This window comes from Dermacentor andersoni, chromosome 4, assembly GCF_023375885.2.
Source record: "Dermacentor andersoni chromosome 4, qqDerAnde1_hic_scaffold, whole genome shotgun sequence".
Classification (NCBI taxonomy): domain Eukaryota; kingdom Metazoa; phylum Arthropoda; class Arachnida; order Ixodida; family Ixodidae; genus Dermacentor; species Dermacentor andersoni.
The window spans coordinates 192,169,460-192,457,817 of NC_092817.1; the positions used below are offsets into that span (position 1 = coordinate 192,169,460).

Sequence of the window (288,358 nt, forward strand, 5' to 3'; positions counted from 1 at the left end):
CCAAAACTACCGAGGTATAGCCCTCTTGAGTGCGTGATGTGTCCGTGTATAAAGTATGTGTTCCCGGGATGTTTGCAAGCATGCGGCCAATGTATCGTACACGGGCTTTGCGCCGCCCTTTGTCATGCTCGGGGTGCATATTACGTGGCAATGGATGAATACTTAGTGCTTGGCGTATCGCTGACGACAAGATCGTTGGACGGGTTTCAGACTCAAGGGGTGGGACAGAGTATCCTAGCCGTGTGAGAAGATGGCGGCCAGTAGGAGTGAGTAGGAGGCGCTGGCGATGGCTGACCCAATGTGCCTCTAGCAGCTCGCCTAGTGTGTTATGTGTCCCTAAGTTAAGGAGACGGTGTGTCGAAGTATAGTTCGGGAGGCCATGGGCCAGCTTCGTCGCTTTGCGAATCATTGCGTCTATGCGAAGTAGTTGCGCTTGGGTCAACCGCTGAAATGGGAAATGGTATGTAAGGCGGCTGATCACGCATGCCTTCACTAAGCTGAGCAGGTCCTCTTCTCGAAGGCCCGAGCGTCTGTTGGAGACCCTCCGGATCATGGCCAGAATTTGCTCAATCTGTCTGGATAGAAGGGAAACAGTGTAGTTTGACCTGCCATCCGCTTGGACGTGTAGGCCGAGGATACGAGCACGATCAACCTATGGTATCGGTGTGCCATCCACGTGCACAGTGATAGGGGGAGTAGAGGAACGGCTCCGGGGGCGAATGATTATGAGCTCCGACTTTTTCGGAGCACATCTTAAGCCGCATTTTCTCGCGTGCTCGGAAACTGTATCGACTGCTTGCTGCAGTCGGTCCTGGATGGCTCCGTCGGAACCCCGTGTCGACCAGATAGTAATGTCGTCCGCATAAATAGCGTGGGCGACATCAGGGATATTAGCCGGGGGAGCCCTGCGAGCGCGATATTGAATAGAGTAGGGGAAAGAACTGAACCCTGGGGTGTCCCACGTCCTACAAGGCGAATCGTACCGGATCGATGCGGTCCCATTCCTACGGTGGCTGTGCGATCTCGAAGAAATGCGCGGATATAGTTGTACATACGAATTCCACAGTGTGAATGTGCAACATTGCGAAGGATGAGGTCATGTTCAACATTATCGAATGCCCCTTTTAGGTGTAAGGCGATCAGTGCTCTCGTTTGGGCGGACGACGGAGGTCCTATGACTTCATCCCGCAATTGTAAAAGCAAATCTTTGGCAGACAGATGAGCCCGATATCCGAATTGAGAGTTAGAAAAGAATGATTTTTCTTCGAGGAAGAGTTAATGGAGAATACCTTAGTAACTTGCGATTCGCTGATGATATTGCCTTGCTTATTAACTCAAGGGACCATGCAATGCATGCTCACTGACCTGGAGAGGCAAAGCATAAGAGTGGGTCTAAAAATTAATCTGCAGAAAACTAAAGTAGCCGGGATAGTTGGAGAACAGTCTCGGGAGAGAACAGCAGTTTACGATAGGTAGCGAGGCACGGGAAGTGGTAAGGGAATACATCTACTTAGGGCAGGTAGTGACCGCGGATCCGGATCATGAGACTGAAATAATCAGAAGAATAAGAATGGGCTGGGGTGCGTTTGGCAGGCATTCTCAAATCATGAACAGCAGGTTGCCACTATCCCTCAAGAGAAAAGTATATAACAGCTGTGTCTTACCAGTACCCACGTATGGGGCAGAAACCTGGAGGCTTACGAAAAGGGTTCTGCTTAAACTGAGGACGACGCAACGAGCTATGGAAAGAAGAATGATGGTTGTAACGATAAGGGATAAAAAAAGAGCAGATTGGCTGAGGGAACAAATGCGAGTTAATGACATCTTAGTTGAAATCAAGAAAAACAAATGGGCATGGGCAAGACATGCAATGAGGAGGGAAGATAACCGATGTTCATTAAGGGTTACGGACTTGATTCCAAGGGAAGGGAAGCGTAGCAGGGGGCGGCAGAAAGTTAGGTGGGCGGATGAGATTAAGAAGTTTACAGGGACAACATGGCCACAATTAGTACATGACCGGGGTTGTTGGAGAAGTATGGGAGAGGCCTTTGCCCTGCAGTGGGCGTAACCAGGCTGTTGATGGTGAAAGCAGTTCTTTGCGTGAAAGTGATATGTGTGCAACACTTACGCAGTTATCACTTGCTTCAATGATGCTTTTGGCCTCAGTTATTAATCGAATCCATTTGTCATGGCTTCTGGCAACCACAGCGCAGGTGTGGAAGTCTGCGTGTGTGTGTGTTCCTTCTTCGTCCACCGTCGTTTTAGCGTCTTCACTTCAGATCATGCTTAACCAACACGCCCAACAATACATCCTAACGTCTCACGGAGAGTGCTTTTTCGTTAAACTGAAGACTGCGGCTAGCTCGCAGCGTGGTCTGTGAGAAGTGACGAGCCTTTTCGCACTCGCAACAGGGCAGAAAAAAGTGCGAATCGACGCAAAATTTGGGCTATAAACGTGCTTCGCCACAGCCAGGGCTCAATACAAGCCAAGCCGGTACTACCCAGATAACGTTTCGCGCGCCGCCACCAGGCGCCGCTACTATACCTCAAACTATAATCAAACTCCAGCGCAAGACGCCCATGTTGCAATATGGCCGAATAGTTAGTGGGTACGGCCTCCGCCTCTTCTGTCGCGGGTCGGAGAGCGCGTGAGGAGAGGGGAGCCCGGCTGACGCGCTCGGTCGCGTTGATTTGAAGGCAGTGCAGGACTTCGGCGCGGGTCGTTTTGAAGTCACGTTCAAGAGTAAGGCTGCGGTTGATCGCTTCTCAGCTGATCCCGCTTTGAAGGTTCGAGATGTCGAAGTGAAGATGGTCAGGGTTCTTGGCTACCCCGCGGATCTTGCGGACCAAGCTCTTGTTTCCGAGCTAGATGTCTTTGGAAAGTTCCACGGGAAGAGTGCGTGCCCGGGTTCCCTGGGAACCGGCGCATTCGGATAGAGATGGCGCGGCCCGTTCCTAACCTTCTTCGTGTAGGTGAGCGTGCCGTTTAGTGCGAGTACGAGGGAGTGCCGTAGGTGTAACCTGGCAGGACACCACGCGGCCGTGTGTGACACGTCGAAGTGTGCGCGCTGCGAGCAGTTCGGCCACGTGGCCTGCGACGCGGCGTGCGTACGATGTGGCGGAGACCACGCGTTCTCGGCGTGCAGTGTGCGCACCTACTCGTCAGTGACCGCGAGGCCAGAGCAGCAGGAACCTGCAGTTCAGGAAGCGGTTGCTTCGCAGGCAGCCAGCACGGTAGCTGCCTTAGAGGAGAGGCGGGCCTCTTTGAGCGTGGTCGGCGCGACCGAGTGCGGCGATGATTCCGTGGATGCCACCGCGGTCGCTCTCCCGTCTGTCACGGCAACTTGCGAGGGGACTGACGCGGGGGTCGTTGCCGCCTCCGTGGCCGCCGGCCGCTGCGCCGGCCGCTGCCTCTGGCGGGTCGGTGCCGCTGACGGCCACGACCGGCGCTGTTCGTCGGTCGAGCCGTAAGCGTAAAAAACAGCGCCGTCACCGCGCTGGCTCAGCATCCAGGGAGGCGGCCGCGGAGCGTGCGTCGAGCTCGGACGGCGGTGGCTCCCAGGGCCCGGAGCCTGGCGCTCCTGTATCTAAGCGCTGCTGTGGAAACTTGGGATTCTGACACTGAGGTCCCTTCGAACGCGGATTCCGCTCCTTTTCCGCACTGCAAAGGGGCTCGGTGCGATTGCTCCGAGCTATCACACAGATCCTGCGAGTCTACTAATGAGCGGTCTCCAATGAGACTCTCCCATAAGTAGTTGTAGCGTAAGTGTCTTCAGCGGCTAGTATTAACTAATACTAGCCTGCTCTTTCTTTCTCTAGCTTTTCTTGTTTTCCTTTGCTTTAACTAGCTTTCTGCTAAATTTTCTCTCCCTTAATATGGCTCCTTCTCTTACTATAGCTACTTTCAATTGTCGAGGTTTGTCCCGAGCTTCTAAACAGTTAGACGTTGTCAACCTGGCTAAATCCAAAAACGTAGATATTCTCGTACTTCAGAAAACTTATACCCAGAGGCTACACCAGATCAGCCACTTCGGCAGGCTTTTTAGCACTAGGTCTTTCTGGAGTTATGGCGCGACGGGCAGCCGAGGTACGGCCATCGTTTTGATGCCGAATTTCGACGGCCTTGTTATTCGCCATGCCAGGGATGCCGAGGGCCGTATCTTGTCGGTGGATCTTGATTGTGGCATTCGAATTGTTAATGTATATGCTCCAACCGGTCTAGAAAGCAGAGAGAGTTTTTTGCTACATTAGAACCCTATTTGGTAGGTCCCTCTCGACTAATTCTTGTAGGCGACTTCAACTGTGTATTAGAACAGGTTGATCGCGTCTTGCGTAGAGGGACTCCAATGATGCTTGGCGCGTGCTTTGCCCTGGACAGTCAGGAATGTCTTGGACAGGGAGGGGCATGCAGAGCCGCAAATACCGTTTTTACATCTCGTCGTCACTGGCTTCCAGTATGCATTCTTCTTGGTTGATTCCTTCTGCTCTTAGCGACCACAGCTTCCTAATTCTGCGGTTCGCAGATTCTAGCATAGTATCGAGAGGAAAGAGACCGTGGCGCTTAAATCCACGTCTCCTAAAAGACAGGCAGGCAACCGCAGAGGTATCATCCATTCTATTTCGATCGCTTCACAACACAGCGAATCTAAGTCGCACAGAATGGGATGACGTGAAGGTCAGAGTGCGTGAGTGCTTCAGGTCTTCGGGCAAGCGTCGAGCGTGAGGAGATTAAAATCCGACGCGATCCTCCTGCTCTCGAGGCCGCTGTCAAGCGGGCCTGGTGTTGCTCCGGCGCTGGCCTCACTCCGAAAGGAACTTCGGATTCTCCTGCAGCGACGCTGGGATGGCTTGAGGGCCACAACCCGAGCAGAGCTGTGGGAAATGGAAGCGTGGCGCAGCAGAAATGTCCTACGTAGGCATCTTTCAAGGAAGAGCACAACTCTCTCTTCCCTAGTAGATCCAAGTGATGGTAGCATAGTCGATTCACAAGATGGAGTTCTTGCACTGGCGAGGCAGTTTTACATGACCTTGTATGCCGAACCAGTTGCCTCTCCAGCCGTCTTTCCTTTTGCTTCACTAGCTGAGCCGCCGCAAGTATGCGACTCAGCCATAGATGAGGACAAGCTATTTTCGGCTTTGAAGTCTATGAAGCGTAATCGCAGTCCAGGATCCAATGGTCTGACAGTCGAATTTTATGTTAAATTTTGGACACTGTTAGGGAAGCCGTTCACATCACTGGTGAACAGGCTACTCAGTGAAAGGACTTTGTCAGCGTCTCAACGAGAGGGGCTAATCACTCTCCTTTGTAAGGACGAGTCGAGGAACTCCGATCTGAGAGTATGTCGTCCAATCACGCTTCTGAACTGCAATTATAAGCTCATAGCAAAGTGCCTGTGTATGCGACTCACGCCAGTGCTTAGCACTGTTTTGGGTCCATACCAGGCATGTAGTGTCCAGGGGCGCTCTACTAAGCTTCACGGTTTAGCAGTGAAGGACTTTCTCCTCTGGGCAAATACCAGGAAATTTCCAGGTATTCTTTGCTCCTTCGATCAGGAGAAGGCTTTCGACATCATTAGCCATAGGTACCTTTTCCGTGTTCTGGAAGAGGCTGGTTTTAGTGTGGGTTTTCGGCAGATGGTCCAAGCGTTGTAATCTCGACCGACTTCTGTTCTCATACGGGACCGCGTCTCGGAGGCGTTCATTGTGGGACGTGGTGTAAGGCAGGGGGACCCCCTCTCACCTGCCCTCTACGTACTCGCTTTTGAACTGCTTCTGCAGAGGTTGTCCTGTGACAGCAGAATTGACAGGTTCCTCCTCGCACCAGGTTCCCCTCCGGTTGCACTCTTTGCCTATGCAGACGACTTGTCCATTGTCGTACCGGACGAGGCATCAGCTTGCGGCATTTTTGAGGTCATGGACAGTTACTGCAAGGCAAGCGGTGCAAGGCTGAACAGATTGAAAAGTGCAGCCATGTGCTTGAACTCCAGTCCGCAGCCCGTTCATTGTCTCCCCGTGAAAACGCGGCTGTGCATTCTAGGCTTCCAATTCGACCCAGATGGTCTCTCTCCTGAGAACTGGCAACAGGCTAAGGAGAAGCTTGAAACCAGGATTCAGGAATTCAGAGGGTTGTCATGCCCACTGACTGCTCGAGCGACAAACCTGTGCTCACTTCTGTTTTCGTTCCTGTCATATGTGACGTGTGTCTCCTGTTCCAACCCGAACTAAGCTTATCTTGGAGAGGGTCCTCTTTCACTTTCTCTGGAAGGGTACAAATGGTTGTGTAGCTAGGCGGGTGCTCAAGTTGCCCAGGGATAAGGGAAGACTGAGAATTCCCGACCTGGGCATCGTGGCTACTGCACACGTCAGATGGACCCAGGTTGCTCTTAACTCGGATATGCTCCAGACTCGAAGCTTTACCTCATTTTTCCTTAGCACCAGACTCCGCTTGTTTTCACAGAGCACATTTTCCCGCTGTGTTTCTCACTCAGGTTCCCCGTCCACCATTTATGCGGCGGCTGCCAACTCTCTGGTAAGCCTCCACAACGTTCGCCCCGACATCGACGTAGTTTCAGCTCAACTCCAAGAATTAGTAGATATCCTCACCCCAGGTCTCCCCCAGCATTACCAAATGTATGACCTGTCCATTCACAGGCCAAACTGGAAGCTCATCACGGCCAGTTTCCTCGACACTAGGTGAGCTACTACGTTCATGTACCGCCTGGCGCAAGAGTGCATGCCGTTGAGCTACAGGCCCTTCACAGCCGTCCCAGCTCGTGGGGTGTGCCCGTTCTGTGGCGCTCGTGAGGACTCGGTTCATACCTTTACGCAATGTTTGCTTCCTGCAGCTCTTCTCCGAAGGATTGCTAGTCTTTTTAATCTCCCAGGCGTTCCTCATCAGACAGTTCGATTTTTGCACCCTTTGCCTATCAGGCGGTCAACCAGTTCGTGCTTATTCTCGCCGAGTGCTCATACCAAGTTTGGTTGGCACGCCGCGATGCAGTTTTCGGGGGTTGGGTGCCGGGCCTTCACGAAGTGCTTGCAAAAGCACGGAAGGAGGTCTGGTTCCACCTCACCCGGGAGCGGCACCGCTTGGGCAAGAAGTTTCTCGAAGTGTGGGCTCGTCCTGCTGTTATCTTTAATGAGTCAGGTGGAAAGCTATCCATTAAGTTATGATGCATGCTCCTAAGGTCGCTCAACTCGGCCGTGTGTACCAGTCAATCTACGGGGTTTTGTTTGGCTCAGTGGAACCCAGGGCTGGAACCGGTGGTGGCGCTCCCTCAAGTGGTCGCACTGCTCCGCAGACGGCTTTTGTGCTCTCCATGGCTGTACGCCTTGGCCTCTTTTGCGTCAAGGCAGTCCTAGGGTCAGTCAGGCTTGTGTCCTGTAAGACCGACATGGCTGTTTGTGTGTTGAGTGCAGTAACTCAGTGGCGCTGCACCACAACAGTCCCCTTGTCTGGGAAAGACCGTTGGGCCGAACCAAAGCCTCCCGCCCAGTCAACCCGGGTTGAAGGGGGGAGCCGGGGTCAATGTATCGAATGATGCTGGGTTGACGAGTACACGAAAGCTCATGGACGCGGCGCCTTCAAAGGTGCCAAGTCCTCTTCCCATCTGACAACGGCTCCCGGGCAGCAGCGTGGGCAGCTTCACTCTGCTCCAGTCCCTCGTATCCGGGTACCCACGTTACGCAAGTGTACGGGAGAGGGGTGCTTCGTCTTTTTAGTATCTTGAGTGCATCGGTCGAGATGCGGCCCCTCAAGAAGTTTCTACAGGTCGTCTGAGAGTCGGTGAATATAAACGCTGCATCTGTGCATGTGGTAATGGCGAGAGCGATTGCCGCTTCTTCAGCCGTTTCCGGGTTGCGTGCCTTGATGGTTAAGAAAAAAATTTTTTTTTCATCCCGCATTTGCTGCAGGATGACAACAGGTCAACAAAACAGTGCGGGACACCAAAACAAAAATGGTGGCCGGCAGAGCAAGCAGAACATGACTTTTCTTTTCGTGAGAACATTACGCGCATTGAAACAGTTTCTTCCATATCAGTAATGAATAATATCGTTAATATCGACAAGTCTGTGGCAATAACGTAGCCATGTCCACTTTGAGGGGACAGAAACAGAGATGGGCATGCTTAGCTGCCAGTGACATAGAAACACATGGTGGGTATGCTGCGAAAACTACGGCATTTGTCTTCACTGAAATCCTAATATGGCACACTCCCGCTAAGGGTGGGCAAATATCTTAGCTGTATTACAAGCGTCGGCATATGAATAGGGTACACTTCTAATGTATCAGTGTAAATGTGGCTACTATCGCTGCCGCTCGCGATTTGTTGCGTGCCCACGAATGCAGATGAGAATTGAAAGGCACCTTTTTGTCGTTCAGCACAACCATGATAAAGCCTACAAATAATAAAGCCAAGGCAAGTTCGGTAGTAGCTTTTGCTTTTCATAGAAGTGTGTAAAGTGATGAAAGGAATAAAATAGGGCATCTCCTTAAGAATGTTTGGTGCGTGCAGACCATCTGGTATATCTTGAAGAGTCGTTCGTGTAGCATTCGACAGATGGTAAGCGCGATCATCATTAGCTAGACTTGGCACATGACATATCACTGTGGCAAGTTCGGGGTGCGATCATTATGCAAGTAAATACAGTATTTGGAGCACCTTCTTAATCATGAAGCTCGCATGTTTCCTTTATGCTTGTTCTTTACTGATACGAATGTTGTTCTGCATGTTGTATGTGTGATTCCAAAGCATGTATGCCCTTTTTGCTTCACTTCGCCGAGTGCTTGAAGCCTGCTTCACCTCCACCGCGAGTTCCGCCTGGTATTGCACTGCTTCTGGCATTGACCCACATTTTTGCCCACGAACATCAACTCGAAAAATGCCGGCCAACGAGAGGATAACAGCTTCGCTGTAAAAAGTTGAAGCTCCTGCAGTCAAGGCTGCTGTCGTCGCTTTCGCTTTGTAGCAGGTCACAAACAGATGTTCCACTTATTTCGTTGCAGGGAACAAAGCTACGTTTGCAGGGCCACGTTATGTGGTGAAAGCGCTACATCTATACTGTCAGAACAGTACGGAAAATGCAGACACGCATCAAAGCATGCACAGCTACGAAGTGTTCCTGCGCCCACACACAAGTCTACCCAAACTGTTAATGAATTCCACCTTTCAAATGACAGCATCCAATGTTGCCTTGTGTGCACAGGGTTGTTGGCATGGTGAAAAAAGGTAAGCAGTCTTGAATACCACGCCTTGTCGTTTATGTCTGCTGTACTGCAGCAACAATCGGTGGTGCCATTATTATTTGGACACCGCATATGGCGAGGGGTGCAGAACACGACCTATCTTTATCCATCCCAAACCAGGCCACTAGTGTAAAGTATTACATAAACAATCGGGGCCATAAAAGGCGACTGCGCAGTGAAATCTGAGCAAAAGGAAGTCAGCCGACAGCCCAAGCTTCTTTGCCGCTCCAGCCACACTACGCAATCGTTCGCCGGGAATCGACCCAGCCAGTTGACTGGCTAGCGAGTTAATTGGCTGAGACATGTGGCGATTGATCTTAATTTATTGGCATCCCCTTTGACTTGGGTCGGTGCCAATAAAATTCAGCATCTCGATTTATTATGCTACTGCTTTCTTTTGACTGTTAAATGAGTCGCTACCTTCCCACCTCACATTGTTGGCTTCTTTCTTTTCTTTCTTCTTTTGCATTTTCCAATTTCGACAATGTCGGATTCGACCAGCAAACTTTCTAGGTTCTTGTATTTATTCCACGATTTTATATGCTAGTGGAGGGTGCCGCAAGAACACGCAGCAATCAACCAGTTCTTCGATTCTTTAATAGTGAACAGGCATCTGGCCATACCCACATAATACACACAAGAGCAGAACCAAAACATACTCGTGAATTCTAATTCTATTATGTACTTTTATAAACACTGACAACTCAGAGGAAGCGAAAGAGAAAGAAAAAAAAGGGAAAGATGTGCATTTTACACCTGCAAGTCGCAGCCAGACAACAGGAGAAGCAAAAACAGAGTACACGGTAGTCAACACTGCTAAAAACTCGCGCGCACACACACACACAGACACACACTCACACACAAGCCCAAGTTGGGAATAGAACAACAACGTAAATGAAAACCAAGACCGACAACTACACTACCACTCGGTTTCATATTTTTTTTTAGCAAGTCATATTAGGTGCTAAACGTCAAAAGCTTGTACACAAACATTGGTAGTCAGTTTACCCCATTGTAAGCCCCCAAGAATCCCACCCCAGCTAGGCCTCTTTCACATAGTCAGTGTCCCCTGAACAAAAAAAGGATGTATAAACTGAAAAAAAAAAAATGCTGTCAACATCCCACCTGCAATTTATAACAATACGAATGATTAAAAAGAAATAACTCAAACAGCACAGTAACAAGGCTAACAACTGGCAAAATAATGAGTAAAGTGTGCAGCAGACAACACATCTGAAGCCTCACCAAGAAACAAGAAAATGAAAGGCGAAAAGCTAGTCACTTTTCAAATAGTAAGATTACCTTTTTTTTGTTTGCTTTAAAGACTAGTATATAACATATGCTGTTTATGCATACAGAATAAGAATACAGATAGATGCATGCAGACGGCAGGAGAGCAAGGCCAACGAAACTGCAGAGTGACAATTTCTCCGTTGGCGCAGCAGCAGAACTGCCACATGCCCACTTCTGCTCAAATGCAGCAGCGAGACTTGCCACCATCACAAAAACTTTGACATCAAAACTAATGCCGCCATCACTCAACGTGACAGTCACCAGCAACCAATTAGCACTCAAGCCAACCTCTGAATTCAGTTAGCCTGGCACAAGCCTTCTGCCTAATCAATCATAAAAAGAAAAGGGCAATAGTAAAACTCATCCCGCCTTTTAGTAGACCCCACCTGTCCTACCCAAAACTAGTCCCTGCCCCTTCGATAGTGAACCTCTATACTTTGCCCATTTCGCTGTGGAACATACACGTGTATACTTATATATATATATTTATGCTTGTGGTGTACAACGTGTATAGAATGCAACAGACCAATGTGATTCACTTGTCGGCATTCTCTTTTATGTACAGTATAGATAATGTGCAGGCATTCCTGACCTCTCCAAGCTTGTTGCTGTTCCCAAGGATGGGGGGGAGGAGGGGGTGCAAGCCGTCAGTAATGCGTATGTATTTACATCATCACAAATGCAGACATCACTGGAGACTGGAACGAAAAGCACATGGCAAAAAAAGAAAAGCTGGGGGAGGGGGGGGGGAGCAGGGGTGCCATTTCTTATCACCGTGAGGAAGACATCCCCAGCATTTTGTTGCAGGCAACTCCTGGATAATAAAAAACACAAGCAACGCAGGAACTTTAAAAGTGGGGAAACAAGGCACAGTATCCCAACATAAAGAGGAAGGTGATATGGAGCTCGTACAAGAGATAGGGAAGCGTGCAGAAACACATGAGCTTTAAAGAGAAAGCTCAAACCAAAAAGTACATGCTTAAATAAAGGTGTTTTTCCATTTCGCTTTAAGTTGCGGGCATTTCAAGCGTGGCTGCAACATTGCTGTGCTGGGAACAATAAAATGGGCTTTTACTTTTTTAACACCAATGTGACCGTAAGGAAAGAACAGAAACCATTCCTTTTTTTTTTTTTTGGCTGTGAAGAAGCAAACAAAAATACACACTTTGGATGCAAAACAGCAAAATGCAGCGTCTATAAAGCTTTGCTGTGCACGCATGGAAAAAGCAACACCATCACACCATGCCACTGCATTCCGAGAAAGTACAAAGGGTGCAGTGTTAAAAAATACGCCAAAGAAAACAGCACTTTGTGCAAGTTCCTTCACCAACACGACTGACATACACTACAGTGAGATGTCAGCCTACCCTCGCTTCGTGTGTGCTCCCCGCTTTTTCTTTTTTTTGTGTGTGTGTATGTGTGGCAATGAAGAGTGTATGCTCCATGACACACGGCCTAAATGCACGATTTCTGCACAATACACAGCTGGGTTCCTTGCTTCACACGCACTGTACGGACACTCAAGAAAGCCAACACAAGCAGTAGGAATGGTGACACTAACAAATGGTGGTTGCAGGCGCCGACGGCTGGAAAGCACGGAGCTTCCACCAGCCTAGCACAACCCAAAGTAAGCCGTGCAAGCACGTCTCACCAGGCCTCATCATTACACAGCAGTGGTAATTCTCGTTCCTCTACGAGTAAAGACCTGCCTCACTAAGCTTTGTACAAGCAAATGCATATGACAACAGTTACAGCAAAACGTGCTGCTTTCATTATCACATTTTTTTCATTTTCCTGCCAATTTCTCTGGCACACACGCTGTCTCTCAACCCACGAAACATAAGTGGATCTACAATTAGGAGGGAAAAAGCAAACAATGTTTGCGCACTCGCGTTCAACCTAAAGCAGCACCCGGTCACCATTCTGATTACACGTGGGGACAGGGTAACGACCCGCAGGCCTACGCGACAAGGGACCCTGTAAAACCTGTCGCCACCCTTCCCTCTCCCGGTCGAGAGGACAATGCTCTGTGCAGCAGCAAGGTGTACACACACCAGTGAGGCAGAACACACACACGCACAAAAGCTGCGCCCTCGGGCACTGCGCACCGGCCACTGGCCTATGGGGGGGGGGGGGGGGGGGCGTGCCCTGAGAAACTACTACGACTATGTCTGCTACATCCCGCTCTATGGTTGAGAGGCACTTCACAAAAATACATCTGGCCGTCCTAAAGAGTAAAGAGATGGAAATAGAATTCCTCTGTTTCTTTCACCATGTTGGGCGCTCTTACCGGTGCACACAACGCGTCTAGGAGAGGTCCAAGGTAGCCCATTTTTTTTTTACCACCCTGCCTAGAGACGGAGGGAGAGAGGACGGCAAACACAACAGAAGTACGAGGCTGGGAGAGAAAGGCACACGACGTTCAGTTCGCACAAGAAAAGCTGGTGCGGGAAGGTGTTGGAATCGCTGCTTGGCAGAGAAAGAAACTACAGAAAATGGGGGCTTTCGCCGAGAAATGCAGAGGGAAGGGCTTCTTCAACTGCCACAACTAACGAACACTATGAGAAAAGTGCACACTCATGCTGCAACAATGCTACAAAATGCTTACGGCTGAAAGGTCTCGGCAACTAAGTGCCATTTCTGCACGCCAGGATTTCTTCCCGCTCGTCTGCCGAAATTTCATGGCCATGACAGTGCACTAAGTACGGGTGTGAACAGCAAAAACCAGCAACTCCATCTGCCCACCTCACGTATTCACAAAAGCTCACGAGAGAGAATGTACGTCAAGTGCAGTGACCGACATTGTGGTAGGCACGGCACTGCTACACAGGGAGCTCCAAACACAGCTAGGTCCGCTTTTGTGAAGCAACTTTCTCAAGCTGTGGGCGTTTGAGGTGCGAATCGTGTCTGCATCGGCACACCAAAGCTAACTGCACCTCCAAGTCCATGCCCACCCCTGGCAAGGCACAGCTCAAGGGGCAGAAGGCAGCTGTGTACATGCAAACGACAGCACAAAACTGTTCTCCATGGATCAACGTGCAGACACTGCAAATCTCGCAAAGCAGTGTTCTCGTGCCACCAATCCCCGTGCCTATATACTCTGCCAGTCTGGAAGCAGTGATCCAGAGGTAAGCCCGCACACACACACAACATAGCGCGACTGTCTGTTGTTCCGCGCACAGTGTAGTCGCATTGCCCAAACACAAGCAAAAACGCAGGCACGCAAGACAAATACAATGTTCGGGTGTAGCAAACAAAATCCCTGGTGAAGTGCAGACGGCTGTAGGAACAGCCACTGAGATAATTCTACAGGACAACAATTAAGTCATGAAAAAAAGAAATGCAACAGCAACAGTGCTACACTTGATGCTTGACTAAGAGCGCACATATCCACTGTGCACATTGGTGATACCCGTGGTGGGAGCTGATGACAAAGAGGCCCAGAGGGTTGAGCCAGGCACTAGGGATTCTAGTAGACCAGCCCTCAGCAAGAAATAAAGGGAAAGAGCCTCGAAGGTCAAACATATGAGGCCAAGTGGCTTGCAGCATGTTGGAAAGCAAAACAAGGTGAACCATTTCTCCTGGACCTGGGTTCTACACCATGAAGCTAGACTACTGGTGCTGCTGCCAGGTGTGTGTGCTTGTACACGAGAAAAATGAAAAACTAAACAGCACGCAGAATAAATGGTTCTCAGTGTGAAGTCACTAGGGGGTTTACACACCGCAGGATGTGCCGTACCCTCCACACTGGTCCACCAAGTGCCAGTGGGAAACTACTGCACACGGTCCACAATGACTGGTCCACACATCCGTGTCCGCACTTGTTCCTCCAGAGCTGACCCAGCAGCAGCATGCAAGTGGCAAGCCACTTTCCTTCGAAACACGACAATAGTCTGTAGACTTTGGCCGGAGTGGCTTTGAAAGCCAGCCCTGCTCACTCGCCAAACATCTGGTATACGTGCTGGTACTGGGGCTTGCCTGGGCTCAGTGGGTTCAGGCCATAGCCATACGATGCAACGGCAGCCGCAGGCGCGGCCGGAAAGGTGGGCGGGGCAGCGGCAGCGCCCGTGCCCTGGGGACCGGCTGCCGCAGGCTGCAGGTGGGCGGGAAGTGGGTGTGCTGCGTAGGGCACGGCAGCCAGTGTGGCCGTGGCGGGCGCGGGACCCCGACTGTGGTGGTGGGCCGGGGGTGGGGCCAGGGGCGGGGCCAGGAATCCACTGGCAGCCAGGACATACTTCTGTGGCGCCTGCTGTGGCAGATATGCAGGCTGGGCGAGGCTGCTGGCTGCAGCAACATACACAGTGGGGCGGCAGTACTCCCTGAAATGGAGCATGGTCGGAGGGCAGGTTTGTGATGCTGAAGTACAGTGTGGTCAGTTTTTATTGTGTAAAACATGCAATAGAATTCACTGCGATATAACCTCCACACTACTTTCACATTCTTTTACCGGTGGCAAGTTCCTTTTCTTTGGCTTTAATTTCCCTTTTCATTATTGCTTTTACATTTCAATTCAGAAATGCCTTTAATTTTCACTATGGTTCCCTAGGCTTCATTTGGTTGCGACAGAAAATTTAGCCCCTCAGTTAATCCAATTGTTCCTGTAAGGAGCACCTGTGCTATAACATAAACAAGGCACCCACAAATAAGCAACTTTCTATCAGTCCAGACTTGCAACATTTGGCACCAAAAAATGCTTCTTCGCACATGAAAGCCCGATTCAAATATGAAGTAATATGGGATGTGACAAAACCTTACGTCCACGAGTTGTAGTTGTAATACACGAAGTGTCACAGATCAAGACCAAATGCACTGAAAGACTTGCGAGTTCTACGACTGCAATGTACTTCCATATCTTCTGCAGTGTTTCCTGCCATGTTCGACGCACAGTACAAGCACAGTAGAATACCTCAACGGCAATCTGTTCAGCAAATGTGATTACTGCAGCCTGTGGTATAATGGTTCTTCACTGCCAATGATGCTTATCTGCAGAATATCTTCCAGAGTTTCTTTGTACAACCACTGTCACACTTAACCCGAACAACCAAGACATCTATATTTTAACTATAAACAAAAGCTCTAAGGTGCAAACATGGAATGCTTGATTAAGGAGAAGCACTAAACCAGCACAATCAACGCAACTTAACAAGAACATGGAATGCTTGATTAAGGGAGAAGCACTAAGCCATTTTTGTAGCCCCTTGAAAAATTGCAACACGTGCACTTGGAGACTTTTAGCTTGCTCAGCCAAATGACTACAATCACCTTTGGCGTTCATTACTTCTAGTGTTACCTTCTAGCATTCTAACGCACTGTTCCACCTTGCGAGGCAGTGCGATACGAGAGATAGCGAATGTTTGAATTTTCTTTTTTTTTTTCCCGGTGAACACGGTGCCACACACTCTCAAGCGTGCATGCTATCTGTGTTGTGTTCCGCACAGGTTGTAGACGTTGATTCGAGCGCGTTGTGAAGCCTTTGGGCTCAGTTTTCTTTGGTGGTATCTATTTCCAAATCTCTCACATATGTGGAGCGGTTTCTGTGGTTAGCAGAGGCGGTCGCCGCTAGCCAGTGTTCGCCCCGTTGTATGTTCAATGGCGTATAAACCAATGTCATGGATATGTTCTAAATAGGGGTGTGCAAATACTCGAATATTTGATTTTGAATCGAATAGCGAGCATTCGAATAACTCTATTCGCAAATCAAATATCTAGTATTTGGTTTCTCAAATATTTGGTTTTTCGAATATTTCATGGTGAATGCATGGCTGTGGTCGCTGTGTTGACACACGCAGCATTCCCATGGCAGGCGATCTCATCGTTACAACGTTCGGCCACGTCGACCATCCCGATCAAAAAAATGAATGCCACGCAGACAGAGGGAAGTACAAAAGCAATGCATATAAAAAGCATGGTAGTATGTGCAAAGAATGGGCCGAGTTGCCACCGGAAGACACGCTGATCATACCGGACAGACGTGTTCAGTTTACACGCACGTAGATTTTCACAGTTTGGAGCTCTCTGCCCACATGCGAGCACGCAGAAAAACTTGGCATGCATGCTCGCAGTAGTTGACTCGCATGCAGTCCCAAATGCTGCTTTAATGGCCATCAGTCCAACCTGTATGCATGATCTCGCGACCGATTACTGATGAGCGCCCGACAGGAACATATTAGCAACAAGCTTTCTGTGATGGTTAGCAGCCCTCGATCGCATCGGCCGGTGGCAAACGTTTATCACAGGCCACATCACCCGGCACACTGTCTAGCATATTAGGCCTAATTGGAGCACGTCGTCGGGTGTTCCGACGGGTGCGACTAAAGTTCCGGTTTTGTACCGAATAAACGCAGATCTATTCACAGCGGTCGCACAACCCTCAGACCCTCACATGGATGGCAGGTGGTTGCAGACTAAAAAATTATGCAGATCCCACACACTGTGGGAATCGATGTAAGCAAAGCTTTGTGCTGTTTGCTTTGATTGATGAGAATGAACGGTGATGCTGACGCCGAATGTTTAATTTCATCAACATTTTGTCCAATATGAGAGTGGTGAGTTGATGTTAAATGTTACCTTGCGGGCACCGGTGCTGCTTGTATGCGTAGTACACAAAACACACAGGGAGAGGTGTTTGCTTGAGGCGTTGTTGTGCACCATATTCCATAACCTCAGACAGGAATGAGCACCGTCATTGCCTCAGATGGCACATCGCATCGTAGCAGAAGCATTAAACTTGAATTGGATTATGGGGCTGTACGTGCCAAAACCACAATCGTATTATGAGGCGGGCTGTGGGGGAGCACTCCGGATTAATTTTGGCACCGTGGTGTTCTTTAACGTGTTCTTAAGTAAAAATGCACAAGCGTTTTTTATTTCGCCCCCTTTGAAATGCAGCTGCCTCAGTCAAATCCGCGACCTCAAGCAATGCCATAGCCGCAAAGCTATCATGGCGGGCACAGAAGTGTTGATTGGACGTGCAACCACTTTCGTTGTGTCGCCTAGACCCTGCAGTGCGCTTTAATTAATACAGTCGAACCTCGATATATCGAACAGCGCGGTGGTCGCAAAATAGTTCGATATAGCCAGAATTCGATATATAATATCACGTAGAAAACGCGTCAAAAACTAGCGCAAATCAATCAATGAACCAATCGTGGCGCAATAGATACTCACATGAAGCTTCAAACAAAGTACAGTATTTATTTAGTTCGCTGAAAGTACTAAAGCAGCGTAGCCTGCTTCATATTGGCAACCGCGTGCTTGACCACGGCGTCCTCTACATAGTCCAAACGGTCCACAAGAGACAGTCCAGTGCCTTCTATTGCGCCGCAGTAGCGGCGTACAACGGCCAAAGCAGCTACAGCCTCAGTTGCAGTCGGGAGCGGGGCAACATCAGCGCTTGCTGGATCAGCCTCGGCAGCGTCTTCGTTTGGCCGCTCAGCAGTCACTTCTGCCGCGATCTCCACATCTGTTAACTCCGCCACTGTTCCGGTGCTGTCGTCACCGCCAACAAAGTCCGCAATGCACATGATGTGTGGCTCAGCACCGACAAAGCGCTCCAACTGGCTCCACGGCCGCCTCGATCACGCGCGCACGGCGGGGGCAAGCCTCGCCGTGCGCGCGTGATCGAGGCGGCCGTGCTGGCTCCAAGCCGCCGCGTGTGTACGCCGCTACGTTCAAATGGTGCCCTCGGCGCAACCGATGTGGGCAGCTGTCGTACGCAGCAGTCTGGAACGCCGATCGCGCCGCCGCTATCTTCGAGAGTGTTGCGGGAAAGCTCGCCTCATGTCAAGAGAGCGCACTTGGTCTGGGGCGGCGGAGTTCGATATACCCATTTTACATCCGGCCCCGTTCGAAATAAAGAATTAAAAATGCATGCGATTTTCCATGTGATATAGAAATTGTTCGATATACGCAATAATTCGATATATCCGTGTTCGATATATCGAGGTTTGACTGCATGGCTCTGCTTCTGCACGCCCTGCGTAAGTTGTTCGCTAGACATATTTACATGGTTTCATTTTTCAGAAATAGCAGAAATGCACCGTATCGTACCTTGAACTTAAGTTTATCCAGCGTTTCCTTGCCTTCTCACATCACCTTTTCCCTATCCTCACCCCCCCCCCCCCCATCTTGTATTTGTGTGGGAACTGCGAGCGAAGAGTGGCAAGGCTGTTATTCACTTGTTTCGCGACTTTGTCGGTTCTAACCATTCTCTGCCTCCTCTCCCCCTCTCTTCCATTCTATCTAGCTTCCCTCTGGACTTGCACGATGGTAGAAAAGTAAGCACTTGCGGGAGGTCACCGATAATTGCAGCTCTCAAGAGGCTAATGTGGCGCCGACCCGGGAGCTCCAGAGGGCATTGTGAACATTCGACACGGTGCGGTCCAAACAAGTTCCTCTGGTCTCTTTTCTTTTCTGCCACGCTCCTTCCATGTATACACGTGCTCTGAACCACCCTTCGACGCGGTGTGCCGGACAGCAGCAGCCACAGCAGCAGCAGTGGGAAAGACGAAGGAAAAGGCAAAGAAAGCTTCGCTTTAAAATAAATGTGTGGGGGGGGAGGGGGGAGGTTATGCGAATTTGCTGTGGGCCTCCCAACTTCAAAGCTCTTTACCGTCGGTGCGGACCGTGTTCGTGTCCACGTGAGGCACTGATGACCACGTGGAATGGTGCCAAGTGATGAGCACACATTTCCTGCTTTTGTCTGTTGCACAGATTGGCATGGCCATCTTGAGCCGAGAAGCACAATGCATACAATGCGCACTAACAATCATGTCTGCTAAGCGTTACATCGCTATGCGCCGCAGAAAGAGTTGAAATCTGAAACCAAACGCCGTTTGCACTTCTGGCAGGCATTGTGCTCCCAGCCAAAGAGTCGACGTATATCGCACAAGTGCACCTATGTACATGTAAGTGCTATGACGTCGCTTGTAGTGGCATGCGACTTCAAGAATTATTCAACACAACAACAGTGATCCCTTTGATCCATTGTTGAAACAGATGAATTAAAGGATTAAAGAAATAATAAAACCTACAAACCGAATGTCTGCATGTCTTTGTTTTACTTTGTACCGTAGCAAAAAAGATGTACTTCTGTTTCGTCTGCTTGTTCTGGTGTTATGCAGTCGTGCTTGCACAGAGCGACCCTACGTCATTCTATACCGCGTTGCAGCACGCGATCATGCTCTATGATCCGCTTGCGTCTGCCTCAGTGTGCGTGTAGCGCTGACTTATGCCGCTAATCAGGTGTTCTCGTGCACAACATGCAAAACCGAGCACTGCGCGAAACAAGACAAACGCAACAGCTCATGCCAGAGACTGTCAGCGGAAGTGCACCGCGCAGCAAAAAAAGTGAGAAAGTGAAAAAGAAAAAAGAAAAGACAGGGCCCGTGAGGTGACTCAAATTAAAGCCCCTGAATGATCTAAAAGTAACGACATCTCCTTTCTACTCCTCCGATGCTGGCGCTCCTTCTCTCGGCTCCTCCCGGGCACCAACAGTGGCAGCATCTAGGCCGGGTACAGCTAGCAGACACGCTCCCAGCGTTCGCTCCTTTGGCGCACAGCACACTGCGTGCCTGAAGGATTTGCTTGTTGCATTTATGACAGGAGAGATTCATAAATGAGTTACTCCAATAGCTGCCGGTATCCACACTGCACTGCTTTATCGAAGCTCCTTCCACTGCGATCACTCCGATTGTGGTGTCAACTGTGGAGGTTGTGTGCACAAGCGAACTAACGGAGTGTTTTTTCTCAAACGGTGCTTTTTGATCAGCTTCATTTGAACTTCAACACCGCCAAGAGAAATTGGAACAACATATGTTTTGTATGTCGATATTTACCCTTTACTTTTCTAAAACACAGGCGTGGGGTCTAGGCTCTATAACCGACGGTGGTGTACTATTTCCGTAATCTGTCAAAGGTCCGTTTGCTTGTACTACAAAAAGGCTTGGTAACGCATCAGGCCTTCATTTCTTGATGCCGTAATTCCTAAGGATTTGGCTTTCAATTTGGTCTTCGGTGAAGCGATCCTAAGATGAATAGGCTAAAATTTGGTATGGCACAACTTTTGAGAAATGACAAAAGACACAGGAGAAAATATACGCCGTGACACTTTACAAATTATTTCAAAAATAAGAACTGTTGATATGTCAGCCCGCCGTGTGCGTGGTCATAACAATTTTATCAACATCGAATGTTGAAAATGGTCTGACCTATCCACATTAAAAGTGTTTCAACCAGCTTAGACTTGCACGACATTTCGAACCCAATATAATTTCAGCTGTGTGTAGCGGATGTCTGCATTCTGATTTACAGTTGAACCTCGCAATAACCAAATCGGCGGGAAATGGGAAAAATTCGCTGTCGCGAGAATTTCGTTGTTGCGAAAAGAGACAGCACAGATAGGTAATGCATCGCAGAACCAAACTTTACTGTCCAAATTCCGTTAGCCTACTTTGCAAGCTTTGCTCGAGGATATAGAACCGCATTGTTGACAGTACTAAGTGTGCCGCATGCGTCGACCAGCAGTGGCAGTACTGCAATAGCGCAGAATTCTCGGTCAACTGCTTTCTGAGATGCGATAACTTGCCGAGATTTTGCGTAACTTGGCACCGGACTTAGAGCAACAGCGCATGCAGCAAAATTTCTCCAGCGCACGCTGTTGTCCGTAAGCGCCGACGCAGCCAGTGCCGATCGCAAAAGTGATCGTATCTCATGTACACGAAGGCAAATGATGGAGACAACGGCCCTTTCGCACAAATCTACGTCCGGCGTAGAATCCGCACTGTCAGGTGGCACCAAAACCAGCGTTCTTGAAGCAAGGGATGCATATTCCCGGACGATCGGTCAATCAATAGCCCCACGCGTGACACTCCATATGCTGTAACCGCCATCTCAAGTGCCATAAACAATTCCACATAGGTGGGACGTGGATTTCTTTGTTTTTGCTGCATTTTTCTCACCGAGGCGCACATTACGCAGTGCACTGCCGCAATCGGGGATTGTTGTTCGAAACGCACGTCCAGTTTGCGTTCAGTCTCACCTCACGCGATTGGCCTAGGCCTCGCCAAGTCGTCAGCCGCGGGGAACGCAAAATGAACGCGCGTTTCGAACAACGATCTATGATCTGGCCTGGTAGGCATGCAAACACAGTCATCACATGTCGGCAGCAACGTGCGTGCCGGTCATGGTGCCACTTCAAAGGGGCGATCAACAAACAAGATGGCAGCCATGACGTGTTTCCAGCGCACTGATCGCTTCCGGCGCTTGGTTGTTCTTGTGAACAAAAATGGCGGAGCCCACACAGTGTAATGTGGTGGTATTTTACCAATTTTAATGCAAAACAATCGCATTTGAGCACATTTTGGAGCCTGCTAGCCTTACGCAATGTGCGGAGTTATGTTCCGGCAAATTTCGTTGATGCGGGATTGCAGTACAGCTACATTTCATTGCCGAGGGGTACGAAATGCATTGAATTCTACGGGCATTTACCGGGGATACGAAAATGTTTCGTTGTCGCGAGAATTTAGTTGTTGCGGTATTTCGTTATTGCGGGTTCCGACTGTATTATGCACGCAGATATGGCGCACTCAAGACATAGCTGCCGTTACTGTGCCTAGGCAGAGAAACTGCAGACTTTGGTAACAACCCCGCAAATACAAATACATGCACCAATGCGCGCTACGTAATAGCTAGACCTGCACGGCGAGTAGCATGGACAGTGGGGGCTCAAACGATGAGAGCCGCCGTTTTAGACTTGAGTTCATCAGCGGAGTCCAAACCCCCCTCCCCTAAAAAAAAAGCATACGTCTAGCAATGCGCATCATTTCAGTATGCAACACGCATCACTGAACGGCGGGTCGAACTAACATATGAAGCGCAACTTTCGTCTCTGAGCCTAGCAATGGTTTCAACTACAACGAAACGAATGCAACAGGCAATGTGCGCAACATCATAATGTAGCCTGCCGAACCAGAAGCGTGAACAGCGAGGCTCAGACAACATGAAGCACAGCTTTCCTAACAGCGAGTGAACGTTTACAACTACAACTGTGCTGAACATTATTTAGTGCGAAGAAAGGCTGCAGACGCTCGCGTTTCTCACCAAATCGTCCGAAAATATACAAGTGACTTCTGATGAACAGCCACTTTCCTCCCAAAGGCGCGGGGTCCCGCGCATTTTCAGTTTGTCCGGCCGATCCTGTGCAGCCAAACCTTTCGGCGAGCCGCGTTGCTCCTTGCAGATGGAATAACGAAAAGTCTTTTCCCCTAGCCTCCTCGGTTGTTGCACCCATAAGCTTAACATAGGCTAGGCAACGCCGCAATACGTCAATGGCACCAGCGCTAGCGAAACGCTGCCCACCAAAACTCTGCCGCCAGAAACAAACCGAAGTACGATTTCGATACTCAGGAATGGTGGCGGCGTCAGCTACGGACCAAAAAAGCGAGCACTAGCATGTGACCACGGCGCTTCGACCAATAGGAGGGCCGACTCTCCGTAGACGTGGCAGGCAAGAGAGAAAGTGGCAAAGTTCAGAGGAAGTTGTTACTTTTTTATTCAGGGGCTTTAGACGCAAACCTTTGGCTCCGGTATGAGAAAATGCAGGGAAGGAATTTCGCGTGCGAAGGCTAGACGGGGCAAGTGGAGAGAGTTGTATTGGCGGTGACGCTTGCCTCCTTAAGTAATGGTTCGCAGAACTTAAATATTTCAATCTCGGCTATTAATGAACCAATCTGGAAGAGTTTTATGGTAGAACACTCCCTAGAGGGCACATAACAGCTTCCAGCATATAACCAAAATTTGCTATGTGGCCTGATGAGGAGCCCTTTAAAGAGCTGATAACCCATAGAAACCACCTGCCATAAAGTTGGAAAAACAATCCTGCTTCCTGGAAGAAAACTGGAAAGCAAATCTTTCAAGAAATAGAAATTGTCATTAACTCTTTATCTACCGCAAAAAGAAAGGAAGTTTTACCAAATTTACTGGAAATCTTTTTTCACTAATGTTACATTAGGGTTTCGGTCTCGAGATCGAAATTGACCCTCAGGGGGTACTGTGATAGCAACGCTGTACCTATTTAAGGCGCCATGCTTCACTTCACTCCGCTCTAAGCCTCGGTCCCCATCTGAATCTCTCTTCAAGCTGCCGTCCCGGCGTGGCGTTCTTGGCGGCCACGTCGACATAACATTGGCGACGAGGATTAACTTTCGTGCGGGCTGCTCATTGTCAACTGCTGCCATAATGCCCACAAGAATTACCATTTCCTCTTCCTCTTCTGCTGCCCTTCTTTCAAGCAGCATTTCGGCACTTCCTGCTTCTTTTAACGCAATTGTGATGTCTTCTGCTTGACCTTCGACGCTACTGCGCAGTCTTCTTTGCAGTTGTCCACATCCCTCGGCTCTGCCTGCTATTGCTTCAGCATAAACGCGGCAATCCCCCCACCCTTCTTGTTATGTCCCAGCATAACGGCTATTCCTTGGCTCAAATGGCAACGTGTTTTGCCGGCCTACGTCGCCACCGCCAAGACCGCTACGCCAAACCACAAGAAAACGCTCCTTTCAAAGCGCTGGGGATGGAAGGCATCACGGTTTACTACAACCTCATCAAGGGTGAGATGCAGACTGGAGCCAACAAAGGGACAGAGGACTCCAAGGAAACTGATGTATACGAAGCTTCTTGACAAGCACTTTCGTGAAGAAGACGACGAATTTTGCAGTCGTGTCCACTTCAAATGCAGAGTACAAAGTCTTGCGGAGCCGACTACGGAATTCATTCAAGGTGTTCAACGGCTCACCAAATCCTGCAAGTTTGGCACCACTAGTGACCTCATGGTCCAAGACCAGATCCTTTGCGGCTTCCAGTCGCATCAGCCTCGCCACAGCTTCATTCAGCTCGGCCAGTGCTTTACCATCAAGAAAGCATTGGAAATTGCGCAGCAAGAGGAACGCACCGATAAAATAATGGCACAGCTCGGCGTTCTACAAGTAGCCACAAGATGGTGGACGCGACCAGTCTTGTCTTCGGCGGGGCCTTCAAGATGGCGGTCTTCCTTGCCCTGTTCCAGTACAAGATAGCGGTTACCTTCCCAGTCCGGCTCCATTTCAAGATGGCAGTCTTCCCCGTCCTGCTCTACTTCAAGATGGCAGTTACCCTCTCCTCCCGCCTTCACTTCAAGATGGCGGCAAACGAACTGGCCTCCCACCCACCGGGCCGAGATGGCGGCCGTTGAGAGCGAGGAGGTGGGCCTCCCTGTCAGGGAAGGAAGCAACCGGGCGCCTCCTTTGCCTCTGTGCCGTCGGCCCAGCCCAGCGGCTGCTTCTGCTACGGCTCGCCGCAGCAACGGGCAAATTTTTCGGGTTATCCTGCCTGCCACAAAATTCTGCCAGACACGTGGCAAAAAGGGACATTTCTGCCAAATGTGCTGGTCATCCAATGGTACAGCGGGAACCGTTCTACGAACTGGGAACTCAAGAAAGCACAGTTACAAATACAGTTACTGTCCTCAACGTCGAAGATGGTGGCAGTGCCCTGTCACTTATGCGCCTGCCCATTAAAGTTAATAACGTAACTCTTCCCTTGATGATCGACACAGGGGCAGTAATCTCCCTCATGAATGTTCGGGATTACAGGATGTACTTTTCACACAGCTGCCTGCTTGAATCGCATTTAATCATCCAGAACTACTCGGAGCAAGTGGTGAAAAATGTGAGATTTGGGATAAGTCACCTGTGGTGAACTTCGGTCACTGGGACTCGACGCTATTAAGGCATTGAAGGTAGTGATCGATGCAGCACCCTTGTTGTGTGTCCAAGCCTCATCTTCACCACTGGACTTCGACATTGGTTCCCGCTAGTCGGAATGTCGTCCGACTTCACTGAACTTATACGGTGCAGGCAACTTTGACAGTGCACCGCAGGCCAACGCCTGTTCGACTTTACCACGAGCAAGAGTGAACAGTTTAGAGTGCTGGAACAGTTTATCCCAGTTAAAGCGTCACGACAGCAAGCTCCACGGAAAACCCAGGTGGACTGTACATCACGGGTCAATCTGCGTGTTGAGTGCATTCATACCAGGTTTTTCATTAGTCCCACGCATGCTAAGGCATATACCCCTCTCGCAAATTCTTTTCTAGAACAGTTAGATGCAGCAGTTACTTCAGATTTGCCTTCAGTGAATTCCGCATTTCAGTGCAGTTCTTCTCATTCGTGAGTGCGTTCTGATACAGCTCATAAAGTAGCTCGAATGAGTATTTCATGTTAGGCCATAAGGAAAACGAGTCGGGCACAATTACTTATGCTGACTGACGTGCCCAGTCAAATTTCTCCGCTAGCAGCACCGACTGCTAAGCGCTTCACAGGATCTGAGGATTCTGCTCAGGTACCAGTTCAACATCCGGCTGTTGTACCCAGCCAAAATAAACTCTTTGCTTCACCTGATAGGCGTGTAACTAAACCTAACGGTTCAATGTAGGCACCTTCACAACAAATGACTGATGTGCCCAGTCCCCATGCTTTCTCTGAAACACCCAACGCTCATGCCTCCAAGCATTTACGCTCACACGCACTTCTTCATAAGTCTTCGCTCCCAGCTGTGCCTGAGGAGCGCATCAGTGAATCTTCGGATTTTTTTAAATGTTGTTCTTCGCCCTCAGAGTCGTCTGGCAGACGCTTGAGTGGGCTAGGAAGCTCAAATGTCGTCTTCATCTCCACCCCCAGTTTTGCCTGGTGGGCACTTAGCTGAGCAGCAAAGCTCGAAAGGAACTTCGGAGCCATTACTGGCACCTATGGACGAAACACAGCTTCATGTACAGCAATTGCCTCGGCGATCAAAAAGGCGGCGCCAGAAACCACGCCACCTACATTATTTTATTTCATTATCATTTATTGTATTATATTTTATTATTTGCATTTCTGTAACATACGTGGAGAGGTGTACATGTGCTACAGTACACCGTACTACCGTTTAGTACATACTTTTTCCGAGCTCCGGCCAACTACGGTTTAACGAGGTTTTCACTGTACTGCTTAACCGAAATAGCATGAGATCGCCCTCTTACCTGTTAAAAGTGGATCTTAGAAGGAGTCCAATGAAAGGGCAAAAACACACAGTATTTATTCACTTCGCGCGACAAAAGTGTTATTTTCGTTTGATGCCGACGTGGGCTAGCAGTGATGACAGCGGCCTCAAACTTACTGAAGCTGCGAGCCAGCTTTTCAGCCAGCCCCCACTTCTCGGCAAACACTCGCATGGCAGATTCCTCATTGGCGTTGCATACTCTCCGTGCACGGGCGCGGTAGCACTGCAGAAATCGTGGGGTGCCTTTTTCATTGCGGGGTGCTGTTCTCGTCATGATGATTGCATTCACGAGGCTGACGTAAAGCGCAGCTTCTGCCACTGTCGGGCCTGAATCGCCTGTGCTGTCGCTTTTCTTGTCGTCCTCATCATTGTCTTTAGGCGACACTTCAGCAACAACAGAGGCAACGATGGCAAAAAGTTGAACCTCATAGCCGACATCTCTTTGCGGTCGCAGCAGCACTGCCGAGCAACTTCTTCACATTCCAAATGCCACACACCATTGGCAATGGTAGATCCCTGTCACGTGCCAGCGGCGACTTCTTCGTGCCACATTTCATAGCAGGAACGATGTCCAATTTTTCTTCTATGCTGAGCACCCGGTGTTTTTTATCCAAGCTTCGGCTTGACACAATTCCTAGCTTACACGACGCCACAATGCGCTCTGGCACGGCGCTGAAATGATTTTGACATTGATATGGCTTCACGCGCAAATGCATAGGGCACTTGGAGGCCGTTGTACTGATCTCTGAGGCTTGTTGTGCTGCTGGGCCACACGATGGGGACGACGCACCGTCGTGATTGCGCGATGAGTAGTCGAAACATTATGTATTAACCGATACGTACGCAATAAGCTGGTCCGGTTTACGTGGCTACAAAATGCACAATGTTCAATGGTCGCCGAGTCAGGGATTTGACTTTACTACTTTTAAAATGAAACTACTGTTTAAGCGGGTATGGCTAAACAAGGTTTTACTGTATAACAACAACTTCTCTATTCAGGTTTGGAGATAAGAAAGCACATAATTCTACTTGACTGAAATTCTATCAATAAAAAATATTTTGCTGCATTTCATATACAAACTGAGTTGCTATCAGTGCTGTCATACTAATTTGTTGTTCCTTTTAATAACAGCAGAGCATACTATGCGTCTCGATTCCTAGGTACCTAAGTTACTGATAGCTAGGTACATTCTATTTACGTAATGTGAGTAGCCTCTTGAGTATGTGCAGCACCGTGTTTCTGCACAAAATTTGTAAGCATAAATGTTTATGTTAAAGTTCCTGATGTTCGATTCGCTATCCTACTTCTTTTTCCCTTGATTTGATTGAATATTCAGTATTTGCACACCCTTAGTTCTAACTACAGACCGATGATGTTATTGGAATGCACTGGTTGAGTAATCGCCAGCCAGTCTATACAACTGCACATACATTTGCTTATTGCTCTCACATTATGTGTGAAGCACTTTGCTGGTAATAGCTAGCGGCGTGCACTTTAATGTGCCAACCGTAGCCCCAGCTCCTTCAGAAAAGGGGCAGAAGAGAAGCACCATCAGCCAAAACAACGCTCTGAAACCGAAGGCCAAGCAGGTCGGCCCAAAATTTTATGCATATATAGACATACCCAATATCATGCTTTTCCATGTTTTGTCGAATATGACGACGGAACGCCAACCCATAAATGCTGGTGGGTAACTTGACTACTGCGAGCAGGTGTCCTCAAGCTTTTGGGGATGCCATCACTAACGCGTCATTTTGCATCCTGGCATCGGACGCGTCGGAGGGCGTTTGTTACGCTGTGCAAAGTGTGAAGCTGGCCCAGTGTGCGTCCTATGCAGAGTTGCGCAAAATCACAGAGAAGTGATCGTATCCCTAAATGTGATCACTTTAGGATACCATTTCACCTCTTCGGCAAACGTAACTGCATATATCCAGGCTGGTAATGCATAAATGGCCCACCTATGCCGAGCATGTGCCAGTTGCTGCTAAGGTGGCAGCGTGTTTAGATTCATCTCACAGCCAGCCATCCTGGCACTCGATTTTCCAACAACCTTACAGCAGTTTCATATGGTCTTGGGATCCTGGCAAACGTGATTTCCTATCAGGACCGAAACCAGCTAGCTGCCATATGGCTGCCAGCGAGCTGCCAGAACTCTGAAAATTGAAGAGGCCCATTATGTTTGTACAAGTGGCTCACTGGTGATCTGTCCCAGATTACACTAACAGGTTTGATGGCCATCGAAGTGCTGTTCGGGTCTGCATGCAAACATCTCGCAACTACTGCAGGCACATGTACAAGTTTGTCTGTGCTTCGTAGATTCACACATTCATGCATGCAGTTCAGAGTATGAACTGTTCGCATTAAAGCGTGGATCTGCATATGATCTGCACGCCTTTTGGTGCCTAATTGGTACAATCTTTCCACATGCTTTTGAGCTTTCCATATGCACTGCTTTCTTCATTGTTCCCTCTGTCTGCGTCGCATACGGGAATTGCTTCGCGCAGTACTGTTGACCTGGACAAACCTTGAGCCGATAGAAACCGTGCGTTGTGAAATGGATGTGTGCATCAAGGTACCAACCTTGGCCAAGTATTTTCTTCAAATACAGTAGCCGAGTGATTATCCGAACTTCGTGGGGACTGAAAAATAGTCTGAAAAATCGAACAGTCAGAAAAATAAAAATTTATAAGGCTTAGAGCGGCTTAAGAAAATCCCTAATAATGCCCTGCCTTCGACGGCAGGGCATTGCGTGGAGGCAATCAGACTTGCGTAGATTTGTGCAAGAGTGACGTCGCCTACGTATACAGTGGACAAGAGCGTCACTGCATTTGTGATCTCCGTTGGTGGAGATTGCCATGGAGACCGAAGAAACGAGCCATGTTTCTTCGCATCACTTGGCTCTTGCGAAGGCACAGGAGGTGGTGCCGATCACACAAATGCAAAGCTGCTCAAACATGCACAAAGATGCGACGTCTCCGAGACACGAAGGAACGAACCACGTTTCTTCACACAACTTGGTTCTGGTGGCACAGGAGGTGGTGCCAATCACACAAATGCGAATCTGCACAAACACGCGTGCCAATCCCACACATGCGAAGCCGCACAAACATGCACAAAGACGCAACATCTCTGAGACACACCGGCTCTCTGGACACCACGTGCAAAATAGCAACCGAAATTTAAAGAAAGAAAAAAAAAAACTGATCCCGCATTAAGTGATTATGACGATAGTGCTGTCCCCAAAAAAAGTGCCATCCCCTGGCGTGTTTTGTCAGCCAAGGAAGAGCGAGCATGGCCTACAAGACGCGGGGATCACGTGCGCGTCCCAATCTTGGAGGCTATAGAGCGCGCCACTCGAAGCTAAGCCTGGCCAAGCCAGCGTAATATCCAACATGGCTGTCTCCAAGATTGGGTACCGTGGCTTGGAACGAGCAATTTAGTCCGGAAAATCAAACTTCGGCACCGAAATTCATCCAAAAATCGTTTGCGAAAATGCATTAGCTCCATGGGGACCCTGACGGTGCGTTTATGAAGTCCGGAATATCCAACAAGTCCGAATTCTTGAAGTGTGAAAAATCCGTCGGCTACTGCATACTGAACAGATGAAAAACCAAATAAAAGATATTTTATTTGCGAATGGAATTATTCAAACGGTCACTATTCCATTCGTAAAGTAGAACTGCGTTCATACTGTTTGGAAAAAACACAAAAAACACATACTCATAGCTGCCAGGTTCGCAGGGAAGACATTAGGGAGATCTGACTGTGGGGGGGGGGCTCGGAGTCAATATTTCAGACGCATTTTCCATAACTGAATTTTTTATTTAGTTGCGACGGAGCAGGAATTGTATAGTTTTTGCTTCAAAACCACCAACAACCTACACAACCGGTCACCATCACTAAATCTTCGATGTGGCTGATGCCGCCCTATTCAAGAAGTCCTTGGAGTACTGTCGTGCGTAACAATGTGCGCCGCTGTGACACTTCGCCAAAAGAATGTGTCCGAGGGTCGTGTCAGACATAGATGCTCGGAAATGGGTACGATTTTTTTTTACAGTGCTGAACTGCCTCTCGCATTCAGCGTTGCTGTGCGGTATAGAGAGGATTCCAAGCATCACCGCTGAGATGCGCCCAAATTTCAAAAGCCCGTCTGCGCCTCTGAGCTGGGAGATGGCATTCCACTGGGCATCAGCCCGTTCCTCTTGCAACACATCTGGAGGAATGACAAAAGCCTGCAACTTCACAAACTCCATTTCCAGAAAGTTGAGAGCTTCATCTTTAGACTCTTGCGGCTCCTGTGGTAACAAGGCCGGAAACGTCTCCACAAAGAAGAGGACGTTATGAAATGACATGGTGTCAATGCATTTGACATCCGCAACTCGTGCATTAATCAGTGCACTGTGAGCCAAAGGAAACTTAAGCCGAATGTAATCACAGGCAGTGACCATGTATTTCCGAACAGCCTCAAAAAATTGTTCTTGTTCACTTGGCTTGAGTTTTTCAACAATGTGTTTAGCTTCTTGTCCGACCACAATGTCTCGATCATCCTTCTGCGCATCTTGGCTCTGGTAGTCAATCGTAAGCAGGTCCTTGTGCCCCTTTAGCAGGCCTGGCCTCACAAACCTTGAAAGGAGGTCCTCAAGAAGCCCAAAGAGCAGCGATTGCAGCAAGTGTATTTGAGGAGCTTGCGCTTGCAGGCGGGAGTTCAATGTGTCAAAGGCAGGGATAATGGTCTTTAAAAAAAGACAGCAAGCTTTATTGAGATCAGAACTCAGGAACACAAACAGCCGTTCCTCACGTGTTATGCATGGTGCCCCCCGAGTCTTGCCTTCCACATCAGCACCCTTAGCCTTTTTCACTGTCACTGGTGTACTCTCTGCTGGCATTTTTCTCTTCTGTTTGCACACGATGGGCTCCGGTTGTGCAGTTACCGTTGACACCACTGTTGTCTTCGGAATTTGATAGTAAGACAGAAACTGCGGGCTTGTGGCTTCTTTCTTCACCTCATGAAGGAAAAAGCTCAACAGAGGTGCCCACTGGTCCAGTAGCCTTTGCAGGCATTTCCCAAGCGACAGCCATCGAGTTGGCGCGTGCTTGAGGATTTTTCTGAACTCAACATCGTGCATTTTGTGAAACTGTTTAAGGGTAAATTTTCTTTTAGCACTCTTTTCCAAATAAAAGAAAATGTCCACGAGGACTTCGTCCACTTTCGACGGGAGGCAAGACGCCGCTTTTTCAGCCGCAATGTTGATCAAATGGCATGGACAACCAATTTTTATAATATTTTCATGGGCCTCTGTCAGCACTGCCGCCACGCCATTTTTTTTCCCCAACATCACGTTGGCGTTGTCAGAACCAAAGGCTATGCAATTGGATAGCGGTATGTTCAACGAAGTGAGAGTATCTATAATCAATCTGGCAATGTTGCGCCCAGTTGAATGGCCCTCCAGAGTGCTTAGCACAAGCAGTCTGCTCTCGATTAAGCCCGATTCTTTAACAAAATAGGTGACCACGATCGGGTACAGTTGTGCTTGGCTGTCGTTACTACCATCTATGGCAATCGCAAACACCCTTTCTTTCAGGGCACTCACAGTGCTTTCCTGTGCGTGGCGAGCCATCTCACCGACAATTGCTGTAGTTTTAGTCCTAGAACATGCGTAGCACTTCGCAATATCCGACTTCGGGAACATTTTCCGCAGCAGAGGTCCCACGTGTTCAGAGGCACTCAGCGGGATGTTGTGCTCCAGCAAGAAATCCGTGAACAGGCATTCCGCACGGATGACATCACTGTCGTCTTGTCTCACGAAAAATTGTTGGAGACGTTGCTGGTTCTCTTGGCACTGAAGGCTGCTGGCGTGCTTCTTCGAAGAAACGTGCGTAGCCAAGTCAGTTCTGCCGCCGTGCGAGATGCTGATGTCGCAATTGCAAACAGTGCAAAATGCATGATGCCCGCCTTTCCGCAACGCCACAATACAGCCAAAGTCTGCGGTATACTGCCTTAAAAAGACTTGAAGGTATTTCTTGCGCTCTTTACTCAACGCCATTGCCGACAACTACGTAAAGGACACACTACACCAGGCACCGGAGCGCCGAAGCCAACAAAGAACGTAAGAAAACTTTCGATGAGCGTGTGGAGGCAGCCTAGTGCTACCTACAGGAAATACCGGCACAAGTGGAGAGAAACTACGGGGAGGATCAGACCCTAGCGCCACGCTTGTGATACCCTGGGCAGCTGCATAGAAATCTCCTTATGCGTAGATGAAAACGACCGCGGCGCTTCGTTCACATAAATAGCAAAGCAGAAGCGATACTACGAGCTTCAATTCTGCGCTTGACCCACTACGCTTTTTAGACTCTTCGCTGATCATGCTGTCAATCGGTGTCACGAAGCTCCGGCGCTATGTGGCCAGACTAGGAGAAGGGTTCAGCCGAACACGGGCGCATTTTCGGGAGATTTCTGTTTCGGTCGTACAATCGTACAAAACCATTAAAATTCGGGAGTCTCCCGGACAATTCGGGAGACCTGGCAGGTATGCATGATACTGACTAGGAAAAACATACGATCCGGAGTAACTAAAAAAATCTGGCAACTATTCCTGACAGTACATAATTTGAAGCCTCGCGGAGATCGATGCGGCATGAGACAGTGAAGTACATAGAGCTGGTGGTCGTACAGTGGCCCGAGACATGTTTTGTTTTCCTATCGCCTCTTGTTTTAAGAAGAGAAATGAAATTGACCTGGTGGGCAACACTGGATACTGCCGAAGTGAAATGTGATGCCCATGTTGCACCGCCTGCAGCAGGGAACGGCGGCGCATTGTGGTTATCGCCTATTAAACGCATTCGCTACCCGTCGGACAGCACCACATGCTGTGAAACAGATAGACAGATAGGCAAAGATGTTTACCGCAATATGATTGGCAATGATAGCTGTGAATGCCACGTGCGATGACCCCGGAGAAGATTTGCTGGTACCGAACTGAGAAACTGAGTGCGCACCGGCACTTTCATGTGAGACGGGCGGGTGAATGTTGTGATGAAGCTGCCACGGTGGGCAGCTATATACACTTCTCAATCGCATGCACCTCGCGCAGTTTCTTGTTTACATGGGGTCTAGCAGCCAGAAAGCTGTATCATACAACTTCCGTTTGGCAGCGTACTGAACCTAACGTTAGTGCCGAAAAATCGTGTTTTCCGGGAACGTCTGAACCAGCAAAAAATGAGTAACTCTATTGGGTCATTTCTTGTGTTCTCGATGGCGAACGTTGGCGCCTGGAAAACGTACATAATGGGAACGGATCAACGAGGTTCTACTGTATTCGTACCTGAGTATTCACATGCCCCTAGTAAAAAGTACTTAAGGGAGAGTTCGGATTAAGTGTGAAGGTGACTATACAGCACTTGCGACATTCTTCGCCGTGTGCTTTCTGGGCTCTAACTGAAGAGCACGTCTCTCCGACTGCACCCACCTGTACAACTCCGGCTGCGAGCTGGGTGCCAGGTGCAGGGGCTGCCCCATGTGCTGCAGCGGCGACAGGTGGGGCCGGCCCAGAGTGGCGGCTGCCGACACGGGGGGCATGAGGGCACTGCACTTGACCAGGCGCTCCCCTTCGAGGAAGCCGTTGGCGGCCGGTCGCAGCTGCACGCTGCAGTCGTCGTCCACCTCCCGTTTGGGCGTCAACACGATGTCCCCGCCACCGTTCAGCGGATGGCACAGGAGCCGCTTCTTCTGGCTGCACAGGCTGCTGCTGCTGCTGCTGCTAGGACAAGATTGTGCGCTTCGTGAGGCTTGCGGTCCATTTGCCGGATGCTGTGTGGCACGCATGCACGGCCACTTGCCTCAAACACTGAACTGTGCCCCTTCAGCTGTGACCACAGGCCAGCTTACTCACTCACGAGTGCGCCAGACTCCTGCTCGCTCCACATTCATTCCACGAGCACAAGATAGATAGCAAGTGATTAACTAAGAGTCTGAGTGCACGCAAGTAAAAATGAGAAGCAGGGTTGGTACAGAACATTCGATCCAATATTAAAGGCCAATTCGAGGATTCCAATCAGGTTGAAGGCCAACGTTCAAGGAGGGTGAAACAATCTTTATTTGTACACTTACAGTAAAAATAGTAAAATCTTGTTCGTTTTAGTAGCAAAGTCTTGCAGCTCAGCAGCTGCCGAGTTGGACATACGCCTCAAGCACTTTAGGGGACTTTTCAAAGTTGAGTTCTCCATTGCGATGATGTCAATCACCTTCCAGCATGATGGCTCCATTTATAATGATACCACATATCACAATATATTGGTTGCAATGATGAGTCAAGTGTATCAACTTAAGCATTTGGGCTATTAGAAAGAAAACCATGCATAACGGTAAATTAAGACTACATATCGGATACAACAATCAAAATTTTGCCTTCTGTACAGCATTTTTCATGCACATTGAGCTTGGCATTTAGATTGCTAAGATCCCCTTAAACAAACCATGCCGAGACGAGTGTATTTACAGAGTTAGTATCTGCCACCATTACCGCGTAGTGCCTCCTGCTCACCCCACTGATTGCAAGTTGGCACAGAACACCACAAGATGGAGCCAGCTGTTTCGCATCCACATTACCATGCTCCCGTGCTCCCGTAAGAAATTGACTGAATTTCTCTATTAAAAACATTGCATCATTTGTTCTAATGAAGATATACAAAATCTAATTAGACATTTGCAATCAGCAGAAAAAACTGAATACTGTTAAATATCATCCAGTTCACACTAAAATTAACAAAAGTGGTTTTGGAACCCTTGTCTCCCCTTAATATCAGCAACTTCCAACGCGTTGGTTTCACTGTCATGGGGGTGTCACCACGATGCTCTCCATGGCTTTGCGATCAGTGTGTGCGCGGGAGGTGCTACATGATATGGCAGCAGCCACGAACTTGCGCAGGCAAACTTTGGCCCTGTCTCGACATTGTTCATTTAAGGGGAACAACGCAAATGTCAACATTAGTCTGCATGGAAAACGCTGTCCATAAGGCAAAATTTTGATCGGCGTCTCTCATATATGACCAATAACATACTGTTACATTTTTTTTTTTTTCTCACAGCCCTAATGCAGAAATTGACACTCTTAAGTAAACTCGTCGTTATAAGATATATACCGTTATATGTGGTATTGTTATAAGCAGACTGCACTGCAATGGGATTGAACCTCAGTGCTCCAAAACACTCCGATGCCCTAACTATTCGGCCACAACCGCACGTATACTTCTATCGTGACAGTGCCAACTAGCTCTTTGAGACGATCACCGCATGTCACGCATGTTCACCAGTTTCCTGCACGCCAAAAATGCAGGAATGAAATAGGCAAATTTATAGGATTTGATTAACCGCTTCACGAAAGCTTTGCTTCACAGCTTCTAAGATGTGCATTGGATCTGCATAATAAAAAAAATGAAAACAGCCCACACATAACACACCCGGGTAGACAGATCCGACCACCAGCCGCACGCAACAAGCGCTGCACCATCTCTTACCTGATGGGCAGCGGGTCTCTCTGTGGCTCAGGCTTGATGGCCTTGGCCGCTAGCACGCTGCTCGTGAAGTTGGGCAGGGCACGGGCGGGACTGTAGTGACCCTCAGAGTCCGAGTCGGGCACTGTGATGCAGCTGGCCATGCGCGGACGCAGCGAGGACGAGTGAATGGCCCCTCCACTGCTGGTGGCCACCTGGACTCCTCCCGAGGACGATGATGTGGGCAGCATTGCTGCACAGGCAGGCGCGCACATTGTCAGACCCACTGACAAGCACGTGGTGAACTGTGAACCTACCCTAACCTATACCATGTTCTTTAGCTCCTTAGTGAACTAGTAAGTGATGAAAAGCTCTGTAGCTTGTCCACGTGCATAAACCCTTCGCAGAATGCTGGGTCACTGGAGACATTTATGCAGATAGTCATGTTGGAGGCACCATCTGGTGCCCTAAGGCTGGACCAGAGAGGATGGTGAGCTCACATGAGCAGCTTGGGCTTCTTGGTACATCACGTTGGAGCAATAGCACGAACTTGAGACGGGGACAGAGGCGGCAAGACAACGCAAGCACTTGTGTTGCCTTGCCTCCTCTGTCCCCGTATCAAGTTTGTGCTGTCGCTCTAACGTGAGCTGTCATTGCTGTGAGCAACCATATTCTACTTAGCTGCTGGCATAAAGCATTTAAACAGCCACAGAACAAAAAGGTGTCTAATGTGATGCAGTAGGACAAAGCGTCACAAGGTGCCACTACCAGAGCCGCTACTGCTGTTACCATCTCTGGTAATTCGGTATTCTGTAAAGAATAATAAGTGGACAAGCTGCAAAGAAACTCCTTGCCGAGATGAATATACAGTGAAGCTAGATGACAGTCCTTAACTCCTTATTGCTTGAATTCTTTTGCCCAAAGAAAAACATTCCAATCACATTGAAGAGTACTTGTACATTAATTAGGTTGGAACATCCAAAAATTGTGTCAAATCATTTGCTATCCCAGAATGAAATTCATGGGCATGTTAATAAATACCAAAAATGGTTGCTGAATGGCAAACGATACTTCTTTATAGCTGCACATTTTTTTTCACTGTTACGCCCTTTGACCTGGAAGGCGAATCGCCTTGCCTCCTATGGTAGCCTCTAAAACAATTGGTATTGCAGAGATGCCACACTCAATTTGTACAACTGAGTGGATGTAGCTGCACACAAGTTTCTTGGTGTGTTTAGCCTCCTTGGTAACTTCATGCTTGGAGTGCCGATACAAGTATGCATGATGTTTGGAAACCGCCATTTTCATGCATAAGAGTTTTGCCCCAATTGCAAAAATCGGCCAGGGGAGGTTAAAAATTGCATCCGAACATCTGTAGGCCTAATGAAGCTGAATTTAAGCTCAAATGATCAAAAAGAAAAAAACTTTAAAATAATTGAACATACACAAAAATGTGCACTAGTTTGGGAAGTTTTGTATTTACCCTATTGCAACATAGTTTCTTTTTTCACAATTATCATTGCTTGAACTCGACTCTAGCATTATACTCGAATAACAACGAAATTGACCATTTGAACACAAATATTCTAAATCCCGCAGTCTTTAGCGTTATGTTCACAACCTACTGGGGGCGAGGACTTACGGGATCGCCAAATGTCGGAAGCGGCTCTCTTGCATAGTATGAGGGATCACGCGACGTGCTCCTCATAGGTTTTGCTTACGGCGCTCAATAAAAAAACCACGTGGCAGCCCTTCTGGACATTTATGTAAGTATTCTCAAAACGAGGGAAGTTTTTGACTGTCGATATCATAATCTTGTGCAAACTGAAAGCACAGAATCGTTTACAGATGCCACCTCTTTACCGGATACGTACAGTGAACGCCACTGCGCACGGTCGCCGCGATGGAGTCTCCCAAACCGGCTTCTTGTGTGAAAGGTAGGCAAACGCTGAGAGTAAATATGCCAAATATGTTCTTATAGTGGGCTGTCTGTATAACCAAATGGAGCATAACAGAATGAAGCCTCAATGCAGCGATCCCACAGGTTCGCAGCGACCGGATGTGCGTCTGCGTGCTTGTCTGCGCACAATGTTTTGCTTTCGCTGTGAGCGTGTTTTCACACCGTGCCGTGAGCTTTAGGCCACAGCATATGAGCATTTGACAGTACAATAGCAACCATTGTTGCGTGGACGCCATTAGAACTGTTCAAAAATAATTTCGTTAGATTCTTCGACGCCTACGGCAACTGTGATGCGTCGTCACGACGATTCAATCTTTTTTTGTCTTCTAAATTCCTGGTCATTTCAATATTATTTCTCAAGTTGCGTCGCACTGTATGTTTATCGGTCTTCTCAGCGTGTGATTTCCCTGTTTCTTTTTCGTAATCCAGTGCATTAATTCATAACACAAACATGACTATATGCCATGCCTTTTTTAATGTGCGTCTTACAGCTCCCTTACGTTCAAATGAACTTGCCAGTATCTAGCATCAACAAGTTCATAGACCAAACCGTTCTGACATTAGCCGGGCAGCGGGTGCGGGCGAGCGTCTCAGTGCGCGTTTTCTGCTACTCACCAAACATCGTAGTCCCGGCGCCGTAGCAGAAATCTTCCTCGCGTGTGTGCTTGCTGCATGCCTGAGTTGTAGCCGATGGCTGTCTGCCGGTTCTAAGTTTCGCGAGCCAAGCTTCACGCAGCTCCTTGTCCTGCGGCTATGTGCTAATAAGGCTGACACCAAGCTCCGTCGCGTACATCCGGCACTGCGACACCGAGCAGTAGCCTACCATGCTGCACGCCTCCAAAGACAGCCACTACCTATTATAGTACTTTCAAATGTCAAGCAGACACCCAAGGCGGTAAAGCCTCACCACTTAATCAGAACCGCGACACAGGTGGAACTTGAAACCTTCGTTTTCAGCTCGTTTCGGCACTTCCAAAGCAGCCAACGCGGCCGCTGTGTCCAGGTGATCTCTCATGCCATGTCACGCCGACGATGGCACCAGCTTTTCCAGTGGTGGAGCTCGCCCCTAATACCTCTAAGTCTCAATCCTATCCATAGACAAGTCGACCAAAGTAAACACATTTTTTGTTGGAATCGACACCATTTTCACTGTGCTTGTGACTGGAGTTGCGGTGCTGCAGTACCCTGTGGTCTTTCGCACTTCGACTCCATTCATTCGCGACGTCATGATAATGCAGCACGTTTGGTACGACACCCACCTTCAAGATATGAGCAATTTTGATGGCCGAGGAGCTGGGAAACACTGCCGTGGTTTGATGACTTGACGTCAACGAGTCGGCGATTCGCAGATGGTTGAACCAGCAGGAGGCACTTTCCCCCCTTGAGTGTGTCGGACAAGCAAAACTCGTCCTAGCCAAAGCGTCCCCAAACTGTTTTGGATGAGCGGAGCTCGTCCTAGGAGTATAGGTTCTCATCTTGTGTGTTCAGGACAAGAAGCGCCCGTCTACAGCTTAAATTGCATGTCGCCCGCCAGATGGAAGCATTTACTTGATGATTTCGGTTTCTCCTGTGGTGGCAAGACATACATAGCTGGCTCGTCAATCCAAAAGAAGTAGCTTTTCATCTTTGTCAATTTCTGCCAATGAAGATGATTCGGATACCAATGTTTATCTTGTGTCCAGAAGTGGAAACAGCGATGACGCTGAATTGAGCAGTTCTTCTGGTGATGATGAGAACATCTCTGAAGCAAACATTGCAAGTGCTCGTCAGTGGGTGCAGCTTGATGTCGAGAACCCTGGTGCGAAGCCTCGTCGGTTTCCATTTATGGCCGTTCTTAGGCAAGGTACCAGTCATCTGGCGATAGCATTATCATTTGCTATCGCCAGATGACCGTCTGGAGTACATACAGCAGTTAATCGACTGTTTTCTTTATGTGGTTTGTATTTTTTTATTAGCAGCAGGCAGCTGGTTTCCTATGTTCAGAAATAAACTGGTTTGACTTAGTATGTGATGCAAATATTTTTTTAACATCGAGTAGTTGCTTTTTAGTACAACATGATTCGCAATCAGCAATAAAGAAAACACAGTTTTGGTTAGGAAATAAAAAAAAAGCTTCAGCGCTTAAATGCCAAGCTTGTCAGAAGGGCTCTGTGGACCTCATAGTGGCCTGGTGCTGTCCCCAAATGAAATTGTTGTACTGTCTTTTAAGAAGCGCTTAACCTCAAACGAGCTCAACGACACTGGAGATGACTTGATTCGTGGGTAGATAGTTTCACTTTCATAGATAGTTTCGCTTTCACGAGAATCGACTTGTCCTGGCAACGAACTCCTCAAAGTACTATATTGCTGACAGTGCACTGATAGCGAGCTTGGCAGAGTGCCAGAAACGTTTGTCTTGGACGGTTTTGATGCTAATTCATGCGAAAAACATCTCCGAAAATAATCACCCGAGAATACCGCTCAAGGAGAGCTCCGTCTCCTCCTCATATGACAATTGTTTCCAAATTGCCATTCCTTGAACAAAGGTACCATTCCTTTTTCCGTTCATCTCTGGTTACATTCACAGTTTTATTTTTTCATTTTGAGTAACAGGAAAGTTAACCTTCACGTTGCGTTCGAGTAAATACGGTTCTTTCTTAATGCCACAAGATTATGAAATGTTTTTCAAACTAGATTTTTGTTTCATAAATATGGTTTCTTGGCTTTTCCAAAACAGCATAGCAAAAGTAAATGCCAAAACATAGGTTAGCCAACATTGCATACATTAGCCAGAAGTGGCTTAAGTGCTAATGCAAACTGCAACTATAACTTGAGTGAGGCGTTGTTTTGTTTCCATAAAAACACATGGTCAAAGTACCATTCACCAACGGTCAGCCACCATTTGCGAGCGAAGGGTTTGTGACATTCAGGTTATGTACTGCCAGCAGGATCTTGTGAAAAAAAAAATTAATCCTCCAGTCACATGCCATCTGCATTACCTGGCATCTGGCCACCTTCGTTGCTTTCAAACAAAGGGGGGAAAAAGACTGATGAAGCCCGGATGAGTGACTAAAGCATGTTGGCGGGCTAGCTGGTTGGGATTCATCATAACATGCTGTGTCTGTGTGCGACTAGCGCTGTGTGCATGTGCCATTTTTCTTTCTCTGTCCTAGTCCAGTTACACTGCACAGTGTTACCATGGATGACTGACAAATGAATGCAGTCTTCTCCTTCTTGCCACCTGACAGCTCACATGGTGTACTTGCATAGCGCACCAGTGTCAAAAAGGTGTGGAAACACTGCCCAGTATACAGAGCAACTTCACCATTCTGAGGTGCTGGTGAAATTAAAAATAACTTTGAATAGTGGCACTCCATGGAGTGCTTTAGTTTGTCCGTAGACTTCTTACCATTTATGAATTACAGTGAACGACCCATTATTCGGACGCTGACAATTCAGACATGCCCGATTGTTTGGATGGCCCCACAGCACCACCGCTAGCCCCATAGCCTTAATGTATAAGGATGATCGAAGTTTCGAACACCTTACAGCTCGAGGAGGAGGAGGACTCTTGCCTTTGCTTCGAGTTGTTGATAAGTTCGACTTCGCCCTGCCCTCTGCTAGCCACCTGGCTAGCTCAGATGATAGAACGGCTGCCCCGGGTTCGAGTCCAAGACCAGGACAAATTTTTCTTCAACTGAGAGGCTTTTCTTTTTAGGAACCCGTGTGGGTTTCCTTTGAAGCAATTGCTACAAAGGAAATTATTAATTACGCTTTATGAAATACTTCTCTCCACCTTGCGGGTTTCCCCACAGAACTATTACATTACATAAAGTTCTGTACAATGAAAGTAGAGTTTGCTGGTTTTATTTTTTTTCCGGGCCAGAATCGGTGGCATGCTACATTTTTCTTGCTAATACAGTCGCCAACAGTTTATTCGGACCTCATGGGGACTGTGGAAATGTCCAAATAAACAGGTGTCCGAAAAAGGAAATTAAGAAAAAAATAAAGTTCTTTATTTCCACGCATTTATTCGGGCTCGGCAGTAGGCTTGAAGAAATCGTGAATGCACCATTGCACGCTGTTCCGTTTATGTGCAATCAGATAAGCCTGAATCTCGGAGAGGGTCGTACGGTCACTATAGACGGCTGAAAGCACAGTCACTGCTTGTACTCAGAGTCATCGGAGCCAACTCGGAGTCGTCGTCCAGTGGTGTAGCAGAAACCTGACAAATGATCTCGCCGTCGTCAAGTTCTGCACATGTCAGTACAGCAGTGTCAGCACCTGTGAAACCGTCAAAGACTGTGTCCGGAATCGCAATGCAACCATTGCGCAGGTCTCGGCAGAACATTTTCGGCGTCACTAGGGAGCACATCGGAAGGCGACAAATCCTAGGCCTCCCGGCACCCGCTTGCTGGCATTCCCCAGCACAGTCTGCACGGGCACTGTCGGCTGCATTAGACACTTGACGCGATGTTTCCGTATGCCGCATTGGATCACCACAACCTCGACACAGCACACAAAGGAAACACCACCACGCCGTCATGCCAACACCAGTCGCACAAACGAAAAACGTGGCCAATTCACAGCGTCGTGCACGAAGAAGAAACAAATCAGCTGCTGGATTGTCTTGACATGGCTTACTAAGCTGAGACCGGAACTGCTGCAGCAACTCTATTGAACCAGGCAGAAACGATGATGATGAGCGGGGATTTGCAGTAGCGCCACTTCGTGGGACAGCAAGGAAGCTCCTTTTAAAACAAAAATGGTGTTAAGTCAAACCATGCACCGGTCAGAGTCTGTGCATGATGCTCTCGATCGAGTTGGCTCAAGGAGTGCCCGAAAAATCAGACGAGGGGTAGCAAGGTGTCCAAACTTTCGGCAGTTGTTATACATTATGGTCTATGGGGAGAATGGCGGTGCCGCGAAGCAGACCGAATAATCGAGCATGTCCGAATTTTTGGAGTCCGAGAAATCAGTCGGCGACTGTATATCGGCTGGGCACTCGATTTCTACTTTGTTGAGGAGCTCTTGGATTTCTACTTTGAACTCGTAAAAGTCATATCCGGCAGTCTGACACTTCCAGAAGCCGCAGCGGTAGTGACATGAAGTTAGCCTCATTCTTTCACACTCCTGGCAGCGTGCGGACCGGCTGGTTGGAGCGGTGTGGGCGCGTTTATCATTTCCCTTTGTAGTTTTGCAGCAATTTTGTTTTCGTGCATGATGTGCAGTGGGTGCTAAAATGCCAAATAAGTGTTGTGTGCCGGGGTGCACCAGCAACTACGATACGGGGAAGAGGATACAAGTGTTTTCTTTCCCTAAAGACGACCACACTTTCAAGAAGCGGCTACACGCCATTCCTAGGAAGGACTTCGCGCCCGCTTTATACACTAAGGTAAGAATTCTTGATGGTCCTGTTGTGGGCTCCTAGTTGCTTGTACTTGTTAAGCACTTTTACTGCGATATTTCCGAAGCCCAGATAGACTTATTGTGCCCACACGGACTTTAAACACCCGTACACAAAGGGGAGAGCATTAGGTTATTTTAATAAGTGGCTTCTCAGGCGTTTACGAGACATTTGTAGGTTGCTGCAGGTTTGCGCGTATCATTTCCACGCTTCGTGCATCGAGCGCACAACTTCATACACGGATTCAAGAACGGGAAACGTTCTTACAGTTGCACTGCCAGTGCCGCGGTTCCGCCGTGGATCTGTGCCTACAGTTTATTCCGGCTGTCCTTCGTACCTTTCAGCACCAGACAACAGCACAAGAGAAGCACCTGACGCCAAGAGGAGCCGACTAGAAGCTTCCCAACTGGCCCATGCTGTCGAAGAGTCACTGGCTTCACATGAAGCGGAGCAGAAGAGACCATTTTTCGTCCCTCGAAAAACTCAAGGCGCGCTTGCAAGTGGCATCAGTGTTGGTGAGGTAGATTGTGATCCATAAAGAAAAGTGCACAATGTTTTTGAACATCACTGACGATCGTGAACCTTGGTTGAAGGCGTTATTGACGATGTTCGAAAACCTTCAAGTGTCTGCCTGCTATCAAGGCTTCGCGATGCAAGAACCTTGGTAACGCTGTTGTACTGGACTCGGTTCGCAAGGTAAGCTCCTTGTTGGAAATTTTGGATAACCTGTGCATGCTGTCCAAGGAGCGCTGTAGTTCTCGCCACCTGTCGCTTACAATACCTTCCCTTCTAGACATATTGGAAGGAAGCACTAATGAAGACAAGAAAGGGGCTGTAAAGTTTATAAAGGAACAGCTACTACTGCTTTCTGCAGAGCGTATTCAGTACAGCACACAGGTAATAGTGTTTGCATGCATTCTCCGCACAATATCACCGCATGCCTATACGTTGAGAGGAACAAGTACACTAACCTTGCCCCATCCGAGCACATATCAGGAAAGTGTGCTCGTCTGTTCAAATGTGCCCAAAAATTTATTCTTGCAATGAAACTTTCCTTCAGTATGCTTCCCAGAGATTTAAAACATCTGCAGCCACATGAATACACCGTGACGTTGATGCTTGACGAAATTCACATCAAGCCTTGTTTTGATTACAAGGGTGGGAACATATGTGGTAATGACAAGGCGGCCACTTTGAAATGCCGATGGTGATATGGAGACGCAGATTTAGGGTTGTACGGGTTAAAAAATCGCACGCTAGTTAGAATAAACTAGCGTGCGATTTTTTTAACCCGTTTTATCTGAATAAAGTGCACGTTAGATTCAAGTAAATACGTTACTGCCAAATCAATCACTAGTGCGTTTTGACATTTTTTCTGCATCTTGTTTAATTCAACCGACTTTGTCAGTCCCGTTAGGGTTAAATTATTGGAAGCCGACTGTATCCTGGAAATGCTAATATGTTTGCAGACAAGCTCAATCTCTCTAATGTCCCGAAACAAAATGCAAGCTATGATAAACACCATCACGAAGGGCTGTACATTAATTTGGACCACTTGGTCTTTCTTAGACATGCACCTAAATATAAGTACGTAACAGAAGAACTGGTCCCGGGTTTGAGTCCCAGACCCCAGGAAAAATTTTTCTTCAACTGCGAAGCTTTTCTTTCGAGGAACCTGTATGCGTTTCCTTTGTAGCACTTAGCTACCTACGTTAGGGTGGATGTCTCATTTTCCCTTTATCAATTACCCCTCTCCACCTTGCAAGTTTCCGCAGAACTATTACGTCAGAAGAACTTCAGTTTGGCCTAGTCTGGTGTTTACTGCTGCATATCATATTGACTGCTAATAAAGATGGGGACAGCGGAAGAGAACAACAAAAGGACGACACGGTTGAAAGGTACCCTCCGCGTCGTCATTTTTCTGTTCTCTTTTGCGGTCAACGTGACATGATACAAGTATGCAAGTTCTTTTTTTTTGCATTCTGTCCCCACAGGAATGTGGCTGCAGAGGTGAAGAATCGAATCCACAATGCCGTGCTCGGCAGCAGAACGCCACAGCCACTGAGAAAACACAGCAGGTGAGCCACCAGTGTGCAGAACAGCCATCCACAGCGTTTGGACAAAACAGTTGTCAGCGAGACCCAGCTCTCGCATCACCAGTGCCTAACCTTACTGACAATGGCAATTTCACCTGCTCATGCATGTCACCTCAGAAGGGGCAGGAGAAAGGAAAGAAAAGAAAGACCAGTTGGCTGCCCTGTGCTTGGGGAAAGGGGATGGGTAATGATGTCAGTGGAAGTAGAAACAAAATAAAATTCTAATGATGCAACTTAAAATAGTGCGCATATAAAGTTGATACAAAGCACACAGTAATTCTTGAAAGCTGACAAATGTCCTGCAAAGTGTGCACACACAGGTTAAAGAAAATGTAAGCATAGGGGTTGAGAGCCAGAGCACTGCCTAGTCTGCCACCCTACAGTGGGAGAACAGAAAATGGGGCATGGAAAGGAGAGAGGGAGAAAAACAGAGAAAGGAAATACTGTAGGCAAGATTTTGCCTAACGCAAAGGCAGAGGTGTGTAACAACTACTCCGATGTGGTTGTGATGGTCTGCCTCAAAGATCTCAAAATGCCAGCTGCTCCATCAACTGATCTAAACCAACACCCATGACACTGCAGAACCCTTTTGGACACCTAAAGGTACATTTTTGGCCACCAAGGGATCTCAAAGTGCTAGGAAATCAAAATGCTTCTATTGCATGCCTTCACTCTAAGCCACTACAGCCAGAAATTGAATTTGCAACCTTGTGCACAACAGTGCACAGCAGTGCACAGCAGGACACCACAGCCGATAGGCTACTTCCGGGTGACCTCAATGACCTTCCAGGTAGCTGCCTGGCTGAAAAGCAGGGGGTGGGACCACCTGTAGGACCCACCTGTAGGACCCTGGGACCCACCTGTAGAGCTTCCGCGACGTTGGAAAACCGAGGCCAGCGGAGTGGCCTCCGAGCTGGGCTCTGTGATCAGTGGGGCAGCCCACGGACCCAGGGGCTGGCTCCAGCTGGAGCTGTCCGCCTGGGTGCGTGCCCGGCTGCCACAGCCTGCAGGGGAAGTGCACATTGTCACGCCATACCATGGCTATCAGCTGTAATGTCACAGCCGTCATCCATATTGTCATGGCCATATCATTGTATTCGTCAGCCATATTGTCAGGGCCATAATGTCACAACTATCAGCCCTACTTGTCACAGCCATTCTGTCATGGTCATATCACCAACCACAGCTATCAGTCATCATATCATGGCCATCAGCCGTGATGTCACAGCTGTCTTCCATATTGTCATGGCCATATCATTTTATCCATCAGCCATATTGTCACAACTATCAACCCGACTGTCACAGCCATTCTGTCATGGTCCTATGACCACAGCTATCAGCCATATTGTCACAGTCGTGTCATGACAACTATCAGCCATACCGCCACGACCACATCATCACAGCCATATTGCCACGACCATGTCATCACAGCTAAGCAATCAGCCATATTTTCACAGCCATCAGCCATGTTGCAGTCATCATACATATTGTCATCGCCAAATCACTGTATCCATCAGCCATATTGTCACGGCCATAATGTCACAATTATCAACTGTACTGTCACAGCCATATTGCCGTGGTCATATCACCACAGCTGTCAGTCATATTGGCATGATCATGTCATCACAGCCATCAGCCACATCGCCACAACTATATCATCACAGCCATCAGCTGTACTGTAATATCATAAATATCAGCCATATTTTCACAGCCATCAGCCATATTGTCACGGCGATCAGCAACCTTCAATGACAATATCATCATCACATCTATATCACAACAGTCATATGACCACAGCTATCAGCCACATTGCCACAACCATATCACAGCAATCAGCCATTTTGCCATGGCCATATCAAAACCATTAGACATTGTCACAGTCATATCATCACAGCCGTCAGCCATATTGTCAGGAGCCACGTTGTCACAGCCATCAGCCGTAGTGCAACGGCCCCCACCTTACTTTCAGGCTATATCAGGGATATCCGCCATACTGTCATCACCATATCTTCACAGCCATTGGACATATTCTCATGGCCACCAGCCATAGTGTCATGGTCATATTGTGGCACACATCAGCCATATTGTCACAGCCATCAGCATTGATGTCACAGCCATGTTATCCCAGCCCTCAACCATATCTTTATTGCCATACCATAACAATCACCTGACCGGGGTTGTTGGAGAAGTATGGGAGGGGCCTTTGCCCTGCAGTGGGCGTAACCAGGCTGATGATGATGATGATACCAATCACCACCCATACTGTCATGGCCATCAGGTTCTAGTTGGTTCAGTGGCACTAACGGCACTGTGCTTGGTCAGTGACACATACAGGGAAGTGCAAGTCCTGAAGGCTTCCGTAATGCAGTACTACAGTTCAGATGCTGCTGCCTCAAGCTACACACAGATACAATGTCCATAGCAGCAGATATGCCCCCAATTCAACCCTTTGCAGATACTATGATATATTATAGTATTTTAGTATATACTAAAATCGTAGTATTTTTTTTTTTCATCTTATGTAGTATGTTTCCAACATAACAAGAAAAGAAGATATCTGCATTAGCGATACATCAGTAGTGCTGCACAGTGCTGAATTTGAATTTTTTAGATGCTTTTTAGACTAGTACATGTTTGATATTGACAGATTTATGGTGGTACGATGCGCGGAATCTTGTTGCGCATTGTGAGGGTACCGGGACGATGCCAGGTGGCGTAGAGTCGCAGGCATGAGATGGTAGGCAACTGTGTAGAGTAACAGGCATGGGATGGTAGGAAACGCTGTGTGGCGGGCCGGGAGAACATGGAAGGCGTGTGTGCATGGTCGGCATGCGGGGAGCGCGCAACAACTGAGTGAGTGAAGTATCGTATTTACTCGATTCTAATGCGCCCTCGATTGTAACATGCACTTGCTGTCCGTGACCAAAAATTAAAAATATGAAAACCTCGATTGCAACATGCACTCGTTTTCCATGACCAAAAAAAAAGGAAGAGTACAATACCGCACACCTCGTACTTTCATACATAAATACTATTTTCCCTCATTTGAAAAAGCAGATTTATTCCCAATACACTAAAGCTGCGATGAATAAAAACACAAAGGGAAGCGGCACACCTTGCCGTCAAGATTTTCACTGCACTGGTACGAGTCGTGTAAAGCAATAGATATCACTCGTCGTCACTATCAGACAACTCTTTATCGCTATCAACAGACCATAGCATTTCATCCTCAGTGGTGTCGATGGCATTCGAAATCCCACACTTTTTAAAGGCCTTGTTAACCATGGCAGGCGGGATCATGCACCATGCATCTTTCACCCATCCAGCAAAGTCCTGCAGCGAGGCAAGCTTCATTTTATTGGTGGGCATGAATTCGTGGCAGCCAGTGACAAGCCATTCGGTGTACAGCGCCCGAATTCCATCTTTCACTGGCTTGTTCAAACAAACATCGAGCGGTTGGAGCTGCGATGTCATGCCGCCGGTATTCACGACAAGGTCAGTGTTGCATGTAGCCAGCTTGTCCTTGATGCACTGGTCAAGGTGGCACCTGAATGCGTCAAGCACAAGCATCCCACACAGACCTAAACTGCCGCCGGGTCTCTTCCGCCGAACATTATCAATCCAGTCAGCAACTAAGTCCGTGGTCATCCAACCTTTTTAATTTGCACGCACAATCACGCCACTCGGAAACACGGTTCCTTTCAGGAGCATCTTCCATCTGATAAGATACAAAGGCAGCTTGTGCCCATCCGCAGTGCAACAAAGCGTCGCAGTGACTAGTTTTTTCGTGGCCGGAAGACAAAATGTGCACTTGCTCCACCCCCTTATTTTCAACAGTTGTGGTGGCAGGCATGTCAAAGTAGAGCGGCGTCTGATCAGCATTTCCAATCTGTCCGAAGCAGTAGCTGTTTCTATGGGGCAACTTCAAAACGTACCGCTGAAAACTGTGCAATTTCTCCTCATATTCTTCAGGCAATTTTTGGCATATCCCTGTCCGCCTTCAAAGAGAAAAGCCTTTTCTTTTCATAAAATTTGATAGCCAGCACCTGCTCGCTTTGAAGTCCCTCCACATTAGCCCTTTCTATAGGGCTAACTGCATCGCCCGGACTTTGAGCAGATCGGTCGTCACAGGCCACTGTGCTGCTCGCTGCTCTTGCACGTATTCCGCGAGCAGCTCTTCTATTTCGGCGAAGCGGCCCTGCTTCGGTCCACTGAAACTCTTCCTAGTTGCTTTGCTGGCGAAAATATTCTCCTTCTGTTTGCGCCAGTCACGCACGCAAGTTTCGGGAACTCCGAACGCCCATGATGCGGCCTGATTTCCATCCGTCTCTGCACACATGATAACTTTCCTTTTAAATGCAGCATCATGATGGATTTGGCGTGTCTTCGCAGTCGGCGTTTCCATGCTGATTGAATAAACACAGAAAACGGGAAGACGGGCGGTAGACTAGGTTACACCAGCGCCTGGTTACACATACAACATGGAGGTATGCACATGGAGGAAGCTACGGCAGCTAGGCCAGAAGCGCGTACGAGGGGGCCATTTTTCGAATACCAATGGCGGTATGGTAATGCGGATTTAGGGCACATTCACACCGGCGACTTGAGGAGGTCGCGCGACCATTTGCGACTCGCAATCAAAAAGCGACCGAAGGCGACTGATGTTCACACCGGCAAGCCCGGCTGAGCGCGACCCGCAAGTCACAATCCCGGAGATTATCGTTCTCAGCGAGAACTCTTGGAATCTACGCAAAATTTGAACGCGACGCCGGAGGAGGCCGGATGTAGACACACGAAAGATCACTTCCGGTGCGCCGCTGATTGGTTTATCAGTTTTGCGACCACGGTCGCGAGACTGAAAAATCGCGCAGAGAGCGACTGGCCCAAAATGGTCGCTTTTCAAGAAAGGCGACCGTTTGCGACCATTTGCGACTGGTCGCTTTGCGACCAACTTGGTCGCGCGACCACTGTCAGTCGCCGGTGTGAATGAGCCCTTAGGGTCGTACTTGATCCTAATGTGCATGTAATTTTTTAACCCGTTTTATCGAAAAAAAGCTACGCATTAGATTCGAGTAAATACAGTAATCGGAGGAGCAAGCCCCGCGCGGTGCGGAGGGACGGAATGCCGATTGCATGTGTGTGCATGCACTGAGGATTTTCCAAAATAAGCAATGTACTTGACAAGTGGGGGCTCGTCCTACCGGACCTAACATGGAGGACGAAGAATCATCCAGTGCAACCCAGCCAGTTACACAGCCGAGATCTCCTGCCTTCTTCGATCGTCCAAGGACTGTTGGCTTTGACCACTGGGACCACAATGGAAAGGGAGAGACGTGCGGCTGATATAGCTCAAATTCTGTGCACCACACAACGCTCAACGACATGGGGCCGTATTTTGAAACCTTCGCCTTCCACGAAAGTTTCGCCGCTGCGATACTCACGTCCAATAAATCAAGCGACTGCTTACCCGTGATGTCAGCGTGCACTACCAACACGCACTGTCGAACGCTTCACAACGCATGAGAGAGCGCACCGTGCGAGTGCAGAGTGGCTCGGGTGCGTTGTTTTCGAGTGTAGTGGCCGCAGTACGGGTTCTCCATACTGACTACGGATGGTTACAGCCGCTTTAGGTAAGTTGAATAAAAAAGTGTGACATGTTTTACTTTAAATGAATCAACAAATATCGCCGCGAAACAATGCGTGTAAGACGGCACCAAGAAGACTACTATAAACTACCACCTATCTTATCTCTAGTATACTCCCCCACCAACCGAACGCCAAAAGATGCCAAAAGACATGTTCGTTTATTCAATTTATGGCGAGAGCACCCATCGACACCACCACGTTAAAATGACATAGGACGTAATTACTAGGTGGCGCTGTTTATTTCCCAGTTTTGCTAAAACAGCCGATCAAGGCGATGCCTCTGTTGGCAGAGGCATGGCCAAGGCGATAGTTTTGCGGAAGGCGAACATTTCAGAATACGGGTCATGGTTAGGCCTGACGAGACAACCGGCATGGCTAGGCCCGACGAGACAAACGGTGCGAGGCTAGCGCTCAACATCAAGGTGCACCCATCCCACTGTTGAAATTCAGTGGCTACTGGGACCGACACTCGCCGGAAGACTTTCTGGAGAAGTACTCAAAGTACTGTGATATTGTGGGGATCCCCCATGACCGCCGTTTGCAGTTGCTTCCAGCAGCATTGGAATGGTCAGCCACACAATGGTGGCACTTCTCAGGTGTGCACCCCGACTGGCAGTCCTTCACGTCCGAAGTTACGGCGGAGTTTACCACAGTTAACTACAAGTTTAAACTAAAAGCAGAGCTAGATCAGCGCTCTCCTCAAGCAGTTCATTCACGTCATTGCTGAATACTATGACCGTATAGCGGAGCCTGTTTCAGATGCCAAAAAGGTGAAACATGAGCGGAGACAAATGCATCCGACATTCCAAGACCTAACAGCCAGCATGAGCTTCGCAAACCTGCAAGAAATGGCAAAGCGGCCGGCCCTCTCATGGAGCGCGCTTGGCATCGCCTGCATCACGCTCCACCGCGACCACCGCGTTTTGCACAAGCAGCAGCTGATTTGGCCTTCGTCTATTCATCGCCACACACTACTGCAACGCCCAACCAAACCCTTCCGACCCAGCAACGAGAGTGGCAGCTGCAGCCTGCGGCAGTTTCGGCTTCCGAGAGTCCGCGGTCAACGATACTTCACGCTGGAGCCCCGGAGTGGAACCCATCACCTGTGGCGTTCACTCGCACGCGAAACACACTGGGCAACTACACTTCGGCACCGCAACAACTCGAGAGAGCGCCTCAGAACTTCAGGTTTCAAGCGACGCAAGGTATCCCGCGACTCAAGCCGCCAAATTGCAGTACAGTGCAGTCCACTTATAACGATATCGAGAAAGACGAAAAATATGATCGTTATAACCGATGATCGCTATATCTGGACTGCAATTAAAAAAAAACAATGCGGAACATACCTTTGCAACTTCGAATTCGCTACTTGCTCTAAAGAATAGATGATGTAGAAAGTAGGCCGTGAAAAACAAACTTTATTTCTAGCGCCAATGACCACGTCAAGGGTTAGGCGCGCCAAAATAGTCCGAAATCTGCACTTGCTTTTGCGGCAGCTTCAGCTTCACAACCGCGGTGTGCATGGATTCCAGCTGCTGCGCGAACACTGGCGGCAATCCTTTAGCATGCATAAAATCAATTAAGGAGTTGATCGACGACAGTGCACTTTGCGTGGACATCGAGGTCGGGGTCAAGGAGCGACTGTCAATCTCGTTGTCACTGTCACTGCTGCCGTCGTCACCGTCGCACAACTTTGCCGTCTGTCGAGACAGAACATCTTCGGCGATCGCCTCATCGGTGACCTCATCGCAGAACGAGGCAGCACTGTCTGCAGTCAAAAACTCCTCCTTCGATGCACCACCTGTGTCACCAGTAGGGACGAGCTCCCAGAGCTCGGTTATGTCAGCACCTTCCACCGTGTTGGTCTCAGGCGTTGGTCTCAGTGAGTTGGGGAAGTTCGTCCTTGTGCACAAAGCCCGACTTTTCGAAGCAATTGTTGATGAACCACTGGTAAAGCGCCTCTTCAACATCGGCGTACAAAGGTTCTCTAACCCTTTTCCGCTGATCAGCATGGCCGCTGATAGCTCCTGCCTTCACAATCGCGGTGCTCCCGGTTTTCAAGATGGTTGATATCGTTAAATGGGCGAGCTCATACTTCTTCACAAGGGCGCTCACCTTGAAGCCGCATCAAGAGTCCTGCAAAATATCCATCTTCGTGTCAAGCGACACAGCTTTGCGCTTTGTCGGCGCCATCTTCAAACTGGGTTGAACCGTTGGTTGCACGCTGCTTCGGTGGCGTCGGCCTGCTATCGCGAGATAGAGACGCGGGACGGGCACGACCGCGCCTCTTTGCTTGTTGCTTTTTCTTTCTTTCTCTCTCTTTTGGAGTGACTGTGGCCGACGTGCATGAAGCAGCTAGTGCTATCTTGTGGCACGCTGTGCCTACTGGTGCGCGGGCGGGACACACTGTGCAGTAATGGTGGCAGATACGAACTTACAGAGGTAAACATCGCCTCGTCTCGACATCGTTCGTTTCAGGGAACTAAGCAACGCAAATGTTATGATTATTTGGCACGGAAAACGCCGTCCAGACGGCAGAATTTTTATCGTTCTATCCGATATGCGGTGAATAACCTATCGTTATAAATGGTTTTTTTCCCCATAGACCTAATGCATAAAATGACTCTCATGTCGACCCATCGTTATAACCAATATATCGTTATATGTGGTATCGTTATAAGTGGACTGCACTGTATCACATGTCAACGGTGTGGCGGTTTTGGCCACATTGCACTCAATGCCCTACTGCTAGACACACAGCCAACCCCGCTGTTTTTACTGCAATTCCCCGGGACACCTACAAGCCGACTGCACGGGAAATAGATGAGCATAGTTGCTTCTCCGACTGACAGCGACGTGACGTCCCTGCAAGTGCACGCAACAGCCAGAAATAAAGAACCACTGCTTGAACCGTTGATTGGTAACAGTGTCTTTTATGCACTCATGGACACTGGGGCAAGCGTGAGCTTTATAGGTAGCCGTGCCATCGCAGCGGCCAAGTGTGCAGGAGTCACCTTCAAGGAAAAAGCATGAACCCTGAGGCTTGCCTCAGGGCTGGTCACAAACTGCACAATCGGTTCGCTGTCGTATTCGTTCGCAAGGTGGGTCCAGGAAACAGCGTTTTCTTCTTTTGCCAGAGCTCTGCCACGATGTTGTCCTTGGGCGGGATTTTCTTGAGGTGGCAGGTATTTCTCTCCACATGGGCCTTGGTGGATGGCCACTGCACTCTGACCCATATGGGCTCGTCAAATTTAAAAATGTTACAGTATAGTTCTTTTCAGCAGCACTGAGGGTCCTACTTATAAATGACATAGGCCTGAGCTCACCTTTGACTTCCTGCAACAACACTGCCGATATGCTAGTCCCACTGGCATCTGTTTCAAACACAAAGGGCCTGTTCAGGTCAGGCAATACCACAGCCACCTCTTCTGCCAGCACTAGCCTCAGAGTCTCTAATGCTGTCTGTCGCTCGGCACCCCAAACCCAACGGGTTCCTTTCTTGAGGAGAGCTGTCAGGGGCCTGACTTTGTCAGAAAACGAGGGGATAAAATTTCTGTAGTATTCCACTGTTTTAGGGCATGGGAACTCTGCAACAGGTTGTACCTTGTCCGGGTTAGGTTGACATTTACCTGGAGAGATTGCAAGGATCCACTGCTGCTGCAGCTGCTGCAATACTTGAAGTCTTGCCTGCTACCTGGTGATGCTCGAGAGTCCAACAGGGTACAGAGCCTAGCTGATTACAGCGAAATCTCGAACAATGGTATCCTTATGTACAAGGTCGGTGAACGTAAGGTCGCCTGGCTTCCCGAACACTTACAAGACATGGCATTGAAAATGGAGCATGACCACCCCCTAAGAGGGCATTTAGGATTTTTTTTTTTAACTCAGAAACATGTGAACAGCCGGTTCACGTGGCTAGGTATCCGCTCCGATATCTCCCGTTACATCCGTGGCTGCCAGCAGTGCCAGGCTTTCAAACCTCACCCGCAAAAACCAAAAGGACTGATGGACAGTTCATGGGCCACCCACTCACTGCAGCAGCTAAGTGTGGACCTTACAGGGCAACTGCCCACAACCCCTCGGTGCCACAAGTACATCCTGGTGGTGTTGGGCAAGTTCACGAAGTTTGTGGAATTTCTCCCATTACATGCGCCTACCTCCAAATTGATCATCGATAAGATGACCGATGTTTTTTGCCAGCATGGTGTGCCTAGCTCCATCTCTAGCAACAATGGCAAACCATTCATAAGCAACCTGGGGAAAGGCATTCTCCAGCACTGGGGAATCAAGGAGAGCCACACAGTCCCATACAGACCAGCCGGACAGACTGTGGAACGCCATAACACAACGGTTAAACAATGCCTGGTGGGCTACTGCACTTCCCAGAGACTGGCTGCCCAAAGTGGCGTTTGCAATGTGCACGTCTGAAAGTGTAGTTACTGGCTTTACGCCTGCCTTCTTGTGCTATCGGCGGGAACTACGGAACCCGTGGAGCCATCACAATCAGGCAGCTGGCCCCCTTCTCTGGCCTCATGTCCTAGCTGCTGAACTGGATGTGTACCTTCGAGATGCCTGGGCCTTTGCACAGGTCCACCAAACTTTGGCAAAAGCCTGCCAGGCAATATATTACAACAAAAAATGCACTCGAGCTACCTTCCAGGTTGGAGACTGTTCTCCGGGACACGCACCCGCTAAGTAAGGCAACCATTGGACTCACAGCCAACTTTGCCCCTCGACGCAAACTGCCATTTAGAGTGACTGCTGTTATGATTGGGGGTTCAATCTCATCGCTCGTGATCCGTTGTCAAGATTGGAGTCGGGCATGAATTAGAAGGTAGCTGGCCCATGCCGTTGTCCAGCTTATCCACACTGAGGACGTTGATGAAGGGAAGGACTAGTTCTCATCGAGAACGAGGAATATGGGTTTATTTACAGTATTTATATCAGTCTAACATGACTGCTTGAGAATGTACATCAGTCTAACATGACTGCTTGAGAGAGTGTCCTGAGCAGCCGCACAACAGCGATTTATAAACACTCGGTCCTCCCCCGATACCCAGGTGACGGAAACGGCCGTCCAAGCACCGTAGGCGAGTTGACCAGGCACCGTAGGGGAGACGAGGCACCGTAGGGGAGACGACCCGGCACCGTAGGGGCATTTATTCCCCGAGCTGCAGCGCGCCCGCCGGCTGCCCATTGTCTGGCGTCTTGGTCGGCGCGTGGGAAGGGGTCTCAGTTCCCGCGGGCTCAGTAACAATAGTTGGTCCACCGAGCCCGTTTAGTCACAATGGCTACTTCGTCAAACTCAGCTCCAGCGACTGAGAGTCGAGGACGCACGTATTGTTGTTCACACACAGTCAACTTAGTCACGCCGTGGCTAGAGGTTTGCGGAGACGCTCCAGGAAAGTTGCCGCCACTGTCGCAACTGGCCGGCAAAACTTGCACTGCAGCTGGCCGTTTTTAACACTGCACAGATTGGACGCAATACCTACAGGCTCAGAGACCCGGCTACAGCGAAACAGAAAGGCCTCGCTAATGCTGACCAGCTGAGCCCTTATCATGTGCCTTGGAAGCCCTGCTCACAGGATAAAAGGGGGTGGGTTCTGTGAGGGCACCAGGCGGACGCCAGGTGGCGTAGAGTCGCAGGCACGAGACAGTAGGCAACAGTGTGTGGTGGGCAGGGAGAACATGGAAGGCCTGTATGCGTGATCGGCATGCGGGGAGCATGCGACACTGCGGTTTGCAGGCCCACATTCAATGATAATGGGGCAGCACTGGCTGCGGCCACCAAGGGGGGAATACAGTGTGTGGACCCTGTAAACCCCTGAAACCAGTGTGGTGCTGCCCCCTGCTGCACCACACTGAGGCAGCTTACTTGAGGCAAGTGCCCTAGGCTTCTCCTCGCGGCATAGAATGAGATTTTTTTTTTCTTTTATGGTGATTGCGGTTATTCTTTTTTCTCTCTTCCAGCAAGGGCAGCTCTGTAAGTAAGCTGGATGGTCTCCCTTGCAATCGACGCATTGTGCAGGAGCTTTGCGGTTGTCAGAAAGACAGCCATTGGTACCATACTTCGCGCATGTTTCTTTGCCTCTACATGATCGTGATGCACGGCCGAACCTCTGGCACTTCAAGCACCGCCTTTGGTTTAGTATGTACGGTCCGACATTGATTTTCAAATATCCTGCACCAAATGAACTGGGAACAGCACTGATACCAAAGGTGGGTGCCACATGTTTTGTGGGGATCTCTTGGTCCATTTTGTCGGAGTGCTATTCTTTGTACCTTAATTACATTTTGCTCTTGGAATCCTTCAAGGAGCTCTTCGTCACTAAGGTTCAGGAAATCTTTGATACAAGCCGACGTAGTTTGTTACCGGCGTTGTGACGCACCAAGTGACGTCAGCAGAAGCTCTACACAAAGTGAGCACCTGCATGAGTGCAGACAGATGGCATTCTAGCTGCCACCCAATAAAGTACTATGCAGCCTTCTTATCGCTTCTTGCTTTCTGCAATCCACGAACACCACTATCCCTTTCTGATATTACTCCCTGCTTGTGTTGAGCGAGCAATGGGTAGAGATCGTTACGTTAACGTCACCGATCCTGGTAAGTTCAGTTCGAGGAGGAGGTATCCCCTTGCCACCTTTGAGGCTTTGTAACCAGGTCCAATCATGTTTGCCAGGCATTTAGCTACTAGGAAAGGTGACAGTTTTCATACAGTTGTGTTGCCTTCAGTGTGAAGGAAAGGATGCCTTGGGAAGGTGTCTTCGTTTTGTTTCACAGAGAACTGGAAAGTTGCTTCAGTGCACCCTCTTTATAAGGGTCAATCTTGAAGGGGAGGAAAAGCGTTGGCCATACAAACCTTGAGAAATTCGGTGGCGATGGTGACCACCCACCACTGAAAACAACAAGGGGATACTGCTACATTGGAAGAATACCTGCAGACACCAGCCATGATCACCACCGCTATAACCTTTATATATATATATATATATATATATATATAGTGGAACCTTCATTATACTTCCCTCGATCATGCAACAACCCACACTTTACGACGAATCACCTTGATCTTGGCAAAACCCCCACAGAAATAATGTGTTAAAAACCTTGATTATACAACACAATTTCACGCCGACCCCGCCTCGTACGATGCCTCTCGGGTACCAATAAAAAGTGAAAGCCTGCTTCTTTTGTAAGAGTATTGCACCGAAGCCTCACAGTACATCAGTGAGCTGTAATGAATTTAAAAATATTTTGTCACACTTGAGCCATTATGGCACTAAAGAAATCTTTCCAAAACTCATTACACCGAGTCTGCTTTCTTCATCAAGCAACCGCTACACAATTATGCCAGTGCAGCAGGCGCTGTCATAATCCCTTGCATCACAGCGAGCTGCTGCACAAACTTCCACGACGGTGTCGCTCCCAGTCTTTGTTGGCTTACCAAGCTCCTTGTCACGGTACGAGTGGCTACATTGTATCCCAGACACATAATTTACTAATACGTCTCAATTTAGTGTTGTTCTTTATAGCACCTACTCACCAAGCTTTCGGATTGGTCGCAACAAAATGCAACAGAACACGAACGGGGGACCCCCACTGTTAGCTAGGAGACCATGCAACAAAATGCCCGTGCTCACCCTGCCTAGGCGTCGACTGGTAGGAGCCGCGCTCCTCCTCGGGAGTTAGTGGCACCACGCTTGCGCACGTAGAGCTCACCAGGGGCACTGCCGCGGCAGCTGCTTGCAGAGGACGCAGCGACGCAGAAGAGGCCTGCTGCTGTGTTGCGCACTGGCGGCAGCCACGGCCACCCTTGCACGACGAACTGCACGCATGCACATACAACACACGTCAGGTCACATTCTTGATGCCTCAAAATGTTACGCAACAGTGTGCTACGTCACTGATCTGCCCACCCAACCACAGTGCCTGCGAGCAGGACCATGCACCATGGTAAGGGAGAAGCAAGTTCTTTTGACAAGAATAACATCGCAATTCTTTCTACACGATGCTGGTCAATGATAATGCAGACAACTCGATGATAAAGCCAACTTGCCATTCAAACTAATGATCAAGTTTGAAAACGAAGAGAATAGAATGGTGAGGATGTGATAGCAACACGCACTGGTAAGCTTTTTGTACATTTATTAAAGGCAAACTTCAATGAAATTTTGGGCCACGCAAGAAAAGCGTAGTTTCCGAAGTGTAGAATAGAGCAGCCTTCAAGCAAAACTATGTTTGAAATATGACAGGTTGTGTCACAAAGGGCTCACGAAGATGCTTTTGACATTGATACTCGAGAAAAAATAAGGAGAGAAAGCCACCATTATCACTCGCCAGAACTAACACACGACTCGGAACAGCCTCGGGTGCTATTTAAATTTAGCAGGACGTTCTTGAGGGCTGGTTGGTTCATGTTGAAGAAAGGTTAAAACTGTGCAAAAAAAATGAAAAATGACAAGCGAGAGGAACACACAATACACCACGAATACAGTTCGCTAACAAAAAGATCAGCGAATAACCAGTGCTGCAGCTTAGCCAAGATTGCTTCAGTATCATATGCTAACCATTTATGACCAGTCTAGCCAAAATGAAACTTTGCTGCAGTTGGCCTTTCAGGAAATCAACTAAGCACTGGCATTCAGCCCCAATAGCTTTTTTTTTTTTTTTCTTTCCTTCGTGGCTCCCCACACAAGCTGGCCGGAGGTTACGACGTGCCACGAGAATCAGTGATAAAATTTTGTGCAACTATTATTGTGGCCACAGCCTCCCAACGCACAACAAAAACTGGTACGGACAGGTACTTTACATCAGGCCTTCGCTAATTTTGCAGCCGTCAACCACAAATTGAGAGCGAAGGAGTTAATATTTTCAGAGAAAAAGTCCAACTCTTTCAACCTCTACAAACACAGTTCTTTACCTAAAACTGCATTCGTTTTTTTTTGTGTGTGTGTGTGTGTGAAATTATGGCTAAAGTGCAAAATTTTCATAATCCTCAAAGGTCAGTTATTCTACACGACACATACTTGCTTCACTGTACATGACTTGGTTTTGTGCAGCATGTGCAGTGACAGCAATGCTCAGTGAGTACAGCTTAAGCTATGTAGCTACCGCAAGTTTTCGTGCAAAAGCCGCACTAAAACAAAAGGGGGGGGGGGGGGGGTTCCAATTTCTTTTCAGCTCTATCCATGCACGAGCAAAAAGTAAATAAACGCGCATCTGCTGTTCAAAGCGAACGTGCTCGCTGCCGTACGCGCCGACCCTGGGAGCCTCTCGCCCCAGGTTCGTTCGGCGAACTACGTCATTCGTCGTCGCTGGCACGCTACCGCGAATCTGTGGCCGCCCCGGGTATTCTCGGGCGATCACTTTCGGGGACACGTTCGCGAGATTTTGCGCGACGATCACCGGATGCGTCGGCGTCTACGGACAACACCGTTCCTGGCGCAATGCCGAGCGCGCCGACAGCCGTACGGCGCTCGACGTTAACCAAAGCGAAACTAAGTGATCGCTCGAGAGCTGGTGTCCAGTTCGAAGAAAAAAAAAGTGAAGCCAACGTCGGACGCGGGCTCGAACGTCGCAGCGCACGCGCGCGAAGCACGAGCCGAATGTTTCGGTCGATGGCCCCCGCACATGCTTTCACATGGCGCGGGAGTGATGCGCAAAACGTGTGCACACCACGTGCCTGCACCCCCCCCCCCCCCCAATAATGCGACGCATACCCGATGCTATAGCCGCGGCCACAGCCTTCGAGATTGGCAGGCGCGCGGTGTCGAAAGACGGCCGTCGCGTCAACAGAACCGAGTCCGCGACGGCAGAGATGGAGATTTACCGGCGACGACGCCTACGCTTATATGCAAAAAAAAAAAAAAGTTCCCTCGTGAGAAACACAAAGGAAGGTTAACCGTTTAAATACTACAGCGCAAAATTCCCCCTAGCGAATCACACCACGAGACAAACCTCACAACGCGGCCAGCGCTACAGTCGACGACTTTTCCGCCAACACGCAATCGCTCGGGAGACCGCGATGTACGCGCAATCTTAACCGCGCATCGCGTCGATACCGCGTAGGGGTGCACGGCCGTGCTGGGGCTTGAAGTTGGGAAAGGAGGGACGTTTCTTTTTCCCCGAGGCCTAAATTAGGCTGCGCGACCTTCGCGCCAGATTGTACGCTACCTTTCTTCAGGAGTTTCCCTTCATTTTCAGACTGGAACATTTCGAAATTTTGATCGCATTTTTATTGCCGCATCATCGCGCAGCCAGGATAGTTATCGGATGGGGGGGGGGGGGGGGGGGGGGGGGTGTAGCACGTCGTTTTGCGGTACATCCTGGAACACAAATTTGAGGGAAAAAGGGGGAGGGGCACGCTACCGCTGCCGCCCAGGCCAAGTACACATCACGCATCTTGCGAATAAAAACAAGGCCTGCACCCTGACTGTGCCCGCTTAGAACGAAGCAATGCCCATAAGCAGCATCGCAATTTGCCAATGGGCGGAGGTCCCACTACAGTGGTAGCAAACATGCCCGTGCAGGCTTCACTGCCTATATGCCCCGTGCACGTTCATGCAAGTGAACTGGTTGTCTGTCGTCGGTGCCGACTTAAATTCGCTGCTTCCTGCTGCCTGCATTCCGTGCAAACTCCACGCAAGCACACTATCGCTCAACGTGCACGAGCTTACTCACCGCGCTGCATTTGTGTCTGTGCAAATTAATTGCTCAAACTCTACTACGACCTCGTGTTCGCTCGAGCAAGTTCACTGGCTTCCCTCACTGTGTGTTAGAGCACGTTCACGGCATGCATTTTGTTTGGGCTCGTGCAGGTTCATTGCCATCACCAGTGCAAGGCTGTACAGTAGAACCTCGTCGAAACATTCCGTCACCTACGATTTCCTGGCGCCAACGTTCCCATTCGAGAACACAAAAAATGACCCATCAGAGTTAGGCTCATTTTTCGACCGGTTCACACGTTCCTAGAAAACACGATTTGCTGGCACCAACGTTCGGTACGTCGCCAAAATGCGATCCTGCGACACGTTTTTCGGCCGCTAGAGAAACTGCGCGATCGAGAACAGTACGCAATAGCTGCCCGCCGCGGCAGCTTCACCACAATACTCGCCCGCCCGTCTCGCGTCAAAGCGCCGGCGTGCACTCCGTTTCCCCCTTCGGCAGCAGCAAATCTCCTGCGGGATCACCGTACGCGGCATTCGCAGCTTTCCCCGCCAAACCTATTGCGATAAGCATCTTCGCCTATCTGTTTCACAACGCGTGGTGCCATTGGCAGCGTACTGCACGGGATTAGTAGGCGACGATTCAAACGCGCCGCCGTACCCGGCTGCAGGCGGCGCGTTTGCGGGCGGGCATCGCGTTTCGCTTCGCCGGCGTCGCCCAGCAGCTCACTTTCGTTTCGGTTTCCCGTCGCCCTCTCACAACGAGACGCGATGGGAAAACGACAGAACACGTCTCGGGCCGCCCTAACACCGCCAGCTCGACGCGCGTCAGCGTCTCGTGCCGCAACGATCTGCGCGACGCTTCGAGCATTACATATATAGGAATAGTTGAGCAATTTTTGGGCTACTTCGGTTCGTACGTTCTCCCGGTTAGTACGTTTCTTTTCGCGGCTTTTGCAAAAGCGCGTGAACGAGGTTCTGCTGCACTGCACTTTATGTGTTAGTTGCATGCAAGCTAGGTTTGACTATGCAAATACACGCGTGCTCGAGCAACTTCGCTCGTTCTACTCGTTACCTGCCGTGGTGGTCCGACTGCTATTTCGTTTAGCTGTTAAGCACGAGGTCGCGGGGTCTATATCTGGCCATGGCAGCTGCATTTCGATAAGGCCAAAATGCAAAAGTGCTCGTGCACTGAATTTAGGTGCACATTAAGGAGCCCCTGGTGTCAAGATTAATGCGGAGTCTCAGTATTGCATGCCTCGTAAGTAAATCGTAATTTTAGCACATAAATAAACCCCATAAATAAATTGAATAATTTTTTTTTTCTCTCATTGCACAGCACAAGTTCACTGCTATCACACAGCGTTATTATGCGCTCTAATACGTTGGCATTAGGAGTGTCAAAGCAGAAAAGAAATGCATGTGTGCAGAGCTGGTTGCATAGTAGAGATGGAATGCGAGAGTTTAGCTCCGTAACACTTTGCAAGCTGGTGAACGCAGTTTCAACCGTAGATCTGGGACCTTAAAGAGGTGCGGCATATTTTACCACGGCATTTACCACTAAATCGCGATTAAATTTTTAGTGCACATTCATTGCTAATGCGCTATGTGTCATGGTGCAAATTCCCTTCCTGCATTCCCATGCGTATTCATGCAACTTAACCTCCCGTACTCTGCGTGTGCTCATGCAAGTCTGCTATGCGACACTCTGTGTCCGGGGTGCTACCAAGCAACCACCACCACCCACACCACCTCTGAGGTAGGAGTCGGGACGGTTACATTGAACAGCTAAGGTCAAAAGGTACTGAAACCCTGCAGACCTTCCACCTGTGAAAACAAGGGCAGAGACAGAGTTGCAGGCAACACATCAATCAGGAAAAGGGAGAATTCAGACCAGCGACAGAAAAAACAGCGTTTTATTCTCGCGTGTGTGGGTAGATGTACCCAGATTCTGGGGCATCCCTTTAGGCACAGGAATTCTCCGCACGCAACGTGGCAGATGGTGCACGCTTCACGTCCTCTTTTCATTGCCGACACATTTCCCAGAAGGTCGACGGGGTTCCAAGGCAGCTCGCTGCTCTTGGATGTCCGTAAGCATGGCTTGGAGTTGTTGGCGGAACTTCTCGCCGCGTTCTGTCTTATTGTGGGTCATAAGGTTGTTGTCTTTATTTTGTGCAAGGTGTGAAGATCTACCATGCACTAGAAAAGGGGTGCCTCAGAACTTGGTCATTAACAATCTCAACTAAAGCGCTGAAGTGAGCACCTATCAACACAGTGGCTTTTATTAGAGGTGCAGCATCTCGTCAATAGGTAAGACAGCCTGAAGTGGTGAACAGCGCAGATAATCCAACCATGTGAGCGGGTTGCAAAACGAGAATATAGAAGCGTGTCTAATCACATGGGTGGCGGAACACCTTGCAAGATCTGAAAAAAAAAAAAAGATGGCCTCGGGTCCTGGTGCACCCAACAGCATTCACCCCTGGCCAGACCCAACGAGCGACAATCTGTTGTGGTGCGCAGATGCTGGGATGAAGCAGGTGATGCAGGTGATGCAGGTGCAAAGAAGTGTAAGGATGCACTCATTCTAGAAGCTGAACTGATGTTACAAGATGACAATAACATCTCAAAGTGGAACGTGGCCATCTTGAAGGCACGATGGTGGGGGGAGCATCGAGCAAAGAGTGCAGCTCTCTGCGTCTTGCATCTGAAGTTCAAATGATCTGCTGAGGGGTACAACCACAGTGTTAGAGAGCAGCAATAAGACGACGTGTAGGCAGGGTTCCGATGCAAGCTTTCTCGGTAAGCACGGAACGCAAAAGGTAACGAAGATGAGAGGCCGAGAAGGTTGTGCAAATTCTGGTGGAACCCGGGCAACTTTGTGTGAAAGCAATGTAATGACCAGCACAGAACTGCTGGGCTACGACAACAGGGACAAGCAGGTGATGCGGTGGGAGCAGTTCAACATAGGTCAACAGCTTCCACAGTCTTGTCAGTGCTCTCTGCAACTTGCAGGCAGAAATATGCTGGAGCTGGGTCTGAGCAACAGTTGCGCGCCATCAGGGGAACAAAGCTCTTCGCTGAAGTGTCATTTGCCAATACAATGGGTCCTGGCCAGCGACAGGTGATGAATGTAGTGCACGTCCTATCAGTGTTGCCGGGTGGTTCGTCCTCGGCGGGCAAACCTACGGGACACTGTAGACAAAGTTTCGTCGCTTGTGTGTGGTTGAACCACACCTGTTGTGATGCAGCATTCCCAACACTTCTGCAGTTGACTTGAGCAACAGCTGCATGCGACTGTTCTGAAAAGGCACTTGGCATGCAGCTTGGAATGCTGTGTCAAAGGCAGTGGCTGCCCGTTGTGGAAGTTACCGTTGTGCCCTTCCCGGTTGCCTAAAGAAACTAAAGAAACGACGCGAGACCGAGGATCACCCAGCGAGATATCTGCGGTTTATTCTAAGCCAATTTTATCCAATTGTTTTCCTGTTTTCTTTATTTTTGGGTGGCACTGGCAAGCTACAACAAATTTTTTCTTTATTATTTTTTTAGATTACACACTGTATTTCCTTTCAAGATTTTGGAAAAGAGCTCAGTGAGCTAAATGTCTGAAATGCACAGGCTGGTATTCTGAATTTTCTTTTTTCTTTTTTTTTACTGAGAGGCATGCCCACCATTAGGCGAACAAAAGCACAAACAGTGAGTCAGCACAGACTAATAGGTCCTTTGTAGGTTCTTTCTTTAAAATTCTTTTTCCGCTTCCTGATTTGTTTCATTTCAAAAATCTTTTTCCTCCCATTTTCTCACCGAATACAAAGATAGAAGGTTCGTCATCAGTGAAGAAAATGGAGGCGGACATTTTTTTATGCACCCGAACGACGGCGCCAATGACAACCTCAGGCCGGGTCTGTCCTTCACGCGAGGCCGGCAAGGTGCCTCGAACATGGGGTTCCTGACATGCTTCTTTTTCATCTACAATAAGTAAAAATTAACAGCCAATCAAGACAGCTCAAGAGGAGGGGGAATGACTGCAAGGGTGCGACCTATCAATCTAGTGCTGACTCAACACTTCTCTCCAGCACCCTCACGGATCGGGGGAGCGGGATTCTTTTTTCACAACTAGGTTCAGGGGCTCCTCTACCCACCAGGCGGGTGTGTCGCAGTCGTCCTCAGAGTCCGAGCTTATGGTGATGATGCTGATGGCAGGACTCGGAGTGTCACGGATCACAATGGTGCTACGCTGGCGCTCCTTGCTGCCGATCTTGCCGCTGCTGCCACTCTGGACTACGGCACGGCTCCTGAGCGCACGGCAGGGAGAAACAACAGTATGTTAAAACAAGTAAATACACACATTTTCAAACAAGTAGAACTTCTACCGCATGCTCCACATAACAGAATGACGCATCGGGTATGCAAAATTACCACAACAACAAAGTTCACAACAGGCACATTTTTGACCCATTGCGGTGGCTTAGCGGCTGTGGTAATGCGCTCCTAAGCACGAGGTCGCGGGATCAAATCCCAGCCGCGGCGGCCGCATTTTGATGGGGGCGAAATGCAAAACCACCTGTTAAGGGCACGTTAAAATCCTCTGGTGGTAAAAATTCATCCGAAGTCACCCTTACAGCATAATCTCTTAATCAAATTGTGGTTTTAGCAGGTAAAACCCGAGAAATAATAGAAGAGAGGTGCAAATTTGTCTCAATTAAGTTTTCACAAAAGGACGCATCAACAATGCCTCTTCCCAAAAGATAAAATAGTATTAGAGCTGTTCTTTGGAGCCCCGACACTAAGAAAATGTTGACAGTCAAATAAAACACACATATCCACTTCTGATTCAATGTCCACATCCTACTGTTAAAGCCAGCGTTGCTGCCGACGTTATGATAATTAGATCAGTTTTGGCCGTACCATCGGGGACCAACGAAAGTGATCTAATTATCCAGCGGGTCAAATTACACAAGATCCAGAAAAAAATGTCAAAACATGCCGCTGATTCATTTGGCAGTATTTGCCCAATATTAAAGCTCCTAAACAAAGCAGAAATCTAACGCGCACCCAATTTTTTAGCAGAAAAAATGGGCAGGGGTCTAATATGTGCTGCACAATGGCGACCACTTTCTAAAGTCAGATTCGCCGCAATAGAGTCATGTGTTAAAGCATACGAACGACACAAAGGCAGTTTTGGTTTTGTATCAGATTGCACCGCGCAGGCAATTTTCAATGTGAATTTATCAACGAAAGAAGAAGAAGAAAACCACAAAGGTGCATGCTTGAATTGGGTAAATACTCTAATCGAACATTGCAAGCTTTGGTTATAACTAGAAAATCTTAGGACAGGCCGAAAATTGGCATTTTTGACAGGAGCTGATGGGCATTCAAAACACATTCACTGTCCCCTAAGCTCTACAGAGACAAATGCTGCCACTAGAGGGCTCACTACCGAGGCGACCATTGGGGTTAGACGCACGTGTGCTGAGGGGTACAGTTGGAATTATCTGACAAAGGCCAAATCGAAATAATAAAAATGGGCACTGTGGGACCTTCAGTGGGGATCGAATCACCGCATTTACTGAATTCCAATGCGCCCTTGATTGTAACGCGCATTCGTTTTCTGCGACAAAAAAAAAAGGAAAAAAACACCCTCGGTTTTAATACTCGCCCACCATTTGCCGTGCCCTAAAAAAAAAAATTTCTTCACAGTACTGCCAACCTCATTCTTTCATACAAACATGCAACTTTCATTTGGAAAAACAAAGATTTACTCCGAACGCACTAAAGTTGTAATAAATAAAAATAAAAGGTGGCAGCTTTACGCAAAAGGCGAAGCATTGATTACGATAGCAAATTAGTACACAGCTATATGAAAAGTAAGGACAGTATTGTTACTGGCCACATAAACTTTTAAACATCTGCTTACTAAATTAACAAGCATGGTGTTATGCGTGCACAAGGAAGCATGGACATGTCTCACACAATGACCGCAGAAACTCTATCAAAACACTGGAGTTGGGGAGTGCGGTAGCAGAAGCGAGCGAATTGACCTTTGTGCGGCCTCTCGCTGCGACGGGAACTAAGCAATGAGAATGAATGCGGTGCGCATATATGCGTAGACTCTTGTCTGCATTGCAGATCGCTTCGAAGATAGGGGCCGCAAGGCCACAGTGTACGTAGCAACCGCCGGAGCAGAATGCTCTCCTGTTTGCGCCAATTGCGCATGCAAGTTTCAGGAACTCCGAACGCCTGTGATGCGGCACGATTTCCGTCTGTCTCGGCACAAGTGATCACTTTCCTTTTAATCGCGGCATCATGAGGAACTCGGCATGTCCTTGCCGTCGGCACTTCCATGCTGATACAGTCAAACCTCATTAATACGTAGCTGCTTAATGTGTAATTGCAGTTTAAACGTAGCTGCGAAGATTCCCCGACCCAGCCCCATTGAACCCCATGTATTAGCTGACCGTTTAGGTCATAGTTGCTCAGTGCCCACCAAACGGTTAGTGCGTACTATTTTCTTTCTAGCTCTACACGCACAGGTACAAAATCAGCAAAATCTCATGTGTGCAGACATTAGATTCTCGTTACGACACCTGGACGACAGCCACCAGTGATAGTGACGTTTAAACGTGGCCATGCCGATTGCAGCGCGCAAGAGCATGGCCTTCGAGATTTGCTTCCAGTAACGCGAAGAAGCTGCCGGTAGGGGTGCGAATTTGCCGTCGCCGTCGAACCCAATCCAATTCAAGTAGTAACCAGGCAGAACTTTTCTTTTTATGCATAGGCATTTCTACGCTTATGAAACCAGAAAAATGTCCCTCCGTACGTCCGTCCCTTAAGAACACCGCTTTCAAGATAAAGCCCGCAGCAGCGGGCGACTACACCTTCACGCTGCCTGTGGCTTCAACGCGAACGAAGCGGCAAGAACACAGCAATCACAAAGCTTTCGGCACAAATGCACCCTGTCCCTTTCGCAAATCGCTTTTAAGATGTGGGCCCACACGTCCCTCTTCAGCGCGCAGCCGCAGAAACACAGCATGTGGAGCTATTAGCAGTCAGCACACTCTGTCCGCATTGCAGATCGTTTTCAAGTAAGGTCCGCGTAGCCATGCCATATACGCAGGTGCCGCCGGTGCACATTTCATAATGGCTCGACACGGATGGATAAGGTGCTAATGAGCGACAACAGCTTATGATGATCGAAACATCATCAGCGCATCGGGCGCCGTCACATGCAATCCTTTATTGCATTATCAATCCACCTTGCGCAGCCGTGCACACCAGTTCGTGTCACCGCAGCGCTGTCGTTTGTACTGGCCGGATCAAGGTTCATAACATTGATGACACCGCACTGCATGGAGATGAGCATGTGGCACAATGCTTACACATACTTAGACAGCTCCCAGAGAAGTTCCTGCGTGGGGTTTTTTTTTTTCTTCACTACGCCAGTATTTGCAGTGGTGGTGTTGTGGTGTTCAATGGTCTTTACAGCAGCACGCCGCGTTTATGTTATCGAGAAGTCAACGTTGTTACATCCGTGGAGTTCCCGGATGGCGACATTGTGGCCACTGTCGCACCTCACCCATCTGCAAGCGAAAGTGGCGACGACAACGCCGATGTGGAAGTGAATGACGGCCCTTCGTTATCTGACGCAGCGCATGCTTTGAGCATGATGCGAGCTTTTGCAGTGAAGTTTGGCTTCGTGGACACACTCACTCACCGCCTTACCGAGTTGGAAGATGTAACAAGGCCACCACGGCGGCAAGTGAAGATCGCCGATTTTTTGCTGCCTACCCACAACTAAAAGCCAGTCTGAGTGTGCGTGTTCGAGAGCATCACGATGTAGTTCTTTTCCGGCTGGTAAGCAGCTCCTAAACTGGCACTGACGGTTAATTCGTACATCATTTAGCGCATACCTAAATGTTGTTCCTAGCCGACTACGTATTAACAAGGCTTGACTGTAGAGCAAACACAGAAAGCTGGAAGACCGGGAAGACGGACAATAAACTAACCTAAGCATACATACTACAGCACATGGAGGAAGCTACAGCAGTTAGGCTCGAAGTGCATATGAGGCGGCCATTTTGAAATGGCGATGGCGGTATGGTAACGCAGATTTAGGGTCATATTCGATTCTAACACGTACACAATTTTTGGGCTATCATAGACTATAGACTTTCAACTATACACTATCATGGTCCTATAGACTATTAGGTCTATAGCACCAGTAACGGTGCCCCAAGGCTGTCTGAATAACGAAGCACGTACAAATCATCGGTGTCTAACACTACCGGTCCGCAACTGTACTGGCATCTTTGTGATTGCCAATGCCGACTCCCACGTAGTTGCTGAGGGAGAAATGAGCCATGGCAGAATTACAGTCAACGATTGAATTTTCGGATGCCGAAATTTTAGAACATGCCTGATATTTCGGACATCTTTGCGGCACCGCCACGAGCCCTATAGAATCAATGTATAAGGACATCTGAAGTTTCAGACGCTCGAACCCCCCGCCGTCCAATTTTCCGGACTTTTTGACGCGACGGAAGGTCCTTTGGCTCTTCGCGCAACACCCTTGTGAAGGAAATCGACTTGCAGCCGAAGCATATCAGCGCTTGGAACCACAACTAGCCGAATCTAGCCGTCACACCGATTTGGTCTTGAAACGGTGGCTATGTTCATCACCGCACTTCCGCCTCCGGCGGAGTTTCCGGAGCGGCGCCATTTTGTTTGTTTGCGCAGGCCACGTGTTGGCTAGCGTCGTGTGTGGTTGTGCTGTTGTGTCAAGTGTGCTCTGCAACGCTAGGCCTAGGTGCTTCGACGCTCGTCAGCGAACTCCCCTGTTCGCAACTTGATCAACGACCTCTGCTCTGCTGGGGTTTCCACACCCATGGAAATAACTTTTGAACAGTTTGTTGACGCTGACAACGAGCTCGAATTCTGCGCACAACTGACTGACGAGGAAATAGTCTGTCAGGTTGTGGGGGATTCAGAAGACTCCGATGTTGAAAATGAGGAGCCAATGCCTGCGCCGCCTACAAGCACCGAGTTGACGCGAGCACTGTTAACTCTCATCCGTGTACAGTGCTGACATGACCCTTGCTCAGATCGAGGCGAATATGATCGCATGCAGCCGGAACGCCGTATAAACAACAATCAACAGGTTCTTCAAGCCACTGTAGCAATAACTCCGGCTGCCCGACGATGCACATGTACATAATAAACTGGCAGTCGGTTGCATACAGAGTTTTTGAACACCTCTTTCTATAGCCACTTCAATGATGCTTTGGCAGGGTTTCGGAAGCCTGGTACTTCGCCCTTTACCCTCTAGGTCCGAGAAAAAAAGAAAAAAGGTGCGTTTTTTTTTTGCATGCATTCATTTTTTTGGGCTGCCTGAATTTTCTGATGTTTTTACGTTCCCTAGAGGGTCCGAAAAATCGGTCGTTGACTGTACCAGGGAATATCCGAGGACCACTACGAGACCCAGATCTTCCACACAGATCTCCCGGAGAGTTGCCGAGGGGCCAACTTACCCATGCACCGAAGACTCGTGGTGTCGGCCAGCCGACACCGTGGCCGCAGCGGAGGGCAGCAGGGCGGCCGCAGCCTCCCACTTGGGCGGGCTGCTCTCCTTGACGCGCTTCTTGACGGGAGACAGCTGCTGCTGCTGGTGCACGGCCTGCACCAGGTGCGGCGGCTGCAGGGTGTGGCTGCCCCGGTGGTGGTGGCCGCCGTCAATGGCAATGGGCGCATGGCGCTGAGTCTGGTGCCGGTACGGCTGAGATGCCAGCGACAACGACGACTGCTGCAGTGATGACGAATGCAGGCTCGTCGACAGTGGCTGCTGCAGCTGCTGTTGATGGTGAAGCGACAGGTCGTCCTCCCGGTACAGGCTGCTGCGGCTGAGCGGAGGAGAAAAGGACTCGAGTCAGCCTTGGGAAAATCGTCGTAGCACACAAATACAGTTGAATCTTGGTATAACAAACTTCAACATTACCAAATTCTTGATATAACAAACAACTTCTGGTCCAAAAAATAACATGTATTTAGAACCTCAGTATATCAAAGTGTGTTTATAAACAATTTCAGTCACGATATTTTACTGCCAATGCAAAGGAATACCATGAAAACGGAAACTTCTGCAGACGCAGAGGATCGCATGGTTGAATTACAAGTGGCTGCTTGTGAATGTGCCTCTCGAAGTGCACGCCACGTGACCAAGAGTGACAGCCAAAGCACTGCAGGCCTCACACTCCGTATATGAAGTTCAAGTGCGATAACATCGTACTGCACCCCAAATGCTTTATGTTTTGAGTGCAAGTGAGAAAGTGCAAGGGTGAGCCGAGAAGGATGGTGGCTTGATAGGCACAATCTTCCCAGGAGCAAGGTGAAAGGAGGAGAGGGCAACACAATCAAGTGCTTGTGCGAGGTTGGGGGAGGAGTGCAGGTTGCCACACGTCTCCTTTTCTAGCGTACCTGAGCGCACACGCAGCCCACCCGCCCTATTTCAGAGGTAATCTGTGGCGTGTGCAACGAGTCGGTGTGCCGAGATGGCACGGCATCACGTGCACTGTCTTCCCACGCATTCAGTACTGGAGGTTGTGTACGATGCGTGGAAGCCAGGAAAGATGAACGATTTGCTCCCTGCTGCCAGCACTTTTCATGACAGTGTCGTCCCACTGCTCGCGACACCATCGGCCGCGGAGGTGGAGTGAAAGCGAAAGTGTGGCTGGCTACGGTTCATCCAAAGGTGTTGTCAAAACGGCATGAAATCGTACCTTTCGTCACTGACTCAAATTTGACAAAATAAATTTTTGTTCCAATTCGAACTTGCTTTTCCCAATTGCCCAATAATTCGCACAATTTTGCAGTCCCTTAAGTGCAAGAAAAATACATCGGCAACGGTACACATTCGCAAAAAAAAAAAATTCAAATTTCAATGTAACGCAACAAATTGCCTATTTTACTGAATTGCACAAGAGAGGAAGCACACTGTCTTCGATCGCATGCAAGGCTGCAGAAGGGGGGTTTCTATTCTGGGCAGCTGCGTATGGCTTGGCTGAGCGCGGTTGCACGGGCCCTGTACTGAAAAGCAATCTGCAGTGGGTACAGAGCCTAAGCATGCCGAGGGCTGATGGCTGTGTGTGCACTGTATTCTCGTCGCTTAGTTTGTGCCGAAGCGAGAGGCAGCACAAAGAGCAATTTGCTTGCTGCCATTCTTCCTGGTGCCTGCGTTTTGACAGCAACTGTCTGCGCTCATCAAGTGAGATGTGTTCGTGTTTGCCTGTGTGCACATGACACCACACTTATTAATTTAGTTCGCAAGCAAATGTTAACAAGTTTGTACGGCCAATAAAGCTACTATTGTTACATCACATAGCTGTCTATTAATTTGCAATCACAATCGACGCTTCGCCTTCTGGGCGAAACTGCGACATTTCATTGTCTCGGTACTCCTTAGTGGCAGCAGCACTGAAATTTCTTCATACATTCGAAGCTCGTTATAACAAGTTGAAGGGGGAGCCGAAATTACTTCGTTATAATTCTGGAACCTTACTTAGCACGCACAATTTTTTTTCATGTATTGTTTTTTTTTTTTTATCGGACCATAAATGAATGGAATGCGCTGCCGTTGGAAGCATATTGTGATGCATGAATACAAAACCAACCAAACATGAGGCTGGTGTTCCGTTTAAGCAGCAGTTCCATTTAAGGGGCAATGCTTGAACGTGAAAATTTGAAAGTGAATTTCTAAATGGGTTTTTTCGTAAAGTGCCTTTGCCTTATGAAAGGTTTGATAAAGTTTTCATGAATTGATGTCAGTAAATTCGGTGTTGTTCTGCTCAGGAACATCTGGGCAACATGCTAGAGCCCAAAGGTTTTACATATATTCAATAGACAAAAGAGGTAGTGGCAGTAAAGCTTGAAATGCAATTTTCTCAATGTTCCTTTTTTTTCATGAAGTGCTTTTGCCTTATGGAAGTTTTGATAATGTTTGCATCAACTGATTTCAGTGAATTAGGTATCATTTTTTTAGTAATATCACAGCTACATCCTAAACTTCCAATTTTTTTCTTAAATGTGATAGATTATTAATTAGATCAAATGTAGGCTAATTACTGCCACATTGTTTTTTCTTCCCAACTTTGGTATTTATTTGTGATAATCCCAATTACTTGACTGGCATTTGCTTAGCTTTAGAATGTGCAGCGGGCCTTAGAAATGTCTGCATATTCTTAAAACACTATTTTAATGAGAAATTACTGCAAAGGCCCGTAAGAAATGACCTAATTAGGACTATTGTATTCTGTCATATCTTTCCTTTTAAGTGAGATATTTGAAATCTAAATACATATTTGAAATCAGCATTCTACAATATATCTGCACACAAAATTTAAGCAACATATGTTCAAGAATAAAACGTTTTCATGACCCTCATCTCCCTTTAACCTCGCCCGTGTGGCAGGGGTATAACACTTTCCTGTCCGTGCCTATACCTATCAATAACATATTGTCAATGGTTACAACTTCAAGTTTTTCTGCGCTACGAGTGCTTCTGGACAGCTAGCACCATCCAGTGCCTAAAAGAGGAACTGTTTTTCTAGTTTCGCTTTTGCGTTTCCTTTTTTTTACCGCGGGAGATTCTTAAAGCGCCTTGTAGCCGCATGTGACGAGCGCTCATACATTCCGAGACTGGATCGACGTCGCACGCAGCCACCCTTTGAAAACTGCAAATTATTACGGATTCAGATGAGTCAGAGTCAGAATTTTGTGATGGTGGTAGCAGAATAACTTCAGAAGATGATTTTGATTCATCTGACTTCAGCCCGGATGGGGAACGTGCGTCAAATAGGCCCAGAACATCAACAGGTATCCGCCGGTGAGTTCCGTTTTCGACTCCAAACCCATTTCGTCATGGCCGCGCTCAGACCTAAACATTTCCAATGTGTTCTAAAGGTCAGAAATCTCATCTGTGGGGTGGCAATGTCGTTTGGGCAGGATTACTTGCTGGCAGCGGCACAAAGAGAGGAGTTTTGCGCGAGAAGACCGTTGACCTCGGCACTGCACTCCGCAGTGCCGCGTGATGGTACTGCAGCGGCTTGCGCGGTGGCAAGACAGACCCTAGGGCTAACATTTTTCTTGATGTAAGAAGAAGTTCTAAAGACAGAAAGCTTATATTTGCAGGAATGTTGTACATAGCATTTTTCTTCAAAATGTATATTTCGAAACTCTAATAATCTCTTGGTGCAAAAGAACCTTCTAGCTTTTTATGAAGATTTCCTACATTCATTAGAAAATGTCTCAATAATTTTTTGGATAATTGTTAATAAATGTTTGCTTGAAAATAATACCATTAGAAAGCACATTCCTTCTGCAAATTCATACCATCCATTCCAATATCAAGCATTTGCTGTAGCAGTAAAAAAAATTGTTTACTAGACTACCCAAAATGTACCCATTTTTCTGCGAACAGCAAAGTGTTAAAGTGTAGTGGTGATGAATCTCCAACCCAGTCTCCATACAGATTAATGTATCAGCTGACTGCCATAGTCGCATGTCGTATGCTTGCTGCTTGGTGCATACCACCGTCGCTTCTTGTCATTCTTGCTGTCCCATGCAAAACACGTACTAGGGATGTTTTACTGTATTAAACTAAATTCACCAGAAAATGCTAACTCTGTGTGAAATTTTGATGTGCACAATCCAGTCCTAATTGTTTATCTGAAAGAGTCCCGTATACCTGGCATTCTATCGGATAGATCTCGTAAAAAGAAAAAAATCGCCGCTCGAGCCCTCTGTACAGATGGCTAACCAGCGCAGCTGAAATATGCAGCCCCGGTGTTTATCACTGGGTTAATCCTGACGGTTCATTAAACGACAGCTTGGTAGGCTGTTGGATCCTCGGTACGCAGTTGCTGCTTGTGCCGGGCTGCACGAGCCTGTTCTTGTGCCCGGGCTGCAGCATCGGCACGGCGTAGACGAGCTCGTTCACGGTTTCGCTGTCGGCGTTTCTGATCGAAAGCTGCCTGCCCCTCAGGAGTACGCATTACACGTGGCCTACCAATTCTGGAGCCAGAGAGAAACGACTGCGTGCGCCCTTGGCTGCCAGAGCAACGACGTCACTGCTGGCACATTTTTAATCCAACACCAGCTAGATAGCAAAACGTCTTTTCACTCCGATCCATAAAGTCATGTTACCTGGCTCGATTGCTGTAGAATCTAATGCGGATGCTCCTGAGTAGGCAACAGTAATTTTGGCCTCACCGCTTTCATCACGCCAGCCTTGTAAACGGAAATTTCAGGGCAGGTAGCGTCACGGGCCCGAGTAAACAGGCTTTGTGCTACAGAGGTGGTGTTAGCTGATTGCGCACATTTTTTTTTTCTTGCGCATGTGCATGAGGCTGCACCAGAGGAGTTTTCGGTGTACAGGCGACCGAAAGACGGACGGACGAATTGGCGAGCCATATACAGTAAAACCTCGTGAAACTGTACTCGCTTAAGGGGGGACACTGCTATTAAATTAATGTTCATCATCTTTTTCCATCAATATTAATGAAACTTTCCAGTCTTGTTAAGCTTTTTGTGCTGATTTCAAATATGTAATTATTTTTCCAATAGGCCATTTAGTTCTGAAGATAAATGAAATTCACTGTCCATAATTTGCGGAAACAATAGAAAAAAAACTGCGCTACAAAAATTCATATTGGCACACGCCTAGGTACTAGAAAACATAAGAAACACAATGGTAGGAATACTTTTTTGATATATTAAATATTAGTAATTTTATAGCAATTCAATCTTCACTGTTCCAATTGTGGGTGCCCTATTGTGTGATCTAAAGCAGAAGTGAAAAATTTTAAAGCATAAATTCCAAAATCTGTTCCTACCCCTGTGTGCTTTGTACACTCAGCTACGAGCCACAACAAAAATTATGCCTCTACCTGCCTTGAAGGCAGAGATATGGTTGCCGCAAATCAGCAAGAAGTCAAAAATCGGTGTTTTGAGAAAACGAGAAAAAAGAAGTGAAGTCACTTTTAATCAAAAGTGCAGAAAAAATTGTCCACTATTTCGCAGTGAAAGTAGCTAAAAGCCACCAGGAATGTAGTCACTTTGACTACGACCATCCAAATGGCGTTTCCTGAAAGAATTCTGCATGTCCGTAGTGGTCTTGCGCTTTTTTGCAGATGCAACTGCTCGACGGCGGTCCTTCTCCACCATGCATTTCATGCTGGGTATACCAGGGTTGAGGTGCAGCTCTTTCAATATTGCTGCAGAGGTCGTCTCACAGCCAGCATTGAATTTCATGACTGCCTCAGCTACTGCGGCTTGCACGGTGAACAGTGAAGCATGCTGTTCCTTTGGAGCCAGTGCCCATATCAGGGAGTGGAGAGACTCGTTGCTGTTCTGAGTACTGCCCCGTAGGCACCGCTCAGGGAGCTTTTCATCAGACAGGCGCTCATAAATGGGCAACAGGGCTTCACAGACATGAGGAGGCAAATTGTAGTGGTGCTTAGGGGCTGCCTCACCCTTAGCGCTTGCTGCATTTTGCCGGCACCACGAGCTTGGTCCTGGTGGGCAGTAGCTGTGGTCCGATATCAAGTCATTTCATGTTGTGTGGTGATAAGTTGCCATCACAGCCCGTTTCATTCCTTGCACATCACCCTTGTGAGTCTTCAGGGCCCAGCCATAATATCGTGTCAGCTTCGTGACTAAGTCGTTGGTTAGTTTGCCTTTACCACCAAGGCTCTCCAATCCAGGTCCCTTATGCTTTGCAATAAGGTTTCGCAAACTTGTGCCCATACGTTTCTGTACGTGGTTTGTACAGTCTTCCTTTTCCACTGAAATGTATCCATACACTCTGGCTTCCTGCAGCGCAAGGAAAGCGCGACTGTCACCATCTGAGAGTAGGGTGGTGTACCTCAGGTTATGCCACTGCAGTGACCTTTGGAAAAGGATGAGGGCAGCTTCAACTTCCATTTCGCCGGCCTTCTTGGAGGTGTTTTTCTGACAGGCATGGCTCTCCTTCCAAGCTTTATAACTCGGGTCATTATCCTTTGGCCCATGCTCACAACCAGCGCAGAAGTTGCTGAGCACCACATAGTCGAGGACTAGCCCCGTAAACAGCTCTATGACGGCGCCTACGCCAATGTGAGACGAGTGGCCGCGCGTCATCCAGGAACCGTCGTATGACACGGCAATATTTCCCGGATTTCCAAGCTCCAATTCGTCGTACAGTTGCCGAACCGATTGCGCGCACAGTGCCGTCTGCTTCTCGGCAGCAAGTGCCGCCGCGGGTGCCAGCTTCCTTTTCACATACCGCTGCCACGTTTTCGTATGAAGACCACGGTGGGAGATGTTCATTGTGGCAAAAATATCGTTCAGCGCCGTTCGCCGATTCCCGGTGGCTTGCATCGCGCGCGCGGCAAGAACGTTCACAACAAACGGGTTGCACTTCTGGCTACCGTTCACGCGGAGCGAGCTCCACGCCGACGCGATATCACCGCAACACGCACACGCGATAACAATCTTTATGGCAAGGCCATATTCTCGTTCGCGTTTGCCTACTGTGACGCTACCGCCGCACACCTTGCACTTCACAAACGACATCAGTTCATTCACGGCGTCCAAACAAACGATAGCGAAGACTACCTCCACGTCGACTGGTTCGGCCGCAACGTCGTCGGCGTGAGTAAGGGAATCCAACTTCCGTTTTGTTGCTGGCGTTGAAGCAAGGACTTGAAGTTTTCTTTTGGCATTCATATCCCTCTGCAGCAAATCCGCATGTTGCAACATTGCAGTGTCATGCCGAACGCGGCCGCCGTCCGTAACAACTTCACTCGTTGGTGAGCTGGCTAGGCCTACTTCGGCGTCGTCCGCGGCTTGGGCAACATTTGCGGTTGGCGGCGGGCTATTCTCGATGTTTTCCGAAGGAACAGAGCGCTTCTGAAAGTTATAAGTTGTTCGCTTCTTCTTTTTACCGAACTTGTTCATCGTGGCGAACTTCCTCGGTGGATTGGACATAGTTCCGCACTTGTCACAAACGTACGACTGAGAACAACGAGGCGCACCGTCGCGTCGCCTGCGGAGTGGAGCAGACGACGGGAACCTCGCGCAGCCAACCACAGCACGCGTTTTTGGTCACGTGTGCTAGTCAACGAATCGGATCGCGCGTTCAGACTTCTTTTTCTCCCCGGATTTCAACGTCACTGGCGAACCGACGGAGTCACTTTTGGCGGGAAAATAAAGAAGGAAGGCTCCTCTTTCCGACGATACCAAGATGGCTGCGATCGCGCGCATAGAAAAAGAGCTACGCGCCGCGATAAAAAGGGCTGTTTTTGCGCGGAATTCAGCTCACAGTGATGTTATAAATTGATATTGCGGACGAAATACTCTTCCCTGAGATTCGAAACTTAGTGAATTAAAGGAATATTAGCTGTAGATATCGAAAATCTCATTTTCAAAAAATCGATTTTTGCGCGATTTTTTCGCCGCAAAGAGCCGTGTCCCCCCTTAAACAGTATTGCTTTAAAAGTAGTAAAACCGAATCTCCGACTCAGCAGCCATTGAACATAATGCGTTTTGTATCCGCATAAACCGTACCAGCTTATTGCGTACGTATCGGTTAACATGCAGTGTTTCCACTTTTTGTTGTGCATTCACGGCGGTGCGTCGTCCCCATCGGGCAGCCCGGCAGGACAACAAGCCTCGGAGATCTGAACGGACTTCAAGCACCCTGTGCGTTTGTGCGTGAAGCCGCATGAACATCATTTCGAAAACAACGGATGCTCAGCATAGAAGCAAGATTGGACATCATTCGTGCTATCGAACGTGGCACGAAGAAGTCAGCACTGGCATGCGACAGGTATCTACTGTTGACTACGGTGTGTGGCATTCGGAATGCGAAGAAGGTGCCCAGCAGCGCTGCTGCGACCGAGAAATGATGTTGGCTACAAGGCTCGACTTTTCGCCATCATTGCCTCTGTTGTTGCCGAAGTGTCGCCTAACGAGAGCGATGAAGACTACATGGAAAGCGACAGCACAGGCAATTTAGGCTCGACAGCGGCAGAAGCTACACGGTACGTCAGCCTCATGAATGCAATCGTCGCGACGAGAACAGCCCCCCGCAATGAAAAAGGCACCCCACGAATTCTGCAGTGCTACCGCGCCCGTGCACGGAGAGTATGCAACACCAATGAGGAATCTGCCATGCGAGTGTTTGCAGAGAAGTGGGGACTGGCTGAAAAGCTGGCTCACAGCTTCAGTAAGTTTGAGGCCGCTGTCATCACTGCTAGGCCACGTCGGCATCAAATGAACATAAAAATTTTGTCGCGCGAAGTGAATAAATACTGCATGTTTTTGCCCTTTTATCACACTCTCTCCGAGTTCCGTTTTAGGAAGGTAAGTGGGCGACCTCATGCTCTTTCGGTTAAGCAGTACTACCGTTTAGTACATACTTTTTCTGAGCTCTGGCCAACTATGGTTTAACGAGGTTTCACTGTACAGCTTCGCTGTAAAAAAAGAACATAGTGGCAAGTGTCCACACCTGGCCTTGGTGTGCCGCTTGGAGAGGGAGGTCGAGACCGACAGCGAGGCAGCCGAAACTGGCACTGCGTGGTGTTGCGCCGCCATCAGCTGTCCGGCGGTAGCCGTCGGCTGGTGCCGGGCGGCGGCAGAGGCGGCGGCCGTGGCAGCAACCACGTGGCCCCAGGCAGGTGCGCCGGCCAGGGGAATGACCGCCGCAGCGGCGCGCTCGGCAGGCAGCAGTGCAGCACGCTCGAGCACCAGGGACCGGCCCCAGGCGTCGTCCGAGAGCACGGCGGCAGGAGCGCCGCGGGGCGCAGTCTGCCAGGTTGCCGGCACCAGCATCTGCCTGTTGCTGCTCCACGCCGGCTGTACCGGATTGGTCAGCAGAACCTGGTACAAGAATAAAGGTTTTTGAACATGCGATTACACTGTTGCGCTACAGTGATTGTAAAGCAGCAGTAACACTACTACAAGGAATGAACTTCTTACAGTCAACATCCGATTTTTTGGGCTCACTGGAGGTTGCGAAAACGTGCAAAAAACTGAATGCATGCCTTTTACTGCCCCCTCCCCCAATTGCTCAAATCACCACAGGCATGTTCGAAATAGCTCTAAGGCCCTGCCAATAAGCTTATCAGGCGTATCGGTGGTGGAAGACTAACAAAAGAGGGTGGGTGCATGCTTGTATAATTAAGGAATACATAACGTGTCCCATGACAATGGCCCCTTTCTACTTTTTGGTGTGCTTCACTGGAATACATTGCCTATGCTTGACCGCGTACACTACTCCACGTTGACTAAGCTGACTTTACAACACTGGCATTATGCAAAGCTTGACACCTGTCGTGCTTTCTGGGCTTCAACACCATCGGCGAAGATGACACAGGCAGAGTGGACGCTATTGCCGACAGCGGCGCAGTCTTTCAATGAAAAACACTGCAGCCAACAGCAGAAAGCTTGGTAGCAAACATCAAAGCAGCTAAGACAGTCACCGTATTGAACACCCATTTGAAAAAAAAAAAAAAAACGTCAAAAAACTCATTCTTCCGGTCTGCCCAGGAAGATTTTCAAGCAATAACGGTTGCTCATAATGGCCAATTAGGTTATTTACCCAATTAGAGCCCACCTTTTACTCCTTCCCCCACGCCCCCCGGTAAATTGAACGGAAAACTGCAATTGTACACTTTACTGCATAACAAGGCTGTATTGTGATGGAGCTGACATTTTAAAAACCAATGCTGTGAAGTTGACTTAGGAAACCTACCACTGTGATGCGATACAAATTTAGGATATTTTTTCTTGCTAAGAAATATGGTGTGCGTTACATTTCTACATCATTTAGGAGCTTTATTGTTATCACTATATTATATTTCTCCTTTGGACACAGAGAAAGCAGGCACATTTAATTGGGAGGCGTGTTAGAATTGGGCAGATATTGTCAAATGAACCAGTGGTTTGTTTTGAAGCTTTTTTTTTAACGAAATTAACGAAAGTCAACTGTATCAAAAATATATTTGACATTAAAGTTCGTCGTTTGATAGCGGTGGGCAAATATTTGATATTTCGAATACAGATAGTATGCATGCAATATTGCATTCTTGCTCGAAAATGAGCTATTTGGTATTTTCGCACATTGGAACTAAGCAAATATTTTGCAACAACCGACTGTTTAGGCATAGTTACTGTTCTCCATCTGCAAAACAAAGGATCACTAATGCACAGAAGTGCAATGACAAAACTTTCCTTTCTTTCCTTTCCTTTCCGCAATTTCTAATTCTTTTTCGGCAACCACTTATTTTATCTTTTAGTAGGAGGGGTTTTGGGAACAAGGCTATAATACCGCTGAGAGGCTACTCGTGCTGTTTTTCTAATGACAAATTGGTGGCCTTGGGTTTAAAACTGATCCTTTGTCTTTCTTATACTAGCCAGTACAGACATGGCACATAATTATACCAAAACAAATATTCCTGCTGTAAATATATGCGTCCGCATCTCACAACTCACTATTCGATTCGAGATTCAATGCTTGCTGTTCTTATCCGATTCGTACTCGAAGTTTTGACTATAACATCAGGAAACTTCACACGACAGTTTTTGCTATACGGCTCGGAGTTGGCGAGGCTGAAGAGCGTCGCCCTATCAGGCACAGAGACCGGCGCTGCCCGCAAGACCCACCTGGCGTCCGTTCTGCTCCACGACCGACACCGGCACGTACTGCTGCAGCTGAAGCGCAGCCGCTGTGGGTGCCTGCTGTGCGGCGGCAGCGGCCGCCGCGGCCGCGACGACGACGTGCTTGGCCGGAGAGCCCACGCTGTAAGCCCCGCCTGGCGGGCAGAGGATCGAGGACACGCACAGGCTGCCGGGAGCTGCCGCCGCGGCCGCAGCCCGGCCCTGGGCCGCGTAGAGCGTGGCGCTAGGCGAGGGGCCGCGGGTGAAGTGGGCCGCAGCCGCAGACGTTGCGCCGGACCGGCGGCAAGCCTCCATGGTTTGGACCGAAGCCCGCACGTTGGCGCAATGCGCGTAGTCCACCAGGTGGCTCAGGCTGACGAAGCTGTGGTTGAGGGCCTCGCCCGGGGCAACGCGGCGCTCCTGGTCCAGGGTCAACATGCGCTTGAGCAGGTCTACGAACTCGCGCCGGTCGGCCTTCTCGGCGAGCAGCTCGCCCCCTTCGAGGTCGGTGGGCACATTCACCTGTGAACGACACATTTTACGGGTTCGAAACGGTGTCACTGGCAAATCAAACAGTGGGGCAACTACAGAGACTAAGATTTTTTGAAGAACAACCGTACAACAAATGCTAGTTATGTGCAAGAACGAGATCATAAGCCACTACTGAGCACAGGTTTGTTACAGAAGGAAGCCAAACTCAACCACATGCTTTGCAAGCAATGCTGCACGACTTGTGCACGTCTAGAAATTTTTCCCTCTGCATTTCTCATGGTGAACTGCTTTAGATAAACGATGCCATGTGTGCAATAACATCATAAACGGTCCACACTCCTTAAAACTGATGTGCACACTACAGACTTGTTGAATAATAGAATGGGTTATACTAACAATAGAGCAACACTTAAACAACATTAACAGGCCCTGCTATAACAGAATACCAGGTAAAATGGACACAATTCACAGCAAACTTATACAAATTTGGCATTGTGGAAGCAGCCCGAACATTGCTGCTATAAATATGTCTAAATCTGCACATTTCATGGTGAATAGGCTTAATCCTGCAGCATCTTTCATCTAATAAAACATTAACATACAGTAGCTGACCAGATATGTCTTACTTCAAAGGGACAAACTTAATGAAAAATGAAGCAGTAAAGCAATTCCAATAAATAAAGAGTATAAATGTCACTGCACCTTTCTTGCCAGCAGGCAGAAAAGCTCATTAGCAACTTTATGCTTGGCCTTGTGCTAAAGCCCAATATTTGCTAAAATTTTCATTAATCTTGTTTTTTTGTGTTCAACAACACAAGGCCCCAACACACATTGTCATGATCATCAAGTTCGCACGACCAGCAGTCCACAAAGAAGCAGAGAGTTTGCAAAGATGTGCAAGGTTCTTTCACTGCCCCTGTCAAGCACACCAAGCTACCTTGCTACTGGTTACTTGGCCATAGACTAGCATATCATTTTTAATAAGCCACTGCCACTGAAAACTGAGTGCGCACAAATACATTCTCTCAGACATGGCCTTGCTTTGTGTCATTGGTGAAATATTTGTAAGAAACATGTGGCATAACTTGGGGAAATTGCATCTTTTTTAGTGTGTTGTCTTCAAAATCGGGCTTCGGGAGGTGCGATAGCACCTCGCTATCTTAGCATCGTCAAAAGCACAAGAGATTGGAAATTCAGGTAGATGCAGCGCTGTATTTTGTCAAGCAGAAATACAACACGCAAAAGCGAGCGTGAAAGGGGAAGACTAGAGCCGTCATTCGTTTAGTTTTAGGGAACACTCCTACAGGCTGAAAATAATTAGAATCACTGACTCGCTTGTTTCGCGCACACTTTGGCAGCAGCGAGCGTGCGTGTTCCGGAGCCAACATTTGAATATCTGCCGGGTTATTTAGAGTTTCTTTCGTTGCTACATCCTAGCAGCTGCATGATGGTGATATGGACATTATTTGCGTAAGATAAGGGAATCTATTTACTTTTCTTTCCGGCGGCAAAGCTAGTATACTTCATATCGTGCAATCTTACAGGCGCAAAGGTAGAAAAGTTTTGAATTGATATCGGGCACCGAAGATGCCGGAAGGCATAGAATACAGATAGATATAAGGCCATCAACCGAAGCGAATGTTGTTGAAGCGACAAGACTGGGTCAACAAAACAGACTGGTGAGCTAGTTGGTATTGCACGTTAATAGTCTTTAGCGCAAAGAAACACACAATACGAGAGAAGGCACTGCGTAGCCCTGTGTCCTGTATGCCTTCTCTCATATTGTGCATTTTTTTGCACTAAAAACTATTATCATAAAGGCTGGCTCGTGTGTGATTGCCGGATCCCAATAAAACCACAAGGTGTTTGATAACGGCCGACAAGTTGCATGGTACTGCAAAAGCTTTTTTTTTTTTTTTTTCAGTGGGTGGGAGATGGAGTCAGAGTGACCTAAGTCATCCTGGAAACGGGGATACTACCGGCACACCGGTATGAACGCTTTACCCTGTCTGACAACAGCTAGTGTTTCAGCTCAATTGTTTGTATCAAAAAGTGGTTCACAACATTCGAAATTCAGTACATACACTAATCAGTGTGCACCTGGACTTTTAAAAAATTCATATCTCGAAATTCATATCAGGTGTGATCGTATCACCGAGATTCTACTGTATCTGCCAGACATTATCACTTTCCCTACAATAACTAGAAGATTTTACCATTCTATTCCATCCATTTTGTCCTAGATTATGATTGATCCCAAACAGAGGCGTTTTCGTCTGGCACTTTATTTCACGTTTAGGAAAAGTCTTTAGTCTGCGTACTGTCGCCCAGCTGCAACAAGGTTGAAAAACTCTCCCCGTTAGCCCCTGTGCCACAACACCAGGGCTCACCTGTGCCATGTCGTCGAGGCAGTTGAAGATGTACTTGCGTGCCTCCTTCGAGCGCACACCCGTCTCCGCCTCGTGCTCTTCCGGGCTCTTGAGCCGCCAGAAGGGGTAGTTGGAGTCGGTCTCCCGGTGGAAGAAGCGCGTCGTCTTGGCCGCCGCGTTCAGCAGGTGTTCTGCGGGGAGCCCCTGAGTCTGGCTGATGTAGCGGATCTGGTCGTACTCGGACGAGCCCGGATAGAGCGGCCAGCCGAGGAACAGCTCGGCAACGACGCAGCCCAGCGACCACATGTCGATGGCCTCGCAGAAGGGCAGGCCCAGGATGATCTCGGGCGCCCGGTAGTAGCGCGACTGGAGGTACGTCGAGCAGACTGCCTTCGAGACGTGCGAGGCAGAGCCAAAGTCTATGACCTTGACCCGAAAGGGCTGCCGCACGGGGTCCACCAGCATGATGTTCTCGGGCTTCAGGTCGGCGTGGATGAGACCCAGCTGCTTGAGCTTGAGCAGCGCCGTCAACACCTGCTGCAGCACTGGCCGGATGCACTTCAGCGGCAGAGGCGAGAACTTGTTCTGCTTGAGGAAGTCGTAGAGGTTCTGCTCAAGCATCTCGAAGACCAGGCAGGTGTGCGACTTGTGTGAGAAGCACTCAAACGCACGCACGAAGTTGAAGTCGTCAGCAGGCTCCTAGTGTACAATAATTCGGAAAAGAAAGGGTCATGATTTTACAGTGGCTTGGCAGCAGACTTGCCTCACTAATACAAGCACCAGTGAAGTAACTCAAATACAGCAGAACCTTGTTCATACATTTTGCAAAAACACCACGAGAAGAAATGTACTAACCGGGAAAACGTACAATCAGAAGTAACTACAAAAATTTGACACACTCGACTATTGTTGTCATTCACGTAATGCAAAGCGTCGTGCGGATCGTTGCGGCACGAGACACTGACACGCGTTGAGCTTGTGGTGCTCCGGTGGTCCAAGACGAACTTTATTCTTTTCCTGTTATGTGGAGTTTTAAGGAAACCGAAACGAAATCGAGCTGGTGGGCGGCACTGGATGCCGCCGACACGAAGTGTGATGCCCACAACGGGAACAGCGGTGTGTTTGGATTATTGCCTAATGAAAGCGTGGAGTTCACTACCAATGGCAGTGCACTGTAAGAGAGACAGGTGAAGATGCAGACATTGGCGCCGGGAAGACATACGTAACGGGAACGTATCATCGAGGTTCTACTGTGATTGTAAGAGTTTCAATTTTCTCTCAGGTGAATTGTCTCTGGACAGAACAGACATTGCATAGAAGCGAGTCCTTCAAACAAGGTTGAAAGTATGTGCATGTTGCCGTTTTAAAGAACTAGAAAAAACAAAAAGCTTTCTAAGCAATAGCCATAAAAGGATGGACATGACGTTTCAGTCACCCACAAAAGTAACCTTGAGCGTTACAGCTTGCACGGTGGGGGGCATTGCTAAAACCCAGAAATGCTGAATTTCATGTGTGAAGCAAAAAGGCGGGAAATCCAGGCTGACTGTATGTATCGCCTCTTGCCAATGGCACAAATGTAGCCTACCGTAGCTATTGGCAACTCTGGAACTGTTACTCTATGGCACCACTCACGTTACCAGCCGCCACTGGCACTCTACATCCCGTCTAGAGCCACAGGGCACATGCTCCAATCACAAATTTTGACACGGTGCCTACAACATTGGCACATTCGATTTCCCCGATTTTTCCAGGTTGTTACAGGCTATTTTTATGCAAATTCCCTGGCCATCTATGGCACCGGACGTTCAGAAACAACAACGAAAATGGTGATTTACCGCTTGCCGAGTTACAATGCAAGGCAATAATTTTCTAACAATTGCTGCCAGTAAGCTGCCAATAATGTGGAATGCACTATTAGATTTAACTTCATAATTTTCCAATCACCTGGCCAGGTTCACACTCGCAAAAGTAGCAAAGGCACCATTATTTGCAGATTGCTTAGGCTCAGTCGAAAACATAGCTTGCATCTGGCACACCACTAGCTTCGCTACAACCACTACACCTAACCATTTTCCCGATTCGAGGCAAGCAAGTGAAAAATTGTTTTTTCCTAGAATATTTCGGAAGTGACAAATTCCTCAAGTATTCCAGGCTTCCCGTGATGGTAGACACCCTGTTCGAGGGTGTCTACCATCATAATGGACCCGTGCACAGAAAGTGGGGGGGTAGGAGGAGTGCAGACTCACCTGAGCGAGGCGGTGCAGGATGCTGACCTCAATCTGCCCCTGCCGAGCATAGGACGGGTGGTTCTTGAGGATCTTGATGGCCACGATCTCATTGGTGCCTTTCTTCCAGCACTTGACCACCTGGCCAAAGGTGCCACGGCCCAGGAACTCCAGCACCTCGTACTGGTTCTGCTGAGAGTACAGCACCTCATGCTGCACCAGCTGGTAGTCACCCTCGGAGGTGCTCGCCTGCACAGTCGCGGTGGTGAGCCACACGTGTGAAAATCACGTCCACTTCGCATAAATGCCCGGTACCACATCCACTCTTGCCAGAAGGCTTACGTGTGACGTCACGAATCCGGCATAACAAACAACCCTTTTGAAGCTACTGTGCTCGCTCAGTCCTACGTTGTCTTTTATTTTTTCAAGCGAAATGAACCTGAAGATGACAGCTGCGTAGAATTCAGTATTAAAGCAAACCTGCAACTGTGACAACCTTTACTATTACTGTGTGAACATCTAGTTGTAGACTTCAAATCAAATATCGAATACCACAATGTCTTTCACAAATTTTATTGTTTACAAATTTGGGGCAGAGAAATGTGGTGCTGCATGTGCTCGGGAGCCTCCTGGCATTGCGTAACAAGAATCTAGCAACCTATCAGTAACATAGGTACGTAGAAATCAAGACATACCATACAGTGTACACTTATTAAAGGGAACACCAAATTAGTATGCCAGCACTGATTACAGCTCAGTTCTTGTATATGAAGTCTGGAAAATATTTTTCTTTATCAGTAGAATTTCTGTTGAATATAGAATCAAGTGCTTTTCTTCCTCTGAAAGTGGTGAATTAGTGACATTCTGTTGTACTGGATACCAATGAGATTCTTAGTTTAATATTGTACCTGTGTTTTGCGGTAACCTTCTATCTATCGCATAAAAAGTACCGTAAAAACCCACGTTTAGGGCTTCCTTCTGTCAACACCTCCCATGAGTGCTTCCCTCATTGACGCCAAACTTCCTCCCGGCCTCACTGTTGCCAATGTCCTGTGTGGCTTGTTAGATACGGGACCGTTTCCTGAGCCTACTTCGAGTTCCCCAGACCACATCGAATCGCACCACAGCTAATTAAGGAGCGCAGAAGCACGGATACCACATTCCTGAGGCACGGCACGTGCAAACAAGTTGGCGGACCACACTTCGTGTGCCGCCGGTGGAGCTATTCACTGCTTGACTCTTCCCGAAAGTGAAGCGAGAGCCTGGCACTGTGGCGGGTAAAGTGGGTCCCGAAGCAAGACGGCTGTAATGCGCCGTGAAAACCTGGCAGCCTCGCCCCCATCCATCTACTGTGACGGCGCATTGCAAGTCAGCAAGGCAAGACCACAGGGAGAAGAAAGTCCTCGGACAAACACGTGAGCAGCGACTCTTTTCGCCGGGTGTGACTCCATCGCACGGGCGCCTACCATTGGCCGAAAATCACGACACCCGAGCGGGCTCGCCGATTGACCGAAAATGGCGTCACCTGAGCGGGCTCTCCCATTGGCCGAATGTGACGTGTCTTCGAGACACCGAAGGGCTTAAAAGACGCAGACCGGGAACAGCAAGAGAGCATTCCTACAGCATTCCTTGATTCATCTCTTTCGAGCTTCTTGCCACGGGCCGCAGCGTCCGAGTTGCTGCCGGCCTGTAATGACTCTACGACTGTTAATTGACTCTCACTGTAAATAATGTAAATAAACCTCCCAAGTTTTCATCCCGACATCCTCCTCAACTCCTACAGGCTCAAATAACCTTTCTCTTGAAAGCAGCCGAGTACTGTTTTCATGGTCCAGACATATTGGTCCTTCAATGCGAAATAAAAAATATGCACTTCGCAAAGCATGGTTTGTACGTCTGCTGCCAAGGTGCCCAATAAAGAAACGATGCTGTAGTCACGCAGCAATAACGAAACCAAGCCATAGCCATGCAGCAATAAGGAGGCCAAGCCATAGCCATGCAGCTTTAACGAAACCAAAACTTCTAGCCCATATGTCTGACAAATTTTTGTTCAGATCCGCATATAGTACAAGGCGAAAATTTGGGACGCTAATAATAAGAAAAAAACCTTGTATTATATGCAGGTTTTTATGGTATTGCTTTCCAGTTTTTCTCCAAAATACAGAAGGGCTATCCCAACCTTACGGCGGGTGGGTTATCCATAAGGCCAATCTGCACGACAGACAAAAGGACCATGCACGACGTTACACGACCACCAGTCCGTGCATAGTCGGCGCCAACAGTCAAGAGTGGGTGCCGTCTGCTCCATTTCATTGTAGGTTCGGCACGATTTGCCACCTGCCAGATTCTGAAATCTGGAGTGTCAAGGCAAGTTTGCGTGATGCCCTGCCGACCTGGATGGACCTTGCACTGAAAGGTGACCTCGGCCAACGTGGCGCCGTTCTGCGAATTACGCCAATTGGGCGCCATGTGAAATCCTCACACCAGGCCGACATCGGGAAGCACTCGCAGTGACAAAAACAGCTCTGGTGTTAACCGGGCCTAACTGTCCACAGCGTGCTTGGTTTTGCACCAAAGACAAAGTGAAACACCCGCTTGGGTGGCGTCGAGCATGAGGGGCTCCACGGCGCACACAACACCACCTGGGTCTCTACACCGAACACATATCCAACATTCAAAGAATCTAATAGTAGATATTCAATTAGCCAATGAAATTATTTGTACATTCATGATTTGATTCAATTTGGTGATATTCGAGTATTCACACACCCATTAATTGCTGCCATTAAAATTGCCATGATTCAATCTAATCCACATGGAAGTTCCAGCTGTAGGAGCTGCGTTAGCTGCAACATTTTCTGTGCATGCTGCGCAAGTTTGTCTTGCTGACATGGTCAGCAAGGCAGTAAGACAGTAAGTAAGTTAAGTGGATTCCATTTGTCTTTTCTTTAATTTTAAAGTCGGGGGGGGGGGCGCATTCTACAATCACGACCCCTGGCCATTTAAAAACTAGCTCTTCAAATCAGGTGTACATTACAATCGAAGGTGGGTTAGAAATGAGTTTGATATAGAGATGAGTGAGCATGAGGTGATTGGTGCGCTGACACACAAATGCACAGGCTGTCGGTGCTCAGTGGCAAACCGAACACGCTCCGTCGACAACAACACGCTGCGTCAGCGCTCTGTGAACCACTCTCCCCCTTTTACCTCACTCAAACACGTCACCTTTCCTCCTCTACACCACAAGAGCCACACACTGCCACTGCTGGCGGACAACTTAAAACACATCGACAAGTCCAAACAACTGGACTCGGAACCACGGCTGGGGGCCCAGTTGGACTTCTGACAGCAACAAATTGACATATTTAACAGGGATAAGCGGGCTAGTTGGTGGTCGTTAATGGAATGCATCATGTAACAATGCTGAACGCATTGACACAGCCTACTCGGCTAAGATTTTTAGATATGTTGACGATTATGCCATTTTCTTGAAAGGGGTTGGGAAGGGAGGCGGTTCAGCTGCAGTAGAGCGTGTTCTTGCAATTTTCCGAGAATGCGCGTTCACCTGTGAGTTGCCTACACATGGATGCCTGCAGTTCCTGGACATTTTCATTATTATTGCTGGAACCCATGCGTGCTGGAGGTATCAGCCTCGATCAAAAAAAGGTATTTTAAACTACCAGTCAGCTCATTCGAAGCTTGTAAAAAGGGGAATCGCAAAAAACTGCCTGCGTGCTGCTCTTGATAAGTCCTGCCAGCATGACATGCAACATAGCGTGTTCCTACAGTTGCAAAGACTGCACAGCGCAGGATTTCAGCATGATATGGTCACCTCGGTGCTAGAAACCCTTGCCAAGGAAGCGCAGGGCCCATCAGAGCTCCGCCCAAGCGTAGAGCCACAACGTCGTAGACCTGTTGCCATCCCGTACTACCACCAAATCTCCCACCGTCTCAAAAAGGTGGCTGCAAAATGTGAAGTACCGGTGGTTTTCACGGCGCCCAAGAAACTGGCGGGCATGTGCAACATGGTGCAGGGTAAGAACAAAAGAAATGAATGTGATATCAAGCACGTCGACAGGCTCGTCCCATGCAGAGTAGGGGTAGTGTACCAGATACCTCTCTCCTGTGGCAATAGCTACATAGGGCAGACAGGACGGTGCCTAAACGTCAGACTGCAGGAGCACCGCGCAGGAGTTGAAGGATTGGCGGGGGGTGGAAAACTGGCTGACCATTGTCGCCACTGTAGTAATTGCACGCCCAGGTTCCACGACACTAAAGTCTTGAAGATGTTTGCGTCACAACTGAGCCGTGAAATATACGAAGCTTACTGTATAAAAATGCAATCTGGCAGCTGCGTAAGCAGTTCTTCAGTATCATTGAGTGATAAAGAATACAAATATTTACAAGCAAATTTGCGGCACTCACGCCCGCATGCCAACGTCGAGTGATGGCTGTCCGATAATTGGCAAGGGTGATTACGATACCTGTATAAATGTGAGATTTCCCGTAGTAAATCTTAGTTAAGTTCCGCGCCTGTCTTGTGTGTTCCTTCCTTGTCCCTTGTTTTTCAGTGCGGTTACATGATGCATTCCATTAGCAACAAATTGGCCTACGAGCTGTTCAAAAACAGTTTTTTTTTTTTTCTCTCTGCACTCCGAAACACAGTTCCCAAGAGATGCAGGTATTTAAAGTAGTTTGCCTCTGCGATGACTTCATGAAAATGAGCAGGCTTAACCAGGTGATGCACTCGTAGAAATTTTCTTTTGGCGTTGGACAGCAGTGTACTTACCACTGCGTTCTTAGGTTATAACCAACGTAATATGTGGAAGCATGACAAACAATCCCTGCAACATAAAAGCTTCCGACAAAAAATTACTAGAGGGGCGTGTGTCACTAGTGTCTTTAAGAGCCGAAAGTATGGCCGTTCAGCCAAAACGGGAATGATGCATAGCAAGTGGTTATGCCTAAACAGTCCTTCCGATTTCAAAACAGCTTTGTCAGAAGGACTGTTTAGCATAATGATAATGCATAATGATAATTTTCAACAAAATATTGCATTAAATATAAATTTGCATTAATTATGCATGAGCACAGAAACAGACCACCTTCATAAATTTAGAAAGCTATTATCGCTCGTAAATTTAGACAGACAAAGTGCAATAAACAGTGCCACAAGGACACCCGAATCCACAAGCACGAAGATTGGACAAGTCCGTGTATGGCTACCCATTGTGGCGGCTTAGTGGCAATGAGCTCGCCCGGCTATGCACACGAGCATGACAGTTGAAGAATATCCCTAGTTCACGAAATTAATTTAAGTGTATTCTACCACGTGCTGAGCGAACTTCCTCCTCATCGACACCACAGTAAGGGCTCACTCACAACAGCAACTTGCATAAATTGCACCACCAAGTTGGGCTTATTGGTCGCAAATGGTAGCATTGGTCGAAAATTGTGACTTGGGTCAGTCGCTCGCTGGTAGATTTTTCAGTTGCGCAACTGCAGTCGCAAGCCTACTGACGCAATCAGCAGCGCACGAGCAGGATGTCTGTACGGGCAGACGCTTGTTTCGTGCGGCAATGGAGGTGTGAGCAGACGGGAACAGAATCAACTGTGAACATTTCGGCACGGCGACACGTAGGCCCCGTTTGCCGGTGTGAACAACAGCCACCACAAGTTGCTCCTTGGTCACCTGTCGCAGTCGCTCGCACAATGCCAGTCAATTGTCGGTGTGAATGAGTGCCAACGGTGGCACTACATCCATCATTCCCGTGGCAGCTGAATGATCTAACCCTACAGCTGAACCCTACAGCAATTGCTTGCAGAGGCCCTCTCCTCCGATCTCCTCACCTTGGAAGTGTTGGGAGCCACGGTGGCGGCCTTGTTGTGCTGGCGGCTGGAGCTTCCCCCGCCAGCCCAAGCAGCATGCGAAGAGGAGGAAGAGGGTTGGCGTCTGGCTGCTGCTGCTGGGGCCGGCCCAGGAGCATGGTCCGGTGGCGCCCGACGCTTGAGCCCCGCCCGCTTCAGCTCACCCCCGCCACCACCACCCAGGGCATCCCACTGCTGGGGCGGATGCTGCTGCTGCTGGCTGGACGACGAGGAGGACGACGAGATGTCGCTCACCTGGTTCTGCTCCAAAGTGGACAGCCGCTGGGCACTGCGGGGGACAGACACAGAGAAGCTTTAACATCTCCCACTCGGCGAGATGCTGGGCAACATCAAACACCAGTCTGTTCTGTGAACACCAGAAAAAAAGACATAACCTCTAACATAACCTGCTATGTTGATAGCTAGGAGAGACGATATTACAGTAGAACCTCGTTAAGTCGACCCTAGTTAATTCGGAAAATCGGATAATTCGGACTCTTCCTTTGGTCCACGCAGGCGCATGCATTATTTAATGCAATGAAACTCGTTAATTAGGACGTATTTGGCCGCACATCGGTTCATTCAGACAACTCTCGGAGCTTGGTGAGCACGGAGCGCCGTAAATGTGTAATACAAAAGAGCAAACGGTGTAAGCGTCCATCCAAACGAAACGACTGAGTTTGCATCGCCACAGTCATCAGTGGAAACTGTGCATGAATGACAGCAACGTCAGAATGCTTCGTGCCTATAACAGCCTTTCTTCTTTGAATTTACCGCCACGCATATCACCACTTTGGCCACGTGCCTTCACGACTACACGTAGTCACCATCCTCGTTTTGTGCCGATAGCGGCCATGGTTTTGCCCGTTGTTGCAGCAAATGGTAGTTTCCCTTTGACTGAGGGCATGTGTCGGCCGCGTCCCTTCAGAACCACAAGGTCGCTGTCCATGATCACGTCGCCAGTGGCCACGGTTTCATTCGCAACGGTTGCAGCAAGCAGTAGTTTCGTTTTGAGTCGGTGCAAAGCTGTCGAGGATCTACCAGAGCACCATCTACATTGTGACGGGTGGCGACACTGGCGAAAAAATAATAAATAATCGGGATGTGTGTACGTTAGTGAAAAGACGTGTGCTGTGGCCGCGCTGCGAAGGCATTTCGGTAACCTTTATTCAACCAACGCGGCCCAAATGCGACAACAGACTTTGGAATCCCTGACGTCACGTTGACGTACCGGCGCTGGGGTTTCGGCGCGAAATTCAAATACTGATACTTGGATCTTCATTTTCTCATCTAATAATCAAAATATTTTTTTGAAATGACTGCCTGCAGGGTTCTCAAACAATGCTCCATTAGTCTAAACTGATTTATTCTTTCGCTTTACTGTCCCTTTAATGCACATAGTGCGACATATTTATGGGATAAGTGGAGATCTCGGTTGAACACAACTTCCTATGCAATCCATAACAATCCCTGTTCCATCCTGGCTTTCTCCAGACTGCATGAGTAAACTAACTCACGAACGAAAAGGAATGTCACCTAATGCTATAAAGGCTTAAATTTACATTTCAGATATTGCTTATTAATATCCAAGCACCTCAAAATACAGTCCGCTTTCCTTAATTTATAATAAATTATAATAATTGTTCAGTTGTTGCTAAGTGTTCTTGCCATGGAGAATTTCCACGCACTGCAGAAGCAACGGCAGTCACTGAAGGCACAGTACAAGCTGCATCTAAACACTGCAGATGCCCTAAGCCCAAACAGTACCCTCCACTACAAGACAGCACTGGCAATGCTCTGTGCAGACAGTGCGTGTTGACTATGCATCCAGTGTACAGGTGAATGACTATGCATACAGTGGAGTCATCCAATGAGATTCCCTGTGGCAAAACACATGACTCCAATTTCCGAGGACCTCCATGATTTTATTTAAGCATCTAAACTGCAACGTAAGCTTCACAAAAGAAGGAAAGAAAGACTGTTCCCAAGGAAGCAGTCTGTAGACTGAGGTGACATCTGCTCTCACAGAATGTCAGCAATGGCGACCCGGGACTGAAACTGTGGTCAGATTGTTTTAGAACAGTTCCTCCGATAAGTTACACCTCACGTTCAGTCCCAAGATGGCAGAAAAAGCTTTTTGAAAATAACAGTTCAGTTCCAGTTTTCGGTTCGGTTCGATGAGAAATTTGCAGTATCTCTTTCTTGACAAACTAGGCAAGTAACAGTGCCAAGTGTAACACTGAACAATTTGGGCCATAAAATGTGATCTTGCATAAATGTGATCTTGATTTCAGCAAGGACAGAGAAGCAAGAAGTGCAAAATCTTTTTTTTATGATTTAAGAAAGAAACACATGTCTCTGTACAGACACATGAGCACAAGGCATTTTTTGGGATACAGCGGCATAGCGCTGACTATGCTGACTATGATCCGCTTTGAGTGACCACTCTCTCTGAACTTAGACTATGTGATCTGCAACGCTAGGAGCGTAAAAAGACAGCTCGGGAAGGAAGACAGCGCACATGCTCGCCCTCCAGCGCACCCACCAATGATCACCAACAATTTGATGTGACCCACATAAGCGTCAGCCACGCACAGTCATTCGCAGCTACAGCAGGGATAGTGAAGAAGATGCAATGCTCTCCTTCCCAAACGCGCATTTGATCATGTGACCTCCAACTAACCCAAATATTGAGCTGTGTGGGAAGATAATACCCATCATGCCACCATCCTTTTCGGTTCACTGTTACGTGCTTTTTCTCACACCCACGATGTAGGGTTTGCTCATTCATATGGCTTTTGGGCTTTATACAAAACATCCCGGCAATGACGAGAAATAGAAAACATGTGTCGAGCTCGCTCCAACTGTGGCTGCATGAGCAAAGCATGAGCACCAACAGCAAAGTCAACAGTAGGCACGTCGCTTATCGGTACTTCACCAGAACCCGTCTGATATTGAGAAGGAAGCATATTTTCCACCGTATAAGCGCAAGCGGAAACATAACACCAGGTGCGCGGCGTGACGGCGCAAGCGAAGGGACCAGCCATCTCAGATTGCAAGTTTGAAACCAGCGCAGATTACCTCCAAAATAAAGTGCGCGACCCGCATATGTCATACGATTCAGGCACACGGAGAGTCAAGCGCAGTCACTACAAACTAGGAGAAAATACGCACTGAACTGTTTGATTCGGCGTAACTGACTGGTTTGGAAAATTTTTCGCTCTCATTCTAATGGAGAGATATGCCTTCATGAATATTGCGTAGCGATAAGCGTTGATAGAAGAAAGAAGTTCGAAGCTATCGCATAGCTCTGACCCGTTCTGTACCAGGGCGCCAGTTTTACAGAGTGCTCCTTCTACGGTAAGGGATACATGAGGTATTCAGTTGGCAAAAGTTATCAGGCACCAATACGAGGCGAAAAGGAAGTGAGGGAAGCTTCAGAGAACTGAGACATGCTTCAAGCAAACCACTTGGCTTGGAAAATAATGCATAAAGTTATACAAAGTAACGAAAACAGTTTACATAAAAGCACAAGCAAAGTGATGCCTTTTGGTTAAGCGAAAACGTCTGGTGGTGCTACTTTACAAAAACTCCCTAGTCACTGCTGTACATTTTCCTTATTAATTTTGATTCGTCGTATGCTTTATCTGCTGCACAATATTGCAATCCACTCTGTTCCTACTTGCTCTTGTGTCCTTTCTCGCTTTTGAGATATAGCTGCGTCTTTTTATTTATTTATTTATTTATTTATTTATTTATTTATTTATTTATTTGTTATTATGGTTGTTTATTTGTGCACTTGGGTAATTTATTACACTATAATCCTTTATCCCGCTGCCAGGAAATAAATCAAACCAATGGCATAACTAAGGCTTGCTTTGACAAGTAATTAAACTATTGCGTTACGGAGTCAAATTGCTTTATGCTAATAATTCATCAGAAATTGTCTTCAGATATAGTATGTTTGAGTAATTTTTATATATGTTATGTCTTATCTTCTCAAACGACCCTTCGACAGGAAAAGATTTCTTGATTGTATCTATAAGTATCAAAACTTTCAAAAGACATTACAGGCTTTTATCATTGATGTGCATTTGTGTGAACTAATATGCAGAACATGCATATATCTCCCTCACGTGTTTCACTGAATCCATTTGTTGTATGGCTCATCTGAGAGACGCCGGTCTTTCAGTGGTGTGAGGGGACTCAGGCTGTACAATTGAACCATCTCCTACTATGAGGTATACACACACACACACACACACACACACACACACACACACACACACACACACACACACACACACACACACACACACACACACACACACACACACACACACACACACACACACACACACACACACACACACACATATATATATATAATCGGTGGGGTTCGGAAAGTTGGTAGGGCCCTCGCCCGAAAAAATGAAAACTTTCCGCCTATGTACTGCTGTGTACAGAAACATGAAGGAATGTGTGAATGGCCAAGCGAAAGCCATACACCTCCAGATGGGCGAGAGGGGAAGCTGAGCAGCTGCTCACCAGCTAGTGTCCTCCAGCCGCCTCTTCTTGAAGCTGTGGTCCGGATAGACTTCCGAGGGACGGTCCAGCATCCCACTCGAGCCCTGTATGAGACGGTCCAGACATGGGCATGTTCAGTTACCAGTGACTTACTACGAGAATGCTTTTCATGCTTAAGTACACACTGCTTGGCTGTTACAGACCTGCCAACTTAAAGGTTTGAGAAATGCTACAGTGAAAGCCGAAAAGATAGCAAAATTTTAGTGCAAGATATTAAGGATCGTATTATTACTCAACAAAGCTGACTGTTCGTATAATAATTTGCAGATCTTGTTCTGTACTTATGCTGTGAAAAGCCAGATTCCTTCTACAATCACAGCAAGAATAATCTGCACCACAGATAAATGAAAATGTTTATGAATTTTATTCCTGAAATATTCACAACACGGCAGTCAAAATTATAAACTGGTTTTCAAGCGGGTAGCACCACTGTAAGTAGCTCCGCATGTACGAGCGGATCCAAGAAGTCAAGGTGTGAAAAGTTAGTAATTGCATTTCTAGCTTTCAAAATCAGTTTTGCCTTAAACTGGTCACGGATTAAGAATTCTTAAATTATTGCTGCCATTACAACACTTGTTAAATTAAAAAGAAAAACAGCAATTTCAAGATGGAAAAACAGTAAATGTAGGCAGGGATGTTTCGCAGACTTTCATGCTACAACTACTTCAGGGTTTGTAGCAGCTTCTGCAAGAATGTTAAGCGTTTCTTAAGGCATCGAAGGCCCTTGCAAAGTGTCTTCAAGGACTAAGCTCACTCACACTCAACATCAAGTACAAATTTTTTTTTTTCTTACACATGGAACAAACAAAACTCTTAAGCCATTCAGGTGCAAACCACAACCAACCACCATGAGCATAATTTCCTAGCACAGAAGCCATTGCCTGGATTGGCTTGACTTGTTTATTGATTATAATGCATATCAGATATAGAGATTGAGAACAATGTGCCGAAAAAGGTCCCTCAGTCAGAGAGACCAGATTATCGACAAATGCTTATTTCATCCCATTGGTCGGGGCTGCAGCTTTTTAGTGTACATGCATGAATTATGGGTTAACCGCTTTAGCGCCGACTTTATGGTGCCTATAAATGCCTACTTCAGTTCTTTCATGTCTACGCATGCTTATTTTTGTTTTTAGAGCCTGGAAACTTTTGGTAGGGGCATTCATTTCGCTCTGAAAGCACATTACTCTCTCAATGAGACCTAGCAACATTGGCAGATGCTGTTTCTAATGGCAATGCACTTGGCAATGTTAGTTAGCAAATAAGGGCTTGCGTAGCAATTTTTATTGATCTTCTGAAGGTATCTCGCTATCTGCATAACACTGATGGTGGGGAGAGGGGGGGGGGGGGTATACTGCAAGTTTCCACCTGGTGCATGTTCGTTTTGTCTGCTACTCAAGTGCTGAAGGCGCCCGGTCTCCTTCTGACGCCTACCCCAGTCCAGCCAATTGCAACTTTAGAAGCAGAGGAAATGGACATGTCCACTAGGTAGACAATTGCAGAAAGAACACCCCCCCCCCCCCCCGCCACCAGGTTAGCAATGACAGAAACAAAGGTAACAAAAAGTATGTTTCTTCGGCAGTGGACATGCAACTTCGTGCTACACTGAAAGTGGAGATTAGAGAGAAAAATGCAAAGCATTTTGACAGCGGTGTGCTGTTGGTTATGGCTTGGAAAAAGTGCCGACTGTAGAGCATAGTATGTGTATTTTAAATGGAAGCATGCAAAGTTTGCTGGAACCACCATGGCATGTAGTTATTCCTTATTCTTTAGCGCCTCCACTTTTTTGAGGGTGTACAGAGAAAACTAGCTTATTTCATTCCGTTCACTTCTGGCGATATTGAGCACTTGTTTTCATCCAATAAAGCTTATTGTGAGTGAGAACAATTTTGGACTTTAGCATCTAGAGATGATAATCATGTGTTACTGTGATAGGTTTTAAAAACATTTGTAAATGTAAGTTATTCAATGCTTTTTTTCTTACTGAAACACTGCTTGACTTCAATTCATTAAGCATGAATTTCACCTTGTATCACTAAGTGTTTAGCGGCTTTCTTGGCATATTGCATTTTTTGCGCATGCTCCATTTTATGCAATTTTCAGCAGATAGTATGGCTAATAAATATGTGCTACCTGTTCACTGTGTCTGAACAGATGTATTAAACGGACATTCCGCAGTATGCAGGTTGACAAAAAAACGACCTCCCAAGTGTCCCATCATTACCCCACAAGCGAATGCTACTTCAGGTTTCTTACCATGAAAATCGGCAATGAACATTCAATACAGAAAACAAGTTGTGGTATCTGAACAATTTATAGTTCTTATATCGGCCCCTGTGATGCCTAATATAAGGCTTTAATGCCTGTTTAAGGCGCCTAAAACCCACAATTTTAGTGCTTGGGAATCTGGCCTCTAGTCCCGTAATGCTTAATGCGATCTCTTGTAAGAATAGAAACAGAAGCAAGTACAAAACGCAAGGAAGGTTGCTTTGGGGTACCTAGTCCACAGAAAATGCCAGGATTAGAATTCAAAATATCCAAACGAAACATTCAAACAAAATCCACCATGTACACCTAAGAAAAAAAAGTTTTTAAATGTTAGCCACTTGGTTCCTGGCCTGGACAATGCATTTTTCAATATTCAAGCATTTGCTACTGCGGAGGTTGGCAGCAAGGTGACCGCGGCCAAGTTTAACCAAAGATGCCGTGGATGCAAGAGTGGTCGACTGACATCAGCTCAGCCTTGGAACCGGGGACATTCTTCGGGATACGTCCTTGGACAGAGACACAGCTGCAGGTAGCAGTGTCACTACATGATAATTTCATGGACTGCTACGAAACCCTACTGCAAGCAGCCACATCGAAAAGCAATATTAGAAATGGCATTCCAGCCACAAGGCACATGCCGGCATAGATATGGAACTACTACAAGCACAGATCACATAGGTGTAGCCTATCACAGGATCATGGTATCAAGGGGATTCTGGTGGCCACCATGACAACTGCTGAAAGTTTCAGCATAAAAGGTGTGCTTCAAAAAGACCATTCATCCAAGTACATCTAGCAATCTGCTAGTAGCCCAAGTGGGAGAGATGACTGATCCCTTTCACCAGGCCAAGGGGTTGCCAGGTTGTTAAAAGAGATGCCTCCCTATTTCAGCAAACCTGCTGTGGCTGTGTTGCCCTTGCTGCCCTTTCCCCCCCGCACACCAAGACTAGGAAGGAGCCTTGCTTCCCGAATGCCCCTCTCGCCACAAGGGCAGTGCAACTTGCTGCTTCGAGCCAACTTTCTTCATGTAAAGTCCAAGGCCTTTTCAAAAGACAGAACCATCTTCACTGTAGGGGACAAACAAAGCCGCCATACAAGAGAGACAGCCCGTCGCATCAGAGATTCTCAAACTCCTGCACATGCTCCCTGGCAGTCACCTTCCCATTGCCTTCTTTCCTCTCTCCATTGCATCACACTCCGTGTAGCAGATGATACTACTTGAAGCAAGGCACTTCAGCACTTCCCTCAAAAGCAGGAATGGCAAAAGTGTTCCTTCATCATTTCAGACAATCCTATTGGCCTTATCAAGTGTCAATTTAGCCGGTGTGGGGACTGGAAAAAAGATGCTTTTCAGGAGGAAATCCGGTGTATGTTTTTAAGGTGCTCCCAAGTTTCTGTAAAAGAAAGAACTGATGCCTTTCTTCGCTCCCCCATGACCTCCTACTCATCTTGATCACCAAGTCTCTCTTGACATGAAAGACACAGCCGATGACATGAGCTTGCTAACCCTTTGCGTGATGACCCAAAAGCGTAATCCAGCTATTGCTTTGAGGCACCATGGTGGCATGACACTGTGCTCAGACAGACCAACTATAGCAGCAAACACATCCAGGTGGCAAGTGTTACACAACTAATTCCAATAAGATACAATCAAATATCAGGACAAGAGCCAACACGTGGTTTCCCAATGCATACGTAAGGCCAACTGAAAAAAGACTCAGCGGAGACACGAGGACAAGCCGAGAAAAAGACAAGGACGAGTGCTATGTTTTTTCTCGGCTTGTCCTCCTGTCTCTGCACACTTTTTCAGTATGCATTTCAACCAACTAGCCCAACTATCTGCTTTCCTAAGCATAATTTCTAGTACGAGGGTCGTTCAAGTCAATCCTGCACTTTTTTTAAAAACAAATAGAAGAACCAATTTCGAAGTGTGGAAAATGGATTTATTTTCCACATAACCTTCAGGTACAGTTATACACTTATCCCAGCATTTAACAAACACCTGATATGCTTCGGCACAGAAAGACTCATTATTACGATGGAACCATTGTAGGACACCATTCTTCACTTCATCATCAGTGTTCAAATGTTTTCCTCCAAGGAATTCCTTCAGGGGCCCAAACAGGTGGAAATCACTTGGTGCTAAGTCAGGGCTATAGAGGGGTGTGTGGTAATATCTGCCAGCCAAGTTTATGGATTGTTTGGAATGTGCGCTGAGCGGTATGCGGTCATACACTGTTTTACAAAAAGACCACACCCTTTGTGATCAAACCAGGACGTTTCTTCCGTAAACTCTTGTGCACATCAAGCAGAACACGGCAGTAATACTCACTGCTGATGGTGACACCATGTGGTAAAAAATCAACGCGAATGATTCCCTGTTTATCCCAGAATACACTTCCCATCACTTTACCAGCAGACGCAGCTGTTCGAAATTTCTTGGAAGGTGGTGATTCCTATGCTTCCACTGCATCGATGCTCGTTTGGATTCTGGGGTGAAATGGTGAAACCATCTTTCGTCACATGTCATGATGCGATTCAGAAAATCCTGGCCTTCCCTTTCATAGCGTTCCTTCCGTTCTCTACAGACTTCAACTCTTCTCTGTCTGTCAAAAGCAGATAGCTGCTTTGGGACCCAGCGTGCACTGATTTTTCGGAACAACAAATCATGAATTATTGTGTTCACTGTTCCTAACCACAGATTACACACCCTTGCAATTTCATGACAGGTTATGCGATGATTGTCCCCAATCAGCTGCTAAACACACTGAATGTTCTCAGGAATGACCATTGTGGGTTGTGATCCACCACGATCGCGATCGTCAGTAATAAAGATATCGCCATATTTTCAACACTCACACCATTCAAATGTCTTACCGTGACTGAGTGTCACATCACCATACTGAGCCTGATGTCTTCTGTAAATTTCAGCAGGTTTTACGCCCTCGTTCACTAAAAACTTCATCACAACACGCTGTTCCACGTAGACGTTCACACTGTCGTCCGCCATCTTGAATAGCAGTCTATCCAGAAGCGGGGGAAATGAGCGCCGTCTACCAGTAACAGGTTGCAGGTGCCAGTTTCTACTGCATTCAAAACCTCCAGCCTAGACGTCCATTTAAACCAGGAAAGAAAAAAAAAGTCCCGGATTGAGTAGAATGACCCTCGTACATTGGGCTCTTTATTCTTTAACCTATTTAGCATTCATCCATGTTTCTTCTCGGCTTGTCCTCATGTCTCCGCTCAAACTTTTTCAGTATGCATTTCAACCAACTAGCAAAACTATCTGCTCCCCTAAGGCCAAGCTTGCCGGAAGTTGACTGTGACTAAGGCATTCACATGCTTATAGTGCAGTGACAAGCGAAAGTGATCCTGCCAAAGGAATGCAAGCATACAAAAACATGGTACAGTCGCTGTTTTTCTGTTGGAGCTACAAATGATAAGATAGTGGTGCAGAAGGCATTGTGGTTTATCACAGAGCAATATTGCCCATCTTCAGGGCAAGGGCAGCACTCCCAGGGAGCACAGACTGCTACTGAGACAATTGCAAATGCTGCTTCCACATCACAAGCAATTTTCTCTTGGGGCATGAATTCCACAGCTTGACAAGCAGTTCCAACTTGAGCATATTGAGCCCACTATGGTCGACCTTTTTTCGCTTTTTGTTTAACAGCCTTCATGAGAATGAGCCTATGGATTTTGTTGACGGCAGGTACATGTGTTAGTACCCTCATTGATAGCAGTCAATGATGTTCCATATTTCAAAGCCACACTTGCTACGAAATACACTACAGTGGAGTACTCTCAATGAACATTGAACAGCCTTTACAAAAGTGAGCCAAACTGATTTTACTGACTCACACGTGTTATAAAGTACCTTTGTTGCTAGTAATAAATAATGTTATACAGCTCGAAGTCAGTGTTGCTATGAGCTCCACCACAGCAGACCTCCTGATCAACTCTGGCCACTTCGGATTTACGCTCACCTAAATATAAAGCTACAAGCATGTAGTATACTCATGGAATGAAATGCAACAAATAAACTTAATAAAGTAGAACCCTCCATGTGTAAAATTACTGAAGACTGCTTTGTCATGTCACCATGAACCTGGTTACTGAAAGTGATGCGGACTATCTAAGTGTGCAAGCCAAAAGTGCGCCAGTGTCACATGAACTGGAGATGTTCAAGCATTTTATTCCACATGTACAATCAGCCTCTCTATATGGCTTTCAAAGATTACGAAAAGGCATTTGATTCAGTAGAGATACCAGCAGTCATAGAGGCATTACGTAATCAAGGAGTACAGGAGGCTTACGTAAATATCTTGGAAAATATCTACAAAGATTCCACAGCTACCTTGATTCTCCACAACAAAAGTGGACAGATGCCTATAAAGTATTCAAGCTATTAAACTGGGAAGGCTTAGGAGTGAGGATCAGCGACGAATATCTCAGCAGCCTTCGGTTTGCAGATGACACTGTCCAGTTAAACACTGGGGATGAGTTACAACAAATGATTGAGGACTTTAACAGAGAGAGTGTAACAGTAGGATTCAAGATTAATATGCAGAAGGCAAAGACAGTGATCAATAGCCTGACAAGGGAACAAGAGTTCAAGATCGACAGTCAGCCTCTAGAGTCTGTGAAGGAGTACGTTTACCTAGGTCAATTACTCACAGGGGATCCTGATCATGAGAAGAAAATTTACAGAAGAAGAAAAATGGGTTGGAGTGCATATGGCAGACATTATCAGATCCGGACTGGAAGCTTACCATTATTACTGAAAAGAAAGGTGTACAACTGATGCATTCTACCAGTGCTAACATATGAAGCAGAAGCTCTGAGGTTGACAAACAAGCTCAAGAACAAATTAAGGACTGTGCAAAGAGCAATGGAATGCAAAGTGGTATGCATAACATTCAGACAGGAAGAGAGCGATGTGGATCAGAGAGCAAATGGGGACAGCCGATACTCTAATTGACATTAAGAGAAAAAAATGGAACTGGGCAGGCCATGTAATGCATAGGTTAGATGTTGGTTTTGTTGAGTACGCAGGGTGACCAGATCTTTTGGGGTCGCGGATTGAGTGGATTTGGCACGAAGCCAACGAAACGACACACAACTGTCAAGCTGCCATTTTGTTTAATGAACTCGGAGCAAAAAGAAAAAACGAGAGGGAGAAAAATATACATGAGTGGCTTTGAAAACGTGAAACGGCGACGGCGCACCAATGGACATATGGCGCCATCTCGTGACTGGCCATTACACTACTGACACTCCCCCTTAATGGACTGTCATTGCTCCCACACTTTTGATGCCCAAACATTCACAGTGCTTGAGAGTCATTCTTCCATTTAAGGCCTTGGTGAAGAGGTCGGCACAGTTGTTCGACGATTCGATGTACTGGAGTTGTAATTTTCCCTCTTCGACCTTTTCTCTCAGGAAATAATACTTCAGGTCAATGTGTTTGCTTCTGTCTGAAGTAACTTGGCTTTTCGCAAGCGCAATTGCACCCTGGTTGTCAGCCATTAAAATCTGTGGTTCGTGCATGAATTCTTGCGCGTTAAGTTCCTTCATGAAATTTTGGAGCCATATTACTTCCTTTGCAGCGTGACACATTGCTACATATTCCGCTTCGACTGTTGACAATGCAGTGCTTTTCTGCTTCTTGCTACTCCAGGAAATCGCAGCACCAGCTAGCGTGAACACATACCCACTGAATGACTTCCTGTCAGCTTTGTCACTAGCCCAGTCTGCGTCACAAAAGGCTTGCATGCACTTCCTAGTTCGCTGGTACACTAGTGCATTATCCCTTGTGTGTTTCACATAGCGAAGAATGTGCTTTATGCCATTCCAATGTTCTTCTGTGGGATGTTCATTAAACTGGCTCATGTAAGTAGTTGCAAAAGCCAAGTCCGGCCTTGTGCCTCCGACAAGATAAAGCAACGCACCAATTGCTTGTCTGTACTTGCGGGGCAGGTCCTCATTAGGTGGGTTATCGTTGTCTCCTTTTTGGTACTTGCTTCCAGGATCCAAAGGAGATGACGCTGCCTTTGCATCTGACATGCCAAACGTCTCCAGTATGTCGTTAGCATAGGCCGTCTGGTCCAATGTTAATTTCCCATCCTTTTCTCTCTTCAGTCGTATTGAAAGAATGTGGCTAGCTTCACCCAAGTCTCTTGCATCAAATCTTTGACCCAAGCGACTCTTGAAGTCAGCAATCTGTTTCTCATCTTCTGCGATGATCAGCAAGTCGTCAACGTAGACTCCTACGATGAGGTTCTTCTTCTTGCTGACATAAACACAGGGTTCTGCTCTTGATCTTGTCATCCCTTCCGACTTGAGCATTTTGTCCAAAGCAAGGTTCCACTCCCTTCCAGACTGCCTTAGCCCGTAAAGGCTCTTCCTCAGAAGGCACACTTCATCCTTCTTGCAGTCATTCAAAGGCTGCGGTTGTTCCATGTAGACGGTCTCCTTTAGAATACCATTTAGGTATGCAGCCGTGATGTCCATCTGGTGGATCTTCCAATTTCTCTCAACTGCTATGGCCAGCAGTGTCCTGACGGACTTCAGCTTCACTACAGGAGAGAAGGTTTCCTTGTAATCGGTAACTTTCACTTGTGAGTACCCGCATGCAACCAACCGAGCCTTGTATCGCTCTAGGTCACCATTTTCGTCGTATTTCTTGCGGAACACCCACTTGCATTTTATTACTTGTCTGTCTTTAGGTCGTGGCACTAGCTCCCATGTATTGGAAGCTTCGAGGCTCTCCAGTTCACTCTGTATAGCTGCTCTCCATTCCTCCTTGTCTGGTGCAGATAAGGCTTCGTGTAGAGTTTCTGGATCTCTTTGGCTGTTTTGTCTGGCTATGCAGCAGCCGTGACATTCACTTTGACGTGATTTCTTGTTTGCCAGTCTTTCCGACCGTCTTAGTGCCTGTGTACCACAATCTGTCACACTGGACAGTGGCTGTGTAGCTCCTTTGTCCTGTGTAGTTGCCCCGTCTTCGTCAGCTGATGAGCCAACTTCTTCAGCATAGTTGTAATCAGTATCGTTGCGATCTGAACTACCAATATCATGTGGCTCACTCAAGCTATCTTCAACTTGTAATGCGATTGTGCAATAAGTATCGCTATCCGCTTCAGTCTTGCTATTTGCAACTTGGGTAATCTTGCATGGGAAGGACTCTTCTTCAAAGGTAACGTCCCGACTTACAAAGAAGCGATCTTCCTTCTGGTTCCACAGCTTGTACCCCTTCACTCCTTCTGGGTAGCCGACCAGTATGCACTCCTCTGCTTTCGGGTCCAACTTGCTCCCCTTGCACCGTCTGTTTCGCACACTCCATGCTCTGCACCCAAACACTCTTAGGTGGTCCAGTTTCACTTCTCCCCCTGTCCACAGAGCTTCTGGTGACTCTCCTCCAACCGCCTTTGATGGGCACTTGTTTCTGATGTGACTTGCAGTGACAACAGCATCACCCCAGAGCCTTTTGGTGACACCTGATTCGATGAGAAGGCACCTCGTCATGTCAAGCAATGTTTGGTTCATTCTCTCTGCGACTCCATTCTGCTCAGGCGTGCCAGGAACGGTCAGCTGGCGCCTTATGCCATGCTTGGCCAAGTAGTCGTGGAACTCTTTGCTTGTGTACTCTCCTCCGTTGTCACTACGCAAGGTCTTCAGCTTTGTGTTGTGCAGATTTTCCGCCATGCGTCTGTACTCGTCAAACTTCTGAAGCACTTTGCTTTTGGCCTTCATGGGGTACACTACAGTATATCTCGAGTAGTCGTCTGTGAAGGTTACAAAGTAATTTGAGCCCCCTTTGGTTGTTGGTGTGATCTTTCCAACCACATCTGAATGCACCAGCTCCAGTGGAATCTTAGCCCGTGTTGCCTCAGCCTTCGGGAAACTGCTTCGCCTTAGCTTTCCCAGACAACATGTGTCACATTTGTCTTTCACAGAGCCTTCACTAGCTCCACAGAGGCGTCTAACAGCATCGTGGTGAAGGTGGCCTAGTCGTCTGTGCCACAAAGCTGTGTCATTTGTCTTTGCCATCTTTGTCGACATGATTTCTTCTTTGACAGAGTACAGTCTTCCTTCTCGAGTTGCAGTAAGGATCAGCTCACCGGTGTCCTTCGTAACTTCGGCTTTGCCCTCGGCGAACGTCACGTGCAAACCTCGCTCTTCAATTCTTCCGACTGATAGTAGGTTGCCGTTCAAGTCTGGCACATAAAGAACATCTTCTAGCGTGATGAATGACCCACCGCACTCTTCAGATAGCTGAATTTGAACTCTTCCTTTCCCCATGACGCTCATGGATTCTTTGTTTGCAGTTTCTACACCTGACTCACATGGCTTGAAGTCAATGACCTTTGCCTTGTGCGATGTCATGTGATCTGTAGCACCGCTATCAAGATGCCACACATGAGGAAGCGCTGTTATCACACTTTTGGCACACAAAGCCACCTGTGCTGCAATCCTTGCCTGTGATGAGTTTCTCTTCTTCTGGTCATCCCCTTCGTTTTGGAACTGGTCACAATCTCTGGCTATATGACCAATCTTGCCACAAGCAAAGCACCGCACCTTCTTTTGCATACTTGAGGTGCATTGACGAAATTTTTCGTCCTTCTTGACAGTGAGTTGATGATGCACCTTTTCATTGGGTTGCTTGCTCTCAGTCCTTGATCGAGCTTTAGTGATCAGGGCTCTTGTCCGACTCTCTTCGTCGCTTAACCGATCTTCATCACGACGCAGCTTTCTCTTTTCTTCAATCAGCAGCCTTGTCTTCACTGCTTTGGTCGTGAGGGTTTGTTCGTCTTGTTCCAAATTCAGAATGAGCGGTTCATATGTGTCAGGAAGCCCCATTAGCATCACTAATGCAACCTCTCTATCTGTAAATGCATAGCCTGCATCTGACAACTTCCTATGCAGCACCATCAGTCTTCCAAGGTAATCTTGCATTGACTCGTCTCTCTTCATCTTTACGTTGAAAAAGTCGCGCATCAGCTGGAGTATATGCAAGAGTCCAAACCTTGAGTGCATTTCCTGCAGCGTATTCCAGGCTTCTTTTGCAGTTCTGCAAGTCCCGATGTCGTCCAGGTAGTTGTCCTCGACGATAAGGAACAGAAAGGTCAGGGCCTTGTTGTCAGTCTGCTTTTCTCGCTCGTTCATTTCTCTATTCGAGAATCCAGGGTCGATCGCTTCCCAGCATCCTTTCTGTACAAGAGCTGCTCTTGCCCTTATTGACCATGTGTGATAGTTATCTGATGACAACTTCGGCAGTCTAAATTCGTCTAACGCCGACATGTTCGCTGATCCTCGAACGCAAGGGGGACAACGCACTTCCTTTTCGGGGCTGTTTCTCACTTAGCGTACGCGAACACGATTTGTCGGTCACTTATAGCGGAAAAAAATGTCGCCACTAACACCCACTGAAAATATTTTGTCAGTCACTTCTTGACAGTTTTGCCGTACTCACGCCGGACGTATCTGAGCGTCTTCCGTACACATCCAACATGGAGCATGCAGCAACGCCGGTGTCGCGTGACGGACCGTCTTTCTTACAAAAAAAATACGCACTTCTCACTTTTCTTCACAGGCACACACCGCTTGTCAGTCACTTCTTCCCGACAGTTTCACGGTACTCACGCCTGTCTAAACTTCTGAAGACATCGGCACGACGCAGTGAAGGCGGTGTAGCTTGACGTTTTCTGCTTCAACGTGGTCGCACTTTTTCATCACTCAACCAAGGCAATCCACGTCATTTCTTCCAAAAAGTGGTCGATGCGTCGTCCTGGGCCCATAACCTGTTGGTTTTGTTGAGTACGCAGGGTGACCAGATCTTTTGGGGTCGCGGATTGAGTGGATTTGGCACGAAGCCAACGAAACGACACACAACTGTCAAGCTGCCATTTTGTTTAATGAACTCGGAGCAAAAAGAAAAAACGAGAGGGAGAAAAATATACATGAGTGGCTTTGAAAACGTGAAACGGCGACGGCGCACCAATGGACATATGGCGCCATCTCGTGACTGGCCATTACACTACTGACATTAGATGACCATTGGACAATTAGGGTTGTGCACTGAGTGCCAGAGAAGGGAAGCGCAGTCGAGAATGACTGAAGACTAGGTGGGGTGATAAATTAGAAATTTTGCAGGCCCAAGTTGGAATCGGTTGACACAGAAAAGAGATAATTGGAGATCGCAGGGAGAGGCGTTCGTCCTGCAGTGGACATAAAATAGGCTGATGATAATGAGCTACATAAACATGTAGCTGCAGCACACGGTAACGAAATATCCGCTCCACAGCCTAACACCTTACATGCACTAGTAATTGCGTCATCTGACACAGTTGGGTAGATGGTGAATGCTAACTGAAGGCCACAGACTAGGTGCTAGAGTTCTTGTTATTGGAAAGAGTACAGCTAAAGTGCACGTTCCGTTTCATACTTTAGTAGGCAACAGTGCTGAAGCTATGCAACTACTGCCATCACAGAAGCCTCAATCCACACATTTCACAGTGCCGTTGTTTTTGAACGGCAACTGTTTCTACAGAGTAACTATTTTATACATTACAATTACAACTTCCGGAAGTACAGTTATGTCAAATACCATATTCTTTGTGCACATTTGTGCTTTCAATGTGCGGCAAGACATGTTCCAGTCAAGAACACAACAGGTGTGCTGTGGCAGCTGATCGCAGAGAAGTGTCCCTCTGCTCGTTCAGTGTTAATAGGTTCGGCTATACTACAACCTCCACATAATACTGACAGCATATTCTGCAACCTAAAAGTACAATACTATGTAAAATCAATTACATGACGCATACCTATGCCTTTCACAGGTAACCCACAATTTTTCCAGACGCAAATGCAGCCAGCAGGCTCTTTTTTGTAGCACTGCCTACTCTGTATGAAACGAACTATAGGTATTCCTCTTTGCAAGTGCACATGTAGTAGCTCAACATGACTGGCTTGCACGGCCACGGTGGAAGTTCCTTTAGAAAAGGGAAGCCATCACCAAGCCTCCCGTATGCACCTGTTTAGACACACCTGCCTGTCGGCCAGCAGGCATGCGCACGAATCGATCCGACATGAAATACCCCTCCATTGTGCCATTGTACAGCAGCACTTGGTCTATATACTTAACCTGGGATGGATATTTGGCATCTTCAAAAAGACATGGGCACTTTCATTCCGTTGAGTACCCCCAATTTCTTAAAAGTGCATGCACACGTTAAGAAGGTTAAGGCAAAAATTAGGATGGCTTTAACTTGACATTTCTAAGCAAGGTATGCACTGTATACAGCCCAGCAAACATTTCATTGACAAGAGCTGTTGTGTACTGAAACGCAATTATTATAAAAAACACCCCAAAGAAGCATAAGGGCTTTGTAAAACCAGCTTCTGAGCAAAGCAGAGGGCTGTTGCTCTAACAAGTTCACTGTTGTCAATATGACATATAGTAAAGAACCAACACACAAACAGGTATTTACAGGTATATACAGGCATACGTAAGGAAGGTATTCTTGAGTGATCAGTTTTGGCGATACAATCACTTTTCCAGGTTTTCCCATCACTCAGTTCGATATGCCCAGAAGCATAGATGATGATGATGATGATATGAGGTGTTTAATGGCGCAAGGGCCAGGTGTGGCCAAAGAGCGCCATGACAAGTGGTGATGTTGACGATCCCAGAAGCATAGAGACTCCAGTATTCCTGCACTCTAAAAACAGTTGACACCTTTCTGGGACAAGTCTTTGCCCCACAACAATAATCAGCTATCTTGCTTGTGTTTCCTTTCTTGATAACTCTGCACTCACTACTTTTTGTAAGGAATGCTACGTCACGCTTATCACATGTATGCTGTTCATGACCTGTATCATGCATCATCAACATCAGCCTGGTTATGCCCAGTGCAGGGCAAAGACCTCTCCCATACTTCTCGAACTACCCCGGTCATGTACTAACCGTGGCAATGCTGTCTCTGCAAACTTCTCACCGCCCACCTAACTTTCTGCTGCCCCCTGCTACGCTTCCCTTCCCTTGGAATCCAGTCCGTAACCCTTAATGACCATCGGTTATCTTCCCTCCTCATTATATCGGTTATCTTCCCTCCCTCCTCTTCCCTCCACACATTTTTCAATTCAAATATGTGCGAAACAACAAGTGCTGTCAATAGACAATAGAATTTTAATTTAGGGCTCAATTTTCTTTTTTTCTCCAATTATCAAAAATCAACAGTGATGTACAAAGATTACAAATTCGGAACTGTGCAGTAAAACCAGCTATCCCAGTTTTGTAAACTATGTTCGAGCATCTAAATAGACAAATGTGACGTACAAGTTTCCAGCTTACACACCATTTTTATTTATTTATTTATTAAAATACTTTCCAGGCCCAAAGACATTACAGAAAGGAGTGGTATACATACGAGGTTTACGAGGGTTCTGTGAAAGTCCTACTCACAAATAAGTGGTACTATTCAGAGCAGCATATAAAACATAAATTTTGTCTCCTTTAATGTCACAATAGAGCACAGTTTACACAAGTGATATATACTTTTAATTGCTAAGGTATAGAGTCGTAAATTTGACACTCGAGTTTTTCGAAGTTTAGCAATTTTCAAGAATTTTTCTTTAAAAATTCATGGCCTAAATGAAATATCTACGAACTACAACAGATAAGCTTGAACTGCTTTTTTGTGCTTAATTAACCAAGCCTCATCAAATACATTTCAGCATTCCTCTTAACATCCCAAAGCAGCAGTGGGCATAAATGACACTCGAGACTGCCCATTAATTTTTTTTACCCTCTGGAAAGCATCATACATGAGCATTTTTTTGCACACCGCCTTAATCAAAATGTGGTATCTGCAGCCAGGACTAAAACCAGAGATCTCACGCTCACCGCATGTGCACATCATGCAAAAACAACTGAAAATAATGATGCAGAGCTTCACTATGTTTAAGGGACACAAGCATAATGATTAAAATACTGTACCTCACCTCGGCACATTAATTAAAATTAAAAATTAAATTATGGGGTTTTACGTGCCAAAACCACTTTCTGATTATGAGGCATGCCGTAGTGGAGGGCTCCGGAAATTTCGACCACCTGGGGTTCTTTAACGTGCACCTAAATCTAAGTACACGGGTGTTTTCGCATTTCGCCCCCATCGAAATGCGGCCGCCGTGGCCGGGATTCTCTGCACATTAAGGAAGTGCTGACATATCTCAATAGGAACAGGAAACTTCAAAGTTGCCGCATTGGGAGCAGGGTGACAGCAACGCACGCACTTCATATCCTGTATCAGTTTGCTATCTAGCCTCGTTTCGATGAATGTACCGGTGTTGGTGGCTTTCTGTTGCATAATTTCGCTTCCCATGTGAGTGCATGAGCAATTTTTCAGTATATAGTTCATGTTTTTCATAAAACCTTCAGTTGATAGCAGTGCTCGTGTTGTGCTTGCACCCTATGTCTCCGTCTCTTTATGCGCCACGTTTCACGACTATATCTTAGAAGTCGCAGAATCTATGAAATGCTTCTCAAGCATAGAACAATCACTTTCGATAACAGTCCTGAACGTTGGCAAATGTAAAATATCTTAACTTGATGCTAAAGTTGTACAAAAATGCCAGTCCTGATGTCACTGACATCATCACCCAGAGCAAAATTTCTTGACATTGTGTAGCAATGAGGCTAATGTGGCGACATTTCTCATAAAAAGCCAAGAGTGCCACCCACATTTCCTCTCTACTGTATTCACACGTGGCAGCCAGTGTATTATGACATCATTACCCACCCAAGGCCTGGGTATTGAAAACAAGATTAACCCTTTTCATTGTTAGAAAGTTTCTCTGCCAGGCACACTTATCTTACCAATCGAAGCACCCACCATCGTTCAAATGAAGACAAAATGTCAGCTGCACATCATGCAGGGAGGGGCTTGCCGCTTGTACATGCTCTCATCACGACAGCCACGTTTACATTTCCCATATCATAACACAAGCGAGCTGTGCTTGATGACTATGATGTCATATTAGTTGGGCAAACTGCTACACAGAACAGCTAGCTTTACAATTATGAAAAGTGTCTATTGGGCTGTAAAAAAGTATGATATAAATAATATAGGCCACTGAAGTTTGCCAGTTCTAGGGTTTGAACTCTGGTGTTTAAAGTCCTGAAGCTGCAAAACGGGCTATGAGGGGGGGGAGGGGGGGGGGGGGGCTCCGAATTACGTTTGACTGTTTCGGTTTTTTTTAATGTGCATTCAAAGCATGGCACACGAGCATTTTTACATTCCACCCCTAAAATGCAACTTCCGCAGCGGGGAATCAGACCTGCAACCTCGTATTTAGTAGCAGATTGCTATGGCCATTGAGCTAATGTTGCGGGTTTAAAGAGCCCAGACTCCTAATTTAAAGGGAAAAAAAAATTCCAAGTCAGAAACACTATGCAGATGCTTCTTCAAGTAGACAAGATAGCTTGCAAGGGGCTCTGTGTGAAGCCATATTAGGTGGCTTGCCCATCCCATCCCCACCCTAACCAAACTGACAGAAATGTCAACAGCTTAGAACAATCTCCTTCCATCACTGCCTTTTCACATTTTCATGCAGACAAAGAACTTTGTGCATAAAATTCATCAATTGACAGAAAACATGACAGAAGTTCCCACGAATGATGTCAACAGCTGTTGCAACATGGAGCATGCACGCAAGTGCAACCATGTTGTCGATGACTGGGACAACGCATCATTTTTCGTTCACGAAAGAAATGCGACGAAGAGGTTATTACTCGAATCTTTACTAATACAAGCGATACTGATGCACCGGCACATGGCACCTTGCTTAATTCCCCATCAATAAAGCTATTAAGCTGCATACTTATACCAATTATGAGCTTATGCCTACTGCAATGTGGACAAGGAAGAATCATGCAGATGTATTTGTAGTGTGGCTTACTGTTTGAGTTGAACTTCATACCATGTCCGGGGGTTCAGGGTTGTACTACGAATCCACTCAGAAGTGATGAACTTAATGAAATATGAACAAATACTTGCCAAAACCAGCAAGCATTGGACAAGCCTAATTTCAGAACAAAAGCAAGACAAGTGGGGTCACGATCTATGTGTGATTACTTGCCACAATGCTGCAATGTAAGCAACGGGAAAATTTCCACTCGCATGACAGAGCATGTGCAGTGTTGACCAAGTGAATGAACAAGTCTGCAAGGTGATATTAATTTTCCTGTGGGGATACAATCTGCATCCTGCATGCTTTTATGACCAATTTGAACTTCCTGCGCAGCCTCCAGAATTGCTAACAAGGGTCGCTTTCTGTAAGTATGCATCAAGTGAACTGTCCATTTTTCAAAAGATGAATTGCCAACAGAGACAGCACACTAAGAAAGAACAAAGACAGGACAAGGTGCTACTTGAAACTGTTTGCTGAGGTCAAAAGCGGCTGAATATATAGCCACGGGGAGAGAGGAAGAAAAAAAGAGGGAGCACTGATTACGTGAATGCGCATGTGCGAGAACACAGAAGATGTATATGAAGGGAATCCCAAGATTAACCAAAATCTAAAACTTATCTAAAAACATGCTTTCATTTGTGTAAATATTCAGAGACAGGCTTTCCATGTTTGGTTTTGGGTGCCGCTTCGAAGGCGTTGAAAAAAGGTGAAAAAAGAAAAAGAAGCAGTGAAGATGGTCAAACATTTGAAAAGAAAGCTAAACCAGTGGTGATACCATATATACACAAAGTGGCACATAATCTTAAACACATCACCATGAAATACAAAGTTCCCGTGGCTTTTTCCGTGCCCCAAAAACTTGCTACTTTGTACCGTCTGATTAGATCTGATGACTAAGAAAGTAGAGTGCTCCATAAAACTTACAAACCCCTTTGTGAAGTGTGAACGAGGTTGTATATCGCATACCGCTAAAGTGTGGGAAAGAGTATATCGGCCAAACTGGTTGATGGATTAATGAACGCCTGCGGCAGCACAAGCTTTCGCTGAAAAATGGTTATGGCTCAATCTTGCCACTTCATTGCAAGGACTGCGGGAATGAGAACAAGCAAGTTGGAGGACAACCAGATGTTAAAAAAAGAAAAGCCTGCGTGAGCACCCCGTCTCGGAATATTAACACAAATGAGAGCATGTTTTTAAATCTGTTTTAGATTTTGGTTAATCTTGTGATTCCCTTGATCTACATCTCCTGTGTGTGCACTCACATAATCAGTGCTGCCTCTTTTTTTCCTCCCCCTCTTCCCATGGCTATATATCCAGCCGCTTTTAAACTCTATGAACAGTTGCAAGTAGCACTTTGTCCTGTCTTTGTTCTTTCTTAGTGTGCTGTCTCTGTTGGCGCTTCATCTTTTGAAAGCTATGAACCAACTAGCCCCACAACGTGTTCTAACAAACTCCATTTCAGTGTGCACTGAATGGCTAGAGCTTCAGAGACGGCGCTGATGACTGGTGCCTGCACAACCAGTTTCAAGCTCAATTCAACGAGTGCGCGCTGAAATGGACAGCCCACATAGTGGACACTTACAGAACACTACTCCAGATGTGTGAATTGTTTTCAGAAGCCTAGAGTCCAGAAGCTTTTGTTTTAGTTAGGGGCAATGTGCATTCGAGTAAGCCCCTGTTCACCATTTTAAATAGTGCAGAAAATAGACTGCGGAACTCAAAACTGCCAACAAACCCATACATTCATGCTAACAGCCCCGAGCTCAGTGTAGAGTGCCATGTCAAGCATGGGGATGCAGTCAATGAGGCCAGACAGATCTAACTGCAAAGTGTTATGAAATGCACGAGTGAACGAGTTAAAAAGAATCAGAACCGAAGAATTAATAAACAACACCCGACTTCTGTCATCGGGACTATTTAGCTGTGCTTTGCTGATCCACTGAATAATGTGCTCCTCAACTTTTGGCAAATATGCGGGCCACATGAGAACTACGACAACACCAGAGAAGACATTGATCAGGGACTATCTGCCCCCATAACCAATGAATGACCTTTAGAAATATTCATCCAGCTACAACGAAACTTCTCCAATCTGTTCACTTCCTACAATTCTTAGTAGGAACTGAACAAATTTTGCTTAATTAGGCCCGAGCACAATTTCCAGTGACAAAAAAAATGGGGTTTTACGTGCCAAAACCACTTTCTGATTATGAGGCACGCCGTAGTGGAGGACTCCGGAAATTTCAACCAGCTGGGGTTCTTTAACATGCACCTAAATCTAAGTACATTGGTGTGTTGGCATTTCGCCCCCATCGAAATGCGGCCGCCGTGGCCGGGATTTGATCCCGCAACCTCATGCTCAGCAGCCCAACACCATAGCCACTGAGCAACCATGGCAGGTAATTTCCAGTGACAAAAGTGCAGGTAAAGTAGTACAGGGTGCACAACCTTAAGTCTGTTCTCACTGATAATAGAAACGGTGCGAACAAGACGACGATTGAGTGAAATGACACAGGACACTCCGTCGTCGTCTTGTTCACGCTGTTCCCATTATGAATGTATACCAACTCGCCCAACTTTCCACTTCAATTCTGTTCTCACTGACTGAATAAATTGAATGTTGCATGAGGAAAGCTACAGGGATTGTCCATCATTATACAAATGAAAAATAAATGTGCAAGAAAGGCTCATCATCCGTGCTCTATACCTTCTGCACCTGACATTGAGGAGTTTCTCATAATTTTTCCGTCAACAGACAAATGATAGAAAACAAGCGCCATGTGCACTTTTCTCTCACTACAACCAATTCAGCATGACAACATGTATGACATGGCTGAAGCAAGGTGCACAAATAAAACTCAACCTTCAGCTTTCTTGGTTACGGTACAGCATATGGAAGCGGGCTCAAAACCAATGTGCAAGCAAAGAATACAGAGTGCGCAAACAAAGAAGCTTCCCCTTAATTTGCTGTGAAATCAACAAGCTATGTCTTTTCAGTAAAGTTTCCTACCCTGAGCAAAGAAACTGCTCAAGCATGCAGCATCTCTGGGTGCTTAGCATGTTTGCTCATTTGGAGATTCTCTCATGAGGAACAACCCAGTTGCACCACTGTGAAATTGGGCAATTCAAATGTTACCCCGTAATGGGATCGCAATGGGCGCTGCACGATTGGGTCATTGCTTCACACCTGCATTTAAAAACTAGCAACGATTCCATGTCGTGTGTGGAATTAAAACAAGCTGCTTGCTGATAATATGCTTAAGTCTCGTTTTTAAGAGGCCAGTCTCGATAGCACCAAACTGATCTTAACACGTGAGTCCACGTTTTCGCAGCGAGGTGACCGCAAAAACCTAGCGAGCAGAACGTCGAAGAACCCAATCGTCGAAAACACGGGCAGCAACCAAACGGGCAACCACATGGCGTGCATTTCCAGGTGCACTTAAAAGGCGCAAATTAAAAATGCAGTTATGGGTAGAAAGTAATAGAATACTCGGACAACTTCAGAAAGGGTTCAGAAGTGGTAGGCGCTTAGATGATAGCCTGTTCGTGCTTACCCAGTGCGTAGAAATAGCTAAGGTGGAAAATAGACCTTTTAGCCTTCCTGGACATAAGCGGTGCATAGAACAACGTGAACAGGGAACTCCTGTGGAACATATTAAAAGATGAAGGTATCGGTCATGAGGTAATTGATTTTCTACAGGAAATATATCGAGAAAATAATGTTGAAATAATATGGGAAGAAATTAAGAGTACAACAACTGTCGAGGTACACAAAGAATTAAGGCAAGGTTGTCCTCTTATCACCGCTGCTGTTCATGCTTTCTATGATAAGTATGGAAAGAAGGCTACAAGGAAGCAATCTACGGTATAATCTGTCATACAGATTAGGCGGAACGGTTGTTAAGCAATGACTACCGGGTTTAATGTATGTGGACAATACTGTACTGTTAGCAGATAGCCGGGAAGATTTGCAAACTTTGGTTAATTACTGTGGAGACGAAGGGGACAGTTTAGGTTTAGTGCAGCTAAGTCCGGTGGGATGTTTTTCAACAATACAACTGATCAGGAGCTTACAATACAAGGCCATGAAATACCCTTAGTGGCCGAATACAAATATCTCGGGGTAAAAAATACAAATATCTCAGGGCAGATGTATACGGAAAAGCACAAACAGCCTCTCATAGCAAAAGGGTGAAGAGATGCCGGTATAATGAAACACAGGGCATTGTGGGGTACAGCACATAGGAGGTATTGAGAGGTATTTGGAAGGGAGTAATGGTGCCGGGGCTTACTTTCGGGAATGTGGTCCTGTGCTTAAGGGCAGAAGTTCAGTCGAGACTAGAAGTAAATCAGAGAGCTGTTGGAAGATTAGCAGTAGGGGCCCACGGGAAAACTACAAATGAAGCAGTACAGGGGGATATGGGATGGGCATCATTCGAAGCACGGGAATCTCAGAGTAAAATCCTATACGAAAAACGCCTGAGGAAATTCGACGACAACAGGTGGGCAGCTAAGGTATTTAAATACCTACACAGAAAGAGCGTTGACTCACAATGGCGGAAAAGAACTAGGAAGCTAACCAGTAAGTATGCCAGACAAGAGGACGGAGAAAAACAGAGCATTAAACGACAGGTTAAAATGCGGAAGGTAAAAATTGGATAAATTCAATGGAAAAGAAGCATAGTGTGGAACTATATCGATACCGGAAACAGCAGATCAGGAAGGAAGCGTTTTATGATAACTCAAGAGGTAGTGCCCACTCTGAAGCTAGGTCAGGATGTCTTAGAATGCGGAGCTATAAAAAGAAAGTTAACGAAGAAGAAGACACATGTACTGCGTGTGGTAAATCTACAGAAACAATAGAACACCTCATACTAAAATGTGATGGTATCCATCTCGATGTTGATGCAGGCACAGTCAAGCTTCCTGAGGCCCTAGAGTTCAGCGATAACAATAGTCATGTAAATAAATATGCGGTGGAAATTAGCAAAAAGCAATTGGAGGATTGGTGGCTCAAAAGCAGAGAGGTGACACAAGGTTAAAAGTGTAGGATGACGTATTTAAAGAAAATGGCGAATTTTAATAACTTACAACACAGTTAAACAAAAATAAAAAGCTGAGCATGGTGGCAACTGCCATCACCCCGCTTCAAAGGGGACGCTCCTACCTTCGATCCATCCATCCATCCATCCACCCCCACCGTGCGTCTATTAATGCAACACTGCGCAACTACAATCGCGGTAGAAAACCGCGTTAACGGCGTCGCCGGCGAAAGCAGGTGCAACGTATCGCGCACTTCGCCTACCGTAACGACGTGGTTCTTGCGCAGCGCCAAAGGGACGCACCCAAATAGGTGTCCTGCGAGGATGCCGTTATACGGGGCAGGTTAACTTCTGGCACAGTGCAGTAGCAGATTGCTCGTGGAGGGCGATAACTGCACCGAAAGCTTGCAGCAGAAGCTGGCACAAGTACATAAGTTGTGCAAGGCACCGCGATCGGTTCGGCCGGTGCTGGAAGACGCGAGCGAAGGGTTCGTGCAGGAGAAATGAAAGGTCCGTTTACCGGCTGTACTCGACGCGCCCATGCTACGATGGTACGACGGCAGCTGTGGCAGGGCACTCGGCTTCCAACGCAATCCAGGGGGGGACACCTCGCTTCCGACGCCCCGAACGGTGACCGAGCTAGGGCCGAGGCGCGGCTACCCACTCGAGCGTCGTCTGCCTGACGTCAAGACCCCGAGCGAGGCCGGGGAAAAACGAGGCGACACGTTTCGGCAGCCGAGCTCGCGCGCGCCGCACGCTCCACTGGTGCGCTTCCGAAAAAAGACCACACCACAGCGACACCGCGGTGGTGGCACACTTCGCAAAAGCGCACTTTTTCGTCTTTTGTGTTCGCGTCTGCTGTTCGCCTACGCTGGCGGCGACACGGGCCCGGTGCCTCGCGTCGCCGTGGTCTTCTGCAGCGTGACGCAACGCTGCAGCGGGACTGTGCCCCTCCTATGGTTTTTTTTTTTTTTTTCCTTGTCGCCCCGTCAAGGAACTCGGAAGGACGTCGTTTCGGAAGCTCCGGGAACAAGATTGCTTTCGCTGTGGCTGCCGCGGTCGGCATGGCTGCTGGCTGCGCCAACGGCGTTGCCCACCCACCTCGATCACTTCCGAGCAGCGAATTTCCAGCGACGCGATACAAGGGTACATTATTCACCAAAAAAAACGCAAAATAAAGAAAATGGGGGGGGGGAAGGGGGGTGACACTTGGTAGTGAGCTTCCCGGATGACCAGCAGACCCTTATCTGAAACTGCGCCGCGGGCTTGCGTGCCCTCATCGCGTATTTTGATGCGGGTCGCAACGCAGAACGAAGAAGTGTCACACAGAAGGTGATTGACCACAGCGTCGACCCGAACCGGTGGCACGGGAAAAAAAAAAATAATCGCGCCCGCGGCATGTTCCTTATCGCGGAGTCCACATGCGACGCATAACCGCGTCGCCACCTCCGTCGGACAGGGAACCCCACAAGCTGAAAGCTCTGTTACAACTGGCCTTGCTTCCTTTCTTTTTTACCCGAATAGTTAAAGAAACGATAAAAGTGCATCTATGCAATAAAAACATCGACTAAGACAATTTGCACGGGAGGGGGTGGAGAAGGTGGCAGACCTTGCGCCGGGCGGCTATCGAGGCGGCGACCAAACCAAACAGCACAGGCGAGCACGCACACCGCACAGCTTTCGAGCAAAATAAAACAAGCGCGTGACTGAGGCTTACAAAGGGCCCCGGAGGAAGTGACGGTCAGGAAGGCGCCCCACGTGGGCACGAACGACAAAACAGCACAAAACACGAAACTGAAATGTGTAGTCCGTACGCGATCAAATACCCGCTCGCGACGGAAACACACATACTGCACATAATTAAAGGGGTGGGGGGATGCAAACGCTTTGAGGAACTTTGGTCAAAGTTAGTCTTTATTCTATGCTTTGGTAACAGGAGCTTGTAACAAAACAAAACGGAGAAGCCCGTGGGGTGAGCACGGTGGTGGCAAGCAGTGGTAGACGGAAATGACGCAAACAAACCTTCACGGAACGGCGAAGAGGAACGTAATATGCAAGACCGAAACACAACAAAATGCACGCAAATAGCGCAGCTCACTGTTTTTTCTTCGCCTGTCGCAGGCACAGACGACAGCAGTGACGTCAGTTCTCGGGATTATGCCGACCACCTTTTCCTGCTAATGACCGGGTACGGAACAAATGTATCAGTATTTCCCGCAATCAACGGAGGTCACTTTGGGTGGCCTGAAGTTGGAGCGAAGCTGTAAGATACACATATCTTCGATTTCATTTCTTTCTTCGGGTGCGGCGATTATTCGCAATACATCGATCTCGTCAAAGGACAAGTACCTATGAATTGCGTCACATTTCGCGGAAAGGAGCCGCCGATCGAAATAGCGCCGTTAAATTGATTAGCCGACATGCATTTGTCAACGCTGGCCACATCGACCAGCCCATGGCTCAGAAAGAAAAAAAGCCTCTCGCTGACAGCTCCAGAGCTCACACGAAATTTCGTCGTAAGGTCTGGCGGACATGCATGCCATGAAAGTCGCGCAGTCGGAAGAGAGAGACGTCGAATGGCTATCGGGGTTCGGCTGGCCATAAAAGCCAGTCGGTGGCACAATGTCCAACACGTCGCTTCTTGCAATTCGACGTTCACTGCTAAAGTGCGCAGCGATGACGCGGATTTCGCGAGCAAAGGCCCACGTGAGGATAGCAGGTCAGAGTCCAGCGCTAAGAAAACCGATCGGTGCGCGATGACTGGACGCACGTAGGCACCCGCGATGGAAAGAGCCAGCGCCAAGCGGGGACGGATCCTCTATCTGTCAAGGCTTCGCTGGCGGGGTGTCCTTTCGTGGGGCCGCTCGTTAGCGGCGCGCCGAAACAAAAGGACCTTCCGCTGGAAGGACGGCTGCGGGCCGTGCCGATGGCAAAACCGCGACGCTCAATGGCCCAGCTGACGGCGGCCTCGGCCGATGGCGCAGGGACAACCACAGCACGGACATTTCATGCACAACGCGCCATTCACGACACTCGGGAGCACATCACTCGTCCCAATCGACGACACGCGACGTCCGTCTGTAGACGGCGTTCTCGAAACACGCAACGTAGAATAAAGAGACGCGAGCTCGCGGAAGAGCGACAATACAAAGGACGGCGGCTCTCCTGCGCACTGCGATGTGGGGTGGCGATCGCGCTTACCTCAGTTTGCCGACGCTACGTTCATCCAACAGTTTTCGGGCGACAGTCATTCCGACGGGCCGGACAGATCGCACATACTTTTCAAGCCCTTTACGCAGTCATCATCGTCGTCGCAGGCAATGGTCACAAACACACAACACAGCCGACGCTGCCAGACGGCAGCCGGAACTCGTCGGGTCGGGGCGTGCAAGCAAGGGGGTCGGCGGCTCAAAACAGCAGGGCCAGGCGGGCGCTCTAGCAACGACGGCACACAACCGAGACACCGGAGGACGACAAGCCGCTTCGCTGTGGTTTCATCATCCCGGGAGGACTGCGGCTATCGCGAGGCAGCGCAGACCTCCGTGGGGTTGCCGCACAGACTCTGACTGCTGGTGCCGCTGCTAGCACTCGGAGCTCAACGCCAACATGTCCTCCGCTTCACCCCGTTTCCTTCTCGGGCCTACGGGCCGCGCAGGGGACGGAGAGACCGGCTGGGGATGTCGGAAACGAGAGGCTAACGCAGACTCGGATTGGCTCCGTTTGACCTCAAAAATACTAAAACAAAAACAGACTTTGCATGGCTTGGCTCGGCTATCTTCTGTATTGTACAAAAATTGTGGCACAACGTGACGTCCATCGTAGGGATTTCTGTATGCTAAAGTATGGTCTTTGATATTCGCTTTTGTTGCTCACAGAAAGCCGTCGCTGTGAGATTTGTAGATTAAATGGCCAGCCATCGCCATCAATTTATGGTTATGGAACTTAACATTTTGAGAGTTGTGGCGAGTTCTTCCGCCTTGCAAGCGCCGCTTTGAACATGTGAATAATCTTAACCATTCCTGAATTCACATCCGTTGGTGGCGCATCGGCCACTAATTGGTGTCCAAACAAAACCCTAACGTTGTTTGTGCTGCCGCATATAACCATAGAGACCTATATAAACTTGATTCAGCCAGCAAAAGCAACGAGACGTTCACTTGAGGGATCGCCGGCCATTTGTGCGCAAGCGCGAGTAAGAGCGGGCCCGAGAGAGAAAATCTGGGGGCTTTTGCTTCTTGAATATATGACTCTGCCTAGGCACTAAGGAAGAGGTTTCGCGCGTATTGTAGGGGTTTGTTCCTAGGCGTGCCGGCATTGTGTAGTCGGGTGGCGTTTGTTTACGCTTGGACTCTGGCTGCCGGCACGGTAAAATAGGTGAAGCAGCGGGCACTGACGCCCGATTTGGCGTCCGCTGTGGCAGACAGACTGTCTCGCGCCTGCGGCGCTCGTGCAAAGCCAGTTGAGCGCAAGTGGCTGAAAGGCGCCAGTGACGATGACTGACTCAGCACCAGCGCCGCAGGCGCGAGAATGTCTGTCCGATGTACCTTGAGAGGCAAAGTTCTGACTGGTGTTGCAGAAGTCGCGGGGCGCGGTGGTGCTGAACTTCACAAGTTGGCGGCTGGACGCAATTATGTTTATTCAATCCTGGTTTTACTAATTGTAAGGGCGTGTCATTATTCGCATTATTGGCGGCGCCTCTATGGCCCAGGACAACGACGCTAGAATCCGGACGCGTATATTAACCCGGACTGGTCCGTGGGTTGGGGCTCGCCGAGGCCTGCGCGTGCAGGCACGCGCAGGCCTCGTATGAGATGGGATGTCCGCCATCGCGGACAGCCAATTTTTATGGGAACGCCCCCTTGCACGCTGGCACGCTTCGGCCTCCGCAGCCCCAACCCCCGGGCCGCCTGCTTCCAGCTTTGATCCCCCCGCTACGTACCCGTTGGCTGTCCGCGAGATCTTGCGCCGCCTGTTTTATTATAACATCAGGTGCTCTCCTGGAGAAGTGCTTGTAAAACATCCAATCTATCGTCGCGACGAAAAAAGCGACCCGCGACTTATACAACACCAGTCAGAACCTTGCCCCTTCAGACACAGCGATCACCAAATGAGGCCTCCGTGCTCACTTTCGCGTGGCTGCGGCGCTTGTGCTGAGTCAGTCATCGTCATCGGCACTTTTCAGCCACTTGCGTTCAACCGTGGTTGCTAAATAAGGCGCTCTGCCTTCTACATTTTCAATATATGCGGCCCGGTCGCTACTGCTCCCACAGAAACAACTGTGATGTTATTTACAAGGTACATTGCCGTAAGGTGCGAGAAAGCTATGATCCGCCACGACTGATATAGCAGGAAAGTCGCATGGTGCGACACGGTCAGTTCAACACAGCGGTCGTCAAATCGGGCGTCAGTTCCCGCTGCTTCACCTATTTTGCCGCGCCGGCAGCCACCGTCAGAGCGTAAACAAACTCGGCCACACTGAGCTATGCCGGAATGTAGGGGACAAGCGCATACAATGTGTTAAAAAAGCTCCTCCGTAGTGCCTAGGCAGAATCATATATTCAAAGAGCCCCCAGATTTTCTCTCTCACACCCGCTCTCAGTCGCGCCTGCGCACAAATGGCTGGCGATCCCTCAAATGAACGTCTCGTGGCACTGACGCCCGATTTGGCAGACTCAATCGGGGAGACCGGGAAGTCTTTACCAAAGTAATCTTCGTGGCTTGTCTGGCGATCTCCTTCAACGTGCCAGCAGGCGAAATGAAGTAGAAACATATAGTCTAATCGAATGGTATTTGCTAGTCAGATCGTATTCGACTTCAGAATTCACTATTAAAAATGATTGAATAGCCGTTTGCGTTCGAATGTAAAGAATAACAGCACTTTTGAAACCTCTAAGGTGAGGGGCCGATGCAAGTGAGGACTCTTATTGTGAGTGAGAGTCGTGGCTGTTGCGCAGAGGCGCACCAGTTTCTGAGAGAATTAACGCACGGGCGCTAATCGGTTCTGGTGAACAAGTTCCTCACTGTCATTCAATATAAACGCCCCATTTTGGGACAGCCTGTAAATCTGCAAACTTGATTCGGGCCAGGAAAACAATTTTTTTTTTTTTACAGTCTCACCATGTCTGGAAGATTGTAACCCATTAAAACTGGGTGCTCAATGTAATACCAGACTTATCTTCTTCGACGAACACGGCAGGCCTACAAATATGTTTACATGTATGTGAGGCATGTCGTTCCTTTAAATGCTTCGGTATTGTTCTTATGATAGTGCACCGGATAACTGAAAGCAGCCGTTTATATTGCACAAGCTGCTTAGTTGAGAGGACGTACAGTCGGCAACGGCATTACATTGAATGTATGATATATAAGATAAGCGTAACATGTTTTTCTCAGTAACCAGACTAGAGAATCATTTCTTTCGTTTACATCCCCAGAAAGAAGCCAAAGGACGCAGTTACCTGAATTCCTTTTTTTTTTCTTGTTCTTTTTTAATTGAACAAATTCTAGCGTTTTACCTCTGGCGATATGCTTATGAGGCACCCTGTTCATTTCTCACCACCTGGGGTTCTTTAACATGCGCCTAAGCAGAATTACGAATCCGATTCCGCGACCTGGTTTGGACACGTGAGCACGAGTTTAGCAGCGCAACACCATATCCACTTAACAGCGAATGTGTTACGCGCTACTTTCCCCACTATCGCGTCCGCATGCAGAAAAAATCCCGAAGATAGTGCAATGCCAGACTGACGTACCCGCGGCGGAGGTGACTCAGGCGTTAAGCGCTGTTAAGAACGGCCTGCTGAGGCGCAAGTTTTGCCAGCCAGGTGCGAGGGTGGCGTCGACTTTTCCTGGAAAGCCACCGTCACCCTCTAGCCAAACGGCGTCACTAAGTCTACTGTGTGCGGAGGACAATGCCGCGTCCTCGACTCTCCGTCGCAGGAGCCGAGATGAGTTCGACGAATCAGGCTTTGTGACTGAACACGCCACCGCCGACCCGGTCTGCCGTGAGCAAGGGAGTTCCCGGGGGAACGTATTTTGTAGCCCCGTCCCACGTACCGTTCCTGACGTAAGCCCCTAGTTCTGCGAAGACCGTCTGACCTCGGCTGGGGACCGTGAAGCGGTGCGGAAGCGTGTTCCGGACCGTGAAACCGGTGCGGAAGCCCTCCCGCTCAAAGGTGGCTCGTATACTGATCGAACGTTTCCCTCACCTAGGGACCGAAGGAGGACCGAGTGTTTATAAGCCGCTGTTGTGAGGCTGCTCAGTGTACTTTCCCTCGCAGTCATGCTAGACTGATGAACTGCAACGTCCTTATATAGATACTGTAAATAAACCCGTATTCCTCGTTCTCGATGAGAAGCAGTCCTTCCCTTCAACAACGTCCTCAGCGTGGATAAATTGGACGACGGCATAGGCCAGCTAACATCTAATTCATGCCCGACTCCAATCTTGACAACTGGTTACGAGTGGTGGGATTGACCTCCCAATCCTTACAGCGCATATTCATACGTGGCCGCCGATCCCGAAGATAGTACAATACCGGGCCGATCCGCGGCGGAGGTGCAGTTTTCCATTAAGATGCCCACATACACAGCTTCGCTGGTCATCCTTCAAGAGTGGAAAGGCACTGAGTTTTGTTGTTAAGCATGGACTGGACATAAAATTTGACACGGCTTACGGGCCAAAGTTTAGCGTATATAATCGCTACCTGTTTTCGGCTCCCGAGTGCCGACCGCAACAATAATAATAAAAAAAAGTGCCAATTATTCCGATTGCTGCTACGCGAGGAAGCCGGAAACATGAATTGCATGTTGCAATACAGATATTCTTTTTTTTTTTTCCATCAAAATACTTCCCGTAAATCTGAGTACAGGGAGCCGGATGGGGCCGATATGTTTTATTTGTTTGAAGCGGCAAGCACGATGTTTATGTTTTTTTTATTCCGGCTGCGCTTCGCAAGACCTACTGATGAAAAACTATATTTGCAAAAATACACACGAGGGATACATACTGCTTCAAGAACAAGAAAAATATTTGTTTTCCAAAGGGGACCGTATAATAACATAGTAGAATGAAAGCCGACACTGCGGCCACATGCACGCGCATGCCGAGCAGCATTAAAAATCAATAAAATGATTGAAAACAGCAGCGCGTGAAGCAGTACGAACGTCCCCGCTATAGAATAAAGAACAACTACCCCGCCGCGCAAAATCTCCAGCAGTTTCCAACGGCGCAACCTCTCGCAACCTTGATCCAGTTCGATCGCAGCGCCGCCACAGCATTTCTCGTCTTCGCGAGCCACACCGCAAAGCATGCGCAGCCCCAGCCATAGAATTACTTACAATAATTATTGTAAGAAATTCAATAGCCCCAGCCGCTCGTCCCACTGAGCCATATTCTAGTACACTCTAATCTCGCTTAGGATGGGTGGATGGATGTTATGAGCGTCCCCTTTGGTTTGCGCTATCAAGCTCTTGCTATTATACTGTCCAATTAAATTCTACCTAGGCTAGGCATTGACCTAGGTTAAACAATTAAAAAATAAACACAATGAACTTCCACAACCAAATTTTCTGATCCCCTATTGCGAACTGCGCTTTTGTACGTCTCCGTTTTTTGTCGTTTCCCTACTTTTCTTCCACCAATCGTCCAATCGTTTTACGGACATGTTTACTTTTCCACTTCTCTCGCTGAACCCAAGGGCTTCAAGGAGACCAGTGGTGCACAAATCGACCGCTGGGTAGACGTCTTCACATTACAATAAAACATGCTCTATAGCCATAGTTTCCCTAGTTTTACTGCAACAAGCACATGCTTCTTCTTCCCTCTTATATCTCGCTTTATATGTGCATGTTCTAAGGCATCCCGATCTCACTTTGAAAAGTAATGTGCTTCCCTTTGAGTTATCACAAATTGTTTCTTTCCCGATTTCGTTTTTTCCTCTTAAGTGGTTACTCAAGGCAGGTTTCTTTTCCATTGCCGCTACCAAGAGAGAAAGAGAAATTTATTTGCAGGAAGGCAGAGAGGTCGGCCTGAGCTATAATTTGCTCTGGCCTGCTACTCTACACTGGGGAAAAGGGACGGGGAGGGAAAGGGCTGATGAATGATGATGGTATAATTGCCGCTACCCATGAGATTATTTCAGCCTCTCTGACTTTCCGCTTGACCTTCTTTGTTGCTATATGTTGCCCACCCTACAGGCCGCATACTTGCTGGTAAGCTTCCTAGTTCTTTTCCTCCACTGTGAATCAATGTTTTTCCTGTGCAGATACCTGAACACTCTCCTAGCCCATTTACTTTCTTCCATATTCCTCAGGCGCTCTGCATACTCCATTTTACTGCGAGCTTCCCTCACTTCAAAACTAGTGCAGCCCATATCACCCTGCACAGCTTCATTTGTTGTCTTCCCGTGAGCGCACAATGCGAGGCGACCCACTGACCTTTGGTTCCCGTCGAGTCCCGATTGTACACCTGGTTTAAAGCAAACAACCGCATTTCCAAAAGTAAGTCCTGAAACCATTACACCTTTCCACATACCTCGGAGGACCTCGTACCTATTGTATCCCCGTAGCGCTCTGTGCTTCATTATGGCTGAATTTCTCTTCCCCTTTACTGTTATTGCTTTTCCTGTGTTTCCATATATCTATTGCCTTCGTTTATCCATATGGGCGTCTTGCGCTGGAGTTTGACGTATAGTAGCGGCGCCTGGTGGCGGCGCGGGAAACGACGTCTGGGTCGTACCAGCTTGGGTCGTATTGAGCCCTGGCTGTGGCGAAGCACGTTTCTAGGCCGAGTTTTGCGTCGATTCGCACTTTTTTCTGCCCTGTTGCGAGTGCGAAAAGGCTCGTAACTTCTCACAGACCACGTCGACCACGCTGCGAGCTGGTCGCAGCCTATAGTTTAACGAAAACGGACTCTCCGCCCAAGCAACCTTGGCCAACTGCCGCTGCTTGGCCGATCGTCGGGAAATGATCGTCAAACGACTATATTGGCCAGCGAAGGTTGGCGAGAGGTCGGTATGACAACGGCCGCCGCCTTTACCGGCGGGCAGTCGGCAGAGGGCGTCTTGCCAACCTCTCTGTCAGACTGACTCCCGACCCGCCAGTTGGTCGCCGGCTCGGTACGATGGCAACGCGTCGGACCAACGCCCGAGGCCGATGAGTAGCATAATTTAATTTTTATATCAATTCCTGTCTGTCGGTCTATACTTATAAAATTCTCACTAGGGAAATTTGTTATAGGTGAAGGTAATACATTGTTATGCTTACATAATTTATACTTTTCGTGACTATTACATATATACACAGCTGCATTATAGCGCAATGCGTTCAGAAACAGCGATATATGTGTGTGGGACCGTTTTCTGAAGCAATATGAAACTCGTCGTACGCGTAAATATGTGAATTAACCGGCCATGCTTCTTTAAGGGAAATTCTCGGGATGCTTGCAAGGATTAATTCTGTAAACATGCGGAATTTCACGTGGGCTGTGGTATATATTATGAATTTTCGCTAATTCTTTTTTACTGTAATTTAAACACTAAACTTCTATAAATATTTGGGGTTTAACAAAGCAAACGTCACTAAATTAAACTTGTACCTACCGCCCTAAACATGGCCTCCGAGATGCCATCATAGAGCGCCGACGAATCTCTGGGGCGGAGCGCTGAAGCGGTTAGTGCGACCAGACATCGCATCGCTCTGTTAGCGCTGCCCTCGGCGCGCTGCCACGTTCGCTGCACTGCTAGTTTTCCTCCTACTCCCTCCCACAAGCGTCTCCTCTCCAGAAATGTCACCCCCCTCTTCCACCCGGACTCTCCGCCTCCGCGCCAAGAGCTGCAACACAGAAGCGCCTTCCCCACCCACTGCATTCAGCCACCACTAAAAAGAGACGCGTTTTACGATGCTTGGCATCTTTCTTTGCCTCCCTCAAGCTCCTTTATGCATCAACTAATAGCGCTTTCACTCGTGTGAACGACAAGTGCACCAGAACATACGTATGCTCAGCCTGAAGTTAACTTATGCGAATTATTACAGACTGTGGAGCTAGGAGTCCTTGAATTCCGCTCAGCAGGCAGTACCGAGCGGTGATGCTTTCATTCCCAAACAGAAAAACTAATGCAGGCCTTGCTCCACAGTGAATTTTTTATATTTCATTTATCACGGCAAGACTATTCGTATCCTCCTCTTTTGGATATTTGACGTAAGGAAAGTGTCAGAAAACTAGTTAAACATCTATTTACTACAGCTGGCGCAGATATATTGTTTACTCAAAATGAATTGGTCAGATATGAATTCACAATTTAATATTTCGGAAGAACATGCGCGACGAGGTGATAACACTGAACGCACGCTGAGCATTTGCCAAAAGGCGAACGCGAATTGTATTGAACCAAGAATAGAACTACGGTTAGGAAAATGCATATTATGTGGAAACCGCTGGAAACAAAAAAACAGTGGCGCAAGAAAAAAAGAGGACTAGAAACAGAATGAGCCCTGTGTCCTCGTCTTTCACGCCATGATGTTTCCCATGAGCCAAATAGCCCAAGCAAACGTTATGCGACATACTAAGAATTAACTTCCCCTAATAAAAGTGCTGATGTCTTCATTTTGCAGATGACTGGGGAGCGCCAGGGGTTTTCTGTTCCTGCTTTGCTACGGGACTGTGTAACGTAAATGCATCAATAGTATAACTTCGGTGTTGCACCTACAGCAACACAATCTCGAAATCTTCTCAGCCAATCTTTTCTTCCTTTTAGTAGAAATGATTTGGCTGCTACGACGGCGCAATTCATCTGCTACGGCACCGAGTCCCACTACCCATTCTCTAAATTTTTGTTTCTTCTTTCAAGAAATGGTTTGCCAAAGGCTCGAGGATCCCTTTTTACGAGTGCGTCCCAGCAAGACTTTCTCTGTTGCACGCTTCTGCAGCAGCACTTCGCGCTCGCCCAGGTTTTCTCGCATAATTTCCGCGTGGGCGATTTTCAAATAGCAATGCAAGGTTTTCCCTCATGGTGCGGGCTGCCGATTTGACACTCGGCACGCCGCTTTCCGGTGTTCCAGTTGGGCTGGCAAGCGCTCTGTTAGGCACTCATACATAACAGACAACTGTATCCTCGCAGTAAGCGCGTTTCTCTTCGGTGCAACAAAAAATACGTTCCTTCATAAAAAATCTAACACGTATGATTTCGGCTCATATGTATATCTACAGCACACCGACCTCTTAATGGAATAGTGCTTTATGTTCACATTCATGATTTATCATTCGCTATGTGCCACTGGCTGCGCGCAATTCAGTCTAATCCTTCAGACTGAGCATGTGCCCCGGCCATGGCGGCCGCATTTCGATGGTGGCGAAATGCGAAAACACCCGTGTGCTTAGATTTAGGTGCACGTTAAAGATCCCCAGGTGGTCGAAATTTCCGGAGTCCTCCACTACGGCGTGCCTCATAATCAGAAAGTGGTTTTGGCACGTTAAAACCCCATAATTATTATCTTCTTCGGGTGATTCGTGACGGACGGCGCGGCGCTGCTCGAGACTGTGAAGTCTCCTTTCTTTTCGAACTCGCGCTGCTGCTTGCGGACGGAATGCTTTTCTCCGGAGCCTGAGGGGACGAAACTTGTTCTGGCCTTTTTTTTCTTTCTTTTTCAGCTTCTTGTTGGATCACTGGTAAAGAAAGTTGTGAGTTCGGCGGCAAGCGAACCGCCTGGTTTCCGCGACCCCGAATGTTAAGACGAACACAGCCCCCTCACTCTCCCCACCAACACGTCGCGCGAGAGCAGGCGGGGACCATTCATGCCGTGCAGGCGGCGATCATGTTACAGCGGGGCTGGGGAGAGGAGCGGGCTTCCTGCCGCCGAAACGCGCCGGCGCGCGTATACTACTCCTTGCCCCGCAAAACACACAGTGGAAAGTGCGTGATATATCCTAAGAATTTGAAAAGGCGGTAGCGCAAGAAGACACGGATGGAGACGAGAGGACAAGGATGGGTGCTGAACTTCCAAAAACATTTATTGTGAATGAATCACGAATATATACATGCTGTCCGAGCCCGGTGTAATCATCTGCGCATTCGTAAATATGCCAACTATTTGTCTGACAGCGTGATGGATGCCATGTTGACACATCCCCATGCTTACACAGCTTTTTTTTCCTCTCCTCCATCGATGATGGAAATAAAGTTCAAGTTCACTTCTAGAAATCGGTTAAGATTCTGCGATTTCCCGTATAACACGAGTTTTACTTTTCTTAATAACGAAAGTGTTTACAAGGTCGGGCGAACAGTCCCGGCAAGTCAGACAATGACTTGCCAGAAAACCTTCGAAATCTTTTCCTTCACGCGGATTTTTTTACATTGTTTGCGTGCTTCCTTAACCTATCATTAACACATCTCCCAGTATGGCCAATGTACACTATTCCGCACCTTAAAAGAATTTCATAGACTACCCCTTATGCGTATTCAATAAAAGGCGGCCTGTGCTTTATGCCGCAGTCACGTTACTGGCTTGCTTCCGGGTCGGTCATTCTACAAAGCTTTTACAGCTTATGGGGAGCAGCGAACACTCGTAACGCTGAGCCACCTTTTCCAAATTGTGGGATAGTGTGTGAACGTAAGGTATCACAGCTACATTCTGCCTACGCTGTGCGCGGGTTTCGCACGTTTGTGGCTTTGTGCGCATATTTCTCAGCAGGTTCCCTGCAGTATTCTTAGAAAAAAAAAAAGGCCTCCTCCATTGCACCCTGTGAAAGTGGATGTACAACGAAACGATTGCCGATGTTAGACGACGTTACTCAGAAACCAACCACCACTAACACCACAAGCGACGTACGTAACGCGGGCACGCATGTATACGGAAGTGCAGCATACATGGCCCCCGCCAAGCGCAAGAGCCTTATGGAACTAAATAAATCTTTGAGGGTAAATTGTCAGAAAATGCGTAAAATACAACTTAAGCACAAGCTTCAGACATGATAACTTCGGATTGCAAATCGAGTATGCGGGAAAACATAATTCTGTTACGCGGAAACTGAAAGTCAAAGCCCTTTTCTAGCTGCCATTTGGGTCTGTCTGAGTGGCCACGGCCGGTAGGTGGCGGTACCTCAGATTAGTACCACAGAGAAAGGCGGAAAAAAAAAAGCGAGCTCGCCATGCAATAGGCTGCATAAACATGCAGGGCGCCAGAAGAAAGGAAAAGCGCTTTTAAATTGAGGAGCAGTTAAATAGAGAACAAATCGGGGTGTATGCGGTTATAAAAAACGCACCTTAGAGACTTAAAAGATGCACCAGTCATTGAGAATTATGTTTGGGAAGGTTGCAACAGAACTAAATCGAAAGGAAAGGGAGGGGGGCCGGAATGTTCAAATGGGAAAAAGCATATTCAAAGTGTCAAGGGCATCTTTGGTTTTCAGGCACAATGAGTGGAAATAAAACTTGGCTGGGCTTAACGTATTTATGAACGAGAAAACATTGCAGAGAGAAGAACCAAGGCTTAGCGGAATGCCTAAGTGCTGATATTAGGCGTTTTCGGAAATAATGCCGAAATTACCCTGTTAGGTGACATGAATGCCCACATACAGGATCCAGACGTTTATACCGACAACAACAGGAAGTTATTGCTGGACCTTTGTGAGCAACGTAACCTCGTTATCGTAATTACGGGCCGTAAATCTGATGGTCAGATCAGATGGGAAGTTGGAAATAGGCAATCGACTATTGGTTACTGTCTGATGACGGAAGATATTTATGATAAGTTCAGATCAGTTGAGATAAGTTGAGCCATTGGCGAGTAAGACTGTAGTAACACAAGGACTGGCCATAAACGCACCATTTTGAAAATGGGATATGTAGTTGTGAAGGAGAGCACGGAGCGAAGAATGGCCAGTCCAAATTTGTACGCTTAACAAACAACAAATATAGCCGCGGGAGTCGAGAAAGAACACGGCAAATGGCCAAGCAAAAAGTGGGAATACAATGAGCTTCTAAATGTAATGACGAGAGAAATTAGGAAGGAGAAGCAACACGTTTGTTGGAAAACAAAAAGGAAGTCAAAAAAGCTGGTGGAACAGCGTGATACCCGAAGCGATCGATGAACGACAGAAAGCATTACGAGAACATAAGCAGGCATAGAAAGTGCAGTTGCCACAGGTTGAAGTAGACAGAAAATTAGAAGTATACCGGAAGAAAAAAAAATCTATTGTTATAATACTGGTTCAAGCAAAGTTCAAAGGTGAAAGTGAACGTTGGTTGTCGGAAATACGTGAGAAAAAGAAGGCCGCGCCTAGAATATTTTGAAAACACACAAACTTATTAAGCAGAAAGTCTAGAACACAACAGCATGTCCTAGACTAAGATAAAAAAAAAATGGAAGGGGATGCGACATTAAATTACATCCGAAAAATAACGACCAAATCATTCCAAGGCAATGATGAAGTAGTTTTAAAGAAGAAGAGCGTTAACGAGAACCAGAGAAAATTCTAAAGCGCACAGCCATAGGGTTAGGCGAGGTTCCCGTTAGGCTGATTAGTGAACTAGGATCAAAAAGTAAGGAAGCTCTGTGGGAAGCAGTAGAAAAAGGCTTACAAGATAGGCGAATACCAGACAGCCGGAGACAAAGTAGAATGAATTTAATGTATAAAGATAACGGAGAAAAGAATTGAATTCACCCATATAGACCGTTGACCATTATATCGGCAATATACATGTTAGCAATACAGGTAATTAAATTACAAGTGCAAACATGGGCAGAGAATGGTATGGGAGAACTTCAGAACGGGTTCAGAATAGGCGTCTGGATGATAACTTATTTGTTCTTATTCAGTGTATTGAAATATCCAAAGAGAGGAGACTGTTTTATGTGGCTTTTTTAGATATTACCGGAGCGTATGACAACGTAGACCACAAAATTTTGTGGGATATTCTGGAAGGCATAGGCAACGACTTTATATAGCTTTTGACAGAGACCTACCTAGAAAATACAGTTTGCGTTGAATGGGGAGGGATGAGGAGCGAGAAGCAAGTTGATATCAACTAGGGACTGCTGTTTGTGATGTACATGGTAAGTATGAAAAGGGCGCTAGAGGGAAGCAATTTTGGGTTTTATCTCTCATACAAACAGGCGGTTAAAATAGTAGAGCAGTAGCTTCCAGGTTCGTTTTATGCGGACGACATTGTGTTGCTAGCTAACAAGCGGAGTGTTATGCAACGCCTGTAGAATATATGTGCACATGAAGGTGAGAATTTAACATTTGAAATTTAGTGTTAGGAAATCAGCTTTTATGGTAAACAGTACTCAATGAAAACAGTGAACAGACAGTATCAATACAGGGCCAGGAAATACCTCGAGTAAAAGAACACAAACACCTCAGTATACACTAAAAAAAAAAAATCCACGCTTAATTTCACGCTAAACTGTGAGTTTTAGCGTGACGCGCATGTAAGTGAGGCGCGGATGACGTTTCAGGCACCCGTGACCGAAAATAAGCGTGACATTCCTTTGTGCAAGCATGAGGACAAGACTGCCTGCCATGGTTCTGTCTTGTGCGAGCGTGAGCGAGCCGCGTACGCGTGAGAAACGCAAATTACACGCTTAACATCCCGCAGAGCGCTCGCGTGGGAACTTTCCATCACCCATATAAAAAATCCGAATAGCGGATCCGTTTTATATCACGGGATCTGCGCGGAGCGTGGGCGAGGGAAAACAACGCTGTGTGTCTTCTCACTGCCCTGCGGTGAATGCGAAACTTTTCTTGGGGGGGGGGGGGGGGGGGGGGGGGGGCTGAAGGAGACCGTGGTGTTTTGAAGACTGCACCCGGCCATTTTTCGTGTGGATTTTCCGGCGGACTGCCACGAGCGACGTTCGTTCATTGCAGCGCAGAGCTTCCGGTCTAATTGTCAGAGTTGGTGTGTATCGCCATAGTATCGCCACGCTCACTTCTACAGACCTTCATGGCGTACAACGCCGGTGGTGTCTGCAGACATTGTGCACTGTGCCGAGTTTACGAGAGTTTACGAGAGAGAATCCACCGCGGTCTGACGGCTGCAGCGCCATATGGATAATGGATATATGTAGCGGTCCCTCACCTGCTATTCATGGACGATTTAAATATACAGGTAAGAACAATACTCATGGTTCGCTTTTGTTAAATAGCGGCTGACTGCCAATTGGTCATGATTTCCGGTATGTGCTTGTATGATGTGTGGTGCAAAATTTGCCGTAATGGTGAATTTATTGAAAAGCGAGCAGAAGCGTTGATCGAAATAGATAGCAGTCATCATCGTGCTTGTTTAACAAGTTTTAACACCGGGCTGTTGGATTTTTCTGAATTGTTCAGCTAATTGCGCTGAAGTACCAAATTCACACCATTTCTATTGTTTTTAATTTATCTTCGCCAACTCACCGTTCTCTCTGTGCCCGCTGCCATTTCGCCTCGGGCAAGGGTGGCGAGCTTGGAGTTGTCACTGCATTTTGCTCTGTGCTTCTTCTCATGGTTTAGAACTCTGTTAGTGACGCATCGATGTGGTGTGCCGTGTATGCCGTGTAGTTGCCGCGTATGCCGCTCATAGTATACTGCGGCCTATAATGTGAAAATTCATAATTTTGTGAGCTATTTGTCGACTGACAGTAACCTGCATCTCCGAAGCGCTGCATGCGAGGTTGCAACCACACGCGCTACTTAATTTGTAACCTCAATTGCACTCTGCATTAGGGTATCTATCTTGTGTAGCTCTGCATATTTTACATTTTTAGCTTTAAAAAGAGGAAGTGTGACTGTGTTCGATGAACACGAATGTACTCTGCCCGTTGCAGCTCTTGATTTCCAGCTGCAAACATGTCTATGTCCACAGTGAAATTTCACGTGTGATAAGTTCACGTAGAATGCCATTCTTGTCAGAATTTCCATATCCATTGGGTTTAGAATTAAGCGTAACTGCGTTTTTATAGCTCATTTTTGCTTCTATAATGAAAGCTTCTATCAAAAGCGTTGCCACTTGTCTTCGAACTTTTAAACTTTATTTTTATCAAGAGTATAATGGAATAATATCAGTTGCAGCTATGTGACTCACCTAATTGCGTTTTGCACATCGTTATTTTGTTTTTCAGGTCCCATTTGAAAGCAAATAAATGTTTGGAAGTAGGATTGATAAAAATGAACAAAATTGAAAATGTTCCTTCTGATCTTATCAAAAATACTGAAATTTTCTGAGCCTTCATTCGTCGCTTCAGAAGCAGGCTTGCAATGCATGCTCTCATTAATGCGGTGATTTGACCATTTTTCCCATATCCCCAAATTCTAAAAACTTCCGGACCGCAACATTTTAAGAGCAGTCAGTAGGAGAAATCTCGGAAGTGCAATCAATGTTAAAGCACTGAAAAAGCAAGAGGTACTAGTTTAAACACATTTAGCCTAAAGGAAACATATTTTCATCTCTAAAGTATTATACTTTGCGTATAAAGAATTTTTTTTTTTTTCAGATAGCGCTAAGCGACCTTATAAGGTCATGCAGTGTCTGGGGGGAAACAAGGCTCCTCATATGCGGCCGTCAGCAGGAAAACGCTGAGATGAGCGATGACACATCCCTAGAAAAGGCACTAGTGATGTGCATATGCCTTAATGGTATGCAATATGTAACATATCCGGCGGCATATGGCCAATTTTAGTGCAACCAACTTAAAGCCAAGAACAAGAAAGAAATATCATAGGTGCAAACTACATTAAAGGATTTGTTTACTGCGTTGCGCATTTAAACCAAACTCGTATAAAGACTTACGCTTTCTCAGTCATCTGAAAACGCTTTAACTTTAAGTTTTGCTTTTAAGCATCAACGTTTCATTGTATCATATTTTCTGGGAATGAATATTATGAATAAAAGATTTACCCCAGGACGAAATATGTCTCGTACTTTTTTCGCTGCCTAGAATGTTCGTCCTTCTTATAGAAAGAGGCCAGTGAAAAAAATATTATCAGGTATCAAGAAGGCGCCGTGACCCTGCTTCAAGCCCACCAAATATGAACTAGTGTTTGAAACTTGTGAACGTGTCGGTGTACATATACAATTACAAGAAATAAAGACCTGTATCAGAATCTTTTGCCTGGCATTTATGTGGCATGAAAAGTACAAAAAAGCGTTCGCTTTCGTGTGGTACTTCTATGCCGGCCACCACACAAGCATGATGCATGATGCGCATGCATCATGCATCATGCTATATATATATATATCATATATCATATATCATATATATATATATATATATATATATATATATATATATATATATATATATATATATATATATATATATATATATATATATATATATATATATATATATATATATATATATATCGTTTTTTTGTGAGACCGAAAGTCCCCTCTCATGTTATATTAGTGGTCGCATCATTTTGTGCATATACGCTAAGCGTTTAATTGGTTCTTTAGTGACGTGCCACAAGGGACCATGCACACTGTCCGACAGCCGCTGAGCCAATTCGTATATTTAAGAAGCTGTGTTGATGCAGCTTAGTCTTGCAGAGGCCGCAAAATTTTATGTCTTGTCATCGGTCACAAGAAAAGCTAGCATAATAAAGTAACGGGGCACGAAAGGTCTTCACGAGTGGTTCAGGCAGCAATTGAACAACACTTTGAAATTGAACCTTCAGGCCATGCGTTCACACGCGCCAGTGCGTTCCGACAGGCTGCGCAGTCCTTTGAAGAAGTGAGAGGCAGCAATTTTTTGTTGTTGTTGCTTTTGCGTAACAAATGTTGAAGGACGAATATATATAATGACGGAATATATACCAGCTATACAAAAGCGATGACGGCGGTTCATCACACGGGGAAAAACAGCAACCATCATATACAGACGTCAGTGACAGTTCATCTGGCAGTTAGATCACCTTCCGGCTAAAGGATGGTTCTGTGTTTTGTTCTGGACTGATAGAACTCTAGTAATTAGAGTGAATAATGAAATCAGAATCAAATTTATTTTCGCCATATATGCGGGTGCGCATGCAACGACCACTATTATGATAGCAAGAGTACGTGGAGACCAGTGTGCAAGTGGCAAGAAGAAGACATATCGCGTAAGTATTACATTTGCTTTACCAAAAAGCACAAGATTTCAATACTTCAAAAACGGATATGTTTGCAACACTATTGTGTCGTTCATTATTGCTTTCTTCTTTTGTAGTTAAACTATCGAGAAAATAACTATTTAACGGGGAACAAAATTTAATCAAGTGGATATTGCATTAGACAGTTCTCGTAATCGTCATCTGAACTGCAGAAAGAGTCAAGCAAAATTGTTCGCGAACGGCGCGTTAATTGTAAACGGCCCTGTCGCAGTACAGAAAAAATCGTCAAACGAACTAAGCGCAGGCGACTCGTGGACTGTACAGTTCTAGGAAACATTTCAGTTGAATGTTTTCACTGGGGAGGGTGAAAGAAGCGATTATACGAAGGCGAATTGTGAAGAGATGTCAAAATCTGCAATTTTTCTAGCTATTGTCGATTCGTCTAAGAATAATTAAGGCTGCATGCCAATCAATGTAAATCATAAAATAGAGCATTTCTGCTGTCGACGTGGATTTGATTGGGAAGAACTAGAGTTAGATCAAATTCTTCCAATTTTCGCTCAATTAACTAATGACGTTCAACAATCAAGCAGTTAAGAATTAATAAATTCATGGTATATCATGAGTGTTTTTTCAAGCGCCGTCTCCTGTGAAGCATATCTACCATTTTCGTGCAAAGCTCTCTGGAAAGCGTATTGACTGTGTATGCATGCATGCATCTATCGAACTTCGTGCACATATAGACGTGATGCTTTGACGATAAATACTTATTAAAATTCAAATTATTTATTTCTGCCTTGTAAAGGTACAGACAGCAGAGGCGCAGAAAAAGCTGTCAGATACAGATTGACAAAGCCGCAGCCCCCTTTCGCTTGGCAGAGCCTTCACAGCGACACTTTTAAAACAAAGACAATTGCACCCGGTAATAACAGGTATACAATACTGAGCAAGTACAAAAGGAAACCAATCAAGATTATACGATATTTGTACAATACTCCCAAACAAGAAAACAGAACCTACATGCTAACGTACATAGCACCCAAAGTACTGTTCGACACGTTGAAGAAGTCAAAATTATTGTTCACATAAGGTATATACATATTCGTATAGCGCTACCAATCCCTGCAAAATATAGAACGCAGATTTTCATTACACACACGCACGCACGCACGTGCACAGCACACACACCAAAAGGAAACGGCAACGCGCTCACAGGAAGCGCCTGAAAAACGAAAAAAAAAGGAAAAGTGTGGGGAACCGAGGTCGTCTTGGGCTGTCGCCTCTCCCTCTCCCAGAAGGAATGAAGAGGTTCTTGGAAAGCAGGGACGGGCGATTCTCTCTGTCAGCATCAGCTCCCACCAGCGAGGACGGGGCGAGAAAGCGAAACGGGACTTTCCTTGCTGTCTATTTTTCTTCGTCAGGCCAACGCCGCTTGCTTGCAGGGGCGCAGGCGAGTTCCCGCCAAATGGCGCGGGTGCGTGAGTTGCCGCCAAATGCTAGCTCTGGATGCCAGCTCGTTCCGCGTCTCATGGTAGACTAGTTGGTGCATTTCTGTTATCATGGACTGCGCATATAAACGCAAGCTACACAAAAGTGACATGGACAAGAACAGCGCAAGCCCTTTACATGCAGTGGAGCCGCCGTATCTCGCCGTTCAAGATATGCGTACTCGTAAGTGGCATTTTAATTTCACGTTGTGTAATGCATGACTGTCTTTTTCAAGTGAACAAAGGTCGCTTTGTATTGTGTAAATGGTTTTGCAACGTATTATAAACTCCTTGTCTTTCGGGCTTATTTTTTCTGACAGGAAAAAAAAAAAGAGGCTTTACATGAGAACGGATCAAGCGTTCGAGAGTTGGGACAGGGAAATGTGAGACGTACGTATGTATATATTTCTAATATTATTTTTTCGTCTTGTATTCTCGTTAATTTTTCTCTAGGAAACACTGGAACGACACTGCTTAAATTGAAGCACAGTGTGCGAATGACCTGCTACGCTCGGAACTGTTATCACCATTCGGGAAGAAATTGGGTAAGACGCTTGTCTGGTTATTATTGCGGAAAAGTCATAATTAATTAGATGTTGCTTTCGTTCCTTCCCACAGATGAAAAAACATAACTGTAAATACCTGTATGATATACGTCTGGTGCATTGCAGGTAAGAATGGATTGTGTGTGGCGCGCTTCACCGCATGTGGACTAGAGTAGATCTAGGAACATCAGACAAGAAGACACGTATGTGAAACCCTGCGGATAGCCCATATGTAAGTTCTTCCTCAATTTTTCTTTTGTTGCATTTTCGTAGTTTACGTGTAATACTTTGTCACCGCGGTCTCGACGTTATGTATACCTATACATTTGTCTCGTGGCAGTCTGCGTGCTATTTTGTTTGTGCAACTATGTGTTGTATTCATTTATCGAGCTGCTTGGATGGTTTTTTTTTTCACTGATATTCCGACCAAAGTCGATAAACCTATCCTTCCTGTCCTCATGTTTCCTTGGGCGGCTCTAAAGCGTATCTTAGAGGAATATTTAGCTTCAGATTCCCGCATGGAACAGATGGTGAGTGGCATGCTGTGTTTTCTATTTAGAGAAACTATCTATTCATGTTTAATTTTTGGTTTATTTTCATTTTGCCATTCATACAATACCGCAGCCATATGCCGTTCTGTCATAGAACGTTGTTTCTAGATATATTTGTTTTATGTGGTTAAAACATTTAAAACGAGAGCGATCATATTTCTTATCCTGACCATTACTTTTTACAGACCGCGATAACCACGTATTTGGATGTCTGGTTTAACTCTACATGCGCTGGTTCGTGCAGGTGAACTTTTTTTCCAGATACGGAGGAACGGACACCGGTCATGCCGTGAGCACTCTTCTGCAGGGCATACTTACAAATGAAGCTGCACTGCAGTTCAGCTGGAAAGGGTCGCAGGGGAGGAAGCACGCCTTCGTGAAGCTCATGGCCATCACGAATATAAGTAAGAAATATGGCATAACAATCAGCTTTCTAGTGCACGTTGCGAACATCGGTACCAACTGCATGCTTAGTTTTTTTTTTTTCTTCATTCAAACAAGCTGCTGCTTATTGCATCTTGCTGCGTCCAGTATTAGCATTTTCTTTAATAAAATAATGCCGTAATAAGTGAGTTCTACTTGCGGCGTCCATATTTTGCCACTGCTTTTGAGGAGTTTGTTTTGCTTCACCATATAATATATGCTGTATATGCTGTTTCTGCTTTAACCCATGTATGCTAACTGTTTTCTGCAAAACATAGACCTATAATCGTTGCCATCATGTCAGCAAGTATATGTATCATGCCATAAGCTTCCCCTCTTGCCTCTCCAGACATTTACCTATTCACCTCCTTGTGCCGCTTGGCGCGCTCCGGGCTCCGGCGCGTTCTTTGTCTCAGCGTTTCAACTTGGCTGTTTCATGCAGTGCTCACGGGAAGCAACAAAACCGATCGTGGTGTAAAAAGCCGCGCTACCAATAGACACAGTAGCCACTGTGTATGCGTGTTTTGCTATGGTTCCGTGTTCAGTTCCCCCTATTGCTAACGACATATAAATTACCAACTATCCGGTACTTACACGATTTGTGTCGTCCAGCCACTCTTCCTGACAGCTTCGATACTGATTTGCACGTCCCTAATATTGCTTTGTTGTCGTTTCTTTAATGTTTCGTGAATATCTGACTTATGATCTTTTTGATTGTTTCACTTCTTCAAATGGAATGCGACTCACCAACTGAACTATAAAGCGGGGGCAGCTTTCTTATATGTGCCGCTTTTTTGCAGCATCTGTGAGGAGCACGTTCCCTGACGCTTCACTAGCATCAGTGGCTGGAGTCGCAAAACGCTGGTTGGTTGGAGCAGCTGACAGGGATGGAGGCCGGAATGAAAGAAGGCGCCGTGACCCTGCTTCAAGCCCACCAAATATGAACTAGTGTTTGAAACTTGTGAACGTGTCGGTGTACATATACAATTACAAGAAATAAAGACCTGTATCAGAATCTTTTGCCTGGCATTTATGTGGCATGAAAAGTACAAAAAAGCGTTCGCTTTCGTGTGCTACTTCTATGCCGGCCACCACACAAGCATGATGCATGATGCGCATGCTGTTGTAAATGCATGATCCAAAAGCTACGATTATTCGGGGCGTCAAAAGCAACGTCGGCTTTCAGCACCGGGCCGGTGCAATGCCGACCATTATTGTCGTCAGGGCCATGGCTGGCCCGCGTGTGGTATGCGCTCGGCTGCGTTGGCCAAATAGAATGGCCCTACGGCTGGCCGACTGACTACGTACCTAAAGCCTTGGTAGGCCCTCGTATGGGACGCCGTCGGCCAAGTCGGCCACAGTGGTCGGGCCTACATCGATTGCCGACGATCGGCCGACGTTAGGCCAATGTCAATCCCCAAAGCTGGGCCGCCCTCGGTTGCCGAGGTCGGGCCAACCGTTTTGCAGTCGGCCGGAGACGTCGGGCCGACTTTTTGCCACGGTCTTTTTGTTGCTTGGGCGTGTGCCGTGGGACGTAATGCTGGAAGCAGAAGGAATCGGCGACGCCGATCCGGAGGGACCTAGCTCAGCATCGAAAAAGCGTCACCGTCGATACTGATGCGTCGTGGGCTCCCATAAACAAGAAGGCCTGAATCTCAACATCCGATTCTATCGTTTCCCTTCAAGGCCTCACGAAGCGGAGCGTCGGGCGCGCTGTATAACTGCAGTTCATCGCGCTGGGTAAGCGAAACTTCGCGCCATGCTGACTGCTTCACCTGTCTTGAAGCTTGCTTGATTATAGATCTGCGTTCTAAAATTCGGTGTTTTGCACCTACAGTCCCGACGGCAGACCGACATAGCAGCAGGCATGGCTGGTGATTCACGATTCGAAACCCGGTGCGAAGTGGTGAAGTGTGCAAATGACCACAAATGGCCGGGTTGATTCGGTGATAATTCACTACCCCACTACGAGCAGCACAGATTAGAGATCGAGTTAAATGTGCTCATACTTGACCTCAAGCCAGCATGTTGAGACAGCGCAGCAAGATAGTATTGATTACAGCAGATCGATTTTCGAGCGTTGTCATTAAAAGCTACATCAAGCGAGCAGCGCACGAGCTCGCGCTGCGCGATTCGCACGTACGTGCGAGCTCATATGCATTGCATCAGTTATTACCAATTACTAAAAGGGACAGATGGCCGCTACTACAACGCAGGCGCGGCATGCAGTCAACAAAGATTGCAGGAGACCCGCCGTTTCGCGGCATGTCGAAAGACCGCTGCCGTCGCGGCGCGTACGATCGTGCGCTCGAGCAGTTCGTACATCGCGGCATGCTGAAAGACCGCTGCCGTCGCGGCGCGTACCGCCGTGTGCTCGAGCAGTTCCGTACACGATGTCTGCTTATCGCTGCTGTGGATTCATTTATAGCAAGCATTTCCTCGCGTTTGTGCGCCTGAATCTAGCAGCGTGCAAACCTTACCTGAAGTTCCACTTCGTACGCGACTCGCTTCACTTGCGATTGACACCGCGCTAAAACTTCGCCGCTTAATTCTTGAACGGCATACACGTATTCGGCACTGCATAATTCCTTGCCTTTACGCAGCGTGCCACTCCAGAAAAAATCATCGGCGCCCGATATTCGCTGCAGGCCGTGATACAACACAACCGAAAGTGGCGGGTCCATATTGTAAACGTGCTTTCCGAAGCAGACGACCGAGCTTGGTACGACCCATTTTAGGACAGAGGGCGCTTTTTAGCACCTTTTTCGCAGCGCCCCCTGGGCAATGCAAGAGCCCCATACCAAGGTGTTTATGTTCTGTTACCTGAGGTATTTCCTGGCCCTGTATCTCCACTGTCTGTTCACTGTTTTCATTGAATACCATAACACCTGATTTTCTAACACTAAATTTCAGACCTAAATAGTTGCCTTCCTGTCCACAGATATTAGCCAGACGTTGGAAATCACTTTGCTTGTTAGCTAGCAACACAATGTGGTCCGCATAAAATAAACTCGGGAGCTGCTGCTCTACTACTGTACCCGCCTGTTTGTACGAGAGATTAAACCCGATATTACTCCTAGCGCCCTCTCTATCCTCACGATGGACATCATAAACGCAGTGTGTTGCCCACCCTGAGGACACCAGCCACTGAGGCGCCACCAATTCGCCACCTATGGCGGGAGTGCACGAATGTCTGCCATCCTACTGCTGCGTCCAGTGCAAGCTCCATTGCTTGGTTCTTTCTATGGCTTGCTGGTGAAGGGCTTTAAATACCTCCGAGCTGGCGTAGTGGTTCGTGCGTGACTCTTCGTAAATCGTCCTCGCTACTGTGTGACTGTCTCGCAACGCTCGAACTGGCCGCCATCATGGGTGACGGCGTCGTGCCGCTACACTGTCACAGCGCTTTGTACCTCGACCTGGCGCTGGAAGAAGTGAACCGACGCTTCGAGAAGCTGCTCTCTGCCGAGGGCGTGGAGGAAAAACTCGCGCAAGAAATCATGTCTAGCTTCAGGTCTCGGTTCGGCGCCCTTGTCTACGGCAACGTGGTCGTCGACGAACAGGGCCCGACGGGCAGCCTCACACTCGAGCAACTGTTGGAAGAGAAACTCCACGAAGTCGCCCACCTACGTGCCACGGTACCGGCTGAGGTGCGGCGAAAACACGAGCGGGCCTTGGCGATGACCTACGGCCCACCTCCCGACGGTAAAAACTCCGACGAAAAAGACTAGAAACGGTGGCGAGGAACAACGTTAATGCTGCTGGCGGAGTGTCCGGTTTGGGAGCAGCAGACCGTACTGCGGCGAACTGCGTGGGCCTCCATAGTGCACGCGATTTTGCACGCAACACGCATCCTCAGTGCCATGACGCTATGTTCTCCTTGGCCGTGTTGCGTGGTGTCTTTTGTAGTGAAACTGACGGGGCGTACTTACCTGTGGCGAAGGTGCAGGCGAAGGGGTACGCTCCAAGGGTGTGGATGGGGTCCAAGGGCGCCACAGCAACGTCGAAACCATCCTGTGCGACAGAGGCGAGAACCGGTGTCAACAGAAGACAGCTCCAGCTTGTCCATAATCTTTGATTCATTTTACAGGCTTGTAAGTGGGCAAGAATGTACTTTTCTATTTCCCTAGTTGATTGTGCAATTATTAAACTGTAATTGTATACGATTTTCATTTTCCAGCTGCTTCTCCGCTATGCTTCAGCATGTGTGTCATACCTGGGTGCAAACCACTGGCCATTGATTGCCGGAGTACATTGACATTAAACATAAAGCTGAATAGAACTGATTGCATTAATGGACTAGCACAAATGCTAAATTTTGCATTCATACACTATAGATGTACACAGGTAGCCATGGATCAACAGTGGTCAGACAAATGTTTTGACAACAGTACTTGTACTGAAGTACAAGTACTGTTGTCAAAACATTTGTTTGTACGCAACATTCTCAATAGACTGGTTGTGTCGACTCGATCGTGGCTTGCGGTTTCTCTTGAGCCCGCAGCACTGGTGGACCGACCGACACTTGCAACGTAGCCGAGACTGCAAAGCCGCCAGGCGACGAGTCACGCCGGTGCCTTCGGCGCTTTCGTATTTGACTCGTCCGAGGACGATGCTGAACACACCTCGATATCGTGGAAAAAGCGTTGTCCGACAACCAGCCCCTAACGCATCAAGCAGATGAGGCTGCAGACGTCGGCTGTGGGATCCATGGGAGCGATACCGGGGACACGCTTGACGGGCACAAAGCCCGCCGCATATCAAACACCCAGGTTGCTTTGGGGGCGACTGCTCTCTGGGACTCCCATAGGACAAGAACACTGCTTTCCTTGACAGTGTCTGTATAGCTCACTCTCCCCCACCCTCAATGAGGGACAAGAAAAAGGTGGGGTGTGTTGCTGCAAACTACAGGGAAATTTTCTTAGATCTACAGACTTCAAACCTTGTTTAGGGAAATTTGTAAATCGAAGTAAATTTTGTGCTATGAAATTGGTGTGGGCAAACTGCTGATGTGACGACATGTTTTAATTTAAGACACCGCAAATTACCTTTGCTTTAGCATGCAAACTATAAAAATTTATTGTACAGCAGCGCTGTGAATGCATCTCGCAAGGTGTTGATGCCCTAGGCCATTTTACAAAGTACTGCTGGAATGTAGATGTCTGTGCATTTCGAAAGCAGTACTTATCTGCAGCTGGTGACACAAATGTAAGCTGGAACACCAAACAAAACAGTGTAGGCAAGTCTGGGTTTAAGCAGGCACATATACCTTTCGCCAAGCATGATAATGCAGTTTCGGCCCTAAGCAAGCAGACTATGCAAGCATACACTAGAATTTACCGCGTACCACCCATAGGCAGAGCAATCTTGGGGACAGAGTTCGTATGGTTGTGTTTGGGCGAGGTTTACTTTGGAGGAAAGACAAATAGGTCGCTTATCTTCCTGCTTTGCTGCAAGTGGCGCATTAGTGTGGCACTATATCAGTAGGCAGCAAATGGAATTTTAAAAAAATTATTCACATCTTTTACATTACTGCCATGAGTGTGGGCCACTGTTTTGACACTTACATTCTCTAAGAGAGATTCAACACCCATCTTTACCATTCGAATAGTCATCATCAGCCCATTTTGTGTCCATTGCAGGACGAAGGCCTCTCCCTGCTTACCCCTGTCCTGCGCCAACAGATTCCAACCAACGGCCGCAAACTTTCTAATTTCATTGCCCCATCTAGTCTGCCATCCTCGACTGCGCTTCCCTTCTCTTGGTACCCATTCTGTAACCCTAATGGTCCAACGGTTATCTAACCTGAGCATTATGTGACCTGCCCAGCTCCATTTGTTCCTTTTAATGTCAAGTAGAATATCAGCTATACCCGTTTGCTCTCTGATCCAAACCGCTCTTTCTCTTAATGTTATGCCTAGATTCTTCGTTCCACCGCTCTTTGTGTGGTTATTAACTTGTTCTTAGCATCTTTGTCAGTCTCCAATTCTCTGCCCCATATGTCAGCACTGGTAAAATGAACTGATTGTGCACCTTCTTCTTCAATAATAATGGTAAGCTTCCAATCAGCAGTTGAGAATGTCTGCCATATGTGATCGAACCCATTTTTATTCTATGAATTTCCTTCTCATGATCAGGATTACCTGTGATTAATTGACCTAGGTAAACATACTCCATCACAGACTCTAAAGGCTGACTGGTGGTCCTGAACTCTTGTTACCTTGCCCGGTTATTCATCATTATCTTTGTCTTCCGCATGTTAATCTTCAACTCCATTCTAGCACTCTGTTAAGGACTTCAATCATTTGTTGTAACTCGTCAGCAGTATTGCTGAATAGAACAATGTCATTGGCAAACCGAAGGTTGCCAAGATATTCGCCGTCAATCCTTGCTCCTAAGCCTTCCCAGTTTAACAGCTTGAATGCTTCGTCCAAGCACACAGTAAATAGCATTGTAGAGATTGTCTCTCCTTGTCTGACCACTTTCTTCATAGGTATATTCCTACTTATGCAAAATTAAGGTAGCTGTGGAATTTCTGTAGGTATTTTCTGAGATGTTTACGTAAGCGTCCTGTACTCCTTGAATACGTAATGCCTCTATTACTGCTGGTATCTCTACTGAATCAAATGCCTTTTCATAATTTATGAAAGCCATATAGAGAGGCTGATTGTACTCTGTGGATTTCTCGATTACCTGATTAAAGGGCCCCTGAAACGGTTAGGACAAATTTTGTAGACGCGTAGGGTACAGCTAAAGTTAATAATTTGCGCCACAATTGGTGAAATGTCTCATATTAAGAGAGCTACGTACGATTGCCAGTTACCCTCCTCCATGGTCATGCAATTTCTTCTCAACACGTTCGCCTAGTGATGGGGACAAAGCGCCAAACGGAACTGAGTGTGCCTTTACCGGCCGCACTGTTTGCAGTACAGCGCACTCAGGCCTGCTCACCCAGTAGTCATGGAGTGCTACATGACTTCAGGAACGACATGCTGTCCCGAAGAAGTAATTAATAATGATTCGCGATCCACGAAACGCACAACTGACGTGAACTCAACGTGGGCGCAGGTAGACAAATGAACCGGCGAAAGCCCCTGGACCCTTCCAAAACGTTTTCAGCGGCATGCGGCAGAGGGCAGCACAGGAAAATGAAAGAGGCAGATTGGACTACTTTGAACACCACAACAGCGCACTCTACCATTACATTTATCACAACACCGACTGCAAATGAGTTCCTGTCGGGCCTCATTTTTTTCTTTTTTGAGAACTAGCTCCCTTTCACAGGACTGACAACCATATTAAGACCCACTTATGGCCTGGCTCTTCCACAACTGTCGTCAAATCTGTTGCATTGCATGCCTTGCATCAACAGCGTAAATGTTCAACTTCTGTTTCCACTGGTCCACTCCAGCCTCTTACCCATGCACCATTCAAATTTCTCGGCATTGATGTATATGAACCGCTTCGGTTGACTTCGGCAGGTAACCATCAGATCCTCACCACTGTTGACCATTAGACACAGTAATGTGAGACTGCTCCACTATGTTCCAGTCCCGTCTCCGAGATTGCCCATTGTTTCCTCGCCTTCATCATCTTGCACCATGAAGCGCCTCACATTCTGTTCTGTGACCATGGGAAAATGCTTTCTTCAAGTCAATCTGAAAGGGGTCCTTCGTGCCTCTTGAAACCATTCACAAGGGGCCTTTAAGATTGTTTATGTTGAAGACTCCAGACAAGCACTCTGAGCATTTTCACCACACATTATTCAACACGATATCCACTTGCGGTGCTCAGAGATTCAAATGTGATAATTGGACCATATTGCGGCTCGTGCTTTTTGCACAACTGGTGAGTGTTGGGTGATCATTGGGAGACCAAATGTAGTCACAAAGACTCGCTTTCATTGTAGTCGCTTGCCCTATGTGCGTTTTAAGGACTACAATGAAAGCGAGAGTCTGAAAGCGAGCTCCAAGAGACACATCTTGGAAAAGCAGAGAGCGAGGTGTTCAAGGACTACGAAGGACCTCCCAACCCAGATCTCGATGCCCCCATCACTACGACAGAGGTTAGAGCAGACCTTAATAACCTCAGAAAGAGATCGGCCCCCAGTCCGGACAGGATAACAAACACAGCTCTCAGGAATCTAGATGACGAGTCCATCATCGCACTAACCAAATACATGAACCAGGTGTGGGAGAAAGGAGAACTCCCAATGACATGGAAACATGCGGATGTAGTCCATTCCAAAGCCAGGCAAAGTACCCGGCTTGAAGAATGTGCGACCAATCTCCTTCACCTCGTGTGTAGGGAAATTGATGGAGCATGTTGTTCAAACGGTACACCACGGTGACCAGGTACACATAGGAGAACGATCTCTGGCTGCATGAAATTGTTGGATTCAGGCCAGGGCTCAGTACACAAGATGTCATGCTCAGACTTAAGCATGACATCTTAGACAGATACGACTCAACTGACACCAAGGCGATCCTAAGCCCTGACCTCACTAAGGCATTTGACAATGTTAGCCAAAAGGGTATGTTGGCAGGCCTCGAAGAGGTAGGTGCGGGACATAAGGTATATGCATATGTCAGACTCTCTGTCAGAGGGAGGCGATTATAAAATTTCTGGATGTAAATTCCCCTCCCATCACACTTGGGAGCAAGGAGACCCCGTATGCGTCGGTGCTATCACCCTTCCTATTCAACATAGCGGTGAGGGGTCTCCCGGTAGAACTCAATAAGATTAAATCGATAAAATTTAGCATGTATGCGGATGATATCAACATCTGGGTTAACAGTGGCAGTGACACAGCCATCGAACTTAAACTACAGATAGTGGCGAATATGGTGGAAGAGTATGCGGCCAGCAGAGGCTTGGCGTGCTCGCCACAGAAATCGGAGCTATTAATCGTTGAGCCAAAACATCAAAGGGAACACGCTGGGAGCAGCAGACCCATCAGTGTTTTCGTAAACGGAAATGAGGTTCCCAAGGTGGAGGAAATCGGAATTCTGGGCATGTATATCCAGAGAAATGGGTACAACCTCGCGACAGTCAAGAAGTTGGAAGGATAAGCGCGCAGGTCACGGGGATCTTTAGGAGAGTTGCACTCAAAGGCAGGGGCCTCAAAGAGAACAGCCTCTTCAGACTCATGCAAGCCTTTATTAACAGCCGAATTGTGTATGCCACACCGTATGTTGTGTTTAAATAAGAAGAAAAAGAGAAAACAGATGTGATCATTAGGAAGAGCATTAAGAGAGCCCTAGGGCTCTAGAGTTGCGAGAAAGCGTTTCAGTTGAAACCTCAGCAGTCATGGAGGCATTGCGGAATCGGGGTGTAGACGAGCTGTATGTAAATATACTGAAAAATATCTATAGCGGCTCCACGGCCACTGTAGTCCTCCATAAAGAAAGCAACAAAATCCCAATAAAGAAAGGTGCCAGGCAGGGAGATACGATCTCTCCAATGCTATTCACAGTGTGTTTAGAGGAGGTGTTCAGAGACCTGGATTGGGAAGAATGGGGATAAGAGTTAATGGAGAATACCTTAGTAACTTGCGATTCGCCGATGATATTGCCTTGCTTAGTAACTCAGGGGACCAATTGCAATGCATGCTCACTGACCTGGAGAGGCAAAGCGGAAGGGTGGGTCTAAAAATTAATCTGCAGAAAACTAAAGTAATGTTTAACAGTCTCGGAAGAGAACAGCAGTTTACGATAGGTAGCGAGGCACTGGAAGTGATAAGAGAATACATCTACTTAGGGCAGGTAGTGACAGCGTATCCGGATCGTGACACTGAAATAATCAGACGAATAAGAATGGGCTGGGGTGCGTTTGGCAGGCATTCTCAGATCATGAACAGCAGGTTGCCATTATCCCTCAAGAGAGAAGTGTATAACAGCTGTGTCTTACCAGTATTCGCATACGGGGCAGAAACCGGGAGGCTTATGAAAAGGGTTCTACTTAAATTGAGGACAACGCAATGAGCTATGGAAAGAAGAATGACGGGTGTAACGTTAAGGGATAAGAAAAGAGCAGATTGGGTGAGGGAACAAACGCGAGTTAATGATATCTTAGTTGAAATCAAGAAAAAGAAATGGGCATGGGCAGGACATGTAATGAAGAGGGAAGATAACCGATGGTCATTAAGGGTTTTGGACTGGATTCCAAGGGAAGGGAAACGTAGCAGTGGGCGGCAGAAAGTTAGGTGGGCGGATTAAGAAGTTTGCAAGGACGACATGGCTACAATTAGTACATGACCGGGGTAGTTGGAGAAGTATGGGAGAGGCCTTTGCCCTGCAGTGGGCGTAACCAGGCTGATGATGATGATGAGGGCTCCCAGACTCCACCTCGACAGAACTCCTTCTCAAAATGGGGGTTCACGACATGCTAGTTGAGCTCACTGAGGCAGTACGAGTGTTTCAGTTGGAAAGATTAAGCCAGTCCAAAACAGGGAGAAATATCATGGAATGGGTAGGATTCCAGTGTGACTGAGGTGCCCCGACTGGCAAGAAGGACATTCCGTTGGACATACGTAAACGCTTCCGAATTGCCCCCTACCTAAAAATATGCATCCTATCTACAACAAAGAGAGGAGAGCTAACAGGGCCAAGGCTTTAGTCAATAAACTTAAGAACGCACCGGTGCATAAAGTAGCGTACATGGACACCGCTTGCAGCAGAGACGAGGTTGCGGTATTGACAGTGGTTGATGGTCACTGGTCCGTTAAGATAGCGTGCTCCACGTGCACAAGGGACGCCTGTACAGCCGAGGAGGTTGCAGTGGCGCTCGCTTGTGCGGGTACAAAAGCGGCAGTCATATTATGCGATAGCAAATTAGCTATCCGAAATTTTAACAAAGGGAGAATCTCGGTAGAGGCCCTCCAAATTCTACTCAAAAACCCTCCTAGGAGGGACATAACCTTTATTTGGGCTCCGGCCCATGAAGAAGTCCCAGGTAATGAAGCCGCCCACGAGCTCACCCAAGCACTCTACCACTGGGCAACTCTAGAGCAACCAGTTCCAAGGAGCAACGATAGCATCATCACGTACAGGGAAATTGTAGATCATTACAAAGCCAAAAGGAGAATCTTTCTGCCTCCACATCAGTCTCTCTCACTGGAGGAGGCTTGCATTTGGCGGTGCCTCCAAGGAAACAATTATACATTACCATATTGTATCTACTTAACCCAGACGAGGGACTATAACGTTGCCCTCTGCAAAATTTATAAGGAGGAAGGTGTGCTAGACCATATAATATGGGAGTGTGCTGGCTCCCCAGGGGCCAAGGAAAACATTGACAGTAGAGCAGCCTGCGAGGCCTTGCTCCAGAGCGAGGCTGAAGACGACCAGCATCGAGCAATCCGCCTGGCTGTTGAGGCAATGAAGACTCACCGTCCTCAACGCACGGGGACTGCTTTGTCCTCCCCCCTTACCTTCGTGTACGGTAACAGGCGGGCACCCCAGTTCGGTGCAATATTAAAGTTTTCAATCAATCAATCGCTTTCATTGTATACCACAATGCATCAGCGCAGTGTACCCAGCACCCACCATTGACACAAGCACCAGCAGCCATGCACTCCGCGTATTGTGTTGGAATTGCTGAGCACTATGCATCTGGTCCAACCATGCCGGGATTTTATACTTCCTATGATGCTGTTCACTTGCAATACTGCCATTCAACACGCCATTTCCTAGTGTAAGGAAAAATTCCAACCACAACCTTTCTTAATGTTCCCGCGTCACAAAGCACTGCTTACAGAAGAAATTTTTTCTCATGTCACCTGCACTCGTGAGCTAGTATGAGAGAATACGACAGCAGCTCAAGAAGACAGAATAACCCCCAGCTATGAATGTCGCTGCATCGTACAGCTTTGGCGAGGAAGTCTGGCTGTGGACTCCTGTCACCAAGCCTTATGTGAGAAGCTTCTTCACCACTACCTGTGCCTTTACACATTGCTCAAAAAAACATCTCCAGTCAACTATGGTATCACACCGGTCCCCCTAGTGTTCAATCGTCACCATAGTACAGTTTACATGTGGCCATTCAGGTTGCTTTTGTTAGAGGGGTAATTGGTGGAAGCACTTATCAAGTTATTCATCCAGTTCATTCATCCTCATGTAAAGTTCCCAATAAGGGACCTTTGAGGTCATCATCATCAGGTATTTTTATGTTCACTGCAAGATAAAGTCCTCTCCCAGAGATCTCCAATTACCCCTGTTATGTGAGCTGATTCCAACTTGAGCGTGCAAATCTCCTAATTTCATCACCCCACCTAATTTTATCTCGTCCTTGATTTCACTTTCCTTCCCTTGGCAACCCTTCTGTAACTTTAATTGTCCATCGGTTATCTGCCCTAAGTGTTACATGGCCTGCCCAGCTCCATCTTTTTTCTGTTTATGTCAACTAGAATATCAGCTATTTCCGTTTGCTCTATGATCCACAGCAGTCTGTATGTGTGCATTAATGTTAAGCCTAATATTTTTCGTTCCATTGCCCTTCGCACGGTCCTTAACTTGCTTCTTTGTTAACCTTTAAGTTTCTGCCCCATATGTAAGCACCGATAGAGTGCAATGATTGTACACTTTTCTTTTCAATGGTAGTAGCAAGCTTCCAGTCAGGATTTGGTCAATCCTGCCATATGCACTCCAACCCATTTTTATTCCTCTTTGAAGTTCCTTCTCATGATCCAGGTCCCCTGTGAGTAATTTACCTAGATAAACACTCTTGTACATACTCTAGAGGCTGACTGGCAATATTGAATTCTTTTTCCCACGCCAGACTATTGCAAGCATGAACCTTTGCAGTATTACTAAATAAATTGCATACAATTAATATTTTCATAGACCTCATCTTCTGCAGGCTCAGTCTGGAAGCTGCCGAATAAAAGCATTGGTGCCGCCTATGTCATGCAATATTGTGGAGTCCAGCAGATATTTCTAGGACTCCCTCAATGTGAATGAGAATAGCTACGAAGGCCAGTGAACTCTACTGAAGCTATAGGGAGCAGCACTCCTAAACAAATCACAAAAGGTCTGTTGGATGAGGTGACTATGTGCAGACAGAAAGGGCATAACTGTATATCTAACCAATACGGAACAATTGGAGGTGTCTAATTTAAAGGAGTGCATGAGATTTTCAGAGTCAGTTCATCTCCAACTGGTTGCAGTGGTCATGTGACAGTCACTGAATTCTAATATAGGCCTGTGAATCTGCCATTTATAGTGTGTAATAGAGAAAGCAAAGCAAAACGGAAAAAGACAATGAGAGGCCTCTGGGAAGAGAAGCACACAATTAAGGCTAAATCAAGATGGTTTCCTGCAACTGCTCACCAAAAAACTTGAGGAAACCTTCATCTTGCACAATGCCTTGAGGAAGGTTGAACTTCACTTGTCTCAAAGCAGCCAGACACGGAAGTCACGCTCAAGGCGTAAGATGGTCAGTAAGATGGTTGCCAAGAAATCCCAGACACATGCAAGCTGTGAACTTGCGTACAAGTGAGAACTCAAAGCATGAACTGAGTGGACACTGCACAATGTTCGTAATGACAAGAGAGACCAACAAACCAAAGAAGAAAGCAACAACATTTCAACAGCAGTTCCAGTGCTGTCGCAGCGGATCAAGTATGGACGGGGCACAGATAGGCAGCAATGCTCATAGGTGCCAGAGCCATGGCTTTTGAAAGGCCTTTGTACGAAAGCACCATAAGCAGTGGAAAATTGGTGGAAGATGAACTCTTGTCTCTGCACATTAGACTCATTAATGACGCTTACGAAACACAACTTGCGAGGTTTGTTGAAAATTTTTCAACAACTGCATAGCATCTTTGCTGCAACTTGCGGATTGTGCGCCGTCAATGTCATCTAGCTTAGCCTGCTAGGCATATGGCCAAGCAAACAACTCCAGCACCCATGCCAAATTTAAAATCGTAGCTTTCTTTGCCTGGTTTGCTAAGTATACAATTTGGGCCACTGGGTATGTCTAACTTAATTGGCGTGTGCCACAGGGTATTCGAATATTCTTGGCCAATAAAAATGGTTATGTGCCAGTAAGGTAGGTGCCCAAACAAGCAAGTCCAGCAACATCTAAGAATTTGGCAACCAAAACAGCTGAATGTGGAATAAGATCTGATTTTTGTCTTTCAGAAAAACCAACAAAATTTCAAAATTTACTTTATGACTGATTGTGTGCAGCGTTTATTTATTACTGCAGTAGCAACAGTTTGTTTTTTCTGAATCCTGTTCCTGGTAATTTCCCCATGTTCTTTTTTTAAATGTGTATAGGCACATCTACGTGAGGCTTGACACTTCTTGGAACAGAAATCAAGCATCCCTTTGTTGTCCTCCATGCAGTGCATCATTCCTGATGATGTGAGGAAAGGAAGGAAGGCACAGGCTTTGCAGTGCCTTCCATCCTTTGAAAAAGCTGACATTGCAGCTTTATTCCTCTTCAGTCATCAGCATTTTCATATATTCTCTCTACTTTCATGGAATGACACCAAAAGAAATTAACCACCTTGGGAAGGAGAGACAAGATGATTAAGTCGTTGACATGAGAAATGTGCCCTTAAAGGAGCAAAGCATAGAAGAAAGATCATGAAACCACACGAGACTAAGTGAGGAGCCCAGGGTATGTAGTGGCCACAGAAATGATGCAAAAGTAATGTTGTAGTTCCAACTAAGGAGTCAGTTTAAGTGAAGTGATGCGTTATATGGCACAAAAGTCCAGAATTCCCCGCAACATTCTTATCGCTAATCTATGGTTAGTGAAGTGACCTGCCATCTTTCTCTCTTCTTTAATCCAAGTGAGGAGTAAAAGGGCAGAGAAGTACTTGTTTTCTTGACACTGACTGCCTACTTCTCCTTGCTGCTTATTAGAACATTTCTATGTGATGTTATCTTTCAGATTAGATATGTAATTACATCAGGACCTTCATCTGTATCTGTCATTAGAATATCGCTTTCTATCAAGGCTCTAAGGATTGCTTAGTTACACAGGAGATAAGAGGATATGTTTTCTGGCACTTGCTCTCATTGAGAGGGTATGCTTAGACATTTTCACTATTGACACATCCAGCAAAGAGCACTCTCCTGCGACAGATACGGGATGAAGTCCAGCACTTCAGGAATAAATACAGCAACGAGAGAACAGTCGACTCTTGAGGCTTCGGTGCTTAGTGGTAAGCAAGACACGGTCACACTAGTTATTGGCAAGGCTAGCATCAAGCCCAAATGCCTTTATGACAGGAAGTGTGCTGCACTGTTTGGCCTCAATGACAGACCTAGCAGTACCACACCTGCAGTCCGAAAGGAACTCGCAAACAGTCGTTCAAGTTATGCTTCACAGTCTCTTACAGGACCCCCTGCTCATACTAGTTCATCAAGCAACTGACCGAACAAGACCATTTTGCACAGACTAACATGAGGTGACATTCCAATCATGTGCAGGTTCATGATGTGCACATTGTAAGAGACAGTCACTGTGCAAATGCCACCATGCTTAATCTCATGAGAAATGGCCGTCTTTCAACAGTAAAGCATACATGCAATACCAGTCAAGCAATGTGCCTGAGCTTCAATCCTTGCCACATGCTGAAAAATTTCCGGAGCTAGTTTGTTGAATGTGCACTGACAGACTGCTCAGGTATCTTTGGAATGTTTGTACAGAAGCTGCAGCAGCACTGGAAGGCAATTACATTTAATCTGTAATGTAACCTAACAGGGAAGCATGTTTATCCATCAATATACAAAAAAATATTTTAATGTGCTTCATGCACAAGTAATTTCTGCAACGACACTAGTAGATTCAAGGAAGCTCGTGTGACACTAGCATCTGTGTTTAGAAGAGTCTCCTTTATAAAAACAGTGGTCTGATGTCCATGATACTACGCATGCCAGAAGTGGGGAAAAGAAGCCAGTATTTAAGACAGATGACCTTTAATTGTAATTAGTTTGCATGCTATGTGGGAAGCATCCACCAAATAAGCTTAACATCATCTGGAACGGTTGCATTCACTGATGAGACATTCAAAGCGTTGTCTTTTACCACTAAGGTTATTCTGCAGTGTACTTCTTTCGACGTGGGAATGTGACTTTCCTTATGAGAAAGCTTAACGGTGACCCCTTTGAAAGTGTTTTTAAGGCAGAAGGTTCCGCTTCCTAGGCCATAATGCCCTGCATTCCTGCTGCTCTTCCAGCAGCAACGCAGGGCATTTCGACCTTGCGAATAGAACCTTCCATTCACAGCAGCTTTTCAGCATCACAAGCTGTCATTGAGGAACTAAAGCACCTAACCAATACTCCTATTGAACTATCACTCTCTGTCACTTACACTGATGGCTTACGTTACCAAATTTATTGTGAAGATAATAAAGTGTCTTTAGATGCTAGTCATAATTTGCATTACGCTTCTCATCACAACAGAGAAAAGTGATCCTCTGTACAGGCTTATAACTATCTGCATACAAAGTCAAGATTTCAGTGGGCTGCACTATCCAAAGCCAGAGTTCGATGGACTAGATTGTGGCCTTCTTTGACACTACTGTTATGCACTTGCCATCCTCAGATATGCTGATAATGTTAATGTCCTCACAGAGCGGTGATTTGAAAACTGTCCTCTTGCGACTTGTCCAGATAGCAGCGCTAACAGCTTTGCAACTAGTTTGCAACCGAAAGAAAAAAGGAGCCTTTAACATATGTCCATCACTCAGGGAAGAATTTTATTGCACCTTGAGCATCTTTAGGGAAAACTGATGAAATTGATAGTTCTAAATAAATTAATGTTTCATAAAAAATCCTGTTCGGTGTGTTTTGAGCACGCCCTCCTCCTTCCTTTTTCTTGCTTCCATAGGTTGCGTTAAGTTTGTCTAATATACGTAAGGGATAATGATGATGTAACATAACTATTATAAAGCAGCAGCTGCAATCTGCACTGCAGTGAACATCCTGCCTCTTTGGCAGACAAATTGGTGCTAGTGCATCATGCTGGAAACTACGACATGAAAGCGGCCAAATTTACAGGTTGCGTGAACTTATCCACAATTTAGGCCTGTCAGCAGGAAAACCGCTGGAGTGATTTCTATGCAAAATGTGCATCGAGATATCTGTCTCCGTCACTGCTTGCTGCGTGCACAATTGTACACGAAAGACGAGAGCAGGCCGAAACAGCTTCCCCAGCAAGTGCCGTATGTTCTGCAGTGCAGAATGAATTAAAGGGGAAAAAACAATACAGATCCCAGGCACTCTTGGAATTGATGCAAGCGAAGCTTTCTGTGCTGGTTGATTTTATTGACGATAATTAGTGGTGATGTTGATGGCGAAAGCTTAATTTCTTCAATGTTTAGTTTAACACGAGAGTGGTGAGCTGATGTTAAACATTACCTTTCGTGCACTACTGCTGTTTGTCTGTGTAGTATACAGAACACACAGGGAGAGGTGTTTGCTTGAAGCATTGTTGGGCACCATATTTGATAACCTCTGAGAGGGTTGAGCATTGTAATTTGCTCACATGGCACATCGTGTCACGGCAGAAGTATTAAACTTAATTTGGATTATGGGGCTGTACGTCTCAGACCACAATCGGATCATGAAGCATGCCATAGTGACGTACTCCGGATTGATTTTGACACCGTGATGTTCTTTAACGTGTCCAAAAATCTAAGTGCACATGCGTTTTCTATTTTGCCCCTGTCGAAATGCGGCTGCTGCAGTCGAGACCAAATTCGCGACAAATCGCGACAGCCGCAAAGCTACTGCAGCGGGCATAGAAGTGTTGATTTGACAGTCGACCGCTTCCATGGTGTCACATAGACCCTCTGGTGTGCTTTAATTATTGCATCTCTGCTTCTGCACACCCTGTGTAATTTGACCGCTTGACATGCTTGCATGGTGCTTATTTTTCGGAAATAGCAGCAACGTACTGTACCTTGAACTTAAGCATATCCAGTTTCCCCGCAACTGCTGTCCTACGGCTGTTGGGTTTGCTTGCCTTCTCACATCACCTTCCCCCACCCCTTTAGTATGAGACCTGCCTCTGCTCCTCCCTACCTACAGTTCTATCTGTGTTCCCTCTGCACTCCCATGTTAGAGAAAGGGAAGCCCTGCAGCTACTGCATTGGTTTTAAGGGGTCATGGATAATTACAGCTGTCAAGTAGCTAATGTGGTGATGCTCAGGAAGCTCCAGAGGGCATGCAAATTCGACGCAGTGGAGTCCAAATGAGTTTGCCGCGTCGTCTTTCCTTTTTTACCCGCTCCTGTCGTGTATATATATATAAACGCTCCGAACCCCCCCCCCCCCCCCCCCCGGCGGGTCATGCCAGACGGCAGCTGCCACAGAAGCAGCAACATGGGAAAGTCGAAGGAAGAGGCAAAGAAACCTTCGCTTGAAAAAAGAGCACGTGACCACGTGTGTTGCAGTATTTTCCTTCCTCCATGTTTCACTCGCAGGGCGGCTACGATACAGGCACGCCCTGGCTCAAACTGCTGAGCCGCCTGACGTCACACGCTCCCGGCTTGTGTTGTTTTACCCCTCCATGATAAAAGCAGATCGGCAAGCAGTCGTGACACCACATACACTCTTAAGAAAAAGTTTGCACCCTTTGGGGCATCTCCCACAGCAATAATCGTCATCACTATTGCCCGAATTTTTCTTTAATGCTCCGCACTCGGTGCACCTTGCAAGGCACGAACGGTATACGCGTTAACAGCGTGACATTACAGCATTATCTACAGCAAATTGCGAGTGCAGAGTTTTTAAGAAAGGTAACGCAAGTAAGGCAGATGAAGATGATCGTTGCGAGACAAGGTAAGCCCAAACAGCCGCACCAACAAAATAGGGCGCTGTGGTCACCGGTTCCCGTAATCTCCAAGCCAACGCCAAAGCCACGATACGGCTGGCGCGCGTTTTCAAATGTGCAGTAATTGAACGTTCTATAAATGTAACGGTTTGTTGCACGTTCGGTGAATTCAAGTCTAATACCGTGACTCGGTATTAGTTCGACGCAACGTTTTTATCCGAATGCTCCTTTAAGGTTAAGTAATGTTATAACTACTGCGCTTTGAGCCGCTCATGCGAGTCTCGCCTTGGGAGCTCGTAGTTCGTCGTCGCGATTAATAAAATAATAGTTTACGCCTTAACAATTGCGCTCGACAAGCGGGAAACGCCGGCACTGTGCGATGTCCCTACGTTCCACCTGCATCGCGTTACGGGGAGGCCGACCTCTGTGAGCCGCCCCGCTAGGCCTAATTTCCCGTAGTGGCAACAAAGGAAGCCTAGACGCGCATCGCTAGCGCACATTTCTCCGTAACTTACATACGACTGCGAACATTGTCGTGTGCACCTGATTTAGATGCTGACATACGCCACACGTACGCGATAAAATAAATAAATATATGTATATATATACACACACAAAAAAACGTCGCTAAGAAGTGAATACAAAGGTCAGAACTCGCGCATGTTTCTCTGCACAATAGTGAAATTTGATCATAGCTATCTCGAAATAGTAGATTTTGCTTCCGAAAAGAAAAAAAAATTTTTTCCTTATAGATATATATCAATGTTCATTTGGCGAGCTTATGAATTAAGATACCTCGTTACAGCATGTTTAACTATCGGGGTCATAATATAGCATACGATTATTTACCCCTATTCTACATACATAAAATACATACATAAAACCGGAAAACAAAGAAAGAGAAGCCCTTACTTGTACATCTTTGTCTTCCAGTAGGGAGCCATATAATAAGTACGAGGCAGGAGATCCCGTAGCTTCTGGATGACTGGCTTGACTGCCGCGCGGGTATCTAGTGCAACACCTCTAGCGAGACTGAGCTCTTCACCGAGTGTCTGTTAATTTATCACAGGTGACTCAGTAGGTGGCGCCCCCTATTTGACACCACGAGCACGTGTGCAGGTATTCAGGGGTTCAACGCTCAAACGCCACGATGGCGAGCGCTCATGTCTACAATTCGGTCCGCCATGTTAGCTTCTCGGGGTGCGGCCCGCGGAGAGCTATGGGAAAGAGTTTTGTTCGGCCTTGAAATGCCTGTAGGAATGCCTCGTGTCATGCTCCTCCTACGTGGGGGGTGGGAGCGATGAAAGGGATGGGAAAGGCAGGGTGGCTAAGCGGTTGAGATTTTGGTTTGCTACTCAGAACTTTGGCAAGGGTAAGGAGAAATGAAAGACGGAAAGAACAGGGGGCGGACAGAAAAAGCAAACGAAAAAAAAAATGTAGGGAAGGTTGTGAAGGTCCGTGAGAATTGCAGTCCTCCACTTGAACACAGGCCACTTCAACGTAAAAATTTCAAAATGGCCTTCACTGTCTAGTGTTGTGACGACTGTAAAGGTCGGCGTTCCAGGACTGTCTGCTGAGAAAACAGGCAGTGGCCAAGACTCGCCAATGTGGTCGCGAGTGACTACCTGTGTGCGGTGTATCGGGGACGACGACAAAGAACGGGTTCGATAGCTTCCTCGTTGCCGCAGTGGTCGCACGCAGCAGTATCGTCCCATCCGATGCGGATACGTGGGGGGAAGACATCGACAAGCTAAGTGGTTTGCCATTGTTGGCGTAAAGGGACAGCCGCCTTTACAAACACCAAGTTGTCGAAGTACGCATGTTCCTCAAAGGGCGCCAAACGACTGGAAGAGATCAGGTGCATATGTCCTTGTCGCGTATAGAGCGAGATAGCTTACTTATAAAGAAATAAAAAAAGAACGAAATATGAGGTAAGTTTACAGGAAAAGAGGTGACATTAGTGTACCTTCGAAAGGAAAAGGGAAGAAAGAAAGGCCGAACGTCAACCTTTGTGAGTGTCGCGTGTAGTTTCAGTGACACTGAAAAATGATGGCACTATTAGACTTGCTCTGGATGTTGTATCATTTGTGCAGCACTTTACGAGAGAAGTGGCGTTATTATTAGATCTCTCTCTGTCTTTTTTCTTTCTTTCTTCTTGAAGTGGTCTTTAATGCTGTTGGTTCTAGATTGAACCAAGACATTTGCGACATTTTCCATCGCCCAGAGGGAAAAAAGAACGCCTTAGAAGAAGAGAGCAGGAAAGGATCAGCGTCCTTGTTGTTACCCCTTTTTACCCCCAAGGTCTGCAAACATATCAAATGTAATGTGATTAACGTAAAGAGTGCGAGCGTCGCACATGACGTTCTTGGTGCCTTCGCAATAATCTACACCTCTACACTGGCGGTTAACACTAACGTATTGTTACGTCTCGACACCACCAAGGGTGCTATTTCAACGTTTGCCACGTGCCAAACCACCGCACCTCCTAAAGAGACGTTAACGTGGCTCGGACAACGACTAAAAGCGCTAACCCCACGGTTATCTGGAAACATGAGAGAAGGATGAACGGGAGGGAAGCACGGCAACGAATGGAATGGGCGCAGTTACATATACGAGTCAAATCGCCACCCATCCCTCGGAACTTATCCAGCCGTCAAAACAGCGTGTAAACCGGCTGTTGCAGGGTTCCACGAAAAGACCTCAGCCGCCCTTTCCCTGGCCGACTGAGCAAAGAAGAAAGACAGCGTGTGAACCAGCTGTTGCAGGATTCCATGAAGGGCCCTCAGCCTACGCTCCCCCTAGCAGACTGTGCGAAGACCGCGGGGTGGGTCACGACGAAGGAACCACGTGTGGTCGGATGATTTCTTTCTTCCACAAATTCCAAACCAGTTTCTTCGAGGCTGAGTTACTGCGGGTTGTTGTTAGCACGGGCGTGGTATCGCAACGGAGTCGACGATAGTGATTTGCTGCTGGACAGTCTACAGATTCCCTACTCGACTCGCCTAGGGAAGACAACGGGATTAAAAGCAGTGACTTTACGAGACTGAGACAGAGGATCCTGATGTGAACTGAGACGTTAACTTGCTCCTGCATGGAGTGAGCTTCCGCAGTGGAGCCGTGTAACTAAGCTAAATAAACCATTTTTCCGTCTTCTCCAACCTGACGTAGTAGTCGATGGACTTGGTGGATTCCACCTTGAACGCCACCCTAGCCGCAACAATATATATGAACAAGTGGGAACTTATCCACTTGTTCAGGGGACGGGATGCGTTCGTTACCACTGATTCTCTCTCCGCAAGTGCTAGCTGTCACACAATATCGTCGCCTTGCAGCCGGCTTTTGCGACGTGGCTTAGCTAGCACGAGCAAGATTCCAGGTAGTCGGAAGCCCTGGACCAGATTAAACTGTCGCGGGCCAACATGTGTCGTACTTGGGAAAAGTTGACCCAGCCGAATCTTTCCAATATTAGGGAGATATAGATTTTGCGTACCTAAACTTAGGTGACGCAAACTGCCAGTCTTACAGCAGAACGGAAAAGGCATGCAAACAAAGGAGTACAAAATAACGCAAGCCGGGCGTCACGGTTTGCGTATGCTAAAAGTCCCGCTCAGCTTCATTCTTTTTACAGGCGCAACGACCTGTGCCGCCATATATCGAAATTTCAATTAATTTTTTTTTATTTTATGGAAACATTGAGCAACGAGGGCACTACAATGCGATTTAATTCCGATATGTAAATGAAACATAAAATGGCGCAGTAAATCTAATTCATTACGATGACAAGGCATATGCAGTACACTCCCGCATAACAAACTTGTAACGAAGGAAACGCTGTACGTCGCAGCCAACTTTCCCATCCAATTAACGTATTCACTGTGAACGCTTCTACATCGAAGACCAGTGCAACGAATGTGCACGAGAGAGAGAGAAACAGCTTCATGTAGTCGCCTGCAGAACGACACTATGACTAAATGGCGCCGTGACGCGGGCCCTGACGTCTTCTCAGCGGGTGGTCTCTACTCAACTCCAGCGCGTGTTACTCCCGCGGTCGGTCGCCCTGAGGGGCAACGTTCCGTCGGTTTCGCTCGGCCTTTGTCTTTGAAGAGTCGCCGAGACCTGCTGGACGGCCCAGGTTTGGCTTTCGTGGTCGTGGCATTCCGCCGCAGCCGCGAGTGGCGGAGGAATCGTTGTACTTTTCGAAGCTTCGTCGGGGAACTTGGTGCAATCCCATAGGATGTGCACGAGAAAGGAATTCGGCTTTGCGTTTGTTGCTTCCCAACGAACGCACGTATGCAGCCGCGCCGCAGCTGCGTACCTTTTGCAGCCGCCACTGAACCGCAGTACCGAAAAAGAAAGCGGGAGAGTCCGGACACCGAACGTTCCCTAGGCAATGTAACCTCGACGAAAAAAATAAAATAAATACGACAAAAGGTCCAAACGAGCAGCGCTAGTGAACGTATGTGATGCCATATATAGGGTGTTTTTTTTAGCTGTACTAAATTCTTAAAACTTACCAGTGATAGATAGCGCAATCTAACCCTTGATTTAAATTACTCCGTGAGGCGACCATTACTTCTACGAGGAATCAAAATGCTTTATTGAGTAATTAATATAGTGGTGCTAATTAACTATTTATTAATTATTTTACGGCACATATTGTAATACAAGAATTGTATAGTTAGTGAGTTCGCAAATCGTATCCACTTGGAAATACTTCTTTGGGCTGCACCACTGTAAAGATACTAATTTTCAAAGTGTCAGACGAACTGCAGTGGCGTTACAGTTACTTTCGTGCTTCAATGCAGAAAACTAGGTCTTCTTAAATTAAGTAACTGGAGCGCCAACGCATTTCATCAAACACTGAAAATTTCGATTCATTGAACACCGGGTCTGGAGACCTACTTCCTTCTCTCACACACACACACACTATATACAGGGTACCTCAGCCAGTTTAATAATATGCCGATGCACTCTGAGATAATTAACCAAATTCTGAACCAACGAAGCTATAGGCAAACATTTCCAATTAGAAAATGGTATAGCGCTTAGCAAAATGACCGATTAAACAGTTTCTAACTTTCTATCTCGTAGGCATTAGTGCTTTCCCGCTTACTGCAGACGTCCTGGACATTTAAAAAAAAAAGAAAAAAAGATGTCACCTGACATGCCCGCTTGGGCGCCGTGGTTGCAGCGCTGCCAAACGCTCAGCGCACAAACGAACATGGCACTGCCGCTGCGGCTGCTTATCGCCATCACGAATTGCCGCGAGGGAAGCACATCGGTGGCGTAAATCGCACAGCCAACGCCTGCGTCGCCTTTTTAAGCGGCGGCACACATTGCTAGATTCGTTTGTACGAGGTACCAGTGTGTTCGTCTCATTTACGTCATCTTCCCTTCGACCTCTCCCTATATGCCGAATTTATGTCGCACCCGCAGACGATAGACGATTAGGCATTGACGAACACAATCCAGTAACCGCGTACACAGTGTGTAGAAGAGAGTCGACGCCATGCGACACACTCGTGAAAGCCCAACTTACAAACAAATGTTTCACCATACTGCCGCTCTTCAGCTTGGTAAGCAGCGAGAAGAAGTCGCAGTGCGGTTGCATGAAGAAGAGATGAGAACTAGCGCGCAACCATGCCGGGTTATTTGTTGGTCAAGAAAATGCTTTCTTGGCAGCGTCTCCCGATGGATTAGTTGGGAGTAACGGTACCTTGGAGGTCAAGCGTTCATTCTCACCGAAATACCATGTGAGGCTGCTAGAAAACTCAACAAGAGGAGCCAAATCCTAGAACCGTCCGCACTAAGCAATTGTTATGGATGCTACTATTAGGTGCAAGGCCAGCTAAATATCGCAAAATGAAGGTTCTGTCACCTTGTTGTCTGCACATCCAAGTGAGTTCACGTAAAGCGGGTGAAAGGGAACGAAAGGCTTCGGAAATTGAAAATGCTTCGTTTTCGGCCACCCTGGAATGAGCGATCGGTTGAATCACGCCAAAAAAATCTAAGGTGCAACGAAGAGCAAGGTGGCAAAACACAATGGCCTCTCCGACACTCACCGCAACCTCGACTTGTAGGCTTGCTGGTGCGTTAACCGTGTGTTCTTGAGGAGCTATCACTACCACAGCGCGCTCTTTTGTCAGTGTTAATGAACACACGGCTTGTAACCCTTTATACGGTAAGCAAAGGCTTTCGAATAATGGAAATCAAGGGACGACCGCGCCAACCGTCTGTATTAACAGCTTATGCGATTGGAAAGCTTGTCAGTGTTTCTTGAAGACGCCCCACGTGACACGAGCCCCGCCATGATAATATCCGGGGTTCTTCCTTCACAGGGTGTTCACTTGTTTATACATTGCCGCGAGCCTTGCAGAGTGGATTAGCCGATTGTACACCGCGATGGCATTTGCCGCGCGAAATGTTGTCACGCGTACATTATTTAGCTATTTTGTCGGTGACCCTTTTTTCACCAGAGTGTCGCTGGTATTCAGCGGTCGTTTGTAGGGAGACTGGGTCTCCCTACTGCGTCCGAAAGTTTCGAATGTTGTCACCCATTTTTGTAGCGAAAGTCTTGTGGAATCAGATTACGTGCGCGACGCCAATGTTGTACATTTATGAAGTCAAGCGAGTTCAATCGATTACTCGAATGTACCGGTTCCGACACGTCTATAATAACTCATGCAGATACCATGCACTGTGGGAATCGATTTAGGCGAAGTTTTCTGTGCTGGTTGCTTTGATTGACGGTAATTAGCGGTGATGTTGACGGCGAAAGCTTACGTTTAGTCTAACACGAGAGTGGTGAGTTGACGTTAAACGTTACCTTTCGTGCTCTACTGCTGTTTGTCTGTGTAGTACACAGAACACACAGGGCGAGGTGTTTGCTTAAGGCGTTTGTGTGCGCCATATTTCATAACCTTTGAAAGGGCTGATCATTGTAATTGTCTCACATGGCACATCGCATCATGGCAGAAGTATTAAACTTGCATTGGATTGTGGGGCTGTACGTGCCAAAACAACAACCAGATTATGAGGCGCGCCGTAGTGGCGGACTCCAGATTAATTCTGACACCGTGATTTTTTTAACGTGTCCGAAAATCTAAGCGCACGTGCATTTCCTATTTTGCTGCCATAGCAAAATGCCCTAGCCACAAAGCTAGCGCGGCGGGCACAGACGTGTTGATTTGACGGTCGACCGCTTCCGTTGTGTCGCCTGGACTCTGCGGTGCGCTTCAATTAATGTGGCTCTGCTTCTGAACGGCCTGCGGAATTTGTCCGCTTGACATATTGCACGGTGCTCATTTTTCACAACTACCAGGAAAGCACTGCACCGTACCTTGAAGTTAAGCTTATCCAGTTTCGCAGAAACCGCGGTCGTATAGTAAGGTTTCCTTGCCTTCTCACGCCCCCCCTTCCCCCCGCCCCACATTGTATGGTAACTGCTTCTTCTGCTTCCTCCTCTCTACAGTTCTATCTACGTCCCTTCTGGAGGTCAGTAGAAAGGGAAGCGCTGCAGTTTCTGCGATGCTTTTGAGGGTGGTCACGGTCACATTCGATGCGGTGGGGTCCGAGCGAGTTTCTGCCGTCGCCTTTCCTCTCTAACTTGCTCCTGTCATGTATACACACAAACCAATTCCAGCGTTTCGAAAAACAACTGTCATGTCGCCGTCAGGATCCCCCCCCCCCCCCTCGCCCCCCAAGTCAAGAACAATATCATGCACATCAGTTGCTACATTTTCCCAATTTTATTTGATCTCGGTAGCAATAATAGTTATCGCAGGACAGTGGGCTAAATTCTGCACCGCTCGTACGACGCACTTCTAACGCTCCAGAGCGCTTGCATACGTAATTTGCTGCAAAGGCTGTTATTAGTCCACAGAGTTGGAACTTTGCGTACACGTCATTAATAAGGCCGCTACTTTAACGAAATGTAAACAGTGTGACTCGGTTATAGTTCGCCATATGATCCAGAGTAACATACACTGTATACGAACCTCGTGTAACGCGTCCAAATAGGCTGAAAGCGAAGGTTCAGTAGTTATTTGCGAAGATCATAATTGAGACAGGATTGCGAAAATTTCGCTACGCTTAAGATGCACCGCATTTTCACCAGCTGTAAACTCGGTGTGACGTAGAGCTCTCTTAGCACAGGGGAAAACATGTATAGCTGTCTACGGTCGTACAATGGGCTTTCGGCCGAGCTCTGCAAAGGTCGTAACTAACTAACGCTCCCGAAGCTTAGCCCCCATAATATTATTTATTACACACTGGAAGCCCTAGACAGGCACGAGCAGGCAAAGAAAAATAATTTAGAAGCATAAATGAAAATATGCAACATTGATGCAGAGTAGGCAAAACAGGGAACACAGATAATATTTCAGACAGATGTGAGTGTTTGGTGCATGTATTAGTCTGTTCCCCCACTCTGTTATTCTTCTATGAAAAAAAAAGAAGAAAAAAAACCAGAGTTTTTAAACATATTGGTTCTGCCCAGGGGCGTAGCCAGGGGGCGGGGGGGCTTATGCGGCTTCAGCCCCCCCCCCCCTCCCCCCCCCGAAATTTTTGCGTGCTGTCATGCACCGCCAACCAAAACAACCCCCGGCGCCGGAAAGCATTCTGGATTGTGTCTGGAATGTCTTTTTCACGCTCGAAAAGACATTTCAGCGCGAACATTGCGAACTCGGGCTGGATTTCGTGGCAACGCCCATGCACAAGGAGTCACATAACGCAGACAACCCCATCCAAGCACAAAGTTTCAAGGGTGTTCCGATGGCGAGTGAGCTCATCGCGGCATCTTGCAGAGGCGGCTGAATCTACGGAGCGCATGGATTTCAATTCTGAAACTTAATGGGTATAAAGTTCTCATAAACTTTAACCCGAAAGGTGCATTGACATTTCCAAAATCGTGCTTTAGATTTTCGATTCCGGAAGTTTGTGGGTTTAATGTTATAAACATTGGACGTCAAAGGTTCATTGATTTTAGAATTCTAAAGTCATACATCGGACCATACAACGAGACAAGCCAAATCAACACACTATCAGACAAGTTGACAAAGCACACAGCGAGGTCCGATGAGACGGAGTGTTGTGGTGGTTCATTTGTGCCGTCATTTTTTTTTTCACCTGCGCCAACGAAACCATGTCAAGACACTGATGCCAGCAAAGGCAACTACGTTCTTCTTTATTTTTTTTTTACTTTGGCTTTTAATGGCGAGCACACATCGAGCCTCGTCAATTTTCTCGTTCTCGCTACCCGCTGGCTGCCAGAGCCAGCCAGAGCGCATGCGTTTTTCTCGTGTTGCCCCGACCAACGCGCGGCGCAGTTCGGTGCGCGTTCGCTTTGCTATGGCCGAGTGGATTTTCGCCTGGCAGAGTTTTGGACGCTTTCCGGCTAGCATACGAGAAAATGAAACAATGGTCGTTCACCGCCATCACTGTGGGGTCTTGACGGATTGCAACGCGTTCGCTCGAGTGCAACTTCTCCGGAAGCGCGCCGCCTTCCGTCGAGCGCGATACGTCAGGGGGTGCGGGCCTTAGGCTTCTGTGATCTGTGAATCTGTGTTTGCGCAACATGTTTATTTGCCTTGTTTGACGCATTATATACCGTGACTTTTTCTTAGATACGTATAGTTATTGGAGACTTATACTTATATTTAAATGTCTTATTGCGAGGTTTTGTGTATACGTGCAGCGAACTTTGTTTCCAGTGGCACTTTTTTTGCCCTTTATCAAGCTGTATCTTGGTATTTGTACATTACATTGTATCTTCGCATTTACAATGTACGAGGGCGGGTCAAATGAGTGTGAGCCAACCAACTCCGCTCAATAATGCTTCTCATTATCTGCGAGGCATGCGCGTAGCACACAGGTGGTGGCCCCGGGTTGGAGTCCCGGACCAGGACGTATTTTTCTTTAATTGCGAGGCTTTTCTTTCGAGGAACTCGTATAGGTTTCCTTTGTAGCAATTGATACGAACAGATGGATGTCTGATTTTCTCTTTATTAATTTATTATTCCTCTTTGTCCTACGTTCACCCCTGTACGCCATGGAGCGGTTTCCCTCCCACGACCCTCTGTGTAGGTTGACCCGACGTGTCCTGACAAGGTGCTTTACCAGGAAGCAGCAGAGAATGAGTTTAATTGGCCGCATGGTGGGGGTTATAAAAAAGATAGCGAGCCGTCACGTGTGGACACATTTTCTCTGCCCTTGTGTGGAGATGCACGCACGCTGAGCGTCTTGGAGCACACCGTTCACCCGTAATGATGTATTAGACTTCTGTTATTTGTTTACTGCATCATCTCGTCTTCCCTGCCGAACCCTCTCGGATGGTCAACCTGGTTCGAGCTCCAAGCAGATGCTGTTGAAAGTCACAAAACCCCGTCTCCATAAGACTACACGTCGCCGATAACGTGGCCCCATTTAGCGCACATGTAACTTCCGTGAGACCAAGAGGGAAAAGCGGGGAGATTAGCCAACGACGTGAGTGGTTAGCTACGGTGAATGATCTAAAGAACATTCACCGTAGCTAGCCTTTTCACGGTGTTCTAAAGGACACCGTGAAAACCCGAATATAGCATTTTTTGAGCGCCTATAGCCACTCTAACGCATTCGCTGTAACCTAATGTGAAACATTATATAAGTACGTTGCGTCGTATATAGAATAATTTTTCAGAAAATTGGGGTGAAAGGGAGGTGAAGATACTATTTTTTTCGTCATTCATCATTAGTACAGAAGGAGGTCCCGGAGTTACAAGAACTGTCAGGGGGACCTCCTATTAGTAATTTAACATTGCATGAATTAATACATTTTGGCAACATAGCAGCGACAGACATCAGAAAACACGAAGTTAATGAAAAAATGAACAAATACAAAAAGTTGCTTACAATAATTGAAGTTCATAACAAGCAAATGAAACCGATACAGCGTATGAATAAATAAATATGTAGTAATTGACACGTTATGCAACATAGGAATGACACATGTCAAAGAACACGGGGTTAGTGTAACTGATAATTAGAAATAAATATATGCATACAATGCGCAAAGTACAAATGTTATATAGACTATGCGACAAAAAATTGGAAATGTCTAAGAAAGGAGAAAAAATAAGACAAAGGAAGATATAGAATAACGAATAAATAAAGGCTGTCGATACAATAGGTAAGTACAGAACCATTGAAAACTGGGAAATAGATTTGTACACAATATGGTGGTGGATAGCAGAACGCGTTATTGGTGAAGGTATCACTGTTGCCATCTTGCGTGTAGTTCACACTCTCCCACCAGGCGATGCCACTCAGCCAGGTTTTGAAAAAGGGCAACACAATCTGCTCCCAGCCGTCGCAGCATGCTCCGGTCTGACCAGCATGCTCCGGTCTGACCAGCAGACCACCAGCAGACCTGGTGGTCTGCTGCGGTTTAGAAAGATGCCCCCCCCCCCCCCCCCCTCCCGCCTCCCTATGTTTCAGGACGAGTTGTGGCAGGCTCCTGAACAGCGTTCAGGAGCGGGGGAGGGTTGGGGGTAAAAGAGTAGGGGGAGAGATTAGCATAGAGCAAAAAAGAACTAGTCTACAACAGAGCGACTCAATAAAAAGAAAAAAAAATCAAGACAGTTCGTTTGTGCAGTGACTTCCTCGAGAAAGTTTGTCACCGGCACTGTTAGGTCCCGTGGAACAGCCGGGTGGCGAGGCACGACTGCTAGAGGAAGTCACAGTGTATTTGTAAGCTGCTCGGAACACGTGTTCGTACATTAGAGTTGTTTGCACCGCCGACGACAGTTTTGTTTCGACTGTAATAGAGTATGGGTATCGCGCATGTTCTGCGTCACCTGGTGCATATATATCCCTGCGTTCAGAAGCCCCCAGCAAGCTCCTTTCCATTACTTCCATTATAACAATACGCAGAGCCCTCTTGGCGCCTTGCAGTGCGCCAAAAAGGGTGGCTTTTATATGCATGCGTGATGGAAAGGCTCTGTGTATTGCCAACGAAAACAATAAGAGCCCCATGCATTCCCAAACAGACGTCGTTTATTTGGGAGCGCCGCTTCCCTCCTTCCTCCTTTTTTTTTTACCAAGCTGTTCGCAAACTGCATGAACATGAATGGAGATTAAGGTGGCATCGGTCATGGTCTGGTGCAAGAGTGCGGCTCCGTTGACCTGAGCGGCGTTGACCTGAGCTAGTACATGAGAGGGAGACGTACCCCCTTCAGGAACTCCGAGTGATGATAGCTCCGCCTGGCGCGGAATAGTTCAAATGTCCGCTTTGTGCGATACAGTTACGGTAATGGCCGCGGGGGATGTCCCCTTCCCTCACAATAACAATTCATCATCACCAAGAATGCACCAAAAACTCTAGCAAGACGAGCAGACGCTATCCACGCAAAGATCGGGGTAAGTGGACGACGCCGCCGGAAAGCGACCCTACTCTCTGTCGATGGTCTCCCATCCGCGGGACGTTGCCTTCTCCCCTTTCGAAGGACTTGTCTGGTCCCACGAGGCGGCCGAATTACTTTGGGCACTCGTCGGGGTGTGGAAGCATACGGACAAAGCCGTTGTAACGTTTGTCATCACTATGTGCAGTACTCGGGCACCGAAATACAGATGTGAGAAATAGACGAGATTTTCTGTCTGCACCACCCACGGACGAAGCGCAGACGGCAGTACTCCAGGACATGAAGCGACGTGATGAAATCGGGATCGTGAAATGTTTGGTAGCCGAAATAGAAGCCGTTGTAACAATTCATGATGGTATACTGACAGCACTCGTGTTCTTTTATTCTGTCCGTTTCTGCGACTGCGCTACCCTCATGTATGAAACTGCGTGTCACTTCGCGGAACAAATGGAAACAAATGCTTCCAACCAAAAGCTATTGTTTTGAAATTGCAGGCTCCAGTTATGTTCAGTCATTTCTATTGTTCCTGAATGAGGTGCATATTTATTGCTCTTTTCCCATTTCATTTGAAACACTTCAGAAAAGCTTGTTTTTCAGGCGTTCGCTTTGCCAGGCGTCTGGAAACCTTGATACGTGCACCAACTTTTTTCAGTAATTCGCGAAAAACGCGAGACAGCACCTTGTCTGAAGAGAAGAATGCAATCAGAACGTAAGCGTGGCACCTATACCATAGCACCATAGTGGCTGCATGATCCTGTCCCACTGTCACGTACTCCCCTCGCCCCACCCCTTTTCCTCTCTAATGATGTCTTGCCGTCGTGGCCACAAGGGAGAAGAGAACAGGTCGATTCTGCATTCACGTCCGACAGCACCTCTGTTTTGTCACGTGCCAAAAATCTGAGTATCTCCAAGCGACGGCAAACATTCCCCTTGTTCTGTCCAGCTATGCGGCATTTGCATATTCTTAAAGTTTAGGTAAAGTTATGTAGAACACCCTCCATATATATATATATATAATCAGTGAAGCATAGAATCACCGGATCCGGCACAGAACTAGTTCAAAGAGTAGAAGAACGTAGGAAAAATAACAGGACTTTATTGACATTTTGGTCGGGGTCCGGCATTCATCAAGAGCGCGATTGCACGCACACAGAGTTCAATTTATGCACTTTTGTCCGTAAAGGAAGAAAGAAGCGAGAGAGAGCAAACAAAAACGTGAATACAAACTTTACAAACTTGCACGTGTACAGACAATAGCACAAGAAAAGTAGTTTATGACCACAAGCACGCGAATATTTAGTGGCGTCATGAATGCCACCACGTGCGTTGGCTCATCAGCGAAGACAACCGTTAATGCAAGCTTGTGCTGTAGCAGGAGTGCGGATTTGCGAGTGCATAGTGGCATTATGAAAAGAGAGAAAAAACGAAGGAAAGCAAATCAGGTAGGCAGTTTGTGAATAACCTACACGTCAACAGGTGCACCTTCAGTCGTGTCCACAAGGGAGGAAAGACGAAAGCCGTAGCCAATGGAATGTAGGGAGGGGGGACATGCGATGGGTCGCAGGGGCCAGAAGAGTGTTTCTTTTGTTCACTGCAACTTTTGTGTGACCTTGCAGATGGTCAATACACCCATGCCTCTTTATAGGAAACCTGTACTGTGGCCTCCACTGACCTCTGAGTTGAACGAACTGCGTTCCGTTGCCATCTTTGCACGAGTGGTGTCCTTTGTGTCTGCGGGCAAGCTGTTTTTTATACAAAGTGTATGCGTGTGTGAAGAATAAAACAAAATATAAATGAAAAATTATATGACAAGGTCAACTAATAAGCACAAACATGACAGAATTCCTAATAAATCACGCGGAAATGTAAATATGATTTCATAAACGTGCCATATAATATGTCATACATTACCGTTTAGGAAGTGCATAAGACAACAGGGAAAATTATTCAGTGGTGCACCGAACTGACGTTTACGCCGCACAATCAAATGCCAGAATACAAGTATGAAACTGTGGCAGCTAGAAATGTGCGTTGACACATTTTGGCATCATACCGACCAAAAGCGATAGGGATAAATGTATATCTAAAATAATAATAATGGGCCACGAAACTTGCGATGAGTTAGCAGAGCGAACGGGTATAAAAAGGAAAGTTTGCCAGCGCCTTCATTGATCCCAAAAGTTACAGCTTTAAATTTTTGAATTAGATACGATTCTCGAAGCTCTCTTTCGTGGTGGCAAAATCACGCAGGACACACGTGAAACACAACGTTGAAAGCAGCAAAACTTCCGAGGCAGCTGCCACTGCAAAATATACTGACTGGGAGACGACATAGACTTGGTGACTATGACGCAAGCTCAAACAGGCAAATGCATGCAGAGGGGGGAAATTCATCGTCGTTTCGTCTGCTTCGTTGGTGCCTCTCATCAATTTGAAGGAGGGGACGTCAGTGACACCACCGCCTACACCCTTCCCCTCCCTCACGAACGTGTTTTGTTAGCGCGTTCCTTTTCCATCATACCTGGGTGCACCATTTCCCATTACTGCAGCAATCCTAGAAATTTTTGCCGGTTTATCTGTTCTTACAGACCAGAAAAGGCCGCAAGTGCCGAATAGACTTTCAAGTATAAGCTGGCTGATTACCTCATGCAGCAATGGTGCCGAATTATTTTCGACTCCTTCGTCCATGTGCGTCTGTGCTTTCAACTCACTATTAGTGTGGGATGGGGTGTGAGAAATTTGGTAAGGATACTATTTAAATCTAGTACAAATTAATACACCTACAGCTCTGATCTTTCCCGCGAGTGTTCGTATGGATGCCCGTATGATGCACTTGCTTGTGGACCACTTAGCAAAGTATGCATGCCGCAATTATTATATTACACAGAAATAATTCGCGTTTCATGTTCATCCACAGCCTAAGCAACTCACTTCTCTCATTCATGAATAATTTGACAAGCGAACCGGTGAATCAAACAATGCAGCCCGAAGAATACTGCTTGCGTGTCACTGAATCCTGCGCAGATAGACACAGAAGTGAAAGAAGGCACTGTGATTGAACTGATAAGTGTCTTTCAGTGACGTGATGAATATGCGTATGTGCGTACATAAAAAGTCTTTATTATATGGGTTTGTTTCAATGCTTGTCATCTGTCATTTGATGATGTCCACTTGTTTGGTTGTTTACCCAAATATACTGCAGTCGCAAACTCTATCACAGGACAGCAGCTATACATTCGCAGGTTGCAGGTGTTCCGGAAATGGACTACTGGTAGGGATGTGAAAATATTCAGAACTTCACTCATCAGTCTACATAGCGTAAATTTCGCTCGTGTTGTCTGCCTTTTCCTTTTCTTTTTATGCTAAATTCGGATACCTTCGAGCGTATGTGCGCTGTTGCGCATACAATGGCGGAAAAGCTACGCAAAAGGAAATGGCGGAAAACTCTGATCGATCGGCTGCCATGCATCGAAAACAAGCAAACGGCACTCACTGCAGCGTTTTTCGAGGATGCGATGATTACTCAGACAATGCGGGGCTGCGACCATTATGCGAGTGCGATGATTACGCGGGTAAATACGATATATCTTTAAATGAGAAGACCACCTATTGGAAATCACGTGTTTCAAACTTTCATTGGGCGGCGGAACACGTGACATTTGGATTGTTGCGCGCTACTCGGAATACTACAGGTCACGCAGACATCGAACTTTTCGCTGCAGTCGGGGAAATAAGGCTCGCTCACTGTTTGCTGCTAATCCTGTCGTTCAACCGGTGCCGCGTAGAATAGATCACATCGCGCCTCACCACCTGGGGAAAACAAGTTTCCAGATATCGTCGTACGAGCCTGGGAACCGGGCAGGAGGCGAGGGCAAGTTCTGTGTGCACTTCAAGAACGCTCCCACAGTAAATTGTGAACAAAATTAGGCGCCCATGAAATTTCTGGAATATTACTTTATCTGCAATTCTGATTGGCACAATGGCACAATAGCCTTGATTGATTTGTAGAGTTTATTGGCGCAAGGACCAGATGTGGCCAAAGAGCGCCAAGTCGATGATCCGTGCTTCTCAATGATATATGAGTGTTAATTGCGGGGAGTTATATGAAACACGGCTGCATAGTGGCCTAAAAATATTCGCTGAAAGCGCAAAATATACATATGGTGCAATGTGGCTGTAAAATGGGCCTAAAATTTATTCGCTCTAAAGTACGTAAAATACAAGTATATACATATTAAAAATGACAGTGATTGATCGTTTCTGCGATGACAATAGATGTTTAGTAAAGTATGTAGTATCTGTAGCACTAGTGTTTCAGCAAGGCCTTGAAAGCAAGGGCAGGGAGGTACGCGCCGTAGAAAATGGTTTCATTGCAGCTACGACGTCCAGGTGGCGGCCTGGCCAAATCACATTTAAGGTGTCAGTTTCAGTTAAAAAGTTTAATACTGATTGAAAAGTAAAAAAGGGGTTCATTGCTCAGAAAGAATGCTGAGTGTAACGGTACATGTTGGAGATACGCGGCGGGAAAGTACTTTTTTCTTTCTGCCTCTATTTCAGCGCATTGGATGAGAACATGAATAACTGTAAGCCTGTTGCCACATTTGGTACATTTCGGAGGTTCGCTTCCCGTCAAAAGGTAGGTGTGAGTGGCGTAAGTATGTCCTATTCTTAATCTACAAAGAAGCACTTCCTTATGCCTTGCTGTTCTTTCAGATATCCAGTTCCCTAATTTGGATTTGATAACGCGTAGCTTATTCCCTACTGCATTATCCCATTGATCCTGCCAGTACTTCCTCAGTTTATGGCGTAAGAAGGGCTTAAGTTCTGTTGCTGGTATGGGTTTATTCACATCCGTTTCATTAAAGGCGACTGACGTTGCTTTCGTCAGCGGCTACATTACCTTTTATGCCCCTATGGCCAGGTACTCAACATAGGACGATATTTTGGTTGTACATTAAGGCTAAGCATAGTTGTGTGTATAGTTCATTAAAAACAGGGTTCTTATGTTTTCGAAAACTCATTAAGGCCCTTATTACGCTTAATGAATCTGTGAAAATGATGGCCTTATTGAGATTTCTTTGTCTGATATGTTTTACAGCTGAGAGTATCGCCTACGCTTCAGCCGTGAAAATGCTTGCGTTGGGATTTAGAGTATCGGAGGTGGAAAAAAAAGGCAGAAATAATTGTTAGACGTTGTATAATTGTACTAACGTTCAGCACTTGTAAATTAGCGTGTACATGAAAAAGACTGTTAATTTGCACGTACATGGCCAGCAGAAACATTTGCTAAATTCACTTCTCCGTTGTAGATTCCTTAATCAACATAAGACAATTTTCTCATCATAGAATCTCAGAGAAGAGCTTGCTGCTTGATTATTCAAATTTTTTGAGTTCCAGCTTGAATATTTTTGCATATTCTTCGGTAATGCGTGACCAAGTATAGCCATAAATTGCCAATTTGAAGTAATAATAACTCATGAAGCGTTCATCAGAGCACAAAACAACTTCACATAGATGATAAGTACACTGTGCCTAGAAAACCACTAAATATTGTTATGCAACGTAACAATATTGTTGTTCTGTGTTGAAAAAAAAGATACTAATTCATAAACTTTTATTGTTTTGCCCATACTTATTAGCGCCTATATAAATTTAAGTTTGCTTTACACGCACTATTTCTTCATAGAAACCTTGTACAAAATTTAATTTAAAGGTACCAAAAACTTCATTTTGTTATGTCGAACAGTTTTGCTGGAAACGCAGTACAAAAGAGGACAGTACAGCAAAGAGGCCATTTATTGCTCACACTGTTTTGATTACCGTTAGGTGACGTTTCAGGCTAGGCAGTAATACTAGGTGTCATTGAAAATCGCGGCCAGTAAGCTTTTTAATGCAACATAATTCATATCCGTCCAATAAGCGTAGAAAGCACAGTGCGTCCGCAAACAATGACTGAAATGCTTCCAAAGATTCCTCACTGTTTCTCACACTTCCCGGCAACTGGAGCGTATGTAACCGTAATGTTTACCGGAAAACGCTGGCTGCGTGCACTATGCACGAAGGCGGGCTTCCTGGTAGAAACGCAGCCTCTTGCGTGGGCCACGATCACGGAGTAAGACATATAGGAGGTGAAACTCCCGTCAGCGCGAGCGAGCGCGGGCGACCAGATAAAGTCACAATTGTTGCATGCGCCGACGCTACCCTATGCAGTGGCGGCACCATGCGGCGCGTCGTAGAAGCCGCAGCGGAAAAAAAAAAAAAAAAAAGCAGCGCCCGGCAGGCGGCTCGGCGGCTCCGGCAGCTCCGGCGCTCACTCCGGCGCTCACTCCGGCGGCGCCCGCTCAAAGCAGACGACAAGCAGACGACACGGGTGTTTGCTTTAGCGGGCACGCCGTAATCGAACTGCGTAGGTGCGCGCACTCAAGAAAACTGTTTTGCTGTGTGCCCATCAAAAAAAGCAACACGTGTGGCAAACTTCCGCTAATCTTCCTCTTATCGCGAAGCAGCTAGGGCAACTAGTTTTCGCGAGTCTTAAAAAAAAGAAAAGGAACGGAAACACATGCACGGCGGCATCCTTCCTACGCGCACCCCTGTGAGCACTAGAGCGAGAAACAAGCGGTCGCCCTTTGAGCGATTAGTAACGAGATAGCCATCAGTTTCGCAAGCGCAAAAAGCCGAAAACCGCCCGCCACGGAGCAAGATAGCCCTGGCTACAATCAGAAGCTACGTATCCTCTTATAGCTGTCATGGAAAACGCGTTTTATTTTTTACTGTGCTCAAATGGCTGAAGCGTAGCAGCAGTTGCTTTCCGGGCTACAAGCGGTAAAGAAGCGCGCGAGAGTGCCCTCAGTAGAAGTCAGGCGCGCGCGGCCGAACGGGAGCAACACGCTCGACCGGTTGCCCTGGCAACCGAAACGGCGGTAATTTCTTCCCATGCCGCCAGGTGCCGCCAGCATGAAAATATATCCGCGGGCTTGTGACCTTTTCTGGTCGCCGCAAACAGCGGAGTTTCCACTCCTAAATATTTCTTGCTCCGTGGCCACGATGGATGGATGGATGAATGGAAGGATGCTGTGGGCGTCCCCTTTAGAACTGGGTGGTGGGTTGCTCTACCAAGCTCTTGTTATTACATTGCCTAATGCCCTACCTATGTTAAAAAAAAGGAAAAAGAACATGATGAATTCCTATAACCAAACTTTCTGAACCGATATTGTGAACTTTGTTATTTCCCTACTTTTCTTCCACTAATCTTCCAATCGTAGTTTACTAATCTGTACTGTGGACATGTTTACTTTCCCCCTGCTCTCGCTGAATCCAAGGGCTTCAAGGAGGCCAGAGATGGCTAAAGCAACCGCTGGGCAGATATCTTCCCATTCTAATAAAACATGCTCCATTATTTCCCCAGCTTTACCGCAGCAAACACGTGCTTCTTCTTCATTATTACATCTCGCTTTAAAAGTGCGTGTTCTACGGCATCTTGATCTCGCTTCGAAAAGTAATGAGCTTCCCTTTAAGTTATCATAAATGGTTTCCTTACTGATTTCGTTTTTTCCCGATGAGGCGGAAGCGAGCGCCATCAGTAGGTATTGCAAGGAATCGGGCGCACCGCTCGGTGGCCCCCGAGATACTCACGCGCCGGCGCGCGCAAATGGCGGACGCCGTGACCGATCTATGCATGGTGGAAATGCTGGAAACGGGGTCTCTTTTTTGAGTTTTCGCCTAACAGAATCATGTTTTCTCGCATAGTCAAATTACAATCCGACGCTATCATGTCTGTAGGTTGTGTATAAGTCATAATGTATTATTGCTCTACGTATTTTATCTTGCAAAATTCCATTAGTTCACTAATTTCCTTGCGCCACATGGAGGGGGCCTGGATATGGGTGGTTCGAAAATTGTTTTTACCAAGATGACGTCCGACACCGGATTTGCTGCGACACGGGGCCCTTAACGCTGTCGCGTTGAAAGAGAAGAAGAAAGGGCCCGTACACGCGAAAAATTCGGGCCGCGCACTTCTCACGATGTAAGTCGTGGTTAATGCGATTAGCATTGAAGCAATGGAGCGATACACGGTGTGGTCACCGCCGAAATGCGTCGCGTATGAGGCGTGTACTGCAGCCGTGCTCCTCTTTCGCGCTTTCCTCTGGACACGCTGCGCCATCTGGCGGCATCACCGCGAAGTTCGCACACAGCGCTTGTGTGATGGCAGTCATAGGGACACTCCATGGAAATTTCAGCCGTCGCCGTGACGTTTCGCATAAATTCCAAGGTTGGTAACATCTTATCGCACTCCGCGGCGTCGTATGCTGTGGGAGTCTCCTCTGTCAGAGGTGGCGCTGCTATCGAGGCACCCTTGGAGCGCCGCGAGAAAAGCATTGGGTTTAATTGTCGGGTAGAAAAGCTCAAATAACGGGTCGGCTAAGGCGAAATACGTTGCCCCTAGGTCAAGTGGGAGAGTAAAAAAATTAACAGAATTGCATTTTTTCCCGCCGACTAAAGCACTCGCCATAAAAATATTTAGTGTATTGGGTTGATAATGCTAGGAACGTTTGGAATGAAAGCGGGGTTCTAGAGTACCTAGCCGCACTTATAGTCCCCAGTACTGATAGCTTCGCCAGCAAGCTTTCTTTCCCCAAACTCGCATACGTCCGTCAAATTTTCAAAATGTAGCACCGTCAACATGCGTGTTTTCAAAATGTACTTCTTACTCGATATACATTTGTTTCCCTGAATTTTCGATTGTGATTACAATTAAAATAACGTGCAATAACTCTGCACAAACGCTCGCTGCCTACCACATTTCTTGTTTACTCTTCATTCTGCACAGAAACTTTCTTTTTGCATCTCTCGAACATTTAAACATTTGCCAGTCACTTATGCATGGAGGAAGGAAATAGACAATAGGAGAGAGCATAACGCTACGTGGCCAGCCTTGGCAAGCGAGGCCATTCCCCTTTTTCCCGCAGTGTCGGCCCGACGCGGGATCTTACCCAACACGTATTGGCCGATAATGTTTGGTTCCAGGCAGTTTTTAATCGGTTGCGCGCTCGTTCGGCTGCCCCGCATGCCAAAGCTCTGTGCGCAGAGCGGGAGCACTAAAACCAATCCCGCGCTGTGACGTGACGACCACGTGGTGGGTCGACACGTTTGGTTTGAATCGAGTGTCACAATGAGTCGCGCACAATTTTTTTTTTCCCTCCGTGCTCGAGCAGGAACTGCAATGCGCAGCGTCCACTCATTTTTATGGAAGCTACCGCAGAGGGCACACGGCTATTGAGCACGCGAGTATCAAGTGGGCTCGAAAATAGTGGAGGGCGCCGAAATAATTGGTTTGGACGGGGTATTGTCGGGCATCGACCCTTCCAAGGTGATGTGATCACCCTGCACGTAGCAAAGGAGCGGGGGTGCATCCTCCGGGTCGTGTCGCAGTCGCCGGATGCGCGGAGAGCTTGAAGAAAGCTGCGCAAGATCGCGCATATCACGTTGCCAAACCTTATCTCATTGAAACGCACTCGACGTCACTGCTGGGGACCAGCCTTTGTCGAGAATTATATTGCGAGCCCCCCCTGTTCCATTATACGAATTCCATCACGCGCACCACAGACTGCAAAAATACTTTGCAAGCTGGGAAGAGTATCATGAAAACCCAGCAAAAAGGAAAAAAAGTGTTTCGTTGGAAAGAGCACGTAACCACGATAAGCAAATGGACACGCGCTTAAAAATTGAATTCTAAATTTTTGCGTGCTAAAATGGCGATCTGATTATGGCTTGAGGTTAAAGATTGGACGAGCAATTGGTATGGCCCACTTGGTAATGAAAAGCGCAATAATTAACACAACATAAAAGAAGATAAACATACGCACTCACAGAGCGCTGTATGTGCAAGTATAGTTTTTTTCGGTGCCGGAAAAATTATTGAGCATGTGTAGCAAGGTTATTCCTGGTGCCACGCAAAAACTAGGTTGGAAAAGGAGCATCAAGAGAAGTTCGTCCAGTGTGCCGTAGGGGTTGTTATTTTGTTCCACCTTCATTCGGCCGAAGGTGTGTCGCACAACCCGGAAGGTGTCTCAGTGACAGCTTGAGGGAGCACAATTATGCGCAGTTTCAAGAGCTGTCAGTAGACGTCTTGGCGTTCATTGTCGTCCTTGCGGGTACTCGCTACTGTTTGAGAAATGCATTATTGTAAGGAAAGACCGAAGTCAAATCACGCGGGAGTTTATTGAAGCCGCCGAGATTGCAAGCACGGACAGCATGTGTGTAAGCCTGGCTTCGGTTTCCCTCAACATTAAAGGAACCGATCTTTCCTGCGTCCTGATCTTGAAGGAAAATAAATTTTGTTCTGATATTGTCCTGTTTCCTTTTTTCTACTGTGTCTCGTGCATCCAAAGGGACGTGTGGCAGGGCATGGATTGTTAGCAACAGGCAATCGCCGTTTAATCATTTCGTTTTGATTTTTTTTTTTCATGCTTATTCCACAGACCTGGGAATGAATCGGTCACTTGCAAGTATCGCTGTGATTGGGTTCCTCTTCTTTTATGTTGTGCGAATTATTGCGCTTTCCATTAGCCAGCATAACTTCGAAGCATGGCGTAGCAGGGCCTTCTGGAATAAATTTGACTGCCTCGGACTTTTTAACGAGGTAGCCAAATGCGCCAGGCGTGTTTGCATTCCGGCATCATTGGAACGTGACCGGAATGCAGCAGCGCGACTCCAGCACACACTTACACACAAATAAGAAAAAGAAAGAAAAAATAAATCTTATTTTTAAATCTTTAATGATCATTTCTTGGAAGATGTATGATTTCCTGAATTAAAAAGAACCTTCAAGAAAGCGTGCTTGACATTTGTCAGTCACAATGGAGTGCCCGTGAATGAATAAAGTAAGGGTACATTCACACCGGCGACTGACAGAGGTCGCGCGACTTGGTCGCGACCGGCGACTAGCGACGAATGTCTTCATACTGACGACAGCAACCAGCGGCTCCGTTGGCAGCTCTCTCGAAGCCTCTCGCATTGAGCGAGTCTTCCCGAGAGCTTTTCGGCGATTTCGTCGTCTGCTACTCCGCGCAGTTCGCCCGGGCTGTGGCATGGCTTTTGAAGACGAGGTCTCCTTAGCTGACTTCACACGGGTTTGGCGTATCTGAGATCCGGGTATCTTGTAACAACTGCCCGAAAAAAAAAAAAACAGCCTTTTCTTGCCTCCAGAGTGTCTTAGCCAGTAAAAAAGTTACCAAAATGTACGACCCAACGAGACAAGAAGGGAGAATCAATCGCAAAGTAACTAAAATTAACGGTACGGGCGTAATTAGCGCCAATATACAGGATTTTTGGCTAAGTTGGGCCAAACTTAACAAAACTCCAAGTGTGAGTTACTATAATGGGATCAATTTAGTATTGTTGGCTGTTTTTACAACTCTAAGTAGTGTTTACTATGACCTTAGGTAATTATTTAATGATAAATAATTTAACCAACCATTAAAGCATTCATTAGACAAATTTTCCATGTTTAAGTTGTAGAGCCTATTGAGAAATATCGAAATAAATCCTTTTTGTGCCGATAGCTGCTGTGCTTTTGAATATTTTATGGGCGGCAAAACAGCGCGCAATATAAGAAAAAACTCGCGCGCTTGTGCCCAGGAACATGCCACGAACGAATGATCAATGCTGCACGCACACCTAAGGTCACGAGCAAGTGCTGAGCAACAGAAATGTATCGAATATAATGTTATCGGGACCATAGCACTTAGGTGACGTGGACGCGGAAGAACGACAAGGACGAACCCTTGTTCACGTCACCTAAGCGCTATGGTCACAATAACTGTATCAAAGCAACTAGCCCAAAATATATATATATCTTGGCGGTTGAAGCGATGGGATATGCCATAAACAACGCATGACAGTTCTTGAAGCTCTGCCGGTGTTACTGCTGCAGACAAGCAGCGTAATGGGCGATGATGTTTTGGCAGTAGATGGCGATGTATTTAGACGACCGGTGTGGTCATTCTCTGTCATTTTTTCGTGTGTCCTGTTCGTGCCTTCAACCTGCGTGCAGCGAGGATCCTTCGTTGTACAATGTTTGAGGGTACTAATGTCGCTGGGCGCAAGCGCGTAGTCACGTGGTTTTTTGTTTGTGTGATATCGCACGCTTTCTTTGCGTATCGGAAAAATTAAAACCAGCTATCGGAATGGAAAAAAATAATTTGGACATTTTTCAAGAGGCTCTACAACTTCTACATTGAAGATTTTGCATCTAAATTAATGCTTCAGAAATGGTTAAATAAATTATTGCTAATTAATTACCTAACTCATAGTAAAAAATACTTTGAGTTGCCCAAGAAGGCAGTGAGAAATACTAAATTGGATAGATTCTCGTAATTCGCACGTGGATTTTTTAGTTACCTTCGACTTAGCTGAAACACCTTGTAGTCGAAAATTAACCACACTGAACTATACCCCTGTAAAGCATGCCCCGCCGCAGGCATTGTCACGCTGAGGCAAAGCCACCATATGGCACAATTTTGAGGAAAAGAGCGAGTTCCCTCGGACTAAGCAGGACTGGCGGGAGGCAATGGTGTCTGGAAGGCGGTTTTGGCTGTGCCCACAAAAAGCGAGAATTAGTCGCAGAGTAGGTAAAATTAACGGCACGGGCGTAATGAGCGCCATTATACTTGAAAATGAACCACGTACTTGCACCATAGATTGTACTATCTCCAGGATCGGCCCACTTGCCTTCTAGAACAAAAAATATCAACTAATTGTCGACGCTAAACCAGTCAAGGTCGACGTATAGTTACATATGAATGATACGAAATGAGTGAACAATGAAGATGAAAAAAGTGAAAAGAAGGGAGAGAACAAAGATACATATTCAACATTTAGTCGTTGGATAATTTGGACAGCAATGTACATCCACTTTGTCTTCTTAGCGTCGACATATGGTTGACCCTTTCTGTTTCTTACCGCTCATCGCCCCGAATGTTCTTTTAAAATGAACAACTATGAATATTTCGGCGAAGAAACACGGCGAATGTTTCGGCCGTGTTACTGTGTGTAACAAAACCTGCCCGACTCTTGGCTAATGCCCCTGAGTGGGTACGTGCCAATGACTTTGAGGTCACCGTCACCATCAACGTTGGCATCCCTCAAAGTTGCGACAAAACCGAAACAAAAAGCGATTTTGGTACCCTTGCCACCAGAGTTCCGCGCACGCCATGAGCAGCATATGCCACGTAGAGTTGCTTTCTGTTTTCGTCGGCCGGCAAGGCCGTGATACGATCTCGACCACGTGAGGTGAGCCTTTACCGCAAGAATACGGAAACAACGACGAAGGCGGGAATTGTGATGATGAAAAGAAGTAGAAAAGATTGTATTCACTTCACTGGTACATGGATGTGACTCTCCTCCGAGTCTCGAGCGGTTCTGATTATCACGGGGGCCCGGACGGCCTAAAACAACCGCTTGCGGTCTGGTGGCCGTCGCTGTCTTTTTGGGGAGCCGGTGGAAGTATTAGTCATTTCGTCAGGTTCTGTCGTCGACGACCTCCTGCCCTTCGGTTTGTCTTCTCTTCGTCTTTCCCTTTAGCTCGGGGAATAAAAGGGGTGACGCTGTTTCGGAGAAGAGGACAATTATGTCGACATGAGGACGCCCACTTGAACGCTTCTCACAGATGACAGGTCGATGTCTAGGCTTGCCGTAGCAACCTTTTCTGGAACGAGGCAAATCATTTTGTCACGAGAACGTACGCCTGAATGTCTCTCACACTTGTCAGGTCGATCCTAATTAACAGCCGCAAAATTTCGCATGATGGCATCGATCGTTTCTTATCTCTACTTTAACTTCACTATAATGCATCCGCAGACATCCGACAAGTTGCTCGGATTGGTAAAGCAGAAAATTGAGAAGCAGGACGCAAACTTCAGAAGGGCGATTGAGCCATCCGCATAGCTGACTATGACACTGCACAGTGTGCCACGAAAATCATTCCAGTTTGAGTGTCCAGCAGTACCGGTAAAATCAAAATACTGAAATGGATGCAACAATAGATATGAAAGGAAAAAAGTAGCAGCTTCGCCCGAAAGGCGAAGCATCGACTGCGATAGCAAATTAGTACACATCTATATGAAGTAAGGATATTAGTTTTATCGGCAGAATCAACTTGCAAACATTCGCTTGCTAACTACATTGCGCTTGGATGATAACTTGTTTGTCCTTACTCAGTGTATTGAAATATCAAAAGTAGAAAGCAGACCGTTATATATGGCCTTTTTAGACATTACAGGAGCCTATGACAACGTAGACCGCAACATTTTGTGGGATATTTTGAAAGGGAAGGCTTAGGTGACGATTGTCTACAGCTTTTGAGAGAGATTTACCTAGAAAATACCGTTTGCGTTGAATGTGAAGGGATGAGAAGCGAGGAGAAAGTTCATATCAACAAGGGACTGAGACAGGGGTGCCCTTTATCCCCGCTGCTGTTTACGATGTACATGGTGAGGATGGAGAGGGCGCTAGAAGGAAGTAATATCGGGTTTAATCTCTCATACAAACAGGCGGGTACAGTAGTATAGCAGCAGCTCCCAGGTTTATTTTATGCGGATGACATTGTGTTACTAGCTAACAAGCAAAGTGATTTGCAACGTCTGGCTAATATCTGTGGACAGGAAGGCAACAATTTAGGTTTGAAATTTAGTGTTAGAAAATCAGGTGTTATGGTATTCAATGAAAACAGTGAACAGACAGTGGAGATACAGGGCCAAGAAATACATCGGGTAACAGAATATAAATACCTTGGTATATGGATAAACGAAGGCAATGGATATATGGAAACACAGGAAAAAACCATAACAGTAAAGGGGAAGAGAAATGCAGCCATAATGAAGCACAGATCGCTATGGGGATACAATAGGTACGAGGTCCTCCGAGGTATGTGGAAAGGTGTAATGGTTCCAGGACTTACTTTTGGAAATGCGGTTGTTTGCTTTAAATCAGGGGTACAATCAGGACTCGACGGGAACCAAAGGTCAGTGGGTCGCCTCACATTTGGCGCTCACGGGAAGACTACAAATGAAGCTGTGCAGGGTGATATGGGCTGGACTAGTTTTGAAGTGAGGGAAGCTCGCAGTAAAATTGAGTATGAAGAACGCCTGAGGAATATGGAAGAAAGTTAATGGGCTGGGAGAGTGTTCAGGTATTTGTACAGGAATAACATTGATTACCGGTGGAGGAAAAGAACTAGGAAGCTTACCAGCAAGCATGCGGTCTATATGGTGAACAACACAGCAACAAAGAACGTCAACCGGAAAGTCAGAGAGGCTCAAATAATCTCGTGGGTGGCCGCAATGGAAAAGAAACCTGCCATGAGTAACTACTTAAGAAGAAAAAAAAAAAACGAAATCAGGAAAGGAACAAGTTATGATAACTCAAAGGGAAGCTCATTACTTTTCGAAGCGAGATCGGGACGCCTTAGAACACGCACATATAAAGCGAGATATAAGAAGGAAGAAGAAGCATGTGATTGCTTCGGTAAAGCTAGGAAAACGACGGAGCATCTTTTATTAGAATGTGAAGATATCTGCCCAGCGGTCGATTTAGGAATCACTGGCCTCCTTAAAGCTCTTGGGTTCGGCAAGAGCAGGGGGAAAGTAAACATGTCCGCAATAGGGATTAGTAAGAGGCGATTGGGAAATTGGCGGAAGAAAAACTGGGAAACGACAAACAACGGAGGCGTACAAAAACAAACTTCATTATAGGGCTCAGAAACTTTGGTTATGGGAATTCGTCATGGGTTTCTTTTCTCTCCTTTCTTTTCTTCTTTTTTAGGCAATAAAATAACAAGAGCTTGGTGGCGCAGCCCACCGCACTATTCCAAAAGGGACGCTCATTACATCCATCCATACATCCATGGAAAAGGGGGGAGAAAGTCAGCTTTTAGCCGTCGCAGTATGCTCCGGTCTGCCCCTGTTGCGACACTGCGACAGGTGATCTGCTGTAGTTCAGTAAAATGCCCCTTCCTCTCTTCTTTTCAGGACGAGTTGTGCCTAGTACCATTGTTGTTTTGCTGCCGCGCGTGGTGGCCTTCTCCCCGCTGATACTTTCAACAATGGCTCCGTCGAACCTTTCGCTATGTAAAAGGCTCAGTGCTGCTGATGGTGGCGTGCTAAGTGGTTCGTCACTGCCGCTTTTGACGTGGCTGTCATGTCAGTGCAGGCGGATGCTTCGAAAACCGTCTGGGTAGATGGCCTGCAAACTGCAGTGCTCACTACCTTGGCGGAACAGGAGACTTGTCATAATAAAGGCAGATTGACACTAAAATGGACGGAAGCTTCAGTGACGTTGATCGTCAACTAGTTTTGTTTATTTTTCTCCCGATAGTGTCTACTTTTTTTTTTCTCTGTTTAGCATCATGCAAAGTACTGGCCCGCTAAAGGAATGTTCTAGGCTTGAAATGTTAGATGTAGCTCTGTGCCTACAAACACATAGCTAGAAAGGGAAGGAAATTGCTACTGACCGCACTAACTGCATGTCTGGCACAGATTGCTGACGCCTGAACAGCGGTCAGCAGTGGAGGAGGGATGGCGATAAAAGATTAGGTGTAAAGGTTAGCAGAGACTACAGAGTAAAAACGAAATATTTACAACAGAGCGACTACGTAAAAAGAAAGAAAAGAGAGTTCGTTTGCGGAGTGACTTCCTCGAGAAAGGCTGTCACCGGTCCCGTTAGGTCGCGTGGAACAGCGGGGTGGCGAGGCCCGACTGCTCGAAGAAGTCACAGCGCTTTTGTAAGTTATAGCTACCTCGGACCACATGCACTTGCATGTCGTGTGCACCGCTGACACTGCAGTTTTGTTTCGACGGCACGTGCCGCATGACCTGATGCTTATTTCCCTACGTAAGCCCCCCAGCAAGCAAGCTCGTTTCCATTACTTCGGTGCTAACAATACACCGGTTTTCTTTTATGGGCGCCGCCATATTGATGCTACGCAGTGGCACCATCTATGGGCAGTCAGCATGCTGGCTTGGGCGAGCGCGGTAGTTTCTGGCGTTTGTTTTCGCGCTCGTGCGGTCTATTCAGTATGACGTGGCGTCTTCTACGTGGAAAACGGTTCTGCGAGACGTACTGAAGTGGTTTAAGTCGGTATGGCCGGACTTTCTGCTGGTATTGAGGCGGACGAAGCATGCAGCGCGATGTGTGCGCGCGTGTTTGAGCCTCGGAGCTAGATCAATTGTGTATTTCTGAAAGTTGCATTCACTAATTTTACCTTATTGCAGTATTATCCTCTCGATCGTTCTAAGTTGCGGTTTAGGAGCAATGAAACATTCGCGACGATCGCAACAGCGTGGTATACCGTTCTGCTACGATAGGAGCTGTGCTGTGTTGCTTTGACAAACATTCAAATTGCTAGCTGCAGACTACATTGCGTGACTACTTCGTTCGGCGGATGATGTTTCCACACATGAATAAAATAGTTTTCGTTAATGAAAACAGCATACCTTACAGTGTGAACTATACTTGTCCAGCCAAGCGACCGTTTACGAACTGCGTGAGCATCCTAAGCAGTGGTAGGTGCTGGATTTAAAGATATCTTTGTTATATATAGCGCATGGTCCAAGCATGCGGCATCAACGTTTATAGATCTATAAACGTTTATAGATCTATAAACGTTGCGCGGCGTGACTATGCGAGGTCGCACTGCGGCGTTAGCCTCTTTTCTCTTTGTCTCGATAAAGAGGATGATAACCGAAATTTTTTTTTCCGTTGTGTTCGTTCCGTTATCTACGATGGACTCACACGCATTACGGAAATTTTGTCCTAAAAAAAAGCCATCGCATTCTTTTTATGCGATCCATCTCGGATATTATGGCTTTACAGTGCAAAAAGGCAATGCCGAAAAATATATAATATGTATCATGCTCAGTGGCGTAGCAGCAGGGGGGGGGGGGCGCCGTGGGCCCCGGGTGCAAGGGGCCAGTGGGGGGGGGGGGGGGGGGGGGGGGCGGAGGTGTCATATACGTCTGAAGGCACCCCTCTTTCCGCCGGCTACACCCGGGGGTGGGGGGGTGACAGAAGACCTATGGGCCCCGGGTACCAGACGACCTAGCTACGCCACTGATCATGCTGGTTCACCATCCGCAGTGATCGATGTGTCGAGCAGCGCCATCGGCTTCTTGCAGGAGGCTTGCGTAGACATATAGTGATTTCTAGCATACTAGACTTGAAATGCATGAGAACGATGCCAGTTCATCGCAGATATTTGATAGCGGATGCCGCTTAGATGTTTCATGATTGCATTAGGTTGGCCGTACACGAGCATGAGCTCTTATGTTTTAGTCTCTAAGCCAAGCGATCAGATAGTGAACACACACACACACACACCGCGGCTGATAATGCGCGTCACATGTTCGCGCTCCCAAGAGATATTTCCGCGTACTGTAGTTACCGATGCACCGAAAGGCTTTCCTGACGCCCTTATACGAACGGACATTGCCTAAATTTCACAAAGTACTATCTAAAACATCTCGAAATCGTTCCGCAGCACGCGACAGCAATACTTTCAAGCAGCGCCGCGCCGGATCGCACAAGCATAGAAAAATAGAGGAGGCTATGGCACAAGCCAAAGAGGAGGAAACGCTCGCCAACGTTACTAGTTGATGCTCGCCGCGCGCCATTTCCTCCTCGCCCGATAGACCTTTCCAGCTTGTATGTAAATTTTTAACTTGATATAGTGTCAATACAGCTTGTATTTCTTGTGCTGTGTGTTTTCCTGCATTTGTTGTGTTAAAAACCCGCCTGGGATATAACAATCAGATCTTTGTACAAGCTGCAGATGCAGCTTCGTGTAGCTGGCGGCTGTATGAGGCATTTTCGCAATTTAACGCGATGTTGCTAAATCACAAGTTGCAGCTTCAGCACTGATTACAATAAACCGAACATTTATTGTTTAGGGATGTGACGATTTTGTGAGCCGGAAGCATCTCCACACCACATAGAAACCTGGAGCACTAATGCACCCTGAACAGGCCATGTGCATGATGTGACAAGCTGCGCACAAAACGGTCACTGCCACTTAATTATGAGTTATAGGTTCTGTTCGTATTGGCGGCGAGGACTTACGTAGTCGCCATCTGTCGGAAGCGCCTCGCTTGCGTAGTACGAGGGATCACGCGGCGCGCTCCTCATACGTTTGGCTGTCGGCGCTCAATAAAAACACCACGCGGGAGCCCCTCTGGACATTTCTGTAAGTACTCTAGAAATGGAAGAAGTATTTTACTGCCAAAATAATAATCTTGGACAAATAGAAAGCCCGTAATGGTTTACAGACGCCACCTCTTTAACGAATACGCATAGTGAACGGCCACTGCGCGCCGTCGCCGCGATGGAGTCCCTCGAACCGGTTTCTTGCGTGAAAGGTAGGCAACCGCTGACAGAAAGCTATGTGAAATATGTTCTTGTTGTGGGCTGCCTGTGTAACGAAACGGAGCATAACCGAATGAAGCCTCAATGCAGCGACCGAGCGCGCCTCGATCTGCCTGCACGTCCGCGCACACAATGTTTCGCTTTCGCTGCGAGCACGTTTTCGCACCGTGCCGCGAGATTCAGGCTGCAGCATATGAGCATTTGACAGTACACAAGCAACAGTTGTTGCGTGGACGCTATCAGAGACGTTCAAAAATGATTTCGTTAGAACTATATTCGCGACGTCTACGGCGACTTTTGATATGCCGTATTGACGATTCAATCTTTTTCTTCTTCTAAATAGTTGGACGTTTCACTATCATTATTTCGCAGGTTGCATCGCAATGTATGTTTATCGGTCTTCTCCACGAGCGATTTCCCGCTGCTTTTCTTTTTCTTAATCAAGTACACGTTCATTTTTGTTGCTAAATAACACAAACACGAGCATTTGCCATACCTTTATTTTTAGTGTGCTTTTTACCATTCCCTTTCCAATCCGGTGATCTTGCCAGTATCTAGCATCAACAAGTTCACAGACCAGAGCTTCACATTAGCCGGGCAGCGCGCGCGGGCGAGCGTCTCAGTGCGCGCTTTGTGCTACTCACGGAGCATCGCAGCCCCAACGCCATAGCAGAAATCTTCCTCGCGGATGTGCTTGCTGCACACCCGAGCTGTAGCCAATGGCTGCTTGCCGGTTCAAAGCTTCGCGAAGTCTTGCCCTATGGGCACATGTGAAGGAATCATACCGGACTCCGTCGCGTACGTCAGGCAATGAGGCACCGAGAAGTAGCCTACCATGTTGGCCACCTTCAAAGGCAGCCACTACATATTACAGTGCTTTCAAGTGTTGCAGACACCCAAAACGGGAAAACCTCCCCACTTAATCAGAACCACAGCGCAGATGGGACTTTCGTTTTTAGATTGCTTCGGCGCGTCCGAAGCAGCCGACGCGGCCGCTGTGCCCACGTGATCCGTACTTACACGTCACGCCGACGGCAGCGCCAGCTTTTCCAGTGGTGGAGCTCGGCCCCAATACTGTAGGCTTATTTCTTGCATTAAAATTAAGGCGCTTTTCAATCACACCACCATTTCACAATACTGGATGCATAACCACCAGTCTGACAGAACAAGTGAATAAATGTCATTCTCTTTTCTGCAAAAGGAAATTATCGTCTTGCACAGCAACTCGAACAAGCTTTTTCCAGCACAGTCGCAGGTTTAGGATGTCGGTGGAAAATTGTCACATAAAGATGTGCTGCACCAGAGGGCATGTTTCTTGCTCATTGTATCTATTCTAGCATTATCTGGTCTCTACGTTTCTTTCTATGCTATTCACAGCGCACGTCTACTAAAGAGATAAGGGACAAGCAGATATGGAGTTCACAGCGCACACATACCAAGGTACTAAGGAGCATGGCACTTTCACTGTCTGTTGCCTATTTCCTTGGCATGTGTGGGCTCCGAACACCAACATCAACTATTACCCACTTGCTCGCTCATGCTTCAACTCTTGCACTTGGCGTTTTTTGTCTCCAAGGTGCCTGTATGCTAGTAGTGCTGGTGATTTTTGCACTTAGGTAAACAGCTTATTCGTTTCCAGAACAATTTCATTGTTCTGCACATGGTACTGAACTTGCCAGTGTTTTGTTGTTAAAGGTGGAATTGGGTAGGAAGATGTTGTGGCATCCCTTTTGATGCCCTAGTGCATTCAGCTTGTGCAGACATTCAAAGGTTTCATTATGTTGACAAAAATTGGGCTGAAACCATAGGAGGATAGTTGCCGAAGTGTAATGATAGCTTGGCAGTACACATGCTCAGTTATGCTGCTGGGGACCCTTATTGGTTAGTGCTACCGGGTAATGCTATTAGGCTTTTGGGTGCTGTAACGCTTTAACGTTTTAGTGTCTGCAGGATGGCCATCATTACAAGACACATTAAAACCATTGTAAGGACGCATGTCATGTTATGGCATAAGGATTGGCCCACCAAGTGACTACCTTTGCTTACACAATGTGGCAGTCTGGCCCAGTTTCCTTGACTGCCATCTATGCAGAAGGAGGAGGGAGGCAAAAAAAAAAAAAAAAAAAGGACCTCCGATTAATCTTTTCGCATAGACAGCTCATACGCTGCATTTTTCTTATCTTGCAGGCTTTGTTATTCAAAATGAAGCCTGCTATGGTCAGAATATCTGCATTTTATTCCTATTTATGCCTAATGAAGGTTGCTTTGTTCACAGTGTCACTTTTTATACTGTTTATCTTCTTGCAACACTAAGCTCACTTGTTTTAATGCTGCTACAGCTATGGCTGGGCCTTGCAGTGAAAGCAGACTGTGTTGTGTGCTGATCTCCACGTGAGAGTTGGTCCACGACATTTAGGCACCAAAATGCTTTTGTTCATTGACAAGGTACTATATAATATGGAGAGCTTTCACCTCAACATCAGTCTTGAGTTTGAGCTTTGAGAAATATGTTAAGGAAAAAGACACGAAGGTTGGCCTTGGTGATATGCTCATGTTCTTCCTATGAAGTGCTCTTCTGACAGTGCTCCTCGTGGATATGTTTTGAGAGGACGAGAACACTTCAACACGAAGAAAAAAAAAAACTTATTTGGTGCACAAATCATAAGAAAGGAAAGGAGGTGTCAAGACAGAACACTGCTAACAACCATCCAACTTTATTGCTCGCACAGCACAGAAATATAAAGTGAGGGGCGAAAGGGGGAGAACAGATAGGTAAATCTGAAACGGGCACATGGCAAGGCTAGCACAACACTTGTTTTACAAAGACAGATAAGCAGTCTCACTATCTAATAATCCTCTGTTTGGGGAGCTAAATCATAGGCTCCCCATCACACACATAAGGAAAGCCTGACAAATCTCTCCAGCCCTTTGGTCCTTATACTTTGTCACATTTGCACAGTTTTCAAACAAAAGGGTACACTTGGACCGAGAGCAGTGTACACTACCAGGTGGCGGCCAACTGGCCCACGTATCAAGTGCACGCGGTCCCACAGCTGGCCATTTATACATTAGAGTAAACATCTACTGCATGACAGTGGTATGTGATAGACAACTGCAACTGCAACTTTTTTTTTTCGCAGGCAGTGATGCATGCAATGGTTAATATTGAGGCCAACCATTTTTGCTGTGAAATTGGGAAGAAAAAAAAAAAACACTGTCAAGCATGAAAATCTCAGTCTGAAGTAAGAAAGGACATCTGAATTCTGTAAAATGTGTCTACTGAGAAATTTAAAGCTGAGAAAACTGCTGTGTTCAATGCTGCTCTGAAGTGAAGCACTAATTTGTGAGTGCGACTTTTGCACAGCCCTTGAAAACCCTGTAACAATTTCTTGTAAACTAACCTTACATGAAATACTTGTTTCAGATTCAGACAAAATGCTTCAGATTCTCTAACAAGAAGCTTATGGAACTGCGATACCCCTTTTTGGTGGAGTGCTATGTGGCAATTACTTCATGGTTCATATTTTGTAAAGCCTACCTCTTTTTTGACAACTCAGTGATACGAACTCTCGGGACAGCGGAAAAATTTGTATCACCCAATAATGTAAAAAAAATTTGAAATTACGCAGCAATTAAATGACTGACTTGCTCAAAAATTTTCTTTTTAAGCAATTCCTTATCTCATGGCAAAGTATTTTGAAGAAATATGCAGCAGACTTGAGAAAATTGCGCTTTTTTAGTGCATTGTCTCCGAAATCGGGCTTTGGGGGATGCTATCGCACCGCTGATTGCGTGCACGGCTTTCCATTGACGCAGCACCACCATATTGGTATTGCTGCAAACATGAAACAATGGAGATTTAGGTAGCTGCAGTGCTGTATTTCTTCATGCAGAAATAAAAGCAAGTGTGAAAAGGGAAAACTGGTGTCGCAATTTGTTACTGCAGTTGCATGGTGTGCGGGGAGTGCTCCTATTGGCTGATGTGAATTTATATCACTGGCGTGCTTGTTTCATATAAATTTTGACAGCAGTGAGCTGCACACGTCAACGTGTTTCGAGATTGACATTTCAACCTCCACTTGGTTATCTCGAGTTTTCTTCTGCATCCTAGGTACTGCTGATAGCTGCATCCTAGCTACTTCCTGATGGTGATAAGGACATGACTTGTGCAAGAGACTCTTTACTTTTCTTTGTGGCAGCAAACCTGCTTCGTATTGTGCAATCTGACGGGTGCAAAGGTAGTAAATCTTCAATTTGTCACTGGGCACCCAAGACGACGGAAGGCATGGAATACAGAGATAAAGCTACAGCTGGGAGCAAATGCCGCCGATATTGCTGACCTGGCATGATTGGGTTGCGTGTGATTGCTGGCTCCTGATAAAGTTACAAGGTGTTTGAAAATGGCTGAAAAGTCGCATGATACTGCACAAAGCAAAATTTTTTTTTTTTAGGGGAGGCGGGCGGTGGAGTCGTGGCAAAGTGACGTAGATTGCCCTGGCAACAGAAATGCGACCGATGTATCGGCCTGGCCACTCTGCCGGCTTGACAACGGCCAGTATCAGGCATTACCGCTGCCTTCTCACCGTCTCCGCAGAGGATCACATGGCAGCTTGACTGTTCATATGATCCAGTGCAACGCAGTGAGTGGTCCACAACATTCGAAATTTAGCATGTTGTAAGCTTATCAACTTGGGCTGGCAATTTCGCAAAACTCGTATAAACCCAGAATTCATATCGGCTGATCATATCACTGAGATTATACTGTATTTGTAGTCACTAAGATGCCATAAATCATAATTTTGCTTCCTATAGTTGGCAGAGTTAAGCTTTCTCTCCTAAATGTGACAAATCTCACTTGTACTGGTTCAGCAGTCGTTCATCAAGAGCATTTAGTTTTTTGTCTTGCATGTGTCTGAATAGGAAAATCAGAGTTAGCCCTGGGGTAAAGTTGCTTTTTAAGGATGAAACCAGTTTGTCACGGAAAGTAAAAACTATGCACAATCAACCGGGCTTGCCCTTCAGTGCACTAAGAACTGCCACTACCGGCGCCCTCTGCTGTAATTGTGGTGTAGTAAACTTTGTTGTGAAGTCAATCTACTAAACCGTGCTGAAAGACTGATGTCCCCAGAGATGATCGTTCCAGAATGCAGTCCCTGGCACAAGCTCTGAGGATCGTTTCCATACATACCAACTCTTCTGAATGTTTTCGTAAGTCTATGACCTTGGGCTAGTTCTATGATCTTAGGAATGTTGTGTCAAGTCTATAAAAAAAAATTGTGTATGTAAAAAGATTTCGCTTGTTGGTCAAAGATCTTCTGCTGGCAAAAGGACAGCAGAGGGGGTAGTAGTTGCTTCAAGCAAGTTTATCCATACACATTCCTATAACAGGCAAAATCGACAATGACAAATTCCCTGAAAATGCTAGGGTGATCTAAAACCAATGTGTTGCTTGCTCTGCTGATGTGGGTTTGGTGCTGTTCATGTGCTGTGTGTAAAAGTATGTAATTGTGATAAGGAACATATTTGTCCAACAAAAGATGCGTGCTCTGGACAAAAGAAAAATCCGCGTTAGTCCCCCCTCTCAGCATTGTGTGAGGAGGCTTTTTATAAACTTTAAGGTTCAGAGGTTGGCTGGTATATGTATTTTGCACACACGCTCCAAGTATGCTACAGCACCAGGTGCACTTAAAGTTTGTCATGAGCACAGTCACTGTGAGGCATCTTGAAGGAATGCAACCCCAGACATAACCATGGACGAGGCGAACATTTGTGCGTGTTGTCCGGTTCCACGTACAGTGGAACCTCATTGATACGTTCCCGTTATGTACGTTTTCGCGGCGTCTACGTTTGGAATCAAGAACACCAAAAATGACGCAATAGATTTACGCTCATTTTTTACCGGTTAATACGTTCCTGAAAAACATGATTTCTTGCCACCAACATTCAGTATGTCACCTAAGTGCGATAGTATGATATGTTTCCTGGCTGCTAGATTCCGCGTGAACAAGAAAATGCGTGATCGCGAATAGTGTATAGCTGGCTGCTGAGGCAGCTTCACCGCAATACTCACCCGCTTGTCTCACGTGAGAACGCTGACATGCACTCAGTTTCTCATTTCGGTACCAGCAAACCTCCGGGGTCATCGCACACAGCATTCACAGCTACCACTGCTGATCCTACAGCGATAAGCATTTTCGCCTATCCGTTTCACCGTGTGTGGTGCCATGAGAAACATAGTGCATGCTTTTAATAAGCAATAATAGAAACCTGCCGCCATTCCTTGCTGAAGACAGCGATCATATACGTTTTCCGGCCGCTAGATCCCATGTGAGCAAGAAAAGGCATGATCGAGAACAGTATATAGCCACCCGTCCCACCTGAAAATGACGGTGCACGCAGTTGCTTATTCCGGTACCAGCAAATCTCTGCCCGGATCGTTGCACGCCGCATTCACAGCCATCGCCGCCAAACCTATTGTGCTAAGCATCTTCACCTATTCGTATTACAGCGCGTGGTGCACAGTGCCATTGGCAGCATACTGCACTCTTTTAGCAGGCGACAATCCAAACAGGCCGCCCTTTCTTGCTACAGGTGGTGCTATGTTGGCATCACATTTTGCTTCAGCAGCATCCGGCGTCGCCCACCAGCTCTATTTAATTTCAGTTTCCGGTCGCCCTCTTAAAACACCGCGCAATAGGAAAACAACAAAACACGCCTCAGGCCATCAGGGCAGTACCAGCTCGACATGCGTCGGCGTCTCGTGCCGCAACGATCCGCGCGATGCTTTGCGTTACGTAGATGTCAACAATAAGTGAGTCTGAAAAATTTTTTTAGTTACTTCAGATCGTATATTTTCCTGATTAGTATGTGTTTTCTCGCGTTTTCTTTAAAAACGTATGAACGAGGTTCGACTGTATAATTCACCGACCGCCATGAAAGATGGGTCTAATTTGGAACAGCGCTACATGTGCTGGTGAAGCTGAAGGTGCCGAATAACGAGCGCAACCTGTCTGTTCATTTGTTTCTGATGAAAGGGTCTTCAATGGCAGCCTTGTACACGTGTAGAAGCTTAGGCTTTGCTTGGGTGGCTCGGGTAGCCAGTGTGCTCTGCCAGTATGCGCTGCTAATGAGTGGCGGTGCCGAAGAGGCGATGAAGTTGACGGGTGTGCTCGATGAAGTTGACGGGAAGTGAGCTCTGTATTGCTGAAATACGGCGGCTCCATTACAAGAGTCTTGGTCGATCCTCTAGGCCAATCCTCGCTCCCCGAACCGTGTCGGCATTCAGTACACAGTCATGGAGTCCTCGAAGAGCTGCGTAAGATCATCTTCGGTGTGGGTGCGTGGCGACAGGCGGGTGACTCGTTCCTGCAAAGAGTGAAGGGGATCCATTCGGCAGGGCACACGGGACGCATGCAACAGGTGCAAGTCGGGCGAAGAGCAGCTCAAGACCGGCCGACTTTAAGGTCCCTAAGCGGGGCAGTGAGATACGCCACAGCAAGGGCCTCGAGGTTAATTTTGACGGCTCTGGGTTCTTCCACATAACGTCAAATCACAAACATGCTCTTGCATTCCCCGCTCATCAAAATGCGGCTGCCTCGGCCAGGAATCCAACCTGCGACCCTTTGTGCCTTAGCCACTGGGCTACTGCAGTGAGTCGGTGAAAATCAGCGTGCGGTCAAATGACCAGAACTGGTTTTCATTAGTCACTTACTGAGCACTCTACCCTTTACTTTTCAGTTACTTGCTTAATGGTTCTCCCCTAGGCAATGTATCACGATACAGCTGCTTTTTTTCTTCCAACATTTTAATTGCAGGCAACGCAAAGAAAAGGCATTTTTAAAGTTTTTGTTGCTGCTGGTAGTCATTGAAATGGACACTGCATTCTTACGTCCTTGCTCTAATGTTAACAAACAAATAATGCAAGTCTAGTACTTGTCACTACATAGATGATGCACGTAGCACCACACTAGGCACTGCATCTTTGCTCTCTGCTGTACAGGGTCGTCCTTTTTGAAAGGGAACACGCGAGCGCGTGGCCTGTGCTCTGCGGCGGCTGCCTAGAGCGCCGGTCAGTGGCAGCAAGAGGAAGCACGTCCGCTTTTGGCGTCATCTATTGACGGTCAGAATGACTAGGCATGGCCGATTGGAAGCGCCTACTGGACTCCCGTCTCCGTATTACTGATGCGCAAGGAGCGGGGCCTGCAGCGCAGCGTCTGCTGCTAGCAAATCGCGCTCGCGCTGCAGGCCCCGCTCCTTGCGCATCAGTAATACGGGGACGGGAGTCCAATAGGCGCTTCCAATCGGCCATGCCTAGTCATTCTGACCGTCAATAGATGACGCCAAAAGCGGACGTGCTTCCTCTTGCTGCCACTGACCGGCGCTCTAGGCAGCCGCCGCAGAGCACAGGCCACGCGCTCGCGTGTTCCCTTTCAAAAAGGACGACCCTGTACATACGTGCCTATACACTATAACACGTGTTACACTCAAAACTTATGAAATGCAAATTAAAAATTATGTTCTTTAATGTTCTTAATCAACGACGGACTACTATGAACTAGAGAGGCCCTGGTGGAAGGCTTAGGATAAATTTCATTCACTTGGGGTTCACATAAATCACAAAGTGCACATAAATCTAAGCACACAAGCGTCTTTACATGCCGCCCCTATCAGTATGGGTGTGCAAATACTGAATAGTAGATTTAGAGTCAAATATACGATTGGACCAAGGAAAAAGAAAGCCAAATATCGAATTGAATATTGGATAGAAGAAAATTTAACACAAAGCTTCGTGCTTACAAATTTTGTGCAGAAAAACACGGCGCTGCACAGACTCAGGGGGCTACTCACACTACGTAACAGGAATGTTACTAGCTATAGGTAACTTAGGTACTTAGGAATAAAGCTGCATTGTATGGTCTACTCTTATTAATTAAAGGAAATATCAGATTAGTATGCCAACACTGATAACAACTCAAATTGTATATAAAGGTTGGGAAATATTTTTACTGATAGATTGTCTGTTGAATAAAATCTAGTGCTTTTTTTCCCCTCTGAACCTGAAGAAATAGAACAGCTATGTTGTACTGAATACCAATGAGGTTTTCAGTTTAATAGTGGACCATACTGTGCTTAATTGCAATTCTCTACTGCTTGGCAAGTTTTGTTTTTCAATTTGCTTCCAGAAAACAAAAGGGTTTCTTCAATCTTTATGGCAAGCGGTTTCTGTGTGTTGTCGTCAGGTCGTTGAGCCCAATTTGTGCAACAGACAAAAGTTGGGACTGTGCCATCACATGATTCGGTAGCGCTCCGCGTGTTTATCGACAATGCATGGGTCGACTATAGTGGGCACCGATGGTAAAGAGTGGGTGCCTTTTCACTTCTTGTTTTGGCCTTGTTTGCTGCCTGTCGCAAGTTCTCAAATTGGGAGGCCCATAGGAAGTTTGTGCGACATGACAACCCCTCCTCCCAACTTCTGCTCGCGTCCACCTGGCGTGCGTGTAAATGCATCTGTAGCAGGGGGGTCACAGTGCGCTAATTACCATATTTACACAATTGTAGGTGGACTTACAATCGAAACCAAAACATAACACAGCCAATAAAGTGAGACCAACGAGATATCAGGCAGCTACAATGTAGTTACAATTTTATGTTTGCTCTATGGCCCTACCCGTAGCTTTTCGCTATCCCGTGAATGTTTTTGCTTTTTGGAAGGGTTTTTCAACCTTTTTTAGTGTTTTACAGTGCACACAACACTCTTGGAGGAGTGTCGAAAGTTGATGGAAGTGCCGCTGTTCAATTCGCAGTGGTACCCTCAGAACGGCAGCGCTTGTGGGGAGTATCGATAGTTCATGGAAGAGCAGACACCACTCGCGTGTTTCTCTTTCCCTGTAGCTTAGTTTGGTGCATTCAATTTGACTGTGTGTAGTGACCTTGAAGGCGAAATGGAAGAGACAAGTGTAGCGCCATAACCGTCTCTCAGAGGAGGAAACCTCAACAGCACTGCACGGGGAAGCGACTTGACTGCCGGCTACATGCTACTTCCATGCTTCCTCAGTTGTCATGAGTTCTCCAGGCCCAGTAAACATTCGGCGCTTGTTCACAGCAGCGTTCAAGAGCGCTGCCATCCTTCACACTGAAAAAACGAATCACTGCACAGCGGGCTGCGAGTTCAATGTTTCTGAACGGGTGGTGCGAGAGTGGCGACTGCAGCAAAGCAAAATTTTCACCTGTGACGAGAAGCGAAGAATTTCCCATGGGCCGAAGTTGGGACACTTTCCGGAGCTGTAGGCCAAGCTTGCAGTGTACGTCGCTGAAATGCGTGATCGGTCCCTGCCACTGAAGTGCGACATGGTCATGAAACAAGCCCGAATCTTTGCCCTTGAAGGACTTGCTCTGCCGTGAGTACAATGAGTGGCTGGCGGCAGAAGACCTGAACTTACGCCTACTGAACCTGTCAAGAGTCTCCCTGACGGGTGCATTCGGCGAGGGCTGCTGTCCCACAAGATTGCAACCACACCATTGCATGGTGTGGTTGTTTGCCAAATGTGGAATTTTGCTGGACAACAACGCACTGTCGGACCGTAGCAGCGATGACAATGGCAGCACTCGTGAGGACGATGGCACAAATGAACACGAGTAGTCCAGTGACCATGCCAGCTACTAATAAATTTTCGTTATGGAATGTGCCCTCGGGTAAGCTCTTTTTTTTTCCCTGTCATACGGGGTATGGGGGCGTCGACTTACATTCGAGTCGACTTACAATCATGTAAATATGGTACATGACATTTTCCAATCATGCCATGTAAATCCAATGCTAGTTTTGCGACAGATTGCTCGGAGCTACGAGAAGAGATTGATGTGCATCTACGGATGGCATTTGGTGGTTCGGTATGGTGTTGCGCAATGATGCCGACCGTGAACAACCGTCATCCCGTACATTCCCTTTTGCTGGCGAGGTGGCTTGTTGGCTTTCCGAGTCTTGTGTTACAGCTGCAAATAGATCTACGTTGATTTGGTATGAAGTTCTGCACCAGAGGATTCCTCTTACTCGATTCTATTCCTTTCTTATCATCCACCATTCACAATTGGACAATTCTGCTGATGACCTAGGAAGAGCCCTGCTCCGACCACTGGCGAAGAACGAAAATGACTGGAGCAGAACTGTTACATCATCCCAGCCGCGATCATTTAAAGGCACAGGGTGGGCCCTATATCTCCCATGTATTTCGAGCCTTATGTAAGACCCATTTTCTCAGTAACTACTGCGCGTGGCGCATTCAGGTTTGTTTCATTTTATTCGGGATTATGTCATGCATTGGAACTAGAACTAAGATTACTTTTTCAAAGACCAAAAGCTGAATGATTTTTTTACCAACATAGCACGTTTTTATTGTTTTTTTCCCAAAGAAAACAGTTCAAGAATAAAAAAAAAAAATAGTTCCAAGAAAAATTAATTATTGAGTATATGTGTACCATTCTAGTTCAGCAGCTGTACATATATGTCTACCTTATGATAGCTAAAAATCAGCTTTCCGTGATTTAAAGTTTTTATAATGGGGCAAATGTAACAAAAAAATTCATTTTGAGATATTGAGGGTCATAAACAAAAAAACATGCCAACTTTATCTAAAAACAATAAGATGCACTGAACCATTTGCCTAATAGCCACCAGCCATACAGTCATCGCCAGAGTCAGCTTTTCGTTTCTTTGTTTGTTTTGTCCTGTATTTTGCCCCTCTCTTGGCGAAATACGGTTGCCAACTGTCATCTCAATTGCACCTAACCACATCACAGTGTTGTGCCCTGGAAACATGCTAAATGTCCTCAGGATGTTAACTTGGGCCATGCAGCCTTCATTGAACATGAGCGCAGCATCAAAGATGGCAGTTTTGAGCATCTCCATTCCAAGGAACACATTTTTCGGTGTGTTCCAGCCACCTACGTGCAATGAAGTGCACCGTGTGCCCTTAGGTTGCCAGACTGCTTTTTAAAAAGCTGCTAAGCTGAGAGAAATTTCCAGTTTCGGTTTTGAACAAAATTTGTGAGCGGAAGAAACATGAGCGATTGCCAGGTTGTGCAAGGTCTAAAGAAAGGGGGCATGGCTGCTCATCACTTGGTTTCGAAAAGCTGGTTCTTTTGGATCAATGAAAATGCAGAAAAATATGTGGGGCGCTGAGTATTGTTAAAAAGGCCTGAGCATTCCAAAAAGAAATGGAAAAACCAAAAATCAACTTTGAAAAAAAAAAAATTTTCCCCTACCCTGTGTAGCTTAAAGTTTAAAAGTTTACCAAAATGTTGGTATCATCAGTGCCCTCACGTTCTACCCGAAATGTGGAATTGAAATTGAATTGAAATTGGTCTTGCGCTCGGCAGATCAGTGCCGTGGCCACGAAGCCACACTCAAGCAGGTGCCCGCTCTGAAAGGAACAAGCGGGCGTGCACTGACCTGAGGCAGGGTGCCTCTCACGAGGGCGGGGATGTCGTCGCTGCCGTAGCCCAGGGCAGCGAGTCCGTTGTCCACCTTCATGTCCTGCATGTACTTCCGCAGCACGTCGGCCAAGGCCCGGCCGGCGTCCGCTTCCTTCAGATTGGTCGCATCACCCCCTGCAGTGGACAGGAAGTATTGCAGGGGTAAATATGTTACGCAGATCCAACGCACACGTTGGCAGAGTATCTATATGATAGAAAACTATAGTGAAGGGGTGCGTCGAATGCTATACTTAGAACTAAATGTGATCTACACAATGCATGACATCATGCAAAGTTTATGTTTATGCAATATAACGATAGCCTGCAGTGCGCAAGCACATGCACATGAAATGAACAGCGAAGAAAAATACGAGACAGACAAACGGAGCACTCCGCTTGTTTTTTCTTCACTGTACATTGCATGTGCATGTGCCTGCACCCTACAGGCCGTCATTAAGACCTGGCAACTCACCCAGCAACAAGTTCTGCGAGACTTGCGCAGAATGGCATTTTGTGACACAAGCGCCGCAGGCCATAACACAAAGCCACAAATCGTGTGGACGCACAGTGTGAGACGACGTCACGAGGACGAAGCTGATGCTTGGTTCTTGTCGAGGGAAGAATAGCGAGGAGAGGTGTGTGGCATAGAGGAGCCCCTATCTACACTGCCACAGAGGCACACGGCTGTTCTAGAAAATTGGCCAACGATGGGAACATACCCAGTGGCCCAAGAATGGTACACGTCGGCAGCAGTTAGTGGCCAGTTTCCAGCTTTTACGTTCCTGCACTATGTGCCACCCATGGTTGACAGCGTACTCTTCATCTGCCACCATGGCCGTGACTGGCACTGGCTAACACTTGCACGGATGGACGTAGCACACATATGCAATACCTCTTGCAATACCTTCACGAAACAGGCCAACATGCTTATGCTTAATTTCATTATGAAGTTATGCCTCGTGGCAACCCAAGCGAACGAAAAAAAGAAGTACCCAAGAAAGCGGACAGGGGGACAACCACTGCTGCAGCTCAATGCTCAAGTGTCTCACATGTAAAGCGAAGGCTGTGGGTTCAACTACCACCCACGGCAAATTCTCTCCATCCACCTTCATTTCCATTTTGTGGCGAAGCTGTTAAGGCGAGGGAGCCATCACCGAGAACCAGGACCGCACTCTAACGCAGGAGCAACTACTGTTGCGTTCGAGCGAAACCGTAAGCCAGCAAACTGACCCCTTTCACTTCCAAAGGATGTGAGAACTTCCTTGTACAGCTTCATTGTCTTTGATGTATACTATCTGTCGTCAGATTGGCATACATCTAAGGATATTTTTACTTCTTATTTGTACACAAGTTAGTTAAAGAGAAAAGTCTTCCTTGGCTTCATTATCCGTTGACTTCATTCTGTTGCTAACAATAAATTTGACGCCCTCAGTTCCTCTGTATGTTCTTGGTATGGGCAGTATGAAGCTCAGGTGCACAGAAAAAGTCAAGGTATGTCTTAAAGGTATGCTTGTGCAGGCAAAGTTAAGGTATGTTTCAGTGGCAGCTGTCTGCAATTATTAACAACAGGATATCTGATGGGAAAGAAAAGACAACCATTGAATCACAGCAGTGAATGAAGTTTATGTAATGAAAACCAATGACCTCTCAAATCAACATTGTACTAATTGTAACATTAACATTAGCATGCATAATTAAAGCAACATTAGCATGTATAATGATGTTGCAAGGTGAACGCAGTATTAAATAAAATTCTGGTGTCTTTAGTGCTAAAACCAAGATATGATAACATGGTTTTTGTTTCTAACATTGTGTTATCCCAGTTTAACTTTGACCACCTGGGGTTCTTTAATGTGCACCCGTTAACATGGTACTGAGTGGTTTCTTGAATTCCACCACCATCAGAATGCAGACACCGTAGCCAGAATTGAGCCGAAGCAGTATGAATCCCGACGGCAGGCTTCTAAACATAGTCCATATAGTAAGCAACAAAATATAGATAGGTGTTCCACATTGCTTCAAGGGGGTGTTTGTGGCAAAATTATACGTAGAACACTAATGCACTTTGCCTGCAACAAGTTTCTGGTATGGTCATCATGTGATTGGTTCTAACTTTGTAAATGTTCTGTAGAGGCCAATATATTGAAGATAATGACTTACAGGGTATGTCAGTGAAACCCAGACCTTGTGGGGACAACAAGTGTTTAGAAAATTTACATCAAAGTAAATGAGGCCCATCTTGTAACAGCTCACTGCAATGGGTAATATCAGAGCTTCAAAACGACATAGGTCGGTGTGCTCAGAAAGGCACAATCAATGCAAAATGCAACGGAAGGCTAGTAGTGATTACCACAAGTGAAAGATAGGCAGTTTACATGGTTGAACTGTGTTATAAGGAATTCATGTCTGACATGAAAATGTCTTTGTTATATTCTATGTTGGTAATAAGCATAACATTAATGCCAGTGAAAAAAAAATCATAGATTCTAAGATCTAGTTCATTACACAGCCGAACCCATTTAAGTGAACTTGACAGTTCCGCGAAAAGTGATCACTGTATCAGTAGTTTGTTAGTATATGTGGGCTCCCCCTTCAAAGCGTGAAAAAATTAATGACACTATACACGTGGCGGCAGTAACGATTTGACACTACTTAGATCTGAAAATAGGATTTTCAGCACCTCCATTTTTGTTCCCGGCACTTTTTCACCCCTAACTACAAGTTTACGCTAAAAACGTCATTTAAAGAGCGAAATGTGGCATCATATCCCCTTCGAAACAGCGCCTTGCCTGTTCATATCACCTGCCATTTTAAAACTACGACCGCATCTGCTGGCATTTTTTCTTCGAGACCTGGTAATAGATTTTGCTATCAGCGGGACACGAGTGGATACTGCATAGGATTGCGAAGCATTCCAGTCGGCTGGAAGCAAAAACTACAGCTGCGGCATGCTGGCATTTTGCAAACACCTTGCTATTACGGCTACAACATTTTGTCAGACGAGCAATTTCGTCAAAGGTATAACTGATTGCCAGCGGTGCAGCCACCATCGCATTTCTTTTGCCATCAAGGCCAATAAAACATTGTTTAAATAATAAAGCAAAAAAGACACCCCAAGAAGGTATTTACCACAAAGCGTGTTTTGCAACATGGGTGTGTTGCTGCACAAGAAGTTCCACCCAAACCCTCAAGATTCGAAGCTTACTTGAAATCAGCCAATGCCGTTCGGTGCCAGTGCCCGAGAATTCCAGGGGTAGGGGGGTGGGTTCAGAGGTACCCCCTCCCCCCTTCTTTTGTGGAAGCTCACGCTGTATTTGTGGCAAATGCTTTTGTAGCATCTGATAGCAGCTTGGCGGTTGAGGCTGCATGCTGAGCAAGTGAGAGTGACTGTTCTTATACCACTTTTTATGCTGTGTACTTAAACCTCACAACCCCCCACTGCTGAGCTAGTAGCTGATTGATTTATTCATGGAGTTTACGAAAGTTCCAAGGCGAAAGAGATACCGTAGTGGATGGCTCAAGGTTAGTTCTTCAACATGTGCCTGATCCTAGCTAAATGCGCAAGTGTTTTTGCAACCCGCTGCAGCAGCCCCGTGGCAATGGCATTTTTATTTTTATTTGATATACCTCTGGGCCAAAGTATATTACAGAAGGGAGTGAGAAACTAGAAATACAAGAAAAAGTATATACGAAAGCATTAGGTGAAACGTAATGAATAAAGCATGATTAACATGATTATAAAAGTAGCAGGTAGCAACATTAGCTATGACCAATAAAGAATAAAACATAACAAAATAAAGCAAGCTTAACATGGTTAACATAAAACTAGCAGGTACAAAAATGAGTTCTATCTCCACAATACTAGCTAATGCATTCTTAAAGAGCTCATGGTTTAGGATTGTAGCAGCATTCTCGGGAAGGTGATTCCACTCGTCAGACGAGCGTGGAAGAAATGAAAGTGAAAAGGAATTAGCTCTGAAAAAAGGTGTGCGCTGCCCAGCTCGAGCATTCGATCCCGGCCACTGCGGCCACATTTTGATGAGGAGTGAAATGCATGAATGCTTGTTTACTTAGATCTAGGTGCAGGTTGAAAAGCCCAGGCTACAAAATAAATTTGGAATCTCCGTGCTATGGTGTACCTCACAATCAGATTGTGGTTTCAGCAAGTAAAACTGCAGGTTATAATTCTTTATTGCAATAGCAATTATAGGGACATTTGAAGCAAATTTTTGCTGTTGTTGCTGTGAGGTTCTGTATATATTTAGGTATATGCGGGTTATATTGCCACGCCATTCTGTCACCAAAGTTGCTCGTACCAGGTCTTACATTCGTGAAAACATAATTCCTCAGAATTTTGAGAATGACAGCCCACAAATGTCATAAAACAAGACACCGACATGGCATGCCTGTTATCTTAAGTCTTCTCAGAGTTTTAAAAGTGCGAAACAATAAGAGAGCTCAAACTTAAAAATGGTGCAATTATAATGACGTGGCTGTGCACTACCTCCCGGATTAGGCCGGGAAAGACGTTTTAAACATACCAAGTACGGAGAAGTGGTGGTAAAGACGCTAAGAAAGATGTTGGCTTTAATTAAAACACATAAATGAAATTGTCCGATGGCAGGATTCAAACAGAGGACCCCTAGCTCAGCAGCTCGTTTTTACTTAGTCAGCTTACGTCTGCTTCAATTCATGCTGCCACTACAGCTATGAGCCTCAGACTTGGTGTGATATTCTAACACGTTTCTGTCGCATTCATCGCTTCGCCCTTATGGCAAAACGGTGAAATTTTTTACAAGTGCTTTTTTTCTTTTCTTCCTTTCTTTCCTTTTTTTTGTTCTTGTGGCATTTTGTCCCCATCAAAAGGTGGCTGGCATGACTTGGGAATAGAACGAATGATCTCGCACTTTGCAGAAGACCGATGTAGCCACTGAGCCACCAGGCAGATCTCAACTTCAAGGACGCAGTTAGGAGCGCTTCTAGTTGGGTCTATGGATCTGTACAAGACGGAGGAACTCACCAAGGGCCTTCACTGCCTCAATGTGGCGCTCGGGACACATGCTGGCGGTGAACTCGAACACGGCTGGTGATGTCATCACCACAGAGAGGCCGTGGGGCTGCACAGGGTGGAGGCAAAGAAATGAGATTTACAGTGGGTTAAATGTAATCTTAAGCACATGCCCGACAAGCCCAGTAGATTACGCCTGTGCGTGAATCAAGACGAAAGAATCAAACAGCCTTGTTCTAAGAGACACACTTGTGGCATTCAACAAAACAACACTAAGGTTACCATTGAAGTTACAGTTAGTATCGACACAAAAGTTCCGTCTCCCACTTTTTTTGCTGTTGTTTAGATAGCTGCTGAATCTAATTCCCAGTACAAAGCATCAATCCTTTGCAGCGACAAATAATTCAAAGCACCTCCTATACGAGCCATTCAAAATGCATGCCTCGGAATGCAATGTAGTTTTAGACAGAAAGGAGACTGGCATTTTCGTCACCAAAAGCAGATCTAGTAGTCATGTGGTGTCACAAACAGCTCAAAGGCGTGCCAGTCAGCCCAGTGCAGCCGTTCAAGGCCGTAGTGACCGTGCCGCTGAAAGCTGCCAAACTGGCCCTTCCAATTGCGCGCGTCTCTCGAAAACGAAGGGGAACCCTCCTTGTCCCGTCGAGCGCTGAATGAACTCGTCTTTTGGCAACATGGTCGTGGTGTTTACGTAAGCGTCAGCTGCGTCCTGTACCACGAGACCACCACATCAAATTTCAGTGATGTGATGAGTTTCCTTTTTCACATCCAGTCACGTTGCACTTCTCGTGCATTTTTTAACCAGTTGCACTACAAGGTAATGCAATTATTTATTTGTTGTGTGCTCGAGTAGTCGAAATTAATTACTGGGCTGACAACACTCTTCAAAAAACAAATATAATCTAGATGAAACATTTTCTGGCAGTACGCCTTTACAGCGACACTGATACTTGTCAAGGGCAAGGCAATTAATTATGTTTTCTAAACATCAAATAGAACTGGACAAGTACAAGTTTCTTTTGTCTTATAAAACAAATGCAATGAGCTTTTTATTATGAGTGGTTGAGTACTAGTGACAGAATATAAATTAGGAGTGCCTTCGTCATCAGGCAAGTACTTGAATGTACCGGGGGAGTCTCTAATCTTGTCCTGCAATTACCTCAATTTCTAGGTTACTAAAGCTCTGTAAGTGATAGTATTGATGCCTTTAACATTCTCGAGCACAAATCTATCACTTTAGGTTGACTTAACATTTGCCTTTAGAGTCCCTTTAATGACCACAAAGCAGAGTCAATGGAGACTCAGCTGATCTAAGCCAGAAGCCTTGTGGCAAGCAGCACACGTAAGGAAACCTCCAAACATTTTAGTAATCCTTGCTTTGCCGCTGTGCACTTATAATCAGAATGACATGTTTTACCTTTAATGTAGTCTGACACCAGCCTCATCACCTCAGATATAAGTAGTTACAAGAGACCGTCACAAATCTGTCTGGTATATCCCCTTTTCATGTGATTCCCCTGAAAGCATCAGAAGAGACTCTCACGGTTGTCCTTTACACTGTTATGAGAAATAAATAACCACGAGGACTCTGAACAGATGGCGCTAGCGGTGTGCGACAATTATCATTGGAAAAAGGCAAAAAGAGCAATGCAAATGATGCCAACCACATGACTTTTTCTCACTGAAGCTTCCTTCCAACCGTTCTTCTGCACTTGCCACTGACGATACATTTGAGCTTTAGTATACCGTAATAAAGCTGAGTTACCTATTAGGGAACAACCTATGATAAAGATCAGCCTCAAGAAACAGCTGGGTAATTAAGAGTGAAGATGGCTTTCGCAACTGCCATGACATATTTCGGAATGCACACGGACTTTACCTGCAAATGAGCACAGTATGTCTATCACTACTGCATAGAACTTGCTTATGGTCTTCTTGAAGTTTTGCTGCTTATTCAGACAACAATGCAAAAAAAAAGATTGTTGTGTCTAGGAGGATAATAATGAAACACATACAGAGAATCAGGTCCTTCCCCCCCAGCACACTGCATTGATTAATTAATTAATTACTTCATTCATGGGGTTTAACCCTTTGCAGTCATGTGTTGGACCTGGGAAGCGAAAATATCTCTTCTGCTCAGATGCCGAGTAATGCCTGATGTGCACAAGCTCGTGTTTGCCTGTTATTGGGGTTGGTAGCACCAGCGTTTGTAATTGCTGTACTTTGCAATGTCTCCAGGCAAGGGGGGCATATTTTTTCCCTGCCCTCATGCTTAAAGAAACTTTTGTGCGATTTGTGGTGTTAAGCGCCAACAGGATGGCGCAGTTTTCTGTGCATGCGGTTTATTGACAAAATTCATGTAAGTTTGGCAAAATTAGAAAATGATTTTACTGCCATGCATGACCTTATTTTGCCTTTAAATGGTGAGGAAACGTCACTGGATGAGAGCATTTTAGAAGACAGTGAACATGAGCAGCCTGCAAACCTGCATTGCAAATCCTGGACTCCACCAGGAGAGTGCGTCAAACGCTACTCTGCAATGGTTCAGAACTGTTGAGAGCCTCAGGAATAAGTGAATTTTCTTAAAGGAAACACTTGACAAGGGTTCATTTGTCCGAGTGATTTTTCTGTGTGGCGCCAAAATCCACAAAATGGCTGCCGACTGGAACCACCAAAAATTGGGTAATTACACGTAACCGTAAAGGGTTAACTCTTTCCGTACCACGCTATCTATTATCCCTAATTCTGACCAAAAACGGTGCAATAATATTTAAAGATCCCCCCGTAGCCAACATGTTATACTACCTCCACCAGAATAAACTTGCTTCTGCTTATGACTACCCCACAAATTGTGTGCGGCCACATACGAGAAGCATGACAGAGCACCAAGACTAAACCAGCTAGCTCGTTTGTAGCATTGCAATAAAATTAAATTTAATGTTGTCAAGCTGAGCTTGTCTTTGGCTGTTTTTGCCACAAATGCGTGGCCGAATCCAGCTTGTAAATGGCATGGCAGGGGTCAATGTCCAAAAGTCTACGACAGCCACCTCAGCAGACGGCTCTACTTAACTTTGACTTTAACACGCACTTAAATCTAAGCAAGTGAGTGTTTCTGCACCGTGTTGAATGCACTGTTCAGTGATATTTTTTGTATATGTAACAAAGAAATGGTTGTTTATAATGTGTGTTCGTAAGCTTCGGAGTTGTTTACATTGTGTATTTCATGAAAGATGTTACGTTTGAACTCCTGCACCATTCCTCGTTGATGCCTTTGTCTTTTTGAGGAATGGTGGGGCCAGTTCCACTGCCATAATGCAGCTTTCTTCCCCCACCATTCGTGCCACTCGTGCACAGCTCTGTCACATACTCGTGTGGTAAAAAAAAGCATCAAACTGAAATGCGACTGTCGTGGGCAGGAATCGAACCCGTGACTTTGTCCTCAACAGCAGAACGCTGTAGCTACAGAGCTACCGCAGTGGGTCATGCACCGCCTTAACCCTTGCGGGGAGACTCGGGCCACGATGGAAGGAGGACGTTGAACAGGTAGAAGACCAGCACAGTAGTGGCCATGGGCCTCCTAGCCACGGCTCGGACCCTAGACTCATCCGCAACCTTCGTGGACAGCAGGCGAGCTGAGCTCATCAAGCGCACACTTGCAAAACAAGACAAACAATGAGCTGAAATGCACCCAAACGTGCAGTGAAGCCTCCCTTTGTCACAGTGCGTAACAAAATTTACACTGAACCTGTTAAGGGGAATTTCTGAAGCAGTTTTCGTGCAGTGGCATGGTTGATATCAAATGCAAATGCAATGCAAGGCATGGCGGAGCTTCAAATTTATTTTCAGACGTAATTATCAATGCTAACAAAATGTTATAAAATAATGGATGCCTAGGGCATACCCCATTTGAATGGACAACAGCTCACTGGTGTGGATTTTCTTTAGCCAGTAATTCTGCTATTTTTGTTTCTGACGCTGCTTAATGGCTCGACGTTGGAGGTCAGCAAGGAGTTCATACGAGTGCGGCAATGAAAAGTGCCGGCGTCACGCTGCAATGCAGTCGGCGTGTCAGCCATCATTAAGAACAGCCAGCTACTGCCACGCTTGAACACAGAGTCCATGAGCCAGCAAACAGACTCGGAGTCTATTGGAAGGGGGCGAGAAGTCATACAGCTTCACTGTCTTTGATGTAACAGTTGTCAGAGTGGCATACATCTGTGAAGTATTTTTTTATTATATGTGTAATGAAGAAAGGAAGAGAATGACATACCGATCATCATCAAGAGCGGAGGGCACGAGACCGGCGCTCGAACAGCACCATCTTGTTCTCCCTGCTCACTGTTCCGAGCTACCGCCCGTTTGTTGGACTCATCCAATAAACTTCCTTACATTTGGTGGATCGTGCTAGGTATGCACATCGCCGGCAACCTGGAACTCCGATCCCGCACGTTGCACTCCACCATGCAAGCTGACGCAGCCCAACAGCCGCCACCTCTCCCAGCCACCGTTTGCCCCAGCCTGGTTCGCCAGCGAGACCCCCCGGTATTTTTGGGTACGGAAGACCAGGACGTCGAGGACTGGCTGTCGTCCTACGAAAAAGTTAGTGCACCCAACAAGTGGGATGACGCTGCTAAGTTGAGTACCGCGAACTTTTACTTGGCTGGCGTGGCGAAGCTGTGGTATGCGAACCACGAATCGGAATTTCAGAACTGGTCCGCTTTTAAGGAGGCAATATCTGTCGTTTTCGGTCGCCCTGCCGTGCGGAAGTTATGCGCTGAGCAACGGCTGTGCACACGGGCACAGCAACCGAATGAAACTTTTACCGCCTATATTGAGGGCATAATCGATCTCTGCAGGCGCGCCAATGCCTCAATGAGCGAAAGTGCCAAAATACAGCATATTATGAAGGGCGTCGACGACGATGTCTTTCAAATGCTTCTTGCGAAGTCTCCTGGCACTGTGTCTGAAGTTGTGACTCTGTACCACAGCTATGACGAGTTGAGAAGGCAGCGGGCTCTCACCCGACGTTCATCTCAGACGTACAATCAACCGCTCGCTGCACTGGACATCATGCCTGACCAGTCATACCTTATCGCACAAATGAAAGAATTTGTGCGTGAGGAGGTGGCCCGTCAGTTGTCTCTCCTGCCGTTTGCTCAGCGTCAGGAGCTCCCACAACAGCAGCAACTGCAGCGACCAATCTTGTTGGCTCCCGTGCTTCAACACGTCATTCGAGAGCAGATTTCCGAGGCCATGCCGGTGCCCATTCAGCAGCAACCTGTCGCCGCGCCTCTTAGTTACGCTGAGGTAGCAAAGCGGCAGCAGCTTCAGCAGCCCTCACCGCCCCATGGTGTGTCGTATGCTGCAGCCCCGATTCAGCCGTCCGTGACATAGGCTGCTCCCATTCCTGCAAATCCCTGGCGAACGCGCGACAACTGGCCGATCTGTTTTGCACGTGGTGGCCCTGGTCATATCGCCCGATTCTGCCGCTGTCGCGCGCCAGGATACTCAGACGCCCGTTCACCGAACTACATCGATCGTCTCTGCTCTCGTTATGAAAGTCTGGGTCCCCAAACAAGCACGTCTTCACATGACTATCCGCAACCCACGTCTTGTCGCTCACCTTCAGTCCGTAGCCACTCCTTGTTGCCCATGCGTCATCGACCAGCCCCTGAAAATGAGGGAACCCAGCCACCGCAGTTCGTGAGGCAAGAACTGCGCTGTCGAAATGCTAAAGTCCCCGAACTTTGCCGTCGAATATTGTAGAAGTTTTTGTAGAAGGCACCCGCGCATATGCTCTTATCGATACTGGTGCTGCTGTTTCTGTTATAGACGCCACACTTTGCCGCAAGCTTCGGAAGGTGACCACACCTCTTGAGATGATGCCCTTACGTACAGCGAATGGAGACCCTGTTCGGCCTATAGCTGCCTGCACTGCTCGACTCATTATAGCTAAAGAGAACTACATTGTTGAGTTTATCGTCCTTTCACCTTGCTCGTACGACATCATACTTGGCTGGGACTTTCTATCGTATAATCACGCCGTTATTGATTGTGTCAGATCTGAACTTGAGCTCTTCCCGTTGTGTGACCAGTCCTACAACCCCGCTCATCAAGCCGCACACAACATAGTCGTCACAGAAGACACAGAAATTCCGCCGACAGCAGCTGTTTTGCTCCCCGTGTTCTGCAACAGCATATGTGATGACGCTGCATTCTTTGAACCATCACGCCTTCTTCTAAGTCAGAAGCCACTTTTTTTGCCTTATTCGACCCTCTCTATTTCGAATGGAACAAGCGCTCTCTGCCTCACAAATCCTCTTCCATATCCCATCAGACTGCTTAAAGGTGAATCCCTTGGATGCATGCAACCCATTGATATCGGCCATATTTTTTCCGTGCAGCAAGATTCAGCTCAACGCGACCTCGACGTCATCAGTGCTCTTACTCCTTCTGATGTACCAGCTGCCGACCTATTCGATTCGTCGATCGCAGACTGACTGTCACCATTTGAACGCTCTGCTCTTCTCCAGCTGCTCTACCAGTTCCGCGACTCTTTCGATGCTGCCCAACGTGCCCTTGGCCGAACTTCTACCATTGTTCACAACATCGACACCGGCTCCAACTCGCCAGTGCGACAACGCCCTTACCGCGTCTCTACTGCGGAACGTCAAGTTATTACCGACCAGGTTGACGATATGCTTAAACGCGACGTTATTCACCCTTCACAAAGTCCGTGGGCATCACCTGTGGTTCTCGTTAAAAAAAAGGATGGATCAATTCGCTTCTGCGTGGATTACCGGCGCCTAAACAAGGTCACTCGAAAAGATGTGTACCCTTTACCCAGAAATGACGATGCCCTTGATTGCCTACAAGGTGCCGAGTTTTTTTTCGTCGTTAGATTTGCGTTCCGGGTATTGGCAGGTGCCTTTAGCAGAGGCCGACAGTTCAAAGACAGCCTTCGTCACGCCCGACGGTCCATAGGAATTCAATGTCATGCCCTTCGGCCTCTGCAATGCGCCTGCCCCCTTCGAGCGCATGATGGACTCCGTTCTGCGGGGTTTGAAGTGGCACATGTGTCTCTGCTACCTCGACAACATTGTTGTCCTTGCGCCAGATTTCGCAACCCATCTCGTATGCCTCAACCATGTCCTGACGTGTCTGAATACCGCTCAGCTGCAACTAAATCTCAAGAAGTGCCGCTTTGCTGCGCGAAAACTTACAATTCTTGGTCACGTCGTATCAAAGGACGGTGTGCTTCCGGACCCAGCTAAACTACGTGCCGTGACCGACTTCCCCAAACCAACGACTCTAAAGCAGTTATGAAGCTTCATAGGGTTATGCTCCTACTTTCGTCGGTTTGTGCACAACTTTGCCTCTATAACTGCACCTTTGACCCAACTTTTAAGCAGCGCCTCCAATATCTCGTCATGGTCTTCTGAGTGTGACCAAGCCTTCTACACCCTTCGCCGTCTCCTGACGTCACCACCTATACTGCGCCACTACGATCCTACGGCCGCAACTGAGGTGCACACAGACGCCAGCGGTGTCGGCCCCGGTGCTGTTCTCACGCAACGAAAGCCTGGGTTCGCAGAGTATGTCGTCGCATACGCCAGCAGAACGCTCACCAAGGCTGAGTCAAACTATAGCGTCGCCGAGAAAGAATGCTTGGCAATAGTCTGGGCCCTTGTCAAGTTCCGCCCTTACTTATATGGCCGCATGTTTGATGTAGTTACGGACCATCATGCATTATGTTGGTTGTCTTCGTTGAAGGATCCGTCAGGTCACCTTGCCCGCTGGGCTCTTCGACTTCAAGAATTTGACATCCGCGTTATATATCGTTTCGGACGCAAGCATGCTGATGCTGATGCACTGCCGCGGTTACCACTATCCACCGAAACTGAGTCCATATCCACTATAGACCACCCATTGTCAGCTCTTGATGTCGCCACCGTCTCCTCTGCACAGCGCCACGATCCCTGGATCGCTTCGCTTCTTGAAATTTTATTCGAGACACCCACCCTTTCGACTGTCCAATGTACAATGTTGCACTGGTGGAGAAGTGCTTGAATTACATCGGAGAGAAATATGCGGCCACAGTCACTGAGGAGTTCGCGAGGAGGAACGTGCCGAAGCACAAAACGCTTGAGGATGAAAGAGGTGACGTCCTGTGCTGTCGCCGTGGGAAGAGCAGCGGTTTCGGCGTATTGGGTAAGGTGGTTGACAGCAATGATATCCCATCGGTTTCCCACCGTGGCCTACCACCCTCAGACGAACGGTCTCACTGAGCGGTTTAATCGGACACTGGGCGACATGCTTGCGACACATGTTGCATCTGATCAATCAAACAGGGACCTGGTTCTTCCATTTGCGACATACGCGTATAACACCACTATGCAAGTTACAACCGGGTTTTCCCCCTTCTTCCTTCTGTACGGTCGCCAGCCGACGCACACTATCAACATGTTGCTGCCATACGCACCAGATGCCTCAGAGTGCACGCCCGTGTCAGCAGCCGCCCGTTACGCTGAAGATTGCCGACGATTTGCCAAGCGCTTTACTACAGCCAACCAACAACGCCAGAAAAATGCCCGCAATGATGATCACTCTCCTACCGCAAAATTTGCTCCTGGAGCACTTGTGTGGTTGCTTGTACCACCCTGCACCCCTGGCTTGTCGTCCAAACTGCTCCTAAATGATCATGGTCCCTACCGCGTCGTCGAGCGTACTTTCCCCGTAAACTATGTCATTCAACCTCTTACGCTGCAACGCGACCGTCGTCGACGTGGAAGTGATGTTATTCACATAGACCGCCTCAAGCCGTACTTCAACCCTCTTGTCCGCACCTGTTAGATTGCCAGGATGGCTCCACCTTTCCCGACGGGGGCAATTGTAATGAAGAAAGGAAGAGAATGACATACCGATCATCACAAAGAGCGGAGGGCAAGAGACCGGCGCTCGAACACCACCAACTTGTTCTCCCTGCTCACTGTTCCGAGCTACCGCCCGTTTGTTGGACTCATCCAATAAACTTCCTTACATATGTAGTAAACTTTGCCCTTCTGATATAAACATTTTGCTTGTTCATGCTTTATATAGTCGACAAAACTGTGCACACCATCTTATTTGCTAGTGGTTTTCATTTTTTTTTTTTGTGCTGAAAGGGACAAAGGGACATTGAAGGTGAACTATATTAGTAAACTGCCCATTCTATACTGTCCTAAAAAGCCACCCTTACCACAACAAGAGCGCCGGTAAGCTAGAAAAGACGCAATAACAAAAGACAGGTGGCAACATAGCCTGGAGGTGCCCACGGCAGCTCACCGTGACATTTCACCCTTTCACAGTGTCTGCTGAGGCCTAGTGACCAAGAACTGGACGTGGCACATTTCAAGAACATTCACTGGGGCATACTGGACCAAACACGAAAAAAATACATTGAAATTTGTGAGTCCCACTTAAGTGGCAGACCTGGTTTTCTGGCACGAAATTTATAAAATGACGACTTAGACCTTTATTTCCTCTTCCAGTAATCAAGCTATTACTGCAACATTGGGGAAAATATAGTTTTGAAGTGACACTTAATCAGCATAAACTGATTTAGTGTTTCTCTTCAGTGCCCCTTTCACTATTTCGATACCGCTGGAAATGTGCTCATTTTAGGTGCTTTTAGGTTTTGCATTTTATTTCAAGATGCAGTAGCCACAAGGAATATTGCGATACCTAAAATTATAGCCCGGTCACTGGTGCTTCGAATGGACATATAGCTGTAATAATTGCTCAGACAATTTTTGAGAATTCTTATGTGAAACTTCAAAGAAGCTCCTTAGAAACGTGAATGAAAGTAATAATTTGCTATTTTTAGTATAAGCACTGAGTAAAAAGAAAACAAGAAAAAGAAATTATTTATATATATATTTTATTTATATTTTATTTATTTTCCCAATTTGTTAGAAAAACGTGACAAACGTGACAATATATGCAGACGACTCTGTGTAGTAAAACCAAAGTTCAGATGAAACGAAATTAGCACATAACTAGAAGAAATAAAAAAAATTGAAGCACCTATAATTCAGGATACATCAAAGGCACTTAGAAGAGAATTGGAAGCAATAACAGAAGGATAGCAAAGGTACCAGAGGAATACATATACAAAATATATATAAAAAGTGGATACTATATAAAATATACCGTATTTACTCATACAATTTGCGCACTTTTTCTCGGAATATTAGAGCTCCAATAAGGGGGTGCGCAAATTACGCGGAGATTTCGCGAAGACATTCGAAATAATGTGTAATATGTAGTAACGTGTGCGGTATATACATAAAAAAGAAGATAAATTATAGCACAAACTAAGGGTACTTGTTTATTTAACAGAATTAGCACTAACTTTGACCAGCCAGATTCGGTCATGCACGCTCTAGTCGGAATCACTGGTCGAGAGGTCCGACTGGGAATCAAAGCGGCCGCTGTCACCGCCCTCCCAAAGTGCATCGTCCTTGGTTTCGTTGAGCGTGTTCGAAAGCCCCGTCTTCTTGAAGCTCTTCTCGACAATACTGGGAGAAACCAGGTCCCACGCTGCGAGTATCCACTCGCAGACCATCTCTAGTGGCAGTCTCTTCATTCTGCCAGTGGGAGTGAGCCCATGCTCTCCGCTGGCCATCCATTCCACGTACATCTTGCGCACGTAGTCGTTGAAGGATTTATTTATGGAGACATCCAAGGGCTGTAGAACAGATGTTAGTCTGCCCCGGATAATAGCCAGGTTGGTCCTCATGTCCCGCGACTTCTCCTTTACGCTGTCCACGAAATGGCCTTTGAAACTGTCGAGCGCACCAGCAGCGATGGCAGTCGCAGTAAGGCCCCTGGTTGCTTACCCCAGACAGTGTCGAGCCAGTCGTTCATCAGTTCTTCATTCATCCAGCCTTTTTCTTGGGTGTGCATGTGAATACGGCCTTCAACCTTCAATTTGGGCAATGTCTTCGGCTTGAAGATCACGAACGACGGTAGTTTTCGGCCATCAGCTGTCACGGCAAGCATAACCGTGCAGCGTTGCTTTTCACACCCGGTTGTCTTTATAGGAACGGACGAGACGCCTTTCTCGCTCACTGTTGCATTAGGTTAGGTTATGTTAGGTTATTCTAATGGCGGCAGAGAAGGGGAGATAGAGGGAGGCAAACGCTCGAGCAGTTCCGACAACCCGTGAACAGGTTCGCGTGTTTGGGTACGGTTCCTAGAACATAATATTCTAGGGACCGTAGTTCGGGGGCTTCCAGAGAAAAGAATGAAGTCCTCGGAAGAAGGGACTTCGCACTTGCAGCCCGTCTTGTGCACGACTGTGCTCGCCTGCACATGCGAGCTGGCTCAGATGAGATGGGGAGCGTAAAATATGTGAGTAAAAACATTTTTTTTTGTAAAGCTGGCTAAATATTAGGGGTGCGCAAATTATCCAGGTAAATACGGTATATAAAAAGTCAAATACAGTCCAAACCGTTTATAACAAACTCGATAGATCCATGAAAAGTAGTCGTTATATATGGACTCACCCTTAAAGACGCTCAGAAATTAACCACACTGAAGCTGGCAACAACAGTTACAATTTAGCAACACTTTGGCCTGAAAACCAGGTTATCAGTGCAATTTTTGTTCTCAGTGTGTTCCTGCACCTAGCTGCAAACTTCCTTTAGAAACATTCATCTAAAGAACGAAATTCGTCGTCGTGCAGCTCTTTCAACACTGCACTTGTTTCTGATCACCTGTCATTTCCGAACTGCAAGCACAGCTGCCATTGCTTATTCGAGAGCCTGTGATATATTTTAGTACCAGTGGGACACCACTGTATTCTGCACACGAGAGCGAAGCGTTCTAGTTGGCCGGAAGTGTAAACATATGGAACTACTGCAGCATGCTGCCATTCCGCAAAGGTCTCAGTCATCATGGTCTTAGCATTACGAATGCGTGTCAGCCACACAAGAGCTGTAAAATCATGTTGTCTATGTCACTTCGGACAAAAAAAATATTAAAAAATGTGATGTTTGGAAGGTAAGACGTCTCCACGAACCGTTATAAGCAATCGGCAATGCATAAATGAAGTGCTGCCGAACGGTGATCTCCCGATAACAGTGTAGTAACCACCAACCTACTCGCCGACTCAAGCTGCATCGACAGGAACGCTTGAGCGGCCGTTCCCATGGTGGAAATACATAGATGGTCTTTTCAAATTTGTTGAAACAGGCATAATGCACATAGTGCCAAATGGACGACTGTGCAAAAAAAAAAAACAGTGATGCCATCATGGCATCCGATATTGCACCGGCGCACGTGCCAGCGCCAAGCTGTTTATGCTGTATGCGGCATGCCTCCGTGCCGCAGGCGCGCCTTGAATACGCGTGACCACGCCCGACCTCCTTTGCGGCTTCCGAAATCCACGCGAGGCGGCAGTGGCTCGCTCATCATGAAGACGGTATCATTGATGCGATTGGACTAGAGCAGGGCGTGCGCTGCCCTGTGGCCAGTTTGGTCGCACTTCTGTGCTTTGGCACTTTGTGAGTCACCTCTTTTTACCGTGACCGGGATCGAAGCATTCATCGTAGCAACATAGTGATTCGAAAAAAAAAAAAGAAATCATTATATTCAGAAGCAGCTTTCATAGGGAGGGCCGAAAAATTGTAAATAAACTGAAATGTGATCGTTACAACCGATAGATCATTATATTTGATTTGTTATAAGTGGGTTCGACCGCTTATAAAATATGTACCTGGTTCCTGCTTCCCAACTCTTGTAAGTCAAATTATGGAAAACGATTATAAAGATTTGTTGGCGTCAATACTCGTAATAGTGATGCTCATACTATGCGGGAAAGCAGTAGCTTTGCAAATGTGAAAACAGGCAAATTCCTGCTGTACAGGCAGCATTTCTTCTTACTCATTCTAGCAGTTAGTATTTTACTGCGTTCTTTAGGCCAACGAAGCAATGGTTGTCAGGTGAGGGAGCACGCCAGAAGCCTCCTCATACTTGATTATTCCTTTCGATCAGTTTTTCTATGCAAGCAAGGTGGTCTAGCGTGCATTAAACTGGTACTGGAGCCTCCATGCGCTTTGTTCAGTTCCCGTACAGTGCCACATAGTATTGTGGAGTGTTGCACAACATTGTACAGTAATGAATAAGGGCACTTGCACACGTGGTGTTCAAAATGTTAGAGATAAGGCAGCTAGTAAAACTTCAATCCAATGTCAGTCTGAAATCGTCTGGGTACTTTTGCCTGAGTGAAAATCCCAAACTACAGGAAGGATTGCTCGCCATAATTTGTACATATGCTGTCGAAGCGCTGATGGATAAGAGCAACCCACAGTGTGGAAAATAAAGTTGCACTTGATACTGAACACAATTATCAAAATAACACGCACTCATGAGCATCTACCATTGTTTGAGACATCGTTAAAAGAGCCCATAAGTCGGACTAGAATATTAACAACCCAAAAATGTCTTCACTGCTGCTGTCATATCCGCCATCTCATCCCCGATTTTTTTTTTTTGCATTCGTCTTTTGTCCTGTTAGAACGCTTCTAGAAAAACTGCAGCTGCTCCTCCAACAACGGCACTGACAATAGCCATTAGTGCCAACGCTACTTGCTGTGTAACAGCTTTGACATGTGATCTGCCACAATTATATAAAATGCAGATATAACTGCCCAATTCACAACAGCTAATAAAAGGATGCTAATCACGATGTTCGCACTTAACTGAGGGCAACGTGATGAAAGGTTTTACATGCACAATTGCTTTCAGGCATTCTCTCCTAAACACATTTTGTTCCAGCTCATTCTGGACATTACTTCTGTAGTGGCTGCACGTCTGCCGATAACCTACACGTGCGCTACTGCGACACGCCCCTTTGATAAGAGCTTATATACCGCGGCGCCGAGCGTAGCCGGCGCACTTCTTCCCAGCTTATCACAGTCGGCGGCCCAGCTGTGCTGGTGCTCGCCAGTCACCTTGTCAATGGAATAAAGCAATTCCCTTTGCGTACTGTCCCTGCAACTACCTGGTTCCTGCCTGCCTGGAAGAACACCACATAATGGCGATGAGGATCAACGCATCGACAGCGGGACCCTGCAGCTAAGTTGACAGTCTCTTCTTCGGACCCGACAATACTGCGAAATGGCCTTGCAGCTGGGACAGATGGAACCTTTTGACGACTCGACCAGTGACTGGACGTCGTACGACGAGCGACTCTCATCGTATCTGAGGGCAAACAAGGTTCCAGCCAACCTTCAAGTCGACGTTTTCGTGAGTCTCATCGGTCCAAAAACCTACCAACTGTTAAAGTCTTTGACTGCTCCCGATACGCCTACATCGAAGTTGTTAAGCGAGTTGAGGGAAGTTTTGAGCAAACACCTGTCGCCAAAGCCATCCGTTATTGCCGAGAGAGCCAAGTTTTATCGTGCCGTGCAGGGCGAAACGCAGACGATAGCTCAGTTTGTAGAAGAGATACGCAGGCTAGCTCAAACCTGCGACTTCGGTTCTTTTCTCGACGATGTGCTTCGCGACAAGTTTGTGTGTGGCATGCGGCGAATAGATATCCAGAGACAGCTGTTCGTCGAGGACAAGCACTTAACTTTCCAGGAGGCAGTTGACCGTGCTCTGGCGTCCAAGGCCGCAATGAACAATGCAGTGACAGCCCATGATTTATCAGATAGCGGTGGCCTAGTTCACCGAATGCAGAGCGGAAAGCAGAAGAATAAGTACGCAAGTAAACGTGCCAAATCCCAGCAGTGTTATTGCTGTGGTTCTTTTAAGCACGATGCGCGAGCGTGTCCGCACGTACGAGCTACTTGCTTCGAATGTAACCGGCAGGGGCACATACGCAGAATGTGCAGAGCAAGAGCGGAACCAAAAAACCAGAAGCAGTGTATGCGCACGCTTGAGTGCAAGACCCAGCACGACTTCACTAAGCTCAACAGTGTCGACGTGTCACGAATGGCACCCATAATGGTAGGCGTAAATGTAGAAGGAACTACCGTAAACATGGAGCTCGACACTGGAGCAGAAGTATCGGTCATGTCGCACCATCAGGCTAAAGTGTACTTTCCTGGTGTTCGTTTGCAACCAACAAAGATGCAACTGAAGACGTACACAGGGGAAACCATAAAGCCTATAGGAGTAATGGATGTGCTGGTCCGCCACAATAACCAAGAGGCACGATTGCCGCTTTACATTGTTCCGCAAGGCGGCATACCGCTCTTAGGTCGCAACTGGCTACAGCATATCAGGCTAGACTGGGGTGGCATTCGAGGTCTTTGCAAGGTGTCCACTGCGTCAGGCAGTCCACCTGCAGCACTAGAAACGCTGCTACGGAAAAACGAAGACCTGTTTAAGGATGAGTTAGGGACCATACAAGGAGAGCAGGCAAGCCTCAAGTTTAAGGATGACCAAATGCCTCGTTTTCTAAAAGCACGGAGTGTGCCTTTCGCTCTTGTGAAAAGGGTAGAGGCTGAATTGGAAAAGCTCGAGAAGTTGAGAATCATTTCTCATGTCGCCAGTAGCAAGTATGCTACGCCAATTGTTCCCGTAGCAAAGAGCGACGGGTCGATTAGAATCTGTGGAGATTACAAACTCACGCTGAACCCAATCCTAGATGTAGAAACGTACCCGCTTCCAAAGCTGGATGAGCTTTTGGCAGCATTAGCTGGCGGTCAGAAATTCTCCAAAATTGATTTAAGTCGGGCTTATCAGCAAGTTGAGATGGACGAGGAATCCAAAGCCTACCTGACCTTGAACACGTCCAAGGGCTTATATGTTGTTAACCGCTTGCCTTTTGGCATCGCCTCAGCGCCGGCGATCTTTCAGAAGATCATGGATAATATTCTGAAGGGCCTTGACGGAGTTACTTGTTACATCGATGACATCATGGTCACCGGAAAGACTGAACAGGAACACCTAAAGAATTTGGAGGCGGTATTGAGACGGTTATCAGACAGAGGCATCAGGGTAAAGAAAGAAAAATGCGAGTTTTTCAAAGACAAGTTGCAGTACTTGGGACATGTCATTAGCGCGCACGGAATTGAACCGGCAACTGACAAGCTAGAAGCCATCGCAAAGGCTCCGCGTCCCACGGACAAGCAGCAATTGCATTCACTGTTGGGCTTGATAAACTACTATGGCAAGTTTGTTCCTAACCTGTCAAACGTCGTTTTACCCCTAAACAGATTGCTGCGACTCGATGTTCCCTGGGCCTGGAGTGACGAGTGCGAAGCAGCCTTCTCGCATATCAAGCAGCTGCTGTCGCAGCCACCGGTTCTCGCTCACTACGACCCCAGTGCGCCCCTGCAACTGTAGTGTGATGCATCGGCATACGGTATAGGAGCTGTCATCTCTCATGTGGAGCCAAATGGTCAGTGCCATCCAGTTGCGTACGCATCACGTACCTTAACTTCAGCGGAGGTCAACTATAGTCAACTGGAAAAAGAGGCACTCGCTCTAGTTTTCGGCGTCAAACGTTTCCACTACTATCTTTTCGGGCGTTCATTTGTTCTCGTTACTGACCACAAACCCTTGCAGACAATTTTCGGTCCCAAGACGGGAATACCAACTGTTGCCGCAGCTAGACTGCAACGCTGGGCTTTAGTTCTGTCTGCTTACAATTTTACTTTGAAGTATAAGCCATCGAGTCAAAACGCCGAAGCAGATTGCTTATCTCGATTGCCTCTGCCAAGTGAAAGTGAAGAATGCTCGGATGACCAGTTTTATCTCCTACGCATGCAGTCCTTGCCAATTAACTGTCGTGATGTGGCACGCGAAATGGCCCGAGATCCGATTCTAAATATAGTCATGCAGCACGTAATGAACGGTTGGCCTGAGACCATCGTGAGTGAAGAAATGAAGCTGTTTTTTCACAGACGCTGTGAACTTTCTGCACAGCTAGGGTGTCTTCTTCTTGGAATGAGTGTCGTTATTCCTCGGAAACACCAGTCGCAGATGCTCGAAGAATTGCACCAGGGACATCCTGGAATTGTTCGGATGAGAGAACTAGCACGTAGTTACGTGTGGTGGCCAGGCATCGATCGCGACATTGAGACCCAAGTGCGTTCTTGCAACCCCTGTTTAACTCAACGCGCAATGCCTTGCCCGGCTCCTTTGCACCCGTGGGCATGGCCAACCAGACCATGGGAACGTCTGCATATCGATTTTGCAGGACCTTTCAAGGGCGCCATGTTCCTGGTTGTGGTCGACGCTAACTCCTAGTGGCCGGAGGTGTGCCAAATGCAAGACATGTCCGCGGAAAACATAGTAAACCGTCTCCACGAAATCTTCTGCAGGTTTGGTTACCCTGAAGTTGTGGTATCTGACAATGAACCGCAGTTCATCTCGGCTGTGTTTTCAAACTACCTTAAGAGCATTGGCACGCGCCATGTAAGGACGTCAGCCTACCATCCGAGCAGTAATGAACAAGCTGAATGATTTGTCCAAACTTTGAAAGCGGCACTGCGGAAAAGTACTGCCGCGAGCTTAAGCACCACGTTGGGAGAGTTTTTGTTGTCTTACAGGAACACTCCACATGCCACCATGGGCGAGGCGCCGGCCACTCTCCTGCTACAGCGTAGACTCCGCACCTGTCTAGATGCCGTCAAGCCCTCGCTGCAGCAGAAGGTTTCGACGCGGCAGTTCGTCCAGACAGTGCGTCGCAAGCAGCGCGCACGTGAATTTGCTGTGGGTGAACGTGTTCTTGTGCGAAATTTCAGACGCGGTGCAAAGTGGTTGCCTGGAATTGTGTTAGGGCGGACGGGACCTGTTTCATACAGAGTTCGTGTGGAAATCGGTCGTGCTGCGTTTGCCTGGAAGCACCACCAGAACCACATAATTCAAGCCAGGGATATGGACTTTCCGTACATCCCTGAGCAGCGAGACGACCCCGAGCAGCCGCGACCCGACAGCCGCGACCCGGTGCAGCCAGCTTCGTCTTCTCTTCCAGCCACGGCAGAGCGGCGTTATCCTGCAAGGCAGCGGCGCCCTCCAGACCGCTATGTGCCATGAACTACTTTTTGTTTCAGTGCATGCGCCCGAACTACAATAAGAACGGGGGAGTGTAGTGGCTGCACGTCTACCGATAACCTACACGTGCGCTACTGCGACACGCCCCTTTGATAAGAGCTTATATACCGCGGCGCCGAGCGTAGCCGGCGCACTTCCCAGCTTATCACAGTCGGCGGCCCAGCTGTGCTGGTGCTCGCCAGTCACCTTGTCAATGGAATAAAGCAATTCCCTTTGCGTACTGTCCCTGCAACCGCCTGGTTCCTGCCTGCCTGGAAGAACACCACAACTTCCATCTACTGACCTTGTACATAATAACGAAATCATATGTACTTCAACCATGTTATAGCAAAACAGGATATAACGAAGTAAATGAAATTCCCCTTGAAATCTCCATAGAGATCCGTGTATTTAAAGCCTTGTTATAACGAAGTGAAATCGTTCTGCCAATGAATATAACAAACACGATTGATCTCCGAAACAAAAAAATACCTGACCGTAGTGTGCAGAGTACATCACTTTCTGCAGGGTTCAGTGCTCGTTCGCTGCAGCAGTTAAATACTCCTGCTTCCCCACATCGAATACGTCATCGAGCAACACTATTCTTTCTTGCCACCGTGTGTAGCTGCGTACTCGTGCACAAGCAGAAAGTTCACTATCACACTTCTCCGCAGACCTCTCTCTTGCGCATGCCTGGCTGAGTGAGCCGCTCTACAGGGTGCATCTAAGCGCGGTGGTGTGAAAGATTAGTACATTCACTTGTGCAGCGCAGGCAGGCGCAGCTCGTTGTGAACTCAGAGATCTTGCCGGTACAATCTCGGGGGTCACGTGCAAGACTGTGAGAGTCGTGCCACGCTGTGGGGCCAGCACGGTGATGCGAAAGATTAGTGCATCCACTTCACCCTCCCACTGTGGCGCACCACGCGGGCTGGCAGCTGCGTGTGGTCTCCAAGATCGCATTCGCATAGGTGCAACCTCGGAGGTTACGAGCCGGTCGAGCAAAGCCAGTGTGGCAAAGTTCGCTTGCCTCCTCGATCACACAGTGAAGCGCCGTGTAGTGTGCCGCATGCTGCTCAACCACGACAAGCCAAGTGGAAGGCCGATGCGAAACAACATCACAATGTAGCAGAAGGCAGCTATCAAAAGGCTGTCGCAACAGCTGCTGAGTCGCATCTTGCACACGTCAAAGATTCTTTTGTCGTTTTATTCGAAGTTCAAAGCATGCCGGGCCCTGTAACAGTTCTGCGGGCCGCAAAGCAGTCTTATTTCCATGTTTACAGTTGTGCACCCAATTGGGCATATATTACAGTAAATGGCAATAATGGATATAACGAAGGTTTTTGGCTCCCCTTAAACTTCGTTATGACAAAGTTAGTGTGTGCAAAAAGAAAAAAGAACATGTGTAGGTATACACATGCACACACGCAAAAATGCTTGACAGAGAGAGAGAAAAAAAACCTTTTAGTAACCTGCTCAAGCAGCTAACCTAACTTGCCCAAAGTGCTGTACAGTCAAACCTCGGTATATCGAACACAGATATACTTAATTACAGTCGCCGACCGATTTTCCGGACTCCAAAAATTCGGACATGCCCGATTATTCGGTCAGCTTCGCGGCACCGCCGTTCTCCCCATAGACCATAATGTATAACAACTGCCGAAAGTTCGGACACCTTGCAACCTCTCGTCTGATTTTTCGGACACTCCTTGAGCCAACTCGATCGAGGGCATCATGCACCGACTCTGACCGGCGCATAGTTCGACTTGCTGAACGCCATTTTTGTTTTGAACGGAGCCTCCTTGCTGCCCCACGAAGTGGCGCTACTGGAAATCCCCGCTCATCATCATCGTTTCGCCTGGTTCGATAGAGTGGCCGTACAGCAGTTCCGGTTTCAGCTTAGTAAGCCACGTCAAGACAATCCAGCACCTGATTTGTTTCTTTCGCGCACGACGCTGCGAGCAGGCCGCGGTTTTCGTTTGTGCGACTGGTGTCGGCACGGTGGTGTCTGCTTTGTGCGCTGTGTCGAGGTTTCGGTGTTCCAACGCGGCGTACAGAAACATCGCGTCGAGTGTCTAAGGGCGCCGACAGTGCCCGCGCAGACTGCGCTGGGGAATGCCGGCAAGCGGGTGCCGGGAGGCCTAAGATTTGTCGCCTTCCGATGTGCTCCCTACTGACGCGGAAAACGTTCTGCCGAGACCTGCGCAGTGGTTGCATTGCGATTCCGGACACCGTCTCATTTGACAGTTCCACAGGTACTGACATGCGCAGAACTCGACGACGGCGAGATCATTCGTCAGGTTTCTGCTGCACCGCCGGACGATGACTCCGAGTCGGAAGATGACGCACCATGTGCTACGCTGCCGTCGCATGCGGAGCGCGCACAAGCAGTGACTGTGCTTTCAGCCGCCTATAGTGACCGTGCGACCCTCTCCGAGATTCAGGCTTATCTGATTGCGCGTAAACGGAACAGCGTGCAACGGCGCACTCACGATTTCTTCAAGCCTAATGCCGAGCCCGAATAAGTGCGTGGAAATAAAGGATTTCATTTTTTTTTTATTTAATCTGCTTTTTCGGACACCTGTTTATTCGGACATTTCCGCAGTCCCCGTGAGGTCCGAATAAACGGTCGGCGACTGTATTGCGTATATCAAACACGTTTTATATCACTTGGAAAATCCCATGCTTTTTTCTTTTTTCGAATAGGGTCAGATGTAATATAGATATATCGAACTCCGCTACCCCAGACCACGTGCGCTCTGTTGACAGGTGGTGAGCTTTCCCGCAACACCCTCGAAGATAGGGGTAGTGCGATGGGTATTCCTGACTGCTGCGCCCTATAGTTGCACACCTCGATAGCACCGAGGGCACCATTTAAACGTAGCGGCATACACACGCGACGGCTTGGCTAGTTCCGACAACATCAACGACGCATTGCATTTGCCGCACCGACTCCTCCTCGGTGGCGCGCTCTGCGCCTGCCGCGCCTTGTGAGAACTGGCGGTTTCAATCCACAAAGACGCATGACAGCGCAAGGTCACTGGGCTCAGCCCAGACTTAATACTTTGTTATTGACAGTGCTTCAAAATGCTTTGATTGACAGATGTGGAGATCGCAGCAGAAGTAGCGGCCAAACAAAGACGCTGCCGAGGTTGATCTCACAAGTGCTGATGTTGCCCCGCTCCCGACTTTCAACTGAAGCTGTAGCAGCTTTGGCCCTTCTACGCCGCTACTGTGGCACAACAGAGGGCACCGGCCTGTTGCTTGTGGATTGTTTAGACTATGTTGAGGATTCCGTGTTTAAGCACGTGGCTGCCAGTAAGAAGCAGCCTACACTGCTGCAATACTTTCAGCCAAATAAATAAATACATAAAATAAATAAGTAAGTGAGTATTTACTACGGCACCACGATTGGGGTGCGATCGGGGATCATTGTTCGGAGCGTGCGTTCAGTTGCGCTGTGCTCGATTGGCCTAGACTGCACAGACTTCGCGCCATTGACAAAGTCGGCGCGGCCTACGCTAATTGCATGCGGTGCAATCTACTAGGCACTCCCGGCTGACGAAGTGCATGCTCCGAACAACGATCCCCAGTAAAGCCCTTGGTTCATTGATTGATTTGCAAAAGTTTGATGCATTTTTTACGTTATTTTATACACCGAATTCTGGCTATACCGAACTATTTCGTGATCATCGCACTGTTCGATATATCGAGGTTCGGCTGTAATGAAATCACTGGAGGAAATCAGTTTCTTTTTCCAATGGCAAACAAGCCACTAGAAGGTAGAGAGCATGCCCAAGGAAAGTTGGATTTCGTGCAAGCTGTTTCCCACTGACTAACAAACAGTGCTCGATGCCACTCACAATGATGGGGTGATCCGTGACGTAATCAGCCGCCTTGTAGTTCTTCACTTGGCCAGCGATGGGGTAAGACATCCCGTGGCTTGAAATCCATGACGAAAGGTGAAAACGGGGAGGAAAAAAAAAACGAATATAAAGGAATGCACCACAGTTCTTTATTCACCATAGTGTTTCTCACTATATTACGTAGAGGGAAATCCGGTGCCACCATCTATGGGAGTTTTCTAATGGGCGCTGTGCCCTCATGGGAATTATGGTACTATATCGATGTGCAAGGCTTGTGTTGGCTGGTGTTGTACGAGGCTTCGTCCAAAATGGGGATATGGCTACACAGATAATGCATCCTTATAATAAAATCTTCATGAAACGTTTTCATTCACCCATATCAAATCTTTCAGTCAAGTTTACTCACCTGCAGTGCATAATCAAGTGAAAGAAAGCAAGAACAGACAAGCTGTTCAAAAGCAAGCGCGAAGCTTATTGTCTGTTCTCCAACTTTAGGAGCCCGCTGATACTTTTTCTGTTTCATATAATTTTGCATGCAATCACAAACCCTCATAATGAAACAAAACATGTTTTTATGCAATAATAAACATAAACCCATTTTTATGTGCCGTTTTAGTCGGAACGAATCACTGTGACAGATGGAACGGTCCTAGCCAGGCACATCTTCAAGTTGTCCTGGCTCTGCGAAAACGATGCCAATATGAACTCACAATATACCGGCATTCCCATGCATACCACAGCACAGCAGCGTCAGATTTTTCTCTAGTTAATATAGTGAGAAACTCTGTTATTCGCCATGCCCATATAGCATAGACCGCTTGTCGGGTAAGCCACCCGAGTCGTGAATAGTATCTGCACTATAACAGTACTGCACTACAATCAAAACATTTTTCAAATGCTGCACACATGCAAAGCACGTGGACTAAGCAGCCGCACGTATTGAGAGTTGAAGCGTGTGACCTGGATGTCTGCATCCATTTAAATTTATGAATGCTGAAAGGTTAATTTCTGAGGACCCATCGCCTTAGCATGAAGCAGACAAGATAAAAAATAAAATTAAAAAATAAAGTGAAACGAAAATAAGAAAACAGAAAAAGGAAAGAAACGTAGTGGAAAGTAAGTCACCGACTAAATCTTCAAACTTGCTCAATTTATTAAAATTCCCTGTGGCACCGCCACCAACTGGTTTACTGGTCCGAACATACTGACGGCCACGTTGCTGCGATGGCCTGCTCCTCGCCGCCATATTGGATTACAGATAATTTTCTTTTCACGGCTGTACGATGCGGCTAGGCCTAACCAGCGTCGCTTCATTAGTGTCTAGCGATGAAAGTTGCTGTTTGGTATGGAGTCAACGAAAAACTTAGTAGCGGCCGTATGGCATCCTTAAAGCCGTGAAATCGCCTTGCTAGCAAAACTGAGGGATAGGCGACAAATTGAGTAGCGGCAACTTTGTTCACGGCCGCCATGTGTGCAAAATCATGTGCATTATAGAGAAAAATAGAGCAAGACATTGTCCAATGTCTTGAAAATTTCTTCCCCGTTCTACATTAGCCATGCAGGAGAGGAGTGCAGGGTCTGGCTCAGTGCCAGCGCAATCGCCTGCTGCCACCTGAAAAGCAATGCTGCCCCTTCCCTAAGCAACCTGCTCACAGCAGTGTGGAAGGCATTGAAGATATAGAACAGCCCCATGAAAGAAACAGTGGTACGATCCAGGCTTAATTGGATAGGCTTGGCTTAGTCCACTGCAGAGCCAAAGAAGCCACTGGTCAATGCCATGCCGTTTTTCGGTGGTGCGGAGAAATCGTGCTTGAGGATCCAGCTCCATTTTTGAAAGCCCAAGCAGCCCTTCCGGCACAGAGTGGGCATAGATTGCTCACATTTCGCTGAAATATATCAGGACGTAGCAGGATTCACCTCTTGGCGCAGTTCAGTCAGTGGTAGCACCACTGTTATTATTATTGATATATATGGTACAGCAGAACGTCGCTGATACGATTTTGTTACGTACGATTTCCCGGCGTCAACATTTGCAATTGAGAACCCAAAAAATTACCCAATAGAGCTACGCTTATTTTTTTACCGGTTCATACGTTCCCGGAAAACAATTTTTCGGCACCAACATTCAGTACATTGCCAAACTGCGATCGTATGATACGTTTTCAGGCCGCTAGATCCCATGTAAACAACCAAATGTGTGAGGTGCACGTGATCGAGAACAGTATATAGCTGCCCACCATGGCAGCTTCACCGCAACACTTGCCTGCCTGTATCACGTGAAAATGCCGTGCGCACGAAATTTTTTATTCCAGTACCAGCAAATCTTCTCTGAGATTGTCATACACCATATAGACAGCTATCGCTGCCAAATCTACGGCGATAAGCATCTCCACCTATCTGTTTTGCAGTGTGTGGGACGTACTGTTGTTGGTAGCGTACTACACACATTTCGTAGGTGATAATCCAAACACGCCACTGTTCCCTGCTGCAGGCGGCACAGCGTGAGCGTCACATTTCACTTCCCGGCATCTAGCGTTGCCCACCAGCTCGATTCTGTTACAGTTTCCTGTCATCTTAAAGCGCTGCGCAAAACGAAAACACCAAAACATGCCTTGGGCCACAGAAGCCCAACCCGCTCAACAAGCGTCTCTTGCTTCGCGTGCAACGATTTGCGCAATGCTTCATACTAAGTAGATGCCGAGTACAGCATGTCAAATTTTTTAGCTACTTCGGACTGTACATTTTTTCAGTCACTTGTTGCATTTTTTTCTAATATGTATGAATGAGGTTCTACTGTACATGCCTCATTATCGTTTAATGCTCAAGCAAAAACTGGCATATATAAAGGTATAATATATTCAGCACGTGCCGACCTTCAGTGAACGAAAGCTTGTTGCTTTTTAATAGCCACGTCTAAATGAATATGACAACAACACATTACATCGCATTTCCTGCACGTCGCATAATGCAAACAGTGGTATGCGCTATGAAGCAAATGAATGCAGTGCTGACATTGCTGCAGAGTGCAAATGGTAGCTGCGACGTTGAGACTATGTTTATGCTGCTGACTTGTCTAATTGGTATCCCATTAATTTTGTTGCCTGTGAGTGTACTTGAACTCGGTGAAACAGGAAGACAAGGACGGAAAGCCCAGCAGGTCTAAGATGGACACAGAAACGCTCCAAATGCATATACCTATGTCAACAAGCGCTTGTAATTATAAGAAACAGCCTCGCACGCTCTGCGGAGCATGCCCTCGTGCATTACTTCTTGCACTTTTTTTCCTGTGATAAAAAAAGCACCGAGAACAATGTAAAGAATGCATCAGTAAACTGTGGTTATTTGCTGTTTTGTGCATGCGGTTTCATTGTGTATAGAGATGGGCGAATAGTCAATTTGAGGTTCGAAGCGAAATCGGAGCGAATAGTGATTTGGTCTAATAATTTTCAATCAAATAGTTGGAATAGTATATATATTACACATCGCAGCAAAACCTCGTTTGTTTGGATTTCATGGGACAAAAAATGTCTCAGTTTAAATTAACTGACTGTCGCATTTTCTAGGGTCTCAAGAAAACAATAAGAAAACAATATGGCAACATGCTTTTATTAGTAAATGGATCAGCAAATTCTTTTGCTATTTTGCACAAAAGCAGTGCGGAAGCTGCAATTCTCATTATCTCATGAATGATTGGCTCTCGCAGCGGCGATCGAGACATAGCGACTCCCTTTCCAGCACGGCCGCGGCCCACGCCTTCATTTGTAGCACGCTTAGCACTACTGCGCGTTCATCCCCGTTATTTTTTCACCAGTTAGCTGATCACTAACAGGTCGCACATCCATCACGATGTAGCCAGTGCTCTTCATCCTCGACAGCTTTGCACCGAGTCCAAAAAAAAAAAACAACTATTTGCTGCAATTGCTACGGAGGAAACGGTGGCCGTTATGAACACGATTATGAACGGAGACATTGCAGTGCTTAAAGCCTGCGACTGAAGCATGCATAGAGTCAGAATGAAACTACCGTTCACTGCAACAATTGTATACGAAACTGCAGTCGCTCCCTATACAATCATGGATCGTGACTACGCAGTTTTTTTAGGCACCCGGTTGTCACGCATATAGAGTCAAAACGAAACTACTTTTTGCCGCAACCACTGCGGAAGAAACTGCGTCCGTTTTTGACGTGATCATGAATAGCGACCACGCAACTATGAAAGCCTGCAGTCAGCACGGTGTTATGTGCAGCAGTAAATGCAACAATAAAGGCTTCAAAGGCACAAATAGGCACGAAGTGTTCCAGCGTTGCTGTCATTGACATACGATTTCCGCTGATAGCTATGGCGATGCTGACTCTGCCACTCCATTCCGGTTGGACGCTAGCGCCGTTTTTGCTCTTTTGAATCGCACGTTTTCAACTCTTTAATGCAAAAACGCACAGCCTTCGAGATGTGTATTTTTACCGGCCGTCCATTGTTTCCGGCTGCCTATTTGGGAGCGCCGAATAATTCGAAAATATCTAACACTTGAACTCGAATTGAAGCAAGTAACAAATGGAGAATAATTCCACTGAATATTTGACAACACTGAATATTAGCCCATACCTAGTTGTATAATTTGCAAGCAGCTCCCTTTGCACGTACGTGTTTGTGCGAGTGACTTTGCTTGTTTAAACAGAATGCTTGTGTCCAAAAGAAGACGGTAGCTTCTGTTAATTGCTTTTATAACCTCACTAGAAAAATCGCAAACTTTCAGCTGCCTGGCAACAAAAATCTGATGTCTCCCTGGTTTTCCTTTTTAAATAGAGAACCCGATATTGACACCCCAAATTTCAAACAATATAAAATCCGCAAATGAAGGACCCTGCCTATATGCCATAGACCGTGTGACAACTCACAGGCATCAGCCACTGGGTGATTGCTCACAACCATGAGTTCAGACAAGTGTGCAACTACGTTTAGGTGCAAGCTCACCAGAGATGGACCCCGGCATTGCCAAAGCCAATGCCCGCGTAGACGCTGGCCAGGTGCATGTGGGAACGGGCCTCGACATCCCCCTTGTCGAACACAGCTCTGAGAAAAACAGAAAAAGCGACACATCACACAGAATCGCGCACTTGCAGATAGGGCTCTAGAGAAAAAAAACTGCGATGAATTATAAAGACCTATTAGGTTATACAGCAAACCCTCATTAACTCAAACTCTGATATCTCACTATATCTGCGAAGTCAAAATTATTTCCGGCTGCAAAGTCAACCCCATGTGCTTTTCACCCCCTTATCTCTAAAAATGTTATGCCGGACTCTGGATATCTCTGAATATATCAAAGAAATCTCACTACCGAAATGTTTCCATGCTTTGTGTGCATATGTGACATCACCAAAAAGTGAAAAGAGAATTTTGTGGCCACGGCGACTTCAGATTAATGGTATTGACAAAACTTCGCACGTGCGTCGCGGTTGGTGCAACCTTCTGCAGTAAAAGCCCCAAAGTCACTTTTGGAGAAGCCTCTCCACGTACCCTTTTCCTCTAAGAGCCAAGTGTGCCTTCGCACGGTGCTAACCAAGTTAATGTCAGAAAGAGCAGCCAGAACACAACCGTGGCATCCAAATGACAGCTCCCTCCAAGTGACATACACCGATCTTGAAGGCCATGTTTTTGTTGGCGACACGCGTCAGCAGCAATTTCAGGAGCCAGAAACGGGTCATCGCAGGCATTAAAAATTATGGGGTTTTACGTGCCAAAACCACTATCTGATTATGAGGCACGCCGTAGTGGGGGACTCCGGAAATTTGGACCACCTAGGGTTCTTTAACGTGCACCTAAATCTAAGTACACGGGTGTTTTCGCATTTCACCCCCATCGAAATGCGGCCGCCGTGGCCGGGATTCGATCCCGCGACCACGTGCTCAGCAGCCCAACACCATAGCCTCTAAGCAACCACGGCGGGTACATCGCCGGCATACATGGGGCAGCCTCTGCACCTTCTGCCCGGATGCATGCAGGTTACCTAGGCAACAACGTAGCGTCGCGTGCACTCGCTTTTCGGCAGGCAGCTGCAAGCTCACTAGTTGAGACGCACACTGTGCTCCCCACTTTTTTCTTCCGCCCTCTTTCTATCACTGCTTGCGCGCACTTGCTCACTGCCACTTCTTTGTCGCTGTGTGTTAGAGCGACAAACTGCGTGTCACTTCCTTCTGTTTTCTCACCCTTATTTGGGCCGCTGTCAGTGACATGTCAATGTAATTACATGAATGTAATTACAGCGTATTAATTGAACTTTAGCAAAACGACTAGTGCTTTTGAGAAGGCACAATCAGTCCATCTACTGCACCCAAACCAGGCGAGCGTGCAAGCCTGCACCGTAGTTTCAGTGAGATTGCGATTTGATAAGGACACCTGCGTTCAGCTGTGAGGCATGAACAGATTGTCACTGGTGATTGTTTGATAAAGACGCGAGAGTTGCATCTTCCTGCATTCAGTTTCGTTCTTTTAAGTGAATTTGTCCAGAATTTATTATGCTGCAGAAATTAGCAGCATCAAATTTTTGCACGTCTGGAAACAGTTATGGACTCCTCGGACGACAGGCTTCAAGTCTTGCATTAGGATGACTATTGGAAACATGGCGATTTTGTTTGGAAAATGACTAAACTGGCTCTTACCTACCCAGGTGCAGGGTGAGACATCCTGCGATGCTATGCGCATGCATTTGTAAATATGGGATTGCGGAATTAAGTGGTTGCGGCAATGACAGGCACCCTTTTCAATGCTATGCGTGGGTCACTTTCTGATGTTCCTTCACTTAATGTAATGAAGTAGATATCGAAAGCCTAGTGAGTCATCTTTAACACTGCAAATTAGTGTTGATGATTATGAGGAAGAGTTCGAGCTTTTGGCGACCTCTCTCGCATGGATGTGGTTTGATGGGAACACTTTGCTGCTTGTGCCTTGGCGATTTCCTTTGCTCGCAGAGCCAGGAATCATGCGCTACATAGAGGGCAACCAAATCACTCTTGGCTTCTGTTCCAAGAAATGTCAAGCCTAATACAGAGTTTTTCTGCGGCCACGCCTTTTTGTAAATAAAATATGTAAAAAAAATTGACGGCAACAGACAATAGGAATTAGCAAATGAACTGACGCTATTGTAATTACGAAAGCTACTAATTGGAAAATTTTAATGGTTTTCAGAAAGAAAAAGAGAATGGCACAGAAGAGTTTAACAAGCACGTGAATATTGGCACATGAATGTTGCTACATTGCAGTCCCATAAGAACATGCTGCCGCAGCTGGCAATCAGACCCATGAACTGCTGAACATCACAGCCAGTCAGTTACTGCGTCGAGTACTTTCGTTTCATTCATCAGGCCCATTTCTTGTCTAGCCAGAGACTACTGCTGATATTTTCTTATTGGCCACTGCCGAACAATCGGTGAGTACCCCACCTATTTTCTGGTGTGTAAGCCACAGTTTTTTTTTTCAGAACTTTTCGTCGGTCTGTCTGATACATTGGTGTGACTTATATATTTTTTTTTTATTTTCGGAAGAAATTGCCGTCAAAATCGGTTTGGATGCTATGGCCATGCGAAGCATGCTGGGTTGACCTCCTATGGCAGCTGGTACGGGCTGTGTGCGCCCTATGGAGGCACCGGCTTCTCGTGATCGAGTTGCTGAGCACCGCGTGACAAGGACAAAGCAGCAACACAAGCAGTGGCAAGCCAATCGCGAGTTGACAGACTCTGAAGCCGTCGCATCTGCAAATCACTTTCAAGATATGGGATGCGCCGCTGCGGAAACTACGCAGTTGCTACTAAAGTACAAGCCACCCCACCTCTCTCCCATGCTGTCTTCCTGCTTTCCTCCCTTGTGCACGATTCGGGTCCCCATTGCATGCTTTCACTTGCACATACAGTATATGGCACGCGGGGACAATATTATCACCCTTTGACTTTGTACGGAACATTGTAGCGACCATTATGGCAGAAATGCGCCTGGAGTGTCTATATCATTGCTTGCGCGTGACCCGAATTCACGAAGTGACACATCAATATATTTTTTTTAAATCACTTACCGAATGAACAGGTGCGTCTTATACACCGATGTGACTTCTACATTGAAATACTACGGTCGAGACGACGGTTTATTCCAAGGAGGAAAAATGGCGCCCACGCAAAAACGAACACAAGCCGATCATTGATGATGACTTTATACAGATGAAGATGAAGTCTGCAAAAATGCTTACACTAATTTCCCCTGTGGACGGAAGTGACCAGCCTGGCCGCACATTAGACAGTGGAACAGAGATGAAAGGGCTTCAGGCGGGAAACGTGCACAATCTCTATGTGATGAGGATGGTGAGCCGTTCACGCAAAGTCACATGGTCATACAAAGTTGAACCTCGATATATCGAACAGCATGCTGATTGTCAAATAGTTTGATTTAGTCAGAATTCGACATATAATATGAAATAAGAAATGGTTAAAAAACTCGTACAAATCAATCAATGAACCAATCGTGGAGCAGCAAATACTCACTTGAAGCGTCGCACAAAGTATTTATTTCTCTGGCTGAAAGTACTGCAGCAGTGTAGCTTGCTTCTTATTGGCAGCCATGTGCTTAACCATGGTGTCCCCAACATAGTCTAAACGATCCACAAGCAATAGGCCAGTGCCTTTTATCATGCCGCAGTAGCGGTGTAGGAGGGCCAAAACAGCTACAACCTCAGCTGAAGTTGGGAGCGGGGCAACACCAGAACTTGCAGGATCAACCTCGTCAGTGTCTTCGTTTGGCCGCTACTTCCGCTGCGATCTCTACATTCGTCAATCGAAGCATTTTGAAACACTGCCAATAACAAAGTATTAACCGGCCTCTCCCATGGCATCTACAAGTGAGCCCAGTGAATGTGCACTATTGTGCATCTTTGTGCAATAAAACCACCATTTCTAGCGAGGAGCGGCAGGTGCAGAACGCGGCACTAAGGAGGAGTCAGTGCGGCAAATGCAATGTGTTGCCGACGTTGTCGAACTAGCCAAGACGTCGCGTGCGTACACCACTACGTTCAAATGGTGCCCCCGGCGCGGTTGATCTTTGCAGCTATAGTGTGCTGCATTCTGGAACGCCCATCGCGCCACCGCTATCTTTGATGGTGTTGCGGGAAAGCTAGCTGCCTGTCAACAGAGCGCATGTGGTCTGGGGTGTCAGAGTTCAATATATTCAGTGTACGTCCGACCCCATTCGAAATAAAAATTGAAAAATGCATGCAATTTTCCAGGGGACATAGAAGTGTTCGATATATGCAATAATTCGATATGTTTGTGTTTGAAATATCGAGGTTTGACTGTAAGACCAAAGTTGCTTGGCAAACACTTTATTGTGCATGAAGAAATGCAACAATGGTTAATATATGTACCTTTTGAAGTACTTGTTGATGATGCGTAGTGCATAGAGGGACCAAACATCGCTGATGGGGTTGCTGCCCTGGTAGGCAGGTCTCTGGATGGGATTGGGCGGGCAGGGCGTGCGCTTGTTAAAGGGAATGGCTGTGTACGACTCGAGTGCGTGGCTGCGTAACAAAATAAAAGAAACCTGCACAAATTCTAGAAAGCAACAGTTGTAAGCTCCCCTCCTGCTGTGGAGGCAACCAACATCATTTAACTAGTTCTTTGGCAAACACCAAGAGTTGGCTAACGTTACAGAGAACCTCAGGAAAGGACTCCACATCATCATCGTCATCCTATAGAGGTCCAAAGGGGGTGCCTGTGGAACCAAAGTTTCAACAAGACGACTGACTTGTCTATGTCAGGGTAGCAATGGCTTTTTCTGTTGCGGCCCAAACAAAGACAAATCCCCTCGTAATAATGTTGGTTCCACAGACATGCCTCATTAGACAACGGTTGATCCTATCAAGTCTCCATCTTGCTGCGATACAGTCCATGCCCATTACAACAGATCCGCATACAACATACTTTCGGTTATAACAGACCATTCTTCTCCTTGATTTGGTCTGCCTATGTTATTAGCACAATGAATTCCACTTTTAACAGACCCGACTACAACAGACAAACCTTTGGGCAAATTTTGTCTACATGGTGTAAATAACTTAAACCTCGATATAATGAACTTCAATACAACGAAAGTCCTGATATAACAAAGTACTTACCTTTTTATAACTTGTCCATAGAACACAATGTATATTTATTAAAATTTAATAAAGCTAAGCGTGTTTATACACGATTTCAATATGACGAAATTTCACTGCTGTCACACGAGAATACTAAAGGAGACTTTCGCAGACAATGCAGATAGTCAAAATGGCTGAATTACAAGCGGCTACTTGCGAACACACCTTTCAAATCACGTGCCAGTGACTGTCGAAGTGGAACAGTGTCATGTTCCGTTTAAAGTGTAAGTGCGATAAGATCCTATCGCATGCAGTGTATGCTTTGAGTGTGAGTGAAAGCGTGTGAGGGTGAGTGAAAAAGGATGGCCACTTATTGTGTGCCATCTTCCCGTGCGAGCAAATGGGAAAGGGGAAGTGAGCTCATGGTAACGCAATCGAGTGTGTGTAAGGGGAGGGGGAAGTGGTGGGCAGGATGGCACACATCTCGTTTTCTAGCGCAGCTGTGCGTGCAGCTGAGTGCAAGCACAGTCAGCGTGCCCTGCTTTTAGAGGTAATCTGTCGCGCTTGCACAGAGTGGGCATGCCGAGAAGAAATGGCATGGTACCATGTGCGCGGTCTTCCTGCGTGTTTAGCACTGGAGGTTGCATAATCTCAAGTTTCGGAGACATGCCAAGGTAAGAGCAGATGAAGCTGTACTAATTTATTTTAATTTCAATGTTTTCCTCATTTTGCGTTTGCTTACGAGTTAGACTATGGTGTGTGCAAAGCTTCGCCATTTTACAACATACCGTGACCCTAAGGTCGGATTGAATGGACCTTGGATATAACGGACCTTTCTTGCTGGATTGTCATTATTCATTGTAACGAGCGTCGACTGTACTGTGTTTACTTGTGTTAGAGGTGACAGTCACTTAAGGCAACATTCATGGCTTGGATGTGTTAATGATTCTCAGTTATAATCAAAAACAGAATGTGCCAGTGGATTCATACTAGTTTTATATAAGTAGGCACAGTTGAGATGCGGCCCAGGTCACTGTCATAATCACTCCCTTGTCACGCCTTGCCTTGCTCAGTTCCTCACCTCACTAGTCTTGCTGAGCTGCTATTGCTGCTGAGGGTAAGTGTTACAAAGCGGCGGTATATGTGTGTAAGCGTCGGTTGACGGACTCCACCTCAGCGAGAATGACTGTGTCGTGCGACAGACAAGTATGTGGTTTGGGTTTGTTTGTATGTCTACACAAAAGCATTAGGTGCACGAGATGCACACACAGCAATAACTTACATTTGAAGGAATTAAGGTTACAAAGAATGGTTATTGTGTACAGCACAACCTTGACACACAGACACACTCACATTCTACCGGTATTAAAATGCAATGCTGGCGATGGTACCTAAAACATCCTACATGACAGGGCAACATGACCACGACATGACAGTTTGGGTTAGGCTGAGTTAGGACAAGCCACATTAGAAGACGTTGGCTTAAGAGAGGCTAGAAGAATGGTTTGCTGGGCGAGTTGGTATTTCATTCTTTAGGCAACCAACGCAAAAAGGAATACGGTAAGCTCTGTGTATGACTTCCTTTCTGTTGTATTATTTTTTGTGCTGCTTGTCTCAAGGAGAGGGTAGGCTGGGTCAGCAGAGGTCACATTAGCAGAGGTTGGTTTAGAAGAGGTTAGTCTAGGCAGAGTCAGGTCACGCACTGGACAATGGCAGGGTTCTTACCAGAGCACGTCGAATCCACTGTAGGCGGCCACTCTCTCTGGCATGTGGAGAGCGTGCAGAGGATCAACAATGCCGAGTGTTGGCTTGAGGGCACGGTGCGCGATGCCAGTCTTGGCACGCAGTGGCAGGTAGTCAAAGATGGCCACGCCTGTTGTCTCACTGCCCGTGCCAGCCGTTGTGGGCACTGCGGGCAGATGGACAAACCGCGAGGAGGAAAGCAACCATGCTGCCGAAGCAGTGCAGCATGTTGAGCTGGTCGGTAATGCATTATTGTTGAAGACATCCTGCAACCTGAGAGCACTTAAGATTTGTAAAATCCCTGTGGATGTGACATTATGTGGGTGATTGGGGGAGGTGGAGAGGGGATGGGGATGAGGCGACTAGCATGCATTTCTTTTTAAAGCTTGCCCTGAGCACACACCTTTTGTGGGGTACAATAATTAACAATTGAATCCCCCTTGATTAATAATGATTTACCTTTAGAAGCAGCAAACTCGCAACAGCAGAAATTGACAAGCAACACACTATATTTAGGTAAAAGTAAATTTTTCTGCGAATTTGTTACTGTCAATATTTCCTACTGCACAAAAGTGTACCTATAGACTTGCTCAAAGAAAGTACCCTCTGGCGTCTTTTCACCATTAGAAGACTTCAACGGTAAGGCCAAAGATTAAAGTGGTGCCGAAGAAAGTGCAATAATGCCCATCTTTTTGTGTGGTTCCTTAGAGAACACTACTTGTAGCTGTCATACCAGAAACTTGCGTTGAAAAGCCACTGCGATATGTAATCTGCAAGGGTGCAAAGAATGTGTACACGCTGTGACTGCTTTCCATGCATGTCAAAGGATCCCAGGCTGGTATAACGGGACACTTCTATTACCATCCATTTCCTTTATAATGCTTTGCGAGTGGGCCAAGCAGTGCTTTGCCTATGTTATATCAAGGACTGACCAATCATAAGCAGTGGATGACAAGAAGGTAGAAAGTTGGGCTAGCCTGAATGTATGCATACTTGAAATCAATGTTGAAAACGATGACAACACGAAGAGGACACAGGACGAGGGAATCCTGCGTGGTTGCTCAGTGGCTATGGTGTTGGGCTGCTGAGCACGAGGTCATGGGGTCGAATCCCAGCCACGGCGGCCGCATTTCGATGGGGTCGAAATGCGAAAACGACCGTGTACTTAGATTTAAGTGCACGTTAAAGAGTCCCCCATTACGACATGCCTCATGACCAGATCGTAGTTTTTGGTACGTAAAACCCCACAATTTAATTTTTTATTTTTAGGATGAGGGAAGGACAAAGAATCGAGTCAAAGCAATTGCTCAATTACAGATGTCATATTTATTTTCTTTTTTCATGTTGCACACCATAGTGGACTTTTTTATCTCTTTTCAGAGCTTGTGATGATTCGAGGCAGATTGGACAGAGGATAGTGGAATGACCTGCTGTGTGACACATCAGCTACATCACCTGCCACCAGGGGCTTGAGGTTCGAAGGTATGGGAACACCGCGGCCAATAGGGGCGTTGACGAAGTCCAGGAAGTCCTTGTCAAGGTTGCACGAGTAGAGGTTGGCGGCCTTGCACGTGTCGATGGTAGAGCCACCACCCACAGCCAGGAAGGCGTCGTACTCCGATGCACGTGCAAACACTATGGCCTTTTGGAAGCTGCACACGCAAAGCACGAGAACTAGTAGACTGGCTTGCCAACCTGTTCGACAGTTTACGAGTGGATCTGCTGTACAGTCATAGCAGGTAACGGCCGCAACCACTACAGTGAATAAAACATATTGCATATTTAGCCAATAAAACGCAGCGGCGGTGCCAACATCTAGTGGCACTGCCAAGAAGTCTGTGCATAGCCTACGAAACGAGAAGCGTGGTGCGCCGGTCCCTGCAAATGCCGAGAACTGTTTTCTCGCTCGCCGCACACTCGGTGGCACATGCTCAGTGACTAAAGTCGGCAGGAGGTTCACTGATGAACAGCACATATGCACTGTATTTGTGGTGCAGCCTGCCACAAATTGGGTTGCCGCTCTCGAGCAACCCTTGTGACCTGCGTTCGATTTCGCTCAGTACTGAAGAAACTTGAGGAACATTTCTCGTCATCGTAGAGCTGCACATTACCAGCGGCACATACCTAGTCACCCAAGTTGGCGTTGGAGACATTCGTTGAAGAGTGGCGCAGACCTACTGGCACTTCCCGAGTGACCCAAGTCGGCGCAAAGTGGTTCATTGAAGACCAGCACCGACCAAGTGAAACATACCCAGCGCTCCAAGTTGGTGTCAAAGGGTCTTTTCAAACATCGGTACCTATCCTGTCTCGAATTTCACAGCGATCCATGTCGGGGTGAACGAGGTTCATTGAAGAGTGGCACATATGTATGCATTTCCACGTACCCTGTGATCCAAGTTGGTCCGATGGCTGGTTTTGAACCCTGTTACTGCAGCCCAACAGCCTGACACACAACCAATTCAACCACAGACTACCCAGTGACCCAGGCAGGTGGGAAAATGATGAGATACAAACAAACATACATATATACAAACATAACTAAGTACATAGCCCCCGGAAAGTCCATGGCGCAACCCTAAGAATGCAAATGCATAAACAAAATGTCTGCGTTCATTGAAAGTACTGCGACACAATCTGGCAGTTCTATTAATGTGCTATCTCTCAGAGTGGCATAGCTTATCTGCATGAACTCGGCACCTTCCTCGTGTTTTCCGATAATTGGTACATATTGCTAATTAAAACAGGTAGTACATAGTATTTCTGCATGCAGTGAAGTAGAGTGTGCCACTTTACCCTCACTGTAAATGAATACTATCTTCTGAATACTAGTGCAGGGCTGCTACAAAACAATGCATTAGTCAACAAAAGCAATGTTAAATGGCTGGCATGATGCAAACCAAACACACATGGATGGCATGGTTGAATGCGAGACCCTGTTGCCCAACATTTCGTGCTTCTTTCAATAAAGTAGGAATGTTCTGTGTACTTTGTGTCAAAATAAGTTGCATGCGACTGTACATTAGGTGGCGTTCACATCAAAACCCAAGCAACAGCTTCCCTAAAGTAGAGGAAACCAATCTCAGATGCCATACTTTTGTATATTTAGGTGCCGGAAGCGATTTCAGGAGCCGGAAACAAGTGACAACTGCCATGTTTTGGACATCACCTTTTGTGCTAGTCACTGATACTAGTACGCATATTTCTCTAGCAGCCAAACAGCTCAAATCACTCGGGGCAAAGCATCACCGTGTATGCGTCAGTGTCTGCAGCCAAGTGTTGACCGCCTATCTTATTAACACAGTGATCAACCTCAAGGTTGATCTCATAATGAATAGAGTGGAGGGCAGGTTAGGTATGGCAGGGAACAGTGTGCAGAAGAAGCAAGAGATCAGAAAACGCTGTCCAATCGCAGTCGGGTGAAAAAGGAGGTTAATTGCAAGATTCAAACAGGAGGCAGTGGCCAAAAACTGTGCCATGGAGGCCAATTCCTGTTCTGGAGAGGGACTTTCTTATGAAGCACAGTGCACATTCCTAGTTTGTTGCACCTGGACCAGTGTAGGTCTGCTAGCGCTAGGCAATCCTTTTTTTCTTTCTTTACAGGTTTGGCTTCAAGACTGAAAATGTAGCGACCTGGATGAAGAATCAAACTTGGGACCTTTAATACTTTGAATATAGAAAAATGATGCTGTATCTCTACTCCACGCCGTGTCGGCCTTAGATGCCACTTCCAGGTTGACCTTAGCTGACAAATGTATGAGTAGGGTTGAAGATTAATGTGCAGAAGACAACGGTAATGTTCAATAGTCTGCCAAAAGAGCGAGAATTTGGGATCGGTAGTCAACGTCTAGAATCTTTGCAAGAGCACGTTTAACTAAGCCAATTAGTCACAGGGGACCCTTATCATGAGAAGATTTGCATAATAAAGCAAATGGGTTGGAGTGCATAAGGCCAGCACTACCAAATCATGACTGGGGGCTTATCGGTGACATAGCCAGAATTTTTTTTCGGGGGAGGGGGGGAGGGGGCAAGCATTTGACTGGGGCTGGGAGGGTGAGGAGTGGGGGCTGTGCAGGCTGCATAATAACATAAATTCTGGGAAGGGAATATGTGCCTGGTGTTCCACCTCTTGGCTATGCCCCACTGGAGCTTACATATTTCCTTGAGAAAAGAAGTGTACATTCACTGCATTCTACTGGTACAGACTATGGGGCTGAAACTTGGAGGTTAACAAAAGAAGCTTGAGGAGAAGCTTAGGACTCTGGACGAGCGATGGAAGGAAAAATGCTAGGGGTAGTGTTAAGAGACAGCACGACAACAGCGTGGAATAAAGAGCAAACAGGGGGAGTTGATATTCTAACCGACACTAAGAGAAAAGAGAAATGGACTTGCGGAGGGCATGTAATGCCTATGGCAGATAACCAGTGGTTTATTAGAGTTACAGAATGGGTGCCAAAAGTTGAGAAACACTGTCCGGGATGGCAAAGAACAGGTGGTGTGCAAAACAAATGTATAAATTGTTCAATTTTACGTGCCAAAACTACACTCCCGATTATGAGGCGCGCTGTAGAGGGGGAGTCCAGATTAATTTTTTACCACCCGAGATTCTAGATTAATGTGCACCTAAATCTAAGCATGCAAGCGTTTTTTGGACGTTGTCCCCTTAAGAATGTGGCCACTGCAGCTGAGGTCGAACCTGCGACTTCAAGCTCAGCAGTGCAATAGCCACTGGGTACAGTGGGTACTGAGGGGTTGTGCTCTGTGTTCTGATACTGCTCAGCTGCAGCTTAACATGTACTACCTTTCATCGCCTGTCAGTACAAACACAAGTGAGAGCATCTCTCAAACTAAAAATTGGCCTCCTTTGGAATTTTATGGTTGTAGCAGATCGGAGCGAATTGGAGTAGCTCTAGGAGTGACATCAATCTCATCTGGTCTCGTCTGTTTGGGAAATGGATTCATATTACAAGCTGGGGAAAAAAAGAAAAAAAGACAAGAAAACAGTTTCTTCTGTTTCTAATATATGAGCTCTAGGAGTAAAGGAAAGTTACCACTTCTGGGCTGCTTTACAGCAGAAATTATTATTTTAGGGTCCATTAACTGTACTAGTAGATTGGTGAAGGCAAGAAACATTGCTTAATCTATTGAGAGATACAGTCAACATCCAATTTTTTGGACTCTATAAAGGGTCATGAAAATGTCAGAAAAATTGCCAGTCTGAAAAAATGAATGCATGCCTTTTACTGCCCCCAATGGTTCAAATCGCCACAGGCATGTCTGAAATAACTTTGAGCGAGCGATCTGAAAAAAGAATATATACGAGCAAGCGACCTGACCCTGTGGACTTTTTGAAATGGTTCCTCGCCTGCATATTTTTCTACTCAGGTAATTTATCTCATTTTTCTTTGTGTTCCTAAGCGCTATTCTGCCGTCGCTCTCAGATTGCCCATTCATGGCTCCTAAGGTTGCTACCCTATCCGGGGAAATTGTTTGAGCTTTCGAAGAAGCTTGATTCGGTTACATATACGACGACCATCTGCAGCCATTCTGAAGCCAAAAAACTACAGCAAGAACTAGCTAACACCAGGAACCCGATGAATTTCATGAATAGTGAGCTAGAGGCAGTGAAAGTAGAAAGCACTAGTTTTGGCTGCTAAGAACAAAAACCTTGCTGATGATAGAATCTCACTTAAAGGGCCCCTCACCAGGCCCTATAGCAAATTTTGGTTATACATTGGAAGTTGTTGCATGTCCTCTAGAGAGCATTCTGCCGCAAAAAGTTTTCAGATTGGCTCATTAACTGCCAATCTACAAATATTCAAGTGCTGCGAGCCTATGATTTCAGGAGGCGAGCTCCACTACATCGCAAGACTCTCTCTTCACTCGCGCCGTCTAGCCTCTGCAAGCGAAATTCCTTGACTGCATTCTCCCATGCTGGACCTCGATGATCACGTGACACCTATGTCACGGGCCCCGCCTTCATTTTTTTTCTCGGCGCTGCGCACTTCCGCTGGCGGCGTTGCGTGCGAGCTGTTATCGTTTCGCGCAGTGCACGATTTTGGGCGCTGTGCACAAGGACACATGACTAGTGGTATTATTCAGTGCTACACGAATACTGAGGCAGAACAAGCGAATCACAAAACATGATCACGCGCTGGAATACGGTAGAAAATGGCATAGTTTCGGTATCTGCGCATATGACTGCACGACCGTGGGAACAAGTGGACGAAGCGGAAGTACATCTCTCTTGCTTTGGTGCGAAGTAAAACAAAAAGCAGGCAGACATTCTGTTTATGTGTTATTCTTTCTGTACACTTCAATTCGTCAATTCAAGCAACACATCACACAGGTAACAGATGTTGTCTTGACTAATTCTCCAAGTCACCTGTCACCACGAGCGACGTCACACTGCAGACACAAGCACGTAGGCACAGGTACACGAGTATGCCACCGTCCGGCTTTGAGCCAACACCCTCTAGAGAACTTAATGCCTTCTGGCTGTTCCTTCCTCCCTTGAGCTACGTCATACAAAAGAGGCCCACATAGAAGTTCCGTGCAGCATGCTACGAAGCTACAAGCGGCGCGCCTGTGTTGAAAATGAGGCGCGGAAGACTGAGTGGGCGACGACGGCGATAACAATTTGATTAGTTCCGGGAACCGTGCCGCTCCTTGGATAGCTTCGGGGTCAGAAAAGTCCTGCCATGCTGTGACATGCTTCTGAGCGCACTTTTTCCTGGACGTGAACCGTGCACGTAATCTCTGCGCTTGGACGGCGATTGCGGTTGTGTGCCTGGCAAGCTTTCATTGCCGCAGAATGTGTATTATGTTCACGCCAGGATATGCCTAATAAGTGCTGTGTGCCCAATTGCCGGAGCAATTACAAATTGGGGCCGAAAAATCATGTGTTCATGTTTCCGCAAGATGAATGACAGAATATTGAATGCCAATGCTAAGGCGAAGAAGAGAAAAGCTGGAACTCTGTGGAATAAGGCTGCTGTTTCTTTGTAAATAGTTGCATCAATGTTTTGTATCTCCATTGCTGAACTCATTTGAGGTGTTGTAAATGTGTGGACTGTGGTACTGTATGTAATAATGCCTCGAAAGTGAAATTATTAGTTTAAAGCCTAATCTAGATTGGAATAAATACATGCGTCTCGAATGTGGAGAAGGACACACCAGCGAAGTTTTCATGAGATGTGTTATGGTGCAGTGCTAACATTTTGCTGAAGAACTTTTGTGGTCGCATGAACGACAAACTCTTTGGCACCGAAGATAAATCAAGGCAAAGAAGCTACTCCGAAGAAGGGGGCAGCACTGTGACCTTTGAATATAAGCCATGCTCCCTGTCATCACGTACCCGAAATTCGTTCTCAATCCTAAGGTTGAACCATATCATTTCTTATGGACAGGCTTTTTAATAATGCAGCGCGTAAATAGTTTTGCATAAATAAAATAACCTTGGAACACCCTCTGTACTTTGTGGGCTATCTGTTCAACTATGCCTTAAAGAAACAAAAAAAAACAATAACTGCGCTATGGTTAACATTGCACATAAGTGCACGATCCCTTCAAACAGCCCGTATCTCCGAGCACGCCGCTGGCCTCCTCTCCGTGAAGTCACTCGCCGATCGCTCAGGCCTTCTCTGGTCCAGGTGGTGGTGTTCAAGCGCGGTCCCCACGAGGGAAAGAAAAAACTTTGTTTGGATTGAAATTTCAGACCTTTCCGCGGCGCTTAGCGATGCAATTCTTTGCAAACACAATCGTTAGCACGCATTGTATGCTCTGCGCTTGTCAGCTCAAAATGGCCAGACCTGGTGAGGGGCCCTTTAAGGTGTCTAAACTTGAGCAATACTCAGGCTTGAATAATGCTGAGATCAGGGTTGTCCCCATGTCTCAAGGTGAGGACTGCTCAAAAATTGCCGAACTCCTGGGTGAGAAAGCTTTTTGTCCTGTGTCTGCAACCGATTTTGACACTGCTCATAGAGTCCCTACTCTAAATAGCAAGTCAAAAGAACATCATTGTTGGATTTTGTTCAAAGCAAAAACGAGATGCTTTTGTTTGTAAGGCTTGCAAGGCTTGCCTTACAACCTGTTCTCTTGGGTTCTTTGGCACTGGTGAAAACACCATTTTTACTACTGACCAACTAACACCTGAGAACAAAAAGCTGCTTTCCAAGGCGCGCTCGCTAATGAATCAGAAAGAATGGATGTTCCTCTGGACAGAAAAGTGTGTTATAAAGGCTAGGAAAACAATGACAAGCCGTGTCTTTCGGATTAATTCCAAATCCGATCTAAAAATATTTGACATGTGACGGCTAATATAAGGTTGATATAATAATTACCGTACTAACCAAGGACGTTCTTTCACCGAGTGAACTTGCTACTAAACATGACAGTTTTTCCGCCATTGAATTTAATGCCCACAGCCCTAAAAAGAATTTTGATCATATTCACACACTTCTTTGTCGCCTTAAGCATCACATTTCCATTTTGTGTTTTTCTGACATGTGGCTTTCCTCCGATGATCGCAATGTATACAATTTCCATTATTACCATTGTAAATTCACTCACCATACCAGCGACGCCCATGGAGGCTCTGCGATCTTCATATTGAAACAACTGTCATACACCAGGTGCACAGGCATTGAAATCAATGTTGCGAAGTGTGAATCCGTTTGGATTGAACTTGAGCTGGTCAACATTATTGATAAGAAGAAATTCGCATTTGCCTCCATTTACCATTCCCAGTCTTCTGAAGCTGCTGATTTTTTGTAACAATTTTGCTGAGGTACTTGATAAATTAACCTTCGAGAACAAGAACATATTTATGATGGGCGATATTAATAGTAACTTGCTTGACACTTCAAACCATGTTTGTACGAATTATATAAGCTGTTTCTCTAGTTTTTGGCTTACAGTCTGATAAATGTGCCTACTCGGTGCATTAACGATTCAATCTCGTTACTTGATCACATACTCTCGAATTTCAATGAACACATCTATTCTGGTGCATTCGATTGCGATATCAGCGATCGCCTAGCAGTGTTCTTTTTTACCTTACTAAATCTGTAGCTCCTGTCCTTCTGCCTCACTTTCACGCATCCTTTGACAGCAATGAATTTGTCCTTATTTAGAATACTGACTGGTCACAGTTCCTCAACTTCACAGATCCAGAGGCTGCTCTGTCTGAATTTTATTCCGCCATGACTGATGCAATACAGAGCTGTACAAGAACTATATATTCCAATAGGTGATAACGGGCTCCACGCACCCCTTAGATTATGAAATCTCTTCTTTGTTCCTTATGGAAGGATAACTTATACAAAAAACAATACGACAGCCATTCAATTGCAAACTAAAATCACATTATGAAAAGTATTCGGCTGCATTAGCCTCTTTCTCAAAGCAGCCAAGCGACACTATTACAGTCAGCAGTTTCAGGATTGTGGAAATGATCGAGAAAGAAAATGGAAACTGCTTAATCAGTTTTTTAACAAAGTAAAACCACATAAGCAAGTGACTTCGGTTGTTCAGGATGACTTGTTAACGATGCTTCAGGGATTGCAAACGCTTTTTCTGAACACTTCTCTCCTGCTTGCTTTGATACCTCTACCTCTCCTACTCCTGTACTATTCCCTGTTATCTTCACTCTTTTTTGTTATATCCTACTCACCCTGGAGAATTCCAATTGGTTATCACCAATTTGCGTGTCACAGGCCCGGGTTTAGGTAACATTATTGGTGCTGTCATAAAATTAATCAGTCCTTTACCCTCTCCTGTGCTTTCTCACATATTTAACTTGGTATTCAAGACTGCAGCGTTTCCGCAACAGTTCAAGGAGGCAAAGATACTGCCTGTCTTTAAAAAAGGTAACTGTAAGCTTGTCGAAAATTACAGGTCAATTTCCATGCTTCCTTTCCGAGACAAGATTTTAGAAAAACTCATTGAAATCTGCCTTAGTAAATATCTCGCAAAGTTTCATGTTCTCTCCGGTTGTCAGTTTGGTTTTCAGGAGGGGCTTTCTACGAATATAGCTATTGCAAACTTCACTGACATAAAAGATGTATTGATAATAACACTTATGCTGGAGCTATTTTCGTTGACCTTGCAAAGTCCTCTTTTGACTCTATTGACCACAACACACTTCTTATAAAACTGGAACGTTGGGGCATAACTGGACCACCCTCAAACCTTTTACGGAGTTTTCTGAAAACAGCAAACAATGCATTTCTGTTAATGGCGTTACCTTGCACCCAGTTACTATAAAATGTGGTGTTCCTCAAGACTCTATCCTGGGCCCAATTGCCTTCTTAACCTTCATTAATGACCTTACCCAGAGTTTAGCTTCTTCCCAGTGCATATTACATCCGGATGATGCCACCATTTTTTCTTCACATATCAACCTTGACCATTTAATGTTCAACCTACAAACAGATTTAAACTCTCTTCAGAATTGGTAAACTAAAAATTAATGTAAAGAAAACATTCTTTATGCTTTCTCCTGAGAAAATACTTGAATTCCTCATTCTTTATATATTCAATCCCAAGAAATAAAAACTAGCAGTAGCCCTAACTTTTTAGGTGTTGTTACTGACTCTAAGCTAAAATTCTACGACCATATTTTGTCGATTATTACGAAAATCACACCAAGACCTCAGGCACTCATTCGCTCTCAAGCCTTTTTTTGATATCACAACAGCTGCCACTTTATACCATGCATTTATTCAGTCATATCACTTATTGTATTTCATCCTGGGGCAGCACCTATAATATCAATCTGTCACCTCTCCTAACCCTTCGAAAACAAGCTATTCGCATAATTTATTTTGCAACTCGACAATCATGCTCACTCCCATTCTTTATTAACAATGTCGTGCTACCTTTAGCCCTATCTTATTACAACAATCTTGGTCTATTACGTTTCAAAGTTCTCCATCACTATCTTTACCTCAGCATAATTTCATCACACACATTGGTTAATGCTAACTGCACTGATTTTTTGTGAAAGGCAATCTTCTTTTGCCTAAGGTACACACTAACTATGGAAAACTATTTTTTTCTGCTATATCACTATGGCACTCCCTGCCTACCACCTTAAAACAATGCAACTCCCTTTCCATCTTTAAATCTCAATTAAAGGACTACCTATTCAAATAAAAATATGACTAAACTAATTAACTTGACATTGTATTTGAATGGCTGCACCTACTTCAAATTTATCGTGAAGACATGTTATACCAGGGTATTAATTGTTTTGTTATTTTGCGTCAGTTTTCTTTTGTGTTTTACGTACTCCTTTTATTTGTATAAGTTGTTTTTATTACATGATCATGCATGACATCAGTGTAGTTATTTCGTCTTTCAACTGCTTAATTTTTCACCTACCTATGCATTATTAGGCTCACTTTTTTTCTCGATTTACAATTCTTCGTAAGGGTTCCCACCGGCAGTTTTTACTATGGGACCCCTTCCTGTACACAACTGTTTTTGTACTAATTTACTCATCAATTAAGTTGATTAAATTGGATTGAAGGCCTGCCAGTACACTTATCAGGCGTATAAGTGCTCGTACTGTCACACGAGACAGCAGGTGCACCCGTCTATAATTAACAAATGTCCCGTGAGCGCATTACGAGTTCTGTAAATAGAATCATGGCAAGCTGCCGACGGGTCATGAAAATCCACAGTAGACACTTTGGTGTCCTGTTGGACTCATTGCGCTCGTGTCACACAGACCTGATAGTGTTTTTTTTTTTCTAATGTCAGTACGTAAGCTTATAACGAATATTGAATATAGATATATTAAAGGTATCGTTATGTCAGATCCGGCTGCATTATAACTAGATTTGAATGTATTCTTCGTTCACTTGCACAAATTAGTCGTGGCATAGCAGTTATGATGATGGGCTTGAAATTGGCAAAATCGATGACTTGATCCCACCTGGCTCAGATACCTTTATAAACCCAGTACCTGAACTAATCAACAAGAAAAAAAAAAGAACACTCGTATAACTTAAGGATTTCTTTCACTCAATTCTACTCCCTTCTAATCCTTCTCCACTCACAACCAACCAACGTAGTGATAAAGTAGGCAGAGTGCTGCTTGGACCACTGACGAGGAATAAAAAGTAGGGGTGTGCGAATATTCGAAAAGTGAGAATATTATATTTTTAATATTCGTATACGGTACGAAAAAACAAATATTCGGAAACATTTGAATATTTAGTTGGATAAGAATATTGGAATATTGCTGGCTGTGCTGATGCAATCACGGTTCTTAAGATTTGTTTCTATCTAATCTAAGAATATTTGGGCGATCTTGTGCTGAATTTTGCGATGATTTCATGCTGCTAATGATATTTCACCTGTGCGGGAAAACCAGCCTCTCAATAGTACGGGCCAAGAGTTTGTGGACAGCGAGGATGCACTTTTTTTTTTTTGTAGCGCCATCCCCAATTCTGAGCTTATTTTGACTGCAAGTGCAATGAGTGACAACTGGCACAGGGACAAATGCCTCCGATTTTATGGGCATTTGATGCAGTATAATAAGGCACAGGCTGGTAAGGTCAGCTAGTGGGAATTACTAAATTTTCCAAATTATAATGGGCCAAACACGCAATGCTTTAGTATAACCACTCAGTAGTCTAGCTTTTAATGCTGCCAATGTAATTGCAATGTTTCAAAATCACAAATTAAACCAAGTTGCTAATAAATGCATGTGCATATCATTATTTGATATCTGAAGCTACGTAAAACTCTGAGCAAGCGCCCCTACCCACTCTGCCGGTAATTTCAACTTGCTTGGGGGGGGAGGGGGGTTCGCTAGCTCGGAATTTTATGGTACGTATTCAATTCGTATCTGAATATTTTGATATTCATTCGCACACCCCTAATAAAAAGGAACAGTGTTGAAATATAATCATTACGTTATCCTGGACCCCTTAATTGTCCTAAGCTTTCCTTGCTGCATCACTGTGTGTCACCTTCTATGGTTATAACTCATTCAAAGGATGATGAATGACAAAATTGCTATCAACCTGTTCCCAATCTTTCCTTGCTGCATCACTGTGTGTCGCCTTCTATCGTTATAACTCATTCAAAGGATGATGAATGAAAAAATTCCTATTGGCCTGTTCCCAATCTTATGACTTCTGTTTATAGTAAATGGATCAATTACAGTCTGAAAAGCTCAGGTAAAACCCATCTCGTGGCGAATTCCAATGTTAATGCAATTATCACTGAAGAAATGTAGCAAGACACCATTTTGCCCGCACTGAAATGAGTCATGTATGAGGCATGTATACAGCGAGGCTCACCTTTTGCACTTGCTCTAGGCACTTTGTGCTATTTAGACGTAGTGTGTGATTATATATTTACCCAAGATTATCTGAATATACCGTATTTACTTGAATCTAACACTTTGTGCTATTTAGAGGTAGTGTGTGGTTATATATTCACACAACATTGTCAGAATATACTCTATTTATTCGAATCTAAAGTGCATTTTCCGATAGAAAAGGTCCAAAAATTGCGTGGGCATCAGAATCAAGTACGACCCTAAATCTGGGTTACCGTATCTCCATCGGCATTTCAAAATGATCACCTCACATCTGCTTCAAGTCTAGCTGCCATAGCTTCCTCCATGTGATGCCACATGTGTGCTTAGGTTAGTGCACCATCCGTCTTCCTGTTTTCTGCATTTTCTCTATCAGCATGGAAATGCCGACTGCAAAGACATGCCGACTTCATCACGATGCCGCAATTAAAAGGAAGGCGATCACGCTTGCGGAGACAGATGGAAATAGGGCAGCATCACCGGCGTTTGAAGTTCTCGAAACTTGCGTGTGGGACTGGCGCAAACAGCAGAGGCATTCTACACCAGTGGCTACTACGTACGGCGTGGCCCCACGGCCCCTATCTTGAAAGTGATCTGCAACAAAGATAAGAGTCTTGGGGACGAGAACTTACACAGTCGCCATCTGTCGGATGCACCATCCTCGCGTAGTATGAGGGATCACGTGGCACGCTCCTCACAGGTTTGGCTTACGGCACTCAATAAAAACACCCCGCGGCAGCCCTCCTGGACATTTCTGTAAGTACTCTCAAAACAAGGGAAGGCTTTGCTGTCGAAACAATAATCTTGGGCAAACTGAAAGCACAGAATCATTCACAGACGTTATCTCTCTGCGCGCTGTTGCTGCGATGGAGTCTCCCGAATCGAATCGGCTTCTTGCGTAAAAGTAAGCAATTGCCGAGAGCAAACTAGATGAAATATGTTATTATAGTGGGCTGTCTATATAACCAAATGGAGCATAACAGAATGAAGCCTCAATGCAGTGACAGACTGTGTGTCTGTATGCATGTCAGTGCACAATGTTTCGCTTTCACTGCATGCGCCTTTTCACACTGTGCCATGAGCTTCGCAGCATATGAGCATTTGACAGTACACAAGCAACCATTGTTGCGTGGACGCAATCAGAGCTGTTCAAAAATAATTTCGTTATAGAGACTTCAACGCTTACGGCGACTGTGATATGCCGACGTGAGGATTCAATCTTTTTTCTTTCTTCTAAATTCTTGGACGTTTCAATCAAGTTGCATCGCACTGTGTGTTTATCGGTCTTCTCAGCGTGCGATTTCCTGCTGCTTCTTTTCCGGTGCAATAATTCATAACACAAACATGACCATATGCCATGCCTTTCTTTAATGTGCTGCTTACCACTCCCTTTCCATTCCAGTGAACTTGCCTGTATCTAGCATCAACAAGTTCATAGACCAAACCGTCATGACATTAGCCGTGCAGCGGGCACGGGCGAGCATTTCAGTGCGCGTTTTTTGCTACTCACTGACCGTCGCAGTCTCGGCGCTGTAGCAGAAATCTTCTCGCATCTGTGCTTCTGCATACCAGAGTTGTAGCCGATGGCTGTTTGCCGGTTCTAAGTTTCACGAGGCAAGCTTCACGCAGCTTCTTGTCCTGCAGCTACATGTGAATAAGGCTGACACCGGGCTCCATTGCGTACGTCCGGCACTGTGGTACCGAGCAGAAGCCTACCATGCTGCACACCTCCAAAGGCAACCACTAACTATTATAGGTATTTCAAATGTTGTCAAGCAGACACCCAAGGCGGGAAAGCCTCACCACTTAATCAGAACCGCAGTGCAGGTGGGACTTTAAACTTTTGTTTGCAGTTCGCTTCAGCCCTTCCAAAGCAGCTGACTCGGCCGCTGTGTCCACGTGATCCCTCGTGCCACGTCACGCCAACGGTGGCGCGAGCTTTTCCAATGGTGGAGCTCGCCCACACTACGCATCTAGGTGCACCGCACTGTGTTCTCGTCGCTTAGTTTGCATTGAAGTGAGAGGCCGCACTTAGGCCAATTCCCTCACTCCTGCTATCGCACTTTCTTGCTCCAGCGTTTTGATAAAGAGCTTCCGCGGTCATTGAGTGAGACGTGTTCATGTTTGCTTGTACGGAAGCGACACCATGCTTGTTAAGTTAGCTAGTTAAGCGAATGTTTAAAAGTTTATACGGCCGATAAAACTACTACATCCTTACTTTTCGTATAGCTGTCTACTAATTTGCTAACGCAATCGTTGCTTCACCTTTCGGGCAAAACTGCGACTTTCTTTATCGCAACTTTAGTGCATTGGGAGTAAATCCTTTTTTCAAAATGAGAGAAAGTTGTATTTCTGCATGAAAGAATGAGGTGCGCGGTACTGTAAAGGACTTTTTTTTTTAGGCCATGGCAAATGGGTGTGCGTTACAATCGAGAAAGTTCTTTTTTTCCTTTTCTTTTGGTCGCAGAAAACGGGTACGCGTTATAATCGAGTAAATACGGTACACCACGTGGGTTCGACTTCGCCCAGCACAGGATAAATCTTAAAACATTTTTTTGCCATCGAAGAGCAGCACATATTCAGTGCCACATACCAAGTCACTCAAGTTGGCAGATTAGAGGTTAGAGCAGTGTTTCTCAAATTGTGGGTCATGACTCCCAAATGGATCATGAGCCATTTTCTGGGAGTCGCGGAGGGCCCAACTGTCACTATTACCAATGACGTCCGTGCCTCTTACCAACATTTGATATCAAGCTTTAAAGTAGTAGTATTGATTTCCCGCTTCACACTCCTTTGTTTATCAGTGAGAGATGACAAAACCTTTCCTGCGAGGTATCCAAAGAAAGGCCATCGCATTCAAATTTGGGGCCTCAATGCCTAAACTACACCCTTTTCATTAAAATATGTAGAAACCAGTCATTGTTTAATAACCTGATTATTGCTATCTCTACCTGCTGTGGTTAATCCATTTAAATAAGTTAAATGCAAATGTATCTGCATCATTAAAAAAAGTAAATTTTCGAGAGAGCTATAAAAGCGGGGGCTCATGGTAGGTTTGGCACTACTAAAAAGAGTAATGTGCTCGAAAAGATTGAGAAACACTGGGTTACTGACCCAGACAGAAAGGCAGAAAGCTAGGCAGACACTGGAAAGTGCATGAAGAATGCTAATATCATTAAAACAACTTCAGCAGGTGAGAGTTCCAGTGCTAAGACACAACAGCGTCATTGAAATGCAGCAGTGCGCCTACCTCTCGTCAGTGGGCTCAATGCAGACTTCGCTGAACAAGCTGTAGTTGACATTGTGCCGGTGCAGAGAGTCCAGTGTGTCCTTAACAGGCGGCAAGTTCACCAGGTTCGGATCCGTCATGACGCAGACGTTTTTCGCGCCCAAATTGTTCATGTCCTGAATGGGGTAAGTGAAGAAAAATGTAACATACTACAACTTGCTGCTCAGCGAGATGGTTCATACTTATTACAATGTGCTAAGATGTGAACGAAAATGAAATGTCACATTGTAGTGATGGTGAAGAATGATGCACTGTCCAAACTGTGAGTTGCTAATTTAACTCTTTATTCGGCAACCTTGTGTCCAGCAAAACAAGTAACACTCAAGGACAACGAGAGCGGTGAGCAAAGTCGGTGATCTTGGAGAATAAGATTTGGGATCTATGCTTGGCTAGTCGAAAGTTCCAGCGTAGGCGCTGGTGCCCATGTGCCTTCCAGAAAGTACGGCAGAATTCGTGTCGCACATACAGTCCGATCACACAAGCTTCGGTGACAACATACAACAGATAGAATTAGCAATAACATTAGAGAAACTCCCGATATAGAAAAGCGCGCCATGCATTGAGTGATAACATCGTAATAGAGATTGCCTTGTGAAAAACAGTCCCCGAAAAGAAACAATTTATGCACATGTCAATATGACAAGGACTGGAAAGACTGTCCTCCCCGTCGACGCTCTTTTCTGATCGTCCTATTTCACTTTGGCCGGCATTTTAGCACATTGCAATTAGCGACAAGAGCAGAAGGGAGGAAGCAAAGAGGGTTTACTTCCCATGGGACTAGAGTATTTGTTTCAATTATTGAAAGTTGAGCACTAAAGCAGTCCAAAACGAAATTGCTGGTTGTTACATGTAGAGATTACTCCCCCACACACAGTCATACTTGAACAGATGTGCTACCATGACCAATATACAGAAATATATATAAAGGACTTGGTTGCGCTCTTAGCAACCAGGTGGCACCATCTAGTAGCAGTACCTGTCAGACAGGGCAGTGAAATTGGCCAAGAACTGACCATAGGGCAGTGGTTGGCAGGCCACTGGGAGTCGATCATGCCAGCATGAAGAGCTTGGGCCATAGAAAGGCCTGCCTTGTAGGCACTGGCTCAGCCGTGGATGCAGGCACAGATGCATACACAGGGTGTCCCACTTAATTTAGCCAAAGATTAAAAATATGCAAATGCCACGTAGCTGGACAGAACCAACGTAATGTTATTTGCCCTTGCTTTGGGATACTTGGATTATTTTTTTTATTACGTCTAATTACATAATTAGTCTTAATTATTTAATAAACTTCTCAAATGTTCTATTTAGATTAAAAAAGTCAATTAGAAAATTGTAGACAAAGATGAAAAACTCTCAATACAGCTTTACATTGCTCAATACGTGCTACATAAAAGTGTTTTTCCGAGCGTGAAAGCCCATAAATACAAGAAAAACTTCCGCGCGACTGGCCGCTCGAGGCACTTTACATGCATTCGCTGGCTTTCTACTCACTACTACTATTATTATTATTATTATTATTATCGCAACTCCCTATTATTATTCTACTCACTAAATGACTCGCTGTAACTTAAAATTTTTAATCTGTACAGTAGCCATGAGCTATGCTTTCAGAATTCTGCTTTCAGAAGATGCAAGGAATGTGGTGAAACGAAATTTTCAGACAATACTGGCAACTGAAAAGACATTACTGCCATCTACGTCCATTAATTTCTGCAATATCAAGGCATACACACAAACTCCTTTCAACATTGGCATTTCTTGGGAACTATGTTTGGCAGTGCAGAAGCTTAGAGGGCAAGCGCAGTGCAGTTTGTGGATGGAGCTTGTGACAAATTGCAAGGTTTTTACCGGGTATAGTATCTTGGTATGCATCTCTATGGTTCTGACCACCTTTGTCATCAGACTTCACTACAACACGTACACAGCCATGCAAGGCCGAGCAGAAACTTGAAGCTAACCCTCGCACTCACTTATGCCAGTTCTGAGAAGCACAGCAAGCAAAAGGACTCACCATTCCAACTTCGCGGGTCACCCCGGGTCCATAGCGGATGTTTGAGCAGGCCATCTCGAATGCATAGTCAGTCTTAGGGAGGTCCACTTGGTGGTCATGGTGGCTGTCTCTAACACCTGCATGAACCAACTTGGTTATGGTAAGAGTAGACATGCAACATGTTCTCAAGCAAGGAGTCTTGATTTGACTGCGCATTGCAAAGAATGGGAGCGTGAACTATCTGTCTTGCGAGATCTAGTTCATTGGAACAGAAAGTTAAAAGATACAGCAAGAGGTCATACAGGCATATCGCAGTACCAAGCAAAGTGAAAAATGTGTCAGCCTGCCTTTCTGGTTCTCTCTTTAGAAAGATTTTTTTTTGCATGGATGTTTATAAAACTTGCATACATTGTTAGTTCTTTCGGCCAGCAATTTGACAAGCAAATTTCTTGAGGTTATCTGAGAATGCATTATTTTCATCAACACTGATTTTCAACATAGTGTTCAACGGTGTTCTTTCAGTTTCTTTTGCCCTGTTTTTCCTATATTGTCCATGTTGATTACTACCTACTGCCTCTCATGTACAATATTAATTTCCTTTGCGTACTTGTGGTTATCCCGTTAAGCAAGGGCTTGTATTTTATTGCTTTCTTGTATAATGTATACAGGGTCCTAAAGTGAAACATCAGCAATTTTAATACAAACTCTGCTAGCTATGCAAATCCTGCTTGCCCAGGCGACTTATGCGTTTTGGCCGACACAACTTTCAAGAACAGGTAGAGTCGGCAAGTACACACATATGTGAAACCATTTGTACTAACTTTCTGAATTTTTCAATTATGATAAATTGTTATGCTGGAAACTCAAAGACAATCGCATTCAAGGACTTTTTATTTGACAATTCTAAAGGATTTGCATTCCAAGACATTTGTCACCATATGCTAACTTAGAATTCAGAGGCAGCAGTGCCGATGCAAAATTAACACCGTTCCCTACCCGACGTAATGTAGCTGTAGAAGCTATTAGCTGGGTGGATACCAGTCTAGATGCTGGATGGAGCTGCTAACAGCTACACTGCTGCTCTCAGCTTGCAAAAACAAGACTGGCTTTTTTCTTTCCCCCTACAATTGGCTGCATCACATGGGGGTTTGCCTTGGTATTGAGGCTCCCACATCTGAATGCAAAATGAGCATACTAATCTTCAGCTTTGATGATGAAAATGATTGGAAGACAAACACTTTAGAAGTGTCACATAAAAATGAAGTTGTATTCAAATTCGTTGATCCCCAACATATAAAACGTGTAACATAATCGAAACATTTGAAAAGCAAGTTAAGAAATTTTTGTAGATTACGTACTTGTCAAGTCTACTTGTTCACAAAAATTGTGCCCACAAAAGCACATCATAAACCAACTGTGCAAGCAGAATTTGTGTAGCTAGCACAACGACTTAATTAGAGTTAATAATGAAGATCACAACATTTTCTTTCCATTTTGTGTTTATCTTGTTTACACCTCATACAGTAGCATTCACTCTCCTGATCTTGCCCTTCCTCTTATGACCCCCAATGTGATTGACAGTATCAATAAATAGTAAAGAAATAAATAGAAACACCATCCAAGGCAGCACACATGAATCCATTGTTGTTACTAACACTGCATGCTCTCTGACCATTTCAGTGTTTTGTCAAAGCACAACCCGCAACTGTGCATTGTAGCTGTGCTGCATTGCTGTAGCTATTGTAAACCAATCTTTCGGTCAAAGTGTGATTAAACCTCAACGTTCCCATGAAACAAAGGTCCTAAAACTAAAATGTTTTGTTTTGGTAATGTCATGCAAGCTGCTGGTTTATGGAACATAAATTTTAGCTAGTTAAAGTAGAAGGTAAGAGAAAACAGGATCGCCAGTGCACGAAATGGTTAGCTGGGAATCTTCAGGTCAGAGGGAAGCATATCAGTGAGCTTGTGTTAAGCAAATTGTGTTAAGCAAATCTCATGGGCATTCATATAGTTGATGCGTTGCACAGCCTTACACATCCGCGTGTTCATGCCACACCATGTCTCACTGCGTCTCACTTTGTATGGACCCAATGAGAAAAATATGCAACTGCGTCCATGCTTGTGATCCTTGCCAGTGAGCCAAGATGCCCCGCTATCCTGTCCCTCCACCCCAGCAATTTTTATTGCCTAATGACCGTTCCATCACAGTTCACATTGACATTGTGCGCCCTCTACCATGCCGCCAAGGCTACCGGTACTTGTTAACAGATTTAATTGGTGACCTACAGCCGTCCCCATGGCGGCTATTCCAGAAGTCCCCACAGTAACAGCAATCCTACTGTCCTGGGTGGCACATGTCGGCTGTCCTGCCACTATCGTAACAGACCAGGGATGACAGATCAACCATCACTATTTACTGAGGGCCTTATATCTACTCGGAATGATTCGGCTATGCACAGTGGCATATTGCCTGCCGACAAATGGCCTCGTCGAGTGTTTCCATCGCCACCTTAAGTCAGCCCTCACTGCTCAAGGGTGCAGCCTTCTCAGTGGGTTCAATGTTCCTGGATATTTCCTGCACGTTAAGTCAGACTTGAACTACACCAGCATAGAGTTCGTTTACAGTACAACACTCCGACTGATGGCAGACTTCCCAGGTCGTGCCCAGGTCGTGCCCAGGTCATTCCTGCTTTCAAGTCAGGTAACAGAAATTCCCCACTTAATTACCGCCCTATCTCTCTAACAAGTGTCCTCTGTAAAATCATGGAGCATGTGATCTACTCCTAGATTATAAATTTCCTTGACAGTAATCGCTTTTTCCATCCTTCACAACATGGCTTCCACAAGGGGTTGTCATGTGAAACAAAGCTTGCAGTTTTTCTACATGACATCCACACTAACCTGGATAGTAACAGACAGACTGACGCGATCTTTCTTGATTATGCTAAAGCGTTTGATAAAGTGCCTCACCAACGATTACTTGCGAAACTCTCCCCGCTAAATTTACATCCTGCTGTCTTAACATGGATTACAGAATTTCTTACTAATCGATCGCAGTACGTTGTTATAAATAACCACCTATCCACTCCGGTTCCAGTAACGTCAGGCGTCCCCCAGGGATCGGTTCTTGGCCTGCTCCTATTCTTAATCTATATCAACGACTTACCTTTGCATGTATCCTGTAATATGTGCATGTTCGCGGATGACTGTGTTATCTACCGCACCGTACTTAACACTTCGGATCAGATAACCTTACAAAGTGATCTTACTAATATTTCAGAATGGTGTACTACTTGGTTAATGACACTAAACGTTAACAAATGCAGAAGCATGTCGTTCAGCCGCAGCCATAATCCTCGGACGTTTGTGTACACAGCTAATAATTCCGCTCTTGAATCAACTGACACTTATAAATACCTCGGTGTCACTGTATCAGACGACCTCCACTGGCGTACACATGTGCATACCACTATTACAGCTTCTAACAAAACTTTAGGTTTCCTAAAACGTCATTTGCAGAAAGCCCCCAAATCACGTAAAATTACTTGCCTACACATCAGTACGACCGAAACTAGAATACGCCTCAGCAGTCTGGAATCCGCATCAAGCATATCTCATCGATGCTCTTGAAGCGGTACAAAACCGCGCCGCTCGATTCATCCATTCGTCGTACTCAAATGACATACGCGTCATGTCACTGAAATCACTATCTGGGCTTCCAGACCTCTTTTACGTTGGCGCGTCACTTCCCTCTTTCTTTACCACAAATTCTTTCACAGTCCTATCTTTCATCAAGCACCCTATATCATGCCCGCAGCACGCATATCATACTGGACCAGCCACTCGCTGCGGGTTTCACGACCACGTTCATGAACATCAACATTTTTAGCCTCGTTCTTTCTTCGCATGGCGGCAGACTGGAACGGCCTCCCCCCTGCCATTGTCGACATAATCTGCCAATCCGTATTTCTACAACAGGTTACTGACGATCTCCAACTACGTTGTACATGATTTTTCCTTATATATCTTGTTTGTATTTACATACGTGTATGTATGTCTACATATATAGGCTTTGATATGTGTGTACACATGCGTGAATATACTTGAATATGTATACTATGTATGTGTATATATATGCGTGCTTGAACTTGAACGTTACTTGAACAAGTGTAAATTCGAATCTTGTACCCACCCCTTATCTAATACCCCTGAAATTGGGGGTCGTTAAGGAAAATAAACTGAACTGAACTGAACTTCTTCGATGTCCCTTCTTGTGCGTGTCAAACTATCTGCAACAGCTGCGGACCCTGTAAAAAAATGTGCGACCTTGAACAACATGTCTGGCGCCTTCCCAACATGTGTATGTCTAAAGTTGTGCACTCGCGTCCTTGTCAAGCACGGCTTTGTTTGTCCTCCCTTCCAAACCTACTACCTTGGACCTGTCTTAAGAGCATCGAGACTCACGTTACATCATTGTAATAAAAGGCAGCTGGAAAGCTGTAGCATTGGAATGCTTGAAACTTACCTAGTGTGTTAGCCCCTCTTCTCCCACTACCATTACATCCTGTTCCTTTTCAGTGGCACCAATTCTCTCACAGCACGAAGAGAGCTGACTCATGTTACCATTATCGCTCAACAGCTCCGCTCTTGGGGGCAGCCATATGGTAACCACTCGTAGCTGACGTGTGCTATGCATGACCAGAGTGCTCCTTGGCTTAAGAACAGACATCCCGGTGCCGCAGCAATGAACAAGCACTTGCCTAGCAGACTGGCGCTACTCTTCTCGCACACTGTTGTCCCTATGCTCGACATATTCATAGTGTCACCAGGAAGTTGACAGTGACTCGAACGTACATAATAACAACAGCCTATGGCTAACAAAAGAAATTATCAAGGCTGATGTTGCTGAAAGGCCGGACAGCCTCTTGAGTGTTATAGCTTCATCGGTTGCCTTGACAAAGCTTGAGACTGGATTCATCAACCAGCTTTGACGTTTTCTGTTGCATCTTCTAAACAAGTAAGCCCACATGCATACTGCGGAGGAAATACTTGTAATCACAAAGTTGATGAGATAGCTTTCGTTGGTTTTATTGTCTGCTTGCGTGTCATCACCACAAGCAGCAGCCTATTTTATGTCCACTGCAGGACCAAGGCCTCTCCTTACGATCTCTAATTACCCCTGTCCTGTGCCGATTCCAGCTAGAGCCTGCGAATTTCTTAAATTTCATCATCCCAACTAGTATTCTGCCGTCCTCAACTGCACTTCCCTTCTCCTGGCACCCAATTTGTAACCCTAATGGTCCAGCGGTTATCTAACCTACGCATTACATGACCTGCCCAGCTCCATTTTTTTTTCTCTTAATGTCAATTAGAATATTGGCTATCCCTGTTTGCTCTCTGGTCCACACTGCTCTCTTCCTGTCTCTTAATATTTTGCCTAACATTCTTCGTTCCGTCACTCTTCGTGCAGTCCTCAACTTGTTTTCGAGCTTATTTGTCAGTCTCCAAGTTTCTGCTCCATATTTCAGCACCTGTAGAATGTATTGATTGTACACCTTTCTTTTTAATGATAATGGTAAGCTTCCAGTCAGGACCTGATGTCTGCCGAATGCACTCCAACCTATTTTTATTCTTCTGTAAAGTTCCATCTCATGATCAGGGTCCCCTGTGAGTAATTGACCTAGGTAAACATACTCCTTCACAGACTCTAGAGACTGGCTGGCAATCCTGAACTCTTCTTCCCTTGCCCGGCTATTGATCATAATCTTTGTCTTTTGCATATTAATATTCAACCCCACTCTTATACTCTCTCTGTTAAGGTCCTTAATCAGTAGCTGTAACTCGTCCCCAGTGTTAGTGAACAGGACAATTTCATCTGCAAATTGAAGGTTGCCGAGATATTCGCCGTTAGTCCTTACTCATAAGCCTTCCCAGTTTAATAGCTTGAATACTTCTTCCAAGCACGCAGTGAATAGCATTGGAGAGATTGTGTCTCCTTGTCTGACTCCTTTCTTGAGAGGTGTCTGCCTACTTTTCTTGTGGAGAATTAAGGTAGCTGTGGAATCGCTGTAGATACTTCCGAAGATATTTATGTAAGCATCCTGTACTCCTTGATTAAGTAATGCCGCTATGACTGAATCAAATGCCTTTTTGTAATCTATGAAAGTCATATAGAGAGGCTGATTGTACTCTGGATTTCTTGATTACTTGGTCGATGACATGGATGCGATCTATTGTAGAGTATCCCTTCCTGAAACCTGCCTGTTCCCTTGGTTGACTAAAGTCCAGTGTTGCCCTTATTCTATTGGAGATTATCTTGAATATTTTATATAATATTGGAAGTAAGCTAATGGACCCAAAATTTTTCAATTCTTTAATGTCTCCCTTTTTGTGGATTAGTATAATGTTTGCATTCTTCTAGTTCTCTGGCACTTGTGAATTCAGTGGACAGTTTGTATAAAGGGCCGCTAGTTTTTCAAGCATTATGTCTCCACCATCTTTGATTAAATCAACTGGTAGTCCATCTTCTCCAGCTGCTTTTCTCTGTTTCATGTCTTGCAAGACCCTTCCAACTTCATCGCTAGTTATAGAAGGAGCCTCTCTAACCTGTTCATTACAGCTTTGAATGAACTTCGACTACGACTTCGAGATTGCTGATATTACCCTGTCTACCTTTCAGTGCATACATTTTGGTTTGTCCGATGCCTAGTTTCCTTCTGTTTTCAGGCTACGTCCATTTTTTACAGCTTCCTCATTCTTTCTCACGTTATAATTTCGAATATCTCTTATTTTCTCCTTGTTGTTTAGTTTTGACAGTTCCATGAATTCTATCTGATCTATTCAGCTGGACACTTTCATTCTTTGTCATTTCTTTATTAGGTCGTTCCTAATTTGGGAGAGCTTACCTACTGGTTGCCTTGGTGCCTTACCTCCCACTTCAACTGCTGCATGTGAAGCCAGCCTAGCTAAGGTTTCATTCATTGCCTCTATGTTATCTCTCTGTTCTAAGGCTGTATGTTTGTTTACAAGTGCCAATCTGAATTGGTCTGCCTTTACCTTTACTGCGTCTAGATTGGCCTGTTTCTTCATGACCAATTTTACTCTTTCTCTTTTCAAATTGAGGTGAATCTTTGCCCTCACTAACCTATGATCACTGCACTTTACCCTACCTAACTCTTCTACATCCTGCACTATGCTGAGATCGGCAGGAAGTATGAAATCAATTTCATTTCTTGTTTCACCATTAGGGCTTTTCCAGGTCCACTTTTTGTTCCAACACTTCCTGATGAAAGTGTTCATTATTCACAGCTTATTCCTTTCAGCAAATTCTACCAACTTCTCTCCTTGAGTGTTCCTAGAATCCACGTTGTAGTTGCCAATTGCTTGTTCATCTGCTTGCTTTTTCCCTACTTTTGCATTGAAGTCACCCATTACTACAGTATACTGAGTTTGCACTTTTCTCGTCGGTAATTCAACATCTTCATAAAGCTAATCAACTTCTTCATCATTGTGACTGGAGGTTGGAGAGCAGGTTCTATACCTCCTATTCAGCTTTGTTACGATTACTGCTATAGAATACTGCTGTAGAATTCATCAATGTTGCCTGCTATGTCCTTATGAATTAGGAATCCTACTCCAAACTGCTTCTTATATGGTACTCCTCTATAGTAGAGGACGTGGGCATTTGTCAGTACTGTACAAGCCTCACCAGTTCTTCTAACCTCCCTAAGGCCAATGATATCGTAAACAATGCCCGATAGTTCCTCAAAATGTCCTGCTAGGCTAGCTTCACTGGAGAGGGTTCAGGCATTAAATGTTCCAAGGGTCAGTTTCCACTGGCAGTGTGCCTGAGTCCAGAGATTCTTACTGTATGTACACACTATAGCAAAAATGTAAAGGCTGGCTGTCCGCTACCGATGATGGCAGGTGGGCCTTTACTTTTTTTTTCTTTCTGTGCAATAGAATCAGAATGATGTTTTCCTGGGTTACTAACGCATAAATGAAGATACAGAAAGTCCCAGAGTACAAGGCTTTACAAGGACCTCCTGTCAGGCAATGGACAAGATAGAGAACATTGCTAGGCAGCCCACTGAAGAACAGAAAAAGAAAAGGAGAGATGGTTATACATAATAATGATAAACAAACACCAATAGTAATGCCAATAGAAACCTATGGCTTCCACCTGTGGCAAATTATCTTTTTGTGCACTTTCATTTTCCTTTACTTTATTATTTCTACATTTAAATTAAACATAATTATTCTCCTGTGTTTCCACTGACTTCATTGTTTCTTCATACGGCTGGAAATATACCTATGTAGGTGCAAGGCCACTGGATTCCTTGTCTGCTGTTAGCATTCCTAAGTAGTGGTACACACGTGAGAAGGTTGTGTATTGCGATTGTTAATCTCCCAATGCAGTGAAAGACTTTGAAGTCGTTCATGATGCTGCTGTTGCTTGGCAGGCATAGCGAACTTTGTCTGGCATATAAACAGGTTACGAGCTTCAATATAAACTGCTGCGAGTTAGCATCAAGTCTGTCTCATCGCTTCTTTTGTTCTTGTCTGCAATGTGCTGTACCTACTGCTTGTAATGGGTCATCAACAAGCCAAGGTTGCCACTTTAGTGTAAGTCAAGTGTATACAGAAGGCTAGGCAAGAAAAAGACAGCTTTTGAAGTAGCACTTGATGCAAAGCCTGCTGCTCTAGTTATTGACTGTGTGCCACATGCATTTTACATTGTATTTACACTGCTATTTTCTTTATTTTCCAAGTGCCTGATCTCGAAATACCCTGCTCATTCCTTCATGTTTCTGTGAACACTTCTTCAAGCTTTTACACGTTTTAATCTTAATGGCTGTTCGTCTTCATTCAATACAAAGCATGTTTGTTCCTGTTGCATGCAGACCACGTTAGTTTCATTCAGTCTGTAGCTGCCACCACCTTGAGGGAGCTGGGCTATCCCTTAGAGCTTCTGATTGTCCTAGAGAGAGACGATCATTAGCGGATTCATGCAATGCAAAAAATAAAAGTATTACAAAAGTTGCAACTAACAAATACTACACCACAAGTGTCAGCGTGTCAAAAGAATGTGTCATAGCTGAAATCACAATAAGATGGCAACAGCAACCGTAAATAAAATTTCTGGTACAGCTTTTACAGTTAGTTTCCTTGTAATCGACTTGTAATAAACTTTAATCGCTTTTTTTTCCCTTCGTTTTGAGAATTAAGCTTTTAAGAACAAGAATGTCACGCCACCAGCGCTGGTATGGTTAATGCTAGCGCTCTGTAAGAGCTTCGATTTTTCTAACATATCAAGTATTTTGAATACTTCCCAAAGCAGTCACAATGAAGACATAACAGAGGAGCCGAATGATACGGCGCTTTTCATCAGCGCCAACGGCTCACCTTGAACGGATGAAACTGCAGCGTGAGCTGGACACCGGCATCTACATAACAAGGTGAAAAATACATACCACAGATGAGCGGCATAAGATAACAGAAAAAGAAAAGCGTCAGGTTGCTACCAGCTGACTACCGAAAGCAATAGCGTAAGCAAGACTGAAACAATCTAAACTCTCGTATCGTTAACTAAAAGAAGCAATAAACTAAAGCGAAGCGCCCAAGTTAAACCACCAATGACAGATGCAGCAGCGGAATGGCTCGACATACGCCAACGGGGCAAGGTAAATTTGATTAATTGACCGCTACGTTAAGTGGCTACTTATGCACCGATACAACGGGTGACTCTAACCGCAGCGATTTAATAGCGGTAGGCTTCTCTATTTATACATACTTTTGCGACACTCTGAAAGAACAAGCCACCACTCTGCAAAAGCGGCTGCGCGCCGGTCGCGGCCGAACGTCCTTTTGATGCACAGACTGGAGGCAAGAGCTATGAAAGCCGCTGAACACACATATCGCACCACTTCTAACACGACAGCCGCACGTTGCGTGACATAACGGGCAAATGAAGCTGCCACACTTACGATGCCCGCGACACTTGTTGGAGCAAGTTGACGACGCGAAGTGCGTTGGACATTGGGACGGTGGCAGCTTTAGCACAAAGTCGAGCGGATACGTTAGCACAAACCCTCGAGAACTTGCACGACAAACGCGGTGATAAACCACACAACCACACTACACAGAGGGACGGAGGCGTCTGCAAGAAACCGCCATCCGCTTACGTATGAACAAAAATGAGCCAGGTATGTGGGAGGAGGTGACGTTAAACCCAGCCTCTGAGATCCACGGCATGCTACGAATGCTAGTCGGTATGATTTTAGGAAATTCATAAGAACTGTAAACACCCGCATAAAATTTCTTACCCTCCCAAATAACACGGGACTGTTCTGCTACAACCAGCGCATTGATAGCCTTGTACTCGAGTTGTGGCGGCGTGCCGGCGTTGCGTTGCTCGTCGGACGGAATCGACGGAATCATGGAAGGAACAATCGCAACTTTAGTGGTGACTGGTGAGCGACAGATAGGGGTATATACTTCTTGCGTTTCTAGTTTTGCTACTGACACCGTGTACGATGCATTGCACTGCGGGGTAGCGGCAGTAGCAGAGCAGCAGGGTTGACAGCGGATAGGAATTCGCGGGCTTGGATCGGCAGCATGGTGGCTTTTACTGATGGCCTAGCAGACGGCACGAGCAGACGACATAAGAGGGTTGGTGGTTCAGAGCGTGTATTGGGGGCGAGCTTCGCCACTGGAAAAGCTGGCGCCACCGTCGGCGTGACGTGCCATGAGGGATGAGTGAGTGAGTAAATAAACTTTTTTGCAGGTCCGGCGAGGACGCAAACTCGTTGCGCACCCGGCTAGTCCCGCGTCGGGACCGGCAGGTCTAGCCCACCGGCCCAGTCGCGGGCACGCCGGACGGCCAGGATTTGCTTTTCTAGAGCGGGGCTACGCAGATGCGAGTCCCACTCCTCCTTGATGAACTTGGGGTATGTCGACCCGCACTCCCAGAACATGTGAGGTAGAGTGGAGGTCTGGCCGCAGGACGGGCGGGCGTCGTCGCGATACACGTCGGGGTAAGCCTCGTGGAGGGATCACTTGGGAGTGTGCTGGCTCCCCAGGGGCGAAGGAAAGCATTGGCAGTAGAAAAGCCTGGGAGGCCTTGCTCCAGAGCGAGGCTGAAGACGACCAGCGTCGAGCAATCCGCCTGGCCGTTGAGGCCGTGAAGACTCACCGTCCTCAACGCGCGGGGACTGCTTCGTCCTCCCCCCCTACCTACGTGTAGGTTAAGAGGCGGGCACCCCAGCTCGGTGGAATAATAAAGTTTTCAATCAATCAATCAATCACTTGGGACACAGTGGCCGCGTCGGCTGCTTCGGAAGCGCCCAGCGCCGAAGCGAACTGAAAACGAAAGTTTAAAATTCCACCTGCGCTGCGGTTCTGATTAAGTGGTGAAGTTTTCCCTCCTCGGGTATCTGCTTGACAGCTTTTGAAAGTACTATAACAGGTAGTGGCTGCTTTTGGATGCGTGCAGCATGGTAGGCTACTGCTCGGTGCCGCCGTGTCGGACGTACGCAACGGAGCCCGGTGTCGGCCTTATTCACACGTAGCCGCAGGACAAAAAGCTGCGTGAAGCTTGGCTCGCGAAACTTAGAACCGGCAAACAGCCATCGGCTACAACTCGGGTATGCAGCAAGCACAGACGCGAGGAAGATTTCTGCTACGGCGTCGGGACTGCGATGTTCTGTCAGTAGCAGAAAACGCGTCATGACATTAGCAGGGCAGCGGCTAATGTCATGACGCTTTATTTGGTCTATGAACTTGTTCATGCTAGATTCTGGCATGTTCACTAGAATGGAAAGGGAGCCATAAGAAACACATTAAAAAAGGCATGACACATGATCATGTTTATATTATGAATTAATGTAATGGATTACGAAAAAAATGGCTTTGGCTTAGCTAAGGTTAAGCCCAGGATTCGAAACATACTAGAGTAGAAGTACTCCCAGATACACTCGCAACTTCATCCTTTACCTCGGACTCTGTGGAGGAACGCTGCTGTTTAGCCGCGTACTGTGCACGTCGCTTGGCAAGCCGAACTTCTCGTTCTTCGGCCGTTTCCGTGGCTCTTCGTAACTTGCGCTTTGCGGTCTGACGAGCGGCCCTTTCCTTTCCCGCCATCGCGCTATACAACTGGCCTCGACGAGAGCGCGCCGCTCTTTTATACAGCTGTTATGACGCCAGTGCCCTAGCGGGAGGAACGGGAGTTAGGCCGCAGCACCGGCTGTGCGACCGCAGGCGAGCGCAAGAGTTGAACCCGACCGCTGAATTACTCTTTCTAGGGCAATAAAGTTTACTTCCTCTTCCTCCTCCAGCTGTTGTGACGTCAGTGCCCTAGCGGGAGGAGCGGGAGTTAGGCCGCAGTACCATCTGTGCGACCGCAGGCGAGCGCACGAGCCGAGACCCGGCTATGTAGCTACGCGGCCGCAAGCGAGCGCACGAGTTGAGCCTCCGCTTTTGCAGCTGTTATGACGTCATGTGGTAGCTACGCGGCCGCGCGCGGCGCAGCAAGGAAGAGCGTGGTTGTGCGGCTAGTATGCTTCGCATAAAAGAAGCAGCGGGAAATCGCTCGCTGAGAAGACCGATAAACATACAGTGACGCAACTTGAGAAATAATAGTGAAACGTCCAAGAATTTAGAAGAAAAAAATATTGAATCGTTGCGACGGCATTTCACAATCGCCGTAAGCGTCGAAGTCTCCATAATGAAATTATTTCTGAACAGCTCTGATAGTGTCCACGCAACAATTGTTGCTCATGTACTGTCAAATGATCATATGCTGCGGCCTAAAGCTCACGGCACGGTGTGAAAACGCGCTCGCAGCGAAAGCAAAACATTGTGCGCGCACATGCACGCATACGCGCAGTCGGTCGCTGCGAACCCGTGCGATCGCTGATAGTGGGCTGTTATGCAAACAGCCCACTATAAGAACGTATTTCACGTAGTTTACTCTCAGCGTTTGCCTACCTTTTACGCAAGAAGCTGATTCGGGAGACTACATCGCGGCGACCGCGCGCTGTGGCGCTCACTGTACATATTCGGTAAAGAGATAGCGTCGGTAAACTATTCTGTGCTTCCAGTTTTCCCAAGATTATTATTTTGACAGTATTTTGACAGCCGCGTGGTGTTCTTATTGAGCGCCGTAACCCAAACCTATGAGGCGCGCGCCTCGTTATCCCTCATACTGCGCAAGGGAGGCGCTTCCGACAGATGACGACTCCGTAAGTGCTCGCCCCAATATATATATGACAGCGCGAGTAAGAGAGAAAAGGCGACGGAAGAAACTCGTTTTCACCCCAACGCGTCGAATGTGCACAATGCCCTCTGGCGCTCCCTTGCTGTCGACACTTTAGCCGCTTGACAGCTGTGTGACTACCATGTGCTTCTCGATTCAAGTTCTAGCGGGCAGGTTTGTCCTGAAGTCACGCAAGTGCTAGATCTTTTGAAGGAGTGTTTGCAACCGCTCACTGTTACGCATGAAACGCCACAGGATGGTACATTGCGATTCCTCGATATAAGAATGTTTTTTTGAGGGACGCCAGGTGTGCTGGGCATATGAATCGAGGGCGAACAAGCTGCTACTGCCGTTTTCATCAGGCCACTAAGTTGGATAAGAGGGGCACCACAAAGTCAACCCTAATGAATGCGCTTCGCCGCTCATGTACTAACAAGTGTTTGTCCAGTTCCCTAACGCAAGAGGATCGCCTGAAACAGGTCGGTTTTCCGCAGTATATCATCGCAGCTGTGGCCGAAGGTCTCCTTAGGACTGTAAAACGCGGGCGACAGGATGAGCAGTTTACTTCACCGGAAATTGCGCGAGGGAAGCAGAAAGGCGCAATAATACCGTCCATCCACGATATCTCACAGACTGAAGATTGGCAATAACGCAAATGTAAGCGTCAACTTTTCAGCGCCAGTCAAGCAGTCCAACTTGTGCAAGGCCAGCTACTGTGATTCTGAGAAGCCCAGTTGCCGGACAAATCATAAGGATGGCTATGTTCTTTGTGAGAACAATATCGTGTATGAACTGCCCCTGTCGTGTGGCAAAAAATACATCGGCCAAACGGGAAGGTGCGTAAATTATAGGCTGCGTGAATGCGCAAATAACGGGCGAACTGGAGGAGTGGGGCATCTGGCTTTTCACTGCAGAAAGCATGGGTGCAGTCCCATTTATAATCAGTGCGCTGTGATAAGAAGAAGCCCAACGCAAACAACACGCGAGATTATTGAAGCGGCGAAGATCGCTAGTTTGGGGAATGCTTGTGTTAGCGTGCCTTCAATCGATCTTTCAAAAAAAAAGAAAAAAGAATTCGACTTTTGAAACGTGACACGGAGGGTGGCTTGATGGAGATAGCATTTTAATCTTGCAGTTACAAAAATGTTTTTGGTTATGCATGGTCGCCCTTTTCATCTTCGATATCATCTTAGCTCTCCGTTACATATGTCTCGTTGCTGTCTTATTTGTTCAAAACCAGTACATATGCACATGCGTGCGCTGCTGTCTGTTCCCTATGTGTACCGCTTCGTAGAATAAAAATACAATTGTTGGAAGTTAGCGCTGTGACCGCGTCGTACTTCTGTCTCTCGTCCCTTCCTTTTTTGAATTCGAAAGCATGCCCTTAGGCACAATACAAAAGATGTTAAAAAAACACGAACAGATTTGACTCGTGCAAAAAATCTAGGAGTGAACGATGATGTGGTCCATGAATCCAACGTTCAAGGTTGGGTGGGCGGCCAGGCCGAAGGCCTGTTGCCCGGAGGTGGCGGAGACGGCTTAGATGAAGTCCTGGGCACGTCCGTAATAGGTGTGTCACTGTCACATTCTGGATTTCTGTGTTGCAAAATGGGCACGATGAGCCGTAAGGACCATGGTACTGTTGTGGCCAGAGAGCGGTCACAGACGGGGTGAGCGCGACCCCGACACGTAGCCTCCTTAACGTAACCTCCTCTCGGCGGGTTAACCCACCAGGGAGGTCTGACCCACACGGAGGTATGAGAGCTCGTGTGGTACGTCGGAGGTTTTCCTTTTCCCGGATCAGTCGTCCACCACAGGCGTCTTCAGGAAAATGGAAGTGGGTATGTTGTAATTTGTGGGTGGGTTGCTATATCTGCTTCAAGGAGACCCGGCAGGGCTGGTCGAGGCACCCACTGGACGCGTATGAGGATATTCGTAGTGGCAGCAAGACGGTGAATGCTATCTGACAATAGAGTGGACCGAAATACCCTACGTATGTCGTGGATGGCTTGAGTAGAGTCTGTGCAAATGATGAGTTGAGAGTATCGAGCATCTTGAACAATAGGTAGCAACGCGGCCAAGCCGTCTCGTATGGCAGCAAGCTCGGCAAGGAAGGCCGGTGGTGCAGGATCGGCAACATACGAGCACGTCTGGCCTGCCTCTGGTATCAATGGACACACGAGAGCAGTGTGAATCATGGTGCCATTAACACTGGCATCAGTGTATGCTACGAGAGTCGCATCGTCTTGATTGTCATCGGCGCGATGAAGGCGGGAAACATGGGCATTCGCCTGACGAGGAACCGGGCTATACAGACTACCAAGAGGCTTACTGTCACTGAATTGTACCCTTTTCCACGGAGCTACATCGAGTCTCGTAGATGCTGGATTGTCTATTTCGTGTCCCATGTACCGGGCCAGTGAAGCAGCCGAGCAGAAATATGATGGCTTTAGGGCGCGCACGCATCGACGTTGGTGTACGAGTTCGTCAATAGTGTTGAGTTGGGACTCGGCCTGTAGGGTTGGCAACGGAGTGAGACGTGGTAGTCCCGTTATGGCCCACGTGGCTTCGTTATTAATGGCCTCAAGGCGAGCCCATTGTGCCTTCGTGAGATGATGAAACTGGGCTCTGTAGACGAGTCGTGGTTGCAATACAGAACGGACAAGAAGGCGAGCCATGTTGGTGCTCGCTCCGCCAGATTTCTTCGCAATCCGACGTATCAACTGTATCGTTTCTGCGGCCGGTTGCTTTGCATTCTCGACCCATGGTCCCGCAGATCCGGAGGAATCCATTTCAAGGCCGAGTACACGGAGAGTTGAAGCCTCGTGTAATGGTTGCTGATCCAGAGTTAACTGAAGAGGCCGGAGTGCCAGTAGACGGCGCCCATACTTGTTCGCTACTGACATGTACGCCGTCTTGTCCTTGGAAATGTCAAGGCCTATCTGAGCACACCAGTTGTGCGTCATGTTTAGGGCCTCTTGGAGGGCTTGTTCTTGGTGGCAGATTTCAGGATCAACTGACCAGACAGTGATGTCATCTGCGTACATTATGTACTGTGCGTTATGTATCGTGGCTAGCTTCCAGGCTAGTGGAAGGAGAGCAATATTGAAAAGGACTGGTGGGAGCACAGACCCTTGTGGGACACCCCGATGTGCGACGAACTGACCTGCCGCTTGGCCAGCCAGGCGAATGGAGAAGGTGCGAGCGCACAGGAAGGCTTCGACGAATGTGCAGACACGGCTAGGGAACTGAAGCTAATGGAGAATTCCGACAATTGCTTCATGACTCACATGGTCGTACGCTTTACGAATATCCCTTGCCAGAATCGTGCGAATTCTTCGGCAGCGGCCTCCGCTCAGAACCATAGAAGATAGGTACGCAAGGCCATCCTCTGCGCCTAGATGAGCACAGAAACTGATTTGGCCAGGATGATACCATGAGTACCGCTCGAGCCACCATGTAATACGTGTCGCGTGCATACGCTCCATCAGCTCGCCTAACGTTGAGGTTATTGCTATTGGGCGCACATGAGTGATATTATCTTGGCGTTTTCCGGGTTTGGGAATAGGGACCATTTCTGCATGCCGCCATAAACCGGGAATGACTCCTGTAGCCCAAGCTTCGTTTATGGCCTCGAACAGCACTTCGAGAACCTTGCCTTCCGTGTTTTTATAAAGTTCATACGGTATGCCATCCGTCCTGGTGCCTTGCATGGCTTCGAAAGGTCTATTGCCGCTAAAAATTCCGCCATAGTGAAGACAGCTTGTATGCGGCGTGCCTGCGTCCGCGGGAAGGCAGTTTTGAACAACGAAGGGAGGCGGTGCTGTGTCCAAAGCCGGAAAAAAGGTGTGGGCGACAGTTTCTGCGAATACTGCTGGAGTCTGGCCCGATGCTAACAGGGCGCAGGCTGCGGGCTCTGGAGGGCGCCGACCACGTTCCATTACTCGGAAGGTGCGCCAAATGGAGGCATTGGAGGACGAAGGTCCGAGAGAAGAGCACCAGTCCATCCAGCGGCCCCGTTCTAAGCGGTGTTCATGGCGCCGAGCTACTGCAGTAAGGCGTTGGGCCTCTAAGCGAAGGGTATTTGATGCAGGTTCACGTAGGGTATTTGATGCATCACGTTCTGATGCAAGTTCTGCTTGGCGGCGCGACGCCCTGAACGCAGAAGTTGCAAATTAGGAGTGGTTCGCAATTCATCAACCCACGACGTACGTGTCGCCTCAACTAATGCCGCCTTAAGACAATGGGACGGGTCCAGCATGAAGTTGAATACATTGCTTTCTGATACCGCCCTGTATCGATCCCAATCCACCACTCGGCATAGTCGGCGGAGGCGGCCTGTTCCGTCCGAAGATAAGCCAAGGTGAATCGGATGATGGTCGCTACCCTAGCAGTCGGGTTCACATGACCACGAGACGGTCGTCCTTCCTAGCCACCAAGATAAGTCCGGTGAGTGTGGCCGCACGCGAGAGTGGTCACGCCGATGAGTAGGCACTGACACATTATTAAGCAGAGTGAATTGGGCATCCATAAATGTGTCCAGCACACATGTACCACGCGCACTGGAAATAGCGTATCCCCATGTGATGTGGGGCGCGTTAAAATCTCCTGCGACCATAAGGGGGTAACCAGGATGTTTCTGTCGTAGGTGCGCCCGTATCCAGCTTTTCTGGACACAAGGGTTTAGTTCGCGTGAGTGCCACCACGTGGCGTACTGACCTTAAACTTTTCAAACTTCCCGCGGTGACGCGTGATGACGTCACCCAAACAAACAAAAAAATTAAAAGCTATTCCTGCGCATTGAACTTTGCCACAATGCTTGTCCCGCCGGCGTTATCAGTCTTCTTGATAAAGCGTGTTCGCTCGTCACCTGGAAATTACTCGTCATCCTAAGAGCGTTTAGTCGCGACGAGCAATGGTTGATTTAGGGCTGTTGATGCGGTTCTTTCTTTTTCTTCGTGTTTCTTTCTTTTCCTTTTCTTTTTCTTTTTTTTCATTATACGGAGTAAAGAAGCTAGCCTAACCGTCAGAAGCACTTCGGGGCAGCCTTTCTCCAGTCGGCACACATTGTTAACGTCCGAACATCGCGCAGCGTCTACTAGAGACGCCGTCGTGGACGGATTTTGATTTTCCCCTATCGAATTCGTTAAGGTGCACACAGTTATTTCATTAGCGACTTTGCAATGCGCACTCATGCGCTACCGCCGCTGCTGCAAATCTAGATGTGCTTAAGTATTAAGACATATACATGGATATGTTGGTTTTTCACCTTGACACAAAAGTCACGACAGAAGAGTTGAGCAAACTGTCCCTGTGTCGTCGCAGGATGTGAGACCGGGCTAGTTGGTATTCCATGCTAAAGTGACTAGCGCAAGAGTGGACACGGTACACTAAAGAGGCGACAAGGATAAGCGCAAACTTCGAACTGGGCGCTTGTCCTTGTAGCGTCTTTAGTGTCCCCTGTCCACTCTTGTGCTAGTCTCTTCAACCTGTGTCGTCGTCCGTTAGCATGCTATGGCCGAAGCTGCTCGCAATATTACGTCACATTTACTGGCCACCAGGCCACGTACACCCTTGGGTAGGACATATACAGTACTTGCAGTTAGTTTCCAAAGTAGTCTCCAATGGCGGTTATTCACTTGCGTGAAGCAAGAACGCTATTTCAAATTATTGTGCAGTAATATATGCGGGATTTGTATGTTCTCCACATTCTCTACTATGTTGCCGTTTCGCCTTTATTATATAGCCGCAATGTAGACTAGCACTACCGAACGCCATGAAGGTTATCCACATATTCAAAGACCTCGCGCACAACTTTTGACACTTCATTGTATTCAAGAGTTGCGCGACTGCCCAGGACATCCTTAACGAATGTTACATAACACATTATGAGGTTTTACTCGCCAAAACCACGATTTCATTATGAGGCACGCCGTAGCGGAGGATTTGGGAATAATTTAGACCACTTGGGATTTTTTAACGTGCGCCTAACCCTAAGTACGCGGGTTTTCGCATTTCACACCCATTGAAATACGGCTGCCGTGGTTGGGATTCGATCCCGAGACCTGAACCCAATAAAAGCTAAGCAAGTATGGAGGGGAAGGAATGTTGGCAGTAGGAGGAAGGTGACAGCTGGCACGTGAGACACTTTGTTCACATCCTCATTGCGCGAGAATCGGTACCATCTGTTGAAGAATGACACCGTAGAATGCACTGCATTCAATGTGATGGAGTCCGCGTCCAATATTTCAGACCCGAACCATACTGTAACTATTGACGACCAGACATCTGGCTAATACGTGCAGTCGCTTGACAGCTGCCGAGCACTGGCGTCGGCCACAGAACCTACTTGACCTTTGGTCAACACTTGCGGACATTCTCACCTTATTTCGCACCATTGCGTTTCAGTTGAACTGCTTCAACAGCCAATTTATTTGTGCCAAAATTTTGCCACCCTGTCAACGTTATGGTTTCTTATATTTAAGCCTTCTTTTATATTTAGGCTAATGCGGTTATGAAATTTCCAGCGGTTTCACCTTTCCCAAAATGCCCGCATTTTTGTCGACCTCTGTTCATAGTTTGGAGGATTTTTAATAGACGTGGAAGCCATTGCGTGGTCCCCTGACCAAGCTGCTCAAAAAGTCATTTTATATCCCTGAGGTCTTGTGCAAGCTTCTGCCTTCTTGAGGTTCATCAACCTCCTGATTTCCCTGTCAACCGTATCCCATTTTGACAGCTCCAATCCGACGGAAGTTGGCAACGATATAATGTCCATGGGATTAAATCCATTTCAATAAATTATGCTGTGGATACGACAGCCGCTTTTGCTCGCTGTGAATGAAAATATTGCGTTAATGAGCGCCATTCTTAAGCATTTAAATTGATAGTAAAAATTATGCGGATCCCATGTATGTGCGAATCGATGTAAGCAAAGCTTTCTGTGTTTGTTGTCATTGTCATATGTAATCTCCACAGAGTAGACAGGCACTCTCTAATGAAATGCTGTCAATGTTTGCCTGATGACGCCTGCCATTGTGATGCAAATAAACGTAACTTCAACTAATTGTCTCAGACATAAACGCTGAATGAAATGCTGACGTCATCCTAAACAAGATCAACAAGCGCCGTAGTGCTCGATCTTATGATGTCCCTATTCGTAAGCTTATATTCGTGATTTTTTTTTTGGGGGGGGGGGGGGGGGGCAATGCATGTGCTCTTGTACCCTAGAAATGTCCCTCGGACGTCTCTGATGAGCTCGTTTTTATTCTCAAGTACCCAATGAAAACTCTGAACACTGCAACTTCATGATGTCTTGGTGGCAGGCCACCATGGCGTGTCGCGCAAGTATGACCACGCTGATTCTTTTGGGTTGACATATACTATTTCTGCGTCATACATCGCCACATTTATTTTTCAAACTATGCCAGAGCTCGAAAAGGGTGGCCAACTCACTACGTCCCTTTCCTCTGTTTACTTCCGCAAAGTGTGTGTTTATCGCTGTGGCTACCAAATACGCCCAGCGGTATGCTACCACTCAAGCCTTTCTGGCGGCTGAGCAACTGAAGTCGCAGGCTTTATTCAACATGGCGTCGACGTTCAATATGGCTATCCTCAATTACTTCTCGCGGACTTCGCTCACCGCCTTCTCTCTTACACTACTCGCTCCTGCTAGACACAACACAAACACGCAACGACCTCAATGAAGTATCAGTTACACGCTAGTTGACACGCTGTCGATGTATATTTCCGCTGAGCACCGGGATTGGACCGTGGTCCTGTCTATGGTGACATTATCCGTCTACAGCCTCGCTCAACAACACCGCTCGTTACTCATCACGTTTTTTTTTTGTTGTCCACAAGAGCATAGTGTATTTCCTCTGAATGTGCTTTCGGCTTGAGGGGTGACCTTGCACGCCCGCTTATTCTGTTACGTCCACAGCGACCGTTGTCGTCAGGCTGCCGCCTCATTCTGAGCTTCGCAGTCACCAGAGAGCACAGAAAGCTGTCTTCACAAACACACCACCGGGATTCGAGCCCATCTCCCAAATGCACCATCTTGCATTTGGGAGATGGGCATGCTAACCATTTACCACCTGCTTCCACCAATTTCTCTTTATCTGCCTTCCCACTTCACGTTTTTGCCGCAGACGCAGGCAGAAGAACGGATGCAGAAACGAAAAAAGAAGTAAAGATTGCTTGAGCCGCCAGCTGACACATGACCTTAACTTTGGCAGGTTATTCTCATCGGAGCGCATGTAGGCTTGCGGCTGCGTGCAAATTGTGGGTCGCCTTAGCTTTATTGTAAATTTGCCTTCACCGACTCTTTTCAGCTAGAACTGAAACGCCGGACGAAAATGAGACCTACCGTTGAATATTTTTTCCTTGTTTTCTAGGTTTAGAACAAAAACGTTCATTTACACAAATAGCGATTTTTTAAAGAAATGACGTAAGGGTACTATATTTCGAGGTCATGTCGTTGTGTCGATACGGGCCGGCACCACGTATCGACGAAAGGGCATCACAGTGCCGATGCACGCGGCAGGTTACTGAATGAAGAAAACAGGAAACGACTGTTTTTCAGTTCTCGCAATGTATTGTACACAGAACACAAGGCACCCACCACCATGACATTTTATTTTTGACAACAGCGACACACAATGGCGGACTGATATACTTCCTAAAGGGGTTTCATTTCATTTTTTCATCGCAGAACCGCAAGCACAGGTTGCGTCGCGCGTATACCGCAGCCACGTGCTGTGGCCGCGCTCCTTTTCCTCTAATGATGTGGCCCCCGGCGGCTTCACGGGCTCCCGTAGGTGGCGGATTGGACTGTCACTCCAGAAGTTTAAATGCATAACCTCTTTGCATAGAAACGACGGCATGATTGTTAACATATCGTTACGTAGGAAGACGCAGACGAAAAGCTATATACAAGTATATTTACAAGGAAATACGCTGCGCTTGGCCAAGAGGCAACAGCCCGCGCTAGCTTCTTATCGTCGTCGTCGTCTTCGCACTGCTCGCCTTTTCGTGATCGCACATATTGTTCCGTAGCACTACCCCCGGCTGCAAAAGCGCCGTCCCGGAGCGACTAAAGATCGGACTCGGAAGCAGTGTAGTAGGCCTTGAGCCTACTGACATGCACGACATCCCTTGATGCCAGAAGAGAGGACGAGGTTGAACCCACAGGAGCAATTTCGTAAGTCACAGACATCACCTGGCGCAGCACGCAGTAGGGCCCTGTGTATCGCGAAAGGAGCTTCTATGAAAGTCCGACGTGACGGGAGGGCGACCGCAGGAGCACGAGCGCACCGGGCGAAAACTGTACGTCACGGTGGCGGGCGTTGTAATGACACTGCTGAGTGGCTTGTGAGGCCGTCAGTCGAGCACGGGCAAGCTGGCGTGCATGGTCGGCGAGGGCGATGGCGTCGCGCGCATACTCGCTTGTTGAGATCGCAGCAGGAGGAAGTGCCGTGTCTAGGGGCAAGGTAGGTTCGCGACCGTACAGTAGATAAAATGGAGAAAATCCGGCGGTGTCGTGCCGGGAAGAATTGTACGCAAATGTTACGTAAGGAAGGGCAATGTCCCAGTCGTGGTGGTCTTTGGAAACGTACTTGGACAACAAATCGGTAAGAGTGCGGTTTAACCGCTCTGTCAGGCCATTGGTTTGAGGGTGGTATGAGGTAGTCAGTTTGTGTTGAATGGAGCAGGAACGCACAATGTCAGCGATAACTTTCGAGAGGAAGTTTCGACCACGGTCAGTAAGCAGCTGTCGCGGGGCGCCATGAAGCAAGATAATGTCACGCAAGAGAAAGTCCGCGACGTCAGTGGCGCAACTGGTAGGGAGAGCCCGAGTGATAGCGTATCGGGTGGCGTAATCAGTCGCGACGGCTAGCCATTTGTTCCCAGAGGATGACGTGGGAAAGGGACCGAGCAAGTGTAATCCAACACGAAAGAACGGTTCTACAGGGACGGTGATCGGCTGGAGATGACCGGCAGGTAGCACCTGAGATGTTTTCCGACGCTGGCAGGGATCACAGGCAGCGACATAGCGTCGAACGGAGCGAGCGAGACCAGGCCAATAGAAGCGGCGGCGGACGCGGTTGTACGTGCGGGTTACCCCAAGATGTCCTGCAGTGGGTGCGTCATGCATCTCAAAGAGCACAGTCTGTCGTAGCTGTTTTGGCACGACAAGAAGATCAGAGCCGTCAGGGAGGAAGTTCCTTCGATACAGAATGCCGCCCTGGAGGACATATCGGCGAACGGATGCGTCGGTAGGTGTTGAGCGCAGACGCTCGATAAGTGCTCGCAGCGATAGGTCTCGGTACTGCTCATCGGCGATGTTAGCGAAGGCAGACACAGAGAAAATGCCGTTGGCGCTACTACTGTCGGCGTCGTCAGGCTCGTCGACCGGGTAGCGAGACAGGCAGTCAGCGTCCTTGTGTAGTCGGCCAGATTTATAGGTGACAGTATACGAATATTCTTGGAGGCGTAAGGCCCAGCGACCAAGTCTTCCTGTAGGATCTTTCAGTGAGCATAACCAACAAAGCGCGTGATGGTCTGTGACAACGGAAAAGGGTCGGCCATATAAGTATGGGCGGAATTTCGCAACCGCCCAAACTAGGGCCAGACACTCACGCTCAGTGATGGAATAGTTGCGCTTCGCGGGTGAGAGGAGCCTGCTGGCGTAAGCGATAACACGGTCATGGCCATGCTGGCGTTGTGCCAGTACTGCGCCAATTCCGTGACCGCTGGCATCAGTACGGACTTCCGTAGGCGCAGAAGGATCGAAATGGGCGAGAACGGGAGGCGTTGTGAGAATGTCGATTAGATGTGAGAATGCAGAGGCCTCGTTATCGCCCCACTGGAAAGGGGCGCCTTTTTTCAAAAGCTCGGTTAGTGGTCGTGCTATGGCGGCGAAATTTCTCACGATACGGTGGAAGTACAAACAAAGGCTGATGAAGCTGCGCACATCCTTGACACACTTCGGAACAGGGAAGTGCGCAACAGCATGGATCTTGCCTGGGTCCGGTTGCACTCCGTTCGCGTCAACGAGATGTCCAAGGACGGTAATCTGGCGACGGCCGAATTGACACTTCGATGCGTTGAATTGCAGACCAGCTCGACGAAAAACGTCCAGGACTGCTGAGAGGCGCTCGAGGTGCGTAGCGAACGTTGGGGAGAATATGGTAACGTCATCC

The 288,358-nt window shown here is 46.8% G+C and overlaps 2 protein-coding genes and 1 long non-coding RNA gene across 12 annotated transcripts; 1 reads left to right on the forward strand and 2 right to left on the reverse strand.

Annotated features, from left to right (window-relative positions):
* Nucleotides 1–9,822: 9,822 nt before the first annotated feature.
* On the reverse strand, nucleotides 9,823–124,022 carry LOC126530559 (uncharacterized). 6 transcript variants are annotated; one of them, XM_050177821.3, is made up of 14 exons: nucleotides 123,568–124,022; nucleotides 98,045–98,127; nucleotides 93,479–93,785; nucleotides 87,650–87,877; nucleotides 85,425–86,102; nucleotides 82,549–83,064; nucleotides 80,393–80,763; nucleotides 71,382–71,750; nucleotides 65,997–66,149; nucleotides 58,834–59,018; nucleotides 46,407–46,550; nucleotides 36,129–36,357; nucleotides 34,082–34,366; nucleotides 9,823–14,859 (listed from the first exon to the last, which is right to left on the reverse strand). In XM_050177821.3, exons 2-14 carry the CDS (start codon nucleotides 98,113–98,115, stop codon nucleotides 14,475–14,477), a joined length of 3,921 nt encoding a protein of 1,306 aa, XP_050033778.1. In that variant the 5' UTR covers nucleotides 98,116–98,127; nucleotides 123,568–124,022; the 3' UTR covers nucleotides 9,823–14,474. The 6 variants fall into 6 exon arrangements, with proteins under 6 accessions (XP_050033778.1, XP_054926617.1, XP_050033775.1 ...); XM_055070642.2 differs by having other exon boundaries at nucleotides 34,082–34,372; XM_050177818.3 differs by having other exon boundaries at nucleotides 34,082–34,369; nucleotides 123,568–124,021.
* A 16,671-nt stretch (nucleotides 124,023–140,693) lies between these two features.
* LOC129384727 (uncharacterized) lies at nucleotides 140,694–144,458 on the forward strand. 5 transcript variants are annotated; one of them, XR_011893989.1, is made up of 6 exons: nucleotides 140,698–142,108; nucleotides 142,245–142,314; nucleotides 142,378–142,469; nucleotides 142,543–142,701; nucleotides 143,265–143,424; nucleotides 144,244–144,458. It is a non-coding gene; the product is annotated as an uncharacterized lncRNA (long non-coding RNA). The 5 variants fall into 5 exon arrangements; XR_011893990.1 differs by having other exon boundaries at nucleotides 142,245–142,307; XR_008612383.2 differs by having other exon boundaries at nucleotides 140,694–142,108; nucleotides 142,245–142,469; nucleotides 142,596–142,701.
* A 52,278-nt stretch (nucleotides 144,459–196,736) lies between these two features.
* T3dh (Type III alcohol dehydrogenase) lies at nucleotides 196,737–274,192 on the reverse strand. The gene is made up of 12 exons (XM_050177828.3): nucleotides 273,889–274,192; nucleotides 273,308–273,348; nucleotides 263,924–264,039; nucleotides 261,871–262,025; nucleotides 246,743–246,939; nucleotides 245,270–245,453; nucleotides 242,834–242,986; nucleotides 238,402–238,500; nucleotides 233,427–233,505; nucleotides 211,528–211,624; nucleotides 206,485–206,642; nucleotides 196,737–201,404 (listed from the first exon to the last, which is right to left on the reverse strand). Exons 1-12 carry the CDS (start codon nucleotides 273,939–273,941, stop codon nucleotides 201,321–201,323), a joined length of 1,416 nt encoding a protein of 471 aa, XP_050033785.1. The 5' UTR covers nucleotides 273,942–274,192; the 3' UTR covers nucleotides 196,737–201,320.
* Nucleotides 274,193–288,358: the final 14,166 nt, after the last annotated feature.

Excerpts from the sequence above, each read along its gene's own strand:
- LOC126530559 (XM_055070642.2), bottom strand. The coding sequence starts at position 98,115 with ATGCTGGACCGTCCCTCGGAAGTCTATCCGGACCACAGCTTCAAGAAG. Across the intron at positions 93,786-98,044 it reads CGGCTGGAGGACACTAGCTG|TGCCCAGCGGCTGTCCACTT; the intron begins GTGAGCAGCTGC and ends TGTCCCCCGCAG. Across the intron at positions 83,065-85,424 it reads GCCTCGACGACATGGCACAG|GTGAATGTGCCCACCGACCT; the intron begins GTGAGCCCTGGT and ends TGTCGTTCACAG.
- T3dh (XM_050177828.3), bottom strand. The coding sequence starts at position 273,941 with ATGTCCAACGCACTTCGCGTCGTCAACTTGCTCCAACAAGTGTCGCGG. Across the intron at positions 238,501-242,833 it reads ATCAACAAGTACTTCAAAAG|AGCTGTGTTCGACAAGGGGG; the intron begins GTACATATATTA and ends TGTTTTTCTCAG. Across the intron at positions 211,625-233,426 it reads TCACGGATCACCCCATCATT|CCCCACGGCCTCTCTGTGGT; the intron begins GTGAGTGGCATC and ends CACCCTGTGCAG.